Source organism: Periplaneta americana, chromosome 9 (genome assembly GCF_040183065.1).
Source record: "Periplaneta americana isolate PAMFEO1 chromosome 9, P.americana_PAMFEO1_priV1, whole genome shotgun sequence".
NCBI classification, from domain to species: Eukaryota; Metazoa; Arthropoda; class Insecta; order Blattodea; family Blattidae; genus Periplaneta; species Periplaneta americana.
In genome coordinates, this window is record NC_091125.1 from 83887107 (window position 1) to 84166620 (window position 279514).

Sequence of the window (279514 nt, forward strand, 5' to 3'; positions counted from 1 at the left end):
TCAGCAGTCTTTTTCCATTCCTCAAGATCTTATATCAATCCATTGATAAGAGAACTCTTTTCTAATACTTAATTTTTTTTATTTTATTTATTTTGTGTAATGCTCATTTTATTTTGTTCAAGTTTCTAATCTCTGTCTCTGATGGAGTTCTTGTCTTAATTTCTCTCTTTGTTACATATTTGTACCATTTGTTTTGTTCTTGTTATTCTCATTGTAAAAAGGCAAGGGTCCTTGTGACCTGGTACTTAAAATAAATGTTGTGCTGAAAAAAAAAATAGCTCAGCAAGAAACGATTACCGAAAAGCAATGATGGCGTTGCTGTCTGTTTTGACCAACGAGTTAGATGGTTTTTTACCAGGGGCGGCTTTAGAGGTAGTGCCATCGTGCCATGGCACTATCAGAACACAAGAGAAAGAAGAATAATTCACATTTTCCTCGCAAAACCGGAGAGAAACAAGTTGCGCTTGTACTTGCAAACTCTACCGCCAATATTATCGTTGCCGCCAACCACGTTGTAACCAGTATTTGCAGCATGGATCTGAGCCAGGCACTACATCCCAAAAGAAATATAATAGGGATGCGCGCGCAATTTTCATCTTCTCCCGTCCATTTCAGCTTCTAAAACGTGCCAGGCACAGTTTACCGCTTTCGTTTTTAAATGTTTGGGTAGCTGTATACAACCCCATTCACTATCTCACTCCCTTATCTCGCTGTTTTCCCGCTTTGTCGGAATAATTTTCTTAGAGGAAAGGATGCAAAAACAAGATAGGTAATAAAATCCTTGCAGGTTTCTTAAAATACTTTAAGAATGCTTTTATTTCAGTATATTTCTAACTGTAGTGCGAAACTGTAAAACTGTGAAGTGTTATGTAAGCTGTGAAGAAATAGATTCAGTTATCACTTTATTAAAATCTCCGCTTTCTGTATTAACAGATTAACGAAAACTAAATTCCTGTTAAATAATTGACTTGGCGTTTAAAATTAAATATTCACCGAAAACAGCAAAGTGCTAAAGTTCACAGATCTGGCAAATTCAACTTGGATGTTTATTATTAAAAAAATAACTGGTTGTGTGGATGAGATATGCAGAAGCGTTCTTCTGTTTCCAGTGTTTTCTGTCACGAGATGAACGTAATAGTCAAAAGGTGTGTGCTAAGCGCTAAGGGATAAACTAAAACACAAAAAATCAAAGGTTCGTATGAATAACGCCTTCAATTTGTCTGTGCTGGTTAAAGAGAATATTGAAATTCAGTTAAACTTATATTACAGACCCGCGATTGCAAAACACGAGCAAGTTGAAGAAAACAGATGTCCTAAATTTAATAATGTGGCGCCATGTTGGAAGACTGGTCGCGTCGGGGAAGTTGCGCACGCATCTAGTGTGAGGGAAGGTGAGGCGTGACGCGAAGCAGGGGGGAACATCTGGAAGTTTCGCAAAGCCACGCGAACCGAAGATTCAAGAACGTGTGATTTAATAAATAAAGCGCGAGCACAGCCTTCAAGTGTGTCAGTTTAGTTTAGTCAGTCAGCTACGAGAGAGCTAGTTAGCGGAGACGTATCCAGTGGATCTGAGTTCGAGGTGCAGTGAACTTGAGTAACTGTGGCAGCGTCCAGGCGAAGGCAACGCGTCCGGAAGTCTTGGGTTTGAAGTGCAGTGGAATGTCTCTGGAAGTCTTGGGTTCGAAGTGCAGTGGACTGTCTGGAAGTCTGGGGTTCGATGTATCATGAACTTGAGTGAGTGAGCTAGAAGAACTAGCCAAGGCGAACGAACTGTGAACTGAGAGTTTTGTTTTGTAAATAGGCTTTGTGAACATTAGTTGAAATTAGGAATACATTGTTGTTCTCAATAATACACGTGAATTGTCATTGTCGTTCTGTGGAGTGCAATAACGACTGCTGTGTTGAGTGGAATACCCATTGTTGACGGGTGTGTGATATTATTGTTGAATTAATAGTTACAATAAATTGTATAAAATTCTAAGCAGCAGTAGAGCTAGTATTAACAAGATACGATAAATCAGACGACTTAGAATACAGGGGCGTGTTTCGTGAATTAGTTCACTTCAGTTCTGAGTTAAAGACTTAAAAGTTAAAAGAGCACTTAACCAAGTCAACAGCATTTAAGGGTACTTTTAAAATCATTCAAAATGAGTTGCTTGACTGAATGTTGAAAGTATACCATGTAGAAATAAAAATAAACTAATGATTATAGACTATGTTTCTATCATTGTTTACCATACAACTGAGGTTTCCTCCTACTATTATGTTACGAGCCAACGGCGTAGCTTTATCGGCTAAGCCGTTTGCCTGCCGATCCGGAGTTGCTCTCAAGCGCAGGTTCAATTTTCGCTTAGCTGATTGTTTTTTTCCGAGGTTTTTCCCAATCGTAAGGCAAATGTCAGGTAATCTATGGCGAATCATCGGCCTCATCTCGCCAAATATATCATTATCACCAATTCCATCGACGTTAAAAAACCTCGTAGTTGATAGAGCGTCGTTAAAATAACCAAGTAAATAAATTACATTACAGTAATGATGGAATGCCTGTCTATTAATAGACAAATTTGCATTTTTCTTCTTTTGTCTGGACTTTGTGTACAGTTGATACATTTTGGTGAGTATAATAATAATAATAATACTGTAATTATTGTTAGTTTATTATCCTTTTCTCTGGCACTAGGCATTAAATGTGTATGAGCTGCCAGTGTGCTCTATAAAATATGTTTGCAGAAAACCGCATTGTTTTGTTAATAAAGGCCACTGTTTCCACATATTATATAAAGATCAGGATACATCATGCAGTGAGTTCTTCCAATGTTATACTTCATAAGGAAATGTTAACATAACTCCTTAGTAAGTCAGTGATATTCCTTAATAATTATGTTTCTCTCTTCTACGGAGGAGGAACCCAAAGGCTTGCACTGCAGCCTGAGGTATATTCTGCTCACCACTCCTATTATCTGCCTAATTGGGTAGCTGAACGGTCTCACTCTTGTACAAGTACAGCACATCGCACAGTGGTCTAGAATGCAAATTTAGCAAGACAAACTAATAACTTTTCAGCTACCTAACAGATTTTTATGAAATTTTACTAGTTACAAGTAGCATGTATGTTTTGTATACAAGCTCTGATTACATTGGTATAAGGGGAACTACCCCTTATAGGGGGCGCAATTAGACAAAATTAGTAACTTTTCTCTTATTTAACAGATTTTTATGAAATTTTACACAGTAGTTACAGGTAGCAGATATGTATTGTATACAAGCTCTCATTACGTTGGCATAAGGAAAACTACCCCTTATATGGGGATGCAATTAGACAAAATTAGTGCATTTTCTATCTAACCGTCTTTCATGAAATTTTACACAGTAGTTACAGGTAGCATATATGTTTTGTATACAAGCTATGATTACGTTGGTATAAGGGAAACTACCCCTTATAGGGGTGCAATTAGACAGAATTAGTAACTTTTCTCCTATCTAACAAATTTTTATGAACTTTTACACAGTAGTTACAGGTAGCATATATGTTTTGTATACAAGCTCTGATTACGTCAGTATAAGAGAAACTACCCCTTATAGGGGGCGCAATTAGACAAAATTAGTAACTTTTCTTCTACCTAATATATATTTATGAAATTTTACACAGTAGTTACAGGTACCATATATATTTTGTATACAAGCTCTCATTATGTTGGTCTAAGTGTAACTATCCCTTATAAGGGAGCGCAATTAGACAAAATTAGTAACTTATGTCCTATCTAGCAGATTTTTATGAAATTTTATACAGTAGTTACACTTAGTACATTTGTTTTGTGTACAAACTCTGTTTACATTGGTATAAGTGCCCCTTACAGAGGGATGCATTTAGACAAAATTTGTAACTTTTCTTTTGTCTTAACAGATTTTTATAAAACTTTATACAGTAGTTACAGGTAGTAAACTTGTTTTGTATACAAGATCTAATGCTCTGGATTGTCTTTGTTTCCACCTCATACTTGCTGTAATAGAAAAGCTTTCTTGGGCAGCCACGCCTTTTTCCAGGGGTAAGTTTTCTATAAATTTTCATTACTATCACGATGAGAACCTAATTAATAAGTAGCTCACTAAGCCAATGTTCATTTCGTTAAAAAAACGCATATTATTTATCCTCTTGCTCTCCAACGATAAATTATCTTATGGGGGGAAAAATGTAACATTTTAGGTACTATTGAACCTTTTGGGCACTCGGGAAGCTTATTTGATACATAATTAACAAGCTGTCATCTTGAATTCCCTGAATTGTACTTCGGAAGCAGATTCGGTTCACAGATATTTAAATAACTGCAACCGAGAAAAATTGCACTACAGCACCTCCAAAGAATAGTGCTCATAATTTTGCAGTTGTTTTCATCATCATTATCACGATTTTCGCAAAAATACTTATGGAATGTTACACGAAAATACGCATGGGTTCGAATCTAGATAAAGAAGTTGGTAGATCTGTGAGGTAGACCTCATTTTAAATTGTTTAAATATGAATAAAATATGACATTTTATAAATTAAACATTTCACGATAATATGAAAATCAAAAAGTGCCCTGCCGCAGTCCAGTCTTAAAAAATAGTAGCTTGGCACTGCCAGGCCTGCAATACACTGCTGCTTTTGAGCCGTTCTGGAAGTTTCGGCAGCGAGAAAATCTGTCATCAACCAGGATTGAACCCCAGACCTATCCATAGTCAGTTGCTCTTCCAACTGAGCTACTCGGCCACTATAATACATTAATAATAATAATAATAATAATAATTTTCAGTCATTGCAGAAAATGCTGGGATAGGACTTAATGTAAAGCCCAGTTCCCACAGTGCTTGTTTTCTTGCTAGTTACTTTGCTGGCCAGCAAGCTTGGTGTTCTGGCTCCATGTTAGTTATTATGTTGGATACTGTTCATATGCAGCTGGCTCTTTTCACAGTTCAAATTTGAAAATCATCTGCTAATTTATCTGTAGCCAACACTCATGATGAAAAAGAAACTAAACCGTGAGTGGTAAACAACTAAAGTTCTACATTAACAATAGTAAATGTTATAATAAAATAATTAAACTAGAAGTGTAAAACAGCTGAAGTCCAAAATTTAATTGCTGTTTCTTAGAAATTAAGGAATACAGAGAAAAAAAAACAGATTTAATTGGAAAACAACGAACATGCCAACATGGTTTCAGCAATGATACTATATAATCATCTTTGGTTCCAGCCTGCAAGCCAACACGAAAAATTGCAAACAACATAATCTCGAATTCCAGCATAATAGCTAACAAAGCAGTCACCAGGGTGCAGGATTTCCAGCAAGCAAGCACGCAGAGCAGCCATCAGAGTTTCCAACACGCAATCCATCACAGAAACAAGCACCATGGAAACTGGGCTTAAGCCACAACCCTTCCTTCCCAATCCCTTCCAACAAAGTCTGAGAATTAGATGGACGTAAAACCCAATATTTTCACAGAACCAGGCAAATAATAATCTGGTAAGAACAGGTCCTGGCCTGTATTCAAGGTGAAAATGTTTCAATACTGCACTGGTTGATTTTTAAAAAATGCCATCAGAGGTAGGTAAAAGGAAATTCGTGAATCCCTATCTTGAATGGCATCAATCTTTCATAATGTTTGTGACTTGCCTGTGCTTTACAGATGACTTTTGGAAAGTGTTGTGTTAATCAGTTTTTTTATCCATCTCTGAATTGCGTATTAAAGTAAGATGTTATGCCCATGATCAGACTCAATGTCAGATGCGTTGTAATTGAAGACTTACAAATAACTATCAATACATTTAAAGTTCGTGCGCGCATTTTACAGTTACCTTCTGCTTTGAGGCCTGTCATCTTAATCATGCAGAAATTCCCAAACTGCTTTTAATCCTGGGGAGAAACATTTTATACTTTTCGCTTGATACAATTGTTTTCAACAGCACCGTGACATCCCTTACTTAGCCATGTTTTCACATATTTCTCTTGTTTGAATTTGTGTACTGGGGTCTCTACAAACTTCAGGAAGACTGAGTAGCTGGCAGCTTTCACCTGGAGCTGATTCCTTTCGGTGAATATATTATGTTCATGGCACTAAATGATCACTTACATTTTGCTGTGAATATAACCAAATTCCACTTGCTGGCTTGAAGAAGTGTTTAACAAAGTTGAAACAGAGCTTCCGCGCTAAGATGCCGTGGTCTACTGGTGCTGACGTTACCAGACGTTTCGTCTACTTCTATGGCAGACATCTTCAGTGGTTAGGTATCCTCGGTCGAAGTCTTCTGCTCGGGATACCTGTAGCAACTGATGACCTGACTGGTTGCTTGTCAACTAGACACCGGCCGTGAAAGCCTGCATGCTAATGTTTAACAAAGCCCACGTAGTCAAACTATTTTCTTGCAGGCTATATTCACTGGGCCTAGTCCAATCATCACTAACACAATCACGGTTATCCTCTTTTATGTCACTGAAGTTTCTCTTTACTCCTCTTATGACAAATTTATCCATTATTATATTACAAACACTACTACACCAGTAATAATGTAATAACAAAGAATGAGAATTACTAGATTTAAACAAATATGTTAACTGTTACTTAATCACGTCGTGTACTGAAGGAGCTCAAAATTCAAACCTGAACCAAACATTTCCAGTACTGCTTTACAGAAAATAGCTAAACAGTAAAATTAATCTACTTCCTATATTGTTCAGGATTAAAACTTTATTTCTGTCGCCAACAAGTATTTAAAATAGTATGTAACCCTATTTAAATAGGTAAGGACGACAATGCGTCTGTACACGTCACGCAAATCAAGACTGCTCTCAAGGAATGTGGTTTCACAGAGCTTAACCCCCCAAAGCCCAGATCTCGCTCCCAGTGACTATATTCTGTTCTGAAACCTGAAGAAATTTCTATATGAGCAACAATTTCCCGATGATGATGCAGTTAAGGATGCTGTCGCAGGGTTTCTGCACAGACAAGAGGTTTCCTTCTATTCCGAAGGTATTCGATCACTGCAGACAAAGTGGGCCAAGTGTGTTGAACTCAACAGGGACTACAATGAAAAGTAATAAGGTGAGTTTCATCATCAATTTCATTTCCACATTCAAGTAGATAACTTATTGAACACCCCTCGTAACTGATATACATGGTGGCTCAAAAGTCACTTTTCCCCAATATTCGTTCTTAGGTTTCATACTGTACACATATACAGATGTCATAACTTGAATAAACTAATAGGTGGTGTAATAAGTGGTGAGTTGACAACCATGTTCGTGCATCAACTGTTTTTCCGATGTCATGTCTTGAAAACAGCCCTCGTTTTGCCAATATGCAGTTGATATTACAACAGGATGGAGCACAACCTCATTTTGATGTAGAAGTGAAGGACTTCTTGAACCAGCAAATCCATGAATGGTTTGGCCGTCATAGCACAACAAAATGGCCACCCATATCATGAATCTGACACCATGTGATTTTTTGCTGCGGGGTATCCTGAAAAATTATGTTTTTGCTCAGAAACAGCAGGATCTGCATCAGTTGCGACAGATGATCAAACAGTCATTCGTGTAAATCGATAAAAATCGTGAATTATGTTCTGCAATTTGTAAATCAGTATCTAAACGTTATGAATTGTTTATCGAGAAACAGGGCCTCTATTTTCAACAAAATCTGTAAAGGAATATGTAGCCAAATGTAAATTGAATGTAATTAAATGTAAGGAAGTGTTTGGGAAAAGTGACTTTTAACCCACCCTGTACAGTAACAGTTATTCTTATAAACGTATTTATTCAATGATAATCTGCTATATCATAAAATTAATATTTAGATAGGTGATTTACAGTCACACACTTTTCTGAACGTGCATTACATAATGTCAAACTTTTGGTGCATGATCTGTAACATAAGTATAATGTTTAGGTCTAAATACATCAGTGCTGCCAGATATCAGTTCTAAACAATTAAATGTGCACAAAAAAAGTGCAAATGATGCTGCAGGAACCAAGTTTTATGTAAAATTCAGATCCATTACTGAATAGAAGACAACTCAGTCAAAGAAATCTCGAAGGCACTTAGTAACAGACCACAATATGATTGGCTTGGATAATTTCGAATGTTGCAAGATGAGATCGAACATGACCCCCTACGTCTGGTTAAACGAAAAAATGAAACTCCCTGCATCATAACCACAGTTAATTCCCGATTTACCACGAAAATCGTCTGTAGCTGCATTTAGATTGGAAACAGGCCATCACTGTTTCGCCAAACACCTGCACAGAATTGGAATATATCAGTCCCCTAACTGCCCATTGTGCAACTCAAACTAAGAAATGGATTCGGAACACCTCAAAATCTGTGCTTCAGTGGCTGACCATGATAATATCTTTGAAAAATATTGGAGTGCAAGAGGTCAAATGACTTTATTGTCAAACGCCTGGCATTAGAAAACAACAATGACACTTCTGGTTAAACTGTCACTATCAAGATTTCCATTTCTGTGGTGCTATGGAGGACAATTTATTAACCTTAATTAAGATGGTGAGAAAGATAACTTGAAAATAGAGAACATGAGAATTATTATTAATGACCAACTCAGATTTTGTCACACACACAAAAATACTTAAAAAAAAAATCAGTTGGAATGGAATGGAGGTCGTTGTTGAAGCCCAAATCAGATACAGACAAGTAAATTAAAATTATTTTTGGCTTTTCAAATTTCTATTGTCATTTAACACAGTACAAATTAAACACAGAGAAGTAAATAAGAATTTGTACACAATATCAATAATGATTTTTTTAACCAGATTGCTTAAATGTTAAATAAAAAATACAAAAGAACATTAGAAGATAAAACTGTAAACTTTTATCATTACAGTACAGTAAACCTTTCATTTAATGCAAAACGCTTTTGATTAAATATTTTTCACAAGCTGGAGTTTAACCTAAAGAATAAAATATTTATTTACTCGCCAAATATTTTAGTGATATACAAACTTTTCTACCAATCACAAGTGAAGTCAATAAGGACTCATATTGCAAATATAGTATGTATACACATAGTGCTCATATTAATTTTGTCATTGTATGCTGCAGTATTAAAATTAATGGAATCACTGTTCTTCAAACTATAATACACATTACCACCTCTGGCACCTGGCTGTTGTAAAAATCTTAATTATTTGTATGCGAAACTTTATATATTTTAATTTCACTCTCAAGCTGTTCAACAAACAAATCTGTTTTCCCCTCCTATAGATAAGTTTTCAATTACCAACAGAAATTAAACAGAAGTTCTATTTAAATCAATTATGATTTATTATTATTATTATTATTATTATTATTATTATTATTATTATTACTATTTTGGAAAAGCGACTTGGTAATAAATCAGCCGAGAATATTGACGGTAACAGAAATGAAATTTTTTAGATGAGCTACTGTTCACAAGAAATGAATATAAACTTAACGAATTCAGTATCAAAGATATCAATTAAATCATCTAAACATACAAAAATAACTGTAAAGATTAATGCATTTTTTCTATATAAAAAAAGGTGTTACTACTCATTAAAATTTAGAGATTATACAAATTTATAATAGCACCTGAGTTAGAGATGTATTGTTACAAGCAACTTCTTCTTACACACCTTTCTTGTTACTTACTGCTGTACTGTAAAATTTTTAAGATGCATCTGGTAATTCACCAGTGAAGATATTTAGGAAGTATTTGTATTGCATTTAATCAAATCATAGTTCCAAGTTAAATATTTTACTGCAATGATATGCACACCACACGAATGAAAAATAAAATAACCTTTACAAGTTTTTGTCTCATTAAAAGAATGGTTCACTGGATATTAAATTGTAACTGTGAATTACTTTAATCACCAATACACTTCCCATTAGCAACCTCAATTTATCAATATTACATATATGGAAGAGCAGCTTCTAAATGCACGTAGTTAAAAGGGAAAATGAAGACTGAAAGCTCTATCATTTGTAACTTCTTATGTATCAACATTTTTAAGTTAACTATTATAAGATAACAGGAATAACTCATACAGTTGATTTTGACTACATGTTCATATATAACCTAGCTATTGAGTAAGCAATTTGTTTTTAACCATTCTGGACTTACGAGAAATAAACATAAAAAATGGACAACACAATCATCACTTAAAAAGTCAATTAGTTGCCTTATCATTTTCAATCAGGTAATACATACATCACAGCTCAATGTATTAAGCTACCAGTTAACTGTTAGAGTAACAGAGCAATAAAATGAACTCACATAGATATATGAAAAATAAAACTGAATTTAATAAAATATGCATGTACAGTTCTCTTATCAATGTTCTTATTCACACGAAATATGCATTTGCCAGGATGTAAACCAAGGTACAACACTAAGCCTCAAATTACTACAAACCTCTGTATCAAGTTGGAAGAAATCTATCACCAATTCAAGCAAACACCATCATAAAGATCCAGTATTAAAAATTCTACCCAATTAGGTGACATTGCATCCTGCCAGAGTAAACTTTATTCCATAATTCTGTACCAAAATAATATTTTTTATTTTCAAAAGTAATTATAGTTAGTATATTACGTGTATTTTATTATTGAAAATTCAAATTGTTCCGTGGCTGGATAATAATGGCCGATTTACACAAGCTAATGGTAACATACAAGATTTCACTTCTGTATTTGTATAAGTTAACTTGAAATATAGGAGCAATGGTATAATAATAGTTAGGGTATTTTGCAAATGCATCAGGCTAATATTTAATCCATTTGTTTTCTGACATTCCAATACAAATATTCAAATCATTCCCATCTCTAGTTACACTTTATATGTTAGTTTTCGTACAAAGGGTGCACGTAACTGAATCCAAAATTTATTTTGTAAAAATTTCTATGAGACAGTTGTGTATTTTTATAATTTGAATGTTGCTACAGATCTTTTTTTTCTATTCCATACTTCTACTATGGACCTTCTTTCACTCCTTGAGATCTGTTTAATGGTTGTTACTTCACAATAATCCGAATTTTTCAAATAACCGCAGATACATTATTTTTAGTTCTGAGTTTCTAAATGCACCTATGTAACTTAGTCCATAATGGAATATTGAATACCACTCAATATCTACACCAAATCACATCATGGTGTCTGATAACACTCCAGATACGGTTCTTGGATTCACTAGTCTGACAGTGTAAAGAATTCGATGTAAGGTGAGGGCACCTGTAAGGCAGAATTCATTACCCCCAATAACAAAATGGGAAGTGAAAATGATGAATTTTGAAATGTGTGAAGAATGGGCAATAAATTTTGCCTGAAGCCCTTTCAGTCGAAGTTTGTTTACCATAAATATGTATCATGAACCTCTCAGATTCACTTTCCTTGCAAAGAAAGCCAGCTGAAGAATTTAGAATTTTTATTACCTTTAAAAATACATCACCCTCATTAAGTTTGAACCTGAGAACCTCACACTTAATGGCATTACTTCATCACCAGGATGACAACTACGACCATGTTACAATGAGGAAACAATGTACATGTAAATGCATGGAATCCTATATTACTGAATTTACTGTTAGTTTGTGTAAATGCAACCTGAGACCTTGTCAAAATTTATTTTACATACACATTCATTAATTCTTTATCACAAGTCAGAAAATAGTGCAGTTTCGCATTTCTATTACCTCTCTGCATTATATCACATATCATGCATGATCTACAATTCACGGTGGGAATTGGTAGATCAAGAACCAATGAGCCAGTTTACTATTTCAGATAAACATGGCACTGTGATGTTGGTACTCTACTAATTAACAAGACCAGCTTACAATCAAGTCTCCCATCTCTCTAGTCTGGCACTGGAATAATAACAATCTCTGTCTAGTATCAACTGCATTAACACCCACTGTCGTTCACAAAAACAGTGAAAACAAACTCTGGAAAACTTCAAAAGGTGCAGTTTATTACCTGAGCTAAATTTAAAAGATTGTAATGTGTCTTAAGGAAAAAGATACATTTTGTAATGCAATCAATCACTCACTGCGGAGGTTTAAACTTGCGAATTCCTCACCAATTACACATGGTGAGTCTGAAGCATATAAACTCAGGTACCGTACTATATTTAATACTTATAACGAAAGTCCATCTTTAACAAATATTGGATGCTCACCTGTGCAATATCGTATACAATATATCTGAGGAAATGGTTAAGGAAAAAATTGAATGAAGTTATAGTTTTACCACAATTAAAGAAAAAAAAAAAGTAAATGAATAAACTGCCGAAATAAATACCACTAAAACTGGATACGTATTACAAAAACGAATTACATACATTAACTCTACAAATGTTGGGTTACCAGTCATCAGGAAAAAAAGAATATCTTTGAAATCTGTAACAGACATTTGTTTGCCACAATGGATCACACGGCCCAATATTCACGATGATATACTCGTACTAATTAATATATGTAAACAATTAAATCAAATACATAAACACACATATTTCTATCATCTTTCCTTCTTGGTAGGGTATCTGGATATTATTGCCAATTACACAGTTCTATTGTTTTTCCTTCTTGGTATGTGTATCTGACTATTATTGCTAATTACACACACACACAGTTCTATCATTTTTCCTTCTTGGTAGGGTATCTGGATATTATTGCCAATTACACAGTTCTATTGTTTTTCCTTCTTGGTATGTGTATCTGACTATTATTGCTAATTACACACGCAGTATCTGACTATTATTGCTAATTACACACACAGTTCTATCATCTTTCCTTCTTGGTAGAGTATCTGGATATTATTGCCAATTACACAGTTCTATTGTTTTTCCTTCTTGGTATGTGTATCTATTATTGCTAATTACACACACAGTATCTATTATTGCTAATTACACACACATTTCTATCATCTCTCCTTCTTGGTAGGGTATCTGGATATTATTGCCAATTACACAGTTCTATTGTTTTTCCTTCTTGGTATGTGTATCTGACTATTATTGCTAATTACACACGCAGTATCTGACTATTATTGCTAATTACACACACAGTTCTATCATCTTTCCTTCTTGGTAGAGTATCTGGATATTATTGCCAATTACACAGTTCTATTGTTTCTCCTTCTTGGTATGTGTATCTGGCTATTATTGCTAATTACACACGCAGTATCTGACTATTATTGCTAATTACACACACATTTCTATCATCTTTCCTTCTTGGTAGAGTATCTGGATATTATTGCCAATTACACAGTTATATTGTTTTTCCTTTTTGTTATGTATATCTGGCTGTTATTGCTGATTACACATACAGTTCTATCATCTTTCCTTCTTGATAGGTGTATTGGCTATTATTGCTAATTGATTATACACGATCCAGAGACATACAGAAGGCAGTAATTTTAGTCATAGTATCCGACACCCAAGATAAAGAAACGTGCACATCATTTCTACTTCTAGATAAAAGACAGCAGCATCAGTAGACAGGTACCTATGAACTATGGTAGGGTGCGACCTATCTAAACCTTTACGAGTTCTCTTTGGGAGTTTGTATAAATTTAAAATTTAATATTATGATCTCTCAGGTTCTGGGAGAATTTATATTGGTATTCCTGGCACAAAGTCATCCATTGCTGGTATTAATATTGGCTATTATTACAGAATGTATGTAGTGATTAATTAGTTCGTCATATCAAATATGCAGTACTCACTTGTCTGAAAATGTACTGGATAACAAATTCCTTGATTAAAACACAACGGGCATTTCAAACAGAATTTGGTGTGAGCAATGTTCCAAACAAGCCAACAATTCTGTCGACAGTGAGAAAGCTGGAGACAAATGACTCACAAGAGTTGAAAACTTAGACCTGCAATACCTCAAGCTTGTGTAGACCACATTCGAGAAAGTTTACTGAACTCTCAAAGTTGTTGCACTGATTAAGCCATGACACAGCCACTCATATGGCACATGTCAGAGACCAGCAAAGAAATCGCGTTTGTGAGCATATACAGTGCATGTAGTGCAGGAATTTACTTTCCAAAACATTGGATATGACAAGCCCTATATAAATGTAAACAAGAACACAAACACATATATTAATAAGCAAAGTAAAAGGATACTCATTATAGAGTAGTGACACATCTGTACGTCCCACATCTTTTCCTTTTCCCAGCGGCACCTCGACACCATCTTTTCTTATAAAACTCTGTTTTGGATCTGGTTCTGTTCTGCCCAGACCCTTAGTACTGTGCTTGTCTTTCGGAAGTTTTTGAATGTAGTCAGCTCTATTACGCTCGTACCTGTGAAACAAAACATACAAAATACAATACTACTCCCATCTTACAACACTACTTCATTACTAATAAATGGAAAAATTATGTATAAAATCAATGAAAATGTGGCAAAATGGGAAGAGCCAGGATTCACCAAGAATAGACACAACATGAAATGGTAATCATTATTCCTTTTCAAATACAGAGACTACTAAAAACAATGGCATGACAGAGCAAGAGCAATGGTGGAGTCACAAAATTTGACACTATGGTTAGGACGTCACAAATATCTTGCAGTTTGTCTAATGAACATGAAAATATTAAATTTTCTTCACAGTTTCAAGTTGCTTTCTTACAGACGGTGCACTTAGCTGAAATCATAATTCCCATATGAATAAAAATGGACAACGCAATTAGTTGTATATTGTTTCTAATTGAATGTTTTTACTGTGTTTCTTTTCTATAGTGTATGATATCCTCTTTTCGTGGTTCGTCTAAGAGTTATTACTCTTTGTAAATTATGTCCTTGTAAGATGTTTGGTAAATGTTAATGGTAATTATTTTTCCAATAAATAAAAATTACTTTTTCGACTGCATTCAAGTAATTAGTCATATGCACAACATTTTTATATAGAGAGATAATAAAAAACTAGTCATCACTAATCATGCCTTAAATCATGCTACCTTTCTTAGACTCTTAAGCACTAATCAGTGGCAGACGCATGAAAGCAGATTATCTTTCTCTGTGTGCACATTTACAGATCTCGTATATAAACTTAATATACGAAAATAAGTTACAATACCTTATAAGACAAATCTGATGCACATCCTAAACTATTAACAGACAACAGAATTTTGTATTCTTTACAGATTTTTTTTTTTTTAATTTAATTTACAAATAACACTACAAATTCAGAAGTTGGTAGAGTACTTACATATTTCCTAAGGCCACTTCACACAACAGCATCAAGCCTGTTGGGTTCTGCGAAGATGTGAAACAATAATTGGCAGATTTTGACACCATGTCTGCAAAGTATATGCCTTTACCAAACATATATCCAGTAACTGGTGCTTCTGGTGGCGCAATTCGCAAACCCTGAAGGAAATACATTCAGAACTTGAAATTTTCGTGAACATAATACACACTAAATTATTTTACCACTTTGAAATTAAGAATGTTACTGAGCAAGTAACTTCTATATGCATATATAAAAGCTCAGCTCAATTCACACTTTACTTCAGAGAGACGGAAGACAACATTTCCAAGTCAAATTTCTATATGGTAATAAGATTATTAAATTACTAATAAATTTTATCAATTTTTTTTGGAGGAAAAAAACACATGTGAATATCCCTAAAAGAAAAAAAAATAAATGGAATGATTACCCACATACTATCAATTGTCCTTGAGTCCACCTGGGCATACAGAATCAGCCACTTTTTCATTACTGTGAAGAATCATGTATGAGTGTTGTGTCATTAACACTCATTTTATCTGTTAAACTATATGCTTTATTTCCTACAGAGAGATAAGCGATCAAATACACGTGTATTCTGACAATGAAGTCAGAATTACCAACCACTGAATTATAAAAATTAAAATAATGTCCAAATTTCGTAAATCTGACACAATTAAAGAAATGCTTAATATAAGCAAAACCAGTACATGTGTAAATTTGAATGTTACAACTACAAACATAAGTAATTTTAAGAAGCCACACAGAAGTTTAAAAAAACAAAATTGTATTCTAGTATAGAGTCCTAGTAATCTTTGTGATTCTACAAACATCCATGTCCAGTCCACCTTTAATTATTATTATTAAACGACATAGTCATGTTTTATATCAAAGCATCCTGATTTTAAGGTAACTGATAATATAGCCTATATGAAAAGCTGTCAATCAAAAATGTTGCACAAGAATATGGAATTTTAATAGCACTGAGAGACCATATATTTTCAAAAGAAGAACATGCAAAGTCGACCACATTTACTTCTGGAACATGAACGATGATTTTCATTTTCTAAATTTGATCCAGAAGTTCTAGCAAGTCAGTATTTAGACAGGAGTAGGAGAAATGGTAAATGTTTTATAAAACTTCCATAGAGAAGATTAGGAAGATGTGTTCATGTGCTGTACCAAAGAAAATGAGAAGTTATGATTAGAGATCGGAATTATATCCACTATTAAGTAGTACTGCTAGCTTGTATATAAATTCAACAAGCCCCCAGAGAATATGACAAACTATATTTGGATAGGTATGGTATACATTACAGTTAAGAAAGCATGGTTTACAACATCACTAACTTTAAATCTTCTAGGGCCGTATTCATAGACATTCTTGGCGCGGGCTTTCGGTGGATGATCAGCGAACTAGCGTTTTTCGTATTCATAAACCAGTGTTAGCGATATGATATGATATGAATCCTGTTTAGCACGCTCGTAGTCCGAGCTAGGGAAATGTCTATGAATAGCACCCCTAGTGTTTATCTTATAATACCTAAAGGAGACGAGTAGTCACTTCTTCAACTGCACGCCAAGCATATTACACATGCAAGTTGCCATTACAGCAGTTATCAAGAGATGCCACACTTAAGTTAATTTTGTGTTCTTTAAAAGCTTCTGTGATTGGACATAATATGCACTGCTTCCTACACCACAACTAAGTATTCAGAACAGAAATATTTGATATCAGTTCATATGGGGACCTGGTTAAATACACCAACTAGCAATACTATTTTATAGTGCATAAAATTCAGACCCTTAAGTTATAAGAAAAATAAATAGAGGCTGGAAGAGACTGCATGGCGTAAGGTAAAAGGAACGTCTGAGACTTTAATTTTGTGTCATTTGTCCATAGCATCTTGCAATAGTTCACTCATGAAATTAATTCACTTAAATAGTTTTCAGGTATCTATAACAAAATTATGTACACATATAAAACCCCAAAATTCTAGTGTTTATTCAAACAGAAACTCAACCACTAAGCCAGCATAGAAATAGTACTTGTAGTAGCTGTTAATATTTTAAATATTTTCTATTGTCCATGAATCTATACTTACCTGAGAGAGAATACCTGCAAAATTAGTAAGTCGAGAGCCATGCCATAGAAGCTTGCGGTTGTGCAACTTCTTGAAAGGTTTATATCTTTTATCTTCTCCAGAACGTTTAACTTTGAATACCTGAAACAGAAAAGTAGAGAATATGAAAGCATCAAGAAACCGAACCATCTGTGGGCAATTGACATTTAGTCGAACTCCTCTTTTACATTTTTCTCAAGGGACATTAAAAATAGTACTAATTGAAGGAAAGTGTAAATTATGAGAACTGATTTACACATACCAAGAACATGTTCAATAAATAAAATGGTTTGTAATCAGTTATTATAATGTTTATAACACAAAACTATATTAAATATTAAAATTATTAAATATTCAATTTAAAAAAGGTAAAATTATCATACACATGATTTTAATCACTTCAAAATCTCAAAATATAAAGCCTACATACACATTTCAAAACGAAACACATTAGTTCCTTTACAAAATAAGTCTTATTTTTTTACTGTTTACATCTCTTAATTCTCAAGTTCTCTATTTGCTTCTCTAGTTATTTTATAAAAAATTGATTGATCTCTTTCTGTAGCAGAAAGATACCTTCTCATAGTCTCTAATGCTACAATTACATCTGCTCTTGTGTGAACAACAATGTCATAACCATCAATACCGTCACCATCATCATCACCAACACTAGTACCAGCACTGTTATCCTCAAAATGGATGTCGAGAATGTCTTCCATAGTTTACTCCTCACCACCTTCATGAGGAAAACACGTGGTCACAATGTTTTATACTTGAATATGCATAAATTGACTATATTTATAGCAAAATTTACATTGGCAGTCGCAATTTTATGTTCAATTATTTGCATGAATGCAATCTTTTTTTCTCAACTTGGCAAAAACAACATAAATTACACAACTCTGAAGCCACGACAGCAAGAATACAAGGCAAAAAAAATTATAATTTACAGTAATAGGAAAATTTAAATGTTGTAAATGACTGGAAAACGTTAATTATGGTAATATAAAAGTGGGGTTCAACTGTATACAAGCAAAGAAAATCAAAATGTACACATGACAATCTAGGAGGCATATTTCTTAAATAAGTACCAATATTTAAAAAAAAATAACATATCTAATTTGACGTGGTTTTTTTTTTTTTTTTTTTTTTTTTTTTTTTTTTTTTAAACTGAATTCAATTTAAATAATTAGTTATTTAGATTGGGAAATTTTGAAATGAAAGCCTTGTATATGTTAAAACAGAAAGGGGAGCAGTGGGCATTCTTGTTGGACACCAGAAGAAACCATCTTCCAGGCTGACAATTTATCTGCAATTTTAATTGAGATTGAAGTATCTTCATATATATTATAAATATTCTGAACACTCTGTTGTGGGATGCAATCATCTACTAATATATTCAATAAGATGTTACGATTTACATGATCAAAAACTTTTTTGAAGTCCAAAAATGCAATGTGTTTCTATATTGAATTCTCAATTTTTCTCACTCAAAAGTTTCATTGTGAAGTAGCCATCTCAGCATGATTTATCTTTCCTAAATCCGTTTTGTTCTTTGCCCAAAATGTTCTCATAATATTGAATTAATTAATTTTTTTATTAAATTAGCAAATATTTTATAACCAGTATTTAATGAATTAATACCCGTATAATTTTCACAATCCTTTCTATTCCCTCTCATTTGGTTTTAAACATTTAAACTGTGTTTTCTGCTATTCTTCAGCAATTTGGTTTTTGAAAAACTATGAATTATGGCTATTTTTTTAAAGAAACGAAAAAAAGGCATCATAATGGGCTTTTACTATTTAATATTGCAGAAGCCTTCCAGAACATTTACAGCTATGTGATTTATTTTCTTCATTAAAAAATCAGAAACCACTGCAATCTTATAAACCTAAAGAAACAACTTCTCACGAGAAGCAGGAAAACAGGTAGGAAATGAATATCAGTAATTTGCTTCAAGCCTGATATCTTTAGAGACATGACTCCCTTTTATGTTGTAAACCTATGAGACATAATGCCTTCTTTCTTTATTTAATTCAAAGGAAACCAAGCACCGGGAAAAATGGATGAAATGGACGGAGAGAGGCGAACCCGACGCTTAGCAGCAGAAGGGACTGAAGAAGAAGAAGGAAACCAAGCAAAGGATTCTTTCAACCTTAAAATTCATCATTCTCAGACAGATTTCAACCTGCAAAACTCAGCCCCAATAGCAAGCACAGCAACTACGAGACAACAAATAAAATAAGCATGCTCTCACCCTCGCACACATTCAAACCCTCAGTCTCTCTCTTCCACTTACTCTCACACTCGAAAATTTTATTGGATACACTGCCAAAGATAATGGAAAACTAAGATAGCAGTCACCAGCTCTGTAATGAAAATGGAAAAATAGATAATGAAAGAAAGATGAGATGAGATATCATGACACACAAAATTCAACAAGGTAGTAGGAATAGTGACACAAATGCATTGAGTCAGTATATAAATATGACCACATACCTCCATAATTTCCAACTCATAACCACTGTGGGTTTGTGCATGAGTATTCTTCACATACTTCGAAAGCAACTCAAATTCTTCTGAACTCTTATCCAGAACTTCGATATGAGTGTTGAGTTTGGCGTAGTGGACATCAAGAGGATGTTTTTCATCATCACCCACAGATGTTGTTTTAAGCATGTTGTATGCAATCTCTATTTCCATTAAACTGTCCAACATATCTATTTTTTGCTGAAAGATAACATGGAAAAATCTTTAGAACTTAGCAGTAGTAGAAGTAGTGGTAGTGGTCATAGCAGCAGCAGTAGTAATGTCAATAAGATTTTTTAATAGAAGAAATTATGTTAATAAATGTAAGTGGAAAAATTCATTATCAGTCTATTCTCAATCTTGAAGTATTTATTTAAAAAACAAATTTATAAAACATAAAGTTTAATAACTGTGGAATTTTGTATTGACTATTTTCAAAATATACGAACCTTTATCATATCTTCTGTATTTAGTATAGGAGGATTATCTATACCAAAATCATGTGGGATGAGTGTATAGAATCGGTTAGATGCATCAAGAAAGCGACTTTCAGAACCACCATTCTTAATCATCTCTTGCAAATCAGTTAAGATACTGTACGCCTGCTGAATCTGTTTCTTGCTTAGCTTTCCTAGAGGCATCTTCTGTAAGTCCAGCTGCAAGGGAAATGAAACGAATCATTGATTTTAAAGAACACCTTCCAACTTAGTTCAAACTTGGGACTAATCTACACACAACTTACGGCAATCTGAGTTGAAAGTGAAATATCATATATATATATATATATATATATATATATATATATAGACACACACACACACACATCATTTACAAGAAAGTTGTTATTATTGCGTGGTGTACCTTGACATACATACTGTCAACATACAACATAGAGAATCTTTAGTTTTATATATATATATATATATATAAAGAAAAAAAAAGTGCAGAAATTGGATAAATGACATGAATCAAATATACTGTACATTCAACTGACGATAAGTAGATTAATATAAAGACAAATGAAATGCGCATTTAGAGAAGTGGAAAAAAGATGACTGAAAGGAAAAAAAACTTGTGACACGAGGATAGGCTATATGCCTATGCTGACTCAAAGGGTATCCTCCCATCTAAACATAGAACAACCTTAAATGTAGTTCTGTTTATAAGTATGAATAAGGGTATAATTATTTGACTTATTTGAACTGTTGTATCAGTGAAGAGAGGTGAGTCAGTGAAGTTATGGTTTTACAGTGCAGTGAATAATTCCGATCACTGATAATTTATAGCGTCAATGAAATGTGTTCTATAGTGTCAGTGAAATGCGTCATACTGCCACTACAGTGAGTGAGATGAGAGTAAAGTGAAAGACTATTGAAACTTATGTAGGGCCTATACATATGCAGGTTGTATTGTAAAATTAGGTATTTTATGTTTTATTATTAATTGTAATTACTGTGTTAAATTGTATTGTGTATTCTTATTGTATTGTGTATATAATTGTATTATGTATTGTATAATTGTATTGTGTATTGCAATTTTATTGTGTATTGTTTATATTGTGTATACCACTGCTACCAGGTGCTTGCCCACTTGCAGTGTAAATAAATACATACATCTCCAAACCAAATGAAAGAAGCCTACAAGTTTATACTGACGCATTTGTTTTTGTAAGCTATGTTGAATTCATCTGTTCAATATGTTATAGCCAGTTAGATTTTATATCAGTTATTTTATCCTTTAAATCATATATATTTAGACAAATTAGGGTATCGTATGGTTAGCACAGGATTTCGCTATCTATTGTAGCTCCCCATGTGCATCACAATACTGGGTGGGCACTAGTCCCATACACTGGCCGAAATTTCACGAGACATTTCTGGATTTTTGAAGACAAAATGTATAAATTGGTAACAGTTAACTCTATTCCACGAAAATACCGCGTTCTGAAGGCTTTGGACTCTTAAAACAAGCTCCTTTTTTATCTTGCAATTTTCGAAGTACAGTGATCCCCCCATATCTGCAAGGGATACATTCCCAAACCTACTGCAAATAGCAAATCCCATAAATTGTCTTTTTTCGTTAACATACATCTGCCTATCCGATCAGTAAATGAGTAAAGGAAAGGCTAAAACCGTAAGAAAGAGAGAAATTTGATCATGAACAGATCACTGAAAAGGGGAATAAAGAAACTCATTAAGAAGAAAGAATTCAGTATGATAATTACAAGCTGATTACAACACATCCAACTAACTTCTTAACTGTCCTTGTAATGTTTTCTCTGGGTACCTGCTGAAATTCCAGATAAGAGAGGCGAAATTCATTCACACAGCGACCCACATCGTAATGATATTCTCCCTTGACTATCCTTCCAGATCGAAAATAAGCTTCAATCATGAAAATCTGGTGCTCGGTGGTGATTTCCATCTCGATGGCAATGAACAAAGTGACTGGGGATATTGGTTGTGTTAGTTCTTGAACTATACCCACTTGGTAGCAAAGTACTCTCGAAGATGTTGGAGTGCAAGAGGTCAAATGACTTTATTGTCAAATGCCTGGCATTAGAAAACAACAACTCTCGAAGATGTTTGTTCTCTCCCCCACACCGCCACCCCTTCAAGGCAAGGCTCACTAACTAGCAATGACGTCATTCATTCAAAATGAATGGCAGGAAAGGCCGAAAATATTTGATCACATGGTATATGAGGCCTGTAAGCATTCATTTTTATAAAGTACTAAAAAAATCGATGATCTAGTTAAAATCAGGTTATGTAATTAATTTCCAATGACTCAAAATGGTATTAGTACTAACCTCGAATTCCAACATAACTTTCTTCATGAGGTTCACATCAAATAACATCTTCACTAATTCCTGGACAGGTTCTGCAAGGCTACATTTAACTTCGGAATTGACAGTTTCTGGAGTAATATCTTCTTCCTAATAAATAAATTAAGTGAATGAGAGTGATTTTTGAAAAACTATATCATGTGTGAAGGACTGTGAACAGAATCTGAATAAGTGATAAAAATGAAAACTGCAAATTTTATTACGACTAATTCTTTCCATTAACCTACTTTCAAAGTCGAGCAAAATGTTGAAAACATGTAAGATAAACAGTTTGATTTTGAAAATAGTTTTCATGCAATAAAATACTACTGTTTATTATCTCTAACAATTTGAATCTGTAAATTTTACGATTTTATAAACCATATTTTCTAGCTTTCCCACGTAGAAACCCAAAAAATAAGATATCTTACAAAACATAATCTCAACAATGCAGTTTGCAGTGACATAAAAGTCGATAATTTTGTGACTATTCCTTTAAATATGACATATGTCCAGAAAGTGAAGATATAACAGCCCACAATACTTGTACTGAAAATGTTTTACTGATACATATCCCTACTTTTCCACATAGTCACTGCCACTATTCAACACTGGAAATCAGCTTCTGTATCACATGACAACCTTGGACTTTTTTTTATTTTAGGTTATTTTACGACGCTTTATCAACATCTTAGGTTATTTAGCATCTGAATGAGATAAAGGTGATGTCGGCGAAATGAGTCTGGGGTCCAGCACCGAAAGTTACCCAGCATTTGCTCATATTGGGTTGAGGGAAAACCCCGAAAAAAACCTCGAGATAACTTGCCCCGACTGGGAATCGAACCCGGGGCACCTGGTTTCACGGCCAGACGCGCAAACCGTTACTTCACAGGTGTGGACCAACCCTTGGAACTATGTCATATCTTTTCTTTTGCACCATCATCGTCACACTTTTTGCCTGCTAGACGTTTCTTTAGGTGAAAAAACAAGTGAAAATCGCTGTATGCAAATTCTGGACTATGCATTGGATGATCCAGAACCTCCCATCTAAACTTTTCAGCCAGTAGTGAGACAAGCTGTGTCCAGTCGTTCATTATTGTGGAGAAGACAGATACCACATGTCAACATTCACCTCATATTGTAATCATCTCAAGGTCTCAACAGCGTGCCTCTGCATTAATTCCCATGATGCATGAAGTTCACTAGAGAATGCTTCTTCTGCTCCTTAAGATATCAGACGTGAACGTTTGTATCGAAATTAACGTTTTAAATTGTTTTGTTGTGAGCGGAATACATATGGTACCATTGCAATGACTGCTATTTCGATTCAGAAGTGTTATGAAAAACTCAGATTCCATCACCAGTTACAATGGCGTCCAGATATGCATACCCTTTCTCTGAGTAGTAGGCAAGAAACTTGAGTATAGAACTCATCCAATGTTTCTTGTGCTCAATCATAACATTTTGTGTACCCAGTACATGCACAACATTCTGTAGCTTGAAGTTCCTGTCACAATTTCATGAATCGTTGTCTTCGATATCTCCTAAACCATTTCATACAATGCTCATCATGCATAGATCTGGGAGAATTCGTGCTTTGATTTTGTCCACAAAGTCAACATAAATCATAGATGGCCTACAGTTCTTTTGTTGGTCGTAAAGATCACCTTCCAAAATTTGACAGCACCACTTCGTCACATTCTGACAATTCAAACAGCAGTAACTGTCTCTGAAATTCTGCTGGACACTCAGATTTTGAACACAGAAAATGTATCACAATAAAACTCGCATGTGGAGGTATGCTGGATTAGCACTACCATTGTAAACAAGAATCACTCACACCACCAGGTTTTGAGCAACTCAGCTTATACTGGCAAGCACATGTCAAATGGTCAAGTTTAAAGTCAGTGTAGCCACCATCAGCATAAAGCATTTCCCTCTCAGCCTAGATGTGATATATCTTTAATTTTTGAACATGCCTCGTAAATTTCAAATAAAAAAATTAAATTATCACACTCTCATACAAACACAAACATCTTGTTCATCCATCCATCCATCCATTAATCCATCCATCCTTTCATTGGCTTTATACAGCAAATCGCTGTCTTCAATCTCCATCTTTGCCGGTCAGCTGCATCATCAAGGCTGAGATCTCTGCTGTTCATTGTTTCTGCCATGACTGCATCCCAGGATTCCCTGGTCCTTCCTCTATTCATTCGTCCCTCTGGTTTCCATTTATAAATTTTCTTTAGCCATCTGTGCTCACCATACACAGTAGGTGTCCTAACCATTTCAACTCTCTTCTTTCAATCCTGTATCTTTCAAAATATAATCCTCCATAATTAACTTCTTCTACTTTCCTCATTCCTGATTCTTTCCATCCTTGACAATTCAGCACTGCACCTCAAATAATCCTTCTCAAGTGCTAGAAGTTCCCTTTTCTCATTGTTTTTTAATGTTCTGATCTCACATCCGTAACACACTACTGAATCCACTACAGATTTTTGTTTTGTAATTTGTTTTGTGGTACATAGTCTTATCTCAACATAAACTATTCAAGGCTCTTATAATCCATGCCCTGATATATCTTTTCTGAGACCTCTTTCATATAATATACAATACCATTCCTGTTAATTAAACAACCTAGGTACGGTATTTGAAATGCTCTACTGGTTTTAATTAAAAATTTGGGCATATTTCTGTATCATTAAAAGACTAGGAACATAGTAAAATTTAAGTTAAGCACAATTTACTCCAGGTTTTTTAAGAATGATTTAAAAAAGCCACTTGTATAAATTGTACCTGTCCATAATCCAAATCAATGGGATAAAAACGACCAGGTACTTTCTGGAAATTTTTTCTATTTGACCACATATTTCCAGTTTTTTCTTCATATAAGCTTTCAAATGCCATCTTGGCAGCTTGCAAAGTATCCATGTTTTCTACTTTATTTCCTCCAATTGTTGTTCCTATACGACCCCAGGACCGAAATAGCCAATACCTGTAACACAGACATACAGTAGTGTATAAACTTCTCTTTCTTAGTGCACTAATCTCTACATGCTTGAAAGCTTCTGTTGCAACCACGAAAGTGAGTTACCAGATATTAGGGAAGAAGATTTACTGCTTTGGTTATAATATTTGTTTGGGCATTTTTACCATATCTGACAGTAGTAACAGTGGAAAACATAACAAGGTTGTCAAACTAGTTACACGATTAACAACATACTACACTGAGCTTAAGATACTGTTCATGAAATACGAAAGCAATTAATGCAATATTTTATAATACTTGAGAAAGAATATGATACACATTGCATAATAAATATAATATTTCTAGCTTGTGATGAAAGAACCTGAGTTGTTAATTTTTCTAGGAATAGTATCTTTTGTAGCAAAATTCTAGTGAACTGTTGTCCAAAAACTTGCTGTCATACTCTGAGTTGCAGCTTGTGGTGAGCAAGATTAGGTTAACCCTGAAGTTAATAATACAATACTAATTTACATATGTTAGAGCTCTTTTCATACAAGAACAATGTAAGAACTTGTCACTGATCGAATACAAAAAAGGTACAGCAAAAGCCTGAGTGAAACATGCAATTGTTAAAACAGACTTCTTCTGACTTTTCAGTATCATTAATTTAGTGAAGTGCTCTTTAGAACTAAACAGAAGCCCAGATCACATATAGATTGCTCATTCCTATTTAAAATCGGTTGCACTTTGAAGAGAACAACCGCCAGAATCACCACCTGTCCGCCATAAACCAACACAAGATGGCAGTACAGTCGCTAATGTAATTCAAATGGGAGTTATGACATGACTCCTTACGTAACAACTAGATGGCAGCATAGTAAACCTGACAAAAGTTGTTACCGTCAAAGCCTATAACATAGAGCAATCTGGGTATATATGATCTAGGACAGAAGTATCAAACCCCACAATTAAAACTATTACAAGTTGATTCTAAAAAAAAATATAGAGTAATTTTAAAAGTAGGATTGCACAAAAATTTATGTTTCATAAAAGCTTTGTACATATCAGGATATCATTACTCCATATTTGAAACTTGCAAGTAATGTTTTCGTTGTTCTGCTCCACAGAAATACCGTATTTTCTCAAATACTCCACGCACTTTTTTTTCCGAAATATACAAGTAAAAAATTTGGGTGCGAGATTTATTTGAAATGAAGTGAGGCAACACTGCCCAATTTTCCTTCTGCAAAATTCCTAAGGTGGTAGCACATGCCATTATCTTCCTGCGCAAGTATTTAAATTCTTAACATTTTTAATAGTAGTTTTTGGATTAGCAATACATGTGTCAGAATGAAGTTCAAGTGTGATAAGTGTATAGTTTGTATGTCATATATTTTCAATAGTTCTGTGATGCATGAACACACATGTCGCTCCATCTTGTTGAAAAGAGCTTCAAAAAGTGTAACATCTTCAATCAGCTGGACGGAACAGAGGACGTTTATGTATAGAGAAGTGAGTGAAGACAATTGCCCTGGCGATGATGATGATGATGATTTTGACGAACAATGCAAAATGAAGAAGTTAATAGTAATGGCAGGTATTTATCATAACAAATCACCTAGTATCATAGAAAATAAAGCCAGTTAATTTACTGAATGTGTTATTAATATTGCAGAATAAAAAAAAAAGAAAAAAGAAAGAAACAACACCCGGTCAAAGTAACAACATCAGCACCCAGTGTCTAAGTGGAGAACTTTAGAACTACGTGATGTGTAGATTCTCCAGAGTTCTCCACTTATCCGCTAGGTTAGACAGATGAGAAGACACGATGGAAGCCAGAAACTTGTTAAAAAAAATTGAGAAAAATATTCTGCACCTGGATGTAAGTGGTGCATGTGTAGACTATATGCAGTGATGTATACGGACCTTGTTAAAATAGTGTTGAATGTATTGCAAAATAGTAGATACTAATACAATAATTTCAATTATCAAAATTATCTACCTAGTTTTTGTAGTCTTTTTCAATGCACTGTACACTAAATACTCAGTGAATACAACATGGATTACATACAATTTCAATATCTAACCTTTCGTTTTTTCTGTTACCTTTTGGTTGTATTTTAGTAAGTTGTAGTACAAGGTAATGTAAAATAGCGTCTTATCTTGTTGTTGACTCCAATATAAATTTTCAGTGGAAGATGGGGGAAATAAACATTTTAATTTAAATTTCATGATTTCAGAAAGCGGGAATTTTTATGCACGTAATTATTCATCCATGACCATACTTTACAACTACTTTCACTGGTAATTTGTAATGTACAACACCATACTTTCGTGGAGTAGGCCCCATATGTAAGCCATCGACTATTTTACCTACCTATGTACTATAACACAGAACAACATTTAATTTATAACTGTTAAAAATATAGTGTCTAACCTGTTACCCCCATCACTTTCCAGTAACTGCAATTTGTAGTAAGAGTTCTTGCCCCCTTGGATATCAGTCACACCTAGCACTGCATTGTATATGTCATCATTTCTTTTGTACACATGAGCAACATCATCCAACTTAGAATCAGGGTCGACAGCAGCTCCTCCTTTAACCTTCAACTTCACCTTTGAAGGCATACTCTTAGTGAACATGCCTGGAAGGGAAGTATTTCTATTATGATTCATTGCAATCTCAGAAATCAATCAATAATTAAATTAAACCTTTCAATTCACATAAAAGGAATAAATTTAAAGATTTTATAAACAATTACACTAAAAAAACACGCATGCATGCACACATGAGGTACTTCCAGGAAGTAATGCAACATTTTTTTAATTAACAATTAATTTCATTACTTACTTACTTATGGCTTTTAAGGAACCTGCAAGTTCATTGCCGCCCTCACATAAGCCCGTCATCAGTTCCTATCGTATGCAAGATTAATCCAGTCTCTATCTTCATAGCCCACCTCCCTCAAATCCATTTTAATATTATCCTCCCATCTATGTCTCGGTCTCCCCAAAGGTCTCTTTCCCTCTGGCCTCCCAATTAACACTCTATATGCATTTCTGGATTCGCCCATACGTGCTGCATGCCTTGCCCATCTCAAATATCTGCATTTAATGTTCCTAATTGTTAGGTGAAGAATATCCATACAATGCATGCAGGTCTCAGTTGTGTAACTCTCTCTATTCTCCTGTAATTTCATCCCTCTTAGCCCCAAATATTTTCCTAAAAACCTTATTCTCAAACATCCTTAATCTCTGTTCCTCTCAAAGTGAGAGTCCAAGTTTCATAACCATACGGAACAATCGTTAATATAACTGTTTTATAAATTCTAACTTTCAGATTTTTTGACAGCAGATTAGATGACAGAAGCTTCTCAACCGAATAATAACAGGCATTTCCCATATTTATTCTGCGTTTAATTTCCTTCCAAGTGTCATTTATATTTGTTACTGTTGCTCCAAGATATTTGAATTTTTCCATCTCCTCAAAGGATAAATTTCCAATTTTTATATTTCCATTTCGTACTATATTCTGGTCACGAGATATAAGCTTTGTCTTTTCGGAATTTACTTCCAAACCTATCCCTTTACTTGCTTCAAGTAAAATTTCTGTGTTTCCCCTAATCATTTGTGGATTTTCTCCTAACATATTCACGTCATCCACATAGACAAGAAGCTGATGTAACCCGTTCAATTCCAAACCTGTTATCCTGAACTTTCCTAATGACATATTCTAGAGCAAAGTTAAAAAGTAAAGGTGATAGTGCATCTCCTTGCTTTAGCCCACAATGAATTGGAAAAGCATTCAACAGAAATTGGCTTATACAGACTCTACTGTAAATTTCACTGAGACACATTTTAATCAAACTAGTTTCTTTGGTATATCAACTTCTATAAGAATATTATATAAAACTCCCCTCTTAATAGAAATTTATGAACAACTGATGTACTCTACCCTGTACTACCATTTTTCTCCAATATCTGTCGAATACAAAAAATCTGATCAATAGTCGATCTATTATGCCTAAAACCACAATGATGATCCCCAATAATTTCATCTACATACGGAGTTAATCTTGTCAAAAAAATATTGAACAAAATTTTATGACTCCAACGAAAGCGATATTCCTCGAAAGTTACTACAATTAGTCTTGTCCCCCTTCTTAGGTACAATTATGGACTCTTTTAATTAATTCCATTATGTATAGAAATATATCACAACATTGCATGCATGACTACCTTATCATAATTCTGAACATGGCTTTCTTCCATATCTTTGAACCTATATGAACAAGACATGACAGCCTATATTTAATTTGTACTTAATCAATAAAAGAAATGCTTCCCTCTTCTGAACTTTTACAATAAACTGTCTAGCTTTTATTAATCAGTTAATCTTTTAGTACTTTGATTTTTATTGCATCTGTAAATTTATTATTAATTGTAATTATAATTGTAATTGTATTCTTAATATTGTAGTTGTAATCCCCTGGTAGAGGGGAAGAGAAGGCCTGATGGCATTATCTCTACCAGGTTAAATAAATAAATAAATAAAAAATATATATATTCCTTGGTGGTATCACTCTGTAGGTTTCTACTGCAACCCTCTCTTCAGTTGCTCTTGTGGCCTCATGGTTACCATACTCGCCAGTGGATTTAAGGCTTAGCTTTTTTCAGGAGAGAAGTAAAGCAGTCTCGTCTCATAGACTTACAGCGTGTAAAAGAATGTTGTCCCTAATCGAGGGCTTCAGGCAAAATACGTCGGCCATTTCTCACCAATGTTGAATTCCAATGCTGAATAACCTCTGTAGTTGAAACAGTCATTAAATAAAATAATCATTTTTCACTGTGATGTTGCGTACACAATTTCTTTCTACAAACTGAATCTTTCAAGGGACTGAAAAATTGAGGTAAAAAGAATCCTGATCCAGACTGCAAGATGTCTGAAGTCTGATTAATGTAATATGTACAGTATGTAGTCAGCGATGTATGCAATGGAGGGGGAAAGGAACTGGCCATCCTACCCCATTATCTCCTGGCCTAGTTACCTCATGAGTAATGTCTTGTTGGTGTCACTTGTGGGGTCCAGACCTGTCTTCATACAGTTGAATAAACAATAAAAATTGTAAGATGAATGAGACAGTATAGTCCATTGCAACTTCGTGATAGTCTTTTGGGTATGCCGATTTGTGTCCAGGCCCGAAATGATAACCCCAATCTCATCACTTGTGACAATGGTAGCCAAATTGTTACTCTCTACCTCATAATGAGTATGTAATTCCGAGCAGTTTCTCCTCTCGTTGTGCTCTTCAGTTAGACCCTGAGAGGCAGTTAGGCACAATCTTTGAATGTTCCAAATTGTGAATAATTTTGTCAACACTTCCCTTAACAATACTGAGTAATGCTCCAAGTGCTCGTGCTTCTGTTAATGGGTGGTCAGAAGGGGGAGATCAGACAGACTGCCCTATCTTTATTCTGAGAATTCAACAGCTTCTTGTCTATGGCAGTGTCTTCACAGAAGTTTATTAAGCACCTAAGAATATTTGTAATTGATTTTCTGAGAAAAGAAACTCAATTACTGCTCTCCATTTGTATTACTTGTTATTCACAGTCTCAATTCTGAATGTTTACCATCTAATGGGGATGTGTGCAACTAGATAACAGCATAAATGCGAGATATTTAGATCATGCAGCATGCAAAATATCATTTTTATCCAACAAAATATGTTGCATTACTTTCAGAATGCCCCAAGTGGTGATGATTTATTATTATTACTATTATTACTATTCAGGAGAAAAGATCAACAGTGTGACAGATGAAGATATGAGTTGTCGTAAGAAAAAATATTACTATGAACATTATGTATAATTCTAACAATTTTGCAAAGAGGATTTAAATGCCTTATTATCTGCACACAAATAAATATCTAAAATATAACTAACACCATACATGACTACGTAAGATTTTGGTACCAAAACACATACTGAATGAATAAAAATGAAATATCTTTCAAAATGACGACATATGAACATAAATGAAGACTTTGAGAAGATGAAGCAACCAAGCTGTCCAGGAGATTTACAGTTGAAGACAAAGCGGGAAGAAAGCTTCATGTCACATGTCTGTGGTACTGAGATAATCTCTGATTTATATGAACATGAAGAGTTTATTCTTTTCCCTGTGGCGGCTAATTTTCAATGTGGCTTTTCATATGGCGCAGATCGTTTTTCCATTTCGTGATTTAAGCACATGATAGTGTTCATGCTAAGCCACCAGATTGCATCATCACTTCCCTTGGCACCAATAATGGACATGATGTTTTTTCCCTGCTTGGTTTTCAACTTTTATTTCAATGTTTACAATGTATGCTCCGTATCTGTCTGTAATTTAGATCTCAACCCATTACAGTCATCAGAAAGCATAATGATGTAGGGAGGATCGTGACAAATGACTTGATCTCTAACATCATTTGTGTATCCTCCTCCCACTAACTAATAACACTGCATGTGAAAGATTACATTATATATTCTCCAAATGTACTTTCTTAAACTTCTTAAAAATCATGCAACAGATTCCCAATGTATATTCTGTTAGTTTACCACCTCATGATCTACAGTAATTAACTATTAATTACAGAACTCTCCACCTCAAAATAGTTTTTTTTTGTTAATTATTTAACATTGTCTCCACTATTAAGTCATCTAGTATCAATGAAATTGACGATAGTGAGATGAGTAGGTTTTGCCATGAGATTATCTGAAATTCGCGTTTATGAGTATGTAAAACCTCGGAAAAAAACCAACTAGATAATCAGACCAAGAGAGATTCGAATTCACATCCGAGAGCAGTCTCAAGATTGGTAGGCAAATACACTACCACCTGAACCACATTTATGGCTCTCAGAATAGTACTGCTAAATGCTTAATAAATAACTAGTAACTAATCTAGTTAAAACCTCTTTTATAAACCACTAATACTGTATATCTAATATTTTTTTTCCATGTTTCTATTATATTCTAAATACTAGTTTTCATAAATAACTAAATATTGGAAGTAACCACGATATACAGAGAGAAATATTGGAAATCTGTGCAAAATTGAATACATATCTATTTGAACTGTTCAATTTATAAATGAAGTGAACTATTTTACTTTCTGGATTAAAAAAAAAAGGCTTGTTCTGGTTTATGCACACTACATGCTCTACTAATAAAAAGATGAAATTTAGCTACTAACTATTAAACTTATCTTTAACAATAAACGTAGTAAGTAGAAATTCATTTTTACACTTCAAAGAATATTAATAGTACTTACTTCCACTTTTAGACTTCTTGCTGCTATCAACTGTGTCCACAGGAATCCTTTTGCGAGGCTGAAAATATGGCAGAGATGTTAAAATAAGTTCATCTTTCAATAACAAACTTATTCCTAAAATTCTACATAGTCACAAACATACATATTACAAATATTCAGTTTAAAAAAATTACATTTAGCAGCAGAAAACGTTACAATAATTCTAATTATTTCTCCACCCATTTATTATAATATTCTGACTCATACTTACATCTGATCCCCAAGATGAAATGCTTTTCTTGGTAATTAACACTATAGCACCGCCATCTTTTGCCTCCTCTATGAAGTCCTCAGGTACAACTTGAATATCGAAAGTCTTAACTTCTTCCATTCTCTTGTTCATCTTCTCTACTTCATCTGAAATCAATACAAACATCATGCAGATTTTGGAGAAAAAAAAAAGCAGAATATTTTAACGTGAACAAATAGAACTTATTTTACTATTGTAACAGAGTAATGCAAAAACCTTATTATACTTATTATATTCAATGCAGACCAATGATTAGATCCGCAAGACGAATGTTAACAAGGTGGAGGAGAGCTATTTCTAATACACATAAATCTTGAAGAAGGATGGACATACAGTAAGCCATAATGCTATTAATGAAATTTAATGTGGATGTGATGTGGGGTCAGCACATAACTGGACTTATGTACAATTAACATATCAAAAATGTTCTAACACTATAAAAAGTAAACTTGTGGCAATGAAGTTGTCTTCTACCACTCTTACTATTGTATTTCCAAAAAGGGATTTTTGGTTAAATATGACGTGTATATAGTGAGGTGGTTCTCAGATTACTGAAATCATATACAGGAGATGAATGTGGACTATTCTTAGTACTCATTTGACTTGGATTCAATGACAAGTAGGTACGACTCACACTTTATTTATGTTGGTGAGTGCAGATGGTGTAACCACAAATCTAAAATCATAGTGTATGCATTAAAATGGTTACAAATCACCAACAAAGTATATCTTAATATAATGCATTATCTTAAAGTTAATGTAAATATAATTATACTATTTAAATTACAATTTTGTTCTATTTAAATACATAAATTCAGTTAACAGCACATCAGCTATGATTACAGTTGAGATTCAAAATTGAATTAATTATTATACAAATCTGGTTTTCAAGTATAGCTCCCTGTGAAGAAGACTTGAATAATTTCAAGGGAAAAATTGTTCTGGGCCTATAGGTGAATTAATTATTCAACATAGCCTTAATCAGTGGGGGAGGGAGGGGGGAACATGCTCGCGCACATGCATGCAAACATAAAAAAAAAAGTACCAGCCTAGTTGAGGCGATGGAAAATGCAGACTGCAAATGGTGTAATGACATAACAGGTATATCTGAAGTCTGAGTGTCTCAGTAAACTGAATAACTGCGTATGAATTTGATTGGAGTATAATAACATAAAAAAATTAGAGGTTCTTATGAACTACAAAGTCAAATTTCACATAAAATTCTCGAACACAATATTTTTTACCCAATACATATGTACAGTTGACTATACTGTAGTGATGAAATGCTATAAATGTATTTTACCTGGATTTGAAATAACTGCTGCAATATTTCCATGGATTTTCGTAACAACTTTTCCTCCTAGTTTCTGTATTTCTTTTTTTATTTCATCCTTTGGTTTTGTAGTTTTCCCCACAATTACGAACTCCATATTTTTCAAAGGTGGTGCAGCCCTTTCCACCTTAGGCCTACAATTTGAAAGCAAATATTCTCATAACACCAAAGCATTTCCAATTCAAGAAGAACTGCAACTCCTGTCCATTTTGCTCAATTACGTTTGATATCATGAAAATTATACTAGTGTGCAAAACTTTCAGTGCAATGTAAGAACCCCTCAAACATCTCTATGTTTACTCACTTCGATTTTTCTGGGTCATCTTTTGTAGTTGATGTCGACACTGAAGGTGCATGTACCTGAACAACTCTCTTTCTAGATACATATTTGTAAGCTTTCCTGCAACATAAACTTCACAATTTAATACATGTAGTTAATAATAATAATGATTTATTTAACCTGGCAGAATATTCTGAATACCTCGAGTTGTGAATGTTGAGTGTAGGGGAGGAAATGAATCTCTGTATTAAAAGCATTTTATGTGAGAAGAACTAGACACAACATCACACATACTGTTCTTGTATTATATCATGAATGATATGTTTTGGGCCAGAACTTGGTTCAACATAGAAATTTCTATGAATTATTATGTTTTAAGGCAATGCTCAATAATTCAGTGATTTTTATGTTTCCATCTGAACTCAAGTATCATGCTCAAAAAATGTAAGCCGGATGGGGGAAGGGGACAGTTCTGTTATACTAAGAATGTATCATACAAAATAATCTTGTAACAGCCTACTAATTAATGAACCTCAAAATGGCCTTTTATAACTTTCATCTACAAATGCCTCTCTCAACTTACAACAAATAGTGCCACCTAATACCTAAAAGTAGAATATTATGAGAAATTCCATTATGAGTGATCATCCTTGCATATTGCCCTATCATCAGAATTAATTAATTTCATCTTACAGGGAACTCCACCTCGGAACAGAATTTAATACACTAGCTGAATGTCAGAAAGTCTTTGCTAACCATATTTAAAGGTAATGGAAAACCAAAAATGTCTACAATGACTTCTGCACACCTACTCCATAATGATATTAATCTAAAAATAAATTAAGAAATTAGGGTCTCTCTCCATTGTTTAAAATGGGACGCAGTGCAGTCTATTGACTTTTTTGCTTGCCCTCGTATTTTATACACAGAAAAATCTCTGCAGCCCCACAGATGTTGGTTTGCCGAGATAGGACTGTTTTGTGTGGCATAAATTTGTGATAAAAAACAAGTGTTTCAATATTATAAAGAGATTCAAGTTCAGAACTTCCTATGGCATCAGCCATATTTAAACCCTACAACTTCATTCAGATTTCATGATTAGCAAAGGTAATCACTTCACCACGACTGAGGACACAATGCTACTTACAAGTTATCTTGTTCTGCGAGCTCAGGAGGCACTTTGAAAGGCTTTCTTTTGGGCTCTAATGTTTTGTTCTGACACTTTGTCCACTCAGTGAGGTCTCCCAAACATTGATAGCCTACTCCTGAACGGAACACAAGCTGTCCACCATTACATTCCTCACAGCGTTCAAGAGCACCAAATGTCATGATATCTGAGAGTCGATCCAGCATCTAGAGAAAATAATATGCACAATAAGAAACAGAGCATCATACTGAACACAACTTGCAATTGTAACCAAACAGACCTGTTCTATGCCAGATGGAACATCTTGATCATTGAATTCCAGAAGGTACTGCAAGTCTTTCTTTTTGAGATCTTTCTTCAGCTGGTCTCGGTACTTAAACATCAATTTATTCTGCTGTTTTATTTCAGCTTCTTCTTTACTTGTCTTCACTTTCTTTGATGGACTCGGCCCATCAGTTTTATCAGCTGGAGTCTCCTTCCTTAAACATTATAAAGAAATTAAATTAAGCTAACTACATATAGGCCCTACATACTTCATTTAAGAGAGAATCTGAAATCCCACACTTTCTCTTTGAGCAACATCTGATGATCAAAAAACGTTCTCACACTTCATATTCAATATTAATTTTTCATATAAATTAATTTTTCCTCCTATTCATTAAATTGCATGTGTTGAATCACATGTGAACATAACTCTAACAGGGAACAAGTGGAAGTAACTGTTACACATTCTTCATTGTACAATTTAAGAGGTAATTTTTGTATACTCTGTGCCTAAAACCGAGGAGTGATGGTCCCTTAGGTTTGACTCACTCTGTACACACAATAGATTTTATTTATTTATTTTATTGGGTTATTTTACGACGCTGTATCAACAACTAGGTTATTTAGCGTCTGAATGAAATGAAGGTGATAATGCCGGTGAGATGAGTCTGGAGTCCAGCACCGAAAGTTACCCAGCATTTGCTCATATTGGGTTGAAGGAAAACCCCGGAAAAAACCTCAACCAGGTAACTTGCCCTGACTGGGATTCGAACCCAGGCCACCTGGTTTCGCGGCCAGACACGCTGACCATTACTCCACAGGTGTGGACCACACAATAGACGAATTTTCTAATAATATGGATATTTCAAGGAAAGCTTTCTCATACTTATATATAACACTATTTCAGAAGAATACCACTATGAATCTCTGTCAAATATTAATTTGAAAATTAAGAACTTCTCCATATTCTTTTGACCAAGACATTTCAGACAAACGTACCTTACAGCTTTAGGAAGCTTTTCTTTCACCATTTGTTGGTCTTCTTTTTTCAAAGTCTTAAATCCAGGAAGGCAGTCCCCAGACTCCCAAAACTCAAGTTCATCACGCAGCTTGGCAAAGCAGTCTACATGATGCCATCGCTCCTGACCACCATACATTTTTGCACCTTCACTCTCGAAGTCCTTCTTGGATATGCGTACTTCATCCTAAGCATGAAAGTACCTCAAAATGTATACAAAATTAACTGAACAATTATGTATAATCTTTTAATAATTTAGAGTTACGTACAGAATAAGATGTACAAGCTTCTATTCTCCTAGCTTAAAATTTTAACACTGGATATTTTTCCATCTCCTGAAATAATCTGAAGTTAATGAACACATCATTTGAACTCATTTTTACTATTAAAAAAACAGATCATATGACAATGTCAAACGAAGTTCTACACAATTGATTGCTTGAAATAATTTCATGAAAAGTGTAGCATATATGCGACAGTTCCACATTACTAAATCACAGTTGTGAATAAGCAGTTTGATCATGGAATCAGTTGCATTGGTATGAAAGCTGCCTGAGTGAGAAGACATTATATTATATAAATGGAAAGGATAACAAAGAACTTTTCGTAATAAAAAATACGAATTGCAAAAACTAGGTATATCTGCAATTTAAAAGTAAGTGGCAGCATCTCTTAACATGAAATCAAAATTTGGTGTATAATCGAGGTATGTAAAATAGTCAAGTCATTGTTTCACAAGGAGGCAGTGTATTGGGGAAGATGGATTAATTATACAGGGTGGAAGTGAAATAGCCTTGCAGATTTCCAGAGTGAATAGCTCATGTTATACGTATCAAAAAAACTGTAATATCAAATAGGTGGAAAGTTCATAGTTTTTTTCAGAAATTTTCTTCCCCCCAAATGTTTAACAATCTCTCATTGAGTAACTACTGCGAGCAGAATCGTGATTTTTTTTCATATTGATAGGAAATCTAATAATAATTTATCCCTCTGGCCGTATTTCAATAGCGTGAACGGTTTTCGTGTAAATTTAATTTTAATTGAAATATGAAATATGAAATGCGCACAAACTGTGCAGGAGTGTGTTAGTGGATTCCACTTTAGTTCTTGCTGTATTCGATTATTGGTTTGTCAAGCTTTTTGCACTGGGTGATGTGGTATCGATCGCAGGTTAGGTCGCACAGTTCACATATACACTCTGGATTTGGGTCGTGGTAAATGTTTGATTTGCAGAGCTTGTGGTGGTAGCCATGTACTGCCATGGAAGTGACAAAGTGGCGAAGTTCTTGATCCGTGTCCGTCCATGATCGGTTTACTATTGCTTCCGTTGAGTAGAACTCCAGCCATATCTCATTTCGTTTCTCTTCCCTTTCTTCCAATAATTTTTCCCAACAGTTTGTGGCAGGCAGGGAGAACTCTAGACGCAGGTCTTCTATCAGAAATGTCTCTTTTGCGAGCTCGTAGACTAGTCTGGAGCGTGTGTATTTAGACACACCCAGTGCGGCTTTCAGGAATCGTGCTTTCACTGCTTCTAAGGTACGAAGGTCGGTCTTATTCAGTTTTTCCCATATTATCTCGATCCCATAGGTGAGGATGGGGACTATTTTCGTTCTGAAGAGTGCCATAGCTGAACTTAGGGAGAGTCTACTCAGTGATCTGATATCGTATATAGCCTTTGTAGCTGCTGCCGCTCTGGATTTGACGTGGATTCTGAAAGACGTCATTGTTGTCTGTAGGGTCATGACGAGGTATTTGAATGAATTTGTCATGTGTATTTGGTTCGTTCTTCAGCAGTATTCTGTCATTAGTTGATATTCGTCCACCTTTTCGGAAAGTCATCTGCACGGTTTTCTCTAGGTTGATCTGTAGTTCGTTTTCCTCAGCCCATTTCTCCAGTGCCTTAGTTGCTTTTTGCAGCTCGTTTGCGTCATGTGATCCAATGACCATGTCGTCGGCATAGATGTATATTTTCACTTCCTCCGCTTCCTGTCGTATTCTGCTGACTGAATCATATGTGGCAATGTTGAACAACAGGGGACTGAGTGGATCTCCCTGCAACACTCCGTTGGTCTGGGTAATTTCTTCTGATATGCTGATGTTGTCAGAGACTCGGACCGTGTTATTCCTTAGTATATTCTGAATCAGTGTTATTAGTTCTTTATTCTCTCCTGTCATTGCCTCAAGTTTTGATGAGATGACGTTCCTATTGAGTGTGTCAAAGGCTTTGGTATAGTCAATAAAGACCGTGTGGAATTTGCCACGGGGAAATCTTAGAGCATCTTCTATGTCTCCGATCAGGTTTCGAACTGCTTGTAGTGTGTTTCGTCCTGCTCTGAAACCGAATTGTTCGTCAGGAATTTTGTGGTCTGTTTCTCTTGTGAGACGTTTTGTTATTAGTTTGGTCAGGATTTTGAAAATGTTGTTTTCCAAGGCTATTCCTCTGTATTGGTTCGGGTCGCCTGGATCGCCTTTTCCTTTGTGTAGCACCTTCAAGGTCGACGATCTCCATCCAGTTGGTATGTTGCTCATTCTTAGGCAGAGGTTTAAAAGCTCTGTGATGGCTTGGAGAAGTAGATTGGCTGAAGTTTTGATGTTCTCGTTGAAGATCCCGTCCGGGCCGGCCGCCTTGTTGTTCTTTAGGTTCCTTATGGTGTCCTGTACTTCGTCTGTTGTAAAAGGGTGTGTGTTAGTATGGTCTCTGTCTATAGTCTTCGTTGTGTATGCAGCTGCATTCTTCCCTTGATTAAGTATGTTAGCGAAGTGCTCCTCCCAGGTGGTCATGTCTATTTGTCCTATGGTTTGAGATTTCCTGGGCTTCAAAGCCACGTGGGGGTCTCTCTTGGCTTCCTCCACCATCCTAACTGCTTCGGATTCGATGAAGTCCTTCCGTTTCTGTTTCAGTAGGGTTTTGTATTTTCTTCTGGATTCGCAGTAGGTTCTTAGATCCACTTGGTTATCAGTGGTTTTTGCGATGCGCAACTTCTCTAATACTTTTCTCCTCTCATGGTAGCATTCACCGTCGAACCACTTTTGGGCTCTTCTTTTTGACCTGGGCACGGTGGCATCTTTGATGAGCTCTTCTAGGGTTATTGCGGCAGCGTCTAGGTTGTGTTCTCTTATCAGTTTGTTAATTTCGTCGAGTTTATCCGTGTTTCTATTAATCGCGTTCTCGTCTAGTTTCCTTGAAGAGGGTGTCTCCGGAATGGAATGGTTTGTGGGCTTTGTCTGACCGTGAATAGAGAAGCTTGCTATTACTGGGCAGTGCTTTTTTAGCGGTGTTCCTGCTGTGTTGTAATACACCCTGTGTTCTGTAAGGTTGAGTTCAGGGCCTTTGTAGAAGATGAGGTCTATGGTACTGCTGCCATTGTGCGCGAAGTATGTTTTGTTGTCTCTTTTGTTGAGGAGCTTGAATCCTTCCTCTTTCATCAGATTTAGTAATTCATCGGCGAGGTCTATCCTGCAGTTCATGTCTCCTGCGACTATTATGTTGCGACCTGGGTTCGCTTGAGCCAATGCCGTCATGATTGTCGATATGATGTCTTCTATTGGAGTTCAGGGTTCGAAATAGTGACCAATCAGGGTTAGGTTTTCAGAATTGATTACTATCGTGTCCTCGTCTTGGTATGTGTTTAGCATTTTCCCGATTGACAGTTTGTAGTAACAGGAGATTCCCCGTATAGGTCTTCCTCTCGGTCCTTGTGTTGCGTTGACGTGCGTTGCGTAGAATCCAGGGATGTCTATGTTGTCAGTCATGAAAGTCTCGGTTAGAATAAGTACGTCTCGTTTTGCTAGAAGCTCGTTTGGGGCTAGCTCTAGAATGCTCTTCAGCCCTTCTACGTTCCATAGGAGGAAGTTAATCTTCGAGTCTTGCGCCGGTTCTTTGGGGGTGAAAGAATCGGTATCGTCTAACTATAACTCCCTCTGGCCAACACTCTGGGGCGTCGATTTTTGATAAGTCGTTGAGGGGTATGCCTACCTTGTAGGCTTTAAGTGTTCCTTTTGTTTGTAGCTCCTCGCATTCCACTATGTTCGTTATATTCAGCTTGGTCAGGTGTCTCTTGATTTTCTCTTGTGTTGTAGTCTGGTGTAGTCTTCCGATATATAGCCACGCTCTACGAGTCCCGCCTTGTAGTTCGTTTTCGGTTTTCTCCGCTCTTTTTTCGGTGTTGCTCTGTTTTGTGCCTACGATAGTTGGGGTCTTTATTTTTTAACTGTTTACTCCGTTTCTTTTCACCGCCTCTGTGTATGTATTACATATGTTTACGGTGTGTTGATCTGTCGTATCTGTGGAGTTTTCGGTACTTGTATCGTTGTTTGACATGGGTAGTATTTCGTTTTGGGGCATTGGAGTTTCCTCATTTCTTGTGGTTGTGATCTCCTGGTTCTGCTTGGTGTTGTGATATGTTGCTGATGGCTCCGATGTTGAAGCTGGCTCTTTTTGGTCCTCTCGGTTAGGCTCCATTTGGGAGATGCCCGTCGAACTTTCTCTTCCTATTCTGGGATCCGTCTTTCTTATTTCTTCGGCCACCGTCATTTTTATAATTTCCTTTAGGTTTCCCTCCCTGCCTCGTATTGTGCTCTCTGTTACATGATTTAGAGCCTCTTTAACTCCTTCTGATACAGTCTCTTTTATTTCTCCCCTGAGATTTTCAAATTGGATCGTAAGTGTCTTTACGGATCTTACGAGTTCTTCTAGTACCCCTTTCTCATTGCGACATAGTTCGCAGATTCACATAAGACACGTTGAAGGTTTTTCTATAGCTTTCATGTCGCCTTGTGTCATTCCAGTGCATTTAGCGTGGAACCAGCCGTTGCAGCCGCCTTCACATCCAAATACGTTCTCATTTTCTAGTGTTTCTTTGCATTTGTACTTCCTGTCTTCGTCTAGTTGTTTTTTTCTACCAGTGTGGGCGCCACTAGCGTCAGTAGGTCCAGGCATGATTGATCTTTTGTGTTCTTTGTACTGTCGAATCGTGGAGTCGATTTGTCTTCTAAGGCTATTGTCTTTGGAAAACTGAGCACTGTTACCAACATAACGTTTGTCTCGATATGATCTTTGGGATGCACTCGAAAGATGGCGCTGGCTAGGTGCGCATGTGACTGTGCAGTTACTGAATGTTTTACCTATGTTCTGGGTAGCATTACTTGTAGATAACACTTTTGCAATCGCTAATCACCACTCGCTACCTCTTGCACACGTTTCCATACACTTTGAAATAACACATCTTGAGCAAAATACGATTCCGGGCACTACACATTTGCTACGCGCTCACATATCGATATCGATTTTAATTTAATTTAATTTAATTTTAATAACCCCTCAATTCAAGCCATTGCACGAAACAAGTGGCAACGTCTCACAGAATGCAGCTTATGTTCAAAGACTCACTGTGTTCGTTGACCTCTTACATCTGTATCATGAGTAGAGTGTATTAGCGACAATATTGCCAGACTGCTCAAACTTCAAACTTAATTTTTTAATTAACCATGCATTTAATCACAAACCGTAATGTACGTTTTTTATTCATTTACATGTACACTACCATCCCTTTCAAGTTGCAAAGTTATTTCACTTCCACCTTGTATATTGACTCATTTCTCCATTGACTGACAGAAGAAAATACTGTGGCTGTTTCATACAGGACAGGCAATCATGAACTGAACAGGATTGGTAAAATATTTAGGGACCATGTGATTAGTTGATAGTTGTAGCCGAAGCATTCTCAGATTTAAATCCTAGTAATTTATATTTATGGTACACAATTAATAATAGGATAACATCACATACTGAATGAAGTAAAATAAAAGGTAATACTCCTGTCGAAATTTCCAACATTACACAACATGAACTTTGCTTTGCTCAAAATGTTATCACAAGATATAAAGCATACATCAGTAAAGGAATGGCTATTTTGAGATTTTACTTCAAGTTAAGGTACATTGAGAGAACTGATCAGCAATGAAGCACACTTTTATAGTCTATAATACAAAGAATCAGTACAGATATAATTGATCTAGATTCATTTTCTGGGCTGAGAGGGCGTGGTCTATTGGTTGGTTTTATACCAGACGTTTCGTCTGCAACTGCGGCAGACATCTTCAGTGGAGTGGTATCCGAGGTCGCAACACTCTTCTCGGCATACCTGAGTTGCCTCAGGTACGCCGAGAAGAGTGTTCCACTGAAGATGTCTGCCGCAGTTGCAGACGAAACGTCTGGTATAAAACCAACCAATAGACCACGGCCTCTCAGTCCGGAAAATGAATCTAGATCTATAGACTCCGGCCGTGAAAGCCTACACTACAGATATAATTATTATGGAAGTCTTCTATTAAAAATTCCTCACTTTTCAGAGGTCTGATAATAACGAAATAATCACAACTGAAGTAGTAAACTACGCACTGTGAATTATATAACAATAGAACTGTATTCTTTGCCTAAAATAATATAGTGAATACAAGACATCTAGAATCACATCTAAGGTTCATTTCATTTATGTACAAAATTAGAGGATACCATTCATTTGTCTCACCTTCATGATCTTCTCTTCACAACCTTTACAAGTGGACCTGTTTGATTTCGCATATTCAACAGTGTAGTCCTTCAATGCTGGATTTGCTGAAGGTGCAGCACGTTTCTTCCCTTTACCTTTCCCTCCATCAACCTCGTCACCACCTGCACCAGCAGCATCTGAAGAGTAAATAGTGTGTGTGTACAAATAACATTTAAATTGTAGCGCAATGCTATCAATATGTGATATGGAATGCTGACAAAAATAATGTACAAGTATATTACATTGTTATTTTCTTGGTTTACATAACATACATGCAATTTGTCAATTTTTGCACAGATGATTTTTACTCTTCAAACATTTGGCTTTCAGTTGCATACATGTATCAGTCACTGACTGATGTTAATAGCTTGATTTTTATATTACTGTCGCTGTTCGAAATTGACCACTGTGTCAACTTGACTGGGCTACTTGCATATTTATGATTCATCACAAATTTTATATAATAAAGTAATATATCATCCAAAGGGCAACAGGTTACACCTCCCATCCTTCCAAACAATTGACTTAGTAGCAGTAGGAATGTCAGTCCTATGTATTTGCCACTTTCACATCAGGAAAAACTCTCTGGTACTGTACTAATTTCTGTTAGAGACAGAGTCGACACCAGGATCATAGCGCAGTCATAAGGATAGATCATTTTTATTAGAAAAATCGATGAATCCATCAGGAATAGAATCTGCAATCTTTCACTCTGTAGCGTAGCTCCTTGAACAATATTCTGTCACATGTACTAATCATTCTTTCTTACATTAAAAAATTTAATCATGTAACAATCAACATTTATTCATCAATGAAATGATTTTCCTAGGGATGGAGCATTTGAATCGTCGAATCCTACAAATCTTGAAAAATGTACGAGATTTGAAAACTCGAATTTTCGTGCTTCTTTCGATATTCGAATCTTCTGGATCCTAACCTAAAAAACTGTTAAAATTTTGAAAAGGTTAGTTTAAACCCCACTGACGTCCAATAGACGCGTTCATTTAAAAAAAAAAAAAAAAAAGGGGCGAATGTTGCGGTTTCGGTGGTACCGAATCACTTCTTTTTATCACATTATGTTAAGAAAATGGAAATGAACCTCAAGACTAAAGAGTTTTAATTACATACTTCATTTTCACTATATTTCATTTGTATTTCTTATTAAATATAGGTATATTTTTTTTAAAACTGTAGTCTTAAATTTGTTTTTTATTAAACACATATTTAAAATTTTACTTCAATTAAAAACATTTTTACTTTAAATATAAGTTTTTCCTCCTTTTCTTCTTATTCTTATTCTCATATGAAGTATTCGAGAACCTTTCAGGATTTACCCCACCACTAATTTTACCAAATGATTTGCAGTTTTTAAATTGAGATATTAACGCAATTTTCATTCTCTGTAGGCCTAAGTTTGCATGTGATATAATTACCTAATTTCATTTTATCATTTACATTAAATATTTCAAATTCTTATAATAAAGTTCCAATGAGAGAATTTGTCTCTCTTAGCTTCGACTAGCTACAATATCACCTGACTGCAACCATGCTGCCAGATCATTAAGTAGTTGTGATCTCTATTGTTTATACCTTTTCTGATCATAAGCAAGAAAGCACAAATCATAAGACACCGATCTAAACTCTAGGCTTTAAGCCAAGCAAACCTCACCTAACATAACCTAACAGAATCTAAATTCTTACTAGGGTAAGGCATGTTAATTAACCCAGATTTTGCCGCAATCCTTTTAAAAGGACAGAGGAGATTTGTGTGTACTTATTTGATTTTTTGGAAATTCATTTTCAAAATTGGCATTACGAAATATTACTGTTGAAGAAAAAAAAAATGTTAATAATATTATATGCCTAGGCCCTATATTAATCGCTGACTTTCTCTGGTTGGCTTATAATGTTATATGCTAGGCTATCTGCTGGTATTTCAAACAGCGAGAAACTTTCTTTTCTAATGGCATAGGTTATTGAATTGATATTTTTATATCGTCTCATTCGATCTCTAGCTTCCCAATAGTGATCACTTTCACAGATGGACTTCAAGGATGAACATTGTCTTCTCTGTCAATACCGCGAGAAACTTTGAATTTAGTATTTACTGCTTATAGGAGGACAGCCCAGTCCGTCAAAATGTATCATAATTAAAGTTATGAACTGTTGAAGACCAGATCTAGCATTCTAAACAAGTCATTGTTGTTTGACTGTAATATGTTAACTGAAGGTTTCATATATTTCATAAATATTTTAGGATGAGTGACATGGAAAGTAAAATGTAAGTTCAAACTATGCTACTGAAACAAAATTTAGCTGCAACAGTTGAAATTAAATATACTGTCTACATTCCGTATAGAGAAAATGGTCAACATTTATAATATAGTTCTTGAGTAAATTCATAACACATTTCTGTAACCTTTATGAAGGACAGTGGCAAAGTATGGTAGGAGTAACAGTGCTTCTTTTTACAGATACTGCAAAAACCATTAATTTTATACAACTGTTAGCATATAAGATACGTTGTGATACTGTGATACCGGAAAATATAAATATAACTGTCTTCTCTCCAGATAATGCCAATGGCATCAGTAAAGAAGAATCTTGCCCAAAAATAAAAAAATCTGGATCTTGGAGCAAGTGTTGTGTTACATTGCGGATATACTGCAATCAAAATATAAACCTCACTTATCATGACACATCTACATTGACTTTTTTCTTACTTCTTGCATCTACATGAGGCAATGACATCAGAAAATTGCAAGGGGACAAACTGTAAGAGAAAATATGGTAGGAAAAAATTGCAGTCTAATTCGTTCAAATGAAGGATGACTACAAGTGCTCAGAAGGTGGGAAAATAGTTGTTTCCAAATGGAATGATACAAATATTATTAAAATTCCATGCAATGATAATGTAATCAAAAATACTTGTCATTTTCGCCGTAGAATCTATGGGCCCATGGTGTTCCAAGGCGAAGTTGTTAACTTCTGATATCGGCAAGTATTTATCAGCTCTTAACGGTGACTCTCACTCTACGGCTTTCCTCTGCCAAAGAATTAGTATTGCCATTCAATGAGGGAACGCTATAAGTGTTATGGGGACTTTTCCAGAATCTAAATCGTTGGAAGAAATATTTTATTTCATGTAGAGCTGTAGACAGTTTTTCGCATCCTTTAGTTTTGTTGCTAATTTCTAGTTCGTCCCTTACTCAATTGTTTAATTTAATTTCAAAATTGAATTAAAGTTTATTTTGTATAAGACAGTTTAATATGTTTTTTTTTAGATAATATTGTTCTAAATTAAAACATTAAGTGAAATTATTAAGTAGGATAAAATCATTCTGTGAATTATTACTGTTACAATATTTTGTTAGTGGTATTTACATTACCTCTAATTTGTCATGAGAATATCCATTTGATCATAATAGTCTTAGCTGTAGTATAATTATGTTCGTGTATCTATGTTCTCTTATTGTTATGTATAAATAAACTTTAATCAATTATTGTTCACATCACACATGAAATGGTTCTCCCAAAAAGAAACGATTATAAATGTACACAGCCGAACATAATAAAGAAATATGATCAAAATATGGAACTCATGAAAATATTAGTTTGCATAGAGTATGCCCATGTCTGTACCCGGTAAAAATTGATATTTTCCACTCATCAGTCACTATGTTGACATAGCTAAGTAACGTGTCTGGCAATTACATTGATATAACGGAGGCTCATCTGTCTTTTAGGACAGATGCTGTTGGGATTTAGGAAATATTCAAGAAAGAGGGGTCCAAGCAGATCAGCATCAAATCTTCACGAATTTCAAGATTTGATGGAGCCCCTGCGGTGGCTGAACGGACAGAACTTCAGTCTGTCATGTAGGTGGTCCGGATTCTAGTTCCGTTTAGGCTAGTATTTTTTTCATTGAACTCATGGTGATATTTGTAGCGGACAAGGTCGCAATTGGGGGTTTTTTGGAGGTTCTCGCATTTCCCAGATCTAATAATTATGCCATTAACATTTCTCCATTTCATCATCATTCCATAGCATTACCCGGCTGGTGACGTATGGGGGGCGCTGGCATAGGGACAAGTGGGACTGCCTTCTCGAAACCTGGGTATGCAACAAACATTACTGTAGACAGCCGGTGTGAGTTTGGGAATGTGTCTAGCTTGAGGGTGAGCTCAATAGATCTAATAAAGTTGCATTCCTGGGTCACAGTGCCCCTTTCCTTAAAATTCAATTCATGACTTTATGAAACTGACCATCTTGTTTTATATCAGGACAAACAAACGCTATTTTTTTCAGTGTCACAAGAAGTGCAAATTCATATGTAGGCCCAAGAAATGCTGTGTTTCACACCATCCGAAAGATTGTTTCGTAATTTATCACACACACAGCATGAATTGTACTTTTCATTATCAACAATGGACTATTTCATGTAATATTTTGGTTCTTTACATTTAATATGTAATTTCAACTGATATAGCAGCTTAAATTACCACTGTCCTTTTAAAAGGACACCTGTTTTCAAAGAATGTATTGTAGATAACATATTTTTTTTATAAAATGAACTACTTATTTATGATATGACATTTTATATCATTTTTTCCAATTTTATGATAGGCTAATTTTTAGAAAAAAATAGTTTTGGTAATATCTGGGTTAAATAACCCTTGTTTTTAGTATTAAGTTTTTTAAGATCTAGGTACTCATATATGTCTTAAAAATATCTTCAGATATGTTTAAAAAATCACACATGTTGAGTTATTTATTGCTCCCAATTTAATACATATGCCGCAAAATTCCGCATTTACAGTTCCAAAATTACACTCCAGTACAGAAAAATCATATTTTCTTCTGATTGTGATAGCGAGATGGTATTTGGCCGAGGATTCGCTATAGATTACCTGGCATTCACGTTACAGTTGGGAAAAACCTCGGAAAAAACCCAACCAGGTAATCAGGCCAAGCAGGGATCGAACCTGCGCCCAACCGCAACTTCAGACTGGCAGCCAAGCATCTTAATCAAATGAGCCATGCCAGTGGCTTCCCCAATGAATTAATGAAATGCTTGAGTGAAGACAAGAAGCAAACTCTATCATTATGAAACGAAATATGAGAAAGGCGAATGGCCTGAAGATTGCACGGAGACAGTGTTGCTGCCAATACCAAATAGAAATATCAAGAAATGTAATGAGTTCAGGACTATCAGACTGATATCGGACTTAGCGAAGACTGTCCTATGAATACTTAATCAACGTTTGTATTTTAAGATGGAAGGAGAGTTGGAATAAGAGCAATATGGTTTCAGGAAGGAAAAGATACAAGAGACGCAATTGGACTCCTACGAACAACCGGCAAAAGATATCTAGAGAAAAATAAAGAAGTGTATGCTAACTTATATCTGTGGACATGGAAAAGGCTTTTAACAAAGTGGATTGGAAGAAACTTATGGGATTTTGAAGAAAATAGGTGTGAATTGGAAAGAGAGGAGGCTTTTGAGTAACCCTTATATGAAACAAGTGAAAGTCAGGATAGACAAAGAAATGTCAGAGGGAAATGAGCTAGGGAGAGGAATACGAAAAGGATGCTCTTTATCACCTAAACTATTCAACATATACTTGGGGGGGATTTAGTCAAGAATGTATTCAGAACATGGAAGAAGTGATAGTAGGAGGAAGAAGAATAAAGTGCACAAGATTTACTGATGATATGGCATTGTTAGTACAAGAGGAGATGAAACTAAGGGATATGCTACTTGATTAAATGACAGCTGTGAGCAGTTGTTTGTTGTTTAATCAACTGTCCAAAGACAGCTGTGAACCTCATAAGTGACACCAATAAGACATCACTCATACGGCAACTAAGTCACGAGATAATGGAGTAAGACGACTAGTTCCTTTCCTTCTCCAATGCATACATTGCTGACTAGCTACATATTATACTAATCAGACTTCAGATGCAAACAATGTGAAGACCATGGTTATCGGAAGAAAAATAAAGAAGGTGAACTTTCGAATTCCAAAAGAGTCAGTAGAACAAGTGGACAGCTTCAAATACTTGGAGTGTAGTATAAATAGTAACTTGAACTGCTGCCAAGAAGTCAAAAGGAGGATAGCAATGGGAACAGGGAGCTTTTAATAGAATAAGGAGCATTTTCTGTGGGTCTTTGGATAAAGAACTAAGGAAGAGACTAGTGAAATGCCTTGTGTGGAGTGTGGCCTTGTATGGGGCAGAAACATAGATATTATGACGAAGAAAAACTATTAGAATCATTTGAAATATGGGTATGGACAAGAACGGAGTGGGTGAAATGGACAGACAGAATAAGAAACGAAGCTGTACTAGAAAAAGTGGATAAAGGAAGAATAATACTGAAACTGATCAGGAAGAGAAAAAAAGAATTGGCTAGGTCACTGCCTAAGAAGAAAATGTGTACTGAAGGACACATTGGAAGGAATGGGACAGAAGAAGATATCAGATGAGAAGACAATATTAAGATACAGTACATGGATCATATGTGGAGACTAAAACATTAAAGTACAATACATGGATAATGCAGATAGTTAATTGTGAATGCTCATATTTAAATACGTATAGTTTGACAATATTTCCGTTCTCGTTCTCGTGGTCGTGGTCGCTTCCATTCCCAGTTTATTGTGAACCAGCCTTAAGAGAAAGACAGAAAATAGGAAAAATGGGAGAAAGTTGGCTCTGCAGTGAAAGATCTGCCCTTGGGCAGAACATTATGTATGTATGAATGAATGAACAACAACCTAGAACACTTTTAGAAGATAAACCAGGGCTGCTTGAGATAAAAGTATGAATATTTACATTCTGGTTACAATAGGATCTTAGTATGCAGATACGAGAAGCACAATTCACATATAACATTTTCTGAAGCAAATTTTCTGATAAAATATAACTTATTTTCAGTTTATCAGAGAATAAAAATACTTTACAGACAGACAGTTCACGTTCAATATAATAACTTGCTACAATTTTCATTTACTAACAGATCAGTTTCATTTGTTTTCAGAACAGTTTCAGTAGCTATTGTTTTAGAAAGCACTTTATTCTATAAATCTCAATTAGAAAAGATATTACAATATCTATTTTAATATTACAGAATACATTTTTAGAATAGTATTCTTGTATATAAGATTTAAAGCAACAAGCTACACAAAGACGGTGTCAGAATGTTACATACTTAGTTTAGCCTTTATCTTCTCTTGATCATCCCATCTTAAAGACTCAAAATGAGCGATGTCACCCACACTTTTGGGTCGCTGACGGCCAAAGAAGCACATAAAGTGATACCAATGAGGAGTTTTACCATCAAACATGGGCGACTGTAAAAGAATTATAAATAAGTACGCATTATAACCAAAAAAAAAAAAATTATCACATATCCAAAAGCAGCACAAAACATATTCTGAAGGAACATAAAACACAAAATCTGTTATCAATACACGCAAAATTATGTAGAAAATACATAAAGCTATTTGCAAATACTGCATTCACTTCCGAGATATTGTCAAAATATGTCAGAGGCACTAGTTTCTAGAAATCTTCACACCACTATTATCTTCTCGAAGTCAGACACGCAATCATTCAAAAGTCGCATGGCTCTTCAATATTATTGAACATGCAAGTACATCTTACTTTATTTTGCTGTCACAAAATAAACATTTTATTTTAACACGGGCTGGAGTTGTGGCTTGTGAGATAATTTTTGTGGCTATCATTACAAGTATCCTTCAGCTAGGTAGAAGAATAATGAATGTATCAAGGACCGATATTTTACTGCAGTATTAATGAAAGACAATGTCAACATCCAATACTGATCAAATTTTTCTCCAAGTTGAAAAAATGCACTTACATCCAGGACCTGACAAAAACTTTTCTTCGAATTGAAAAACTGCACCTTCATCCAGGACCTGACAAAAATTGTCAATTACATATAGGAATTTTTAATGGACAATACATCACTATGCCCAAAGATTAGTATTGCATAATTAGAGCCCACATATCCATGCAAATGCATGTTCCTATATATAAGCTTGTTACACTTCTCAAACTTGGCAAATATTCGTTTTATGACTTATTGAGTCCAAATAACCCTTACTTTAACCATGCATGTTTGCATGTTTTGGCTTTCTTTCTTGGTAGTAAATTCATGCATAGTGCATATTTTGAAGATTTTAGATTTAATAGCATATATTCAGACTTTTATATAGCATATTAGCATCGGCTTAGAGTACCAAGAGCACAGCCTGCCTCAACATTTCGAAGGTGACAACTGTTGATATAACTGATCTTAAAAGCAGTTTTAATCAGGATGTTTTTAATAAATCTTGTAATTATAATTCCAACATGCGTTTGCCAGTTGTAATGAATTTGTCATTTCTTATATTTATTTTTATAAACATCCAGTCAATTAAATGTAAACTTGACGAGCTGACTTTATTTTTGTATTATGTGTCAATGAACATTGGTTAAATAATAATGAGATAGATTTATATGTTCCAGATGGTTATCAATTTGCTAGTAGTTTCTTTAAGTCTAACTTTACCTGTGGAAACGCAGCTATATTCATTAAGAATAATAAACTTACATTTAATTTAACTGATACGTCAATTTTGTATTGAGAAAATCTTTGAGGCTTCTGCTATTATTATTTTTTAAATATAATTGTGGTAACTGTATATCGAACACCAGATTCTGATATATCTTTATATACTCAAAATATGGAAGGATCACTTTTCTTTTAAGGTTTAAGCACTATGATATATTTATATTTGGTGATCTTAATCTTAAGCCTAAAGATATTGATGGTTACACATTTGGTTTTTGTAACATGCTTAGATCTTACAACTTTTATTACCGGTATATTAATGCTAAACCTACGAGACTTACTAGATGTCTTGATAATATTATTACTAATATCCATAGGAGTAATATACAACATGAGGTTATACAACCGCTTTTATCTGATCATTTAGGACTGTTAATGAAATTACCAATTAGTGTGACTAAAACTGGACAACCAGATATTGAAACAAAGTATTACTGTACAGAAAATTAATTAATGAATCAATGAACAGTTTAAGAATTGTCTTAGCCTTGATAATATTATTACTAATATCCATAGGAGTAATATACAACATGAGGTTATACAACCACTTTTATCTGATCATTTAGGACTGTTAATGGATTTACCAATTAGTGTGACTAAAACTGGACAACCAGATACTGAAACAAAGTGTTACTGTACAGAAAATTAATTAATGAATCAATGAACAATTTAAGAATTGTCTTAGCTGGTATTGATTGGAACTTGTTATTATTTGGACAAACTACTGTTGAGATTGCTTCTAAGATATGTTTGGATACTATACTTGAGGTGTTTAATGAGTGTTGTCCTATTGTAACTAAAGTTGTGACATGCAATTCCAATAGAAAGCCTAATTTAGCAGAGTGGTATACTCCTTGGTTAAGAAAACTAAGGTCACTTTAATGGTTTTTTATACTAGGGCAAAGTTGAATGAAACATTCAGGAATTGTTATAAGCAATTTTTATATAAATAAGTTAAAGAATTGTTTGCTCTCAATGTAAATATAATTTTAGATCATCAACATCTTTCTCAGTGGAAAACTGTCAGTCACATTGACGTACTAGATATTGTTAACAGTTTGAGAAATTCTAAGTCTGAAGATTTTTATGATCTATCAAATTGTATCCTTAAGGAAATTACTGATATAATAGTTCCTTTTATATATTTATAATAGGATGTTGCACGAGAGTATTTTCCCCGATTGTCTTAAGATTTCGGTTGTAATACCTGTATTTAAAAAGGGTGATACAATACAGCCTGATAACTACAGGCCTATCTCACTTATTCCTATTATATCTAAAATTATCGAAAAATTAATCTTTCAACAACTTAATTTCCATTTTGAAAATAATTTATTTTCTAATTCTCAACATGACTTTAGAGAAAGTTTATCAACTGTTAAAGCTGTTTAAAATATTGTTTCTTTCATACTTAATGATTTTGAAAAAATAAAAAGTACTGCTGCTTCTCTTGTCTTATCTAAAGCATTTGACACTATCTCTCATGACATTCTTGTTGAGAAATTAAAATATTATGGAATAAGTGATACTGCACTTTAAATTATTAAATCTTATCTTTTTAATATGCTTCAATGTGTTAAAGTTAACAATAAAATTTCTAATCTGCTTAATGTATCTAATGGTGTCCCTCAAGATCAAAATTTGGTCCAATCTTTTTTATTGTTTATATAAATGATTTTCCAAATTACATGCAGGAGAATAGTGTTTTGTAAGCAGATGACAATAATTATTTTTTAACTACAAGTAAATCTATGAATACTCCTGAAAAATTGAAAAATTTAATGAAGAAGTAGTAGTAGTAAGTAAATGTGCAAGTTGGTTTGATTCTAATAGATTAACTATAAATGAAAATAAGACAGAAGAAATAATATTTAATCTATGTAATATTAATATTAAAAGGGTAAAATTATTAGGTATATATTATTTAGGTAGTAAATTGAATTGAGACATTCATACTAATAAGGTGATTATTAAGTTATCAAGAATGTTGTATCTTTTATGTACACAAACCAATTTAGAACTGCATGCATATTTTGAGTTTTATCATTCACAGTTAACATATGGGATTCTCCTATGGGGCAATTCAAATGGGGCAAAACAGGTTTTCTTATGGCAGAAAAAGGCTGTAAAATGTATAACGGGAATTAAGCAAACAGACTCCTGTAGGAGGTATTTTCAAGAGTTGAAAATAATGAGACTGTACCTTGTCTTTACATTTTTTTACAGTTTGCTGTTTGTTAGAGAGAAAATTATAATACAGTCAATTTGAGAGGTAATGTACATAAGTATAACACTAAAGAAGGGAATCATATTGACTATGAATACACTAGATTAGCAAAAGATCAAAATTGTTATAGGGCTGTTGGAATTAAGTTTTTTAATTTGCTTTCCCCGAGTGCAGCATCCTGTAGTATTAATAAATTTAAGACAATATTGAAAAACTGGCTTATGACCAAAGCATTTTATAATATTAATGAGATTGAAATGGCTGGTAAATTAGATCTTATATTTTAATTATGAAGTTTTTAGTTTGACTAAGCCTATTACAATATTTTGTTTATTGGTGCTCTCTCTCTTAAATCTCATTCGTTACAAGCTGGAGAAAGAAAGAAAGGCAGAAGCAGCAGGCTTGCAAACTGCAATTTAGTATACTTTTGTGTCAAAAATTGTGAAGTGCTGCTACAGCTATTGTTAGAACTGTAAGAAGAGATCTTGTGTCAAAATGGATTAAGGAAAAGGAATTTCTTAAGATGAATGGTGATGTAGTTTATTTTGACTGTTGTAATGAAGATGTAAGTACTTAAGTATTTTGGGGCGCACGATAGCATCGCAGCTAAGGCTTAACGCTGCAAATTTGGAAGGTCACGGGTTCGATTCCTGATGGTGTCATGGTCATGCAGAAATGCAAAAGATTTGCAATTCGACTTCACTTTGTCCCAAATTTCTTCGCGTAAGTATGTATACCTGGTAAGGTTTATCTTGTCTCAGTAGCAATAAAACCAAATCCATTCAAATGAGGGTGGAGATTATAGGAGGATTGTAAATTTTCAGGATTCCTTTCAAAATCTTTTTATTGTACGAGTTACCGGAACTCAGTTTCTTGAAAGACAAGCTCAGTGATGGAACTATACAGTACGAAGAGAGATAGTTTGTTACTTTATTTTGCGCTACAGAATGTATCAACTAGTCCCTTCCGCCACTGGCATCGGTTCACTCCCTCCATCGCAATAACAACACGAGGTAAGACATATCTCCTTTCTCTCTCTTTTCACAGTGAGACAAGATTCATCACACAGACTTTACCTGTCATTTCTTGTGATGAAGAAAGATCATTTTCTGTGTTCAAGAACGTGCTTCAAACAAACACATAAGCTTAAGTGAAGAAAATTTTGAGAAACTAGTTACAGTATGTTGTTTCAAGAAAAAATAAAAATGTAATATCATGTAACACTCAATTTTGATGATGTATATTTTTACTGTTTTTTCACTTCCTTGTGCATGTTTTGTCATATGAATTGCATCACTGCATGCATGTTTAAAGATTTGATTGTGCATGGAAATCCAGGCTCTGCTCATACCAGGCCTAAAGAACGCCAAGGATCAATTAAGAGTTTTTTCCTGCCTTACAAAGGGATTACTTCAAACTGTAAAACAAACTAAATGCTACACAATAAACAATTCCCATGAAAGCTAATGACAATCACTGACAGATTTAATAAATGGGTCATCTGAAAGTAAGGGCAGATTTAAGCACCTTCAATCTATACTAATAATAAATCTGTAACCGAAATTTTTCTGGTAATTTTCGCTTTTCCAAAGATAATTGGTGTTTACATGTATAATTAATCATCCTGAAACCGAAAATCGCTTTTTTGAAATTTTTGTTTGTATGTCTGTCTGTCTGGATGTTTGTTACCTTTTCATGCGATAATGGCTGAACCGATTTATATGAAAATTGGTATATAAATTAAGTTCATTGTAACTTAAGATTGTAGGCTATATATTTAAAATACTTTATTTAAAAGGGGGGTTATAAGGAGTCTTGAATTAAATAAATCGAAATATTTCCCTTATTATTGATTTTCATGAAAAATGTTACATAACAAAAGTTTCTTTAAAAATGATTTCAGATAAGTTTTATTATATTCAAAATTTTGATAGGACTGATATTTAATGAGATAAATGAGTTTTAAAATAATAATGCATTTATTATTGCCACTTAACGGGCTGTAATGAAATAAAAACAAATGACTTCGTCCATAAGGGGCCTTGGACGACGACAACAACAAATGGAAGCTATTAACATACAGAGAATGTTTCTGTGTTTGTATGAAGTAATCTCGGAAACTAATTAATCGATTTGTATAATTATTATTTCATCATTGGAAAGTGTAGTTTCTCTAGATGGACATAATGCTATAATGTTATTACAGTAACTTCTGAGTGAATCAAGGACAGGTAAGATTAAAATAGATTCTTATGCATAGAAAACTTGATAGGCTAGTCTGTATATTCGTTTCCTGTATTTCTTAAAATAATGTTTATATACTATATTCATTTACATCCCAGAGAATTAACGAAGAATGCGAGAGTATTGATTTAGTATGCAGTAACAGTACGTTAGCTTAGCATTCCATTATTTTATAATCCAAATTTTAACTATGCTGAATTGAATTGTGTTAAAACAGATAAAATGAATAAACTATTCAATAAATGCAATGCAAAAAATTGGGTAATGAGCCAAGCAGATTATGTTGCACTGTTGTAAAAATTGTTCCTCCTGAGATTCAAGAGCCCCCACAACAAATTAAAAACTCACTTATCGGAGTACATCCGTTATCAACACACTTTTCAAATAATATCTAATTATACTAATAAAAAATCTGTAACCGGAATTTTTCTGGTAATTTTCGCTTTTCCAAAAATAATTGGTGTTAACATGTATAAATTATTCATCCTGAGACCGAAAATAGCTTTTTTGAAATTTTTGTTTGTATGTATGTCTGCCTGTCTGGATATTTGTTACCTTTTCACGCGATAATGGCAGGACGGATTTCGATGAAAATTGGAATATAAATTAACTTCGGTGTAACTTAGATTTTACGCTATATGGTATTCAAAATATTTTATTTAAAAGGGGGGTTATAAGGAGGCCTGAATTAAATAAATCGAAATATCTCACATATTATTGATTTCTGTGAAAAATGTTACATAACAAAAGTTTTTTAAAAATGATTTTCGATAAGTTTTATTCTATGCAAAATTTTGATAGGGGTGATATTTAAGGATATACAAGACTTTTAATATAACAATATAATACTTTTTCATGGCCGCCTCAGATTACAGCATCGTTGTTCCTTGCAATAACTCCTATGTGCAAAATATAAAATTTTTCAGTAGGAAGAAAAAAAACACATTTATTCATTCTATGGCAGTGGTACATAGGAGATCGTGAATTCTTATATTTTCGAAAGAAAGAAATATAATCATGTATAGGAGATTTTATTATTTGCTGTATCACTATTTAAGTTATTTAATAGAGCAAAAATCTGAAAATCGATAAATGTATCACATAGGAGTTATTGCAGGAACGACGACGATGGCTATAATGGAATTAAAACGAATAACTCCGTCTATTTAAGGCAGCCTTGATGTATATGAATATTAATTTACAGAGAATGTTTGTGTGTTTGTATGAAATAATCTCAGACGCTAATTGATTTGGATAATTCCTTCACTATTTGAAATTTGTGGTTTCTGAAGATGGATGTAATGCTACATATGAGGGCTGAAGTGAGATTTAAATAGATCTTTATGCACAGAAAACTTGATATTGTCGAAATATTGTATAATTTGATTATTGGAACTTTATTTGGTCCACATAAAATAATCTAATTTTATACACATACCGGTAAGTTTCTTTTTGTTCACAGAACATAATAGTTAAGAGTTTTATCATAAAGATGAGTATTTTTTACTGGTCCAAAAATACAGCCCATAATAAATGAGCATTTTACCATAGAGCTCACTGGAGCAGAGTTATTTTAAAAGGTGTCATGAAATGGCGTTCCTGCGCTCATAATTTACCCATATTTGTTTCCGTGTTTCTTAAAATAATATTTATGTAGGGAACCTCATTTTTTTATTTGCATAAACAATGATATACAACCGAGCGAGTTGGCTTAGACAGTAGCATTTGAAACACGCATTCGGGAGGTCCTGGATTCAAACCCCATGGCCAAGCAATCTGACTGTGGTTTTTCATGATTTCCCTTAGTCATTAAGGTAAATGCAGGATTGGAAAGATACATGCCATGATTCATCACTGCCTCAATTACCAATACCAAAAACATTAATCAAAGTCTATAATCAGTTACATGAATACAAGCCATCTACAACACACAATAGAAACAGGAACTCAACAAGAGTAAAAATGGCCTACTGATATACCCATACATTCTAAACACGTGACATGACCACAGATGTTAAGGCGTGAATAAAATAAACTTTAAAAAAATGCACAGAAAAGTTAACATAAAAATTATCTTCGTACTGGTACACAATCGACTCTATTAATTTGGAGTGATTTATTAAAGGATGCATTCAAGACTAATTTAGAAAAATCTTAAAACGAATTATCCTTGCACCAAAAACGAATGTTCTCTGAACCAAATGATCATATTTTAATTATTTGCATATAATAACAATTAAGAAACATGTTAAAGGAATTATCATTGCACCAAATGAGTGGTCTCTGGACAAAAATGATCGCATTTTAATTATTCAAATACAATTTAAATTAAGTAATATATTAAATGATTTATCCTTCTATCAAACCCGAATGTTTCCTGGACCAATGTCCTATTTTAATTAAGTAATTACTTCATATTTATTTCTAACAAGTGCAGCAGAGCACACAGGTACGGCTGGTTTAAGAAATAAAAGTATCATTTTTTTTTTCAAACAAATCATACATATCAGTTCCTCATATACTTCCATTTACTATTACACATACGGACATGATCAAAATTGCCTATTTAAAATGGAAACAAAATTTCTGACTTTGCTTTGAAACATAAAGGTGACGCAGAACTCAAGTCACCTCTCCATGATTACTAGATTTTGTTACAATCTTCAATTAAGTACTCCAGTGTGTGTGTTTTTTTATCATTATTAACTGCATGCAGAGAGGGAGAGAGAGGGGGGAGAGGGAAAGGGAGAGAGGGAAAGGGAGAGGGAGAGAGGGGGGTAGATGGAGAGGGATAAAGAGGGGGAGAGAGGGAAAGAGGGGAAAAGAAAGGGAGAGGGGGGATGAGATGGGGAGAGGGGAGATGAGAGGATATTGGGAGGGGGAGAGAGTGGAGAGAGAGGGGGATATGGCAGAGGGGAGAGAGAGGGAGAGAGAAGGGAGATGAGAGGGGGAGAGAGAGGAAGGGAGAGAGAGAGAGTGTGTGTGTGTCTCAATTATTGGTTTTACATATCTATTAGAGTTAGTGAAGATTGTTGCATGGTAGTAGAAGGAAGGAGACAGGCAAAATTAAAATTCTTACCAGATCCAGCCCTGGCGAATAGACATATTTCAATGAAAGGCAGGAAGTAAGTCGTATAGCCTACTTAGGAACGAAAAGAAAGATTACTTGAAGGAAAAACTGAATGAGGTAAAAACAAACAGTAGGAATAAAAACATTAGAGATTTATATAAGGATGAGAATAGTGACTTGCTTACAGACTCTCATTCCATCCTGAACAAATGTAGGAACTATTTTGGGCAACTACTAAATTAAGAAGATTAACTCCATATGTAGATGAAATTATTGGGAATCATTAATGTGGTATTAGGCTTAACAGATTGACTATTCATCAAATATTTTGTATTCAACAGATATTGGAGAAAAAATGGGAGAATAAATGCACAGTAAGTTACATCAGTTATTCATAGATTTCAAAAAGGCATATGACTCGGTTAAGAGAGAAGTTTTATATAATATTGTCATTGAATTTGGTATTCCAAGAAACTAGTTCGATTAATTAAAACATGTCTCGGTGAAACATACACCAGAGTCCGTATAGGCCAGTTTCTGTCTGATGCTTTTCCAATTCACTGCGGGTTAAAGCAAGGAGATGCCTATCACCTTTATTTTTTTATTTGCTCTAGAATATGGCATTAGGAAAGTCCAGGATAAGAGGGAGAATTTGGAATTGAATGAGTTACATCAGCTGCTTGTTTAGGCAGATGACGTGAATATGTTATGAGAAAATTCACAAACTATTAGGGAAAACACGGAACTTTTACTTGAAGCAAGTAAAGAGATAGGTTTGGAAGTAAAACCTGAAAAGACAAAGTATATGAATATATCTAGTGACCAGAATATAGTACGAAATGGAAATTTATCCTTTGAAGAGGTGGAAAAATTCAAATATCTCGAAGCAACAGTAACAAATAAAAATTACCAACATGAGCTAATATAAATTTACAAGACAGAGCATCACCTATTATAGAACAATTAATTTATTTCCATGATCATGCCCTAATAATAATAATAATAATAATAATAATAATAATAATAATAATAATACCGGTAATTATTATTATTATTATTATTATTATTATTATTATTATTATTATTATTATTATTATCATAATTTTAATAACAAATTCCAATAAAAGAATTAAATATTAAACAAATAAAAAATTAAACAAAATAAAATTTTAACAAACTTAAAATTATAGTCATTATAAAACCAACCCTAATCAAAAATAATAAAAATTAACTTGGGAGGAAATTAAATGCAGAATAAATATGGGAAATGCCTGTTATTATTCGGTTGAGAAGCTTTTGTCATAAAAAAAGTCTGGAAGTTAGAATTTATAAAACAGTTAGGCCTATATTAATTACCAGTTGTTCTGTATGGTTGTGAAACTTGGACTCTCACAGGGGCAATGGGTGTTTGAGAATAAGGTGCTTAGGAAAATATTTGGGGCTAAGAGGGATGATGTTACAGGAGAATGGAGAAAGTTACACAATGAGAACTGCACGCATTGTATTCTTCACCTGACATTATTAGGAACATTAAATCCATATGTTTGAGATGAACAGGGCATGTAGCACGAAGAGGCGAATCCAGAAATGCATATACTGTTAGTTGGGAGGCCAGAAGGAAAAAGACCTTTGGGGAAGCCAAGAAGTAGATGGAAGGATAATATTAAAATCATAGGCGCCAACTACAGATATGCTCGGTCGCTCAAGCAAACCCCAAAATTTGAGTGGGTATGCACAGCATACCTCATTGAAAATTGTAGTATTATGTTTTTCTTTATGTTACTATTCTGTAAAAAAATATATATATATAAACGTTTTCATCGTACCCAACCAGCACTATAAAGGTTTGCTTCTTTACCGTAATTAAAATCGACTCACTCATCGCATTGATGGGCGGCTGGCTTTTGTAATACACCGCTGTAAAAAGGTTATCTTAAAACAAACAGCTAATTGAATTTGTTGGAATTAAAATCCACGTTGACATATAAGTGAAGTGACCGTTTTCTAAATAGTCCAAATATTAAGGGAATCCCGCTTGTTAAGTCAATGTAAATTGAAGGCGGTAACCTTTAATTATTGTATTAAATAACTAGAAATGAAGCCGGTTGGGTATGATACGATGAAAACGTTTATACTACGAATTTAATTAGTGGTTTCTTTTAGGATAACCTTTTGACACAACCACATATGTTACCAGTGAGCCGACATACCTGCTGCGAAGAGTGCCCCATCCCTCCTAGCTAAAATATTCAGTAAATGGACAGTACTTATAACAACTTGGCGAAGTTCTTTGTGCTTTAATTGGCAGCTCTGCAACAATCACGAAACGCAACAACCAGCGAGAGATTTTTTTCTTGTGAAATCATGTTGGATATAGTGTAACTTATACTGAATTTGAATTTCCAGACTTCAACAATTGAACGAAGTAGTCAGAACTCAGAATGTGTAGACCACTAGACATTAGTTTGTGTTCTGTTTGACCTGTGTCACTTATGCTTGAAATTATATTACGTCTTCATGTCTTGCATGTAAAAATCGTTAAAATGGTTAAGTATATAGTGAAATACAAAAGGACTTCGAGTGATAATCGTGATGGTGATGGTGATATCGAATCGATAGCGTGTAGCAGTAAAAGTGATCCATCTTCGGCAGCTTGTGACAATGAAATCCCTGTTACTATTTCTGGTAATTTCACGAAAAATGATACCGGTACTGAAAGTGGCAGCCGCAGGGGCAGGACTTTTCTAAAACATTGGGTAAAAACATGTTACGTAGATTCAGTATGACGAAAAAGATGACAGAGTTTATTGTTTTTTTGTGTAGGTCTATGTGTGAAAACAAGAGATTGCCTCCAAAAACTGGTAGTGCGAACAAGGATTCCTATAACGCATTCGTTAAATACGGCTTTAAGAACTGTTCCGTTGCTCTAAAACGATTCAAATCTCATGAAAAAAGTAATTTGCATATGTGTTCAGTTAGTACAAATAATTCTATGAAAAAAGGAGTAAATATTCTGTCATCAATTAGTCATTCTAAAGCAAAAGAAATGCAGGCCGCTACTGTTTGTTTAAGGAAAATTTTTACTTCAATATTGTTCTTGGTTTGCCAAGGATTGGCCTTACGTGGTCATGTTGATGAGTCTTCTAATTTTGTCAATCTTCTGAAATTACGTTCTGAGGATGTACCCGAACTGAAACTATGGCTTAATCAGACTACTTAGGGCCTACAGGTGGATGTCTCATGACATAATTAATGAAATTATAACATTGATAGGCATGTCTCTTCACAGAATTTTGATTCAACAAATAAAAGAATATGATTTATATGCATTAATGTTGGACGAGACATCCGATGTATCAATTAGAGAGATGTCTGTTTGTTTTCATACTGTTGACCAAAATTTTGCTGTTCATGAGTTGTTTTGTGGTTTTTATGAGCTCCCATTAACTGATTCAGATACTTAGTTTAAATCTGTGAAGGATATAAGTATTATTAAGATATTCTATTTCTGTGAACAATTGTCGTGGGCAATGCTATGACGGCGCAAAAAACGTTAGCAGTTGTCTGCAAAGATTACAGTCACGGATAAAAGAAATTGAACCCAGGACTATTTACATTCACTGCTTGGCTCATTCCCTAAATTTAGTTGTTCAAGACATTTAATAACATTCCAGTATTAAGAGATATTCTGTCAATTCTCAAAGATTTGATTTCATTTATTCGAGGCTAGGAAAATTCGGAAATCTTAAACAATTGCTTTCAGATTCTCATGACATTGAAGCAGGTCAAGGTTTAAGATCGTTCTGTCCAACGAGATGGTGCATGCGTGTTGTGTCTCTGTTGTGCATAGATAATAATTATGAAGTTCTTTTGCAATTTCTTAATGATACACAAGATGAAAGAAATGATGCTGGTGCAAAAGCTAAAGGATTTCTAAAAGTCTGCAAAAATTTGAAACTCTGTTTCATATCAAGATGCTAATTTTTTTTTTTTTTTTTTTTTTTTTTTTTTTTTTTTTAACCTGGTAGAGATAAGGCCGTCAGGCCTTCTCTGCCCCTCTACCAGGGGATTACAACTATAACATGAACAATAAGATTACAATTAATATTAAATTTACAATTACAATTACAATAAAAATTAAAGTACGACAAGAATACCTGATTAATGAAAGCTAGACATTTTATCATAGAAGTTAAGAACAAAGAATATTTTTGTATTTACTAAATTACAAATTAAACCTACAATAACAAAATTCTATAGTGATGAAATTACCGGATATTGAGATATTTTGTGGTAGATTAAAAGAACTATTTACAAGAAACCATGTCTGAACGAGTCTCAATTACTGACCAAGTGCCTAGTAAGTTTGCGTTTGAATTGAATTTTATTTCGACAGTCCCTGATGCTAGCAGGTAACGAATTCCAGAGTCTTGGCAGGGCTATTGTGAAAGAGGATGAGTATGAGGAGGTGCGATGGGATGGTATTGTTAGTATTGTTTCATGGCGAGAGCGTGTGTTCAAATTGTGGTGGGAAGAAAGGTAAGTGAAGCGAGACGACAGGTACGAAGGAATAGAAGAGTTCAAGATTTCGAAGAGAAAGAGAAGTGAATGTAAATTTCTTTTCTTATCTAGTTTAAGCCAACCTATTGCTTCCAGGGATGGGGTAATATGATCATATTTACGAACATTGCTTACAAAACGTACACACAAATTATGAGCACGTTGAAGTTTCATTTTGTTGTCGCTGGAAAGGTCAGTCAGTAAAATGTCAGCATAGTCAAAATGGGGAAATATAAGGGTCTGCACAAGGGACTTTTTTAAGCAAGAGGGAAGATGAACATTTATCCTTTTTAGCACATGAATAATAGAATATACTTTTCTGCAGGTTTCTGTGATTTGCATGTCCCAGTTGAGATTATTATCCATGTGAATGCCAAGATTTTTTACCGAAGAACTGAAAGGGATATGCACTGTACTTACTTTAACGGGGGAAATGTCGAGGTGCTTTACAGCGTCGGTTTGCCGTTTGTGTCCTAATATGATTGCTTGTGTCTTTCCAGGATTGATATTAAGATGGAATTTCTTTGTCCATGTCACAATCGAGTCAATGTCTTTGTTCAATTTATCTATAGCGTCATTTATTCGATCTAAGCGGGAAGAGATGTAGCATTGAAGGTCGTCAGCATACAAGTGATAGTTACAATGCCTTACATGAGATGTAATATCACTGACATATATCGTGAACAACAATGGTCCGAGTACCGAACCCTGTGGTATACCTGATGTTATGTTAAACCAGGAAGAGCTTCGATTCCCGGATACAACACATTGTTGTCTTTCCCGTAAGTAGGATTCGAACCAACTCACAGCAGTCTTTGACAAATGCAGATTTCTCAATTTATGGGTGAGCAGGTCGAAATTTACAGAGTTGAAAGCTTTGCTAAGGTCAAGAAGTGTTAGTATTGTTACTTTATTAGAGTCGATTGCTTCACGAATGTCTTCTGTCACTTTAAGTAGAGCAGTGCTTGTGTTGTGTCCAGCTCTGAAACCTGACTGATACTTGTCGAATAGTTTGTGTTCGTTCATGTAGTTAGTAATTTGTCTGTGTACGATTCTTTCCAGTGCTTTTGATATGGCTGGCAGGATACTGATTGGTCTATAGTCATTCGGGTCGGTGGGAACTTTGACTTTTGGAAGAGGAAGAACGAAAGCTTGCTTCCATATTTTAGGGAAAGTTGAAGTGATTAAGGAACTATTGAATATGTGTGCAATTGTAGGTATTACTATGTCTTGTATTTTCTGTATGAGTAATATGCTAATGTTGTCTGGCCCTTGAGCTTTCGTCTTGATGCGTCGGATGGCTTTCATTACGTCAATAGGAGTGACGTCAGTAAAATAGAATTTGTCTCGAGTTGGGGGAGCTGAGTCAGGCAAAACTGTGTCTTGTTTCGTTGTGTTGTTTAAGGTCGGGTCCTTTACAAAGTGTTCGTTCAATCGGTCAAGTGGGATGGGTATGTCTGCTTGTTCACTAGCCCTTCCAAGTCCAATGACCTTCAGAATTTTCCATAACTCGGAAGGGGTTGTGTTGGGCTCTATAAGTTTGTAGGAGTATTTGAGTTTAGCGTTTCTTATTAGTTGAGTCGTTCTGTTTCTTAGGTGTTTATATAAGTTAAAATATTCGTCGTTTTTATTGCGGGTGTATTTCCTATAGGCTAAGTCGCGTTCGGACATCAGGCTACGTATTTCAGTCGTCATCCAAGGGGCTGGGGTCTTTCTGGTACGTTTGGTCTTTAATGGTGCGTGTTTGTCATAAAGTTGAAGTATTAACGTAATGAATAAGTCTACTTTCTCGTCTACAGTTCGTAATGTCCAGATCATGTGCCATGGAAGTTGCGCAGCGTCTTCTTTCAGTGCAATATCATCTATTCTTTTGATATCCCTGTAAGTAATTACTCTAGGAGTCGATTTAGGACACTGCAGATTAAACGATAGATAAATGATATCATGCCCTGATAGTCCTGGTGCAGGCAACTGTCCATGCGTCAGTATTTTGTCGGCATTGTTAGTAATTATCAAGTCCAGTAATGTGTCTGTACCTTCCGTATGATTGTCTGTACCTTCCAAAGAATAGAAAAACGTAATGCAGTAGCCTACTTCAAAAAGTTTCATTGAATTTCCGCCTTGCTCGTAATTCTGTAGATGCTGTTTTGTCTCTAGTAGGAGCCAGAAATACAGATACATTTTTTATCACTTTGGGAACATGCTAAAGAAAAGTGTGATGCATTGCAATTCAGTCTCCCCACTGTTTCACGCCCTAGAAAATTACCATTAAAATTAGGAGGTGGTGACAAGCATAATTCATCAGATATTCAAGAAAAGTAAGCAGCTTTAAAAGCAGACTTCCGCCCGAAACAATGTCACACCTTGTCAAAATAGAACAATTTTTATTAGGCAAAGAAGATAGTAGTTATGTTACTTCTTTTTACGGTGATGATTTCGACTGTGTAAGACTGACTCTTCATAGAGATATTTTGTTGTATGTGGTAAAACAACATAATGTTACACTAGATAGCTTTGAAAGTGTAGTGCAATACTTGAGTAGAACAGAGGATGACAAGTTTGTAGCTCTAAAGAACATGATACAAGAATATGTAAAATTACTGCGACTTCTTTTAACGATACCTGTATCCACGTGTACTGCACTTCGAAGACTGAAAACTTACACCAGAGCCACCATGAACCAAGACCGGTTAAATTATGTAGAATTATTGAACATCCATTCCGATCTCGCAAGGAAACTGAACTGGAACCTCTAATGAACGAATTCATCAGCAAAACAACTGTCATGAGGAGCACGTTCCAGACTCTCCCTATCTAGGTGAGTGATCAAGTATTTTAAGTTAATTTTGTAGCATTTACATTTGCTATAATTATATTGGGGGTAATTATGAGTTTTAAAGTGTAACATGATGAGCATACCCCAAGATTTTCAAAAGTCAGCGCCTATGATTAAAATGTATTTAAGGGAGGTGGGATATGATGGTAGGGACTGGATTAATCTTGCTCAGGACAGGAACCGATGGCAGGCTTATGTGAGGGCGGCAATGAACCTTCAGGTTCTCTAAAAGCCATTTGTAAGTAACAGAATTAATGAAATACAAAGTGTTTAAGCCCTATCCTGATTCTGATGGAGACAGTGAATGTGAAAATGACACTTACACAAAACTGCAAAAACATATTACAAGAACAACAACATTAGCAACTCATGAAATTAACCCAGGATCATTTGTGCTAATGCAATTGATTAGTGACACTAGAAAACTCTATATATCAAAGCATAAGTAAGTCATGCAGCCATCTGCCAAAGCAATGTAGATAAGGATGGTATTGTGAAAATAATGTGTATGCGAACTGTTGGTGAATCATAGAAAGTTTTCAGAACTGATGAATCTGGTGTGTCATATGTAGATATGAATAAATTGTATGTGTCCTTCCCCAACCAGTAATGAAATAGCTATGTAAGAAATTGCATTTTCTATGAATTCAATGAACCTAGGGACATATATGAGAGAGAATAAACTGAATAATTCACTCTATGTCCCACCTGTGACATTTGACTGTCCTCCATGTGCCAACAATTAATAATTTATATTTTGCATACAAATGTAATTATTCTTATTTTATCCAGATCATGATGAAGTATCAGTCTGAAAATGTTTTGAATTTCTTTTACCAAGCACTTCACAGAACTTTCATAAAACTCCATACAGTATCACGCTTGATGTCCATTTTTGGTACCACCCATGACAAGATTTCAAACCTGAATAGTATTAAAAGTGAGGCAAAGACCTCTTTAAAATTTACAAATGATGGAAGATTTTAATGTCAAAAGTGCATATCAAATAGTAGTTTTTCATTTTTGTTCCTATTGAATTAAATAAGTAATTGTCATACGAGCAGAAAAAAATTCAATGCAAATATCCCAGCTGTAACAATGGAATGACCCTACTGCTCTTTCAGTCTTTGCATCATCCGATCGACTCTACAGACTTTGTGTAATTTAAAGAAGTTGGATAATTAAAAACATACTAACATAATAAATTGGAGCAACCTATGTAACAAGACAGTGAGTGCCTTATTGTTTGTTCGACTGGCTGAACACGTCCAGAAATTTGGAAGCAGAGAAAATAGTCCCACGTGAAAAAGAAGATCCATAATTTTTGCCACCGAACAATTCGAAAACAGGTTGGACAAGAATTCAAGCTTCTATTTCTTTTATGTTCATATATTTGATGTAATTAATGACGTCAAGAGGACCGATTTGTCGTCCAGCAGCATGTGAAATTTTGGAAATCCGAAATTTATTTTCTCGATTGATTAGAGGCTTATCTTGAAATAGGCCTACTAAAAAGAACAGATTTGTCTGCGTTTGTCGAATGAGCATCATCATGCTTACGAAAAGGCACTTCTCAGCGCCAATAATTTATTTTGTGCGCACGAGGTTGGAATTTTGAAGTAAGAGAGAAAGGAAGGAATCCGAGTTCTGAAATTTATCCTCGGGTAATCATCACGTTATAGCCCTATTATTAAATACACACAATTACAATCCGAACCATTGCGATTCCAGGCCGACCCAGTCACATGCATTAAATGGACATCGAACATGCAAACTGCCAAAACAATTTTTAATAATAAAAAAGCACACCTGGAAATACGAACGAACGTTACCTTTTCGATCACTAAATTAAAAAGTTTCATTTACAGCAACAATTAACCTTGTAACGAAATGCAATTCTATATTAAGCCTACAAACATTTTCATTTCTATGCTTAGTTTATGGCGGGAATCTAGAGATTAGGACCTACCTGAACCATCACAGCTAAACGCAATGTTTCCTTCGCTATTGCATTTTTACAACCTTTACATGATGCTCGTCCACTTTTGGCATATTCTGCCTTGTATGGTAAATCGTCAGACATTTTTTACTTATCTTTCAAGCGGTAATCATAAAACACAACACAATTATATCAACCGGTATCAAGACACGATTGCCCAACACGTACCAACACTTCAATTCAATATCCTAAATAATATGCGCAGTGTTGTCAAATTACAAGTACAAAATTCTCTACGAAGTTCTGTACCAATTTCCCTATATATATACAAAACGTCTTCGATGCTCCTCGTCTTGTCATAACCTGTGATAGCAAGTCCCAACACGACGCGACGTACAGTTCAAGTCAAGAGTATCTATTGGTAGAAGTCACAGAAAGCTATAATCACATCACTCGACAGTAAATTAAGTTAATTAACAAAAATGTATCTTTCACACTACTCTGTGTACAGCAGACAACGTAATAATAATAATAATAATAATAATAATAATAATAATAATAATAATAATAATAATAACACGGCTGTGACCGTATCATTGATTACAGAGTAAGATACTGATGAATTCCCATTATGATTTATTTTTAGTATAACAGCACAATCACAGTGTCTTCTGATATTGTCTTGTATAATCTGATAGATCTGGTACAAAATTTCCTCTTGCAAAATACAATTTAATTCCAATTGCATTAGGCCTATAACTTCATAAATAGGTTTGCATAGATCATCTTGTAAATCATTATAATTATGAACACAGAAAACATCAATAACGCCTTTGTGAAATAATACGCCAACTGAGGACTGGACATCGTTTTTATTTCCCTATCCCTCGTCAATAAATATTTCTATACACATTACAGCATAATGATCAGATGTCGAACATAAGCTGCATCTACACGGTTAAATTTTCCGTGCACGTATGCATGCAATCTGGAAAGAATATTGAAAGAATAGAAGTTTAAAACGTACGTTCAATTAAGATGCATGAAGATTTTGTGTCTACTTTCTACATGGTGAGCCGTTTCGAACGTCATCTTTTACACATTATATACTGTGTATATATAATACGGTACCTATTAAATATCAATCTTGCATGGATTGCTTGAATGCTTAAAATTGAAAGAAAAATTTAATTTTACATAGGTAGTCGATAGTCCGAATGATAAGAATTGTCTCCCTTCTCTGACGAAGTATTTTGTTGGTTGCGTTTAGGCGTTAAGTGAATATTTTACTAGTCACATAGTTGACGTTGCTTGTTGTGTTCCGGAATTTGGGTTGGTTGGCTATGCACGTGACCATAAAAAATATCTGTAATAGGAGACATGAAAGAATCATGACGGCATCCTGCTTAATGATTAACGAATTGTCTGCAATCAACAGCCGGAACGATCACACAGAAGCATGAATTTCTATTTTTAAAAACTCGTACCGGTAATTAAAAATATCCTCTGTTCCATTGAAAATATTTCTTAAATTTATACACAGTAAATAGAATCGTCGTATCGTTATTCTTGGAAATAAGTAATTATCTACTAATAAACTAGGGTCGCCAGGTTTTCAGAATGCAAATGAGGGACAGTTGCAACATTTTACTGGAGGAAAATACAAGGAACTTCTGAAATTCCACCTACAGGGTTCAATTTTGCATGCGCGTACGCATGCAATCTGGGGAGAATACAGTTTTGCATGTATAGATTATGAAGATAAAGTATGAGATTAAACCACAAGTATTGCTTTTTACGGAGGAGGGACCCGAATGCTTACATTGCAGCCTGAGGCTTATTGTGCTTATCACTCCTATTCTTACTAATGCAGAACGGCCGCGCTCTTGTACAGTTGTCAAAAGAAAAAATGGCAGCTCTTTAGATACTATGTTCCCTTCGGGTATCTCCACCACAATTCGGAGACAGGTGATGCTACATGTTGTTGGACCACGATGCCTGCTATATATACGGTACAGTTGTAATTATATGAAGTATTCTACGTGTTACACTGTTAGCGTAATGGTAGCGTTCCAAGCTGGTATTCGTGTGGTCGTGCGTTCGAACACCACCGCGTGCTTTTTTTTAAGATCGAGGGAGAATATAATTGCTACTGTCTCTTTTATGACTGCTTTAATAGGCCTAATTAACAACAGGTTCATGAATGCATTATGCCATGACTTTATCATTATTTATTATGACATCATGGCTACAAATGGAAGGAAAGAAAGAATAAAAAAATATATACTCAACAAAAATATCTTTCGTGGCATAACAAAACAAGCATATTGGCATCTGCCTTAGAAAATGTAAACAATTAGTAAACCAAATGAAAAGCCACGATGCAATATTTAGTCCATCTTCCTCCGCTCCCGATCACATTTTGCAGTCGAGTGGACATGTCCTGGACGAGCTTCCACAAACCATCAGAACGTCGGTCTTGGAGGTGGATTGGGCCATTTTTTCCGCATATTATTATGCTTCTTTACTTGTGCCCCTGTGGCTCAGTTGGAGTAACGTCTGAATTCAGATGTCAACGTCTCAGGCTCAAATCCTCGTCGTTCTTTTTCATTTTATTGTGTTGTAGGATAGTATAATGTAATAATAAAAATAATAATAAATCCGTGGCGCTACAGCCTATGAAGGGCCAAGACCGACCAGCCGGCTGCTGGCATCACGTCCACATGCCGAAGCAGAGGTGGGCGATCATCCAACCAGAATGGAGGTATCGTGTGGTTAGCACGATGATCCCCCCAGCCGTTTTAGCTTGTTTGCGAAACCAGATTTTCGCTACCTATCGTAGCTCGCCAAGTGCATCACGATGCTGGGTGGGCACCGGTCCCATACACTGGCCGAAATTTCAGGAGAAAATTTCTTCCCCCATGAGGACCCGAACCAGCGCGCATTCCGTAACGCGAATCCTAGGCAGGATAACTTTAGACCACGACGCCAAGGCGCGGGACATAATGTAATAATATAAGAAGAAAAAACTAACACTAGTATCACAGTCTAATACATACAGTCGCGCAACTCCGACACTTTTAAGCCATATCTTTTTCTTTTTCTTTTTTTTTGCCAACACTCGACAGCTGATGCGACAGTGGCGCTCCAGGAGCAGGCAAGTTAAATGTATGTAGAGTACATAATGATAACACAGCAGAGAAATGATACTGTGTAGTTTATTTGATATTTTTATGCCATACAGTAACTGTATATGGTTCTAATTAATTTAATTTTAGAAACCTACAAGACTTTTACACCCAGTTAATCTGAAAAAGTTATAAATTCTAGAAATTGAGAATAAACTTAAATTCTTCTGCTTCTTACTCACAAATTATACCTATAATTTTTCGAACCTGGATGGCAAATTCAGTTTATTTCTAAATAAATATTTATGCATCATTCGAATTCTGTACGTATTTCCTATGAGAAAAATCAATATTAGTAGCCTAAAAAACAAGGACGTCATTTCAGTCTTAGCCAGGGGCGAGATAATATTTTTTAATGTAGATCTTATCGATGGTGTATTCCACACTATTTCCTCAGAAATTAACTATTTTCCATACCATAAATTGGGATAAACTCGGCAGCTGATGTAAACTTGATAATAAAAAAGGAGATTTAACCCATACGAGATGCACTGAATATATTGTAAACTTTTATTACTAACAACAATGTAATTTTATTATCCCAACAATAGGATTTGCTCTCCACACAGTAACACAGTATTCGTTATTGCACTCCACAGACGACAATGACAATTTACTTGGAATATTGAGAACAACAATGAACTGAATTTTAACTAATGTTCACAAAGCACTATTTACAAATCAGAACTGTCAGTTCTCAGTTCTTCTAGCTCAGTCACTCGAGTTCACAGTATCTCGAACCACAGACCTTCAGAGACAGTCCACTGTACTCGAACTCAGGTCCCTCCAACTGCGGTCCACTGCACTCGAACTCAGGCCTTCTAATGCTCACACAGTTGCGGACACACACTCAAGTCGAACTCCGGTACACAAGACTGGCTGGCTTGCTCTGTTCACTCTCTTACTGACTGAACTAATCATGAATGAATCTGTCGTTCCTTCGCGTCCGTAATTTATAACCACAGCGACGTAACCGAGAAAGTTCGAATTCGCGATTTTTCCACTTCGACGGACTTCTCGGCCTCTCTAGGCAAGCAGAAGATGCGCGCGCAACCTCCCTCGCCACGTCGCCCTTTCCCCTCTCTTCTCTCCGCCGCGCGCCGTCCCTGAGTGCTCCGTGGAGCCCGTGTCGACCCACGCGCGATTTGCTCTCTTGCGGGACGCTGGTCGTGAGTTCGAATCTCACGTCGCTGTCACAATATTGTGACTTTTACTTCAAAACAATAATGTTACTTTTTATTGTCAACAATAATGGTTTTATATTTTTGAATTTAAACACTCCCGTCAACAATGGGTATTTCATTCCACACAGCAACATAGTATTCGTTATTGCACTCCACAGACGACAATGACAATTCACTTGGATTATTGAGAACAACAATATACTGCTAATCTCAACTAATGTTCACAAAGCACTATTTACAAAACAAAACTGTCAGTTCTCAGTTCACAGCTCGTTGTCTTGGCTAGTTCTTCTAGCTCATTCACTGAAGTTCACAGTATATCGAACCCAAGACTTCCAGAAACAGTCCACTGCACTCGAACTCAAGACTTCTGGATACGCCGCACTCGCCTGGTCGCTGTCACAGTTGCTGTCCTCAAGTTGAACTCAGGTCTCGAAGGCTGGCTTCCTGCTGCTTCACAAGACTGATTGACTAAACTGAACAGGCTCTCTTCGAAGGCTGCTCGCTTTTATTAGTTAAACCACACTTCGCGAACCTTCGACCCTGGAAATTTCTACAGATGCCGAGAGGATGGCGCTTCTCGAGACTTCTCCGGATTTCTCCGCTCAGTCGCAGTTGCTTTTCTTCCCCCTCTCTGCCGCGGACCAGCATGTCGTCATCTACCCTCTCCTTTCTACGCCACGCTCCGCGGAGCTCGCCTCGTCTCTCGCGCCTTCCCTTCTGCCGGACGCGTGCTCGAATCCCAAGGCAACGAGAATTTTCTAGCAGGGTTGCCACAATATTTTGAAGTTCACTTTTTCATTTCCGTAAGTACCGGCATTTTTTTTATTATTTTAAGCCACAATAGGGGTTATATGTTTTTTTTTATAAATTTACTGCAATTTGCAGTACATGTCCAATTTTCACACGTAGACCTACTTTTAACTTATCCTACTTATACGATACTGTGACAGTCGGGAGTCGATCGCGTCCCACAGAGGTCGGGGGCGCACGAGAGAACGCGGTGAAGAAGGTTGCGGCCTCTCGGGTCTGGAGGGGACAGACGTAAGAGGGGGCGCGAGGTGGAGGCGCGGAAGTGACGAAGGGTGAGGGGGAAGTAAGCAGCTGGTGACTGAGGGGAGAAATCCAGAGAAGTCTGGATAGGCGTCATCCTCTCGGTATCTGAAGATAGTTCGCGAAATCGTAGTCTCTCGAAGCTATGGTTTGGTTATAAAAGAGGAGACGCAAGTTAGTGAGTTGTTGTTGTAATCGTTGGACAGCAAGCCAGCCAGTCTTGTGTAGCAGTGAAGCCAGCTTCGAGACCGGAGTTCGACTTGAGTGTGTCCGCAGCTGTGTGAGCGTCCGAAGTCCTGAGTTCGAGTGCAGTGGACCGCAGTTGGGGGACCTGAGTTCGAAGTTCAGTGTACTGTCTCTGAAGGTCTGGGGTTCGAGATACTGTGAGCTAGAAGAGCTAGCCAAGGCAAACGAACTGTGAACTGAGAACTGACAGTTCTGTTTTGTAAATAGTGCTTTGTGAACATTAGTTAACAGTTCATTGTTGTTCTCAATAATTCAAGTAAATTGTCATTGTCGTCTGTGGAGTGCAACGAATACTGTGTTACTGTGTGGAGTGGAAATCCCATTGTTGAAGGGAGTAGAATTAAATTGTAGAAAGTGATTATTATTGGTGTGAGAATAAAATTACATTATTGTTTTGTAATAAAAGTTACAGTACATTTACATGCACTTACTGCTAATATGACGTACGTGCGAACAAATGAATACACAGGTTTGATGAAGAAATTTTAATTTCAATAAACAAATAAATTATAGCAATAGATCATAGGATTGCTACCACAGATCAATATTGCTAATGCCAGCACGTTCTTATGAACAGGGCGTGGGTTGTTAGGCTATAATGCCTATATTAACATTTAGTACCGGTAGTATTTAAAACAAAAATAAAGGAATTAAAGGTTAATTTCTTTAATTGATCCCATTTTTCTGTTTTCTCTGTCAGAAAGACCTGATGTTGTGTATGATCTGGATTCAATACTAGCCACGAATTAATAGTCGAACACAAAAATGACACTGACAGAATCATCATTATCTATTAGTATGGTCACGGTCGACTCTAGTATGGCGTGATTTGAAAACCTGTCATTTTGTCGCCGTGATAGGCTACGTTTCCTGCTGGTTCCCCTTTCATAGCTACACAGCTCTGAGAAATGGCCGTTACCGCTCTATATGTGACTCATAGCGATGAAGACCATGAGAATGTGTGTGAATCAGCCTACTCAGACACATCGCAGTGTCTCGCGAGCTTATCACCTACCCTAATTGTTTGTATTGCGCGTTCTTATCTCATCTAATTGCAATGCAATTTGGAGAATGATATTTAAGATTCCTACAACAGACCCGGTTCACACGAGCGGAATGTCTGTGGAACGGCAGCCGTGCGGCGGCCACACTATTTTCTATGGTACACTAATTTAAATGTAGCAGTTCACACAGAATGGAGAGTTTAACTTTTAGCGGCTTCCTCCTCATCCAAAAACACTGAATTCATCCGCAGAGCTTTATTTTGCGTACTTAATACATAAAGAGCTATTTTTCCACTCCCACTGCCGTCAGTATGCTGTTATTAATAAAATTTGTTTTTAGGGAAGTAAATGGATTTTAACATGATATTATTGTTGGTTGCTATTGACGACGGAATGTAAGACACAGTATTTCCCTAGGGAAGTAAAATGAAAATATGTTTCGTCTAACAGTCGCATAGCAACAAACAAAAGAATACTCAAAACTCGATGACTCTCTCAACAGTTCTGAACTGATGTCAAATCATGTAAAATGAAGAAATATATTTTTATTAAGTAAAATGTGGGAGTGGAAAAAACATTACCATATATATAAATTCGTGAGTTAAGTAGAATTTTCTAGTCTCAGACTACTTAATTGCCGTCCTCACTCACATTCAGGAGTAAACTCATCTTCGACTAGTAAAAACTACTTATGTCCCTAATATATATAAACCAGTAACTATTTAGGATGCTCAGTCTCAAACTAAGGGGAGAAATTGACAAACAATAAAATACCTATTCGTTTGCATGGAATGATAAACCATATCTTACATCATAAAATAAAACAAAAATAGAAATAAAATAAAAAATTTATAAAACAATAGCTGTTCCAAGTGTACCGGTTCTATTTGCTTTTGCTTCATCGGGAGTGCCAACCAAAAGTGTACCATTATTATCGTTGAAATAAAAAAAAATATTATTATTATTATTAAAAAAAATATGGCAGCGAAATATGGGTTATAAAAACTAAAGATAATAGCAGGTTTCAAGCAGCAGAAATGAGATTTCTTAGATCAACAATAGCAACAATCTGGAGAGAAAGAGTAAGAAATTAAGATATTAGAAACAGCTCCTTGTAGAAAATATAAATTGTTAAACCATATACAGAGAATCCACAAGAAGAGAGTTCATAAAAGTATATAAATCCTCTGACAAACAGAACATAGGCTGATGCAAGACATGAAAGAACCAGGTATGCAGGAAGTGCAACAGGTTGAAAAGCATCCTGCTTGTTGTAGAAGAAAAAGAAGAATTTAACTTATCTTTGTATTACAGTAAAATCCCTCGTAACCGGCGCCCAAATAATCGACAATACCAAAACAACGACACTTTTGGGTGGGCCAAAAGAAAAAATGTTTAAATCTGCCACATTGTCAGTCTGGGCCATCAGTTTTGTCACAGCACGAACTTTCGTTTTCAGTGAATATTCGAACCTACTCGTAAAATTAGTACATTATTTGTATTGTGTGATGTGTTTTAATAAAAAAATCCACACAGTTTTTATGTTTACCGGTATTTAGTTATGTTCGGGCCGTCAGTATTGCCATATTAGGAAGTTCGCACGAACTTTCGTTCTCAGTTAATATTCGAACCTAAAATTAATGTATTTTTTGTGTTGTGTGATGTATTTTAAAGCAAATCCAAGCAGTTTTTATGTTTATTCAGTTATGAGCAAGTGATAGAGAAATAAGCTTCACATGGCTGCAGTTTAAACATTTGGCACCATGAAATACGATTTTTTTATATAGGTAATTTATTCAATTATCCGGTAAAATCTCGTATCCGTAAATAGTCTGGTCCCTTTGGTGCCGGTTAAGAGGGATTCTACTGTATTTGCTCATTTAGGGCAGAGTTTTCATATATAGATGTACCGGTGCATCAAGCTTCATAGTAGGTACTCAATGACATCTCCAGATTTGAAGTGAATTGTTGCATCCTTTCTTGTGACATCTGTGATGCCACAGCACAGATAATTAGAACTCTTGCTGTAAATTTCTTTGGAATGCCTAAATATTATATCTCGTTAACTCGGAGCACGGACATTGTCAGACATCTTGTATTTCTTCTTCTATATCCTCTAGCAATTCTAGAATGTGTATTATAGTGTATGAATGTATGTGCGCTGTCTTTGGTATAAATGTGTCAGTGGAGAGCAGTAAGAATCCTTCACAGGGCTAACGGCTTCGAAGCTGGGTACCTGGTTCTAATGAAGTGCACTGGTAGCAATCTAAACATGGGGGCATGAGATAGTTACTCTGCCTGCCATTAAAAATTCACTTCACTAAATCCCCATTAGTAAGAATCCTTGTCCTCGCAAAAAAAAAAAACTAATGCTGTGTAAATAAAACATAGAAACAGTAAATGTTTTGATACATTTTATTATACTTGATAACAAGGCATATAATATGCAAGCCATTCAATGGCTATATGAAAATCAGCCAACAAACCCCTCACTATGAGAGCAGTACATGGTACAATACACTTCACATCATACATAATTTTGCTGTGAATGTAACTTATATATGGTCACAGTAAATCAATTCCTGTAATGCATTATATTCTGCCGTGTAGGTGGATTTGTAAGAATATCAAGTTGAGCAGAAAGACAAATAGGTATCCTGTTGAGCGAGGGTGATCTGAAATGCTTCTCATCATTCTTGATTTAGAATATTCCAAGCAACAGGAAGGAAGTAAATAGTATTTTTAACAAGGTTCTTGGTATCCTAGATTCGTTTATGTTCATTCTAATGGGTGAATACAATATGATGGTACAAACTCTGCACACTTCATAATCCTGAAGTGGATAAATACAGTACTGGTACAATGGAAATGAACGTTACCTTTACAGATATTTAAAGTGTTAAACTTTTGTACCTTAGAATTTGATTCCTCGCCCATAAGACCAAAACAAGAATTTCATTAACATTACCGTTACGGTAAAATTAATATGCAATGCGAGGCGTTACACATAAATAAATTTAAAAAAGTGATTATTATATTATACAAAGTGGTTTATTATATTATGCAAACATAATTTCAAAACAAAATTAATATCGAGGTTTTGAGACTTTCCCCATTAATAGAGCCTGGATATGTATGCGAAATAAATATCGAAATATGTACAAGAAAAAGTACTAACATAATATGTATTCAACATAAACAAGTACAATTAATTATAATAGGATAGACAGCATGGCAATGAAATTATCTTATTTTCTGCTGTTGCAGTATGTAATGAAAGTTATTCTGAGGTTTTCCTCAATGAAATTTTTACGTACGTTGCTGAAAAATGTTTTATATAGTACCAAAAAATATTCTTTCTGCGTCTTAACATTTCGCCTCAAGCACCTCAAGTCACATGTCATAGAACTAACAGAACTAAAAAATAGTAGTAGGATTGCAAAATTATTTACAGAAGTAGGAAGTATTGAAATGGTCAAGATTTTGAACTAGCCATTACCATAAAACAAAAGTAACTCTCTTAATTAATCTGAGTTTTAAATTGAGCAAATACCAATGAAATAGAAATAGGAAAATATCCATGCAAACTTATTATTATTACTTTTTTTTTTCCATCGAAATGTACATTTACGAATATGAGCACAATTGAATACACGCAAAATCGTCAACAAAGGCGTAATTGACAAATAATATCACTTTTACATATTTTCCACAATGAATATGCATTTTACATACAAACCCAGGTTCTTCCTATCAGAGACACGAGATGAAAGTGGAAGTAATGAATTGGTTTTCGCACTTCCATTCAAAGATGATTCATATGGGTGTGAAACATAAGACAACTTTTCTGTAATTCCTGTCGATTTTAATGTAATAGTCGAGACAATAACAATAATTACAATAAAAGCATAGAAAACAATTAATGAATACTTTAACGAATTACATATTTGATGACTAAACAATTTTAAATAACAAGTGCAACTTAACATAAACTTTATTAAGCAACCTTGGCAAGTAAATATACTATTGATACGGTTTTTAAAGAACAATCCATAGTTCTAGGACAAATACGGGCATTTTTTGTTTCTGGTCTTTGCATACAGTACTTATAATCTCAATTTTCAAATCATTTAACAAAATCTTTGTTCCCATTTATCCCAAGAATTTAATAGAACATGGAATGAACCTTTACATATGAATTAGATACTGGTAATTAAATTTTTTATTCATTACCGGTACTATCTTTTGTATTGACTCAAATTAATGTTAGGTGAATATATGGAACACAAAATGCAAATTAATGTAATGTTGGACAAATTTTCTATGATAAAATAATAGTAATTTTTGGTTTGTAGACTCATTCCTTTAAAGCCATAACGAAAATTTCAAGATACAATTCTTTGCTACAATTCAATATTATTTTCTAGTGCTACAGTTAGCTAGTATGGATAGACAATGATGTACCGTACCAAAAATATAGGCCTAAAAGTTTTGATTTTCAAATTATTTTAAATCACGTAAATAATTAGGAATACGTAACTTTCGCATTTTCCACTCCAAATAATTCGACCCAAGAATTTCCTGTAACACTGAATTGTTCTGTGTATATGCATAAACATAAATTAATAAAATATGAAGAGAAAACTGTCTTACAACCACCTTACATGTAAGCTTAAAAAATGCGATGAAGATAGCATTAACATACTCTTTACTTAAATGTTCACTTCATATATGTGTTTACAGATAAATTATTATTTTCCCTCTCCTGTAAATCTGAGTGGTTCGTATGTAGATTGTGAATCTGTTGGCATATATTTTTTTGTAAATCTTATTTATTTAATCCATTTCTGCTCAGTTTTACAAAGTTTCGCATTTGGTAGACTTATATGTACACTGGATTTTTATTAAAGTTGTTTTGTTTACAGAGAACACAATTTCGATTTGAAAATTAATGATGCTCAGTGAAAATTACCATCACAAATAAGCCTTTCACTTTTATGTTTTATGAGACTAATTGGAACATGAGGTTGTGTTAAAACGAAATTTAATTATGATTTGTAAGTTAAGAATAACCTCCAATTGAGGTTCTGACTGATATGTACATCTATTATCAGGCAGCACATTTCACTTGATGATATGTGTCAGAGGAAGAAAAACTGTTTGTGTACATCTGAAGTCTGATTAGAGTTACATGTTGCTAGTCAGTGATGTATGCACTGGAGGGGAAAAGGAACTGGCTCCCCTACCCCATTATTTCCTGACTTAGTTGCCTCACAAATGGTGTCACTTATGAGGTTCAAAGCTGTTTTCGAACAGTTGATTAAATGGCAAACTTACTAGTGTTAATTATATAAGCACGTGTGGCTTACAGCTGTTTCGGTGTATACTGTACACCATCATCAGAGCCTACTAGATCTAATAATTAATACTACCGGTACTATTAATACTAATAATTAACACTAGTAAGTTTGCCATTTAATCAATCATTTATATTTAAGTGTTAAAAGTAGTGTGTGGAAGATTCAAGATGGAGTTGATTAAACATCAAGTTAAGAATTTAAATCAAGTTTATGAGGCAGGATATTTTAATATTATCCTCCAGTAGCATCCTACTTACAATCTGGAGTGTAAGCAATTTTTAGCACAATATATTCGACTTACTGGTACATCAGTTAATTAGTGAAGTTAGATTGTAACCATTTTTAATTTATATCATACAAAAATGGGAAGGAATGAAGTGATGGGAATAAATCTTGAAAAGGAAAGCTTTATGATACAGCATAAAAATTTAATCAAATTATGTACGATACAATTTACATTAAATTTTAAGTGACTGAAATAGTCATAACCTCATTTTAGTGGTGCTTATAAAATAAGTTACTATTTTTTTTAACATCATTTATTTAACAAAGCAGAGCAACAAATGTAGGAGGTATTTATTTCTTTTATATCTACGCTGAAATATTAATGATAAATGGTTAAAATGCTGCTTCTTTTGGTGACCAGATTTCTAATGACATGTTTTTTAGAAACAATGTACCTTCATCTAATCTAGTTTTTGATATATGAAATCCACTCTCGTAATCATAATCATCATTCATTCATTCATTCATCATGTATAATGTAATTAGGCCATAAATTACCCATTCTGCGGCCTCAAAATACATTTAGTAAGAATTCGTTTTAGTTGATCCCCTGACTTAAGTTCACATTTTAACACAAGTTGGATAATTTGTTCGTTTTTTCCATTTTTCTCAATATTTGTATAGGCCTATACCTGTAGTGGGTTTCAAGATTATTCATTTGCTGTGTTTCTTCCTATGAAAAATCAGCAGCCCTTCTATTTGACTCTCTTAACTCAGGTGTCCTCAACCTGGTGCTCTTTTATGACCTTTGGTGCTCTCATCATGCGAGTAAAAAATACTCCTGAAGTCCTTTCTTTTCATTTCAAACTTTGTTGTACAGCCGGAGCAAATAATGTTCCTATCCATCCATATAATATTTTAGAGACCTAATAGGCCTTTCAGTATTTAATGGTGTATAACTCCTTTCAATTCAGCATGGACTTAATCAGAAAAATCAAGGTTATTAAAGGAAATACTATGACTACTTGTGAGGAACTCCAGTCCTCCTTAGCGCTGAAATATTTGTTTTAAAAGGAAAAATTCATAGCTTTGGGGGGAGGGGGCAGAGGATACAAAAAGACAATTAAGTGATTCCCATCTGCAGAAGTGTTTCTCCTTGGACATCACTAAAATACTAAGAGAAATTAATATTCAAGCATATCATTACTATGGAGAGTATTTAACTTATTTGTTTAGTTACCGTATTTATTTTATTTTTGTATTCATATAGTCCTATTCAACCTATTCTATTTCATGGTGCTTGCTCACTTAGTATCACTTGTGGGCAGAGTTCACAATCTTCAAAAGGTTGAGAGTCTTACTCTTAAGTTGTACTATTTCATCCCTGACAACGATAACAAACTTATTATGAATTTGTTCTTAGCCTAGAGTTGGAGTTTTGTATTGATGTCTTTAACTTCCTTTTCTTTTCTTTATATTCGATTGTAATCCAGACTAATTTAATACATTTTCTTTCGAAAAATTACCCACCTACAATCTTTCAATTAGTTCGGAATATGTATTATATGACTTTCTTGTGTTAAATTCTATCGTACCTGGTTTACATATTTCGACCTATTGTGGGTCATCCTCAGAACTGGTCGTTGTTGGTCCTGGCACCTCTTGTTTTGTTTCCTGTGAGGGTGTGTTCGTGTGGTGTAATGTGAAATCAAAGAGTGTGTGTGTTCTGAAATTGAGTTGTGTGTTGAGAATTTCATTGGGGTGTGTTTTTGTGTGTCTGTATATTTCATATTGTTCTAGTGTGTTTAGTTTCTGGCTTTTTTGGTTGGGTGTGTAGTATGTATGTATGTATGTATGTATGTATGTATGTATGTATGTATGTATGTATGTATGTATGTATGTATGTATGTATGTATGTATGTATGTATGTATGTATGTATATATATATATATATATATATATATATATATATTTGAATTAGTCTTTCACTTCAAATAACTAATGTCGAATAAAAGAGCAAGTTGCGTACCGGTATTGTTAACTTTATTATTATTTTTTTTATTATATCTATATACCAGTACTCAATTCTATTCCAGATTAATTTGATACACTTATTGGTTACTGTCGATGGAAGAGTTCAATTAACTAATACTTTGATTGGTGTTTACTTGTATTAACATTATTACATCGCTTTCGTAAATTTATCTTTGCTTTGTAAGTGTAAATTATATTCCGAACATATTATTTAGTTTTATTTTAAATAAACATGACTTATATTCAGAGATGAGGTACATACACACTTACATAAATAAACTGTTATGAAGGTAACACATTTCTTCACTAGGTAGTCACTTATGTATAATTATTCGTGTATCGTAGCAATTTCTTTATCACGTTACAGATTATATTCTTGTCTAGGTTATTTTCTTATGATATTATTCAAAAGACATACCAGTACATAAATGCAATTGCTACTGTGTATACAACAAAAGAATAAAGTTCCACATCCACACATAATGAATATTTTTTATAAGCCATAGAACTAAGACATTTGACTGCATTATAAACTATATCATTTATGCAGATTTAACTAATCTTGCACATATTCATATCAATTATACATCTGTTTGCACCATTAGCTGAATAGCTAGTGTGTCAGAATTTTCCATGCTGGTAACCTAGCTTCGAATCCTGGCAGGTACAACTGGAATTCGTGATGGACAAAGACGGTGCTTGATAGGTTTTCGTAGAATACTCCCATCTCTCCTACCAGCATTTCACCACTACTTACTTAATCATCACAATGCAGTAGTAAGTTCTTTGGCTTGGTTTTTTGAAGGCTAAACAAGAGGCGAATCCTTGCACTTAGGCTTATATTCGCCCATTGTGCACTCTATATATGCAATGATTGTCCAAGTCCGACAGGTAGCCTGGGTGTCATTCGTGAATTCAATGCTGACAGCTTGGCCATCCTACCTCAGCCCTGACAGAGCTAGGTCCCATCTCAGAGCCCAGAGACCCCAAGAATTTTCTACATCAACATCGGAAAACCACACTACCCCCCAAGACTTCACTTCAATCAATGTTTACCTATTGCAAATAACAGATGAAATGTGGGGAAGATAGGGAGTATTGGTGGAATGGTAGAGAAACGGGAGTACCCCGAGAAAAACTTGAAACGTCTGCTTTGTCCACCACAAATTGCATTACGACTTGGCTGGGATCGAACCTGGGCTGCCTGGATGGAAGACCAGCATGCTAGTGTTTGAGCTATTGACACGGTTGCAGTGTTATATACTTTGCCTTCCATGGAGCACTAAAGCAGCATTGCAAACAAAAATAACTACAAATTCGACATGTCACTCATAGATGGGGATGCTTGGGTGAATGACGTGAAGTACCCGCCATAAAAAAGTCTATTCGTATATTGCAACCACTACAAATATTATTTTGCTGTGTATTATGAGTAATGTATGCTGGCTCAGTCAAAGAGGTCGGCTCGCATCCATCAACGCCATCTTTTTCAACGGGCATTCCATTCATATTCATTACATCATAGCTGCACAGGTACATAGGTTAGCAAGGAAAAGGGGAAATTGAGTCTTCTTGGATAGCTACATTCTAAGCTAAAGTCGCTCGGAAATTCGAGAGCAAGGGGATACTACTTGGAACGGTGACAGTAATCTGAAGGGAACTGGTTCAATTCGAATGTTATGGATTAGGAACATAGGTATGGGGTATCATAGCTTGAGATTCGTCTAATGGTAATGTATAGACATTTCTACTATAATTTGATAGGTACACTCCTCCTCTCGTTTACCTATTCAATATCTAAAGTATTGTAATACTGTACAAGGTTATATATCTTTTCTTGATCAGAAGCCGATAGCAGATTGTATGTCGCTCAGTTGGATATAACTTCAGGAAAGTTTTGTGCACATCGGCCGTTATTACATTCTTGTCATTTATATTCATTTTCCTTAATATTGTTTACTGAATTATTATTGTTACATTATTATATATTATATTTATACTTGTTTTTATTTTCTATTTAATAATATTTTATTATGTACTAATTAATATCCAGTCTCGGTTTATTTCTGCTCACTTCCACTGCGCAATGTTGGTCAAATCCCTATTCACCCTCAGCATCTGACTCGGTAGACATACCCAATATGTTGTGTGTGAAAACATGTCAATAAAATCAGCATTTAAAACTAAGAGGAATATGAAAAGCTTAATATTAACTGTGAGGTTCTTATATTATACACGCAGAAAGTAATCAACAGTAGGCCCACTGTGGAAGCAAATGATTATTTCTCTACATTTACCCAATTCCAACGTATGAGGAGAAGCTGTTGTTGCAGTACCATACATTATTATATTAGGAACATTTCTTCAGCCTGCTTGCTTACCCAAAAGAGGTAGATTCACTACAGCTATTAACATAAATACTATAGCCTGAACTTATACTTTGCCAGTGTTTGCACTATTTCCTAAGTAGGTAGTACATACAGTGTCAGAAACAATAATTTCTGATTCCATACAGAGTTTACCGTTTCATTCGTCACTTCAGCAGATCTAAAAAAAATACTTTTCAACCAGCCATTGTTCTTTATTATTCATTTTGAAATACAAACTCATCAACCTTCTAGTAAAAATTATATTTAATTTGTATTATTCCCGGATGAATTGAATTAGAGATGCTGAACACGAACAAAACCTGCCCCCATAGTTTAAGAGAAAACACTCTATTCTACAGAAACAAATAGCATGCCAGTAATAAGATCTTAGGTCCTGAAAACTAGTATTTCCAAAAATCGATTTTTTCATCATCACAATATTTTCTCCTTATAATTCATACAATGAGAAAATAAGAACAAAGGTGAACAGTCACCCAACCAGTATAGGGGTAATGTGTAGTTAGCATGAATAAGTTACTAATACGTTGAAATACGACTACTAGAGTTTCTGTTGCTATAGTTATAATGTCACATGGTAAATAATTGTGCTGTAAATATTGTGAAACTGAGATATTATAACAGGCTACTGCTATCACTGTAACTACATACAGTATACGCAAGTAAAATAAAAAAAATATTGAAATGTGTATGTAAATATGAACAAAACATTTGCTAAATATGTTACTATAAATCAGTGGCAGCTTGCCTCCCTGAAATTTTGAAGAAAAACTTCCATGTAGATTGATGTATTCATCTACAACTATCGAGCTGTATACAATTCGGCTACAATTTCACCTGGGCAGCAAGCTGATAGAAAAGAGAAGGGGAGAATGCTTGTAAATACGGCAAGCCAAGGTCTACATTTAGTGCAGTGTGGATAAAGTCACACCCAACTTACGATGGAACAACAGATGTACTGAATGGAGAGAAGGAAGGTGTGCAGTCAGTTATTGAACAATCATACAAATATGCCAGTTTCGTGCATTGCTATGCACATAAGCTGAATCTAATTATATTATAGAAAAAGGAAGCATCACAGAATTCAAGCTCGTATTTTTTTCAGCAATCTTGCCAATATATCTGCATTGTTTTCTAAATCGTCTTCATGACTAGCTGTGCTGGATAGTGTTAGTGTAAGATCAAGCGCAAGATGCAATTTTAATAGCTGATAGTTAACACAGTTCTTCTTAAATAAAGAGACTCTAATAGGATGCTTCGAAAAACTTCAAATTGACAGAAATCATTCCACTGTGCAAGCAACTACAGGGATTCTCATATGTTGAATTATGAGGACTTCAACTTTTGGGCAGAATTTTTTCACAAGATTGTGCCTCATGTGGATATTTTATCTAACTAGCTGCAGCATCTAATGCCAGACAAACATGAAACTTATGTTACTCATCAACAAGGAGAAACTCCTGCCATGAAGAAAAAGGAAAGGAACTCGCAATATCTTGTCTCTGCAAAAGAGGTACTTATGTGATACCATTTCTTAACAGATAAAAGAGAGATTTGTTTCAATAAGCATTTATCAGCAGCAAAATTATTAAATTTTTCTCTTTTCAAAGGAAATATAAATTACGATTTCCTTCATTCGAATTTGATAAACTATCGAAGCTTACAGTATCTTGTGTAAAGAACGTCTGAAAACTGGACTATCTGTTTTGTACGAGAGGCAAGAATCCCGCAATATCTCAGGACTTACTAAATCATGTTGGTACAGAAGTGTTCACTCTCCTCAAAATTGTTACTACTCTCATGACTAGTGCGTAGCCTGAGAGATGCTTCTCTATATTGAAAAGAATAAAGTACAATGACACAAGACTGCTTTGGCAATGTTAAGCATAGAACAATTAATTAATTTCAGTGATAGAATGTTAAAAAAAATTTTCGTCGCAAAGAAAGGAGACTGGACTTTGTGTTCAAATAAAATATAAAAGAAGCAGTGATTATCTCTGGAATTATTAAGAACATAACGCACTACTGCATATTTTCATTAATATTTTCCTTATTTTCTATTTAAATGTTAATGTGTGTAGTGTCTTGCAACTTTATAATTATAATAAATATCATCAAGAGCAGCAGTACCAAAAGGAATGGACCAATGATTAGTTACGACTTCAGGTAAAAAAATGTATCGAAGACATACTGTAATATGATTTTAAAATCTATTAATACTGGTATAAAATCTATTAATACTATTGTAAAGTTCCTGTGATATATGATAATGTTACATGCAGAAAATTCTAGTGCAACCCCACCAATCTAAAATCTTACGAGCTGCCACTGCTATGAGTCCGATCCACACAATTACATTACGACAGACATCACATCAGAGGTGAGCCTGCCTGGAGAGAAAAAAATAGGTTGCAGCAGCCAAATTACTCTTCAAGGAACGACCACTCATATAAATTGAGGGAAAGGAGACAGAGGATGGACACTGGAAAGTTTTCTTTTCTCAATCATACTATGAGGGACTGGAATGCAGACTTGCAGACTTACTAAAGGCTTTACCAATAACCAAAAATGTATTTAAAAATAGGCTTAAGGACTTTACTAATAGACGGTAGTATATTATACACACTATTTAAAGGGTGTAAATGATGTTTTGTTATTTAAAGCGTTGTATCAATGAAGAAGTGTGTTATGTCAGTGAAGTGTGTTTCTGTCAGTGAAGTTTATAGTGGCAGTGCAAAGTATTTGATCAGTCAAATGTTTTTGAAGTGTTAGTGAAATCAGGACAGTATCAGTGAAATGTGTCGTAGTTCCAGTGCAGTGAGTGAGTGTAGTGCTGAAAGGTACTTGTGCATGTATGAACATATCATACTCGTGGCTTTTAGTTCGTACTTAGAGTTAAGATACAAATTAGATTTACTTTAAATGTTATTTTAAGTGATCGTGCTTCATTTAATTTAGAATGCTCCCTGTTATTATTATTATTATTATTATTATTATTATTATTAATTGTGTTTATTATTAATTGCCATTATTGAGCATAATTAGTTATCACTGCCACCGGGTATATACCCATTTGCAGTGTAATAAATACATACAATACCTCATTTTCTACTCTAGCAGTATGTAATGTAATGACTTAATGAGAGTTCATTCTGAAATTTTTCTGGGCAAAATTTCAATATCTGTTGCCAATGAATGTATTTATACAGCGAAAATTTTCTGCATCACAAGACACTACCACTATCCACAATGACAGATGCTTGTATGAATATGTTTGCCAATTTTAGATGCATATTAAGTTATAAAAAAAATGATCACAATTTTTCTTTCAGTACCCATGACAGTAAAATAAAATTCCTCTTTTTCAATACATGTGAGCTCTAAAGCAGACATGTATAGATTTTTTTATTCAAACAGAAGGATATACAGCCAACTCTGGATATACCAGTAGTGATAATGAACCTAAATCGTTGGTCCTAACTCTGCAGTCATTAAAATACATTAATATTTCCGTTTACAGTGAACCCTAGCTTCAGTTATAGTGAACCTTAAGAAATGAAGTTACAATAGTTGTATCCTGACAAATTCTTATTAAAGTCTGACCTTCTTGTATAAAATTGAAAGAATGTGTTGAGAACAACATTCTAAGTTTCTTACTCTTTTAGTCAAAGGACAAAGGTAGGATTAGTGATTCCTAGACAATGAGCTGCACTATAAATTCAGGCAATGTGTGACGACTTTACCTCACTCCATCGTCGAAAGGTTCCATTCTTAGGTACACTACTCTACTGTTATTTCTAATCCTCCACTGTCAAAGGGTTGCCTTTTGTTCTCAGAAACATTTCCATTATGATGGATAGCATCGAAAAAACGGAAAATGAAATTGCCTTCTTTCATTAAAAGGGGACGGACATTATGTCCAGAGCATATATATATATATATATATATATATATATATATATATATATATATATATATATGAGAATTGAAGTAAATTTGAAATGCAGCATGGGTGTCTTATTTATAGATCGAATTTATTTTATGTATGATCATACTATTTTGTTTTTTATACAAACCAAAGCTAAATGCATCTTTAGTATCACTGTAAATTTTGAAATATCAAATGAAGACATTAAATATCATTGTGACTTATGAACTACTAAGTAAATGCACTTCATCGAGATATTTTTTAAAGAATCTCACATTGGACATTTATTGTGGTGAGTTTAAAATTATTATTGCTTAAATATAGCCGCATAAAAGCTAACATTTTAATATAGTTGAATTCACACAGTAACTTGTCAGCACTCCAACTTTAATAGTCTATTTCAATTTTGTTTAATCTAGAGATGATGAGAATCAATCAATCAATCAATCAATCTTCTTAACGTATCCAGCTGTTTGCTGACAAAATAAAGTCCACTATAGACCACTGTAGTCTATTCAGTTGTTTTTCACGAGAAATGAAGGGTATTTTGATTGGTGTTCATTATAGATGCCTGTTGCTAGTAGCCAGAGTTGTGGTGTAGTCAATATATACTGCAGGGCTGTGTCTTCTGCAACTGGTACTGATGATTTTAATTTACTTAGAGATGATGAGAAAAAAGAATAAAAGAGATGATGAGAACATTTCAAAAATCCAATATACGCTCCTGGTTCAACTGAGTGCAGAGCTTCAATAGTAGCAAGCAAACTGCATGGGAACTGGATAAGCAGCATTTGTCCCACAATTTCGTATATGATGAAATCTTAAAATAATCACAATTCCTGTGTTGCCTCGTTTTCCTATTCAAATAACCAGGATTCTCAGATTATGCCCTGTTTGAAAGACATTCTGTAGGTTAAGTGGCTAGTAATTCTCATCTAAAGAAGCATCAGAAGAAGTTGTCTATGAAAGGTATCGCAACAGACCTATTGAATGGTTTCTTGAGACCACCAAGAGGTTGCCCAGAGAGTGGAAACGATATACAGATCTGGGCAGGAAAAGAATTATGATCAATCAGTTAAGGAATAAGTGTCAGCCTAGATATATAGGACTCGGTACTCATATTTCTGAATATGAATTCTGTCCAAATCGTTCCTGATCCACCCTCGTATAATTTCTTCATTCATTCTTCTTCCTCTCGTGAATATGAAGCAATGACATAAAGGCTTTATGGATTGTGTAAATTGTCACTAATTCTCCTAAATACGTATCTTAAAGGTTTAAAAGCACCAAGGAATAACTTAATCTCGAAAGTAGCAGAGAGAAAATCAATCTGATTAAAATTTATATTAGAATTATAATGCTGGAAACTTATTACGTATAAATATTGTAGGCTGTATTTATTTTAAATGCATAGAAAAAAACATGCAATATTATAACAAATACAAATATCTTTAAATTAATCTTACAACCCAACGTCCAATAGCGACCCTTAAATGAATGTATGTAGTTATTTAACAGCTTTGGTGCGGAATTAAATCAATATTGCTGATGTATTTTTAAATGCATGAAATATTTTTCAGCAAAATGCCAAAACATAGGTAGACATAGTTGCTGTTACTATTAAATCTTGTATAGGTTATAAAACAGTTTCTCTGTCACCTAAAAATAATATACTGATTGCATTGTAAAGAAAATTAAAAGGAAAATTTTCATCATCTAGCAATTTATTACTTGAGAGTCAGAATAGAATGTATGTTCCAATCTAATTATCGCACTATTACACTAATGTAATGACTAATGTTTTCTTCATTCTTAGTGCCCGAACTCCATTAAAAAAATTACACTGAGCAAAATTCTCGACGATTTATTATTATTAATCACGAAAAATACAAACGTAACTGAATAATATAAACAATTGTATTTCCTTTGTGTAAAGAAAATAAATGTTAAAAGTTCAGTTTATATATCTATATTTTAATTTTATAAACAGTAGTGTTACAAATTAAAATGTTAACTTATTTTGTAACCTACAACTTTATTAAACATTTAATATTGATACTCAATGAATAGTTAAATATTACCAAGTCTGAAAAGAGCACACATTTGATTTCATCTTTCTGGTTATCAATACTCGATCAATGTTGTATTACATAAAGATTGCTCTTTGCGACAATTAACCCAATTCTATTCTGACTTTCAAGTATCAAATACGCTTTCACATGACTGACTGTACTTAGGGCTGTTTCACAATTTCTATTTAAATGACCACAGTGAAATCTTCAATAATAAATCTGCAAGGTAGTTTTTATGTTTTATATTAAACGTTTCTTTCCTTGGAACCTCATTATTATGTATTATTACCAGTACCTCAATTAGTACAGTAGAGTCCCAATTATCTGGACTATATGGGCAGAGGACAATCCAGATAATATGGAGGGTGAGTGTGCTATGTGGTTTTGAGTCTGTAATCTTGAAAGAACCAAGGTCAGACCCAGTAATGTAGAAAGATGTTACTCACATGTGCATAATAAACGAGTTTTTATTCATACAGTATAGGACTTCATAAAACTTTGTTATTGTTCAGTACTGTATACACAATTATGTTCCTATTTTTATTTCAATGCTGTTCTGTCAGTAATGATATAACATCAATAATTTTACTGTTATATTATGCTCTGTTCCATGCCATTACATAATGTTTGTCTGTTGTAGATCTAACCACGAATTAAGTAAAAATGACGCATAAACTAAATATCTCTGATCATGCTCAGATTGCAGCTAGAATGGAAGTGTGGCAATTGCCTGTAATGGTGCAGAGATGATGGAGACGGGAGAAAGGGAAACACGCGACTCTGGATGTAAAAACAATAAAGACTGCATGTGAAATTGATGCGTATGGGTTCGGTTACTCAACAGAAGGTGCTGGGCCCCTAAAAAGAGTTGTCACTGAAGAGGCTAAAGCTAATGCTGCTGCGACATTTGGGCTAAGTCCCTAGAAGTCTCTGAGAAAATATCAGAGGGAATCTGGTTTGCCATATGGTTTGATCCAACAGATAATGAAGGCGATCGACTGGCAATCTTGGAAACCACACTTTGTCCAAGCATCATCACTGGAGGACTGTAACATTAGGATGGAGTTTGCTGAATTCACGGTAGCATGAATGAAGGAGGAACCAGATATCTTGAGTAACATTCTGTGATCAGATGAAGCTGTGTTCCGTGTGGGTGGGTTCGTAAACTGCCATAACTGCTATTATTGGGCCCCTAGAACAGAGAATCCTGATGCTACAATTGAAAAATTGCAGTTTCGTCCTTCAGTGACTGTGTGGTGTGGTATTCGAGATGATACTCTTCTTGGTTCGTACATTCTTCGTGAAACAATGAATTCGGTGAGGTACATGCACATGCTAGAGAATTTTGTTCATTCCATTGACACAACCTGGGATGATGTGAAAATATGCATTTTATGCAAGATGGCATGCCTCCCCATTTTGCATTGATTTCACGAGAATGGCTTGGCAATGCTTTTCGAGGCCGCATCATTGGATGTCGTGGAAATGTTGAGTGTGCACCAAGAAGCCCAGACTTGACCCCCTTGGATTTTCTCTGGGGGTACTTGAAAGAGAAAGTGTATGCCAGAAAACAAGAATGATTTGGACTCTTTGGAAACAGTGATTAGGGAAGAGAGTGCGTGCGTGCCAAGAGATATGTTGCAATGCAGACTGATGGGGACATTGGACCCCGGCTGCAAAGGTGTTACTAATGCTAGTGCCCACTTTGAAATATAAAATGGCAAGGTCAACAGTACATTATACAAATGAAAACAACCGTGTAACTTTATTAATGATAGATCTATAGTGTAAAGAAAATAGGGACATAATTGTGGATCACCCTGTATGTATATTAATGTAATTTAAAAATAGTGATACAGATAACACGGAAGGCTGGATAATTATCAAAGTCCGGATAATAGGGACCCTACTATATTAGTATTTTACTTAACAACACTTTCAATTGCAGAGATTATTTAATGTCAAACTTCAAAGTGGGTGCAAAATGGACGACGAATTTTGTCTTGAGCCCTCTTATCAGGAACAGGGTTCTTTTAAGATATGTAAGGCTTTCACCTTGAGGAAGCCATGCTAAGGATTTCATCATCCTTTAAAATCCATCATCCGCAGCAGGGTTTGAGAGTATCAACCTCAGATCTAACAGCTAGCAAAGTAACCATATGACCACCAAGGACGACATTAGAATCTGGAAGTGTTATAAAATTCATCAATCATTTATTTTTAGTTGTATTGGTTTCACAATCAGCTCAAAAGTTTCAAACTGAAACTAAAATGCCTTGTTGGAAAAAAACAAAAAACTCAAATAAGGTACTGGTAGTTATTTTATCTTAAAAATATTAGCATGAAGATAGTACTAAGACCAGCATTAATGACATAATGGTGATAGTAACAGCTGTAAATTATAAAAGTACCAGTAATGGTTTGCAGGCCTTTTGTCCACTACCTTCTGTCCACAATTTGTTTCGTCCATTACCTTTTGTCCACGTTCTCTTGTCCACAACCGATTGGTCCGTACAATTTACGTCTATTCATACACTTTTGTCTACACCTTTTATGTCCATAACCTTTCGGCCATATTAGAACGCATCTGCAGGCAGTGATTGTCGCGGAGATGCCGCAGTGTTGTTTGGACTACCATATACCGGTATACGCTTTACAAGATGTTTCCGAAATATTTGATTTTGTGGCAGAAAGAGCAACAGAAGAGATTGACGATATTACAGAATTCGTGGAAAGAGTTTATGTGAGAGGGATTCGTCGAAGAGGAAGGAGAAGGAGACGCAATGCAAGATTTTCACCGGAAACATGAAATGTGTACAAAGCAGTCTTGAGTGGGGAACAGAGGACTAACAATGCCGTTCGAAGGTTGGCACAGTAAATTAAAAAAAACTCATGGTTCTTCATCATCCCAGCATTTGGAAGTTTTGTTGGATGAACAGGAATCAAATGAGCAGGTAATTACTCAATTGTTAGGAGGACACACGCGAGTCCGTGCACCATTAAGTCAAACATATTATGCCAATAATCATGAATGCATCAGGGAAATGTTTTTTTAGTAGGTTATTTTAAGACACTTTATCAACATCTTAGGTTATTTAGCGTCTGAATGAGATGAAGGTGATAATGCCGGTGAAATGAGTCTGGAGTCCAGCACCGAAAGTTACCCAGCATTTGCTCATGTTGGGTTGAGGGAAAACCCCGGAAAAAACCTCAATGAGGTAACTTGCCCCGACCGGGAATCGAACCCGGACCACTTGGTTTTGTGGCCAGACGCTCTAATCATTACTCCACAGGTGTGGACGGGAAATGCTTACATGGTATGAAGGCTACAAGAACGACGGCCAGCTGGAAACATATCTGAGAGAAATTTCATATAGATTAAAAATTAACCTTGCTGAAGTTCAGGAAGAAGAAAATGATGACTAATCATGTTTATAATACAAACAGTATGTACATTCAACAACACATCTAAATTTAAATAAATTACATTTTCACCAAATGAAATATGTTTTAGGTTATCTATATTTTTTTGCCATAGTGGATGAAATAGTCAGTGGACGAAAACATAATGGACGAAGCATGAAAATGGACCAAATGGTCAGTGGACAAAACTTAATGGACGAATCATGAAATAAACAAATGTGACAGTGGACAAAATGGAGTGGACCAAAGGCCCTATAACGCCAGTGACATGAATTATTAAGGGCAATATTATATTTTTTACTAAGTTTTGTATAAATTCTCAAGAAAACTGCATGATTTACGTCTTTCTCAATGTAGGAACAAAACATAGTGTAACTGTCCTGTTCGGTCTAGAGACTTTTGATTTCATTTAGACAGAAACTTGATAATAAGTACTTGACAAACATTGCAAACTTCTTGACACTGCATAAAACACAGTTGCTGGAGTTCAGTAAGCAGCCCAATGTAGAGCATAATGTTGAATTGTTTGTTTCGTGGTGAGCTATGAAAGAAGTCAACAGTATCTGTACTAATCCATTATAAATCTAGATTTCTGTTTTAATCTCTTCGAAAAATATTCTATGTAGTATTAATTTGATTTTTTTATGATTATTGGAGCTGTTTTTCTTTGTTGCTTGTAAATTCTAGTTCCCCTTTCTGCTACTGTGTATGAGTCCATTACGTATGAAACATAATATATATGAAATGGAATCCAATATATGGAAATGTTACTCTGAAGTTTTCACAAAATTTTGACTTCGCATTAACTGATGAGCTCCTTGAAAAGTCGCTATAGGTTACTGCTCCTCCTGCTGCTTTGTGATCAATAAGTGTATAACTATTCTGGTGAAAATAGATTTCTTTCAAGGCTTGTTTTACTCCTGTCAATTGGCACTTACGGAGTGAACAAAGTCTTTAGAGTAAATGCCTACATCTATTGTTCCCTGATGTTTGGTCAATGTTGACTTTCCACCATTCTGATTCTGAGTATCATCAATATCACCAATATTCGTATCAATTTTGTCTATAGTTTAAATTCATCGCATAAATGCAGTAGCAATAACTTGTATTGTGTATATGGACATCTTGTTGCCTTCTACACGTTTACATACGAGTACTGTGGCTAATTCACTACTTAACCAACCTGTGTTATTGCTGCGGAGATATCGACAAATTCCAATGACAGTTTAAAACAGACCACCTTTCACTAGAGCACTCATTGTGATTAGAATTGTGTTCGTGTTATAAACTGTGCAGATAACAGTGTTCTGTTTTCCTGTTTCTCGTCCCTCGTTATTATGCACCTACTTAAGGAAAGCTGAAGAGTATACATTTATTTATTCAACATGAAACAACGAAAAGAGATATTAAAGAAACTGATATTAAATAATACGCTAATATGAACTACTTTCAAAATCAAATTGTTCGTTTCTGGGGGGCGGGGGGGGGGAAATCGTACTAAAGTATGGCATATTTCGTTATTGACTTTTGGCCACTCAGCTGAAACACAGCATGGCTCCAGAAAATCCTAGAAATACAGCAACCCTATTGTAATTTTACTACCGGTACCCAAAATTTCAGTTTCCTTTCTGTCACAGTTACGAATAAATGAGAATTTTGTGAAAAAAGAACTGCAACATAGCTTCCTCAAAGATTCCACTGTGATCATTACTGTCACATAATTGAACATCTTTTGAAGTATTATATATCTTAACAAAAGCATTAACTTTCTTATGTATACCATGGTATATTTTTTACACATCTGAATGACACTACATTATTACAAACGTTATAGTAAGATGGATATAAAATTAAAAGAAACGATTTATATATCTTAAACAATGGCAGATAGTCTGTCTTGTATGATGACAAGAGTAAATTAAAAATAATGTGCATATAATATATTTTATTAAAATACAAGCAGAGCTGTTCACATGCTTTCACAGAGTTATCTACTCTTATCATAATAAAAGACACACTAACATAAACAATCCTCTTAGAAAATTGTATCGATATCAGAATTGTCAATTTGAGCATACAAATGGTGTACAAATCTGATATTTCATATTACTCTGATGCACACTTAACAGGTAGAATGTATACAGTATACATAATTTACATAAATGCACAAATGGTGGACAAGATGATTCACTTCTTCATTACCACCATTAAGGGGTCTTCAAACAAATCATCATTATCCTCTGTAACAGCATGACTAGAACTGGAGCCTGTTGGTTTGCTTGTTTTAGGCTGGGGTTTCTTCGTGGCCGAGTCAGACGTAAATAGTGAATCTAGAAACAAATGACAGTGCAGATAACTAAGCCAAAAAATTCCGTACTTAACTCTCATAGACTGATTTCCGAACTCTCGACATAAAATTTAAATTGAGGTGTTCTCTGGAATAACAACTTAACACACATTATGTATTTTTTTCCGTTTCCAACACATATTGACGATATGTGTCAGAGGAAGAACAATTGTTTGTATGTGTCTGAAGTCTGACTAGTATAGGCCTAATATTATCTGTGCATTTCGAACTGGCGGCTAAAGGTAAAGCAATGGACTGTATTTGCCACGTGTTCTCATCCCAATCTTGGACCATTCTCCTCAACTAAAGTCAGCTGGGACAGCTGGAATTACAAATGCTTCAGTTCACAGTTTTCAGTTCAGTGACTCATGTATGGCTTGTACTTTTGTACGTGACCTTGAGCCGCCAGTTAGAAATACACAGATAATAGTTGGCAATGTATGCAATAGAGAAGGAAAGAAACTGGCACCCTACCCCATTATCTCGTCTAGTTGCCTCGTAAGTCGTGCCTTCTTGATATCACTTGTGAAGTTCAGATCTGTGTTTAGACAGTTGACTAAACAGCACACAATTGTCTATTACTTAAATAATTTTCGAACCAGTTTACATAGCTTACAGAAAGGTCAATATTTTCTAACTTATGAAGTAGGATATATAATAATAATAATAATAATAATAATAATAATAATAATACTTACTAGTATTGTCAAAAGCAGAACTGGCCGGCTTAGAAGATATAGCTTTACTAGATGGTTTGATTGCACCAAATATATCATCACTTTCATCCTCTTCAAACAGAGAGCCTTTTGTTGTGATGCTACTTGATTTTCCCTTAGGTAATGCAGTAGGCAGTTTCTTCTTGGAAGAGGCACTAAAGAAGAGGTCATCGGATTCTGGACTGTCTCCCCCAAAGAGATCAAAATTTGAGCTCTTTTCTACTGTTGCAAACTTTTGTGTATTTCCATCTTTGACAGTATTTGAGAACAAATTTTCTTCTGGTTGTTTCTGCTTGTTACCAGATATAAACAAAGCATTATCGTCTATGTCTTTTGGTTCGAATATGTCCGACTTATCTGCAGAAGTCCTACGGTAATTTTGTTTGCTCACAAAAGTCTTAGTACCTGAAGAAAATAGATCATCACCATCATCACTGTGAATAACAACACTATCTACTTTTGCCGATAAAAACAAACTATGATCTTTTGTACTGGTAGTCTTCCCTGAAACAAACAAATCATCACAGTCTTTTGCTACACCGGAATTAAACAAATCTTCGTGAGAAGATGATTCTGGAATATTCTGAGGCACAGGTTGTCTGTCATTATCCAGAAACAGAGGATTGCTTTCTGAGGAGAAAGAATCTTTCACTATAGGATGTTCATTTCTAATAGGACTGGACAAAGTCTCTTTCTTTTCTAAAAGATAGCTGCTGATATCCAATTTTGGAGCTAGTTTTACTGTTTTAAATAAGCTATCAGGATCAGTTTTGGAATCAAAAAGGTCTTCTTTTTCTCTGCTTGATGATGAAAAACTTTTCTTGGATTCTGAAAAAAGGTCACTAGAATCATCGTCTTGGGAATGGAATGCACCAATCTTGTCTGGTTTACTACTTTCACTGGAGAAAATGTGTGTTGTGGGCAAAGGAGTTACTTTAATTAGGGAACCTTCAAACATATTGTTGGTATTATGCATATCGTTTCCATTTATGTTCTCTACTTCTTCATTCTGGGGTTCTTCAGCTGCTGAATTAGTCTCTTCAGAAAGTTTGGGTAGAGACTCTGAATTAAATTCCAATGGGGAAAGGACAGGTGCAGAACTGAAGAGACTCTGGCCATCATCTTTGTTGTTTCCATACTCTGATGGTAAATCTTGTGGAACTCCAAATAGATCTTCCTCGTCTGTTGAAGGAGAAAGAAGATTATTGGTGTTATCTAGAAAGCTTGAATGAGGTTTTGATGGAGAATCTGGAGGAAGTTGTGACCCAAGAAAACCAACTTCAGGTGCTACTGATGTCTGTGTACCGGGCTTTTTCAAGTTATCAGCCTCTTCTCGCACAGGCTCTGCAACTTTCTGTGCAGAAGTTACAGGAGCTGTATTAAAATCTTCAAAACCGATGCCAGATGTCCTGACTGCTTCCTGTCTGGCTTTCCTGCTAGGAGGTCGGCGTTTAGCTTGAATTCTCGCTCTTTCCTACAAACAAAAAAGTTCGGCAATGCAAATGTTGTAAGATTTTAAATGTAAATTCTAATTAGAACATTCATAAAGCTTAAGATATTTTGTAAATGAGGATTAAAATTTAACTTGGTCTATCGCAATCTAGAATGCCTTAAAATATATTTAATCTCAAACTGATCATCCCTTGTGGTCGAATGTTTATCTTATCCCATTAGACCATAAGTTCGCGAGTTAAATCTGACTGAGGCAAATTAGTTTTTACAGGCGATGTAATACTGTAGAATGGCTTTCTTCAGAAAAGAGTAAAGCTGAGGATCCTGTGCCGTGAATTTACAGCATAAAAAAATTGATGGCATGCACCACGCACGCACGCACACACACACACACACACACACACAAAAAAGAGTGTAAAAAATGCATAAGATTACTGGTAAAGTGGTTAAGTCCGTAAGTTCTGATTTAAAAAAAAAATACCGTAGAATGTTATACAGTATACTGAAGTAGTAGTAGTGGTGGTAGTCGTAATGATAGTTATAGTGGTGGTAGTACTAGTATGGTACCGGTATTGGTGGTGGTGGTGGTCATAGTAGTAATAATTATAATAATAATAATAATAATAGCAACAACAATATAAATGAATATATTCTATTCCCAGCACAAACAAAATATTATTACAGATGTATTATCATCAGTATGATATCATGAATGGATTTATATAACATTTTAAGCTTCCCTGATGATTGTATTTAGAAGCAGACCTTTAGGTATTCCATCGTGTGTTGGAACTTAACATCTTAAGGTTTCAGATCTGCATACAGGTACTATTATAATAATACCTGAATTATCAGCATAGCTCAGGTGACAGGCGCATTTGCCTGCTAATCCAGAGATGTATTCAAATATGGGTTCGATTGCCACTTTATCTGATTACCTGGGTCTTTTCCAAAGATTTTCCCAACTGTAAGATAAATCCTTGGCAAAATACCAACTCACCATCACTAGTTCCATGGATGTTCAATAATCTAGTAGTTGATACAGCATTATTAAATTTAATCAACTTAAAAAGTAAAAACCTGAATGGTCACCTATCTGTGAGGCCCATAATATATATTCTAAAACTTAATCTTTCTTCATGAAGATACTAATAAAAATTGTACATTTTTAACCAAAATTTAACGTGATTTGCAAAACGTTGTTTCATTGGTGTGATGTTACAACATATATTACAACAGCGCTGCCACAGTAGTCTAATAGCTTAATAGCTAGAGCTCTGAACTTACAATACTAAGGACCCGGGTTTGATCCCCAGTGTACCCCCGATTTATAACTTGTGTTGGGCAAGCCATGGTCCAGGTAACACATGAGTTTCTCTGGGAGCTCTGGTTTCCCTGTGGCATCCCAACAAATTTCCATCATCTCATCTCATTCTTGGTGTAGCATAGACCAGCTCCTCCTATGACACACTCTGGGCAACGACTGTCAGTAAATTGGTCTACACAACTGGCTTCATATGAGTGAACGATGAAAAGTCAAGTTAAAAAACACAGCTGTATTCTACTTAGATGCAGTGAATCTTTCCCACACTTCATTCTTTTATTCCTGCTACTTGTTTCTTCTGTCATCCATTGTAGAAGTGTATTACGGCATCTATCCTTGCTGAAAAGTTTCTTACAAGATATCTTGAATGTGATATATTGTACCAATGTGCAAAAACGCATTGTTTTCATAACCCATTCCTAGAACACATACTGCACTTCACAATGCACTTGCCATCTTTGCACTTGGACGTACACAACAGTATTATCCCCACATTTTTCTTCGCCAATGCTTTACTATTAGAGGAAAACAAATATTTAAATCTCATATTATATCAACAGCCATAATCATAGTTGAAGAAGAGTCCATACCAGTACCTGTATTTATCTCATGGCTATGACATTACAAATTTCAGTGGACATGAGGCATTTATGAAAGTAGTGTTACTGGTACCATAAATAAATAAATACAGCCAGCTCTGCATATAGTGAACTTGGTTGTAGTGAACATTCGGCTACAGTGAACCTAAATCGTTCGTTGCGACCTCCATAGGTACATTAAAAGTGCATTAATATTTCCGTTTATAGTGAATCCTCACTTGGGTTATAGTGAACCTAAAAACTAGAACTTTCAAGAAAATTTGTAATTTTAAAATGACCAAAATGGTAATTTAGGAAAACCTTTTCTCGTACAAACTTCGAAGAATATGTTTAGAACAACATTAAACCTGCTACACTTTCAGTGCATTGAAAAACAAAGAAAGGATTTGTTCAGCTTCCTAAACAGCTTGAAACATGTTAAAGAGAATAGTGTACGCAGTGAAGGATAAAGGAAGGATTAGTTCTGACTCCTTTAAAATAGATTATTAAAAGAATAGAAAGATAAAGTGTTTTCTTTTGTAAAAGGGAGAAGAGTGATGAGGATGACCAAAGGGTAAGTACAAGGAGGGTTACAGTATAATTGTTCTGAACCCTCTCTCCCTCATCTTTGTAAAGTGAACCCACAGAAATTCCAAGGCCGAGTACAGAGTAAGCATATCTCCATAATTATTGGGAGGGAGTACGATGTCCTTAGTGCCTACTGGTTACATGGTCAGATTAGATTCAAGTTTTGAACTGTGAACATCAGAACGTCGAAGCGTAAAGTGTTTACATTGACAGATAAAGCGAATATTATTACTGACAGAACATGGTCTGTCCTAAGCAGGCATTAATGCTGTATGTATAGCAACGTCAGTAGTATAAAAACAGACACTTTGGTTTTAATGAAACTCGGATATAGTGAATAAAATATGCTGGTCCTCAGAGGTTGACTATAACCAGAGTTTACTGTCTACACATAACACATTGCAATTATGAGATTGCCTCTTCCTGAATCCTTCACCAATAGTTATGTCAAATTGAGAGATAAAGAAATGGACAATTGTCTCACAATCAACAATGTAATCAGACAGCAAGCTTACCCTGAACCATAAACAAGATAGCTATGCATTAAGGTTGCCAACTCTCCCTATTTGCCCCTAAATTTTAACAGTATCCCAAGTTCCTGTATTTTTCTTCTCTTCCAGCATTTTTCTCCCTTATTTTTGCAATGTAAAAATCATTATTCTAAACATTTGATTTTGCCGTGAATGATGAATATTTATAGGCTGAATTTTGTTGTTCAAAATGTGCAGTTTTTTCAGAAGGTAATGCTTGCCAGAAATGGGTTTTAGTGGTCACCTGTTTAAAATCAAGCAGTACTCATATTATAATTTTGGAAAAAACTGGGTAGTTTTGTTCTATGCATACCAAGTAGTAATGCTCATACAAAGAGGATGTTTTAGCTCATGAACAATAATTGAACATATCTTCGACACAGGAGTACAGCACATCAAATTCAATCAGAACTGCAAACTGCAATTGATTTCAACTATTACGCGAGACAAGATCTACCTCAAAACACTCTTAATTTAAGCCTATCTGTCGAAGTGTAGAATAAAGTTACTTTTTAGTAACTGAATTGAACAATTTGCCCATTTTCTATGTGAAATTTTGTCGATTTCTTAATCTCGCATATTTTCTTCAAAAAAAAAAAAAAAAAAAAAAAGTTGGCAATCCTACTATGCATGCACACAATGTAGACTTCTATGTGCTATAATGTTTCATCCATTTTCAGATGCTTTGCAGAACAATAATTAAAATCCATTATTTTCTGCAATAAAGACATTTTAATTACACTATGTATTTTTCATCCTTAAGGATCACAAAAATTATTGAAATAATAACATTTACTTACTTACAAATGGCTTTAAGGAACCCGCAGGTTCATTGTCACCCTCACATAAGCCTGCCATCAGTCCCTATCCTGTGCAAGATTAATCCATTCTTTATCATCATATCCCACTGCCCTCAAATCCATTTTAATACTATCCTCCCATCTACGTCTTGGCCTCCCCAAAGGTCTTTTTCCCTCCGGCCTCCCAACTAACACTCTATATGCATTTCTGGATTTGCCCATATGTGCTACATGCCCTGCCCATCTCAAACGTCTGGATTTAATGTTCCTAATTATGTCAGGTGAAGAATACAATGCGTGCAGTTCTGCGTTTTGTAACATTCTCCATTCTCCTGTAACTTCATCCCTTTTAGCCTCAAATATTTTCCTAAGAACCTTATTCTCAAACACCCTTAATCTCTGTTCCTCTTTCAAAGTGAGAGCCCAAGTTTCACAACCACAGAGAAATTGAAATACCGGTAATAATAATAATAATAATAATAATAATAATAATAATAATAATAATAATAATAATCACATCATCATCCTAACACTTTTCATGGATTTGGACTAAATGGTTGATCTGTTCTGGTCTCAATAGTCCAGTAGTCGTTTCAATGGTGATCCCTAATGTCTTGTTCCCCAAGGTTGGTTATTTTTCATTATTCTTGGGAGACGATCTTGTGGCATCCATTGAATGTGTTTGTATTTTATCCAGCACTGATGTAACTTTTAGTTCATTTAAAATTCCTTCATTTGTCTTGTGATCTAACAAAATATATTGCGCAGTTTTTCTCATGAACTTCACTTCAGCCGCTCTAATTCTTGATTTATCAGATGTTTTTAGAGTCCATATCTCACTGCCATACATTAACATTGGAAGTGCCAAAGTATTATACATTTTTAGTCTAGTATGCCTTGCAAATTTTGTAGTTTTAACAATATTATTTATGAATCCCATTATTTTTAGGAACTCTGAGACTTTATTTTGAATATCTCTTTCATTCTCATAAGATAGTAAACATCCTAAATAGTTAAATGAGTTGGTTTATTCAATGATTGTATTATTGATAACTATTTTATTTCTTACTGGATCTTGGCCTATAAATGCCATCATTTTTGTTTTTATGGTTGAAACTGTCATCCTATAATCTTGTATGACTTTATTCAGTTTATATGCTGTTATTTTTAATTTGTAATCATTATCCGATATTATCATTTGGTCATCTGCAAAAGGAATGTTTTGAATTCTTGTTTTTGGCTTTTCAGCTTATTTTAATACCTTGGATTTCTTGTTCCCATTTTTGTATTATTTCATTTAATTATATATTGAAAAGTGTTGGTAAAAGGCTGGATCCTTCATGTACGTACTCCATTATTGATTTTTCCAGCTTGAAACATTTTTTAGTTAAATTTTATTTTAATTTGTTTATTTATAATGGCATTAATCGGTTTATTTGTTATATTTCTCTGTTTCAGGATATCAAATAGTTTATGGCGTTGAACACAATCAAATGCTTTTTCATAATCTAAAAACAGTATGTGTGTTTCCAAATTAAACTCCCATCTTTTTTCTATTAATAATTTAAGACAAAATGTTGCATATACGCAAGAATGGCCCTTTCTAAAACCATTTTGTGTAATAATAATAATAATAATAATAATAATAATAATAATAATAATAATAATAATAATAATAATAATAATAATATAATAAAAACAAAATTATACTATGCATGTTATCCATTATATAAACCTACCTAACAATTATTATTATTATTATTATTATTATTATTATTATTATTATTATTATTATTATGTAATACCATAGTTTCTCGAATATCTCGCGCATTTTTCCCCCCGAAATATAGAAGTAAAAATTACTTGTGCGCAGTTTATTCGAAATGAAGTTGGCAACATTGTCCGATTTTCTTCCTGTATAATTCCTACGATGGCAGCTCATGCCATTATCTTCCTGCATGGGTATTTCAGTTGTTAACATTGTTAAATGGCGTATGGATTTGCAGTACATGTGTCAGAATCAAGTTCAAATGTGATAAGTAAATAGTTTGTGTGTATAGTGCATCTTACATTTTCAATTCTGAAAAAAAGTCCTGCTTAAGGTATGAGGTTGCGATCCTCAACTTGCAGTGAAAAACTTGACATTATCAAAGCTATGGAGAATATGGAAATTATGATGCATGCTATTAATGTGACAGAATATCATGTAAACGGACGATTAAGCAAGACAAGTGACATATGTGCAGTGTGTGCACATAGGATGGGTTTGAAATGTGTCCTATTCCAGGATAAAATTTATTTATTTATTGTTAACTGAACTGTATTTGTGTTTAATTGTTTTTAATTTGTCATGAATATATTTGTTGAAAGTTATATTTTTGTAATTTGTAATGTTTTTATTTTTATTCATTTTTTAGGCCTTTCAAAAGTGGGGTGCACGGCTTATTCAAGGGCACAGGGTATTCAAGAAAATACAGTAATATGGTTGGTTGATGCTCACTGTTTCCAGATGAAGTCAACCAAGACCTTTCTGGATTTCGCTAGCCTGGTAGTGTTACCAGTGATGGTTAGCAGAATTGGATTTTGACATGAGCAAGAAAAAGGCAGCTAATTTTCCCCAAAGCTCCCTTGTTCAGGACACAGTTATTTTACTGCCACAAATCAACAAAACAGAATCTCAAACTTTATTTCTCTCCTAAGGAAAGCCATGATAAGACTTTTAATCACTTTAAAAATCCAATACTATTGGTTGGAAATAAATTTGCAAACCTTGCGATCATTTAGGGCGATAAAATACTTAATAAGGGAGATGGAATAAGATCTATATTTAGTCATTTAACCACTAGGTACCAGAAAACAAGCACTGACAAAAATCTACAATACAAAAATCACTCAAGACACTCACCTTGCCTGCACTGTGCAGTGTTGCACTGAACTGGGCTGGGTGATCGAAGCTGACAGCCACTTCAGTATTGTAGTTAGTTTTAGGTAGAGGTCTGGCTCCTGGAAGAAGAGCTGTGGGGTCGATATTCAATTGTCTGGGACTTGCACCCACAGATCGAGCTTTCACAATACTGTTACTGCCACTCTCTGCACAGATCAAATTCACACAGCTCAAAATAATACACTTCGATTTATGTTAAAAGAAAGTGCTAGGGTTTGTTCAATAGCATGCCAATAACTACTTTTTATTAGCAACACTGCTGAAATGTGCATTTCTAGAAAAACAAACACGCACGCACACAGATATATATATATATATTCTGTATATTTCACATAAGCTTAATGAGGAAGTAAATATATTTTCACATAAATTAAAATATATTGTTGGCTTACTTCTAAAACCCCGTTAAGTCCAATTTTTACAGGATGTCGAAATTTGCATATATTTTCAAAATGCATCTGCTGATAAAACCTCGTAAAACTGCAAATGTTTCTATTTTTATAAATAAATGCATAACAGTTGTTAGGTAGGGTATAAAGGAATACGAAGTTATTTTGTTCTCTTGTGAAATTTCCTGAAATGCAGTTACGAGGTTTTAAAAGCAAGCCAACAATATAATCTAATATTTGAAGTATTTCAATAATACTTGTGATTTAGTATTCCGGAGTTTGCTTCGTAAAAACTCTTTAAGTACTTAAATATGTTGTGTTTATTTTAAATGAAAATTTACTTCCGGAAATTTTAAACATGATCCATTTTCATATGCAAATATAATTTCTTTCATATTCATTTCATACGAATTTCCTAATACACTTTTAATAACAAAATTGATATACTATATCTTAAACATTAGCAATGAAAGTAAATGGTACAGCTTTCACACAGTGTCTTTGAATCTACATGCTACCAGAACAGTGGCTTCTTTGCTGTAGAACTGCAGCATGTTTTTTTTTTACTACTAGTAAATTTTGTCAGATACATTTTATTTTACAGTATCATTCCCAAATGAGGTTCAGAAATGTTCCCAATAACACTGTACCTTTCATTTCTTTATTATAAATTGAACCAGAAGCATAAAATACTTTCATCAAATTACTAAGTCACAGACTTGAGTATCCTTTTTTTTTTACAAAACGTTTTGCGCAGTGAAGAGATCACAAAAGTATTGCTCGTACATACCCTTTGTTCGATAATACTTATATATATACTATTACTTGATAATGACTAACAACAATTACACCTTGTTATACTGCTCATATAGAAAATTTTGTTCACAGCATCGAGTACATATCAACATGTGGTGACTAATGTCATCTTTATAAAGGTCGTCACAGTCATACAAGTTACCTTCAGATTCTAATTGAAACATCTTCTGTAGAATGTTAACATCAGGAACACAGATGTGATAAAATTAAAATAAGCCATTTCTTACCTTGACTAGATTCCACTTTGCTAGATATTTCCTTCTCGCTTTTTGATCGTTTTTCAGTGCTAAATGGCTGAGGCTTTCCAACATCAGGTGAAGAACTTTGTAGTACAGCAGCAAAATTACTGGTTGGTTTCTCTTCAACAGGTTCTGACGAACTGATATTTGAGGATACTTTCCCAAGAAAAGATATTCCAAACAAGTCTTCGTCCTCATTAGACGAACTATTGAACTGCAAACCTGTTGTCTTACGAATATTTAAAGTCTTTGGAGGTTCCAGTTTTGATGGTTGAGTTATATTTTCTTTGGTAATAGAGTTTTCTTTGCTAGAAGTTATTACATCAGCTTGTGGAGATTGCAATACCTCTATCTTATCCAATTTTTCTGTCACTTTTTTACTAACAGACGATGCTATATCAACTGATGTTTTATTGTTGCTTTCTTTGGTAATGTTTGGAATTAAATTCTCAGAAATATCTTTACTTGAGTTCAATGATGAAGAGAGACGAGATTCAATTGGTGACTCTTGAGACAAAGATGGTTTCGGAGCAGGAGAAATTTTTGGTTTAGGGCTTATAATAGGTTTACTTGGAATAACAGGTTTCTTGGTTATAGATTGGCTAGAAAAATTTTCACTAAATAAACTTCCACTTTCTTCTTGAATATCACTGAAAAGATCTATTGCACCAGTGTTATCACTTGAAATATTAGTGAATATACTATCTTTAACACTATCAGATTTATTTATAGACTCAGAATTAGAATATTTCGATTCACTTCTTGTTTCATGGCTATCCTGAATAGTACTAGCTGTGTTATGAGCAGAAAATATATCGTCTGTTTGATCATCAAACTCATTTTTGGATTGTGAATCATTTTGTTTCTTCTGCTTTACATCACTTGCAAACAGATCGTCTATCTTATCCTCAAGAACAGAACCCCCAGAGAACAAGCTATCGACCAGGGTGCTCTTAGAAGGTGTGTGCTCAGTTTTATGTTTATTAACAGGCTCAGCAAATATATCGTCTATTAATCCTTCAGTATTGTCTGAAAATAGACTCCAAGAAGCTTTTGCTGATTCACTGTCCTTAACAGAACTCTGAGAATTACTAATGACTGATGAATTTGTTACAGATTTTGTATTTTTGGCACTCTTACTACCTCCAAAGATGTCGAAGTTATCGCCATAATCATCCCCATCACCAAATAGAGAGTCTTTACCACTAATTTTCGATTTATCTTTAACAGTTCCTGATATATCTGCAGATGGACTAAACAAATTAAATCCTGGATTCTTCAGTTTCTTTTCGAACAAATCATCTCCTCCCCCATTCCCTTGTGGTAATGAAGTGGATTTTATACTATCTGATCCTGTGTTAAATATATCGAATTTTGGTTCGTCTTTGGTTCCACTAAATAGTTCATCTTCATTCTCGAAAAGTCCCTTCTTCTGAATAGTTGTGGGCCGTATTTTGTCTCCAGATGCTGCCAGAAGGTCCCCACTCCCTTGTGATCGACGGGAACTGGATGAACTTGCATGTGAGAACAGTTGTTCATCTTCTCCAGAATCTGAGTCGCTGAACAGAGAGACTGGTTTCCTGGAGGGAGCACTGGGCTTCAGTGAAGTGGATTTCGCTGCACTGAAACATAAGACCAAATTTCTCCTTCGAGTTTCTTAGATTTATTTAATGAGATATTATTTTAAAACTTTATTACTACCAAAACTATTCAGAATCAGTAAAGTAATCTATACTAATAATAAATCTGTAGCCAAAATTTTTCTGGTAATTTTCGATTTTCCAAAAATAATTGGTGTAAACATGTATAATTAACCATCCTGAAACCGAAAATAGCTTTTTTGAAATTTTTTGTTTGTTTGTATGTCTGTCTGTCTGGATGTTTGTTACCTTTTCACCCAATAATGGCTGAACGGATTTCGATGAAAATTGGAATATAAATTAAGCTCGTTGTAACTTAGATTTTAGGCTATATGACATTCAAAATACGTAATTTAAAAAGGGGATTATAAGGGGGCCTGAATTAAATAAATCGAAATATCTCGCTTATTATTGATTTTTGTGAAATATGTTACATAACAAAAGTTTCTTTAAAAATGATTTCCGATAAGTTTTATTCTTTGCAAAATTTTGATAGGACTGATATTTAATGAGATAAACGACTTTTAAAATTAAAATACGCCATCTAAGGCGGTGTAATGAAATGAAAATAAATGACTTCGTCTGTAAGAGGCCTTGGACAACAACAATCGAAAGCTATGAAACATAGCCTACAGAGAATGTTTTCTGTGTTTGTATGAAGTAAAATCGGAATCTAAATTAACCGATTTGTATAATTAATTATTATTTCACCATTGGAAAGTGTAGTTTCTCTAGATGAACATAATGCTATAATGTTATTAAAGTAACTTCTCAGTGAATCGAGGACAGGTAAGATTGAAATAGCTTCTTATGCACAGAAAACTTGATAGGCTATTCTGTACATAACAAAAGTTTCTTTAAAAATTATTTCCGATAAGTTTTATTCTATGCAAAATTTTGATAGGACTGATATTTAAGGATATACAAGACTTTTGAAATAACAATATAATACATTTTCACCGCCGCCTCAGATTATAGCGTTGTTGTTCCTGCAGTAACTCCTATGTGGAAAATATAAAATTTTTAGTAGGAAGAAAAAACACATTTATTCATTCCATTGCAATGGTACATAAGAGATCGTGAATTCTTATATTTTCGAAAGAAAGATATATAATTAATTATCACTGAATATATGCTGTATCACTATTTAAGTTATTTGAAGGGTTCAGAACCACAGTGGGCCAAGCGCCATTTACTGAAGATGTAGAAAACAAGGGTTAAAATTAAGTTATTACCATAATTCAATGGAAACATACAGCAAGGAATATAAAGTTTACACATTAAAACTAAATAATGTCAATCTTCATTAAACTATGGTTGCATGTAATAACAAATAAGAAACATGTTAAAGGAATTGTCATTGCACCAAATGAGTGGTCTCTGGACCAAAATGATCGCATTTTAATTATTTAAATACAATTTAAATCAAGTAACATATTAAACGATTTATCCTTCTATCAAACACGAATGATCCCTGGATCAAACGTCCTATTTTGATTATGTAATTACTTTATATTTATTTCTAACAGGTGCAGCGGAGCGCACGGGTACGGCTAGTATTACATAAGATGAGACACATTTTACTTTGGAGCAAGCAGAAGACTAAATAAGCTGTTGTTATAACTTATTAAAAGACATCATCACAGCATATAAAGAAAATAACATAAAACCTCGATCATAACAGTCAGAATGCTACTGTAGAGCTAGTATGACCAGTGTTTCAGCTCTACTCCAGAAATCATCTTAAGGTACGGTCACATGTTGATACTTTTGCAGTGCTGCAGTACAAAAAAACTGGGCAACTCTCGTACTGTGACGTGTGAACAATGGTGCAACTCGAAAAGTAGCGGCTGCTGAACCTGCTGCCAGCTACTTTTTCATGCTGCATGCAGCTTAAAAGTAGCGACGTGTGAACAGGGTTCTCAGGGTTGCAGCCGCAGCATTTTTGATATCGGTTTTGTTGAAACTTTTGCTGCGGTTGCAACCAGTGTTGCCACCCAAATGTGCCAATGATACTTTTATTGTTTGGATATATTTTAATGTTGGATGTGATGAAAATAAATTATTTGCAACAGTTATTAAATACACAACACAGTCTGAGCATAATTGCTGACGATATAATTAATTTTTTTTAATTTTCCATAGCGTAGTTTCAAACAGGAGGGTTGCCAACATTGATTACGTGAATATGCTGTTGGTTATCATTTAAGTATATAGGCGATTTTAAAAGTTTTATGGTAAAAATAATGCCAATTTCTGGATACTAGTTAGGACAGAAAAGCAAATAGTAGATAAGGAAGCTTTCGCATGAGTTTCTTAATAATGCGAACATAACCACAAAATGTATATTGAGAAGTCAACACAGATATGGAAACCTGCAGGATGACTGCGGCTGCGAAAGTAGCGCCTTGTGTGTGAACAGACTCGCAACCTCCAGTAGCAACTTTTGCAGCACTCGGGTTGTGCAGCACGAAAAGTAGCGTGCAGAGTGCTACTTTTGGCTTATGTGTGAACACGACACGCAACTTTTGCAGCTGCAGTACAAAAGTTGCGCAGCAAAAGTAGCGACGTGTGACCGTACCTTTAGTTATTACGCTAACTACAGCCATTGCTTCAAATCAATACCAACCATGAAAATAAATACACTGAGTGAAGACAAAGAGATTGAGAGAAGAGGAGGAGGAGGAGGAGGAGGAGGAGGAGGAGGAGGAGAAGGAGAAGGAGAAGAAGAAGAAGAAGAAGAAGAAGAAGAAGAAGAAGAAGAAGAAGAGAGAAATAATTAAAAAATGAAAAAAAAATGGGATGACAAGATGGAGGAAAATTAATGGCTAAAAAATTAGAGACAGAGTGAGAGAGGGAGGGAAAGGGGGAAGAGAGAGGGGGAGAGGGGAGGGAGGGAGGGAGAGAGAGAGAGAGAAGAGAGGATAAAGGATAGAAATGTTGAAGCAAATTATATTATATTAATAATCTTTCCCTAGATAGAAGTTTCCTATACTTACTTATTTACTGGCTTTTAAGGAACCCGGAGGTTCACTGCAGCCCTCACATAAGCCTGCCATTGGTCCCTATCCTGAGCAAGATTAATCCAGTCTCTATCATCACATACCACCTCCCTCAAATCCATTTTAATATTATCTTCCCATCTACGTCTCGGCCTCCCCAAAGGTCTTTTCCCCTCTGGCCTCCCAACTAACAATCTATATGCACTTCTGGATTCACCCATACGTGCTACATGCCCTGCCCATCTCAAACGTCTGGATTTAATGTTCCTAATTATGTCAGGTGAAGGATACAATGCGTGCAGCTCTGCATTGTGTAACTTTCTCCATTCTCCTGTAACTTCATCCCTTTTAGCCCCAAATATTTTCCTAAGAACCTTATTCTCAAAAACCCTCAATCTCTGTTCCTCTCTCAAAGTGAGAGTCCAAGTTTCACAGCCATACAGAACAACTGGTAATATAACTGTTTTATAAATTCTAATTTTCAGATTTTTTGACAGCAGACTAGATGACAAAAGCGTCTCAACCGAATAATAACAGGCATTTACCATGTTTATTCTGCGTTTAATTTCGTCCCGAGTGTCATTTATATTTGTTACTATTGCTCCAAGACATTTTAATTTTTCCACCTCTTCGAAGTATAAATCTCCAACTTTTACAGTTCCATTTCGTACAATATTCTGATCACAAGACATAATCATATACTTAGTCTTTTCGGGATTTACTTCCAAACCTATTTCTTTACTTGCTTCAAGTAGAATTTCCGCATTTTCCCTAATCGTTTGTGATTTGTCTCCTAACATATTCACTTCATCCGCATGGACAAGAAACTGATGTAACCCGTTCATTTCCAAACCCTCTGTGTTATCCTGAACTTTCCTAATGGCATATTCTAGAGCGAAGTTAAAAAGTAAAGGTGATAGTGCATCTCCCTGCTTTAGCCCGAAGTGAATTGGAAAAGCATCAGATAGAAACTGGCGTATACAGACTCTGCTGTAAGTTTCACTAAGACTCATTTGAATTAATCGAATTAGTTTCTTGAGAATACCAAATTCAATAAGAATATTATATAAAACTTCTCTCTTAACCAAGTCATACGCCTTTTTGAAATCTATGAATAACTGATGTACTGTACCCTTATACTCCCATTTTTTCTCCAATATCTGTCGAATACAAAAAATCTGATCAATAGTCGATCTATTACGCCTGAAACCACACTGATGATCCCCAATAATTTCATCTACATATGGAGTTAATCTTCTCAAAAGGATATTCGACAAAATTTTGTATAATGTCAACAAAAGTAATATTCCTCGAAAGTTACTAAAGTTAGTCTTGTCCCTCTTCTTAAAAATAGGTACATTTCCTATAGGATAAAGAATACTAGACATATCAGTACATAGTTACAATATTTGGGATTTGAGTGACAATACAAAAAATATTTGTGGAAAAGAGGCAGAAAAAATCAATTTTCAAATAATAACATTATTGACACAAAGACTGAATATTTGAAAAATATGTTTTACTAAAGAGTAGGGAGGGAAAAAAAAGAATCGGAAGTTCATTGTTAAATTTAACTGTTATACAAGTAGTTCTTAAGGATGGAAATGGAACCATTTATTGCCTTAATGCCAATTCTTGAACGATTATGCAGTAAACTTGGGTATAGTGCCCCAAGCACCAACCACGAGCCCTATAACCTCGATGTCATCAACTTCATAACTGCGTTTCTAGAAACCCATAGTGGGGCTGTAAATTCTTCTCTTTTTCATGTACTTCTTGTGGCTGGTTAGAATATGTTTCAAACCGGACTGTGGAACCCAAGATATAACCTTTCTTCTCAGATGTAAGACATATGGCAGGGTTTCAATTTCTTTACATCTTCTGCATTGGTGGTTGTCCTGGCCACACACAGGGGCCACATTTGCAGTCATTTTCAGTGTGTCTCTCCATTCAGCATTTCAGCACATGATAAACCATGATGCCTCCTCATCCAGACATTGGCTTGTGTAAATTCACTATATAAACAGACATCTTTTCCCTTTTCTTTGAGACTGCACCAGTTTTGCCACTCCTTATGCCTTAATGATTTCCGAATTTTTCTAGTGTTAAAATAATCTTGTCTGTTCTGAATTTGGGCGATATCTTCAGAACGAGTGATGACACTGAGTTTTCTGACATCTATTGATCTCATTATTAAGGTTCCTTGTATTGGATATTTCAGTAAAATATTAACTCCATTTATTTGGAAAGGAAAGAAAAAAATAAAAACAAGATAAAGAAAGGAAAACAAAGGAAAGAGAGATTTCAACAATCAAAGTAAGAATCTTATAGCATGACCCTTGTCCATCTTTCTCTTCACAGCAGCTTTCAATCAGTTTATAAGCAGTTGAATTATTATACTGTAATAGCAGATTACACTGGACAGAAGAAAATTTGAGACAGAGGATCTGCACTATTTACTTACCTGGCTAAGCTTTTTTGAGGTTTACTGAACAGGCTGTCGTCTGTTCCATCATCTTGAAATAAGTCGGATGTGACTGTATGATTGCTTGTACCTATTTTTTCACTTTTCTGCTGAGTCTTCAAAGTGGGCACAGGATCAAACAAACCGTCACCATCACCATCACCATCACCGAACAGTGACACTTTTCCAATGACTGGAGCAGCAACTGACCCATGACTGTATAAAATACAAAAGCGAGTAATTAACAATTTAAATACGGAGATGAACGTTCAATTGTAATACATTTAATGTCAGCACAATATTATATTGAAGTTTTAAGAAATGTGGACTGACGATTTCTCGTCAAAATAAGAGACAGCCCAATAAATTCTGTAACAAACAAGGTGAACAAAGTAGTTACAGTTCAACTAAAGTGATATTAACAGCACCTTGTCCTACAAAGAGCAGTCAATTCATTGGAAATTACTGTTAAGAATTACAATTACAAAAAAATAAATAAACCAGAAAACTAAAGTGGAAATAATCCATCAGAATTGAAATAGTAGTTGAGAATAAAGGTATACCATACAGTTATTGGCCATTTAAGGAATTTTTTTTCTTTGAACACGAATAAAGTGCAGAAGTAAAATAAAAAATTTTATTTTATTTATTGTATTTATTTAATTGAAGTATGCTCTTTCAAGTACCATACCATTTGATTAACACAAACTTACATTTGTTTATATTTTCTAAGATTTAAGAATACATGCTGAATGACATAGTTATTGACCAGTACTAGGGACAGTCACTGGCTATGCAAGAAAATAACCAGAAATCACAAGTAAACCAACAAGTTACAATTTAATTACACTTTAAATGTAAAATCGGCATGCTTGGAACCCTTTAACCAATGTCTTTGTCTTAATGTCAGTATCTAATACTTCTTTCCCAACTATACTGACAAATTCTTCATAAGCACTCTTTCTCTCAATTTTTGTTTCTGTTGGTTTTTCTTGTTTAACTTTTGATGAGTCCAAGCATTTTCTGTAATTAATCGCATTTAGATCTGCATACATGGAACCCAATTATCAATGTGTTCATCTTAATGCCAGTATCTAATACATCTTTAAAAACTGGTGCAAAATTCACTTTATTCATTGATTCCCCAATGTATTTTGCTTGCCACTGCCTGACAGCTTTCTTCCAGTGAATTTTAAGAAGGTGGAAGACAGCCACATCAGCTGGCTGTAAAATACGTGTTTCGTTCGGTTAGAGGCAGATTAGATCAATTTTCAATTCGGTACATAGTTGATATAATCGAAAGGTTAGGTAAGTTTTGTGGTTATCAACAAGTAAGTCCTGGAAACTTGAGGCCATGTTCCAAAAGAAGTGGATGGAAAACATTTGAAATAGGGTTATATGAAAAACTCCGGTAACAACAACTCATTATTGCTTCTTCCAATAGCCCATCCATCCCGAAACTGATAATGTAACTTTCTCAGAGATTCTCTGGTACTGGTATGGTTACATGTAAGACCACTTTCAGAAAATGTGAATATTACTGTTAAATTATCCTTTGAAGCACTTCGTTCTACAGCAAACAATTTTGTTGTCTTGATTTGCAAGAGCTTTTCTTGTGGTAGAACATAATTGAATATTGTGTCATCATGGTTAAAAACTGTTTGGATCAGATAAGACTTCCTAAACTCGTTATCCTGCAATATTTCATTAACCATCCCTTTATGTCCTTCTCACTGACAGAAGAGCTGGCTGATATAACTGAATCACTTTTTCTTTTAACAGTATGGGATGACAAGTCAAAAAAGTCTGATAATAAAAGCCAATAAATTGTCATTTTAATTAGGGAACAATATTTCTGTCTCAATTATATGCAATGTAAAAGAGGCCTACTTACTTTTACCCAACCATCTGGTCTTCAAATCTCCTTTCTTCCTTGGGAAAACTTTCAAACATAATTCTAATATACAACTGAAATTATACCAAGGACTTTTTAAAACTGAAACTTAAGAGCAGTTCGAGGAATGCCATACAACTTTGCAGCAGTATGCACAGCAAGGCCGTTAAAATGCAATTCTTTAATGGCTTTCTCCATTGTCTATCATTTGGTTTCTTGGCTTGCTTAGGCATCTTGAGCAATATTTTCTGCATTAAATTCATACAATAATTGGTCAGTGCATATTACAATGAGAGGCCATGCGGCCAATCACTTAAAGTATCCAAATTTTATAATACAGTGACTGGCCACACCATTTTCATGCACAATGCCATTTTGATTTAGGGGAATAATAAGTAAAATAACATTTACTATCATTGATGAACATGTTTCTATATAATACAAGTGCTTATAACATGATAACATGTTTTAATAACGAAAAAATTGTTTGAAGGAAAGTTTGTTGCTTAACAAAAATCTTAAGACATGCCTCGAAATTCAAGAAAATCTGCACACCAACTTAAACAATTCATAATTGTTACTAGTGCTGATATCTTGCGGAAGAAAAACTAAATGTAACCACAAACAAGGATAACAAGTGCTGCTAAACAGCATAAAAATCAAGAAATGCGTTTACAAATAAGCAGGAAAACGGAAAATTAATTTCAGTTGGCCAATCACAGTATGGTTTACCCTGAGTAAATAAATTCTTTCACTTACCTAGGCTGCGATCTCTCTTACATAATCTCCACAGATATTAAAAATAAGTTGAATAAATTTGTAATGTTTATAGGCACAATCAAATGTACACTAATAAGGAAAAATCAATAGACTCACTAAACATACATTTTACACAACACTGGCAGTTTCTACATTGTTGTATGGTTCTGAGACATGGACTCTTATTAAAACCCAACAAAGAAAAATTAAGGCTGCTGAGATGCGAGTTCTGAGGAGCTGACAGGCAAGGCAAAAGGCAAAAGGCAAGACAAGACAAGAGAAAGAAAGAAAGAAAGAAAGAAAGAAAGAAAGAAAGTCATGAATTAAATATTGAGTGCATCACTATCATTATCGAAAAATTGGTATGACCACAGAATAAGATTGCCCAACAGTAGGAGAACTTGCAGCATTATGGCTTATGAATCTACAGGAAGCTGAGTTAGAAGACCGAAGAAATGTTCGAAAGATCAGTTAAGACTTCAAATTTTCTAAAAGCAGAATAGGCCACTGGCTTAATCATTGTTGATACTTACGATGAATATCAACTCTATACAATTTTTAATAATCTACCGGTATGTAATTAAAACAATTTCTTACTAAGTAGATAGAATTTCATCCCCATGAGGATTTCATATGAATGAGCCCCCAAAGTGGCCCCCATACACATAGGTCACAAAGCAGATCCACATTTAAGTAATTTATTTTTATCAAATTAACTACATTACTACATTTCAGTAGCCACACCCTTACTTATCAGATAAAGGTGGTATGGCTCATTACAATTTATCTTGAACTTCAAAATCTGTACAAATATTCTTGACAAAATTACTATAGGTATCCTACAAGGAAAACTCAGCTCAGACTCCTCGCTGTGCGCATGCTATAGCCCTCTTACCCCCCCCCCCCCGCAGTAGGCATGAGAGCATGCTGGGAATGGGAGCATATGTCATCTGCATGAGACAATCACACCTGCTAGTTTCTATGCACTGAGTTTACCTTGACCGATGCCTATAGAATAAAAATCACATGAATTGAATGAACAGTAAAATTCTAAATACGTTCCAGATGTCATATTATATAAATAACGGAGATATGGATGACCAGAATCAATATGACTTAATGATGTTCAGTTCGATATACAGGAAACTGGAACATGGACATAATGGATTAAATCTAAATACAAAAGTAATTGAAAGACTGCCAGAAGGTATGCAAAGGCTAAAGTGAAATGATAATGGAGACATAGATACTGTCTACATACATATTTTTAAAGTTAATGCATGTAAGGTGCTAGAAAAATAGTCTGACAATTTCTCAACAAAAAACAGTAGAGTTCTCAGAAAATTATATAAGGAATTTGGTGGAAAAAAAGGTTATAGGATATATTTTCTCCAAATACTCTAGTTTTCTCTACTGTAATTGATCTCGTATGAAAAATGGGACAACAGCTTACAGGTCTCATAACTCCATGAGAGAAAACATCCAACTGCATCTCTCATATTAAGAGAAAATAACATACAACTGCTAACATGGCCCTGCAGACTGAGTTACATGGAGAGTTCGTCTAATGACAAATGAAAAAACACAAAATGACAGGAACATGTAAACCCTAGAAACAGTGATAAAAGCATCTCTAGATCTAACAACAATAATAATCATTTAGGGACAAAATTTGTAACTGGTGCCAAACTACTTTTCAAAAACCAACAAAAATACTCTATCATAGGACATAGAAATCAATGTAACCTTTTAAATGGTTCCTGCTGGTCAATACTGGCTGTCTTCCCAATGCCACTACTAGTGTCTTCGGTGCTAAATATTCGTCCTTGTTCGTTTGCTGGCACTGAACCTTCACTACTGCAAGACGAGCTCGAAGGAGGCCTGCGAATGCCTGCCTTGAACATGTCTACACTGCCAAATATTGAAACACCACCAGTTGGCTTCTGAAATACATGAAATAAAAGTATATTTAAGATTTCCGTAACATGATTGCAAGAACTGAAAATTTCACAACTTAAATGTGAGGACATACTCATTACATTTTGTGTACTCAAAATTGTGATGTGCAGGGTCCAAATTCTGATTACCTAAAATTTGACAAAAAAAAGTTACCTATAAAATAACCTTAAAACAATTAAACATTAACCATAATTAAAAGACCAGAAGAAAGTACAGAGTAATAAAGTTATTTTCAAATAAATTGACTTCATTTTTTGTGTCACTAATGGCATTTCATAAAATGAACAGAAATGATCTGCAGACTTAAAAAGCAAATAGAGACAGAGTGCATTTGCATTACCCACTGTTAGCATGTCAAATAAAACTTTTGACTCTGCAAATCAAACAAATTATATGAAGAAAAATAAAAATTGCCACTGGAACCTTCGTTCTGAAGAGTTCGACATAATAAGTTTTCTATTAAAATTACTTTTCAGGCATAGTGACTCTTCGACATAAAATTACTGAAGTAAAAACATTCCAAAATATTGCTTCTGATGTTTAACTATCAAATTTTGAAACATAATATTCTCAATACAGGGTGTCCCATTTATCTTGTGCACCTATTATAACTTTTTTGTTTGGATGGGTAATGGAATTTTTGTTTTTGAGCGTTATGTTAGAATGATGGGCTAACATGAGTGTAGTGAAATATGTTACTAGTCAGCGATATCTGCAATGGAGGGGGAAAGGAACTGGCAAACCTATCATATTATCTCCTGGCTTAGTTGCCTCATTGGTGTCACTTATGAGGTTCCAACCTGTCTTCAGACAATTAATTAAATAACAACAACTAGCAAATATAACAATTACAGTGCACCTAGCTTGAATTTTAAAGACGACTTACTCTTTTTCTGTTGATGTAGTCATCACATGTGCACGTGTTCTTTATTTTATTAGCACATGCATGAAGTTTACTGCCCCAATTGCATCAGGAAATGTGTAGCATTCTTGTCATTTGCTTTTACCCGCATGAATTGCAGCAGTAGTCTTAGAAAATTGGATTCAATCAGATGAATTTTCTTTAACTGCAGTAGAACTTCCCAAAATTCTTTGACATTGTACTCGAAAATGTACCTACCGAATATCATTTGCAATACAAATTTTTGTCACAAAAATTTTTCATTCTTTCATCCCTACTGAGGGTTCCACCTCGGTTTCTGTTTCAGTGAGAAAGTGCCGATTAAGCCACTCTACATGTTGTTTTCTAAATACATACAATCCCTTATGGTTTCATAAGTCAAAGTTCCTATGTCTTTTACAAATCTATCATCTTTCTTGAGAAAACAAACCCCATTATCATACGACTCTCTTGTGTTGAGCCACCTACTTAGGTGGCTTAAGAAACCATAAGCCCTGCCTCGTAAATGGGAGCTGTTCCTGTTTTATTAGTCCCAACACAGAAGCCGTGCCTCAGCATGGGAACGGCTGAGATGCTGATAAACTTCAAGGTCGCATCAAACTGGAGACGAACGACTTTATCAATAGGGAAGGCAAACACGGCTCACTTTTATTAATACCACCCATCAACTCTCTTTCTGTCCAATATTTCTCACGCTCAAATGTCAGAAGGTTTGAGGCTGACTAACGAATGCATTGTCTATAGAATATCAAATGAAGAGAACAGGAAAAGAACGTGCAAACTTTTCAGGAGAGCAATTTATAGATTGACTTTATTATGTTCTTTTATTCTATGCCATAATTAAATTCTGTCATAGCACTTGGACTGTTCACATTATCACACTGTTTGATTCATAGCATTACTCATGGAATCTTACTCCACACAACACGCATGACTCATTTTTTTTTTTAAGTGGATAAAGCATGTTCTTTTCCTGTGTTCTTCAAATAGAAGGTAATGCACTAAGAAAATTTGGACTATGATAATAGTAATGTAAAATATAACCATTGTACCTAATATAATCACATCAGAAATTTAAATAGCACAAGATTCAACAGATAATGTTTGGTTGGTTTTAATGCCTCCACAAATGGTTAGCGTGTAAAATTTTCCTACACTTCTAGTGCAATAATGAAATTCCTAACTTGAGAGAGAATGTAAGAAAGAATTCATTACCCCAATGAAAGGATGAGAGGTGAGAATAATGATTAGCAAAGTTTAATTTTGGGATGAACAAAATATTATCAGTAAATTTTTCATGTAGCCTTCTCGCTTAGGAATACTGTTTCTTTTGTGCATTGAAAGTAATGATATGAGATAGGAGCCGTGATACGAATTTTTATTGAGCTTTTAAATCAATCCCCCTTAGCTGAGTTTCAACTCATGAACCTAGAATCTAATGGCAAACATGATAAACACTCGAGCAGGGGACTACTGTAGTGAATATTCTGCAGTAAAATATTGATATTTCTGGCAACATGACGTATTTCATATTATCGAAGGTAATTAAGTTGCCAGAATGGATATCCATAACAGAATTTCTTTCAACAAATAAAATTGGTACACTAACTATGTATCCAACTTAGCATTCGTTATAACAGTTGTAAAACATTTTAAAGTAAATTCTTACAAAAATAAAGTATCCAACCTTTTTTTTGGGAGCTTCTGGTTGATCAGCAATAACTTGCACAGAATTTCTAGGTGCTGGCTTCGGGGCAGCAAATAAGCCACTATCATCTTCCATATCTGCGCCATCAAATATTGGAGATTTTTTAATGTTGGAAACTCCAGCTACAAAAGTAAATGAAAAATGAAAGGTACTAAACACACCACAATGAATTCTCCTAACCACGAAAATCTTCAGAAAAACATGAATGAATACTTAGTATTAATATAAAAAATATAAAACAAACTATAACAGTAATGAAACAATGTCTCATATTCTCATAAAAAAAACCACGCACGTACACAACCCCCCCTCCCCCACTTACAAGTGTCTACTGGCTACTTTCCACTGACTGCCTGCCATGAATTAAGGCAGCTTTCTCCCTCTCCCTCCAGCACAGTGGTGCATGCTTCGATATATTGCATAACCAATACTCATTGCAGCGAGTGCTGACGATTGCTGGTCTAAACCCTTCTACGTTTCTTTATCCATGATGTTTATGGTCTGATGATACTTTGAGATTTCTACTTGAGGAAAACGGTATAACAATGAGTTATATATAGGAATATCTTCTTCACCAATATTTATGCACATAACAAACAATATTAATTTCTTAATCCCACAGGAAGAGAGTGTTAGAACCTGGTCAGTTAGTTCGTATCTTACCTGTTAATTTCTTTTTCTATTTGCTTTGAACATTTTTTCACAAACTTCCATTTCTCAAGTTTCTATTAAATTTTATTTTTCTTAGCATCCAACTTTATGAACAACATATTAATATCAACAAAGCTATCACCTTCTAAGATTTAAATTCCTGTTTGTTTTTCCTTTCAAGTTCTAATATAGTATTGCACATTCTTTTGATGGTAGTGGCAATAACGGTTTCGGTTCTTGTGTTGTTACTTATATGTAGGTGTAATTAACATTTAATTTCACTTCGTAGTGAAAAATATCAAATTTAGAGTTTTAATATTGGGCTTAGCTCTGAGGCTCATTTCTCATTCAGTCGCAAACTCTCTATTTGTAAATATAATTTCATTATTTTCTTAAAATATCTTCTTTTGTTATTTTTTTAAATTATATCGATTAATTTGGCTAGAATTTATATATTATAAATAATTTATAATAATATACAGGGAAAGGAAATGCCCACCCTACCCAATTACCTCACGGCTTAATTGCCTCGTGAGTGATGTCTTGCTGTACTGCTTTATGAGTTACAACCAGTAACAAAGGAATAATAATAATAATATATAACGTATACATATATTAAATGTGCAATTTTGAAATGTATAAAATACGGTTTTCATTATAACATTGAACGTAAATAGAAGTAGGTAGCATGTGACTCTCTAGCAAATATAATAAAATATGTGCAATTTTGAAATGTATAAATACGGTTTTCATTATAACATTTAACTTAAACAGAAATAGGTACCATGTGATTTTGTCTACAAAATATAATAAATGTGTAATTTTGAAATGTATACATACTGTTTTTACAATAGTATTGAACTTAAAATATGAACCTCTTGTGAAATCACTTGTCCCATTATTATTTAAATTTTGACCAACAAAACGTTGAAGATATACACACTACCTGGCAGACCACAGTTTAGAAATCACAGTCTATAGTATCACGTCTTCAAAGGGAGAAAAGAAAATAATTACCTGCACCCTCAGACAAGACTGATAGATAGTCTACAGTTTCTGGAGTGCTGGTAGCTACACCTGAGGTGGCAACACTTTGTACACGCTTGTTTTTTTCAGTCTTTTTCTCTGTAACAACACCTTCAGAAAATATGTCGTCTTCACTCACAGCATCAGGTCCAAATAGTGATGCTTCATTAGAAATTTTCTTCTTATCTGTAACAAAAACAAATATATGTACTTCTTTTCTGCAACAACAGTATTCCACAGCATAGCTGTCACAAATTTCTTAACATTGAAACTATTGTGTGCTTCTATTGAGATTTCTATAAGCTTCTGTTATAGAACACTTTTCTAATTTTGGATTACTTAGTATTACTTCACCTTGAATTAGTGCTTTCCCTTTAAACTAGCAAGATTTTTGTTTTCATTCGTACTTTGATTTTTAAAATATTGTACTGCTTAAATGTTTTTTTTTTTTTTAATTTGTATGTAGTTTTCTGTAAATTATTGTTTCTACTGCAAATAGACAAGACAAACAGTAATCAAAATTTCTAACATCCTTTAATCAAAGTACAATAAATTCCTCATGAGAAGGAAAGACATGTTATAGTGGTACGGTACTGTACTATTAGCAGTAGTAAAAGTAATAGCAGTAGAAATAGTAGCAATAGCATTACTAAAGGCATCCAACAAACAAAACTCAGTACGCAGAAACCAGGGGGCGTGACTGTCTAGCGCAGATGACGCATGCTCTCTTTCCCAGCATGCTCCCCATCTCCAATCACACTACCGACACTATGCGCATGCGCACGTATTATCTTCTTGTGCAGAACTGAACACGTGTTATTGCTACAGAGTCAGGGAGTCGCATAGCGTTTTATATTAAATATTAATTTACTTTAATTTAAAAATTTAAAATTTAAATATGAGGACAGTTCCAGTGAAGATAGATACCGATTGTGACTTAGAAAGAGACGATGTAACATCTTGTAATGTTATATTCACTTAATTGGGTATTGTTACAGCTGCTCTTTGAGTGCACATAACCGCAACTGTAGCCGTTATAGCTATATCAGTAGCCGCTTATTAAAGAACCCGCCTACTGTAGGGGGGTAAGAGGGGTATAACATGCGCGGCGCAAGGAGTCTGAGCTGAGTTTTGTTTGTAGGATACTTATAGCAATAGAAGTGCATTAGCAGTAGTGATGCAGGGAAAAAACGTATGTAAACTTCTTTAAATCTTCTTCCAAATATGTTGTTGTTTTCTAATGCCAGGCGTTTGACAATAAAGTCATTTGACCTCTTGCACTCCAATATTTTTCAAAGATATTATCATGACCAGCCAATGAAGCACAGATTTTGAGGTGTTCCGAATCCATTTCTTGGTTTGAGTTGCACAATGGGCAGTTAGGGGACTGATATATTCCAATTCTATGCAGGGGTTTAGCCAAACAATTATGGCCTGTTGCCAATCTAAATGCAGCTATGGACGATTTTCGTGGTAAATCTGGAATTAACTGTGGATTTTGATGCAGAGAGTTCCTTTTTTCCCTTGGGATAGTGTTATCAAATTTTGTTTGTTGAAGTCTAAGTATGTAGATTTAATAAATCTCTTCACAGAGTAATACGTAGATTTAGTAACAGGTCTGTAAGTAGCAGTGCTGCCCTTCTTTGCTAAAGCATCCGCATTCTCGTTTCCCAGGATTCCACAATGGGATGGTATCCATTGGAATACAATTCTTTTATTGAGTGGTATTAATTGAGAGAGCATTTTAGTTATTTCTGCTGTTTGAGATGAAGGTGTGTGTTTAGAGACGATTGATAGAATAGCTGCTTTGGAGTCTGACAATATAACTGGATTTTTAAATTTATTGATGTGGCATAAAAGATTCCTGAGACATTCACTTACTGCAATGATTTCACCATCAAAACTTGTTGTTCCATATCCAAGTGATCTATAAAGTGAGAAGAGACAGCACGTAACACCTGCACCGGCACCTTGTTCTCTGGAGATCAAGGATCCGTCGGTGTATAAATGAAGCCAGTTTTGTGGAGGGTACCTAATATTAATTGTCTCTAAAGACAATTATTTCAGTATTTCAGTGTTTACTTCTGATTTCAGTATTACTTCTGTTAAATTTAGATTATATTCTACATTTAATAGAGTTAAAGGGTTTGATTTAATTTGTAAGTTTTCTTTTAAATTCGGGATATTGATTTTCTGTTTTAATTCTTGAACAATGGATATGAAACTTTTTTGAGTTTTCAATCTACAGAGAGGACTGTATGAATGCCAATTGTTTCCTGGTAATCTGATAAGTTTCCAAATATGTATAACATACAATAAAGGATTAATACTATGCACACTACTGAATATGTATACCTTTACCAGCTTTAGTGTCCCACAATGACCCAGGAGAATTTTCGAGATCATCGAACAGTCCTTGTCCTCCGGAAAACTTCCCAACATGCCCCCCAAACAAGCCATTTCCATCTTCGTCCTCCCCCCAATCCAAAGTTGGCTTATTACCTGTAAAAACAGTAATGTTATCAGTCTATGTTTAAGCAAATACAATTTAGTAATATTATCAAATTATGTTAGGTCTTTAGTAACACTAAAGATTACAATGAAATCTAGGTTTCCCATAGTTATGAAAGTTCATAAACAAACCTTCAATTCTTCCTGATCACTTAACTGCAAAAAATTAAACAAATTCTTCTCTCTAAATAGCCTAATGCACTCCATTAGCTATCTTAACAATTTTAAACAGAGGAAACAATTATGACTACCATAGGCAGTGGTGATGCTAAGGTGTAAATATTGGGTAGGCTGAAACAATCTCCTTACCTTATATATTTTTATACAGCAGATATTTCTCGGCTTTTCTATCAAATTTTTTGTGACACAGACCTCACAAGAAGATGATGACTCATTTTCACCCCGGAAGAGAATACAGGTATATCAATATAACTTAGTTGTTTCAGAGAACACTGTTAGCCAATGATATTTCTTAAACCATGAAAATTGAAATTTTCTATTTTGTTTTCCTCCATCTGCTATATGAATATGTAAATGTAATGTCGATCTCCTTTGTAAGCTCATTTTGTTTCATACATCCAACTTGAAAATTGTTTCTCTTTTAATTCTACAAATAATGCCCTCAATAATTTCAAGGGAAAAATTGTTCCGGGGCCGGGTATCGATCCTGGGACCTCTGGTTGAACATACCAGCGCTCTGCCAACTGAGCTACCCGGGAACACTACCCGACAACGTCTCAATCTTTCCCTTTATATCCACACAACTCGCGTGGGCTGACGAAACGCCAGAGACCCACACTGAGTGCACACAAACTCTATGTGACTTGAAATTGTGGTTTTCTGTTAACGTACAGTGATGTATATATTATGCAAATCTAATCTTTCAGGTAAAGCTTCCTGTAAAGCAGATTTGAATAATTTCAAGGGAAAAATTGTTCCGGGGCCGGGTATCGATCCCGGGACCTCTGGTTGTGTCGGGTAGTGGGTCTCTGGCATTTCGTCAGCCCACACGAGTTGTGTGGATATAAAGGGAAAGGTTGAGACGGTGTCGGGTAGTGTTCCCGGGTAGCTCAGTTGGCAGAGCGCTGGTATGTTCAACCAGAGGTCCCGGGATCGATACCCGGCCCCGGAACAATTTTTCCTTTGAAATTATTCAAATCTGCTTTACAGGAAGCTTTACCTGAAAGATTAGATCTGCATAATATATACGTCACTGTACATTAACAGAAAACCACAATTTCAAGTCACACAGAGTTTGTGTGCACTCGATGTGGGTCTCTGGCGTTTCGTCAGCCCACGCGAGTTGTGTGGATATAAAGGGAAAGGTTGAGATGGTGTTGGGTAGTGTTCCCGGGTAGCTCAGTTGGCAGAGAGCTGGTACGTTCAACCAGAGGTCCCGGGATCGATACCCGGCCCCGGAACAATTTTTCCCTTGAAATTATTCAAATCTGCTTTACAGGAAGCTTTACCTGAAAGATTAGATTTGCAATGCCCTCAATGTTCTCTCAATATGAGCCATTATAAACAAAATTAGTATGTAAAAAAAAACCACACACACACAAGCGTGCGCACATGCACCTTTGATTAAACTAACACTCAACAATGTAACACATTCACAGAACACCAACTTAGTGCGGTGTATTATATCGCGGTTGAGGCTAGCCCCACTTTCTACTACTGAGTCATAGTGATTTGATACCCCCTCCTCCCTGGCCTTCCCTCTAGCGTGCGAGTGCCACTGCCTGTGAGCGAGGCTGTTGTGCATTGCTACAAGACTTCTGCCACAAGCCTTTCACACTGAACTGTGCATCCTGGAATGAGTGCCAACATTGAATTTAATATTATATGGAAGGATCACAGTGAAACAAATTTTTTTGGGTAAACTAAGCCTCAAAAGCCTTTCAAGAGCTTCACCACTGACCAAAGGATGAATGATATTATATAGCAGAACTGGATTTTTATGTGGACGAGGAAGATCGGTAAATTTTGCCTGCAGCCCTCTTTTTCAGAGATAAAGTGGTGAGCATTCTTTTGGTGACAATCATGAGCATCACGACCAGAGGGGACAAGGGGACAAGGGGACTTGAGCGAAATTAATTTACACAATAAAAAATGTGAAAACACGTTCTGAATTGGATGCACAGTAATTTGAAGAGGATAGTTTTCTGGGATTTTACTTGCTTGTGGTGCTGCCATTAGAACTAAAACTGTCATTGGCAAATTTTGGAGGACAGGTTTATGATGGGGCTGGAAACATGATTGGAGTCAATGTGTTCAGACTGTCATAATTATTGACAAACAACCTTTGACTAGTTACTAGCATTGTGGTGCTAATTTGCTACAACTTGGTCATGAGTTGTAATTCATCTAGATCTAGAGCATTAAAAATGCTATGGTATGGGCCAATCAGTTGGAAATTCTTTTTTCCAACACAAAAGTTAAATTTATATTCACCTACATCCATGAGGAAGCAATCCAGGAATCGACTGAAAATACTGCCAGAATCAAACCACTCCGTCATGAGATGGATGTACCGAATATCACATAGAGAGAACATTCTGAAAAAGTATAATTTGATCTTTGAAACATTGAATAAACTGTCAGAAGAAGGTACTAATGAGCCAGTGGTCTGCTCAAAGTGTTTGAAAATGGAGCGATGTATCTTGGTTTGTTGATGGAGAAAAGGTTTGATGTTCTTGAACTGTTGAACAAGTCTTTTCAGAAGAAAAATACTATACCATTGTTAATGATTTAAACAGACTTAGGTGTAACACAAAGTTGTAATATGTTTTAAAAGATAGTAATAAGAACATTAAGCAGCTTGGTTTGGAACCGTTAACACTTTCGAGACATAAGAAGCCACCAAAAATAAATATCTGATGGAAGAGCTGAGTCGTATGCATATATCTATCATATGAAGAATACTATCAACAAGGATACTTTGAAATGATAGCCACAGCTGTGATGGGACTTCAAAATCGATCTCTAAATCAGCACGGTGTAAAGAAACATGTTCTTCCAGAAAATGCCCCGTTAAAAAAAGGGGAAAATTTTGAAGTGTTAGCACCTTATCCTGAAATAGACACATCATCATTAAAAGTGGAAATACAGATGTTCTAACAAAAGAAGAGTTTTTGCTTAAATTATGCTAGAGAAGCTTTATCGTCAGTGATGAATAAGATGTCTATTCAGAAATGTGGAAAATCTTGTCTGGCTTTTACTGATATGCCCAGATGTCTATTCAGAAATGTGGAAAATCTTGTCTGGCTTTTACTGATATGCCCATAGTCTCTCTCTCTCTCTCTCTCCCCTTCTCTCTGTCTGTCTGCGTGACTATATATAAAACAGTATACACGTCTCTAATGTTGTGATTGCAGACAATTGCAATGAATACCTGACGGTCTCTGCTTCTCAGTTGTGTGGCTATCTGTTCCTGCTGCAGCTGCTACTCCTCCTAACTTAGCAGCTAGCTCAGCAGCAAAGGTATCTCTTGGGCCAATTCCATCTATAATACCACATTCGTCTGTTGGTGAATCCCCACCGAACATGTTATCTACAACAAAGTTTGTTAAACACATTATGCTGATACACCCCATTACGAAGTTGAGATATTCTCGACGATTATTTATCAAATTCTCAAAATTATTTGAAATCTATAGTGTAAATCAAAAAGAACGAAACAACTTAACATATTAATTATAAAGTATTTATGATAAAACGTATAATTCACCTGTAACTACAAAACTCTCAAAGTTTCATTCACTATTTGTGCACACATGCTGCGTGCTTGCTGCTCTGCTAGGGCACAAGTGTGGCAAAATGACTATTGACGAGATAAGCGTATTGTGCATTGGACTTAGCAAAGACAAATTCCATTATAATGGTACGATGGCATTTCTTCACACATTTTTGTAATGAGCCACCACCTTGGAAGAACATCTACTGTTGACACCATTACTATGAAGAGACTAAATGTTTGCGTAAAAGGAATAGCACAGAATGGTCACATGTATCAGATGCAGATGTCGACAGAATGGGAGAAGCTTTTATAGGAAAATTGCAAAATTCTATGTACTGTACCTAACGAACCAGTCAACAATTGCATCTGCCTCAAAAAAACTTCTGTTTTGCAGTTGATAAAGCCTTGGCACTAAACAACAAGATCGTATGACACCAGTTCTATGTGGAGGATTAAGACTTTGCAGGCCATGCAGTTTCCAGTGACAAAGCAATATTTCATGTAAATTTCTAACATTTTTTAGTATAGAACACAGAGCACCCTCATGCCACCAATGAGCATGTCCGAGATTCACCCAAGACCGAGATTTTTGCGTCATATCACAAAGTAAAATCAATGACCCATTTTTCTACATGAAAGGCAACGTAACTGAGGTGACCTATCTTGATATGCTGCAGTAATGACTAATCCTGCAGCTAGATGAGGATTGCAACGAATATCTATTCCAACAAGCAGTGGCATCCTCATTATTACAGTGCAATTACCTAACAGAGCATCTGCTTCACAGCTGGATTCCATGTTATTGCCAATAACCGTAAAATTCGCAATTAGTCACCCAAGTTACTTGACCTTACTATCTGTATTTTTTTTTTAGATATGTAAAGGATGCCACCCACGCCAAAATTAAGACAGTATATTGCTACTGCCATCGAAACCATACATATGGGCATGCTGTCCTATGTATGGTAATGACTCTACTGTCACCTGGACACATACGGTACTGCGTGACATGCTGTTCCCACATTGAATCTTTGTGATCTAAGTAAATCTCTGACAGTTTTACCGTCCATTAATGCCTTCCAAGTTCTTCTATCATAATTAGTTACCGGTACTTTATATTAAATATGTCAAGTTGTTTCATTCTTTCGATTTACCCTACATTACAAATACACTTGTAAAAAATCAGAAAATCTGTATTCTGTTCTATAATAAAATACAAATGAAAAGAATGAAACAACTTCAGATATATTGAAGATTATTGTTACTACTGTGATGACTTAGCAGAAAAGTATGAAAGGAAGGTCAGCACCATCCCAATAAGGACCTCTACAGGATACAGATTAAGGTAGGGTTCCCAGAAAAAAAAAATACGGGACACTTATCAGTTACCACTGAGTAAGTTTAATATGCGCACCCATCAAATATGACAATCTTTCAACGTGTGTGGGTAGTAAAGTTTACTACACAAACACTTTATTAAGAGTAAATAAACAAATAGTAAACAAAATTGTTAGGGTGCATATGTGCAATAAGTTTAAGCTTGATTTTGTAAGTTGCCTTCAAATTGTTTTTACTAAGTTATTCCAGAAATAGCTACAAAATACTTTACTCACATGACAATATTCTTATAAATCAATCCGCCTTGGCCTTGCAATATTTCTCTGAAGAATGAATTTCATTTAACAATTGTCTACTTTGAAGAATCATGTCATGAAAAGCAACACAATCCTCACTGAAGAATGATTTTACAACAAGCATTGATTTTATTGTTTTCACAGACAATTTATTTTTCTCATCAGTCCATAGAGTGTTCATGCGAGAAAATAATCTTTCGACACACATATCTGTTCCAGGGATACACATAAGGAACTCCACTACCTTCTTTAAATTTGAGAGTTCTCCTTCAGTACTTTTAAAAAGATCCACCCAGATTTCATCTAAATGTTTGGATTTTAACATGTCCTTCGCTTCAGTGTCTTCTAGAGCTGTTTTCACTATCATTACCTAATCAAACAAATCAGATTCAACAATGTTTGATATGTCAGCAGTCTCATTCATAGTTTGGAATGATGTTGCTCCATTTGTCAATTTCACCTGAGACATACTGTTTGATTTCAGCATAAATAAGTGACCATTATTTTATACAGGACACAAAGGTGCTGTAAAAATCAACTTTATGGCTCTGAAATGCTCCAATCAGTGACTGTATAATTGATAGAGCTTCAACGAAAGCTATATTTTCGACTTCTAAATTCATGATAGTAGTATGGAACATGCACTGCAACTCCAGGAAAGTAAAAAACAGCTTCGACACTGGGTTTTGGAAAAAATCTTTCAGCATTGTCGGACATTTATCTATTGAAAGAAAATAGGCTTTGAGTCCATCAAACATTTCATTCAATCTCTTGATTGCTGGATATAACAACCACGTCTTCGAGTGTCCCAGAATTGTTTTATATTCGTTGCCCACAAATTCACAAAATTCTTTCAAGGACTGGACTCGTACAATGTATATATAAAAATGCAGATTTATGACTTTTCGTAGCAATGTGCTGGGTAACGTCAGACTTTCCGCCATGCTCGACACTAAACAATCCACCATACACTCCACTTTGTTGGTCTCGCACAAATTAGTTGATTTTCTCAAAAATGGAAATTCAGTTTTTAAAGTATCTATAAAAATACACTTACTCAACAAACCCACAGGAAAACTAAAAAGCATAAACAGCACTCATACACAAACAGACCGCTCCTGAAGCAACATGCTGTTTCTCTTGGAGCAAGGTAACTTGAAATGGTGATTAGCGACAATGTGACATGGTCACATGAATGGCCAAAGCCAATCGGGCATCACTATTGCCGTTGCGGTGTTGTCATCACTCGCCTTGAGAAATTAATAACTCACAATAATTGTTTCATAATAGCCCATCTACAGTTACCTGCAATGATGAAGGTGATGTTTATAATAAATTCGTAATATAGAATAGACATTGTAACTTTTCCATTTTTTCTCAGTTCAGAACTCTAAAATATGGGACAGAAAGCTGTCCCGAAGATTTTCCTCGGGACAACGGGATGCATTAGCAAAAAATGGGATGATCCCATATTTTTATGGGACGTCTGGGAATGGTAGATTAAGAAAACTTTACTGAAATGATAAGCCAGTAGCCTGTAGTGCATCAAAACCGAGAGGAGAGGGAAAGGCTGAAACGAGGCAGGAAGAGAAGCTGTCGAACTTTAATTTCTCTACAACCATAATGTTGTTGCTACACATTTGTGAACAAATGGAACTTCGACAGTGAGCTTTGGCTGCTGGCTGTGCCAGAAGAAAAAAAAAAACCAGAACATAGCTCTCTTTACTAGAAACCAGGGCTTATTTCTGACATACCTATGTGGAATTTTTTTATGGACAAAAGATGTTTTCTCTAGATATTCTAGTTTCATGTGCTGCTGCCAGTGTCTCACCACTATCACGATCATAATCGTCTCAACATCGTCATTGTCACTGATCATCTTACTGTCAGAGCTCCACAAGAAATACTCGATGTGCAAGTCAGCAAAACATATTACAATAGAGAACTATATCACCTGTATCTGCTGGTGGAACATTGCCAAATAATCCAGAACTCTCCACCTTCTTCTGCTTTCCTGGTGCTGGACCACCTCCACTGCTACTATCACTTGCTTCAAAATCTGAGTTCACACTGGCACTAGATGATGACAACTGCAACAAATATCACAGTCATAAACTACTATTTACCATATGTATTGTCATACCTTCTTCCGTATTAATGTTATCAACAGTAATCTCACTGGAGGTTTTGATTTATCTAGAGAAAATCAAAGGGGACAAGACTAACCGTAGTAACTTTCGAGGAATATCACTTTTGTTGACGTCGTACAAAATTTTGTCCAATATTCTTTTGAGAAGATTAACTCCATATGTAGATGAAATTATTGGGGATCATCAGTGTGGTTTTAGGCGTAATAGATCAACTATTGACCAGATATTTTGTATTAGACAGATATTGGAGAAAAAATGGTAGTATAAGGATACAGTGCATCAGTTATTCATAGATTTCAAAAAGGCATATGACTCGGTTAAGAGAGAAGTTTTATATGATATTCTTATTGAATTTGGTATTCCCAAGAAACTAGTTAGATTAATTAAAATGTGTCTCAGTGAAACGTACAGCAGAGTTCGTATAGGTCAGTTTCTGTCAGATGCGTTTCCAATTCACTGTGGGCTAAAGCAAGGAGATGCACTATCACCTTTACTATTTAACTTTGCTCTAGAGTATGCCATTAGGAAAGTCCAGGATAACAGAGAGGGTCGGGAATTGAACGGGTTACATCAGCTGCTTGTCTATGCGGATGACGTGAATATGTTAGGAGAAAATCCACAAACGATTAGGGAAAACACGGAAATTTTATTGGAAGTAAGTAAAGAGATAGGTTTGGAAGTAAATCCCGAAAAGACAAAGTATATGATTATGTCTCGTGACGAGAATATTGTACGAAATGGAAATATAAAAATTGAACTTTTATCTTTGGAAGAGGTGGAGAAGTTCAAATATCTTGGAGCAACAGTAACAAATATAAATGATACTCGGGAGGAAATTAAACACAGAATAAATATGGGAAATGTCTGTTATTATTCTGTTGAAAAGTTTTTATCAATCAGTCTGCTGTAAAAAACTCTGAAAGTTAGAATTTATAAAACAGTTATATTACCGGTTGTTCTTTATGGTTGTGAAACTTGAACTCTCACTTTGAGAGAGGAACATAGGTTAAGGGTGTTTGAGAATAAGGTGCTTAGGAAAATATTTGGGGCTAAAAGAGATGAAGTTACAGGAGAATGGAGAAAGTTACACAATACAGAACTGCACACATTGTATTCTTCACCTAACATAATTAGGAACATTAAATCCAGACGTATGAGATGGGCAGGGCATGTAGCACGTATGGGCGAATCCAGAAATGCATATAGAGTGTTAGTTGGGAGGCCGGAGGGAAAAAGACCTTTAGGGAGACTGAGACGTAAATGGGAAGGTAATATTAAAATGAATTTGAGGGAGGTGGGATATGATGATAGAGAATGGATTAATCTTGCTCAGGATAGGGACCAATGGCAGGCTTATGTGAGGGCGGCAATGAACCTCCGGGTTCCTTAAAAGCCAGTAAGTAAGTAAGAGAAAATCAAAACTCGAGTGGGATATAATTGACTATTACACGATTAGAAGAAAGTATATAAAGATTAGAAGTAATAAAGTACTCCAATACAATAAAATATTGACTTACGAAAATACAACTGTCTTCAAATGTATTGTTGTACCATCTCAACATTATAAATATTACGCTAGATGGCAGTAGTGTGTTAGGATTAGCCGTTTTCTTGTTATCAGTTGTGCCAACTATGGAATCTTCATTGAACTCTGTGGACGGTTACTAGTTAAGAAGGCTTGTTTGTTTCAGCTTCATTTTTTATTAAAACAATTGCATTCCACTTCAATTATCCAGATCCCAGTAATCAACGTCACTTGACAGATGATTTTCAATAAATCTTAGTATTAAACAATCTCTGATACGTAACTATCCATAATATCATATAGCAGAAGCTATAACATAACCTAAATAATATAAACAAGTGTTAGAAAAGTTTTAATTGGGGATGATGAAATAAACAAGAAAAGCTTTAATTAATGATGATGAAATAAAAAATAAACATGAATAATTTTAAAAGGAACAATTATGTTGTTGTTTTATAATGCCAGGCGTTTGACAATAAAGTCATTTGACCTCTTGCACTCCAATGTTTTTCAAAGATATTATGACCAGCCACAAAGGAACAATTATTGAAAGTACGATTTTCAAATTTGAATGTTTTAGTGGTTGTTCGTTCAGTTGATATTATTTTGGACATGTGCGTAAAAGTGGAACTCTTTGATGTACATGGTGTATTCCTCTACTTATTCAGGATTTCCGAATGGTGCTCTTCATTTATTTGTAAATAGGATTTCAGGGAAGATGCATAGCTATGACCAGTGATCTTTAATTGGTCAAAAGTAGTATGACGTAGTAAAAGTGTAACAGTCACAACAAATCTTACTGCTATGAACTAAGTTTCACTCCACATATTGGATATTACTTCTAACTTCTACTTACTCTGGTTCTCTTCTTGGGAACGTTCTTCTCTTCAACCTCCATCTCACTTTCACTCTCACTGGATTGGATTAAATTCAGGTCTGCACCATTTTCTTCAGAATCACTGGGTGAACCAAGTCCCACGTGGTCATCCTCCATGAATTGTCGAGAACCAATCAGATAAGGTAATGGTCTATTCAGATAGGGATTATGCGGTTCCAGAACTACTCTTCCTGCACTGCTGCAAGAAATGGCAAATTTCTGTATTTACTTGTTATCACTGAAAAATGTCAATTTTTTTTAATTTTTTTTATTGGTTATTTAACGATACTGTATCAACTACTGAGTTATTTAGCATCGATGGGATTGGTGATAGCAAGATGAGGCCGAGGATTTGCCATAGATTACCCGACTTTCACCTTATGGTTGGGAAACCCGGAAAAAATCCAACTAGGTAATCAGTCTAAGTGGAAATCGAATCCATGCCCGAGCGAACTCCAGAACAACAGGCAAGTGCCTCAGCCGACTGAATTATGCTGTTGACCTTAATGTATTAGATGAAGAGTTAATGTAATTCTCAATGGTCTAATGGTTATTATTCTAGCCAACGCATACGAAGTTTGTAGGTTCAATAATTATGGGTTTTTAAACGTGATAAAATCCTCAGAAGTCGAGTAAAAAGTCATGAAACTCCATGTTATAGATTTACAGTATGTTAAAGAACTTTGTGGTTAAGAATGTACCAAGGAAAAATTTATCTACCATTATTACTCGTGAAAATTTAACTCTAGGAATCCCCAGTAAGTACATTATTTTGTACCATAAAACTACTGCATTCCATTTATTTGTAATTTGGTCACACAATATTTGAGTACATTTAACTAATGAATGCTGCTACTCCTTGCAGTGGCTGCATGGTTTAGACTCTAGACCATCAACCCGTCATGCAGGAGGTCAGGGTTCCGAGTCCCAGTCAGCTTAGGATTTTTACTTGAAAAATCCATAGTGACATATGTGGAGCACAAAATCGCAGTTGGGGATTTTCTCGGGGTTCTCCAATTTTTTCATGTTAGGCATTAACATCATTCTGGCTGATGTCCATTTCAATGTCATATTCACTGATTAGTGGTTGGCAATGTGCAGAGGGAACCAGTCTAGGATATGTGGAATTGTTTGCAAGAAATCTTGAGCCACAAGGAACCTTAGCACAGTTAACTGGTGAGGGTGAAAATGTACTAGCCGGGAGTTAATGTAATAGTTCAGTATGCTCGTATAGCACTAGAAGTTCACTCTCCCTTTCAGAATGATAATGCTGATTTTTTTAAAATGGATATGCTTTTGTTCAATTCTTTATTATCTGATTGAAATGGCTTGGTACCTAATTTTGAAATTACGTCGGGTCTGGCCTATATATGTCTTTGTGCAATTTTTACATTTTAGTTGGTATATACCACTGTTTAGGAGGGGTTCGTTACTATTGATTTTGTTGGGAATTATGTTATTTAGTTTATTATTGGTGCTCGAAGCTATGTTAATATTTTCTTTTTTGAAGAAGTTACAAAGTTTATTTGAAATCTTACCGTAATAAGTCAACCTGTGCCAATGTTTATTGTTTTTTGTTTTTTCGGGTTGGAGTGTGGTAAAGTCATTTTTATTTAATTTTGTTTTCCTTTTTTGAATTAATCTATTAATTAGTTGTTTTTCGTATCCGTTCTCGATGGCTAGTTTTTTTATGTAATTAATTTCTTTGTTGTAATTATCTTTGTTTAGTGGGGTTGTGAGTAACCTATCGATGAGAAAACGGAATTTACTAATTTTGTGCGTAGTGGGGTGTATGGAGTGTTTCTTTATGGAATGTGTGTAGTTGCTGTTTGCTTCCTATATATATCAAATATTATTGTAGGGGGTTCTATTGTTATGTTTAAGTCTAGGAAGTTGAGACTGTTTTTATTACTTTGTTCTAATGTAAATTTTATGTTTTGATGCCATTTATTGAAATCATCCTGTATTTGTGTATTCAAGTTTTGAGTGTTTTCGTATACTATTAATGTATCGTCGACATATCTTGCATAAATGCTAAAGTTAAATTTCTTGCTTAAGTTGTTTATATGTTTGTTTTCTAGGTCCTGTAAGAATATGTTTGCTAAGTATCTGGAAAGGGGGTCGCCCATAGCTAAACCTGGAGATTGGGTGTATATTTTATTATCAAATTTGAAATAGTTTTGTTTTAATGACATTTTTAGTAAGTGAGTGACCTGTTGGATAAGGTTATTCTCAAGTAGGGCTTCATTGAGTTTTTTAGTTATTATGTTAATGGTTTCATCTATTGGTATATTTGTGTATAAGTTTGTTACATCCAGTGATAATATTTTGGTGTTGTTTGTAGTTTTCAATTTTTGAAGTTTTTCTATAATTTGTTTTGTGTTAATGATGTTGTATTGAGTATCTTGTATTATATTATTGTTCAAAAACTTATATAAATGTTTATTGAGCTTGTAATTTGGTGCTTCCCTGCAATTGTCTATTGGTCTCATTGTCATATCTGTTTTATGTGTTTTGGGAAGTTTTTAAGTTTGGTGCTTTAGGATTCTTCATAATAATGCTGTGGGCTTTACTTTTTGGTATGAAATCTGGTGCGTTTTTTATGGCGGTTTTGATTTGTTTTTGGTATGTGTCTGTGGGGTCTGCTGTCATTTCGGTGATCTGGTTGTTGTTAAAAAATGCTTTAGTTTTGTCTATATATATTCTGTTTTGTTCATTAGTACTAAGCTTACTGCATCATTTTTATCAGCTTTTATATGTATGATGTTGTTATCATCTAGTTTTTGTTTTAATAACTTTAACTCTTTAACTACATACGTAACTACATACGTCTAAGCACCGATACTTGCATATCAGTAGACATCAATGAATTCTGAATAGTTAAGTTAGAGTGAAACTGGTTACAAATGAAAAGCCCATTAAGGTCTTAATAACAACATACAGTATAGACAGAAATTCAGTGATCTCAATAAGTGCTTCGTTTTCCAGACAATGAATTTGAATTAGGACCAGAAAAACTGCCCTATTTAACGGCGTAAACAATTGACCAACACAGCCATTCCAACAAGTGTACACAGTTTTTACATGTTATATTTTATATAGTGTTTTTAAATTGTTTAAAACTGTATCTTATTGTATTTTATATTGCATTTTAATTGTATTTCATTGTGTATTAGAGACACTGACCTAGGCTAAGAAATCATAACGGACTGTAGACATTATGATAAGTAATATGCAACCAAATAGTAAATTCATAAAATACCATGAGGCAAGGTTTTCATTACATATAGTCAACACAATGCTCTAACATCTGATGATGATACATAAGTAGTATCGAAAACGTTAATGTTATAAAAAAAGCTATAAAAATTATTTAAGAAGATAAGCACAGGTGGCCCAACAAAACTGTTTGATTCACTTCTACATAAGGCTATGCTAAGAATTTTTATCACTCTTGAAATCCATCATCGTTGGCCAGGTACGAAACTTGAGAATTTTTAATAGTAAGAATAGAAACCATTCAAGCACCTTTCTTCATCCTCACTGTCACTTGCTGGAACATCGACAGTGTCGAACATGGTGTCTAACACTGACATGCCAAGGGCGAGGGCTTCACGGACACGAGCAACTACTTCTGCTTCTTGTTCTTCTTTAGTCTTGGGCTGGGGGAAGTAATATCACGAAACAACATTAAAAATATCAAGAAAACAACTCTGGAATACACTGGAGGCCTTCATGTACTAGCTACTTGAAAGCCAGACAGACAGACAGCTAGCCAGAGTTCACCTCTGATGTTTGCTAAGTATATGAACGCGAAACATGGAAGGTCATAAACAGCAAAACTCTATTCAAAACTCTAACCTCACATTAACCAAACCAGTAGCGTGAACTGAAGAAAACTTTTTAAAATGAAGAATGGAAGGGAAGAACAGTTTTTAATGGCGGAAGATGATATTAAAAATATTATGGTAAAAATACTTCACGCCCTTTAGTAAAGTTATTAATATTGATTTATGTTCACCAAAACCAAACACAAAGTTGAACACACCTCAGACATAGCATTGAAAAATTATCTGTATGCTACTATATACAAAGACATTAAAACTAAACCATCATCTGAAATGCTAAAAGAAGGGTATTTTATGGCACTTGTTCTCGTGTGCCACATGTGCGCCAGTTGAAAATTGTTGTGCGATTTTTGGAATCCCACAATAGATATTACTCCACTACACCACACTGCTAGAAAGGAAACATAATAAATCTTCCAGAACCTGTTGAACGTTACAAGAAGAAGATCAAAAAGGAAGAGTGGCGTGGAGGAGATCAAACAAGACAAAAGAGGAGAACAAAGCAGAAGAGGAGAGGAGAGGAGAGGAGAGAGATCAGTAGAGAAGAGAGGAGTGGAGAAAAAGATAGGTTAGGAAAGAAGAATAAATATTGAGCTATGAAATAGAAAAGCGAATACAAAATAAAGTAGAGATGACAATAATCAGAAGAGAAATGGAAGAGAGAAGATACAAGAGTAGTGAGAGAGAGAGAGAAATAGAGAAATGAAGAAAGGAGAGGACTGACAGCGGAGAAAGAAGAAAAAAAAAAAGAGATAAAAGAAAAATATAAGAAAGAGGAAAGGAAAGAAAGCACACTCACATGCACACAATGAACTAATGGTATAGAAGAAAGAGTTCAGAGATCCTCAAAATTTGATGAAATCTAGAATATGATTCCTTTCATTAATATCATTGTCACATGAAACCAATAAAAATTAACCCATAGCAATCAATGGGCGTTATACAAAAAAATTTTAAAATATAATATAAAGTCTATAGTTTTTCATATGTTATTGTTCTAACCTTGGATTCTTCCTTCTTTTCTTCTGGAGTTTCCTTGTCATCATCGTCATACACTCTGTTTTCAAGGAACTGGGTATTGGCTAAGCATAGGAACTGATTGGTAACATTGCTCACATCTGTCGAAGTGGCCTTCAACTGTTCTATTAGAGAATCGAGAGCCACTTCTGTTGCATGTGTCTGTGCAAGCAGATTCTGAAACAAAAAACACAGGAGAAATTTATTTAATAATGCCTCATCTCCACTGACCAGAGTGAGCTTTTGCTGCTATTTTAGTGGACACAATAAGAAAAATGAAACTAGAAAAATCAATTACCAGTACGAAGACTGTAAACAAATACAGATGTTTCTTTAAAATCAGAAAATAAGAAATCTGGTATAGGATATAATATCCAGCAAATTCAATATGAATCTTTGACACCAATCTTTTGTAGCAATGAACACAGTTCATGTCTTCAACGATATACTGTATCAACAAATAAAAAGATGTAGGCCTACCATCTCAAATATTCAAAATCGGATCTGCAGACTTAACTAGGTCTACATTACAAACGCATTGAAAATGTAATATAAGGGAGAAGAAACTTCTTCACATACTGATATAAAAAGTCTTGACGTCAGGATACACTGAATATCAATACATAAAAATTTTAGACAATCCCACAATTAACAAGATAAATATATACTGTGCTGAAAATATGAATATGGACAACGCAAAAATCAACTTCATAGACAACACAAAATTCAGCTTCTAGAAGAATGTTACATAGTGTATATATAATATATATATATATAATCCACAGTTAATTTCCGATTTACCACGAAAATCGTTTGTAGCTGCATTTAGATTGGCAACAGCCATGATTGTTTGGCCAAACACCTGCATAGAATTGGAATATATCAGTCCCCTAACTGTCCATTGTGCAACTCAAACCGAGAAATGGATTCGGAACACCTCAAAATCTGTGCTTCAGTGGCTGGCCATGATAATATCTTTGAAAAATATTGGAGTGCAAGAGGTCAAATGACTTTATTGTCAAACGCCTGGCATTAGAAAACAACAACAACATATATATATATATATATATATATATATATATATATATGAGACATTTCCAACAATTAACAACGCAAATAAAAAATACACTTGAAACAAGAGCAAGAATGAGATATTCGTACGAAGCAACATAGCACCAGCTTTACAGAAGTCATGTAAGTAACAGACAGACCACTTTATACCGTTCGTCAAACTCAAACTGAAGCTCTCACACACGTTATTAGAATGTGTAAAATACATATATGATTAGAAAGAAACCAAAGTGGATTAACTCCACTGAATGTTAACTTCAATGAAATTTTAATTAATCCAAGGCTTAGAGAATAGCAACATAAATATAGAGGCACAGTATGGAAACATTTTCATGTGTGTACTAGAAATAAGTTATGTAGATATAATATTCATTCTTGAAACACATCACTAATAATAATACTTAAAACTAGTTAAATTAACAATTTTTATATTTCACTGTGTTAACATATGAAACTTAATATTCAGATTAATATTTAGAATGTGTTGTGCATGTGTTTTTGTGTGTCTATATATTTTGTATAATTCTAGTATGTTTAGTTTTTGGCTATTGGGATCAATGTGTAAAATTTTCATGTCTGTTTCTATATTGCTGTAGTCGTGGTTGGAGTTGGGGAAGTGTTCTGAGTAGGCTAGATAGAGATATGGTGTGATATGGTTATGGCTGTGATGTGTTCGTTGTAATGTTTGAAAAGATATCCCAATTTATCCATTACAACTATTTAAACAAGTTAATTTGTAAACATTTATTCTCTTCTTCGTCTGAATTAAGGGTATAAAACTATAGCACTTAGGCACAAAAGGCCATTGTGCACCCCATAATCTGGAAATCAATCCAGAAGACAGCAATGCAACACAAGCCTTGCGATCCTACTAGATGTAATTGTAAACACCTGTATTTGTAGGTCTGTCTTTTTTGTATCTTATATGTTCTATAGGAGAAAGGAGATGTATTTTGTACGTATTTTTATTTTCGTATGTTAGTGTGATGTACTTGTTGATATCTTGGGCTTGTTTTGTGCTTCTTTGTTTCTTGTGATTACATTTTGTCTTTTTTATGATGCTGTCGATTATGTTGACACAACACAGAACTGCACACATTGTATTCTTCACCTGACATAATTAGGAACATTAAATCCAGACGTTTGAGATGGGCAGGGCATGTGCACGTATGGGCAAATCCAGAAATGCATATAGAGTGTTAGTTGGGAGGCTGGAGGGAAAAAACCTTTAGGGAGACCAAGACGTAGATGGGAAGATAATATTAAAATGGATTTGAGGGAGGTAGGATATGAGAGAGAATGGATTAATCTTGCTCAGGATAGGGACCAATGGTGGGCTTATATGAGGGCGGCAATGAACCTCCGGGTTCCTTAAAAGCCAGTAAGTAAGTAAGTCGATTATGTTGGGTTATATCCATTTTCTTGTGCTATGGAACTGGACAAGTTTATGGATTAGAGACACGTTTGTCAGCATGGTTAGTTCTGGGAGAAATTGCCAAAGAAAAGAAAACACAAAAAAAAAAAACACACACACACAAGCACGCAACCCCCCCCTCTCACACACACACAAAAAATAAATGGAATATAAAACACAGTATGGTTTAACAGACTCACTGTTGAACAGAATTATCTTACCTGGGAAAATTGCTGGAGATGTCGCAGTAGGCCTGCATCCCCAGCCAAGTTCCAGTTGGCACTCTGCTGTCTCATCTCCTCTGTTGTCCACGGTTTCTCCCATGGTTTTACAGATTCCTTTGATTCCTCCTGAAATTTTGTTTTGTGTTTTTATCACAGGCTCAGAATAAAAATGAAAACATTAGGATAAGAGTAATGATGAAGAATATATTTGTGCTATTCTTCAAGAAACAACAATTTTACGATGTTTCATCATAAGATTGCTATTTCTTTTTTTTTTTTTTTTTTTTTTTTTAAGTTCTTGAGAGTAGGTTTTCATCAGTCATTTTGTGCAACACTGGCCAAAGGGCATTATTTTTCTTTAGGCCTCCAGGTCTAATTTAGGCATTTTGTAATTTTTATTTTATCAAATAATATTTCTTTGCTACTTTGGTAGAGATTTTGAAATGGAATTACTGCTATTTTTGTTTAAGTCTTCTAATCAGATAATTACCTAATATAATTAAGAACATTAAATCTAGATTCTTAAGATGGCCAGGGTATGTAGCGCATATGGGTGAATCCAGAAATGCGTATAGAGTATTAGTTGGGAGACCTGAGGGAAAAAGACCTTTGAGGAGGACGAGACATAGACGGGAAGATAATATTATAATGGATTTAAGAGAGGTGGGATATGATACTAGAGACAGGATTATTCTTGCTCGGGATAAGGAATAATGGCAGGCTTATGTGAGGGTGGCAATGAACTGCCAGGTTCTTTAAAAGCCATTTGTAAGTAAGTAATCAAATAATTTCTCTGCATTATTTATTTTTATCAATAATAATTTAATGTTACTTTCGCCAGAGAATTTAAAATGACGTATGCAGGCCTACTTAATGTTACTTTTATAGAAGTCTTTTGATTCAATAGCCATTTTTTTCTACTTACTTTATCGAACATTTTTTGCTACTCTCGCTAAAATGTTTGAAACTATATTTTGTGAAAATCTTTTCGGGTAGATTTTGACCAAATAGTCATTATGTGCTTTTTTCATTGAACAGTAATTTTCTATTTCCAGCAAAGGGTTTTAAAGGACAATATATTGTTACTTTTATTAATTTTTTAAGACGTATAATTTTTTTACATAATTTTGATTAAATAAGTATTTTTGTTGTAGACTATTTTGCATAACGTATTATTATTAATATTATTATTATTATTATTATTATTATTAATAGTCTAACATTTGTCAATTTAATGTATGTTTCTTAGCTCTATCAATTTATATAATCCATCAAGATGTTTAAAAAGGAAAGACTAGTTAAAAATAGACGGATAGATACATATGATATATCAAAAGCATTCTTTTCGGTATAATGGCTGCAGAAAAGAGATCATTATCGTTGTCACCATCATCCTACAAGGTTCGTGCTTTGTCCGATTTTGTTCCCACTAGTGTGAAAATAATGAATCACGTTAGGCACACATTAGTACCAGGCCTCACTGTTCAAAATTAACTTACTGCGAAAATAGAAGTTAAATTACTTGACAATGGTATAATTAGCAGATAAAAGTGCTTTGCAGGTCACTTTAATGAAATAATAGTTTATTTGAAAACAACAGACATTTTACTGAAAGCATAAAACTGCATTAGAATATGTATATGGAACAAATAAAAGTCCTAATGATCAAATACAAATACATTGCAAATTATAGCTGCACCACAGAAGTTCACATTACAACAATGGATTTATCTTGTTATTTGAATTGTGGAACGGTGCGACAACGTTTAGCAACGCAATTTCCTGGTGTTCCCATTCCACATAGGATGACTATATTAAACCTCGTAAAAGTTTAAAGAACCGAGTCAGCTCTGAATAAACGTGGAAAGAGAAACTCAAGTGAACTTACTGAGGAAAAGCTCGATGAGATAGGAGAAAGGTTAGAACATTCTTCTCGAAAATCTCTCTGCCATCTCTCACAAGAAACAAGTGTTTCGAAACCTCTGCATTTAGAGTCACTAAAATTCTTAAATTTAATCCCTACGGAGTGACAATAGTGCATGAATTACAACCTAGAGATAATGTGAGTCATGTGAATTTTTGTAACTGGCTTTTACAAAGTGTTGCCGATAGCATTGTGGAGCCTACAGTAATTATTTTTACAGATGAAGCATGGTTTCACTTACGTGGCAAATACGCAAAACAATAGATACTGGAGTACAGAAAATCCTTATCTCATTCATGAAACTCCTTTACATTATGAGAAGGTTGGTGTATGATGCGCTACAATTGCACATAGGATTATAGGCCCTATATTTTTTGATGATACAATCAATGGTGACAGATACAGAACACAAACACTCAACCCATTTTTTGAACAGTTAACCGATATTGAGTGTCAGAATGCTTATTTCCAGCAGGAGTCATCAACTGCCTATACAGCAGCCGAAACATTGAATTTGATTAGCGAAATATTCGAGGACAGGGTTATTAGTAGAGGATTATGGCCCTCTAGGTCCCCCGATTTGTCACCCTGCAATTTTTATTTATGGGGAAATCTAAAAAATAAAGTAGGCCTATACAAAGACAATCTGCACACAATCCGTGAGTTAAAAGACAGTATTGTACGAGAAATCAGAATTACAGAAGATGAACTTGCACATGTAAATGTCAATTTCCTTTGGAGATGTCAGGAACGTGTTGCAGCAGAGGAAGATCATTTTCAACACTTTCTGTAGTCAAGGTTAGTAAACAATATGAATACTGTAATTTTAATAGCCGACTCTAGTGACTGTAGCAGATCCTGTTCACCAGGAATGACAAGCACTGATGCTGGCCTGAGTGTCGTAGAGAATGTTACACTGTTCTGTATACGATAGTTTACGCTTGTGTTTTAATTGAGATTTATTTCTTATTTATATGAGGCTGTAAGTACCAAACTGTCTATATTCAATTTTTTTAGGAAACAGTTTCTGTTTTGATTGCCTTGTATAACTTACCTGATTATTTATTTATTTTAATTTCCATTATATTTTTTATACAATTAGAATTAAGAGAGAGAGACTGATGTTTTTTCGAAATATAACATCCCTAGGTCTAATAGTTTTCGTGCAAAAATTCGCCAAATTTACCATATATGAAGAAAATTACGTTCTTTATGCAGCTGTAACTGCCGAACTCTTTAAAATTGAAATTCCAACAATATCTCATTTTAAAGCTCTTAAGCTCTTATCTTCCCAACAATATAGATTTGTTAAACATATTCATTGTTGTATAAGATTAGGACATAGCCCATTTAATTAGTATTTGAATTACTTCCCCACAAAAAAAAAAAATAACAATGCAAACTTTTGACTTCTATTAGTTATTTGTAACTTTACTGAAGTATATGTGCTTTTCAATTTACACAAATTTGTGTTTTATTCTAAACTATACGCATTTGGTTGAGTCCTGACTACTGACTGTTACCTCACTATAACTCGGTAATGAGTAAAGATTTTGAGCAGCGATAACTTTTAAAAGTCATTCTCATTATTTCTCAACATTTCTCTCACTCCCATCTAACATGAAAAACAAAAAGTGTGCTGCTTACCAACGTTTGAAGGTGTAAATGTCTATTTTGAACAGATCACTTCGAAGTTAGTATTTCTGTCTCGCCTTTAAAAAAAAATTTGATTTCTAATTATTTTCTGTTTTACTTAGACATTGACCTACCAATAAAAAAAATTACAGCACAATTCATTGACTACCACAGGAGCTACGACAGGTTCGTACCATCTAGACATACTAATCTGTTGTTCTACTAGCAGTGCAGAAAAATTCTTGCTTATGTCACATGTACAGAAACGAAGTGTGCGCATTACATCACCTGACTTGGGACTTGGGTGTAGCTAATATAATTTAACGGATTTTTTTTTTTTTACAGGAGCACTTTTTATGGAAAGCCCAAATTGAAATTGATATAATTTCTTCAGAGAAAGAGAGGAATCAGTTGATACTTATATTTGTATTTTTATTCTTCATGGGAAAGTCAATCAAGTATCGATATTATGTACTTATACTCCTGTTAAAAATTAATATAAAATATGATGAATGCATATTTATGAAAATCGTACTCTCAGCTATAATATGAACTTTTGTTGCAATGTCTATCATAAGTTGTTTTGTTTCAAGTTTATACTGTTTGAAACTGGCGATTTTTACGGATATACGATAAATTTAACGCATTAAAACATGAAAACTAAAGAACTTAAACGAGAACAGACTTCACAGAGTAAAGTATCTCCTATCCCTCTATACATATAATTTTCTCGAGGAATAACACATTTGTAAGGTTTTTTTGATGTCCAATTTCACATGGAATGTCCCATATACCAGTACATAAATAGTATAGAATATGAAGTTAGTTTAGGATGGTTAAGACGAAAGCTGAAACATTAAAATAGCCTACCATATTATCTCCCACACTCCGAAATTAAAGGAAAGTATTCCTAAAAATTCTGATATAGGGCCACCATTCTTAAACTATGTACCAGTACCGTACATTAGAAACGACAAGCATTAGTTACCCGGCCAACAAATGGCTTTGCTTTTACCACACACAGATCTCTCTAACAATATAGCTATAGCAGGGGGGAGAGCTGGTGGAACAGCTGTTTTAACTTTACCACGTCATGCCAGTCTATAGTCAATGAGAAAATATATTTTTATAGCAATTAAAACATCTATAAAAATTTAACACTTAAAATAAAACAAGTTTACTACTGTTATATCCTTTGTGGTTCTAAATCAGCAATTCAGGCACTAAAACGAAAGAATGCAAGATCTAGGCTTCAAAACTATGGTGAAGAAATTGTACTGCAATGAATCTAATTTACGACTTTTATGGAAAGAAAACTGCAGAGGTGGGGGGGGGGAGGGAGAGAGAGAGAGAGAGAGAGAGAGAGAGAGAGAAAACGAGAAAGACATTTATAATCTGTGAACACCAAAAAAAAAAAAAACCCAACAACATAAAAGCCATGGGAACAAGTAGCTAGGTATTGGAAGTTGCTCCACAAAAATAAAAACTGGTTAAAGTTTTCAATGCACTCAAAAAAATCAGTGGTTGCTCTATTTATACTTGCTACTAAATTCTATTGTCTTGACTAATAACACTAGAAACAGAGCATTTTTAGAAAACTAAAGTGGTTAATCTAAACCTAGCCCTATATCACGTCATTTTAAAGCTAGGTCTATAGCTAAACAATGAGTCTCGGAACCTTAAATGTAAGATACATATTGGAAATACAAAAAAAAAGAAGAAAAAAGAACAGATTAATCTTCATCCGGCATTTTCCATGTGTATGAGATGAAAATATATAAATAATGATTTCTTAATCACATGATGTTCAACCGAATAACAAACCCCCGAGGTGATTTTAAAGATACGATGGAAAGGTATGTCATATCACTTAAATATTCCCCTCAATTAATCCACTAACCTTGTCTCATATACTTATCTTGGCTTAGTGTCACTTAGCTATCCCCTCATTTAACCCATCTAACGCATAAGAACGTATGTACTTAACAAGATTAGTGGGTTAGTTGATGGGATTATTTAAGTGATATGACACCATACCTTTCTATCATATCTTTAAAATTACCCTATGGACCTTATATTTATATGACTCAAGATTTATTAAATACAGTTCTTAACAAAATATGAGTAAAACATAAAAATATTATGAAAACTGACATTAACTAACATTCCAATTTTTTATAAATGCTTTATGTTTATACAGAAATCTTGAAGAATAATTAACAAAACTCTGTATGCAAAAATCCTTTCTAGTCTCTACATCACTTATATTAAAAATTAAAAAGCTTACAATGATAACTAACCAAATGTCATTGTTCAGCTAATATATAGCAGGCAAAGTGAAGTGTTATAACAGAAGTCCACGTACATCAAAATATTTGAAACTCGAAAGTGTAAATATTGATGCTAGGCTATACACTTCAATAAAGGACTCTGTTACTGGTACACGAAACTAAATTTTCTGTATAATATGCTTACCTTTCACATACAGGCTACTATTGAAAACAAATCTACAGTAATTGCGGTACCGGTAACTTAAAACTGTCAGCACAGTGGAAAATGCATGTAGTAAGTGCAGGTCTGAAGTCTTGATTCATTTGTTAGTTACTCTGTATGAACGATTAAATATGCTGTATATTTTAAGTAAAATAAAATGATACATAGCCTAGTCATTTATACGTGTCACTTAAAACACTTTCAGTGATAGCTCACACTGCAGCTTGTCAGGATGAATTGCACAGATATGCTTATAATTACGTTCTAATTATAAAGAAACGCTGCACTGTTTGAATAATTTCACTCAGAATTGTTGTCAAAATTGCAAAGTAGCTCTTCTAATGACTTTCACAATAATTAGATATTAACAGAGGTTATGTAAAAACCATCCCATCACCAATATGAAACATCATCTTACCATTGCTGAGAGAAAAAGAATGACAGGAATCGTTACGGACAGTTATTATGCATTTCAACTGTCTTGCTCTAATAACGACTGTGACCTACGAAATGACAACCCGGAAACTTCTAATACTACAGAAACAAGAAACAGTGCTTCGAACAACAAAACTACTCGTCAGACACACTTTGCGCACATGAAGAAAGTTACAATAACCTGTATATAGTAATATATTCACAATAACACCTTTCCCCGAGAGACATTTCACAGTTACGCCTCCAACACGAAACTGTCATCAGTCAACAAACGTAGATACATCAAACACCATCAGCCGACTTGCAATCGCGAAACAGCGAACTCCGTTCAAGGTCATTTAGGAAATAAGTCATCGTAAAGTGTAGCATTACTGTTATTGGTGGATTATGAATTACGTCATAGTTGCAACATGACAATACAATTTAAAGTAAAAAATATGAAGACGTGTCGATTACTAAAGTAATAGATTATTAAATATCAAGAGGAGATTGTTCTATTGTTAATTAGTACACTTCTATTGTAGTTTCAAGAATAATCGTAGACATGTCAAGGCTCTGACATGTCTCATATTATGGGAATTATAAACATATTATAGGAATTATAAACATATTATGGTTGAGATAGTCCATCGTTTTCGTTCTCATCGTAGACAATTTGCGGTCACTTATCACGTCTATTTCTTTGTAATACTTGATAATGTGCATATATGTAATTTTATTTTGCTATTAACCCAGATAAGACTGACGTCCTATATATAGGACACCGGACGTTTTATTTTTTTAACATTGTTGTGTAAGATTTTCATAGTCGGCAATCATGATACCATAATCCTTATGTGTTATAAATTGCCTCCAATTTTTTGTTATTGTGTTCAGTCTTTCATAGTTATTGTTATTAAGTTAACACAGTGGCGTATACTGGTTAAAGGGTTTGGGCTACCACTGACCCTATTATTACACAAAATATATTTTAAAATCCCTATAATAAAATTCCTTACATATGTATGTGAATTCCAGACGTCTTGATTGGGACGAAAATACGTTGATGCCTTCGTCCTTGAAATTACAGTTGGGCCACTTGCAAAGTTTCTGTAGAAATGACTTTTCAATGGATAATAGTGCCAAGCCAGATAAACGTTCTTGTGTATGAGTTGATCTACAGTAGGATTTTATTCTCTTCAACGCAGAAAATGTTCTTTCTACCGATGCTGACGTAGCTGGTATTGTCACAATTAATGTTGCCAATTTAAGGACTTCAGGAATAACTTGGTTCAGCTGATTTTCATATATGACAGATATTTCATGGATAGGTTTGTTCGAAAAATCAAAGACTTCTGCTGAATATATTACACTTAATTCATTTTTCAAACGTACTTGATCAAAGTGACTGTTATAGGACTGAAATAATTTGTTTAGTGCCTCATTCGGGAAGTTTTCTCTATAAGCAGAACATTTTTGAGAATCTAGAAGATGTGTGAACTGAAGCTTTTCATAATCAGAAAATCTGTCAGTAATTTCCATGTGCATACGATCTAGTATGCTGTAGTACAGCTGCCTGTATTTCAATTCATCATCTCCTTTTCTTCGCTTTAATGGTGGTTCCATTGTATTGGCTGAAGAATTTTCATTTTCCATATTACTCCATATGGACGGAAACCCACTACGTCTGAACTCGGATATAGTACTTTTTTTTTTTAACTTTGATACCTCTTGCAAGTAGTATGCTATTTCATTCATTCATTCATTTATTTTATTCCATAGATCTTACATGAGCAATGAAGCTTTAAGATGTGGAACATGTCAACATTTTACAATATTACAATTACAATTTTTACAAATTTTTATAGTTTTACAATTTAGTAATTTTCTACAATTTTTACAATTTTGTACAATTTTTTTTACATTTTTTTACATTTTGGCGAGATGTAGTGAGATGAGATGAGGTCCGAGGATTCGCCAAAATATTACCCGGCATTTGCCTTTTCGGTGGGGGAAACCTCGGAAAAACCCAACCAGGTAATTAAATCAAAGGGGGTAATCAAATCAAAGGGGTTGATGCCAAGGATTCGCCATAGACCATCCGGCTTCAGTCCCACGGCTGGGGAAAACCTCCGAAGAAACCAAAGTCCAAAGGGGGATCCAACCCAAGCCCGAACGCAGCTCCGGATCAGCAGCCCAGCGAGTCTGTCGACTGACCAACATCGATGGCTCTACTAAAAGTATACAATACATAGCCAATCAGATTATTAAATTTACAAACGCAAACGATCATTCATAGGTTGAGCTATATTATAATACAAAACAATTTAATTAAATTTAAGGCATAAACAATTCAACCAGTTGTGATATACAGAAATTGATAATACATATCATGCAAACTACTTCAAATTACAAACACAAACAATTTATCAGTAGAGCTATATAGATTACTATTCAATTTAAGGCATATACAATTCATCGGCCAAATCTATACAAATATATACAATACAAAGTAGCATACTTTCATTAAGCTATACAAATTTGTGCAATTAATATCAAGTAGATTAATTCAATTTATAATCATAAACAATTCATCAGTTGAGCTATACATATTACCATTCAATTTACAGTAGGCCTATATACAATTCATCAGTAGAGCTACACTGACTAGTAATCATTTTAAGAACATATACAATTCATCAGCCAAACTATACAAACATATACAATCAAATTAGTTCAATTTACAAACTTATTTTCGTTAAGCTATACAATTCATATGAAGTAGATTCAATTTATAAGCTTAAACAATTCATCAGTTGACCTATACAGTATACTATTCAATTTACAGTACATACAATTCATCAGTTATGCTAAACAAAAAATACAATACATAGTAAACAGATTAAGTCAATATAAAAACATATTTTAGTTGAGCTATATAAAATTGTACATGTCATTTAAGTAGAATAATTCAATTCACAAGCATAAACAATTCATCAATTGTGTAGAAAGTATGAGTATGTAGAAATTTGGTTAATTCTTTTCTGAACCTTTTCTCGTTGTTCTTCAAATCTTTAAGATAATTAGGCAGTGCATTGAAGACTGTTATACATGAATAGCGAACTCCTTTTTTAAAACAGCTTAGACTAACAGAGGGTAGATGAAGATCTGATTTATGTCTTGTATTAAAATGATGAATGTCTTGATTAGTACTGAATTTATCTTGGTTCTTAATATACAGCATCATTAGGGAAAGAATGAATTCACAAGGTAAAGTCAAGATTTCTAAGTTTCGGAAAATATTTTTACATGAGGTCCTTTTATGCACACCGGCCATTATTCTTATAGCTTTCTTTTGTAAAACAAAAACGTGTTTAGCTTCAGACGAGTTACCCCAGAGTATTAATCCATATTTCATTACAGAGTGAAAATATGCAAAGTATGACATTTTAAGTAAGTTTATATCACCAATAGTAGATAAGGATCTTAATGCATAACAGGCAGAGCTCAATTTACGAGTAATACATTCTATATGCGTTTTCCAGTTCAAGTGATTATCTAATTCTAAACCAAGAAACTTTGTGCTTATAGATTCTTTGAGATGAGTTCCATTTAATCGAATACTGTAGGAAACCTGAGCACTATTGTGTGTACTAAATTTGACTACACTGGTTTTATCAACATTAAGTGCTAGTTTATTTGCATGGAACCATTCATTCATTAGATTCAGCACTGTATTAGAAGTGTTTATAAAATGATCGTATTGTTTGCTTGAAATAATTACACTTGTATCATCTGCAAATAAAATTACATGGGATGAATTGTTTATGGTCAAGGCTAAATCATTAATATAAACTAGAAACAACAATGGACCTAAAATTGACCCCTGCGGAACACCATGTTTAATATTTCTAAATTCTGAATAAGTAACTTTATGACTATTTGGTACATTTATTTCTACTTTTTGTTTTCTATTTGATAAGTACGATGTAAACCAACCCAACATCTCATCTTTAATGCCATAAAACTTCAATTTTTTTACTAATATACTATGGTCTACACAATCAAATGCCTTAGCCAAGTCACAAAAAATCCCACCTACATGTAGTTTCGAATTTAATGAATTTAGTATTTCATCCACCAAACTAAAAGCAGCATTCTCTGTCGATTTTTGTTTTCTAAATCCAAACTGTTCTAAAACTAATATATTGTTGGACTCCAGGTAATGATATAATCTATTATACATAACTTTCTCAAACACTTTTGAAAATGTTGTTAATAATGATATGGGTCTGTAATTAACAATAGTACATTTATCTCCCTTTTTGTATATTGGTTTTACTATTGAATATTTGAGTCTTTCTGGAAAAATACCACATTGCATTGACAAATTGCATAGATAGCTTAACGGAGGGGATAATATTTCAGAACAAGCTTTCAGAACTTTACTTGGAATTTCATCATATCCAGAGGAATATTTTGTTTTTAGTTGTTTTATCACATGCATGATTTCTGCTGCGGTAGTGGGAATAAATTTGAGACCTAAAAACTCAGTGTTAAATGCATCAGTTAGGTAACCAAGTGCAGCATCTTCTGCACAATCTTGAATGTTTAAGTTCTGAATAATATTTATATAGAAGTCGTTAAAATGATTTGCAATTGATTTTGGGTTATCTATTTTACTATCATTGATTTTAATGCAAGTAATATTTTCACTCTTTGAATATCGATTAGTTTCATTTTTAATAATATCCCAAATAGTTTTAATCTTATTATCTGAATTTTGTCTAGACTTTTTGTCTGAAGAATATTGTAGAGCACATCTGTATGTGCGAATACTCTAGCATAGACTTCAAGAAGAAATATATTCTGAAACTGTGTGAAAAAATTCAAATATCCTTGAGCCTGCACATTTACAGCATCATCCCAGTTTTCTTCAGAGTCATTACAAATGATATTTTTAAAGAAAGCAGTCCGTTTTTCTCTGAATTCCTTTACTGTATTTACAAGCCGAGATGTAAAATTCCATCTAGTTGGTGCTACTTTTGGGAGTTTCTTGTTCATAAATTCCTTGAGTTTTCTGATCTTTTAGGAGATGATGAGAAAAATGCAGCTAAACCCGACAGTGTTTTGAAAAAAATGCGGCATTCTGGAATGGATGAAGTAGTTTGTTGCAAAACTAAATAGAGAACATGGCTGTGACAATGGACAAATAGTGCTTGAGGATACTTTCCTTGAACTTTTGTTTTTAAGCCATTAATATTTCCCGCCATAACTGAAGCACCATCGTATGTCTGTGCAATTAACTTATTGCCGACATTGTATTCTGCTATAACACCTTCCACATGCTGAAACAAAGCAGCAGCAGCAGTTTTGTCCGAACTGACATTTGTGAATCCTATAAACCGTTCTTGAACATTGGCAATACTGTCGACGTATCTTAAATCAGTGGACAATTGACTCTGATTAGAGCAGTAACTTGTTTCATCAACAACAATGGCCACAAAAGGTTTTATGTTCTTTATCATAACCCCACTTATAGCAAATATTAAGTCATTCTGAATTGCGAGAGAAGTATCACGAAATACTGTTGAACTCTCAAAATGATTGGCCAGTAAATGGTCAAATTCACTTAAGGAACTTAAATATTCAATATAATTTCCTATATTGTCTGATTCCACACTCTCGTTATGACCTCGAAAAGCCAATTCTTGTTTTCCTAGAAAGCAGACTGCGTTAATAAGATGCAGTAAAATCTCCCGATTTTTTTTTCACAAGAGCATTGTGTTGGTTGATGTGTAGAGCTTTTTGCTTATTTAGCTGTAAATCAATTCTTGTCTTCCCAAAGTTTGCAAAGTTCATGCTACTACAAATATGAGCTTTTGATTTGTCGTATTTTAGGACTGCCGTTCGAAGGGAGTTCACATTAGAAAACCCCTCTTTTGACCACACATTAGTTTCATGGCTAAATAACAAACATGGCCAGCAAAATAGTTTAGACAGTTTAGAAGTACCACACAACCAATTCCAGTTACCATATGATGTTGAAGTGAAATGGCGTGTGTACTCTCGCTGTTTTTCTTTTACGTCCATGGACAAATTTAACTCAGGAGTTGGTCTTTCCATTTTCACAATTTCAACTTTCTCGTTGTTATGTACGACGGTTAAAAGGCACTTTTAATAAACCTTCTTTTACACAGTCATTTTCAACACAAACCTCTCCAGAAACTTGTTCTGCCATATTTTTCACAATATCACTTAATTGGGAAATTAAAAACTTAATAATTCACAATTAATATAACTCTTAGACACTCGAACAAATCACAGATTTAAAATAATGCACTGCAAGAACACAATCACATTCAATTGCTAGCGTACTAAGCGTATTGCTGCTTCGCGCCTGCGAAGAAACCGATCACGAGAGCGTAACTTGCCCGGCCTACAGTGCACGATGGAAACAGAAAGGAGAGGGGGGGACGGGCAGCTGTGCGACAGGACAGCGTGCGCGGTACGGTCACAGGCTACCTCACGTAGCAAGCGGTTTCTCCACCGATGCCGCCTTGACAACTTGTTTCTTTTCGAGAGTAGAGAGTGCATATAAATCTAACAATTACTTTAATTTTAATTACTATGGTAAAACTAATAATACAAAATTATTACATTATGTTATATTATAAACTTTTTCTTTTGTAATTTCCTTGGGCTACTGCCAGTAGCCCCGGTAGTCCGCAAAATACGCCCCTGTATTAACATATTTGTGTGAGTCATGGCTGTGGAGTAGAACATGTTGTTCTCGAAGTCGGTATATATCACGTGCTATAGGTATTATGCTTTTGATATTGATAGGACATACTCGTATGATGTACTTCATATATAATAATTCATAATTAGACTCAATTTTTTATTTAGTGTTAAGCCATATCATGGTAAAGTTAGGCATACTACATGTAGTACGTCAGTCATAAAAGAGGACATTTCGTGAGACTGATAGTACTCATGTTATTATAGGGGGTTTTCGCTAAATGAAGCCTTACAAATGATTCAGGACGACCAAGTTGCTATACCTAAGTGCAATAACATTTCCATCACCATTTTATCACTAAAAATGCGTGTGGTAATGTAACTGATGAGGATTCTGGTGATGAAAATAACCCTACAATTGACAGTATGCCTGGTAGTCAGTTGCGAGCTGAGACGGAAGTAACCCTCAACACACAAGGAGAGGGAATGGATGATTATGATGACGAGTCATAATGGTGATGATGAACACAGTAAAGGCGATGGTGAGAATGGCAGTAGAAATACTAATGATTCAGCAACCGATATACAGATGAAGAGAAAGAATAATACATTTCAATTGGGAGGAAGTTGACATACAGCAGGGAAATACTAGCCTCTATTTTTCAATTTCCGTGCACACAGTTTCAAGATACTCTAGAAATTTCAAGAAGAAAATATCAGTGAAATAGCCCAATATTATATATTAGTACAACAAAAATATGGGTGGACCAAAACATCAAAATGTACAAAACATCTATTAGAAGCAAGAAATGGTACTTTAGTCTGCATTGACGTGGCAAAACAAATTGCATGGCAGCTATACAAGATAAACTCCAACGAAAAACTCGATCATCTTGCATTTCGCAAACGTCTTGTCTTATCTGTTCTCGAATCCACTGCTCGACATGTACAGTCAAGCGGTAGACCAGCGGTCGTCAACTCACTGCACTCTCGGGCTAACGTCTCTTACCCGCAGGTGCATTTGTGGCTGCTGGCGGGTATGCTCTCTACCTAATCCTGCTGCACTTACCCTTTACCCATTTCAGCGAATGCTGACGAAAACTGCGGTAGACCATCTCATCTAAGACTGAGCAAAAAGATTCAAGGCTTGCTGGAAGTAATCATTTTGTGGTATCTCAAGGAAATCAAACTCGATGCAGACAGTGTCACACAAAGACAACAATAATATGTATGAAGTATGATGTTGGTGCACATGTAAAATGTTTGATCACGTATCACACACCATAAACATTCTCGAAAAATACAATAATCTTATTGTGTGTGAGTGATATCATAACTTTGTGTTAATTTGATGTATTGTTAAGCTAAACAATTTATATATATTTGTGCTAAAACGACTTATGTCATATAATGTTTTTGCATGGGGATATGACTGACGTCCTATATGTAGGACACTGAAAATCTCGGATACTATCAACATAAAAAATTTAAAAACAGCTTTGTTATGTTATATCAATTACAGTTAAATAATTCATACAAAAAAATATTATTTTTTTTAACAAAAAATAATTCAGTCTTATCTGGGTTAACAGTACTGTCGATTGCGTGATTTAAGACTTTTACGGCGTTCAATAACGTGCCAGAATTTTGGATTTTCGCATCATATCGCATGTAGAAACATCCAAAGTTTTGGACCTATGTATCGGCTCCATTATTAGGGAATGCAAGGATAAGGGAAAAATCTATCATTTGAATACCCATTATTTGCATTCCTTGATGATAGAACCCGATATGTAGCTTCAAAACATTAGGTGTTTCTGCATCTATGACACGGTGCAAAAACTAACACTAAAACATGTGTCGCACAGTGGAGTATTTGGCCGATAGGCAGCCAAAATTATTTGTGTACTTTATTTGGGTCTAAACGTGTTGTCTTACTAATTTATTGTATTTTAAGTGATATGAAATATTTCTTATGAAGAAAAATATTATTTCTATCATTTCAAGGCACTTAATTATTCGTTACAATCAAAACATAAGTTTAACCTAAATATTCATGCTTATTATTACTTAAAATCTGACTCACAATGATCAGCATGATAATGATAATGATGACGAGAACCATGGTTCATCAGAAAATTTCATTTATGTCAGTAGATTCTTTTACTATTCTATTTCTATTAGCGCGACAATAACATGCCGAAGAAAGAGAAGGGTACTACCAGACCAAGTTTTTATTTTGCTACAAATTAGATGAAGTGGTATAAAAGAACTCTGAGAAATATTTGTATCGGGATCATATAATTCTTTTTATTGGTTCCTATTATTTCATATTGTATTCTTGAAAAACCAGCTTCAACAAATATGCCAAGTTCCTAATTTCACTTGGGTAGCATATTTAAGTCAATACTTCCGTATCTGTACTTCTAGGTAAACCTTCTTTCTTCTTTTGCTTCTCTCACTCAACTCCTGAAATTTCTTCATTAGCCGTCCCGGTCGATTCATTACTTTAGGAACCGCGAATATTTCTTTGAGTCAATCACTGTTTTTCTTAATGAAAGTATTCTATTTTTGTGTGCTGTGATCCAGCTTCATTTCAATTCAGACTTAAAAGGTGAACATTTACGCTTTATTTCTTTTACGAGGGAGGGTCGGAAAGTACAGCACAATAATTAAAAAAAAAGTTTAATAGATAAACAAAAATAAAAAATACGGTACACTTTTCTACATAGGCGCCAAGTTTCTCAACACATTTCTCCCATCATGGTACCAGTTTCAGTATACCCTGTTCATAGAAGTCCATTCAGTTGGAGTATAACCATCTGCAGACAGTTGATTGCACTTCTGCATTGGTCGCAAAGGGATGGCCGGCCAGGATTTTCTTCATGGGACCAAACAGATGAAAGTCCGACGGTGCAAGGTCTGGATTGTACGGTGGATGATGGAGCACCTCCCAACAAAATGTGCTGATTTTCTCATGAACAGAAGCTGCAACATGGGGATGAGTATTGTCATGAAGAAGGGTGACATCATCAGCATTAATGTTACAACGTTTGTCACGAAGGACACGACGCAACTTTACCAATGTTTGAATGTAGGCTGCAGCATTCACAATGGTTCCGTGCTCAGCAACGTCCACCAACAAAACACCATGCATATCCCAGAACACTGTCACAAGCACTTTCTTAGCAGATTGCATCACTTTAAATTTTTTCTTTACTGGGGAAGAAGCATGTTTCCACTCCATAGAGGCCTGCATTGTTTCGGGCGTGTAGTGGTAGCCCAGGACTCATCACCAGTGACAATTACTTTCAGAAAGTAATGTGGTAGCCCAGGACTCATCACCAGTGACAATTACTTTCAGAAAGTAATGTCCTTCTGCAGCATAACACCTTAAATGGTCCAAGCATGTCTCTTCATTCGCTGGCCCTTGTGGGTGTCTGTCAGTTCTTAGGCACCCAGTGGGCACTAACTTGATGAAATTTCAATCTGTCATGCACGATATCGTACACCGCACCATATGAAATGTTCAGCTGTAGAGATAAGGTTCGCAGTTGGATCCACTGGTCTTTCAAAATTGCCGCCTCAATGCCTGTGACATTCTGCTGGGTTGCAATTGTTACCGGCTGCTTGGAATGTGGTGAATCACAAAGTTCTCATGGCCATCTGCGAAGAATGCGTACCACCTGGAGATGTTGCTACGATCCATACAGTCTTCCCCATACATGCCACGCATGTCTCTGTGAATTTTACTAGGGTTATGTCCTTTAACCCACAAAAATCGCACAACATTTAGCTGCTCTTCATAAGTTGACGACAGTAACATGCACGCCATCTTTGTTGCATAGTACACGCTTCTCTCGCTAGAGCTCACATGCAAAACAAATTGTGTCTGTAGTCAAAACTTCAAACTATATCTCGGTGAAATGTCAACATCCCAGCTGCAATACCAACGCAGAAAAAAATTATTGTGTGTTACTTTCTGATCCATCCTCGTATTTGTTCATCTCAGTAATTTTCATAGGCTAGTAGGAAATTTTTTACAAATTCTCTAATTTTTCGCTAATATTTGGTAAACTTTGCTGCTGCATCATATTACACAACCTCCTTCGAGTCATTGTATTGAAGTCTGGTTGCCCTAAAAATTCGAATAATATGAAATAGAAATAAACATAGGGTCGAAAATTCTACATTTCTACTAATAGGTTTAGTTTACTTTTCATTAATACCCTGCTTCTTACCTTCAAATCTGAATTTTCATTTTTACATAATATTTTTTTCCTCCCACTTTCATATTTTGGCATGTGGAGGCCTAAAGGTTATTTCTTGCAAAATTTAAATTTTCAAAACTTGAAAACTGATTTTAGCTTCTCCTCCGTTTTTTCTTCAACATGTATATATATTTACAAAGAAATTTATAAATTACTATTTCAACATCCTAAAAGAAAGAGTTTTATAAAATTTGTGCACTTATTACAGAAAAAAACGAAATTTTGGTGATGTGCATAATTATGCACACAGGGTCGGAAAGGATTAATGAACCTATATCTTGGAAAACTGCGCAATACCGCGGCTGATTTTTATGAAATTGTGAAGCAGAAGCCTTGACCTTTCTATTACAGTAAAAAACAGTACCCGAAAATAAACTAATATACTCGAGATTGCTAAAATTAGCCTATGAAAACAATGAAAAAAAAACATTTTTTTTCAGAGCGCTTTGTCTTCATCAAAATAGTTACAATATCGATGAAAATATTTGAAATCTATTCACATTTGCCGGCTTCATCAGAATCAGTAACTATTCACTTCAAACCATACACCAAATAAATAATATTACCGGTAATTGTAGAATGTAAGCATACACAGACAATGCCGCGAAAAAGATATGTCCACTAAAAGAATGATGAAGTTTCGACTGTCATACAGCCTAAAGGTTTGCGCGAAGTGGTGGAAGTAGGGTAGTTTATTGTTCCCTGACTATTCAGCTTTGCCATGTGGTATCTTTTTCCTACCTAGAATGAGTTTTAGAAAATCGACTTTTGGCTGCCTAAATCGGCCAAATACCCCACTGTGCGTCATTACTATTCAAGACATTGTTTACAGTGCTATTCATTGCAAAGATTTCTGAGGATAATTTTCTAATCCATATCCTGCTTTGTCAAGTTTTGCCTCTCTTAAAACAAGATTGGGTCTATGTCTTGTATTATTATTATTTTTTTTTTGTCTATAAGAATATCATGTGTTCACAATTTAGACATTAACTTAAAAATTGTTTGTGATGATGGAATATGTATAGCAGAATAATTACGACGAAATTTCCTGTTGATCTTTTCACATAATTGTCGTAAATGAATATTCTTTGTTTCAAATTAACTTATATCAGATTGCCACTATCTTAGACAATGAACCACACATAGAGCAATAAACATGTCAAACTACCACCACACTCAGCAACTTAACTGTATACAAACCTGGTCATCAGCTGACATAACTCACGGCAGTAGACCTTGACTATGCTGAGGACCTAGTTCGACCAGATTTGGCTGTTTCTAATCAACCTAACTGGCAGACACATGATAGTAGCAACAGAAGTAGTAGTAGTATAATACTAGGAGTACTAGGAACAAGAGGAAGAGCAGCAGGATATATTATGAGAATAATGTAATACTGAACAGCAGAACTGACAAAAAGCAATGTTGACAAAAGCTGTTTATAAATAATATTGATATGAAACTAAAATTATTTTTAATACAAACATTTCCATAGAGTTTATTCAGTATCAAAATTCAAAATGGGCGAGATAAGGTAGACACTTTTGCCTGGAGCCCTCTGTTAGGGCTAGGTTTCGTCTATGAGCTGCAAATCTGAGACATGGAACTCACAGCTTTACTTTGCTCCTGAGGATCACTCTTTAACATTATTGCCTTTAGCCAAGTTTGAATTTCTGAACTTACAAATATCAGATCCAACTTGCTTAGGATCAACAAGACCACCGAAAGCGACTGTCAGACAGAATTTATTTGCAGACCAAAACAGAACACATCAAAATTCGTGAAGAGGTGTAAGATTGATGATTAATTTCAAAAGTTGGTGAGGCTATTTATTGGTGAATAGACCTACACTTGCTAATTAAATAGGCTAAGTTATCATGAAATAACTATTATTTATATGGAATTCAGTATTTGATTTTGGTTCAACATATACAGTAGTATTCCTTTTATTAAAAAATGTACCGTTGATTGGTTGATATCTAATGTTGAACAGTTGATGCCATTCACTCTTCTGCACTGCAATATTTAGTAAGAAAACTGGAAAATTGAGTAAAAATTATCTTCATCCGTAACTTATTAAGATTACAGAAAAGACACGTAGGAGATTCTGATTCTATTTACTAATTCTGTGTAAATGTTTGAGGGAATCATGATCAGTAAATACGAGTAATCTGAATGTTGCCACTGCAAATTTTCATGCAAGTTTAATTAGTAAATTAGATTTACAGCATAATATCTACCATTTCCTTAAGCAGCATTGTAATTTTTTTTGTTAAATTGTTGTATTCTGATCTTATTATTCTTTTAATAGAGTGGTAAGACACAGATATAGCCTACTGTATAGATGAATAGAATAATTTTGCTACTTTTGTTCAAGAAATCAGCTGCCCACTTCACAAATGTGCAGGAATCCTCTGACGTACCAATTGTTTATTTAATTTGTCTTAAAATTTTATGACACTCTAGAATACTGAGGTTTTTTTCTGATATAGCAGATGCTATATCAAGCTGCTTTTGAATCTGACAGTACCACAGCCTACTTCAATTTATCAGTTTGATACAGTAGATTAAGCTTGAAAGGATAGCTAAAAATTTCGCCATCAAAATTAGTGTTGCTGGAATCCAATTCTCTCTAAATGAAAAGAAAAGAAGAAAAATGGAAACATGTTCCACCAGCAGCACCATTACTTTCATGATTTGATAATTACTCACTGACAGGATAATTTAAATAAACCGTACCTAAAATTAATAATATTGTGAAGACGATTTTGGATTCTTTTCAAATTTGTGTTGATATTTTAATTTCTCTAACATTCTGGAACTGAATGTACCGTACATTAATTCTGAAAAACAGTTAAGTTTTCAACACTGATTGGGAACTCGATATCTTCATGACAAATTGTTTCTCTATTTTAATATTATACCAGCCACAATTATCTTGTCTCACACCTCAATAGAATTGAAACTCATATTTATATCTACAGACTGTACTACTATTTGCAACTAAAATGTGACAATTGCCACCAACCATCTACATAATTAAGTGCTAAAGAGTACTAATGATCCGGCAACCTTCACTAACTATTCTGGTTCAAATACCAATAGTAACTTCAGACATATTACAAATTGTTCAAAGTACTAGAGGACTTAGGATCTGGACATCAAATATGCATTGCCACTCTACATCTACAAAACAATAGTAAGAAGTCAATATGTAAGCAAATTAAACAGAAATTTAAGAAAGCAAATTGGAAAGAATATACTAATGATTTAGAACAGCGTTTCTCAAACTATGGGTTGCAGAACGACCCATCAGGTCTGCAAAATATTTTAAGAGACATTTTTTAAAAGTTTCATTATCAACATTCAATTAACTTCTCAGCTTGCAGTGAACATGGGACTGAAAATAAAACTAATACAGCACACCTGCAACAATGGGAGGTATGAATGCATTTGCTCTTTTTAATTTAATTGAGATCGGTAACAATGTCCATGATTGCCAAAGCCTTGAGGAAGAAAGGTCTCACTGTAAACGAAGAAGTCCATGGCATCTCTCAGGAGGGATCCTGTCGGTGAATTGACATGCTTGCCATTCCACCAGGCTCTACATCCACCTACATCATCGACCCAACAGTCAGGAGGCACAGGAACAACAGCCCGCTGAAGTCCACGCAGAAAAATGCAGAATTTATGAGCCCACAATTCCATTCTATTTGGAGAAATATCACCTCACCTCCAATGAAGTAGTTGGGCTAATAGTCGGCGCTAGGGGCACAATACCTTGCCTCTTTGACAGTGTCTGCAAGAAGTTCCAGCTGAACGACTTCATTCGTGATTTTTCCCTTACTGCTATCAGAGGATCACTTGCCATTTTAAAATACCACCTGTACTTTGTTTCCTAAAAAGGGAGAACTTTTGTTTGAACGTCTAATCTGTTTATCATGTTTAGCCTGTTATATGTATGCTTCCTGTACTTAATTTCCATTTTTTGTTCGTTCCCCCACATTTCTCTTTTGTGGTCTGTTTTTGTTTTCATTCTGTGTGTTATGCTTTGTCCAATGAGGCAGTCCCATTATTGGGAAAGCTGAAAGAGTGTCTTTCTTATTATTGTATTATGTAATTCTAATTGACAAAAGTCAACAATGAGCTAAATCTAATAATGAGGAATAAAACATTACTGCTAATAAAATTAAAATTTTCCTCAGTAGTCTCCTGTTGTGTCTTTCTTCTTGTGCTTGTGATTTTATATAAAATTAATTAGTTTTACAACAAAATAAAACAGCTATGATGGCTGACAGCAGCAGCCTTTGAAGCTACTGCAAAGATGACACGTGGTAATAGGGTCATATGTTCTGCCATCAATCAGATTTGTGAATAACTGTGATTGTTGCCAGGACAAATATGAAAATAATTTCTTCCAGCCAGTTTCTTTTGTTTCTGTGCGTCAATAATAATAATTTTGCTATTATTCACACTCAGACTTCAGTCTGCCTTTGTTCAAGAAGCTTAAATCGGGAACATTAAAAAGAAAAGTACACTCGAGTGAAACTAACAATCCCAGGAATGATAGTGAATGAAGTGTCCCTCTTCAAACTCTGACATAAGTGCGACTAGTTCAGCGTTTGACGTGAAAAGAAAGAAGCAATATCAGTGCAAATATGACACGAACTATTTGGGGTAGAGATTTACATGGTGTGGTGATAAAGATGAACCCAAACCACAGTGTGTATTATGTTACTAAGTTCTTTCAAATGCTTCCATGAGACGAAATAAATTACGAAAGCACTTAAGAAGCAAAATATTCAGATATTAAGAGTAAAAGTGAAAAATATTTTCCTCGTGCATTAAACAGGAGAAATCTGTCGTATCTAAAATAGGGTCACTGAATTCAAAGGCTTTGGATAATCATATTTGGCTAGTTTGCATATTGCTAAAGCTGGAAAGCCCTATTCTATAGGTGGGGAACTGATCCTTCCTGTGGTTAAGGATATTGTTAAAGTTATGTTCGGTGAAAAAGAAGCAAAGCAGTTAGATTTAATTCCCATGTCTAACAATACAGTGCATCACCATATCAATGAATTGGCTAGTGACATAGAAAATCAATTGATCATGAGAATAAAAGACAGTAGCTTTTTGCATTACAAAAATTACACGATGAATGAACAGACATAGTTAATTCATCTCATTTGTTTCATTAGGTATCAATATCAGGGTACTGTCAATGAAGATTTTCGTTTTTATGAAAACTTATCTATGCATTCAATAGCAAAATGTATTTTCGAAGTTCTTGATTCATATGTGATTAAGCACAGCATTGAGTGGAAAAAATCTGTTGGACTATCTTCCGATGAGTGTCGAGCGATGTGTGGACAAAACGTGGTGTTTTTGCATGTGTTCATAAAGTGGTACTAGATGTGATTTGGGTATACTGCTTTATTCACAGGGAAGGATTGGCTAATAAGACCATGCCAAGTGATATGAAAATAGTTTTCGATAATGGATTTAAAGTGATAAACTTCATAAAAGTTCGGACTCTGAATGTGAAACTTTTTTCTATGCCTTGCGACGAAATTTGTAGTGAACATAAGCACCTCTTGCTTCACACATTAGTGTGCTGGCTTTCAAGGGGTAAAGTCCTTGTAAGACTTTTCGAGCTTAGACAAGAAGTTCTACTATTTTTTAATGTTTGTAAGAATGAGTATGTGGCTTTATTTATAGATAACAATTGGCTTATGTGCCAGACATATTTTTCAAACTAAATGAACTCAACTTGTCCCTTCAAGGCCCAACCATCACTGTATTCAAAGCTTGTAATAAAGTCAAGTAATTTCAGAAAAAGATCAATCTGTGGTGAGAGGACGTCAAAAGTAATAATTTTTCTGCCTTTCCAACCTTAGATTATTTTCTAAGTGAGAATGATTTTTCTTTACCTTCTGATTTTTGTGATTCTGTAGTATCCCATCTGTCTGCTCTCAATAATGAGATTGAAAGTTATTTTCCAGAAAATTACAGTAAATTTAATTGGGTTGAGACCCATTCCTATATTTCGAAAGTTCAAACTTGTCAGTGAAACTAAGAGAACAGTAGAACAGTTATGTGATATTAGCTGTGATTCTGACATTAAAACTAAATTTTTACACTTAGATATAACAACTTTTTGGATATCATTAAGGCGTGAATATCCTGAGCTTTTGAATGAGGCATTAAAGTTGCTCATGCCGTTCGCAACATATCTTTGTGAAAAGCAAGTACAGAAATAGACTTGATACACACTCTGATTTACCACTCACATTAACTGCACTTAACCTAACATACACCAGCTTATGCAGATATGGCAGACCCATCCATCACATTAGTTTTGTATTTTAAAAAATTTCAACATGTGCTCAATTAGAGTAACAGTATTCTTTTATTAACATAAAATCATACAGATTTATTTTTTCATCAGTGATTAGGGTGTACTAATGGAAGTCACATACAGAATATCATATAAAGGTCTACCACAAGGCGCAGTACTCAATACAACATTGTTCAATATCTATATTAAAGACTTTTTAAATTTATTGAGTTCAAGTTCTAGAAAAAGCTAACATGAAAATGGCTTTATTTGCTGATGACTTAGTCATGTGGACTTCCAGACTTCAAAAACAAACCAAAGAATCAGTGAACACTATTGTACAGTTGGTGTAAAGCAAACTTAATAATGGTTATCAGTTTACTGTCAAACAAATGAACCCCTAGCCTATATACTTATATTTACATGCCGATTTTTATGTAAAATTGTATATCTCTAATGTAATTTTCATATGTTTGAAATAAAAGTAAAATTGACTTAGTTTGGGGAACCTCTATACACAAATTGCAAGCCTTTCTCTTGCAGGTATCGGCTTCCTATAGTTCGTCCTAAATTTATATATTCGGTTCCAGGAAAAGTTTCGAAGCATTCCAAAGACATTGGGGGGGGGGGGGGGGGGGACACCTATCTTAAGATGACTTCAATTCCCAGCACAGTCTATGATATTCACCATGTTGATCTCGTGGTTTCATTTCCTTTTTCTAAAGTTTCTCATTAGAGAGAACAGTGCAAGCACTTCCTTTTCGTCAGAAGACGAATTCATTTTCAATAGATACGGGGGGGGGGGGGGGGGAACCCCGAGCATATTGCACTAAAAGTTATGTATTCATATTGAAGTTTCGTGCTGCCTGCCTGCACTAGTGTACTGCTATATGTGTGTGTGTGTGAGATGTCTCCTAATCGCAGGTCACTGCGGCTTCTGGCAATGTCTTGCCCGCTGCGGTGGCCTGCATTCTGTGTGGCAAAGTCTTAAGACTACCCAATAACAACTGGGTCATTAAAATTTATTTGGGTTCCTGGCCGCTTGAGAATTAGTGTCAATGTTGTCAGTTGCCAATACTCTAAGAAGAGAACTCTGCTGATTATGTGGGTCAGACATACCTATCTCTCTACAAGTTGTGGTTTCAGACAGGAAACTAATTAATGGCCCATTTTAGGCACCACGGAGGTTCTTTGTCCTGCAACCAATAGTAAGGCTTCAGACATGTGCAGTCTTCTTGTATGGATTGAAGATTAATCCGTTGCAAATCGTGTTTAATACATTGTAAGTCCAACTTTCCCTAATACTTGCAAGAGAATAATTTCTAGTTTATTCTATTGTAATATAATGAAAAAGATTTAAATCAGCTTTTGGAACTAATAAAGTTTTCAAGATAAATGTAATAATTCCTACTAGTCATACTCTGTTTCTAGATTCCACATTGTACTTCTTTGTTTATTTTATCTAACCTTGTGCAGTCTGTAACAAGCACACAAATCTTTATTTCAGCTAATTTATTTTATTTCTTTATCTGTTGATGCTTCAAGTTTATTCATAATAGCTATACCGGTACTTGTTTTGTTTAATGACACTGAAGAATTAACATCAACCCAGAAACAAATAGGCTACTGTATAGTGCAGTCACTGAAATGAAGATGTAACAAGACAAATAGGATAGCTATAGGTCATTGATAAAATATTTCAAGAAAAATTATTTTATTATACAAATGTATGAAACATATTTCACCTTAAAATAATCTGAATATGTAGCAGAACAAATATTTATAAAAACAATTATGAGGAACTCTTGAGTGTTGTCCTCAAACCTACATAAGTGAATGGAGATCATGGTGTAAGCCGATTTTTCATTTGTAGGCATTGTACAATCAGATGTTCTTCACTGTCTATCTATACAACTTGCCTAGGTTATAAAGAAACATCTAAGTAAAATAAATCATTAAACATGCACCCATGCTTATATACAAAGACTAATGAAACTACAATGACAATAGTAAATATTACATAGTTCATATGTAAAGTGAACCAAATACTGGGTGTTCAGTTCAAAATGTGTCATGGCTCGCTGTATGCCGTCATGTGGCTAGCCGATGAGCCTAGAAAATTCAATCTTCCTGCACTTCCGCAGAGGCGTATTATATATATGCCAGAGAAGTGCCTAGCAAGTACGGCGTTCATTCTGAAGAGTGCTTACCGATACGTATGGTAACGCCGGTAGTGGCAGGAATGTGAACTGTTTGGAACGTGTACCGATACTGAGGTGAGTTTTTTTCTTACTGTCGGGATATGGGGAGAGGTTTAAGACGATTACTTACGTATTTGTTGACATTAACTTCGACGGTCAACATGGACACGGAGCATTTGATTTGTACTGTGGAATGTTACCGTATGCAATCGATAACAAATACCCTGCGACGACTTGCCTGCGCAAAACACAGCTCAAAAGAGGTTATGGTAGCACATAGACCGTACAGACCGCCATCTGTTGCTACGACGTTCAAGTTATACCGTACACGTTCTCAAGTTCAGATTGAACGCCTTGATTAATAGGCAACTTCTCTGACATAAAAGCTGAAACTCGCTTCAAATCGCTGACTCACAACAGTGACGTCATGACACACTTTGAAATGAACACCCAGTAGTGTCACATGTTGGAAATGCCTCGAAATGTACTCATCATTGTACACACACTGCTTTCAATATGCAGAAATATTGTGTAATCTGACTTCTGTCTTAAAAAAAGATCAAGTTCTGTAAGCCCTATTTAACAATAATAGTACAGAAGACATTATAAAACTGTAATCTTATATACATTGGTAACATCAAAATTGGCAGTGTTGACTTGTAACATGCCAGGTAATTCACAGAGTTATACCAGTTCATTATTGAGGTTATTTTGAGGAAGGAGGGAAATTGTAGGAACTTGAGTCCTATTCTCATTAATTAGAGTATTATAACAATTTAACTGGTACATGCTTACAATACAAAACATTAGAACTTTTATTAAAATTTCACAAGATTTTTGTGTTTCATTCTCGAATGAGGATTACTGTATTTACTCATGTACTGGTAATAGACCATCACATAAAGTATGCACTCCAATTTTTTGGCAGTAATATATAGGGTGGAGGAAAATCCCTGCATAATGTATGCTACCTTTGGTAATATACAATCGCAATGTTGGAAGCACTTCCCACGTTTAGAATATTTATTATGTGCTACATTTTTTTATTCATTTCATATGTTACATGCCTTAATTTATATTATTACTGCTCATAAGTGTTCAATATATCGATGTTCTCGAAGTCATACAACCAATCATTTTCAATATATCACTCAAATGTCCGATGTTGAAACCAAATGTGATATCATGTGGGATGTCAGGGTAGTTATGATATTTTCCCCAAAATTTTTTTCCTCGCATACAATACACATGCACACTGGATTTTTAATCCAAAAATTACGGAAAAAAGTGCACCTATTATGCAAGTAAATATGGTAGATACGAAATAATCTCGTAAATATTCGGAATTGGACCCATGCTCATGTGAACTTTCGTTGTTTCCTAGCTACAAATATTGCTTCACAAATGGCACTGAATAGAAAAAAGTGCACCTATTATGCAAGTAAATATATGGTAGATAAGAAATAATCTCCTAAATATTCGGAATTGGACCCATGCTCATGTTAACTTTAGTTGTTTCTTAGCTACAAATATCACTTCACAAATGACACTGAATAGAAAAACACGAAAAATAGTATGATTAAGAGGCCAAAAGAAGGAAGTAGAGAATGTCTCATTTTCTTAACTACACTCATTTAAATTACTACAGAAATTTTAGACAATAGAAACTAATTCAGTTTCAATGCATTTCTAGTCATATAAACATTCAAATAATGAAACAGTGGACAAAATAATCAATGTCATGGTGCAATTACCAACACAGTTATCTTAAGAACTGCAGTTAATCTTTACCACTTCAGACATCTTTGATTTTCAAAATTATCTTATCACTTTTATTTTCAATAGGTTTCTTTGAAAAAACTATCCTAAGTCCCTTTGATAAATTTCAGTCTAACCAAAAAAATCTCCAAAACTGTTCAGGTGTGTAACCTATAAATAATACAATAATAGTGAATTTTTACATGGCAGACTTTAACATGATACATGACAGTTTTTTTATGTTATGTTCTACAGTACACTTAAATTTTTAATTCCTAACTAAATGCACTTTGATACAGAATGTACAGATACAGAATTAAAATTTTGAGCGAGTCTTGATGGAAGTCCACCTGTATGTAGGCAACAATTTCGCAAGACTGTCCACAAGTAATATATATACAGGAGCTCTTGTTTACTGCACATGCAGTGTTTTTTAAACGAAACATAAAATAAGGAAGCTCGAAATTTTATTTCCGTATCTGTGCAACAGTACCTCGTACCCTAAAAAAACAGGTATTTCAGTACACAAATACTTTACACAAAGTCCCTCCAAGCCATTAACAATGACCCTGATTTGCCAGATTTTAAATGTACGACATTTCATAAATTATGGTTGGACATTGGTTTTTCTTTTGTAAAAAGGAAGTGTAAATATAATTACCGACAGGGATGATATTGTTTCATGAAGACGAGATTGAAGGCAATAAGGAAATAGAGGATAAAAAAATCGTAAAATATACTACCTCGACGAAACCTGGGTAAATGAGGGCCACACCACTGCCAGTATGGAGGGATACACACATCAAGTTAAGGAAACAAACATTTCTTCATGGTCTGTCGACTGGTCTTAAAAATCCAACTGGTAAGAGAAAGCGTTTAATTATTCTGCATATGAGCAGTAATACAAAGTTTGTGTATGGGGGCCTTCTAATGTCTGAATCTAAGATCGTTGACTACCACAAAAACATAAACGGAGATGTATTCAAACAGTGGTTTTTAGTTATTTTGCCTAAGCTGGAGCTGGGTAGTATAATGTTATGGATAATGTGCTGTATCATAGTGTACGATTCTCCAGCCGACCAAACTCCTCATGGTGTAAAAAGGAGATCATTAACTGGCTCACATAAAAAAACCGTGGAATTTGACACAAGTGATGTGAAAGTTGAGCTCTCGAAAATAGCTCAAAATCTCGCAGACCAAACTGCAAACAAATACGTCATAGATTATCTCGCAAGTAAATCAGGACTGTGTGTGTGTTAAGACTTCCTCCTTATCATAGCTAAATTCCATTGAGTTGGCGTGGAGTCATGTGAAGTGTTATGTGACCCAACATGTTGTTTTCTCATGCCAGGCGTTTGACATTAAAGTCATTTGACCTTTTGCACTTAATATTATGTGGCCCAACATAACACACGTTCAAATTACGTGAGATGTGGGAGCTTGTCCACACTGCCTTACAAGAGGTCATGGCTGAGGTGTGGCAACATATCAGACATGTGATTTCTGAAGATGAGGGAGAAAGAAAGGTGGACCATGTAGTGGACAGTTTAATTATTAACATAGGAAACGACTCTCCTTCCAGTGCTTCTGATAGTGATTTTGATTTGGGAGTAAGTAAGCCTTCTTCGTGAAAGTAGCAGCAACTAGAACATCGGTAAATTTTGCACTTAGTACAATTTGTGACAAGCTTTCATTATGTATTTATATTAGTAGAAGAATTAAACAACAGGCAATGATGTATGGTTGCAGGAGCGCGTGAGGCAAAGATATTGTTATAGGAATGAAACATTTCTTGTTATGGTATTAAATATCAAATTAAATTTCTTATAATTTAATGTACTGTATTATTTTTCAAATGGAAGCAGAATTCATAAAGTCCAATACAAAGTAATAATTAGATTGGCGTTGTGACCGACTGTACCGCAAATACTACCACTGCAGCAACAGACTACCACAGAAAGATACTTACTAGCTTTGTTCACGTTGCTTTTTTGTTATAATGGATGGAGAGTAGAACAGTGTTTCTCAACCTTTCTTGTTCTATAGGATGAGGGCCTGGTTCCAACAATACATTTCCAATTTTTTTTTTTAAGTTCCTATGTTTAACAAGTACCAATAATTAAGTATGGCGTACATAATCTTAAGACTTAAAGAGTACCAGTGGTTGAAACTTGGGAAATAACTTTCTTTCTATTTTAAGTGCATCTCTTTTATACATGAAGAATTCAATGGGTTTGTTAATTAAATCGGAATATTTTGTATGGAGATTTCGAAAAAGTCGCGATGGCTTCTTTTCCCAGAAAAGTAACACATTTATTGATACTTTAGAGGTCGCGGCAATTGATCAGTGTCAGGGCATTGTATGAAACCATATTTTAAGTAGTTGTCCATGTACTTACAAATGAACGCAGACATATTCTCCTGTGTGCTGATAGTTTTTCTCTCATTTTGCTTATCCTGTGGACTTGGGGTGAATGCATCACTAGTTGTTGGGCCACAAACATCTTCAGTACGAAATTTCTTAATACCAAAATTAAGCGAAGTCCCTTGCCTTTTATTCACATTAATATTTAAATCTGGTTGCCTATTACTTTACGACTGCAATGCGAATTTGCAAAGAGACAGTATTCACTATGACTGTTCAGTATCGAGAACCGAATACAGACTGCCTCAATCTTCAATTTAAGTGAACAAATTTTGTTTATAATTCTCAGCTAATTGGTCACTGACATCTGCAACACAGATGTAATTTCGTTCAGTTTGGAAAACAGAGAATTCGTCATCGCCATTGTTGTAATCAGTTTGCAGGCAATTTTTATGACCGGTCATAAACAGTGGTATTCCCTTATCCGGATGTTGAAAGATTCGTAAGTCTGAAAAAATCCTGATCATGCAAAAATAAATGGCTTTGTCACTAACTTTGTCACACAGATGTTATTTAGTTAGATTTTAAATTTTAGAATTTAGAAATTATCTGAATCTGTGCTTTTTGACACAATCACTAAAATTATTCTCCTAAGAATAGACATACTTCTACTATAAAATATTTATTCGTGAAAAGTGTGAAGAGTAATAAGACAAATTCCAGGAGAATATCTGGCAGGCTGGTATAATTGATGCCAGGACCCGGTACCGGGCCATGGTCCGGCGGTTGAGAAACACTGATCTAGAAGACTTAAGAAATTGACTAGCAAATTATGGAGTCATTACAGAATTCCAAAGTGAATTCAGACATGAAAGGAACTAGCGATAATATTTTCTGAATACAAAAAGGGGCTGCATGCACTGGTGCTTTATTACTTTAGAGAAAGCATTCAACTCAATTAATAGAGAGAAGGTTTGGTTAAAATTGGAAAGGGTAGGACTAAACACAAAATTTATAGATAACCTGAAATTAATATATTATAAAACCATAAATTTCAAAATTCAATTAATAACTGACAATTTGTCCAGGCAGATTATGGCCGGCAACATATTCATCCAATGCAGTAAGCTGCATCCTCATGACTAGAGGGCGAATTTTGGCATATTTGCACGTTTTATTCCTTGAAGGTTAAAGATATGCATGTATGAGAGGAATGTGTTTAATGCTATGGGGAATCAATGTGGGAAGTTTTATAGTGCATATAAATGCATATTCAGGGGGTTAGTGCATATTTCTAAAATATTTGCATGTGGATGCATATATTACACTTTTTACCCGAAGATCGTTACTAATGAATGATTTCTCAAACCTACATTTAAATATTAACTGTTTATTGTTTGAAACCCTCTACTCTAACACAACGACAATCATTCGTGTTCGTTGAAATTTTAAAATTGTTCCATAACTGTGGGAATAACATTTAATAAAACTGAAAACAAAAGTTTAAGTTTCAAGACAATTCAATATTTTTATACCCAAACGGCATTTCTTTGTGTATGAAACAGTGCTGTAGTGACAATACCCCGTGTGGGTCAGGTAGCAGCAGTTATAAATATTTACAAGTCTGTAAGCAAAGCTGATGCTGCAAGGGAAAGCACCAAGAACGTGCTTCCAACAATGGACAGTTTATTGGTGGTCAAAACTTGCCTTTTACTTAAATGTTTCTTTCTCTATAGTTTAAATCCTTGCCAGTTTCTTGATCATTGTCATTTTGTAAGTGTGAGTGAACAGACATAATGCTGAGGGAAAAAATGAGCAAAACATATTTGCTTAAACAGTAGACTGAGGGGAATCCTACATTATCAATGGATGGGAAAATTGTTCTCTGCCAAGTCTGTGACAAAAATGTGAGTTAATTTTATTATAAATCTTTATTATAAGTATTATAAATATCAATATAACTCTGCAGTAAATATTTTTGTTATATTATTTACAGTAAGTTTAATTTTTTTTTTCCAGAAAATTTGGAGAAATATTTAGTTGTATTCTAACAAAAACAACTGATCAAATGATCATGAAGTGATTGGTGAATGATATTTAATATAATAAATATAATGATTAATGACATGTCTAATGAGAATTATGTAAGTAGACCTACTTATAATTTAATTACCAAATTAATTCGGTGAAAGAATAATATCATTCCTTTATCATCATTAGTTTATTACAATTATTACTTTAATAAATATATGAGAAAATTGTGAATTTCATTGAAGATAAACACTTTTTTGGTGCCTATTTCTCAATTTTTAGAGCATATTTCCAACATTTTCACTGCATAAATGCATGCATATATTGACTAGTTTTAGTGCATATAAATCTGCCCTCTACTCACGACAATGTGTGTAATCAGTCACATCAAACTATCTGAGACATGCAATATACTGACAGCCTAAGTAGGAGAGGGGGTTAAGGTAAGGATGTAATCTGAGTAATTTTTAAAATATTTATATCAATGATATTATTTAGTAATATTAACAGAGATAATCACTGCTCATTCATATTAAATGTAGCAATTCCGGGATTACTTTTCGCAGAAATCTATGGACGATATTACAAAGTTTTGTAAGAAATGAGATTTAAAAATAAGTGTGAAGAAAATGAAAATACCGTACAATACAAATAATAAAAGAAAAGTGGTTTTTAAATAATGTTCAAATAGACTGTGTAAAATTTTTTAGATATTCAAGTGTTATGTTACGTGGTAAGGAGAATGGAAAGACCAAAATAAGAATGATTTAAATAAAGGTAATGTCACACTCCCTACAATTGGTAAATGTTTAAATAAATGGGCAAATATTGCTAGTAAAATACTGAATGATATTTAGAAGCTTTAATTGAATCGAAGATACTTTATAAGATAGAAATATGGGGTAATGAATTATCTTGATTATATAGTGATACAGTCAAATTTTATAAAAAATATTTAAGAGTGTCTTGAAATTCCTCAAATGTAGTGGCTAGTCATGAAATGGATATGGACAGTAGTGTAGACACTATTTTAGTAAGAAAATTTAAACATTTGACATACATTAGAGAGAAAAGAGTCATTTGAGATGCATTACAGAAAAAAGAAACAATATTGAGAAAAGAAGAAAAAAAAATGTTAATACTTTTGCACTCTATGGAAATGAAATTGGTTAAAAGAATTAGAACATAATGTTAACTGATTAGGTGTAAATTAGGTATGGCAAAAAATTGAGAAAACAAATATTATAACCTTAGTAGCCTATACAAAATCGTATAGGCTACTAGACAAGTACTTTACAATGATTTAATGAAGCTAAAACATTAATTATGGGCAAATGAAATATTCATGGGGATAAGAATATGCCAGGGAAGAATGGATGGGTTCAGCATAGTGGCTACACGAAACTTAACAGAAAGATATTTGTACCTTTTGCAGCCAGAGAAAAGACGTGTTATAAATAAAATATTAGATATCTCCTTGTCGTGTTAATGACTAGATAGAGTGATGAAATATGTTTTAGATTTAATTGGGGTCTACTAGTATTAAGAGTATGAAGCACAGGTAATTGTGAAATGAACTGTACCCGAAAAACAGGGATGTAACAACTGCCATTAACTCTATGTCTGATGATAAATATTATATTATCATAATTATATACACAACTAAAACCCAGTTCCCACGGTGCTTGTTTCTGTGATGGATTCCAAGCTGGGAATACTGACAGCTACCCTGTGTACTTGCTTGCTGGATTTCGAGATTAGGTTGCTTGCTATTTTTCGTGTTGGCTTGCAGGCTAGAACCAAAGATGATATAGTATCGCCAAGTTCGTTGTTTTCCTACTAAAGGTCTCTCCCCCCCCCCCCCATATTCCTTAATTTCTAAGAAACAGCAATTAAATATCGGAGTTTAGCCGTTTTACACTTCTGGTTTAATTATCTTATTACGACATTTACTATTGTTCGTGTAGGACTTTAGTTGTTTTCCACTTACTGTTTAGTTTTTTTTATCATGAGTGTTGGCAACAGATGAAACAGCAGACTATTTTCCAATTTGAACTATGAAAAGAGCCAGCCGCGTATGAACAGTAACCAGCATCATAGCAAACACGGGAGCCATTGGCGTACCCATCAGAGAACCAAGCTTGCTGGCCAGGAAACAAGCAGCGTGGGAACTGGGCTTAAGAATGTGGCTGTCAAAACTAATGTATGGACACACTGAACTTGGATAACTGCAGCTAATTGTTGGGCAAGTCAGTGAACAAAGGTTAACAGTGTTTCATTACATGTGTGCAGTATGACGGCTATTAATGAATCCTATAACTCAAGTTTTCACAAAATACTATCATAACACTTGTGTTACATCTGGCAACAAAGCGACCTGCCAGGCTGTGTGAGCGTAGTTCTGTAAAACATATTCTTTAAACAGATATAGAGTTACTTATCTAATACTTCCAAGGAAGAGAAAGTACAAAACAACTATATTTGAATTTTCGACTGCCATGTATCTTTATTTGGATAAACATTCTTAAATATTATTCTTCAGTTCAGTCCTTTATAATATGAGATAAAAGGAATGTGCGCTACTTCAATATTACAGCCACTTACATCTAACTACAGTTAAGATCTATGTTACACACACGAATATAAAAATATCCATAAAACAACTCTGAAAAATTTATTTGTACAACACTATTAACTTATTTCAAAATATATTAAGAGCATTTCTATCAAGTTCAGACATTTTAACATTAATTTTGACCTCAAAATCGATTTCTCTCGTAATGATGTTGACTTGATAGACAGGAGTAAAATAAAGTCAACATATAAAATACTACATTTTATTGCATAATATATTTTGAAACAGTATACCTCCAAAATCGTGGTAAATACACGTTACATTTAAATTTTAAAGACAACTGTTCATTATTTCCAACTCTTCATATCAGGTAGTATTACAATCTACCTTGGATGCTGAGACGAGCAGATTGACGGGTAACTCTACGAGGTTCTAAAATAAAGAATAAACAGTATAATTAAAATTACATAAATTCTCACTATTATTACATACTAATTAACCACTATTTTGCAAACACTTATGTAAAATAGTGGTATTTCCACTCAGATGGTAAGAACTGCTCCACAATTCTCTTATCTACAAACTTGCTGATACAGCAATATAGTGTGTTAAAAAAACTTCATCTATTAAGTACCAACAGCTCAGTGCTACATGTAAATGGGGTGCCAACTATAACAACAACAACAACAACAACAACAACAACAACAACAACAATAATAATAATAATAATAATAATAATAATAATAATAATAAGTGTAGTTTGAGATTCATATATATATATATATATATATATATATATATATATATATATATATATATATGTCGTTTCGTGACCAGAACATAGTGCCAAATGGAAACATAAAAATTTCAAATTTACCCTTTGAAGAGGTGGAAAAAATGAAATACCTTAGGAGCAACAGCAATAAAATATAAACGAGACTCTAGAGGAAATTAAAAGCAGAATAAATATGGGAAATGCCTGTTATTATTCGGCTGAGAAGCTTTTGTTGTCTAGTATGCTCTCAGAAAAGCTAGAAGTTAGAATTTATAAAACAATTATATTACCGATTATTCTGTATGGTTGTGAAACTTGGACTCTCAATCAGAAAGGAACAGAATTTAAGGGTGTTCGAGAATAAGATGCTTAGAAAAATATTTGGGGCTAAGAGGGATGAAGTTACAGGAGAATGGACAAAGTTAAATACAGAACTGCACGCATTGTATTATTCACCTAACATAATTCGAAACATTAAATCCAGATGTCTGAGATGGGTGGGGCACGTAGCACATATGGGTGAATCCAAAAATGCATATAGAGTATCAGTTGGTAGACCTGAGGTAAAAAGATTTTTGGACGCAGGCCAAGACGCAGATGGGAGGATATTAAAACTGATTTGAGGGAGATGGGATGTAATGCTAGGGATTGGATTAATCTTGCTCAGGATAGGACAGATGGTGGGCTTATGTGACGGCAGCAATGAACCTCTGGATTCCTTAAAAGCCATTTGTAAATAAGTATATACATAACCCATATACCCAATATTTCCATGACTATTGTTTCGAAAGCAAGAGGCATTAAATAGAGACAACATGGAAAACCACTTACACTTCTGTTCCTATTGTGCCATGAATAACACCAACATATTAGAAGAAATGACGCAGTCATGCATTGCTACGAGGCTTCTGCGACAAGCTCTTTCAGTTGAGTGACTGCCAACAGTGAATTTAATATATGGAAGAATCGAAGTGAAACCAATTGTTACGATATATCGTTATTACGAACTTATACTGTTACTAGATATAACAAATACAATTTTTTGGGTAGGCTAAGCATCAAAAGTCTTTTGAGAGCTTTGCCACTGCTAGATAACAATGTAAAATCTGATAATGATTACAACATATTATGACCTCAATGCAATTCAAAAGTATTACTTAAGAAAACAAAAGAAATTTAGTTGTTTTATGAAACACTTTTAAGGAAGAACATACAATGAAACCTACCACTTTCAAATTTAATTTAATTGTTTATTGTTAGTAAACTAACATGTATAAAATAAAATATAATACTTATATATTTATAAATCCATCTAATAATAAGTTAACAAGGACATTTAACAGGTGGCCAATTTACCTTGCACAGGAGAATCCCAGCAGATCAAATCTCCCGAGGGCAGCTGTTTAGTAGGACTTTCAATTTCCGTTTTTCCCAAGAGGCTCATTCTCGAACTCTCTCTTCTAGAAGATCCTACAAAGATCCAAGACAAAATATCAAGATTTCATAGACTTCAGTCTTGTCCAGGTTATGATTAAAGTGATCAGAAAGAACCTTCACGAAGTTTAAAGAAACAAATATCAAGAGTCCTTCAATAACTGTCTATTTTAATAGACAGTTATTGAAGGACTCTTGATATTTGTTTCTTTAAATTTGTTAACTTGTCGGACCAACATGCCTTTCAAATTTTCAAACTTCACAAAGTTGTCAATGCAATGAAACCTCCTTATCGTGACAGGAAAAAAAAAAAGTATATTATTTTCAACTGTGACATACAACATTAATTCAGCTCTACGACAGTAAGATGTGTAACACAGAAGAAAAAGAATATAATTTTATCAGTAGTTGCCTTGCTTACCAGTTCTTTTTGACAGAGAAGGGGCCCAAAGGCTTAACTTCAGTCTCAGGCGTACTATGCTTACTACTCCTGTTCTGTGAATATCTGTCACTAAATGGCCGCACTCTTGTACGAATACAGCACATTGCACAGCAACCTTAACCTGGGCTATGGTAATGATAATGACATGTGAAGAAATGATAGCGAAATGAATCTGAGGTCCAATGCTGAAAGTTACCCAGTAATTCTCCTTCAATTGGTTGAGGGAAAACTTCGGGAAAAATCCCAATCAACAGGATTTGAACCTGGCCTGCTCGTTTCACAGTCAGACATGCTAACCATTACTTCACAGTGGTGGGCTTGCTTACCATTAGACTAGAGGCCATGGGTCCAATATTAATGAAGATAATTAATACCTGTCATAAAAATTGTTAGAATGAATTTTAATGACACACAGGATTCCATGTCTTAGATTTATGGTATGTAAGTTCTGTTCCTGATGAGAGACTCCAGATAAAATAAACTGGCTACCTCAAGCCTACGTCAAAATTAATTTCTGCTATCCATCTTATCATAGGAAGTAATGATTTCTATAATATAGCTAAACCCAACTCATAAATAAAATTCTTCACACTTCCAGACTATCAGGATGGAGACTGATCCTGAACTAACCATTTTTAAAATGTCAAACCTTCAAAGAGTTTTCATTGCAAGAGGGATGCACTAAGAGTTAACATTATACAGGTTACAGGTATCTCTAGAAATGCTTGGGAAGTCTCTGTGGTCTCATAAAACATGTCTCCAAAGCAGAAAACTGGTCATGTGAAAAATAGTTGGCTGGTATAGTTTATCCCTCGCCCTCTCATTTAAAGACATAGTTTATTTTTATTTACTGGAACTCCTACTTCACTTTTGATGTGTAATGTCTATATTCGACCTGCACTAATAGAAAAAATTAAAGATTTCTTTTCTTTTTTCTTTGAAATGGAAATTTGACTTCAAATGTCATGGAAATGTTTACGTCATATTCGACAAACACAACTGTGAAGTCCATTCCTATACACAAGAGAGTCAATATCCAATTATACATATGACAAAAATTAATGACACTATGATTTGTGAACTTACTCCTCCCTGCAGGAACAAAAGGTGTCATTGGATGTACTAGTTTCACTACGTCTTCACTTGTACCTGTAACAGAAAAACAGTCCTAAGTTAATCTTCTGTCAGATATGCCAATTTTTGGAGAGAGTAAATATTCTCCAGTGGGCTCCATAACCATTAAAACTCTAAATATTGATTGCATATAGGTTCTATGCAAGTTTCATTGCTATTTCCTGGTCATTTATGGTCAAGATCCATGGTCGGTCAGTCGCTATCGCTCTCACCGGTCTCTTCATAACAGCCTTTAAAGTATCTCAGGCATGAAAGTTTGCAAATTCTTATCTTGTACGAAGCAAGTCAAATCTAAGTTATCAATATTCTTACAGAGCCATGAGATTGCTTTTGAGAGTAGTGCATTGGGCTTTCCTTGTTAGTTGTTTGCACTAAGCTGGCGACACAATTCTTCTGGCACTTTACATTGTCAATCTCTGTTAGTGAGTTGTCTGCACTGTAGTGAGAAAGATGCATTTTCATGCATAGTTGAATACACTTACTACAACGCATTTTCTTCACTGAAATGTCGAATGAATTGTGTTTATGCTCCACATAATGATGCTGAAATTTGCATAAACACAACTCATACAACTTCTTCAGCAGACATGTTTCAAACAAGGAAAATGTGTTCATGTACTGAGTGCCTACACAGCTTGGAATAATTCAATGAAGATAAGGCAGGCTTGCTGCATAAATGATGAAGAATCTTGTAGCAAGGCCACCTGCAATATTGCTGGACTAGATTACCGCAAAGCATCGTGTTACTGTGGGACTTCCTACACCTTCTCCCACATCCAATTGAAAATGGGCATAACACACTGGTTCATCTACATTGAAATATTGCACACTGTATAACTAGGATGGAAAATACGCCTTCTCAATACAGTTTAAAAAGCTCACTAACAGAAACTAATAATGTAAAGGGCCCGCAGAATTGTATTGCTGGCTTAGTGCAAAGAATTAACAAAGAAAACCCATGGACTGTGTCCTGTGGAAATCTTAGAGGAAACTAACCAGAAAAACCCAATGTGCTGCCAGTCAAAAAGCAACCTTGTCAGTAACTTAGGTTTGAACTTGCTCTATACAGATGAATTCAACTTGGGATGTTCTGTAATTTTCATTTTTAGTTTAAGAATAACTGTGTTTTGCCTAAAAAATGAATGAAAAATAATAATTCTTTCAGAATATGTGAATAAAATGTGAAGACTTCAAGGAATTTCACATTCATTCAGGTCTCTGCACATCTTATATCATAATCAGGAATGAAGTATAGTATAGTATACTGTACCCTCAGGACTCAGGAGGATATTTACTAATTGCCCATATACTAACATTCTTATGTGGCTGGGTAGTTCAGGTTGTAGAACTGGTTATGGACTGGAAAGTCCTGGATTCAATCCTAGAATTTTTATCGTTGCTGTACAGCTCTGTGGTCCATTCAGTCTTCTGTCAAATTCAATACCAGGTCTCTCCCATAGTAGATGGTCAGAGCAGTGCCAACCACACATCCCTCATGCACCTTTACCTTTATCAATATTCTTATATCTATGAAATTTCATTTTCGTTTAGCAAGCCCTGAAAACATATTTTACTATATGTACACAAAGGTAAAGAAATCACCTTTAGACACCATGAAGATACATGGGGGTATAGACATAGAGCTCCATGTTTTCATGACCTTGGCACTAGAATGAGGTGGTGTGGTCGGCACCATGCTCCAACAGCCTTTACCCTCAGAAAAGAACAGGTACTACTCAGGTAGATGAGTAGATCCTGGGACTCTTCCTAAGTTTTTGCATTTGGCAATGAGAAAAATTCTGCCAGTACCCTAGATTGAAACCAGAACCTTCCAATCTGCAGTCAGTTGCTCTACCAAATGAGACATCTGGCCACCTACTATACATACATCATGAGAGAACAAGACCGTTTACCAGAATCCACAAGTATTGCTATAACACAGTGGTTCCCAAACGTTTTTGATCGCAGATCTGTATCAACTCGAAAAAAGACTTACAGATCCTCAAATTAAATTAAATTAATTTAATTGCTAGTTTAATATAGATATAAATTTAATATGCCTCCATATTTTTATTTTGTACATATTTAATATCGACAATATGTCTATAACTACATTAACTACCACGCATAGCAGTAAGTTCATAAACATGCAGTAGTATTTATAAACTGTATTTTTTTTTAGTAATTACATGCATAATTATAAAAAATATCTTGAAACTGCTAATGTGAATAATGGTGTTGTTTCCGATATGACGCCTGTAGCATTTTCATTATCGATTTTCGCACTTTTCACCAACATATTCTGACACTGTTTTAACCCTTCAAGTTTACGTTGGAAAAAAATTTATGTTCTTGTTCTTACATTCGGGGTGGTTTGTTTCCAAATGTCTACATAGTTTTATGGACAATAAAGAGGTGTTTCTTAACACTTGTTACATAGCACACAAAGGGCATCAGGAGCAATTTTATTGCTTGTGTATGTAAATCCAAGTGCCAAATATGATTCATCATATTTTCGTTTTTTGATTGATTCGCCCATTTTTAAATTAGCAGCACTGGGGTGTGATACATGATAAGGTGATCGACTGGTTTATGAATTTGTAGAACTGTTATTTTTATCGTCTCTTATTAGCCACCAATCCATTGAGATGACACTGTATAATATGAAAATTAAAATTATTCATAATATATGTTCGGAATCAAAGACACGTGGGTATTAACACGACACCTCACATAAGCCCGCTCATACTGAATGAATAAAAAATGACTTCACAATAAAAGTACCAGAAGCAGAACGCGTGCACAACAATAGACGAAATTAGTTTCTTTTTAAAAATATGCGTCAAAATTTATTGCTGACTATATGAAGTTGGTATGAGTTGGGTCCAACTCATACATATAAACACACCAAAGCTCACGAATAGAAGTGAGACAACAATATATTTACAGTCTACCCACAACGTCCAAGTTTGTGTTTATCTGCCTTCCTGCACCAATTATGTGCTTTACAGGTGACTGAAAAACAAGGCATCAGGATAGCCACCAACATTTTTAACAATTTTAGCTTTGTTTTATAATTTATTTTTAAACTACGTCAAGCCCAATTCCACAATCATAAGCTGTGCTCTCTTGTTATCTTGAAATATTAGTAGCAGATGAGTATGTGTTGCTACAAGATTGAGTTCAGAAGTAACGGTACACTTTTCTCCTGCTTATTTATGTAAGTACCATCTACAGTGAAACCTCTCATTTACGGACATCGAAGGGACATAACAATCTGTCCGCATCTGAGAGGTGTCCTTTATTGGAAGAGAGGCTCCCCAATATCACAGTAAATTTGTAATATGCATTTTGTATCCCTTCACGCTTTAAATGAAATGTATTACTGTAGTTTAATTCTAAATATAGTATACTACAGAAAAAATTCTTTGCAACTTTGAACTGCAGTAGATAAGATCGAAAAAGGAAAATACAGTACTGTGCCATGCAATTTTATTCTAGGTTTACAGTTAAGCAGTACTATTATTTACAATTTTCAATTTAACCTTTACGTTCAGGTGCCATGTCTCGAAACAGAACAACTGATTGAAGTAAAGAGAATAATTCTACTAACTCTATCATGCGTTGAATACAATTTCACGATCGCGAAAACGTTGGACCCATCAGACAGGTTAAATTTTATGATTTTGTTTATCCACCCACTTCCAGCTAACAAGGGGTAGCCGGCTGGGCTAGTGGTAGCCTACAAGACCCTTATTGTCTTTTTCGTGTTAAGAAATTTCTGTAGAGTTCTCAAAATTAATTTTCCATTTTTGTAACACATTAGGTCTTGAAATCCAAGTTCTGTCCGCAGTCAGGAGGTAAAGCAAGCTTTAGGGCTGTGAAACAACTGTCCGTGTCCATGTCTGAGTGTGTCCGTAAACGAGAGTTAAATTTATCATTATTTCTATATTATTTCAGTTGGGACATAAAAATCTGTCCATATCTTGGGGGTGTCTGTAAGGAGAGGTTTTACTGTATTTACAGCTTTCCCTTGAAATATTCCATGCACATGTGATAATCAATCAATCAATCAATCAATCAATCAATGGACATTATGGAGCATGCCAATTTCATAAAACACTTCCATTCTGCTCTGTCTTTTGCCAGTTCCTCCCAATTCAAAATGCCAAATGCAGACTGATTTTTATTCATTAAGAGAGTCTATGTCACTTCTCTTTATTACATTGCAAATTAGACAGATAAATGTTCCGAACCATACTCTTGTGATATTTTGCAATCTATAAGATTAACAAATAGAATAATTATTTTCAACTTTTAACTTTTTAAAGTACTGAATCTATCAGCAGCAAGACCTTTTAACATTAAAAGCATTTCTTACCTTCAAAGGTAACTTTCCTTGTTATGCGTCTCGAAGACCTCCTATTGTTTCTTCTTGGATTATTTTGTAGAGATTCTTCATTTTCTTTCGTATCAGTTTTGGAATGTTCAGTATCCACATGAAGGCCTTAAAATTTGAAGAAAGAAAAATTGTTGAACACAATTTGCAATGCTTTGTTACAAGAGACGAAGTTTAGAAAATCAAAAGATTGTAAACCTTATTAATTTAACATTACCACAATTTTGTAAATATAAGTTCAAAATATTTCATTATACAAAGTGACATAAAACAACATAAAAAAATTAATCATAAAGGGGACATACTTTCTCGTTAAAAGTTTCATATGCTCACAACAATTTATTCCTTTATCATATTAGTAACGAAAATCTTGTCTATAGTTTATTTTCTTGACCTATCATTTACAATCAATCAATCTTCTTAATGTATCCAGCTGTTTGCTTACAACACAAAGCCCACTCTAGTCTATTCAGTTTTTGTTTTTCATGAGAAATGAAAGGTATTTTGAAAAAGTCGCATACTATGAATCAAAATAAGAACTTTCAATTTCTGCACAAAAAGCATTTTCTTTGATAATAAAAATAAGATGTCTTGACTTCAATTATAAATTTGACAGTTTCAGTAGACATATGTAACTGACTTTTCATAAATCCCATGATATAACTCTTTATACATGGTTATTAGTAATATTACTAACCATATTGCCTCGACTATGAATACACCTATAAGACTATAAAAGGAAGCTGTTAAAAAGGAAATACACTACAACACAAATTTAAGAATATTTACATATTACAATAATTCAGTTGAACAATTTGCATTAAATCATTATTTATTATGTATTGTTCAAGTATGATATTGCAATGCTGTCTACACAACAATACTTGTATACTATTTTCCATCTCTTCTTTTAAATATTATTACAAGAAAGAGAGCAGTAAGTCATATTAGAGATCAGTCAGTCAGTCAGTATACAGAAAGACAGTCAATAAAGTTCCAAAGAGTTAAAAAAACAGTGCTCAAAGAAATTGTTGTACATTATTTTACTGCAAACTTATGAATAAATATGCAAATTTATTTATTTATTTATGAATTAGAAAAAATATTGCATACCAACATTTATTTGTAAGTTTGCAATAAACTCAAATGCAACAATTTTTTTTGAGAGAGTATATATACGAATTGCCTGGTTTGAAAACCACGTAAGTCCATAAAAACGCAAAAGCAGTTTTATGCGGCAGCATGTTCTTTTTGGTGATGCACATCGTCATGAGGATGGAAACGAAAATAGTCCATCTCTAACCCATGTTTATAAGCATTGACAATGTGGTCTCAGGAATGAAAAGCGTGGTTGTCTTGGACTTGCTGGATTTTCAAACTTGGTTTTTAATCAGGACTTAATTGCTATTTCCTGTCATCTTGGACTAAGTTTATTTCATCTGTAACAAAACACTGCAGGACAATACTTTTAAGCGATTTATGTGACTTGTAATTTAAATTTCTTCACCAGAATCATCATGTGTTTGCTCTACTGTTGTATCTCCGGCATGAGGTGAAATTGGAAGACTTTCATAACAGTGGTGTAGTTCATGTGAAATGACATTTTTCTAGCATACCTGATGGTCATCGTTTTCTTAAATGTGATTGGAAGTTGCTTGTTGTGTAGTTATGGTATTGTCTGTGGGTCACAGGCAACTGACTGCTTCAATTAATAGTTTTCAATTTTTCACTTCCCAAGCACAAGAGTAATGATCAGCAACCAATGAAGTCTGCATTTGTTAATGACTAGTATTGCTATTACATCACATAATGTAAGATTCATATCACTAACATACTTCTGACTGTGAAACAAGTGGACTTGGGTTCAAATTCTGGTTGGAACAAGTTACCTAGTTGAAGTTTTACCAGAGTTTTCCTTCAACCCGTTAAGAGCAAATGCTGAGTAACTTTCAGCGCTGGAACCTGGACTCATTTCACTGACATTATCATCTTAATTTCATTCAGATGTTAGATAACCATCACAGTCAAGTGTCATAAAATAAACCAATTAAAAAATAAATATTTCTCCCTGCTACTTCCTACCATGTTCAACTGAGTAACAAACAACAGTGGATTTTTTTTAATAAATTTAGTTTAAAAGACCATAATGAATCTATAAGCCTACTAATTAAATAATCTACGAAGTAAATAATTAAAAAAAATTGTCATCTAGTTATAGTACAGGATTTAGAATGACATCACAGAGTCCAGAATCTATCTTGTACAGTGATAAAGTGCTAACCTTGAATACTGCTGTCACTGTGTGCTACATCCAGGTGCTCAACATCAGCTGCAGGTTTAAGAATACTCTTCCTTGGAGTTTTGTTCAGACGTAATGGAGTCCTACAGACATTTGCAGCAGGGTCAGATTCTGAGAGCTGAAAATACATTAAGGACATTGTCAATAAGAAAACTTTGACTTAACTTCTAGATGTGATTATTCAATAATGAAAGGGAACAGCACCATCTTTAAATATGCAAGAACACATACGAGTTGTTTAGAAACCATAGCGCTGTTTTTAATATCTCGAGAACCATTCATCAGGCTTTAATGCAAAGGTACTCACTAAAAATTAAATGTGAGCCAAAAGTGAGAAATAGTAATTTGCCGATGGCCACAATGCATTTTACAATACTGAAGCTTAAAAAAATGCGCGAATTTTTAATTATTACATTATTTGCCTTATTATTATTATTATTTCAGCATAAAGTACATGTTACTGGTATGGTATTTTGAAGTTGAAGGGTGAACTCTGCTACTCTTCTCTAATCATATCAATAGGAGCAGATTATTTTTTTTGTTTTATCTCACTTGTAATCTGTTTTGTTCTGGAAATTTATAAAATGAAGTGTCACATACAGCTAGAAGGCACTCCTTAATGTCCGCATCTGTAAATGGCTTAATTTCTGCTACATGGTACAATACTTTTATTGTCAATTCGTTCTTATATACTGTAGGGTGGAATACATTACTTTCTGTTCAGATATTACGGACATTTTCAGTTTTTCTAGCCTTGATTTAGAATGTTTTAGATACTTGTCATCAAAATTTGAATGAACGCTTTTGTAGTGTCTACCAAGGTAAAAACATTTATAATCCATTATTATATCAAGACATAATAAGCACGAGACATGAAAATTTCTTTTTAGAGAAAACAAATACGTGTAGTTGAACACTTTCGGAATATAAAGTAAGTGACATAGTGTTAAAAGTTGTGTAATCAAGATGTATAAAGTTTATATTGCTTTCACGTGTTAAATACTAGGTTACAGTACCCTGTTGACTAGTTTCAGACTGTGGACTACCCTCAGAACTGGGTGGTCTTCGCGCCTTTTTTTTTTTTTAATTTATTTAACACCATGTCCCATTACATTTGTTGTAATATTACATGCTTGAATTTTTCTTAAAAACAATATTATTTAGAATGGATACAATGTGTTATATTATACAATTTTTAAACATGAAGGTACATAAGTGCATTAATTATACTAAACATTATTCCTTATGAATTATTAAAATTTATACTTTCATCAAAACAATATTACTTAAGATTAATTCAGGTGTTACATAATCAAATTTGTAAAACACGAAAACACACAAGTGCTTTAATTATATGTCTAAAACATTATTCCTTATGGATTATCAAAAATTATCCTTTCATCAAAACAATATTACTTAAGATTAATACAATATGTTACACAATCAAATTTTTGAACATGAAGACAAGTAAGTGCATTAATTATACTACGTCTAAAACATTGTTCCTTTTGGATTATCAAAATTTATCCTTTCATCAAAACAATATTACTTAAGATTAATACAATATATTACACAACCAAAATTTTAAACACGAAGACACGCAAAATCATTGTTAAGAACATAAAAAGTTATTAACAAAAATAAAAACTCTCTCAAGTTATAATGATTGTAGTTTCATGATCTGTTGCTTCTGACGATACCTAACTGCAATACCTGAATAAATGAATGAATGGAGAGAGAGAGAGAGAAATATCAATTGAAAGGTGCACGATAATCGCATCCTTGCAACGAATCCTGGAACTCCTGGATGGCTCAATGTCTCTGTCTTTCATGATCCAGAGCCATTCACCCGAGAAAGACTTGGACATTCGTTAAACCGAACACTGGATCACTCCGTAAGAAGGAAGAGCTTTGCATACTGTCTATAGCGCCAGGCGTTCTGTAGCAATATATTTCTATTTTTCGTAACCAGTTGTATACGACTAACTTGAATGTTACTCAGAATTTTAGTGATGTCCAAGAAGTCGCTTGTAGCTACACATAAATAGCCCTGCAGATGTGAATTAGTTAATCATGATCGTGATTAAAGTATTTCATAAGCTAGAAAGTGTTCCCCCCCCATAGGTAGGCTATCCCAAACATAGCCAGACATTTAAAAGAAATATTCCACAGTATTTGGAGTGTGTTTGTATCATCTGTTCCGCATAGGCTATGTATTTTTCCTTTTTAAACAAATATTTCAGCATTAAGGAGGACTGGATATCAATTGAATTTTCACACGAGCAACCATATTATTCTCTTGAATATTCTTGATTTTTATGATTAAGTCCATATTGAATTGAAAAGGGATTATGCACCATGTGATAATAGCTGGATAGGAATGCTATTTGTTCTGCCTTGTACAACAAAGTTTGAATTGAAAAATGGGTCCCAGGAGTGTTCATGCTCGCTAGTACTTTTTTACTCACATGATGAGAGCACCAAATGTCATTAAAAGAGTACCATGGTGCTCACGAGCAACAGATTGAGAAAGCCTGACTTAAAGGATCACAATTTCTCTACACTTCATATAATAAGAAAGTGAAAGGTTACAAATCACAAACCAGTTTATTCAAATAATACTGTACCTGTGTGGTAGAAGATGAAGGGGTGTTACATATCTTTGACATCTGTGTCACTTTCATGATTATGGGACTGACTTCACGACTAAGTCCACGACTATGTCGTTTATGTTCTCCCAATAATGTGTGCTGCAGCAGTGACATACGGGATCGACTTGAAGATAACGGAGTAGCTCTTAAATTGCTAAACTCTGAAATAAAAATAAGGAAAAATAATTTTCAGTGCTATTATCTATGATTGTTAGAAGTGCACAAATTGCGACAATAAAATGGTTACAATTAAGTGCAGTGTAAACTGCACACTCTCTACCAATTGTCTTACATTTAATAACTGTACAATTTTACATTAGTGTTTATATACATAAAGTAATATGCAAGATCTTATTCTGTACTAAACATCACTATTTTATACTGAAGTGGAAAGAGGGACAAGGATGCATTAGAGATTCGAGTAAATCATCATTTTTCGTAATTAAAATGTAGTTATATTGTGATAAATTGATAACCATATCACACTGCAATCCCAGTAGTGATGCGACAACATATTATGGATGTCATACGACACACGACATACATCTTGTGTTACCGTCGATTGACTTTGTAAAAACAATAGTGCCATGACTTATACCCCAACCCTCGTAATTTAAAGAACTAAAATGCTCTTTATATTTACATACTAGAAATATGTTCATTCTAATAAGCTATCGTACTACTTAAATTACTGTTATCTTCTGAAAGAGTGGATTTTTTTAAGCAGCTCTTCTCTTAATTCCAAATTTGCATCAATAGCTCACAGATTGTGCGGTAAATTTAGATAGCATGATTCGAACAGTTCCTAAACTCATTCTGTATTTTTTGGTTGTCCACATTATGTTCGGTGAAAAAAAATCTCCACTGAAGCATTGTTTCCAGGAAGAACAGAGGTAGTTCAATAAACTTCTGGAGTTGTGCACAGGGAAGCATGTTCTGGGAGGGGGGGGGGGGATTGAAAAGTATCACTCAATTGTGAGCAAAGAGTAGCATTATCTTCTTTCCACTTTGCTATTTTTTTGAAGTTACATGTTTCTTCAAGCAAAAAATTCAACAAACGAAATGAAGGGTGCAGGTAAAGAACAAGCTTTGTCCACTTTTTTCCAAAAATGAGTTATGCATGTTGTGTGGTATAGGATTCTACGTACTTTAATCCAACGAATGAAAAACTTTGATAATGTGAACAGTCTAAATGTTATGACAATTTTAGATTGGGCATACAAGGAAAGAATATGCTAAAGATAGACTTTAAACTGCTCTCCTGAACAATTTGCTAAAGTGGACAACCTCGTTCTTTTCCTGTACTTACTCACAAATGGCTTTCAAGGAACCCGAAGTTTCATTGCCGCCCTCACATAAGCTCGCCATCGGTCCCTATCCTGTGCAAGATATCATCATATCCCACCTCCCTCAAATCCATTTTAATATTATCCCCCCATCTATGTCTCGGCCTCCCCAAAGGTCGTTCTTTCCCTGTATCCTTCAAATTACCTTCATCCACATTAAAAATTGAAGAAAAATAATAAGGAACTCTCTCTCCAAATTTGTCTCTTTCTGGAGGACATCTCAGCAATATACATTGCATAGATATTGTATCGTGTGTATAAATAAACTAGACACTGAGATATTCAACAGCATTTTTATAAAAATTGCATGAGACACTGAGAATTATGTCGCAGAATATGAACCACTTCTAATATGGCAAAAGTTGCTTAATTAATGATGGAATAAATTTCTCTTCTTTTCTGGAGTTCAATTTTTCTACCAGCCTCGATAAGAATGTGGAAGACTCGATTGCAGTTACGTCCTCACTTCAGTTTGTATTTTGTCATCTTAAAAAGTTGCAATTGTAAAATACATCCATAGCAACATAAAAAGATCACTGATCATATTACTAATAACACTGAAACCTGGGTATCTATAGGGAGAAATTATTACATCTGGGCACGAATTTTGTCTGGAGATAAAAAGAAAAATAGACGAACTGTACCTGGAAAATGGGGATGTCTAGTAACCTTACTTTATTGTACCAATATGCTCAGATCAAGTGCAATAATTGTTAATTCTTATTTCTCAGGTGGTGATACTGCAGAGCAATACAGAAACAGGAAAGGATATTTTTCTTTTAATGTGCAGGTAGTATCAGATGCAAAATTAAAACTCAGAAACGTGGTGGCAAGATGACCAGGATCAGCTCATGATGCCACCACATTTAATCTGAGGGCACAGTTTGAATCAGGAACATATGCTGATTCTTTGTTACTGGGTGATTCAGGATATGGTATTAAACCATATTTAATGACACCTCTTTTGGCACCAAGAACTCCTGCAGAAGTTCTCTACAATGAATCCCATATACAGACAAGGAATGTAGTGGAAAGATTTTCCTGTTTTGTCATTAGGAATAAGAGTGAAATTGAGAACGGCTCAAATAATTATTGTTGCTAGTGCAGTTTTACATAACATTGCTAGAGAAATGAATGATCCTGAACCAGACCTCATTGATGTCATTCAAGCAGATGTGGAAAATGAACAGGGAAATGATATAAACAGAGCAGGAGATATTGTAAGACAAATGTTAATACAGGATTACTTTGCAAATTTATTATAACTGCAGAAGGTTTCATTCACAGAATATAGGACACAATGAGTAAAATATCAGTGTCATGTTATATGAATGTATTATAGACCTAACTTACTTTGAAATTATGTCATTATTACCATGTAGCTTCCAAGGAGTTGGGTCACAGATTGGCCCGTTCCGGTCTCATATTAGAAGTTGAGTAGTCTTCGGTGGTCTTCCAGGGTTTCCTATACCCGCCGGGGTGTAATTTTTTAGTAATGTAGAATACCCATTGTGGGGCATCCTATTGACATGTTGTATTCACATTGACATATAATTTAAAATCTGTTGAAAGGCTCATGTCATTCTCAATTCTTTCAAAATTTCTATATTTCTTTGTAATCATTCCATTTATAACTACTGTTCTTCTTAAATATTTAATTTCCACCGTAGTTATTCTTGATTTATTTTCCACCTTGATTGTCCAGGTTTCACACACGTGAAGTTAGAAAAATGAATACATTACACAATTTTATCTGTTTTTTTTTTTTCTTCTTTTGTTAGAGTTTTTCATTTAAACACATTGTTAATGGTATTTTAGTTAAAGTCTGTTTTGATTCAAACACATTGTTAATGACACCAGCAACCTTCATGAAATTGTTTAATTTATGATTAATATCAAATTCAGTTTCATATGAAACAATATTACAGATATTATATTTTATCTCTACCTGTCAGTGGCCATTAAATTTCAAGTGGCTCATCTTACAATGTGGGCTTCAGCATATTGAAAAGCATTACAACTTGTCACTGTCTTCTCACCGCAAATGTGATGCACAGAGGCAGCAATATAATACAAGATCTATACCAAAATATAAAGTGATTTACTTGTTCGATAATTTAATTTATAACAATTTTTCTTCGTATCAGTGCTGATCTTTAAATAGCCTACCATTGACATTGTATTCTGTATTTTGTTAAATTGTGTTGTATTTTTTTTTTTTTTTATAAATGTATGTTACTTCTTGAATGGGTTATTACAATCTGATCATATGCAGATAGTGAAGTTGTGAGTTATTTGCTTGAAATTGAAATTATATTTTCCTTTTGCCATTTTGCAATATCGTTAAAATATACATTGAATAATGCTGATGATAATGAGCATCCTTGGCATACTCCTTTATTTACAGTGATTTTGTCAGAAAATGTTGAGCTGTAATTTATACATATTTGGTTATGTGTGTATACATAATATATATGCCTATAGTAAAAACTGAAGTTGTTTCTTTTCGATTTCATAATATTAAATAAAAATTTTCTGTTAAATACATCTTGTTTATTAATTTAGAATAGAAAGTATTTTTTTGTTGTGAAACCATCTATCCTACCACATTCAGATGAAAATATTAAGAATAATTGCTGAAATGAGTACAATATGCAATTGTATAGCCTACTTACCTGGTACTTCTGAGTAGAAATCTCCTGTCTTTGCGAGAAGATTTAAAGAGAACGAGGTACAGCAAACAGACCTACAGGAATTTATTTTCAGAAAGGAAAACTAAAACAATTCACTTAGATTACTTTCACAATTAAAAATAATTAGGCCTACACTAAAGAATAATGCATGGATAATACCCAGCACATTTTTTCATGTCACTCCCACAACTGTCCTGCTACATCCAAAATGTCCTTGTGTTTTTCTGTTGTTCATAATAATGTATAGTACTTCATCCAACTTCTTTTTTGTTAACAATAACTTTTTATTGAAATATTGAATAATTATACAAGTAATAGTGCAGTAAATACACGTAATACAGATTGAAATATTAAAGAAATACAAGTAATAGTGAATTAATAATAAAAACTAAAAAAACCAATATGCAAAAAAATTAAATACAGAGCATTCATATGCAGACGAGTTCCACTCCACTCTCTAGCAAAATCTGTTGGCTGGCAGACAGGTCCATTCACATTGAAAGGTTTTAATGTAAACATCTACCACAGAAACATGGGACTTTTTAACGACATTCATAATTATAAAAGTAAAATTATAAAATTTACCAAAATCAACAAGCTAAAAAAATTGCTTAGTAAGGTGAAAATTTGCAGTATCATAACATATAAGAATCTGCAAAATAAGCATTAAGCTAAAAAAAATTGCTTCTGGTATATGCGGAAGGCCTGTGTATGTTATCAAGGAGACTAGCACTCTGGTAGAAACATTTGAAGAGTTTGAAGGTGCAGCAAAGGAAATTGGTCTACAGATAAACGAACAGAAACAAAACATATTATGTGTAATTTCAAAGAGAGGAATATAGCTACTACCCAGTTCAAAATAAGAGAATACATTTTTGAACAAACTGAGAGTTTTAAATGCCTAGATTCACAAATAACAGATAATACTACTAATACCAGTAACAATAATAATAGTAATAATAATACAAAATGTTAACATGTAACATGAAATTACTAGAAGAATGCAGTATAATGGTAGATTCATGTATAATTCATATTTTAAACCAGTCTTGATGCACACAGCGGAAACTTTGACTACGAAAAAAATGATCAGAGCAGAATTCAGGCAACAGAGATGAAATTTCTTAGAAGTACAGTACAGAAAATACGAATAGATAAGAGTTAAAAGTGAAGATACAAGAAATATTTTGGCAAATGCAAAATTGCAGGATAGATTGAAGGAAAACAATTACATGATTTGGACATGTTATGAGGACTAGTGAACATATTACCAAAGAAGGCACTGAAATTTGAAGTAAAAGGGGAAAAAACCTATTGGAAGACCTAGAACAAGATGGGAAGATCAAATTAAGAGGGACATTGAAAAAAGAGGAAAACTGTCCATCACTAGTAGTGTAAGAAAAGAGCTGAGGGGAATGTCACAGATCGAGAATGCTGTCTCATACTCGACTCCACAACCAGGGGCACAAGTCTAGATGAAGAATAATACAAAATTATATATACAATACAAGCAAGATTATTGGCAGGAAATAAATGCTATTACGCACTACACAGTATAAAAAAAATAAGAACATACCATTTCAAGAAATGTAAAACTAAATATATTGGTAAGATATATTGTGACTTATGGCAGTGAAACTTGGGTAATGACAAAAGGTAAAGAGTTACAAATTGATCTCTGGGAGTGAAAAATATTAAGAATATTTGGACCTACAAATAATAGAGTAATATGAAGAATATAAACAAATAAAGAAGTATCCATTATGATCTTCATAAGCAAACCAATCTGGTCACTATTATAAACATCTAACTACTGATATGGCTGGGTCATGTCTAGAGAATGCCGGTATATAGATATGCAAGAGTACAGAAAAAGTCATTTGAAGGAAAGTCAGGAGGAAGAAGTGGAGGAAGACAATGTGCAAGATGGATGGATGGATGGGGTTGAATGTCAGTTGAGAAAGCTCAGAATTAAACAATGACGAATACAACTGCAAGATGAGTTTCAAATGATTTATGTACGAAGGCTAAGGTTCTACAAGAACAGTAGCGCCATGGAGTAAGTAAAAATATTGCTTAACAAGGAGAAACATTTTCAGGAAAATGTATAATTATATCAGCACAATTACAAAGCTTAGCAAAACCAACAGGATGAAAAAATGCTTAATAAGAAGAAAAATTTTCAGGACAATTTATAATTACACTTGCAAAATAATTAACATTTTAGCAAAAAGAAAGGGAAAAAAGCTTATAGAATACCAAAATAGGGGGGAAATTGTCCGGAACTTGTATAATTTTATCAGTACAATTAATATTGTTTAGGTGAGGGGTTTGGACTTTTTCCACTGCTGGTTGTCACAATCAAAAAATTAAGACAACGTTTCGAAGGGTGGTTCTCCCTTTGTCTTCAGGTGGAAGGAAGGAGAGAAAGGAAAAAACCTACTGTTGGGATCGTTACTTACAGCTATTCTGTATGACTGATCAATTGATTCCTGGCTTCGGTGGAGATTCTAATCAAGAAAAACCTGAAGTCATTAGCAGTATGTTGGCACTAAACCAAACGGAATAAAAAAGATAGGCGTGAATTTTTTAGCCACATGATAGGGTAAAGTATATAGTGATGGGCACTTTAAGCACATTGCAACACATATTTGGTTGGGAACATCTAATTTACAGAGGTAGATTTCTCATTTTTTTCCAATAAAGAACTGAATATATTTGTGACCCTTTTACACAAGAAAGAACTTACAATAATGTGTCTGATTATTTTGAAATTACTTCAATATTGAAATAGGAGAAAAACATAGTGATGGGCACTCAAGCTTCTGACTCGGGCACTTAAGTATACAGTGATGGGCACTTTAATATTTGATACAAAAGTGAGACATTTACCTTCAAATTAAAACTAATTTATTTGTTTTCAACTTCTAAGATGCCCTTGCCTCTATTAATTATGAGTCTAAATGTTTTTCTTTCTTACATCAATCTATTAGGCTTAATCACTTTCACTGTCGCCTAATTCTCTCACACATTTGTTGCAAAAGTATACATTCTCATCTTCTGAATCATTATCACTGAATTCGTTTTGAAAACACTTCTTGTGAAATACTTTAAGACATTTTTTGCAGGAAATACCAAGACACTTATTATTTAAACACCCGCCGCACTTGTAACAGAGTCCTGATGAAAGCAGCTTATTCGGCTCTTCTGAAGTGTCCTTTCTCTTGTCTAATATGTTTGTACCAATATCGGGACTAGTAGCTGCTTGAACATTTTGGTCATATGAAAGGCTCACATTTATTAAACTACTGTCTTTTGGATTCTCGTGAGAGCTCAACGTTGACAGTTCGGTAACTTTTCTTCCATGTTTTACGAGTTTTGTTGATTCAACACTTCTTTTTCGCTTAGCTATTTTCCCTCCATTATTCATCTCCCTTTTCCTTTTTCTCTCTTCCTTTTTCCTTTCTTCTTCTGCTTTCTTTTCTTCTTTATTCCTAAAAAGAGCTCTCCATTTCTTCGATGTTAAAACGTATGGCATTCTTTCAGTTTTACGAATGTTTTCTCTTTTTGGAGTTTCAGGCCATATCAAGCAATCCTCCAATGTACGGACTTCTGATCGTCTCAATGTTTTCGTTTCTTCATTGCTGAGATTTTATTCTGGTGTCTTCAGTAGATTATCTTTTTGAATACCCATATTAGCACCCACTTCTTCTGTCTCCAAATGTTCGTTAATTGCTATTTCTACTTCATCCACTTGACTTTGACTGCTTAACTGTCTTTCAATTATTTCTTCGTTATCTTCTGGCTGATCTCTTTCTTTATCTGTCACTACTTTCATGCTATCAACCGTTATTTCTTCTGGTTCTACAGGTGTCCCCTTTCTTTCAAAATATTTTTCTTTCTTTTTAGCAGATACTTCGTACAGTCTAAAAAGAACACAGAACTCTTCACTGTTTTCTTCCTCCTCGTCACCTGAAAGAACAGACTTGGGACCAAATGTAGATTTATCCTGCCCCTTAATGTACCGTTGGAGTGTTGATCTTAGTACACCAAACTTCTTAGCAGATGTTTTAATTCTCTCACCATCTCGAACTGCTGGAACTGCTGACGTCAACTGATCTTTAGTGTACTTAATTTTTCCAAAATTAGGCATTCTGAGATTGAAAGAAAAATAGGCATAAAATAGAGTTTGACTAAAGCTGTAGATCTACAGGTCGGACTTTTATTACCATATACATATATGGAAATCATTAAATTTATGATATTGCATTTTTAAAGTTTACTGCAACAGGAACAAGTTGGAGGAAATATTTTTTAATTTAAATCTATCGTTTGACGATGTCAGTATTTCTGAACTCAATAACATAAAATAAAAGTTCTCTATATGTTGATTATTTGTTGTCATAGAATGATTGCTGTACTATGCTTTGGTGGAGAACAAGATAATGTCTCTGAAGCATTGTTATGATATTACATTTTCTTCCCATGTGACATGTCCTGGCTAAGCAAACTATAATTAGAACGACTTCTTAGAAGTTATACCACGCAATTTATGAGTGTTTTGTTTTGTCGTGAACCCTTGGCCTGCAGCGAATGTTTCACTTCGATAACACTGTGAACTTAATCATTCCATGCCTGGTAACCATAAGCAACTCGGAAGTTGAAACAAGTCTCCTTAGTAAACATATCGCTACGTAATGCAGTCGGTATGAAGCTTAGTCAACGTAGGAATTTTCAACTACTGAGATCGAAAATAGAGAAAATAAATGTGATTTAAATTAAGATAATAGCTATATTTAAATTTTTTGTGTATAGTTACGTGAAACGAAATTGATTAGATCAGCACAATCTACTGTGTATTTAGCCTATGCATTGTATTCCAAAAGTGGAATGAAATGATATGAAGAAAGAGCATATTTATAAGAATGTGCGCTTCTATTGAAACACAATGCATATGACATTAATGCGTTAATTTTTACCATTGGATATTTAAATTTTTAGCTTCTCAAAGCGGTTCGTCCTGACTACGGAAATTACTCCAGAATCTTCCGACATAAAAGGATTCTAAACATGAAGTAGTCTATGTCTGTGAGTTTTATGTCATTGCTCTAGTAATGGGCACTTAGAAATATTTAGTGATGGGCACTGTGCCCATTACTGTTTAGAATAGTTCTAAAACATCCGTTTTATAATATTATATTCGTAGTACCAAGATCTACAAATATGCATGATGAACAACTTAAATTATGTAAAATTACAAAAAACAGTGATGGGCATACTGTGACCATCACTGTGTATCAATTGATTTTAGTATATAGTGATGGGCATGGGCCATTAAACCACTACAAGTATAATTTTTGTCGTTATAATCACTCCTTTACTGAGATACACTGAACGGAGCTAATAATCGAGCTTCGAATACAGCACAAGTAACAACAGAACCTCCAAACACTATTTATGACAACAATGAACCTTAACGAATTATTAATTTTAAGCGACAATAATCATGGGTATGCACATGACCACAATCAATTCGAAAATGAAGCTTCCCACATCCTCTCAGGACACAGGTCGTGCGCTAGAATGGTTGCTAACAGTACTGCCAATCATATAGAACAAAAAATAACTACATACTAACCCGCAAATCCTTATTATTACAATAAATAATTCACTGTGCCCATCACTGTAGGGGTGCCCATCATAGGCGCCAGTACCCTACATGTACCAATACTGTCTGCAAATGCTGCTTTAGTTTCCTCAGGACGGGTGCTCCAGACTACAGCAATGTAAGATGGCAAACATGACAACCTGGAACCAGTCCGCATAGGAATGCTCTCTACATAAAACACAGATCAATATTAAATACAGAATACATTACTAACCAAGGCAAAGATTAAATTTTACTTCAATTTTTTTTTTTTTTTTTTTTCAAAAACAAAATCTCTAGCCTCAATTTTTCCTGTGCCATTTCGAATTCACTTTTCATGTATTCCATTTTTCTTTTATGTTCTTTCCTGAGAGCTATGCCCTGTTTCACATCTTCTTTCTGTAGCTCTATCAATTCCAATTGTGTGTCCGATAGCTTGCTGTATTTTATTCTGCAATCTGTTGTCAAATCACTCTTCTTTCTTTTTGCAATTCTGCTTCCAGAAGCTCTTTCTACAGACACAGAAAACAAACTAATTTCAGTGAAGGTGCAACACATTACTATGATAATGAATGAGATCAGCTGTGACCTTCATTTCGTTGTCCATCATATCTTCAAACACTGACCCTTTCCCTGTTAAGCTCCACAAGGTCTTAGGCATAGTTGTCAGTCACATATTTGGTATCTTTACAGAAAAGCTACACCAAAGAAGATACAATTTCCTTTTACTTCGCTGCCTCCAGTGAGATGTATACAGTGATGAACACGTGTTTTAATTTTCAGCCACAAAAATTTTCAACATAAAAATAGTTTGATACTCACCTGTTTATTGTTGTTGTTGTTTTCTAATGCCAGGCGTTTGACCTCTTGCACTCCAATATTTTTCAAAGATATTATCATGGCCAGCCACTGAAGCACAGATTTTGAGGTGTTCTGAATCCATTTCTTGGTTTGAGTTGCACAATGGGCAGTTAGGGGACTGATATATTCCAATTCTATGCAGGTGTTTGGCCAAACAATCATGGTCTGTTGCCAATCTAAATGCAGCTACAGACGATTTTCGTGGTAAATCGGGAATTAACTGTGGATTTTGATGCAGAGAGTTCCATTTTTTCCCTTGAGATTGTGTTATCAAATTTTGTTTGTTTGTTTGATTCCTCTAATAGGGAGGGTAAGTCATTTATATAAATACCTGTATATTGTATGTGCGGTTGTATCAACCGTCCCCCACCCCTTGTTACTTACCAACATAAAATGCGACAGGTCCAGGACAAATTACTAGAAAAATATTGCGTCCTTGATCTCTGGAGTGTTATATTTGTAACAGTGGAGGGAGGGGACTATTACAACAGTGCATTAGAATATAAAGGTATAAGGTAAGTATCAAACTATTTTTATGTTGAAGTATTTATGGCTGCAAACTAAAAATCACATGAATATAAATTTATCACTACAGGCCAATACAGACGCCAATAAAACAAAGAAAATTGTGCCTTCTTTGGTGTGACTTTTGTGGAGAATTACCTCATATTTATAAATTAATAAATAATTATTTAACATTCACAATGCCTAGTAAAATAAAAATAAGACTTACCTTGAGTAACAGTGTCTCCCGCCTCAGCAAATTATACTTCTTCTATTTCAATTCTAAGGAGTAAAGGTGCTGAAATAGGCTTCCTCAACGCAGCTGGGTTCCAGCTCTCCCATTTCTGTTGTTGAGATGATCCAGCTACACCAATTACATCACTGTCGTATATAGGTTCCAAACCTGTGCCATTGTCTCCCATCATATTTTTAATGATATGGTCTACTGGTGTAATTTGCACAGTAGTTACTTTTCTTCAGCAAATTTCTTCTTGCTGCATTTCTTTACATTCTCGTATTTCATCCTGAGATTTTTTGCGTATCTCAGGATGCCGCCACTACACGAATTAAAATCATTGCTCAGTTTCTCCCACGCTTCCGTCTTAGTTTTCCATGTAGTTGAATCTGTTTTCTTACATTCTATTATCCCACTATATTTATTAACTAAGTTGACTAACAATTCTACCTCTCTGTTGGAAAAATTCGCACTTCGCTCTGTGCATTCTCCACGTGGATCGGCCATATTCACACTGTAATGTAAACAAACTGCAGTGATAGTCTTTTCTATATATTTCCAGTGATACCAACAGTATTCAACTACTGTAAACTGCTGCGATCTTCTTTTTTTCTATACTACCAGTGATACCAACTGTATTCAACTACCGTTCAACTCAACCGAGAGTCTGTAAGACGGCGCTTTCAGTTAAACTCTTGGTTAGGTTTAACTTACGTTTAATTCAATCTTTAGATAAAACCGGGTATTAAGCTGATCCAAACTATACTATAAGTTTGTAACATTTTCGAAATTATGTACAGTGTTTAAATACATTCGAATTAAAATATGAGTATCACTTGCCAACATTCTCAGGAGTCCTCACTGTAAATATGCCAACATTCTTTTCCACGGAATCATTCATTTGCAAAATATCCGCTTGCTGCTTTTTCTTTCTTGCAGCTGGAATAGAATACAAACCTAATGTATAATATTAACACATACATTACAACAGAGACTTTATATAGAAATCAAGCAATGTGAGGAGAAAAGCTTCTGAAATTAGCCTTTAATACCTTGGTGAAATTTCAAGGAATCAGCAGAAAAGGAGATGAAATTAAAAAGACTACAACACTGGTAAACCTGAAGGAAAAAGCAAGAAATCCAGTAGAGCCTGATTGCAAACTCATTGCACCAACATGCGCGAGCTTCTTTCTGATGCTTCGGAGTGGGGGGGGGGGGGGGGTTCTTTGAGTGTGGGCGACTGCTTACTCATAGAGCGTACTGTTCAAACACTCCCTATCAAGACTCTTGGGTGAGTCCATGTAAGTGGATGCCAATTCGTCTTTCACGCAGGTGCCACGAGTTTGCAATTGGGATCTACCCAAAGGAGGGGGCAGGGATATTTCGTAATGATGAAGGAACAGAAAGAAATATCTACCTCAGCCATGGTGTGAAATAGCATTTTGATACTATGGAGGCTGAACAAGCCTAACAGAGTCCTATCACCACCATTATTTACATAAATTATTTCTTCTTGTATAACAAAGGACAGCCAAAAAAAAAATTGAATAACATCTGTTTAATCGACTTGTCACTTGTGATCAATATGTAATCAAACATAAATGTAAAAAGCACGTCCATGTGCACAATTTTTAAAAAGTAAATATAAAAGAAAAATAGAGTCAAGAATCAGTCACCAAAATTTTTAGCAAAGGTCTGCTCTGGTATCCCTCATCCTAGCAGCAGCCTTTATCCACTCTACTCAGAGTATTCAGATCCTGCTTTGCAGGACAAAAATCAGCACTGAATTTTACTTTCAGAATTTGTATGTTATGTTGCTGTATGAACTCATAATAGTGAATAATGCATTTCTGTGCGGATGAATGACTAAATTACATTATTGAACAAGATTCTGTGTAACTCATATGCTGAAACAAAATCTGTAGAAGGTGAAAAGAATTTTCCAAAAAGTAATTGGGTACTCTTATAGAAAAACTGGTTCTATATTGAACAAAAAAAGCAAACAGAAAAAGATGCGTGCTTCATCAAGGAAATATACTTGAGACAGGTGCTAAATTTTAGTCTTGCACAATCCTCGGGGAGGGGAAAATGATACATACCAAGAATATCCATGTCTGAACAGATTACATTTCGGAATATATATCTATACCAAAATTAAGTTTCTACAAAATAAAGACAAAAATATTTGCTTTACAATGAACACCTTCTCATTGTGATTGGAAGGAAATTAAAATGTGAACTATTTGGAAAAGAAAGGAACCACAATTCAACAAAGATTTCATTTTGAGATTTCGTGTTGAGCAAAATAATTATTAATAAAGGAGAATTATAAACAGACAACATTAAATAATAACGGTTCAAAAGACTAGACTTCAATATGCGTGGTCTTAGATTAAAAGTTAATATTAAATAACAGTAAAAAATGAACCTAGTAAAAAAATCTTGGTGTAATATTTTAAATAATAAAAACTTGATTCCTAATTCTCCAGATAAACAGCAGTCGCTATCATCAGACTACTTTCACAGCACATCTCTTCAGAATTGAGAATTATACATCACCAAAATGCATTCTCTGCAGATAAGAAGATTCAACTACGAACTTGCATCACAGACTGAACTGCAAAGCTATCAACATTTCATATAAGTGTTAATGACATCACTTTTACTGGCATATTAAAAAACAAATGAAAAGAAAAATCCAATGTTCTGAGCACTTTATTAAATAAGACTTTCTTTTACAGAGCCCAGATTAAGAAACACTAGTGTATGTTTCAGTATGATGGCTTCTAGATAAGACAAGGCAAGAGGATGAACAATGGAAGGGGGGGGGGGAACAGCAAAAAGTAAATAAATAAATACTTACATGCATAAATAAATAAATGAAAAATAAACGTTATTAAAACGAATATGACATGTTTTCAATATGGAAATACTGCTTACCTGCTATCATTTCTCGTAGTGATGATTTTACTTGTGTTTTCATTGGCTTTCTAATGACTAAACCAGTATTCTGTTTATGTTTGGGAACAATATCTTGTTCTGTCCAGTTGTTTTCTTTCAGCTTCTTCAACTTATTGAAACGTATATCTATGTTTTCAACCTGTTGCAACCAATAATTAAGTAATTAACATTAATGACAAGGGGGGGGGAGAGAGAGACACACACTCTCTCTCTCTCTCTCTCTCTCTCTCATGTATTTTCCCTACATATTTTGTGTTAATAATTTCCATTTTAACATATGCACAATTCCACTGTTGAAATACACCACAGAGTTCTTTCAGGTGGCAATTGCTTCTTGCTTAACTGAAGGAAATCAAGAGAAAACAGCAAAACAAAGTTAACATTAGAGAAGGAAGAAAAAGGGAAGAGAAAGGAAAAGGACAGAAGGGAAAAGGAATAGAACTGAAGAGGAATGATGAGTAGAAACCTGGACAGTCATTTCACAGAAACTTACATTACATTCAGACACATTTATGAACTATTAAATATACTAAAACAAAAATAAAGTTTTCTTTTTTTTTTTTGCTTATTTATTGTATTTATGAACATTCTTCATGGCAGTAACCAGTATTGATGAAGAAGTTATTGTAACTCATCTTACATTTTGTGTAATTAATATGATCATGTTGTAACGTGAGTTACAACAACCATTTCATAAATAAATCACAAATAATTAATTACTGGTTAATACTATGAAGAAAGTTTCTTAAAAAAACCTTTTTTGTTTTAGTATATCATCTAACAATAAGTTTATAAATGTGTCTGAATGTAAAGTGAGTTGCTGTAGAAGGCCCTGAAGAGAGAAAACGAAAGAGGAGAGAAAAAAGTGAAAGAAAAGGAAGAGAGGAAGTAAGAAAGGAAAGAAAGATAAAACTAAAGCTATTACCTGAATATATGTCATGTCCCAATAACCATCTAGATCTGAGCATGTAACAGGTGGATCCTCTGTCTCGTGTTCAAAACTCTTCTCACATCGCTCGATCAATCCACGGAACTGAGAAAATTTCTTTGACATAAGCAGTCGAGCTTGCCCGACTGCTGCATCAATCAACCCAATTACATCATGGGAAAGCTCTGGAGTTGAAGTTTTAATGTGAAGCCAATCTTGACACAATGTCTCCAGTCTTTCAATTTCACTATTCAAAACTGACCTGAAAAATTACAATATATTTCCAAAATATCACTTCAAGGCATGGCACATACTTCTCAGTTCATTATTTTGTATCAATATTGTTTAATAGAATTTATGAAAAGCTCGTGACAAATTTTCAAAGGGGGTGTAAAGTATTGGTATGAGAGTTAAGTATTTTATATAAATTATGTCTCTTCTGACTGTACAAAATATAGTCATCATGAATCTGCAACGAGACAATATTATTTAGAAATATATTTTACACATTGGCAGCCAAAATGAGAATATTCCATCCCATGGGAATTTCTTGAAGCAATTTCAAGTGGGAAGAATGAGCTTTATTTGAAAAAAAATCATCATGTTATTATGTGTCTGACTAAACTGAATAACAAATAAAATGGATAAAAGCCAAAGACATGGGATATATTTTTAAATGCTAATATTAATGGACTTATGCTGGGTTGCAAGAAAATAGACCTATAAATGTATTCTCCATTAGTTAGTGGATTGTCAGGTTACAGAAGAGACATTTAACGGACCACTAGTTATTGGATCATTAACCAAGCATTTTGAATTTCACAAGTGATGCAATAGGACGTGAATAAATAAAAAGTTAACATCGGCTGCTAGACTGACGTGAGGCATTGCTTTTAGTGTTGTCAAAATTCTCAATAAATAATAGACTAATACAGACCCAAAAGAAATTAGAATAGAACTTCTAGTGGAAAAAATAAATATGTCTATTTGTTACTAGAAATAGCATACTGCATTGATTTTATAGAAAATAAGAAGACAGACTACAGAGCACATAACCTCATTGTCAGATGAACTAGAATCTGTAATAAAGAAATAAATAATAACTTTGCTATTCAATGAATGAATGAATACATAAATAAATAAGTAATCAAATTATCATATGTCAACGGCTAAGAAGAGATACCTTGTACCTACAAAAACGATTTAGTTGAACTACATTATTATTGTGTTCACAAAATTTTTTCTCGAGTAAAAGATCCTACAAAGAAAAAACATATATAAAGTTTGTGTAGGCCTATTTTGAGAAAATAATTCCTAAAACAACATTTTTCTTAATTTATCTGCAAATTTACAGACACAAGGTATCACTTCTTAGCCATTGACATGCAATATAATTTAAATATCGTGTATATCGTATATAGGCCTATTATATAAAATATCGCATGCCTGAATCTCATACAGGTAACTTTACGATGAATCCAGATATATGTAAACTATTCATCAATAAACAAAATGTACATAAGATTCCTCTAACAGAGAATAAATATTATTATAGGAGGGAACTCAGATCTCTAAGTTAGTGGATCCTTTAACAAACTGATAACATTATTGCAATGGTCTTTTGAACTTATTGGTCTGTTAGTGGCAAACAAAGGAATAAATGTGTTCTTGCAACCCACCATCAGACTCATAACTTAAGCTTTTCATGTGATAATTCAAGGAGTAACTTAAATGGCCAATAATGGATAGCAATATGTTAAAAGTACTTTTTTTTTTTTTTTATTTCTAATGTAGTTTAGAACTACACCAAAGTCCATTCTCTTAAAACATACAATACATACTAGGAGGTCCAATAAGTAATGCAAATAATTTTTTTCATTCGAAGTTTGTTTTATTACAAATCCAAATATACAATATTATTCACCAATTAATTGGTTACAAATACCTATTTTTTCATGTAGTCTTGATTCAAATCTATGGCCCTGTCCCACCTAGATGTTAAAGCTTGTATGCCATCTCAGTACCATTCAGTTGGTCTTCCTCTCAGCCACATCCTGACATCTATGACCTGCTCATCATCGTCATATCACTTCCCACAGATCGCATCCTTCAGGAGACCACACAAATGGTGCGAGATCCGGACTGTAGGGCGAATGAGGGAGGATAGTCCAGCCAAATTGTCTCTTCAACTTCTTCAGAGTCTTGATGTAAACTTCTGAGTTTGTTTCACGAGCTGGCAATATGTTAATCAGAATCACACATTCAGAATCCCAGAAGATTGTGGGCATAACCTTGCCTGTGGAGAGTCTGATTCGAACATTTTCTTCTTAGGGAAATTTCTATGATGCCACTCTATGGATTGTCTTTTGGTCTCAGGCTCAAAATGGTGAATTCATGTATCCCCTGTGACAATGAATAAGAAATCACCATCAACCTCGTGATGTCCTAGGAATTCTGCAGAAATGGTCCTTCTTTGTTCCTTATTGTCGTCAGTTAGGCACTTAGGGACCCACTTGGCACAAACTTTTGAATAGCCTAATAGCCACAGAGATGCCGATTTGAACACCAAATTGTTTGGCTGTCACTCGCCTGTTGTCCCAAATAAGTCTATCAGTGCATTCAACTGTCTCCATGTTACAGCAACATGTGGTCATCCCAAGCGTGAAAGATCTGACAGTCTCTCCTTATCTCATTCTGTCACTGACACTCTGCTAATTCAACAACTGACAGCACTCCTAACCACTGTTTGATCTCCATAGACATGTTGTAAGCATCTATGAATGTTTGCAATAGTTTTCTGCTCCGCAAAGAGAAATTCAATCTCACAGCTCTCTGCTTTGTACATGTTTCACGTGCAGTCACCATTTTAAAACTAAACTTTATCATAGCCAACTAATGGAAAACGGCAATACTATATGACGAAATACAGGAAGCTTTAAGGATGATGTGTATAAAATTTCGTTATTATCCAATTAAAGCCAGCTGAGAAAAAAAATTATGTGCATTACTTATTTAATCGCCTACATAGAATGTGTAAACACATGAAGATCTAGAATAAAAACAGTAAGTAATGAGTAACATAAAAAAAATGAGTAAATAGAAAGTACAGTAAAATTTTATATGAAGTTGTACTTGATTTTGCAATAACTGTCTTAGTTCAAAACTCATTTCTTAGCTGACTGCTCTCTCCTTCACATTTTTCAGGTTTATTTTCAGTTGCCCATTTATATTTTAATTCGTTTTGAATTTCTTTTAATGGAAACTTATGAAACCAGAAGAAAATGATGATGGTCGAGAGCATTTCAAAGCAAGTGGATCAAACCAAAGTTTCTCAGTGTAACAGGCAAACCAGTTTGATTGGCAATGAATCTGTTTATGATAAAATGAAAAAAGAATACACAATAATATAAAAAGAAACTATGACTGATTGAAGAAACTGTGTGGACAGCAAGTAACAATTTCAAAGCAAAATGTGGAGAGTGAAATAACAATTGAAGTTCGTTACGTTGTAACTTGGGGGAGAAGGCGAAACTTGAAAATCAAAGCTATTTATAAGAGTGAGTCAGAGCAGAAATAGTAACATTCTCAAAGACTTTTTTGAGAAACGAGTGTAACAGGTGTTGCAGTGAATAGAGTTCAAGAGATAATCCATAAAACAGTCAAATCTCTCTCTAGCAATATTTAGGGGAACAAAGAAAATATTGTTATAAATAGATGTACTGTTCTATTCACCTAACTTGGTGTGTATATTATGGTACGTGTTAAAATTATCAGTGAAAACCTCTTAATATGCTGCCCATTGTACTGTCCTACATTTTTTGAAAGAAATTGTTTATGTCAGTTTGTTTCAGAGCTCTCTTCACGGAAATTGACACACATAAAGACCTTATTAAATACAAAGATGCTAAATACTGTACTCTTCTGGAACATCACTAACACTAGAGAGGAACTGTTGAAGTGATTCACACGCTGTTACTGCCTCTCCAGAGCCAGGAGAAGAAAAAATCAATCTATCTTCTTAATGTATCCAGCTGTTTGCTGACAACATAAAGTCCACTATAGTCTATTCAGTTGTTGTTTTTCACGAGAAATGAGGGGTATTTTGATCGGTGTTCATTACAGATGCCTGTTGCTAGTAGCCAGAGTTGAGGTGTAGTCAATATATATACTGCAGGGCTGTGTCTTCTGCAACGGTACTGATGATTTTAATTTACTTCTTTTGTGGTTTATGGATGGACAGTATAGAAGAATGTGTTTCAGATCTTCATCATGATTATTACACCATAGACAAGTAGGATTATCAGAAATGTGAAATCAGTAAAGAAAGAATGTCTAAAGTAAATGTGCAGTGATCAGTTAAACTGAAATTCTCCAAGTAAGATCACATACCTTACTGCATCACTTAGTGACAAACACTTCATTTTACCAGGCTTTATCACAGTATAGAGAAAAGATACTACACTGGAGACCATTAAAGTGTATCGTTCAAAAGAGGATATCATTATATCGGGAGAATTTTTACATTAAGGAATACATTTTATGAGGGGAACTATATTTTTAATCACAATAGAGGGATTTATCATTATAACGATAATTGTTATACAGAGATTTGACTGTGCTGAGATAACATTTTAAGAGCATTGTTCTAAGTTTGAACACATCAGATAATTGAGAATATAGCCATTATGAATGCTGCACAGATAGCTATTTTCATCAGTTACTGCAAAGATTTCAATATTAAAGGAAATGACATTCTATCCAATGGGAATACTAAAAAGGACAGTGACACTGTAAATGCTTCTGTTCCAATATTACAATATTTGAACTTAAACATAAACAATATCTGGAGTGTATATCAATTGTACACTTAGCGGCAAAAAGAATGGGCCGGCCGACAATTTCTAAGTTCCAGAGACATACATTGTGCATGCTCGTCTCGTCAACACCATAGTTCACTAGGTAACACATAATTAAACCATTTAAATTTTCTGTATTTTGTTTAAGAGGCTAAAATATGTAATAAAATCGAATGGCGGGTTGATTCTAGATATATCAGGGCCCTTGAAGAGTGAAATAATAATAAAATTGATAAATACAAAATCGACCTGAGCGAATATGAACAGGAAAACCATGTATTATGCCGAACTGATATAAACAGTTGCAGTAGCGTAAGTTGTTACAGCATTGGTATATTGAACACGTTAGTACTAGTAGCTCAAGGTTCGAATCTCCCCCAATCTTCTTCTTCTTCTTTTTTTTTTTATTACAAATCTGCCATCATATGTGTCTTGCAAAGCTATAATTATGTGGTGATATATCTTAGAATATGCCCAAACTCGAATAATAAACCTCCCTCTCTCTTTCAAGCAATACTGCTTTCTGTTAATATAACTTTCTGTCTCGTCATTACGCTTGAAGATGGCACAGAAACAATAACTCACTGCCCTGGTTCCGACAGGACTTCGATTGGAGAAATGTCATTTTCTCAGACGAGGTAATTGTCTCCAATAGCAATGATAGTACTGCCCTAGTTTATTGTATGAATGACCACCGATACGCTTCGTGTGAGGGTCGCGTGTTGGGGGTGGATGCCATACGATGGGGCAGGACTTCTGGAACACATCCACGGTCTGTTTACAGCAGAAGTCTACGAACACATTTTGGCAAATGTAATGATCCCTTCCGCCCGAAAACGATATCCAGAAGGAACACTTTTCTTCCAGCAGGATAACCATCCGATACACACCGCCAACCGGATTCAAAGATGGTTTACGAGGAGGCGTGATGTCGACCCAGTCGACTGGCCTCCAAATTCACCAGATATGAATCTGTTTCAAAATTTATGTGCTGCAGTCAAAAGGATCCTACGCTCTAACTGGGCAGAACAACCACCCGTTCGGACACCTGAGGAATTGTGGGACAGAGTTTTAGATGCAAGGGAGAAGATGGCCAAGAATTTAGACCTGTTTCATAATCTTGTGGACTCCATGCCGCGCATAATGAGGGCAGATGTTGACGCAGGTGGTTTGTGGACGAGATGCTAGTCCCCACCACAGCCTTGTTTTGTTAATATATTAACAAATTGTTTGTTTTTGTTAATTTAATTATTTATTTGTGTTTGATATGCGTCCGTTTTTTTAGGATGTGAAACAAGTATTTTTGTTTATACAGGCCAGGTCTCACTGTTAATAGCCCACAATGGGCAATAATATTTTTACAAGGCAGGCATAATGAAGTTTGTTAACAAATGCCATTTCACATTTAAACTAATAAATTAAGTAAAAGTTAAAATAAAAAAAAAATAATAATTTTACCGTACCAGGAGGTGAACTCACAACCTCTGGCACGGATGTCAGACTTCTTACCACTGGGCAACACACTGCTCGTAAGGTTTATTACATTATAGACTGATAACTTTCAATGAAGAGACACCACAGCAATGCCTTGCACTGGGTTACGTTTACACGAGTGAACTGCGCGACAGAACTTAGCATTTCTATCGACCAAGAGTCGGCCCATTCTTTTTGCCGCTAAGTGTACACTGACAAAATAAGACGAAAAGAGCACTACGCCTTTAGTTCGGAAATAAGCTGTTAAATTTGTTAAAACATTTCATGAATGAAATTTTCGTAATAAACATTTCATACATGAAATTTTTATTACATCAGTATCTTACCTACCAGAATAACTTGTGTGCATGAAGTGAAAGCAATTAAAAAATGGTCTATTAAATCACACCAAATGCTTTTAATCTCCATCAATTCCAGGTCACAGAATAAGTAATACAATGAATGTAAACTTTGCTATAACCTGTGTACCAATTTTTACTGTGTGTGACCTATGTCCACCATATTGAAACCGTGTAAACATCTGTCATACCTAGCTTTGAGTGAACGCTTGTTAAATTTAACTGTGTAAATATTTATAATTATGCACGTTTGTAATGAGTGTTAGTAAGGAAAAAGGCAGTCAATGATGCTTAGCACTTATGAAGAATTAATTCATAATCAAACTAATTTGTATAAATCTACATAATTCCAATTAGCCTTAGGCCAAATTATAAAATGATAAGTTTGTGTAAATCCAACATTTTTTTCAGTGCTATGAAATGGACTGTATACTCCGAAAAAGGACTTGTTAGGAAAGAATGTCACATACTTAAATAAAAACTGCACAATATGTAGTGTGCACTTCGAACATGGTGATGTTTTAAAATTTTCTAAGAAACCTGATGCTGTTCCGATATTATTCAGCATACCACATGAAAAAAAAAAAAACACCTGAAGAGAGGAACAGTGAAACATGTTAATTGGCCAAGAAGGCTAAAATTGATGTACAGGTAAATATTGTTATTTATTATTATGTACACTTATCTTTAGACTACGCTATAGACCTGGGCAGTTGGGTCTAATTAAAAACCATTTGTGTCAATATAATCTAAATGCAGTTAATTTGATAGGTAGGCATATTTTAATTATGTAGAAAGACATCTGATATAACGCAGATAGTAGAACTACATGTCTTTAAACAATTTTAGGTTGAAGATATGACTGGAAATACAATTGCACCGAATCTGAATTTCTGCAAAGTGTTTCCAAACAACTTTTTATGTTGCAAATGAAGTTGATATCAGATCACTGTCCCAGAAAAGAAAAATTGATTGTCAGTGTGCAATCTGACGTAGAATGACTCAAATATGACAATTGTTCCATAATATGTATACTAAAAAATGTAAATTAATGATTTTATAGGTACATTTCAATCACTAGGGAAATATCTAAGATGGATGGATGTGTCAGAATCAGTACAACAAACATTGCACAATTACTTAATGAGGCATAATTTTAAAGCCACAATTATGATTTCATGCAACGTCAATTACCTGAAATAAACTATTCCACGCTGCTGTGCTTTCTCTTTTTCAACAGAGTGCCTATTAACTGGATATGCAGGTGCTGCTTTGGGAGTACTGTCAGACTCACTATTTTTTGGTGAACCACCTGCAAACACAATCATATATTGGCCAGTAAAATAATGTTATCAAATTTAAACAACCATACTTCAATACAACAATTTTCTAGGGACTATAAAAATCGTATCATTATATGAGGGTTACTGTTGTATTGAGGCTTATGAAATTATGCTTTCATTTATGTTTCAAAAGAGAATACAATAAACGTATAAAACACCATTACATACTATGAAATATTTACTCATTTGATTATCCTATATGATGTACAAATTCATTTAAAACTCAGGCATGTTTTAAGAAAAAGATCAGTACTTGTACTCTGTCTTTTGGTTTTAAGGTTTAAACAACAAATGTGTATCTTATTTCTTAGTGCATAGTCAGATGGTCCGGTGGTATTCTAGAGACATTAAATCTCTTTAAGGTAGCAATGTCAAGGTTCTCTGCTGCCACAGTTTTTAAACACTTATGTTTTAGGATTAATTTTATCACTTTGACATTAACCTCTATTTCCTTGCATTTCTTTATGAATGTTGTAAATGTTGACTGCACAAACCCATACCTCTTAGCCACTTCAATCCCCTATCTGAATCATTACATGCAGCTAATTTGGTCTCCGAATTAAAGTGTTTTCGTGACAGAACCTACACCTAATATCACTAACAACTGAAGTAATACACAAATGTGAAAGGCACCAAGCAGTCAGAAAGACAGTGAAAGGACCCATAAAGGCAAATGTTGTTAAGAGTCATGTGCCCGTGAATCAGGTATAACACACTCCTTGTACAGAATACCAAGATCGCTCAACAAAAATATGAAAGAAAGAACACGAAATAACATGATCTCATTCATAAATTGTAATCATTCCTAATATTTCTCTACTTACGAAAATCGGCATTTGTATGTGATAAGGATGTTAAAATGTATTTGTGATTTATAACCACAAAACAAGTACAATTCCTTCCCATATACTTGATTTTGTAACTTCTTGTGCAGGATTGATTTTCTGCAGAAGCAAAGGAATTTACAACAAGAGCAACAAACAATCCCCTAACTGAATGAAAAAAATACTGAATTCACAACTAAAGATCATTCTGTATATAACAACTTCTCTTAGTAAAAGTTTCCTGTTAATTTTAACTTCATTGTCTCATTTCTCACTTTATTCTACGTAATATAAAGGAATCACAAAAAAATACTCAACTTAGGTTTCTTGCAGTGAATATCATTGTGTTTTGATTTCAAATAAAGATATTGTGAATTTTATTGGTTACAACAATGTAATTTATTCGTCACAACAAAAATTCCTTTCTACAATTCACCTTAAACGCTCTCGTCAACAATTGGGTCTTCACTCACACAGTATTCGTTATAGCACTCCACCGACGTCAATGACAATTTACTTGGACTAGTACGAACAACAATTAACTGTTAATCTTAACTAATATTTACAAAGCACTATTTACAAATCAGAACTACCAGTTCTCAGTTCACAGTTCTTCTATCTCAGTCACTCGAGTTCACGGTATCTCGAACCACAGACCTTCAGAGACAGTTCACTGTACTCGAACTCGGGTCCCTCCAACTGCGGTCCACTGCACTCGAACTCAGGCCTTCGGATGCTGACGCAGATGCGGACGCACACTCGAGTCGAACTCCGGCTGGCTTGCTTGCTCTGGCTCTCTCACTGACTGAATAACTGAAAACTCAGAAACTGAAACTGCTGTCGTTCCTTCGCGACCGTAATTTATAACTACAGCGACGTAGCCTGGAAAGTTCGACCCGTCTCTAGAGATGGCGTTCCAGAGAAATCCAGGGCCCTCTCCTCTCTACCAGCACCAGATGCGCGCGCAAACTCGTCGCGTGACGTAATACACCCTCTCTCCCTTCTCTCCACCGCGCGACGTCACTCAATGTTCCGTGGAGCCTGCGCGATCTGCTTTCTTGCGGGACGCTGGTCGTGAGTTCGATTCTCACGTCGCTGTCACATTGCCCCCTCCTTAGGGCTGCTCGTCCCGGGCAGTCCCTTGGTAGACGGCTAATCGGTCCAGATGCACCACCATCATCTTCCCTCGAGGTTGTCGCTGGATCCGGTACACCACGTCGTTGATCCGAGTCACCACGCGGTATGGTCCATCCCAGGCACGCTGCAGCTTTGGTGATTTCCCTTTGGTCCTGGTAGGTCGATACAGCCACACCAGGTCGCCCTCCTGGAATCCTGCAGAGTTGGCCAATCTGTCGTAGCGCACCTTCATCCTGTCGCTGGCCATTTTGAGGTGCTCTCTGGCCAGTTGGTGAACTCCATTCAACTTCTCGGTGAGTTCTGCCACATAGTCAGTTGCTGGCTGGTCGGCGCTGGGTGGCGTGCCAAACAGCAGATCACAGGGCAGGCGCAGCTCTCTCCCGAAGACCATGTTTGCCGGTGTCATCCCTGTGGTATCGTGGACCGAAGCTCTGTAGGCCAAGAGGAACAGTGGGACTCTGGCATCCCAGTCTCGTTGATGGTTGGACACCACCTTCCGCAGATGCTCTTCCAAGGTTTTGATGTAGCGTTCCACCATACCATCGGACTGTGGATGGAGGGGAGTGGTCCTGGTTTTATGCACCCCCAGACGCTCGAACAATTCTCCCATCAGGTTGGATTCGAAGTTGCGCCCCTGATCGCTATGCAATTCCCGGGGCACCCCGAATCGGCAGATGAAGTTGTCAAGCAGCGCGTCGGCCACCGTCGAAGCCTCTTGGTTGGGAATCGCGTACACCTCTGGCCATTTTGTGAAGTAATCCATGGCGACTAGCAGGTAGCGGTTCCCGCGATCCGTGACCGGGAACGGTCCAGCAACGTCGATGGCGATCCTCTCAAAAGGAGTTCCCACGTTGTACTGCTGCATGGCTCCCCTGCTGCGGGTCCTTGGTCCGCGACTGGCTGCACAGGTGTCGCATCTTCGGCACCATTGTTCCGTGTCGGTTCTCTGATGCAACCAATAGAACCTCTGCCTTAACTTGTCCAGCGTCCTGTTGGCTCCCAGGTGGCCTCCAGTCACTCCAGCATGAGTCTCCTCCAGCACTTCCTTCACCTTGCTCCTGGGCAGGACAAGTTGTTCTATGCGGGTCCTTCCATCGGCCGACTCCCAAATCCTCTTCAGGATACCGTCCTTGACAGTGAAGGATTCCCACTGGGCCCAGTAGCTCTTGTAAGTGGTGCTACGGTTGGCGATATCGGCCCATACTGGTCTCTGGCCGGACTCCACATCACGTAGTAGCTGTCCAATGTTTGGGTCCTCCAGCTGCTCCCTCCTTATGGCGGCGTTATCCCATCCTGGGCTCGGCTGGGCGGCAATTGCTCGGATTGCGTGGGCGCCATCCCGCTCTTCAACTTTCAGGCAGTGTTTGCAGCCATCCGGGCACGGACGTCGTGATAGGGCATCAGCGTTGGAATGTTTCTTCCCTTGTCGGTGTTCAGAGGTGAAGTTGTACTCCTGCAGACGTTGAACCCAACGGGCGGTCTGCCCCTCCAGATTCTTGAAGCCCAATAGCCAGGTGAGTGCAGAATGGTCTGTCCTCAGATGAAACTCCTGGCCATACAAATATTTGTGGAAATGCTTCAGGGCTTCCACAATGGCAAGAAGTTCTCTACGGGTCACGCAGTAGTTTCTCTCAGCCTTGGACAATGTTCGGCTGAAGTAGGCAATCACCCTCTCTTGCCCGTCCTGTTCCTGAGAGAGTACTCCGCCGATGCCTACGTTGCTAGCGTCCGTGTCGAGCGTGAACTTCCTTCCAGGGATGGGATATCCCAGTACAGGAGCAGTGCAGAGCGCCTCTTTCAGCGACTGGAAGGATGACTCCGCCTCGTCTGTCCACTGGAATTGTCGTTTCTCCTCGGTCAGCTGGGTTAGAGGCTTAGCGATGTTGGCGTACCCAGCTACGAACCTTCTGTAATAAGTGCAGAGGCCGAGAAAGCGGCGCAGCTCCTGCTTGTCCCTCGGTCTCGGCCATCCTCTGACGGCTTGTAGCTTCTCCGGGTCCGTGGCCACTCCGTTGGTCCCTACTACGTGTCCCAAGTAGTTGACCTTCTTCTGGAATAGATGACATTTCTTCGGGTTCAACTTCAGTCTGGCTTGTCGCAGTCTCTCGAACACTTTCCTCAGGTTCAGCAGCTGTTCGCCGAAAGTCTTGCCCACCACGATGACGTCATCAAGGTACAGCAAACAGGTGTCGTATGTCAGGCCTCTCATTACGGACTCCATTAGTCTCTGGAATGTAGCCGGGGCGTTGCAGAGGCCGAACGGCATAACGGTGAACTGCCATAGTCCCTGGCCTGTAGAGAATGCCGTTTTCTCCTTGTCCTCAGGATGTAGCGCCACCTGCCAGTATCCTGACTTGAGATCCAACGTCGAGAACCACTCTGCTCCGGCCAGGGTGTCCAAGGTGTCGTCAATTCGTGGAAGCGGAAAGCAGTCCTTCCTGGTGACGTCATTCAGTCTTCTATAGTCCACGCAGAAACGCAGGTCCCCATTCTTCTTCTTCACCAGCACCACAGGTGATGACCAAGGGCTGTCGGATTCCTCGATGACCCCTCTTGCTTTCATGCCCTCCAGTTGGCTGTCAATCTCCCTCTGTTTAGCTAGAGGGACGCGTCGAGGAGGTTGTCTGATTGGGCGAGCATTTCCGGTGTCGATGCGGTGCTGGACTTTCTCCGTTCTCCCGTAGTCATTTTCAGACAGACTGAACACGTCCTGAAACTCTGTCAGTAGATCGTGGACTTGTCTTCTTTCTCTTTTGCTTAAATTCGCCGGCAATTCTCGAGCCAGCTCTTTCAGTGATGGGTCTAAATCTGGACGTGGTCGGTGACACTCCTCGTTTTCTGCCAGCGACGTCACAGACACCACCGGCTCGACGTTACCTAGTACAGTTCCACTAGGCACCTCCTTGTCCCGATTGGTGACATTCAGGACCCTCACCGGTACCACCTTCTGATTCGGGAGTAGGGATCTGGCCACATAAACCCCATCTATCGGAGTTGTTTGCGAATCGAGGAGCAGGTTTCTCTTAGGTTGTCCGTCCAGTCTTGCCGTCACCACCATCTCGCAGCCTGCTGGGATTGTCACTTGATTCTCCAAGGTGAGTCTGCTGGCCATGGGTTGGTCTTCGACGTCCCTCAGGAACACTTCATCCTGACCAAAACGGAGGATACGGCGCCGGACGTCCACCGTTGCATCGAAGATCCGCATGGCGTCGAGTCCCAGGATGACGTCTTCAGTGATGTTGGCGACGAACACCCACATCTCCAGTCTCCTCTTTCCCAAGGTCAAGTCCAGGAAAACCTCTCTTTGGATGGGCAGGTTCTCGCCTGAGGCAGTACGTAGCTCATACCGGCGCAGCGGCGTCCTCCCAGGTAGTCCACGCACGACTTCCGGTCTGGCGATAGTGAGCGACGCCCCGGTGTCTACCAGTACTCTGCATGGGCGGCCTCTTATCCATCCGTCAGCAATCAGCCCATCGTCGCATCTTCTGTTAACCGTCTTCAAGATCAGCCGAGGGGATGGTGATGACGGCGCCGACGTGCCCCTCATCGCATCGGCCCCTTTTAGTTTTCCTGTTTGTGACCAGATCGGTCACAATCCCTCCTCAGGTGTCCAGGCTCGCCGCAGGACCAGCAGGTGGGCACTCCTCGTCTTCGTCGCTCGGGTGATTTCGGTTGACGTTCCTCGACGTCGGCCGCCGCGACGCTCCTAATCCGGTGCGATGCCGAGACGTTCGCCGTCAACTTGGCTGCCTCCATCCTGAGCGCCGCCGCCAGAGCTGCATTGATGGTGCGATGCTCTGCCAAGAGTAGCTGTTGCTTTATTTCCGGGTCTCGAACTCCGCTGCCGAAGGTGTAGGCCGCCTCTCCAGCGATGAAATCATTAGGTAGGCCCCTGAGGGCCTTATGGGCCAGTTGTTCCACCGCCATCGCGAATTCTTGTAGGGACTCGCCTGACTGTTGGACCCTCGTTTTTAGTTGGGTCCTAAATGCTGCAGCAAGTTGATGGTCACCATAACGTCCCTCCAGGGCCGCCATTATCTCAGCGGCTGTCCCATCTTCCGGAACGCTGTGAAGAATCTCCGACGCCTGTCCCTGAAGCGCGGCCAGCAGCTGAGTGGTTTTCTCTGCTGGCGTCCACCCATTGTGCTCTGCGATGGCCTCGAACTGGCGACGGAATATCGCCCAAGACGTCGTACCGTCGAATTTTGGCGTCTTGACGTTGTAATGTCTGGCTGAAGGCGATGGTTCCCCAGGGCCACTATATGAGGTCCTCCATTCTGTCGCCGATCTTTCCACGGCCCGTTGAACTTCCTCGGCAATTATCTGTTTCTGTTCTTTAGCCTGGCGATCCACCAACGCGAGAATGTGCTTGTTTTCTTCAGCATGTCGGTCCATCAACGTGAGTATGTGCTTGTTTTCTTCAGCATGTCGGTCCATCACCTCACTCGTCTGCTCTTGACGACGCTCGAGATCGCGGATTTTTCCGTCGAAATGGTCTACATCCTGTCTCAACTCGGCTACTGTCTCGTTTATAGTTGTAAAATTCTGGTTTAATTTATCCAGATCGGCCTTAAGTTCGTCTTTCACAATGGCGACAATTCCATCTACGTGGGCCGAAACACTTTCGATTTGTGAAGTGACGTCATCTTTCACTCCGCTTATGTCGCCTTTCACTCCGCTTATGTCACTTTTCATCTCTGTTTTCACTTCGCTTATGTCGCCTTTCACATCACTTATTTCGTTCTTAACCTCACTGATGTGCTTGTTCATGTTATCTTTTACTTCACTAATGTGCATGTTCATTTCTGCTTTCATTTCTGCGATGGCTTGCAGGATCTGCTGTAGGTTCTCCATTGTCGATAATGTCCCGATTCTGACACCAGTGTGAATTTTATTGGTTACAACAATGTAATTTATTCGTCACAACAAAAATTCCTTTCTACAATTCACCTTAAACGCTCTCGTCAACAATTGGGTCTTCACTCACACAGTATTCGTTATAGCACTCCACCGACGTCAATGACAATTTACTTGGACTAGTACGAACAACAATTAACTGTTAATCTTAACTAATATTTACAAAGCACTATTTACAAATCAGAACTACCAGTTCTCAGTTCACAGTTCTTCTATCTCAGTCACTCGAGTTCACGGTATCTCGAACCACAGACCTTCAGAGACAGTTCACTGTACTCGAACTCGGGTCCCTCCAACTGCGGTCCACTGCACTCGAACTCAGGTCCCTCCAACTGCGGTCCACTGCACTCGAACTCAGGCCTTCGGATGCTGACGCAGATGCGGACGCACACTCGAGTCGAACTCCGGCTGGCTTGCTTGCTCTGGCTCTCTCACTGACTGAATAACTGAAAACTCAGAAACTGAAACTGCTGTCGTTCCTTCGCGACCGTAATTTATAACTACAGCGACGTAGCCTGGAAAGTTCGACCCGTCTCTAGAGATGGCGTTCCAGAGAAATCCAGGGCCCTCTCCTCTCTACCAGCACCAGATGCGCGCGCAAACTCGTCGCGTGACGTAATACACCCTCTCTCCCTTCTCTCCACCGCGCGACGTCACTCAATGTTCCGTGGAGCCTGCGCGATCTGCTTTCTTGCGGGACGCTGGTCGTGAGTTCGATTCTCACGTCGCTGTCACAATATTAATCTTGCTTTTTCAGGTGTGACCCAGTTACATTGTATTTATACAATTTGTAATATGCAGGCTATTTGACTATGAGATTGGTAATCAATTTCGAATTTTGAACAATATTCATATACGAGTATTACAATAGTAACGTAAAATCTTTATTGTATGTAATTTTTACTTGTAATAAAATCTTGTAAATCTTGTCTTGTAAAAGCAAGATAATAAATAAAAATAAAATCTTTTACTACAAATTACCATATTTTACTCGAATACCCTGCACGCACCCTAGCTTTTGTGAGATAAAAAAATCAAACATATCAATGGTAACATTCATAGTATGAACAATAAAATTATTTTCCATGTCTATTCCATTTGCAGTTTCAGAGACAGAATGGTACATTAGATGTGCAGTAGTATATAAAAAAAAAGAAAACAGAGGGTCCATTTGAATAAGCCACGCATCCCACTTCTTGATAAGATTGGGGGGGGGGGGCGTTTTGCGAGGTATTAAGAGTAAATACAGTACATCTCATGTGTATCATTCATTCCCAGCTAAGTTGATTTGTATATAGTCAAAATGAAGGAAATCAAATCATTAGTTTATACACAAAGATAAATTTAAAACCAGTTTCCAGTAACAAGTATGTTGAAAACTTTTATCTCTATAAAAATCTCTAAATAGATTTGTTGCAGCATCACACTACTCTCTTTATACTTTCTCATAAAGGACAAAAGCATTTTCGTTATAGAAAAGGGTACTTACAACGTGACCTTCTGCTCTGGCTTCCTCGTTCCTGGGTTATAAAAGGACTGTAATGGATTGGCAATATAACTTCCTCTTCAGGAGTTTTAGGACACTCTAGTCTAGTATTTTCCTCAGAATTTGGAATGACCATGCTTATTTCACTGCCTTGTTTTGAATCAGGATCTTCTCTTGTTTCCATGCACACATTTCCAAGCTCTTCTCCAACTTCCTCTTCTTGCAATGTTTCTATTGAAAGAAAGATAAGAACTCTGAGCTATACTTAAATACAGGAACAAAATTCTACATATTGTTTCTACATATAAGATGACAGAAATTCTCGCAACTATGTACTTATATAAAAAACTTAGAGTACATCACTTGATACTTTTTACAATGTCTATCAGTGATACAAAAATAAAACAGAATTAAAAAAAGGCGAGTAAGATTAGGTGAGTAAGATTAAAATCAATCATAAAATTAACGAATTAAACTATCAGAAACTCAGCCTGAAGTAGCAGCAATTAATTTCAAGGTTATTTTATTAGACAGAATGGACTTAACCTTAATTTTTTATGATGATCAAGTGATAATTGAGTAAGACAGAAACCAATAAGTTGTTACATAAATTAAATTATATTACAAGTAAATGACTTGCATATCTGCACAGAAAACCCGAAGTAAGGCCAATAATTAAGTGATCAAACTTATAGCTTTAAATACCATGGATATACAGAATTTACATAATTTAAAGAATTAAGAAAAAATTCGGTCAAGTTTTTCCTATTGAATATTACACTAAAAAAAAAAAAAAAATCTGTAAGTGGTGACTTGGTTCCAATTAAATGCAAAGGAATTGAATCTACGGAACTGAAATTCTCTAGAAGTGTGTATTATGTATTGCTGAATAGAAAACGAATATGCATAAATTGGACACTTCTACCTCTGTGGTTGTCACGGACTAATGAAGACTGGGAAAAATCAAATAGAATGAGGAACATGCAAAATGGGGGTGTCCCAGCAAAAAAGGAAAAGGAGTTTGCCTATATAAAGAATATTCTCCCTTCAATAGATGGATAGTGAAACATTCCAGCTTACCTTTTACAGAATGGGAAGAAGCTTTGAAAATGTCTCCCCACACAGCTGTAAGAGCTATTTTAGGAAGGGGGTCAGGATGGTAACTGCTGAAGATGGTGCAATGAGACAAACTTTCCCCACATCTTTGACTCCTATCCATATCGCGATTAATTGAAAAATACTAGACCCATACAAGATCTGTCATTCCTAATATCCTAAAAAAGAATGTTTCATTCTTCAAGGAGGATCATGGACTGGCTATCAACAGAAGCTGCCCGGCAGCACTAAAGGCTTATATGACTTGTGACTGACAGAATTCTCATGCTCCAGTATAACTTGATTTCAGTGTTGCCAGTCGGAAAATCCTGATGTTACAAAGGTAGATGAACCTTTGTATAAGAAACATAGAGCATAGGAAACAGAATTAGTACTGGGAATATATACGGATAGGACCCCATTTACAAGATGCTTTTGAAATAATTTAGTACAGTATCTCCAGAAAACATCCTGCATTTTGCTGAATCTGAAATCTTCCAAATTTTTTTTCACCCCTTGACTAGTGAAATAGTCTCTCATTGTTTAGTTTATTCCCCAGAATGCTGGATTACCACTAATTTTACTTATTTGATTTCCACACATATGGCTGTCACATTACTTCCTTTACATGTACATTGATCGATATTACCATCAATTTCACTTTCATTATCGCAATTAGTTGTAACAGAAGTCGTATCACACAACATTGAAGATGTACTCATATTGATATATCAAAGAACATCTCATTTCATTTTTAGCAACTTGAAAAAAAATTATATATTTTACATCATATTAAGCATATTTAACCCCATTTAATAATCATCAATAACTTAAAACTGTTGTATCACAGCAGCCCTTCCTTAAGCATATCGTAACTTGTATACTAGTTAATTTGAACTGCCAAGATTATATTACTATTTATAATACAAATTTGTCACAACAATGCAATGAAACTGTATAAGTGTAGGGAACTGTTAATAGTTCAGAAAATTAATCAACAATAGATTGGGTTTGAAATTTACTGGAGGAATAAGATATCTACAATGAAAGAAGAAAAATATTGAACATAAATTCGTAAACTTAAAAGTTGAATTTCTAACAAAACAGACCCTTTAAATTTCAAGTATTTAATCAATAATTTGATAAAGTTGGCATATAGTTATTTTACTTTGAAAGAACATGAGCTGTCATGTAACAATTAAGCGACGTGCTGGAGAAGAGGGTGGGGATTAATATTGCATTATTAACTTGGCTCTAGAATATGCCATTAGGAAAGTTCAGGATAACAGACAGGATTTGGAATTGAACGGGTTACATCAGCTTCTTGTCTATGCGGATGATGTGAATATGTTAGCAGAAAATCCACAAACGATTAGGGAAAACACGGAAATTTTACTTGAAGCAAGTAAAGTGATAGGTTTGGAAGTAAATCCCGAAAAGACAAAGTATATGATTATGTCTCGTGACCAGAATATTGTACGAAATGGAATTCTAAAAATTGTAGATTTATCCTTCGAAGAGGTGGAAACATTCAAATATCTTGGAGCAACAGTAACAAATATAAATGACACTCGGGAGGAAATTAAATGCAGAATAAATATGGGAAATGTGTGTTATTCGGTTGAGAAGCTTTTGTCATCCAGTTTACTGTAAAAAAAATCTGAAAGTTAGAATTTATAAAACAGTTATATTACCGGTTGTTCTGTATGGTTGTGAAACTTGGACTCTTACTTTGAGAGATGGTGTTTGAGAATAAGGTTCTTAGGAAAATGTTTGGGGCTAAGAGGGATGAAGTTACAGGAGAATGGAGAGTTACACAACACAGAACTTCACGCAGTGTATTCTTCACCTAACATAATTAGGAACATTAAATCCAGACATTTGAGATGGGCAGGGCATGTAGCATGTATGGGCAAATCCAGAAATGCATATAGAGTGTTAGTTGGGAGGCCGGAGGGAAAAAGATCTTTAGGGAGGCCGAGATGTAGATGGGAGGATAATATTAAAATGAATTTGACGGAGATGGGATATGATGATCGAGAGTGGATTAATCTTGCACAGGATAGAAACCAATGGCAGGTTTATGTGAGGGCGGCAATGAACCTTCGGGTTCCTTAAAAGCCATTTGTAAGTAAGTAAGAAAGAAAAATATTATTCCAACAATAATTATTGAAAGAATACTGTAAATAGTATATGTTGAAATACATGAATGAAAACACCTTGACTGACAGAAATGTAGGATATTGAGGAAAATTTATTGAACTTGAATACAATTGTGAAGGATGTAGGAGCAACAGAATTAACATTGAACAAAGAGTGTGGTGAGAGTGAGGGAGAAGATGAAAAAGATACCGGTAATATGGCTTTTCAAAATTCGATAAAATACTATAAATCAGGTTACCATACAATGGAGAAACTGTTGAAATATGCTATTAATTACAGTGATGCTGAAGCTCTTCAATTAATATAATAGTTGCAGGCTTCTTTTGAGCAGAAAGTATATAATTAGAGCAAAGTGTATTCGACAAATCAGCCCGACAGAACAGACTTTTTTTAAGGGAAGTTCATCATAAAATACTGTGTACTGTACATTATCCTTAAGTTGAATACTGTGAACTACATTGTGTACTGTGCAGTATAAAACTGCATGGTATTTTCCTCTCTTTTGGTTCTATCTAGTTCTACGTTGCAAAGCATTTACTTATTTGAAATAAAACAAATTCCATTTAAAGAGTGAGGATACATACATGCAATTATGCATGTTATAAAGTTACAGTCAGATTGTAGATACAATCTTCCTCCAATAAAGGACACATTCCTCCAAAGTCCGTAAATGAGAGATGTTATTGTAATAATTAAAGTGCATTTATTATAAAATATACGACTGTTTGTATATAAAAAGAGAGCAAAAACTTGTTCCAGCATTAATCAACTTGTACTAAAAAGCACATTAAAAATTTAATTTTATGATATACATTTCAAGTGAACTTTACAGGAGGAGGAAGGTTTATCAATCAGCTGCAAAACTTTTCACCTGGATTACAATGGAATTCATTGTCTACCATAAAGCAGTTGCTTTTTGACTTCACATTCATGAAAGAGTCTTCAATACATCAGGTACTGGTATTCTTTAAAAAATATAAAAAACTCGCACATGCACCTCTTCTCCTAACTCTTATCTTGTGTATCACATATAGGCCAAAACACGCAAGGACATATTTCGTGGGTACTCGTGCAAAGGGGGTTAAGTCAAATCGTAAGGTATGTAAACTTCTCTCCTTTGGTACTGAACAAAACCCCTTTGTCACAAAATACGAAGCAGTGTAACTGCATCATGGATGGAAGCATGATTTAACCCCTTTAACACAAGACAGAAGTAATCATGGAGGGTTCAAATCTTTACTTATCTCGCTTTAGCCAATTCATACTTAACCCCCTTTACACGAGCACCCGTGATTTATCATCATTTATCAAGGCTAGATCCGATGTGATTCTTATAAACATGTATCTTTTGCAGGAAGCAATTTTTTTTTACCAATAAATAATAGAACAGGAAATTAAACTATGTAATATATATAAAAATACAAGGTCTGGCAAAAACAATTAACGATTTAAAGTTGGCAGCATTTTCTTGTATACATCAATATTACATAGAAAAATACATTAAAATTGAAGAAAATATACTACAGTGTATTAAAAGTGCTCACACAACTGTAGTATATTTCCGTCAATTTTAATGTATTTCATTGATTTTATGAACACTAACAAAAATTTGATCAAAAACGTGTATTTTATCATTAGTATTATATAGCACAACAATATTCGAATAATTAGTACCATTTAGTAATGATGGGTTTCTGTAGCAAAATAACTTTTTAAGACCAATGAATGCTACACAAACATCTTTTTAGGCATCACTTAGCAAGTTGATCTGCTTATTTTTGCCTTCAGTTATTCCACAGTGAGCTGGAATCCATTGTAGAACTATTTTCTTATTAAGATTAAGGAGCTGTATAATCATGTAGCTACATAGGTACGCTTTGGATGTTCGAGGTGAATCATTACTGACCATTGCCTGGATAGTAGCTTTGGAATCAGTAAATATTAAGCTCTGGAAAATGGTCTGGCCCTCAAAAAGTCAAGTCAATATCTATCACCCTTTAAATGGTTTAAGTAGTTTTTCCACACTCCTTGTTTGCAGTTCAAAGATAGAAATGTAGAATCCTTTCTGTAAATTTTGTATTTAAAAAGTAAAAACACTACACAGAGTAGGTACTACAGGTTTCTTCATTTTGCTACAACCTCTCATAGTAGCCTATCATAAGGATTTTAGAGTAACATCAAACATCACACGTTCAGTGGTGTTAAAAGTAGTTATTTATCTCTGAAGCAATCAATGTAATGAACTCATGAGACAGTAATCTCGCATTTTCGACCCATGACTTCGTATATTAATATTTCTATTTTGATCCCATTAATCACCTCACAAGTTGTTTAAAACTTTTTCTACACCCTAGCCCTAGGCTACATAATCTTTAAGGCACAGTATTATATATACAGTTAATCTGAAGATTGAGTTAAAGCAAAGTTAAACCTAACCGAGAGTTTACCTCAACGCATCATATTACAGAGTCTTGGTTAAGTTAAACTGTAATGCAATACAATTGGTATTACTGCTAGGAAAGAAAAGAAGATAGCTGCTGTTTTATTATGTTATTGTTGTTAAAATGGCTGATGCTCGTGAACAATCTTCATTAAGAAATATCTTTGTTCTAAATAACAGAGAAAATATCATAAAAAATCTGTACAGAACCAATACCGCACACTTCAGTATGCTTGTCAGACTTCACCTCAAATAGCTCCTTAATACTGGCTACCAAAGTTATACTCCCAAACACATTGCAACCAGATTAAAACATGCATGATCATCCATGAATGAACTCCATACACAATCAGCTGACTAATGAAGTGTGCATATTCTATAAGTTGTGTAGAATGTTTATGAAACAGAAGTCTGTCAAATAATAAGACTATTTTTATGAGTTTAGTAATGTTACGTAATATTATTACTGTATTTATAAAACAGACCCCAATATTTCATGGTAAATCTTACCAGGAAACTGTATGCCACACACAGTAGAATGTGCAAAAGACTTACAATAGATTTATGGACACATCTGAAATCTTCCATCATTACCAGAGGAAAAATAGCGAACTGCAACTATATAATAACCGATGCAGAGGTTCAACAGAATATTTTCAAAAAAGGGAAATCTTTGCATTTTCAAGTAATATTTAAATTCAAACTCTAAAACACATATTTTTGCACTTTTCATTTTTTTGTTCCACGTAATCAAGTTTCAAGTTTTTGAAACAAGGTTAGGGACTGTAAAGCCTAATTCTGAAGATTAGGGCTGTCTACTTCGAAAGCCTGAATCTGTTTTAAAACTTATTTTAATTTATATTTCAAAGTGGTGTACTCTATTTTGAAAAGTTCTTCCCCGCCGTAGTTGTTCAGTAATATTGATTACTTCCTCATCGTCATTCATAAGTTCTCAAAAAAACATCTGTCATGTTCATGTGTATAAGCGGAAGCTGCCATTTTGCACTGTTGAGCCTTCAACTGCAGTTTAAACAGCAGAACACAGCCAATCAAGTTAAACTCAAGGTAACTCAAGATTAGCTGGTAGTTAAGGTTTATAATACGAAGCAGAATGAAAAGATTGAGTTTAAACGGAATGTAAAGTTTAAATGGCATTTATAATACGGCCCTGAGTGTATTTAACACGATCAGTACAAAATTCCACGAATTTCATTTTATTAAATCCGAAGCTGAAATGAGTCATTCTGAAGTTCTGGGTGGCTTTTCAATTACAACATTTTGTGTTGTACATGTGAAGGCTGTAGTAGACCTCTATTATTTAAAAAAATCATATTTTTAACTCTACCACAAACCAAGGGTTGAGGAGAAATTATTTCAAATATGAATAAATTATGTAACTATAATTACATAACATTAGTAATAATAAATATTCCTGTTCCATATGGATTAAAGGAAATTCACATTTTTGCAAATGTGAAGAAGTTTCTGGAATAAATTTTAATTTTTTGTTGTAAATTTATTTGCTTTTGGCCCAGGATAAAATGGAGAAGACAAAATTACATAATCTGAGGAGTAAAAATGAACAAAGAATTCGAAGAATCTTCAAATTCAAGCCCTTAACCTAATACAACTCCATGGATTTATTGCATAATTCTCAGATTTATATACCATAACCATGTATTAAAAAAAAAAAAAAAGCTATTTACCTAATTTAGATGCATTCTTCTTTACAGGTGTTGATTGTCCTTTCTTCTCCTTTTTAGAAGAATGAGATGATTCAGGCTATTGGAGAGAAAGAAACACACTGCAATGAATCACAGTTGGTGAGGAAAGAAAGGAAAAAAAATAAAATAAAATAAAATAATAATAATAATAATAATTCTGGATTACCTAATATGGCACATTTAATACACTACTTACTTAGCAGTAAAGGAAAAAAAGGACACACAAGAATTTAAAATATTATGCTCCTAAAATTAATCGTAAATATACAATTACTGTTGAAAACAGTAATTACAATTAAATAACAACATCCTTTTTACTTATTTACGAACTGTCTCCCATTGATGGTAGCTCTTACAGACTCAGTATAACCGCAAAAAATATATACACATATGTAAACATAGATAATGAAATTTAAAAAGAAAAGGGAAAAAAAAAAAAAAAAAAAAAAAAAAAAGGCAATGTTAGTAACAATTCATATTATTACTTCATTATAGACATTTTATATCCCTTAATGAAGGTAAATAGTCCATATAATGTACGTACTTCTAAAATACACATATATTCTATTGTCATTATAAATATAAGTACAAATAACACAACTAAATAGGGTAGTTCACCCTATTATCAGCCAACTCCCAGTAGTCAGCCATCTTGGCATAATTATGAAAATAATAAGTACATCAAAGAATATGTACATATTCTGTTGGCTCACCAGTACTCTGCCATTCTTTGTCCTGCCCTCGAACCTCTAGTAACCTCTGATGTGAGAAATATAAAGCAATAGTTAGCCCCTAAACATGTTGTGGAGAGCACCATGTTGTTGTTGTGTGATATTCTTGTGCGTTGAACGTGCAGTGTCATTTTTACAAGGTCAGTATTTCGTTATTATAAGTCATAGCCACTTAAAACAGTGATTGAATGACTTAAAATATTCTAGAATAGTTAAATGAGCACTGAATTTGTGTTTTAAAAGTTTTAAGTATTTCAATGGAGCTGACTATAGGAGACTTCAGTAAGATTGAGAAGCCAGTAGTCAGCCTAGGCGACTGACTACTGGAACTATGGCACACACTGAGTTTAAAGACCATTTTCTGTCATCTGCAAGCTTAAAGCCTGGCCTTTAATGTCAGACCATGATATTTTGGTTTAAATAAATAAAACCCAGTAGTCAGCCTAGTAAGACACATAGGCTGACTATTGGTATCTTGATTAACCTATAGTCAGCCACCATCTCAAATATTAAAATCTAAATAAAATAATGTAATAATAATAGTGTACAACTCATGAGAAGTTACCTACAACTTGCTTCCTAAATATACATTTTACAGATAGGCCTATAAATAAAAATGTTTTTGACTAAAAAGTTGAAACGACCGATTCACCAATATGAAGAGAGGACGTTAGTGGAAGCTTTGCTTGAGATTCGGCAATATAATTTGAACAATGGAAAGGGACATTGCAAGAGGGACAAATTTTGAAGAACATCTGTTCTGGCCAGGTCCCTATCAAATACAAAAAAGAAACAGTATGTTAAAGAGAAAGTTCCAAGTACTATTTCATCAGCAGCATAGCGTGAGTTCTTCCATAAAAAGAACTTTACCAAAATCGAGGAAACAAAATTAAAACAACAGAGAAAAGAGGAGAGGGAGAATCGAAAATCTCTTATGAAAAATAGCAAAGACAAAGAAAGGAAATCTACATTCATCTCAGATGCAAATGCTGATCCAGATGGTGAATCTCAGGAAGAGGACAATTATTTAAGACAACTGTGTACTGCTTGTAATAATGAACTTATTAGTGACGTTGAAGATGAAGATTTGAAAAATATTGGGTGTGATAATTGTTCAAACTGGTTTCATTTCAAATGTGCTGAGTTTAATGCATTGCCATATGATATTGCAGAGAGTAAAGAATTTTGACTGGCAACTGGGCCTAACACACAGCATTGTGAAGGAAATAGCCATTAGTGCCCTCAAAGGATCAGTTCAGATATTGAGAAATCATTTGTATGGGAGTGATAATGGAAATTTCAAGTTATCTTAACCGATGGCTGTTCATTGGTTTAGATATCAATGCCAATAAATCCGTACTATTATTTTTCTCGCGATATATGGCATTCCAATCATTCTAACCTATCTGATGATTTCCCCCCCCCCCCTTAACTGTAAATGAGCACAAACGCTACTTAGGTGTAAATTTTTCTGACATTTTGTATATTCAATTCCCTAAGCGTTTCAAATGTATATCATTTTACCTTTTATGTGTGTTTCCAAATTATATGTAATACGCTTTGTCAAATCTGGCAACCTTTTCTTAAGGGAAGTTAAATTTATATTATATTTTGTTCATTTTTTTTTTTTTGTAAAAGGAATATTGTTTCAATAGTGTCTACCTCAGAAATGCCTTCTGTCATTTCTTCTATTTTTTTTGTAATACTGTATAATGAAAGTACATATATAATGTTTATTTTATCATATTCTAACAGTGAAATTGAATTTAACCTAAATTTGGTTTAGAGGCTGAGTACTGGTTTGAAACTGGTTGGACACTGGATTTATGTGGCCGAATATTGGAGAATTTGTTACTACTAGGAAAATGTATTATTTTTAGTCCAAAAAGTGTAGTTATAATGTTATGTTATGTGAAATTTCAAAACTATACTATTTGTTTGTAATGGTGATTAATAAAGGAAATAATGTTAAATAATTTTCTTATCAGAAACTACTCTAGTGTATTACAGTACTGTTAACAGGCTGACTAATGGTGCAGTCACCCTACTTGTTTTAAATACATTTTATAACTCAAGAACCTGACAAAATTAATCAATAGTCTACATTTTCTCATGAAAGAGGAAAATAAAAAAAGCACGTGAGAACATAGAAAAGTCAACCTGCCCTGGTTTGTGGACACACTTGTGGGAAAAGTATCATTCACTCCCTTCTCAGAAAATTTGAATTGTATACGTACTGTGGAAAAAAAGCAATTTAATATTGCTGTCATAAATCCCTTTACCATTAATTAACATTTTTACCAAAACATTCTTTTCACCATAGTCTGAGATCATTTTTAACAAAAACAGTCATAAATTTCTGTTTTCACTTTTTATGGGCTTAAAAATTCTGTCAATATTGAGGTGCTTGCTGCATTAAAAAGGCTATAATTATCTTGTGTATTTTTGCCCATTTACCTCCTTTCTTGACTGCTGCCCATTGAGCCTGCTTGTGAGATGAAACTAATTCCAATGAATGATCTCAACCTCACATACAATTTAACAACATTTTAATCAACAAGTGAAAACTTTTCTTCCAAAATTGCCAATAGTATTTTAACTACTTTCGATTTTCCGTAGCTCATTTCCATGAATTGTCCAAAAATTAACTAAAAGCGATACTGTTTTCAACCAGCTCTCATTTGGTTCAAATAATCCACCATACAAGAGCATCAAAGTCCAATTTATTTTACATTACAAATTTGGATAAGCTTTCTTGTGACACCTAATTTGCTATCATATTTCTCACACTTATATAAAATAAATAAGAATCTTCTAAGCTATGTAACAAAAAACCTCTACTTCGATACTTCAAACGACTTCATGATTCAAAGAATCTTAACAAAACTAAATCCTTTCCCCCAACATCCCATATGGTCCCCTGTCCACTTGCCATAATAGGTTTGTTCATACAGCAGTTTTGAACAGTTTGCAACTATCATTAGCATGCGTACTTGGAATTTACTAGCAGAAAAGTAGAAAACTGCTGCACAAACAAACCTATTAGCTAGAGGACATCTCTAAAATTATGGAACCCCAGTGATAACCGAGCATCCAGCTGCTCTAAGAAGTATGTTGTGTATAAATAATAATCAATCAAATCCATACCATTTGAGTACAATGAAAACGAGGCTACTGTAAAAAACTGATGTGAATTTTACTCATGAGAATCACTTAAATATCATACATTCCTTTTATATGCTACCAATTTGGTTTGGCATAGTACCTAGCTTCATCCAACATAGACAAAGCTCTATTTTTGAGATGTTTTATCTCGATATATTCATATTTGAACAAGTTTTCTTCTTATAGTGTGCATCGTAAGCAATGATGACAAAACTCCAGGTAGTAACTTTGGCGAAACAATTTATTCTTTCATTCCGAACATTTTCTCCCCAGATCTTAAGGTCTATTTACATATATAGGTTAGAGGCAATTATCATTGTTACATGAATTCAATCTTATAGGCAACCACTATGAAATTAATCCAGAAAACATAAAAAAAACATGTACTGTGAGGTACAATAAAACCTATAAAATACATATCTCGTGCTTTCACAACGAATACAACAGTTATGCTGTAGCCTCTGTAATTTACTTCGATATCCTCTTGCAGTAACATCCATGCATATGCAATATATTATGTATACCAAATAAACTTGTAATATTATTATGCACAAAATTTAGTTTCTCATCCATGTAAAACTTACTTGTTCTGTAACTATACTCGCAAAGCGGGTCTGGGATCTAGTAACTCTTCTGGAAGAAACATCAGCCTTTATAAATGTGGTTTTCAAGTATTCTTGTTCAGCCTTCACTGTTTTTTCTGGTTTTGTTCTATGTCCCACAGTTTTGTTTGCCACTATTTCATTCCTGAAATAATTCAAATAAAGTTCATGCACATATATCCTCTGTTCCACACCACAACAAATATAAAAAAAATGCGCCATTGTTCTTATTTATGAGTATTTCATTAAAGGAGCTGGCAACTTAAAATGAACATATATGTTACATTAAATTATACACCTTGGTGAGAGTACTGAAGCTGTCAAAATCCGAGCTTCCTACAACATCTAGTTCTCAGGACAAGTTCACCTTAGCAGCAAAAGATGGAAATAGTGATATCACGCTCACCTTGTGTGCAAGTACCTAATATTGTTTTCAATCATGTTGAAAAGATGGTGTGTGTTAAGTTACAGTAAAAACTCCACCAGCAATAAGAATCTATCCTTCCATAAATATCCTAATAGAGAGAAATCTCTAGTTCGATTCAAACAGTGGGGAAAGAAAATTAACTGTGTATAATTTGTTCCACGATTATTGACTTCAATCTTCGATTCTAACAGACAAATACAGTGCATCTGGGCCATCCATCCACGATGATTGACTGGCTGCGTGCTCGGTGGGAGGCCGCACTTCTGCTGCTAAGACAACATGTATGCTGGACCAGCTAGTCAAGGCCTTATTCATATCAACAATACATTTATAAATAAATCAGTTTATCTGTAACTTCGCCTCTGGCAGTATTTGTTTAGCTGAGATGAACAGCGGATCCTTTCGTCATGGTAAACAGATATTCATTAAGGGAATGTAATTATTAGAGCCCGAATGTTTAGGCATTTATTTTGGTTAAAATAGGCAGGCATATAGGCACTAAAAATAGGCATTTATTATTCATGGAAACAGACAAAAAATAAACAAATACTTAATAAACTATCCCATACGATACTCACTTTCCTTGGTTACATGTCACAACAAGATGCTTTTTTTTAAGTTGTCAACTGTCATAGTGAACCGCCTGTCAGAGAGAACGTTTTTCATGGTGGAAAAGGATCTTTCTACTTCTACTGAAGTGATTGGAGCAAACTTAAACAACTTATTTCAGAAGGACTGTCTCTACTTTCTTTCAGAGATCGGAAAAAACCGACTATGTATTGTCTCAAAAAGAGGGGTCTAAGAAGGGATTAGACTTCAAAGTACACGTGACTTGTGCGTGCAAGCGACAACAGTAAAGGAATCTGGAGACTTGCTTTTAATACTTCCCTCATCTTCTTTCTTTCGCTGGTAAACTCCGAAGTGGCCTGAGCACTGAGGGTTATACTGTTCAAACATCACTGTTAAGTGATGGAATCGGTAGGGGAGAAAAGTTTACGACTTCTTGGAAATATATGTATTGCTGGAGAATAAGATTCTCAGCAAATATTTGTGTGAGGTGAATATATATTTTTAATTTGTACAACTGTTCTTTTTCGTTTTTTGATATCAGGAGATCGGGCTGTCCAAGCTATTAGTCCTCCTTGTCCAATCCACCATAGGGGAAATAACTGGTTAATAACTCGTTGAGTCAATTGTATAGACTAATTTACCAACAGAGTCATTGCCCAGAGTGCGCCATAGGAGACTGGTCTACACTATACCTGCGATGAGATGAGATGGAGGTTTGTTAGGATGCCACAGTGGAACCAGAGCTCCCAGAAAAAACCTGTTATCTGGACCACAAGCTTACACAACACACGTCATAAATCTGGGGTACATCTGAGATCTAACCCAGGTTACAGAAAAAGTCTAGCTATCTAGCTACTGGACCAGTAGCAGCTTGGGCAGTTGTATCAGCCATGAAAATACCATCCTTTACATTCTCAAAACTTGTTTTAAGTTTCTTCAGTTCACCATATAAAATCCCAAACAGTCTGGCACTAAGTGTGTTAAAAAGCTAAATATAAATGATGATGTTTTCTAATGCCAGGCATTTGACAAAGTCATTTGACCTCTTGCACTCCAATATTTTTCAAAGATATAAACGTAAAGTTGCGTTACATTCTTAAAAATGGAAAAAAAATTGTATTTAAAAAAATTATAAAAATCGAGTTTTTCTTTAAATTAGTCTCATTTGCGTACAAAGTGCTAAATTCGTGTTATCACTCATGCAAATTTTGCACGTCCCTAGTGATAGGTCACATTGCACAAGTCAGTTCTGGATCAGTCAGTCTGCTTTATATCAGGTCTAGGATTATGCATTCAAGTGCAAGCGAAGGTGATAATGAGTGGTATGGCTTTTTTTCAAAAGAAAATAGCTAAATAAAAGCCAGAGGATTCACAATGTAGAATCAAAGCGTGTAAGAAAATAAAACGAATCCAGGCTATTACTCTCGTCATGTATCTCCTTCCATAGTAGATTATGGGCAAGAAGTATTTAATTTATCATTAAAACACAATATACATACCTTGATTCACGTGCAGTGCTCACAAACTGTTTTAATTCAGGGCCCTGAAACACAGAAGACAACAACTGTGAAAACTACTAATTTCCTTTCTAAAATTATGAACAGTATTTAAGACATGCAACAGAAATAGTTTACAGCCTTATATTGTGCCAGCTATTATTACTGGAAGGATAGGAGGGTATTCCACTATCTTTTTATCATATTGTCTTCATTAGCTCAAAGTCAAATCAACCCATTATCCAAATTTGTTTACTTCCTATACAGCTTGGAACAATGAGTCACATTTAGATATTAGTTAAACAACGTTATTTATAGACTCAATGATGGTGACAGTGAAATGGTATTTGACAATATAGAATTCGCCATGAAATTACATGACATTCACTTTATAACTAGGGAAAACCTCGGAAAAATCCAGTCAGGTAGTCAGCACAAACAGTATTCGAAGTCACACCCTATCATAGCCTTCAATTACCTACCAACTGAGCTATGCTGATAGACATTATGCTATTCAAGGACATATAATATAATCACTTCTTAAGTGACATTTTTTAGTGTGTTGATAAAATTATATACGAAAAGCTTCATAATTTAAGCCAGTGTGGTCCAACTCTTTTTTTCAGTCACAGGCTAGAATTTTTTCATAGAGAGCAAACGTTATACTTTAAAACTTTAGGTGATCATTGCTACTGCTACTACTAAGATGAAGTTGTGAAGCTTGGCATACTTGTCAAGTGTTACAAATTTCCGAAATTGTTCAAATTTCAAGTCAGTTTTTGAAGAAAGGTAAGAAGTCACTTTGAAACTCACACAGTTCCATCTGAAATTCACGATCTTTAACTTTAATCTCGGCTGTCAAAGGAACGACAAAAAGCTGGAATATGGTCTTGAAATTGAAGGGGCGAGAATGAAAATAGTCCGAAGCCACAATTATTTTTTTTTTTTTTGCGAATTCCCCTCACACACACACACACACACACACACACATATGAGGAAGCTACCAGTAAAATATAAAAATTACTCAACACATGACTTAAGTATACACCAAAGAAATTATAATACCACACTTAATAGCACTGGACTCTAAACTTTCAATACGCTTTACTGTAAAATTTTGCCTGTGTGGCTTAGGACTATATCATTCTCACCCCTTCAATTCTCAAAGTCGGAAAATCGTCTTTCAAATAGGAATATCTTATGCGAACTTTATCATTAGATGGCAGGACCGTTCCATGCAGCATAACATACTAAGCGTAGGGCTATATTATGTCATATACTACAGTTGATTATGTTCTCTCCCTTGTTGGTTTTCTGTGCGTGTCAAAGTCATATTTATAATTATTTTGTAGAATCTACTATAATGTAATGTAATTCAATATTTTCTTATCTCATAATTTAATTTAAAATAAATAATAGCATAAACGTCTATAATACTGAGTGATTCTTCTTAAGAGATGAATGAGGAAACTTGCAGTATGCAGAATATAGATACAAGTAAACTGAAGGTTCATGAACGGTAACTTTGAGAACGAGGTGCACAGAAAAAAAAAAAACTTTGTCAAATGTGAATATTGCCTCTTTAATCATTCGTACTATACGAGAGAGAGAGAGAGAAACAGGGTATGCAACCACCAATAGTGTTTTTTTTAGGGGAGGGATATTGGGCTTGAGTTCCTCATATTTCTCTAGCTGCAGAAAGCTCAAATGCAATTTCTAATAGGATGAAATAATATGATCGCAGTAGTCTCACATTATTCGTGCATTTTGTAGGTTAAGGACATGCAGTTTTGAATATGTATGATGATTTTGAAAATTTTAAGTTGAAGCATGGTTTTCTAATTTGATATGGTATAGACTATATTATGTATAGGCAAATATATATAATTTTTTTCACTATGGATAGTCCTGGACAATCAACAACCCAAACTGAGAGCTTACTGTAGACCTAATATCATCCTATTGTAAAATGCAGGGATAAACTCCAGAAACTCCTACAAGTATTGAATAAACTAACATAGCTTGTTGTCGAGATTACATATATGCTTTTGTTACAATTTTTCTTTGCCCTCTCCCAAAATGAAATTAAACAGCAATTCCTTATTTGATGCAGTTCTTTGTGTTTACTTTTGAAGTACAATTTAATTAGTTACATTTTTTAAGGTTGGAAGCATATATTCAGATGGCAATAGAGGTGCATTACCCAATATCGGAGAAACCACAAGAATCCAAGTCATTTCCTAATAATGGTGAATGTTTCAAAGGTCTCTCTGCTTAATTTCAGCCACTTGTGACACTATTTAATTTTAGCCACTTATGTTTCACATATAAACCCCTATGGACGATGTGTTTAGGAAGTGTCAAATCGATTGGGTTTTAATTAAAAATTTAAAACTCATTATGCAATGAAGGAGGAAAGGAACTGGCCACCCTACCCATCATCTCGTGGCCTAGTTGCCTCACAGGTGGTGTCTTCTTGGTATCACTTGTGAGGTTCAGACCTGTCTTCGGACAGTTGACTAAACAACAAGATGCAGGCTTGAAATTACTTTAAAAACGATTTGTGTTATATATAAAAGGTGGTGTTCGGATGATTGATGTATCTGCTTTGAATAAGAATACACGAAGAACAAGCAATATCTTAGCAAAGTGACTTTGAGCGACAACAGCATTGATGCAGCAGCATATGAACGTGTAGTGGAAGCAGATGAGATAGCTGCAAGCATCTTTCGGAAACTGATTAAAGGTACTGTAAAAAGCTTTTCCTCACTTTTACATAGAGGAACAACATTTTCATGAGCTGATTTTAACAATTTTCTTGAAGAACACCATGTTTTTAAGAGTTGGCAGTTGTACTGTCCATTCTAAACCCCCTATATGAAACAGGCAAAACATCAAAATGGAAAGAATCATTCAAAGATCCAAAACTAATTCCTGATCTACCTCGAAAATCTGCCGTGGCCATGTTTAGATTGATTACTGGTCATGATTGCCTCAGTAAACACCTCCATCATATTGGAGTACTGAATTCACCTAAATGCTTACTGTGCACCAGAGAAGAGGACATGGAGATGGAGCACCTGGCTAATTGTGAAACTCTTAGGACATTTGTGGATCTTCCATCAAAATATTGGGAAGCAAAAGGATGATGATTTCATTGTTAAATCCAGAGCATTAGACGCACGCACGCACGCACGCACACACACACACACACACACACACACACACAGAGGAACACAACAAAAAATTTGGCATCTCGAGTATTTAATACTCTACATAAATTCTTAATGTTTACATACTGGAAAACATATGCACAAGCAAAGCACATCCCTCAAAGTACACGTGCACTATCTGTTGGTACTAGTTCAGGATATCCCTATTCTTCCCTTAGTTGAATATCATACTGTGTGAAATTGACAATACAATTCATATTTTATTTCACTGCATCATTTGAAGAATTTTAGATCTGATTTTTTAAGATCTTAAAAAATTGCAAAAAATCCTTCTTTCTTCTTAACTTCTACAATAAACTGTCTAGCCTTTATTAATCAGTTAATCTTTTAGTACTTTGATTTTTATTGTATTTGTAAATGTAATATTAATTGTAACTGTATTCTTAATACTGTAGTTGTAATCCCCTGGTAGAGGGGAAGAGAAGACCTGATGGCCGTATCTCTGCCAGGTTAAATAAATATATAAGATACTACTATACTAGAATGAGTTGCCACTAGGAAAAAATCAGTCTGTAAAAAGATATCAGCACAACAGTGCAGAAATTACAGTTGTCAATACCTGAAGCCTAATAAAAATATTAAGCTTTATCAATGAAAGTATACCTTAAATTTGAAATGCAATGGAGCAAATGATACTTCCGAACTATCTCCTGTGGGTTTCTTCATATTAACATCAATCTTTTGATGAGCAGTATTAGTTTTTTGAAGACGACTTGTGTTCACATTTGATATATCTGAAAGATATGGTGACCCAACTTTGTGACGTACAACCCCAGTTTTGAAAACTGGCTTCAACATTTTCTTCTTCAGTAACTTCTCTTGAAGCTTCTCCTCTTTCCATTTCTGAAGTTTGAGCTTTCGAAGGTCAGCAGTTGTTTCTGAAAGAAGAAGAGAGAAAAATGTAAAACACAATCATCAATACGAAAGCTGGCCTTCTATGCCCAAGGTTGCGGGTTCGATTCCAGGCCAGGTCGATGGCATTTAAGTGTGCTTAAATGCGACAGGCTCATGTCAGTAGATTTACTGGCATGTAAAAGAACTCCTGCGGGACAAAATTTCGGCACATCCGGCAACGCTGATATAACCTCTGTAGTTGCGAGCGTCGTTAAATAAAAAATATTCAATACGAATGGCTCAGAGGTCACAAAGTCTTGAAGCAAGAAATGAAATTCATAGATCCCAATGATTGATATCCATTTTTATAGACATCACATATTCATTATATGAGGTCTCGCCACCCTCGAATTTTTCTCGGATTAATGGTGATAAAATCACATTTTCTATTCAATTGCAACTGTTAAGAGTTCAATATATGTAGATGGATATAGAGAAAGCTATTATACTTAATTTTAACTTCAAACTTTCTCAATTAATAAAGTGCATTCCTTCAGACACTTTGCTCTTAAGGATGAGGAAAGTTTGATGCCCAAAATTTTATCATCTGAAGTAAATTACATTACAAAACAACAGGAATCCAAAACTATGAATACGAGATAGGCTATTTAAATAGAATAAATTAGGAATACAATAATGAAAAAAGAACAGGCAACTTCTATCTTCAAAGTGGAACCAGTCAAAAGTTATTTCTGATGTTTTCTACAGAACACGTGTTTCTACCACTCATGGTTTGGAATGATACTTATGTCGGTTTTTTAAATATCTTCAGTGCATTTTAATAGACCAACTGTGTGATTTGTGTCCATACACTTTATATTCATCTTCTAGCACCTTCTGCACAGTGCATAAAGTCAAGGCTACCTGAAGAAAGAATCTAGTTTGTGAGAAGAAAATTTTGCCAGAACCTAAGTCATCTTCTGAAATCATTTTTGCAGTATTCTTACGAATATCTTTAGATTCATATTACTCAAAATCTTAAATTCGGATACCATGAACATTGTTGCATTTCTCCCAAAGTGATATTAGTTTCGCTGTACTTATCTCGTGAATAATGCTCTGTGGTACTTAGAGAATGTTTACTGATAGAGTCAGTTGCACTGTTGCATTAGTAAACTCTTTAGCAGTGTTCACAGGTATTTTCTTCTGTAGTTCTGCTCTTAATACTGCCCTCTTTACTTCATCACCAACACCATCATGTTGGCCATTCCAATGCGAGATGCAAAAATAGCTTCTGTCCGCTGTGCAACCATACTTGATTCATGAAGGGCAAATCCCCCAAAATGAATTTGCTCTTGAACTGACTTGCAACTCCATCTGTGAAATAATGTAGGTCTATGTGGTAAGTTGAAATGTAGTGTATCTCTAAAAAAAATTCCTTAACAGAGCTTCATTAAACACGAACTGCTTTTTTACTGTGGTGCATGGAATCTAATTTGACACAATACAATACCTAGTTCAAATGGTTTTAATTATTGTCACTGTCTCTGTAATATACAACACACGTAAACAATATAAACAATGTCACCGTAGAAGAATGCCACTGAGCTGCATGATTTCTGACAGATGGCAGATACCATAATTTTCTGCAAAATCCTGTGAAATGGCGATTTCATTTGGGATTTGCTAGTAGATCTAGATTCTTTAATTTTCTTTTTCTATCTCCCCTTTTTCTGGTTTTCTTCAATGGCGGGGAAGGATCTTAATGAAAGGGAAGGCTGAAGATAAAGAAGGGAAAGCAAGAGCCAGGGCAACTTCCACCAGTGGATTGAAGAATTAAAATAATGTGCATCAAGAATCAGAAGACAAAGAGCATTGAGTACATTGGTCCACTTATGTTTGAATTGCTAAACAGATATTGCAATTATTTTAGACAAAAGTTAAATTTTAAATTTTGGTACCATACATGAATTTGGAAAAATTTCAGTATACGGATTCCTCGCTGACAATTATATCTTAATACACTAAAAAGAGCAGATTTGCCTGCGTTTGTCAAATGCGCATGATGCTTACGAAAAGGCACTTTTCAGTGCCAATAATTTATTTTTGTGTGCACAAGGTTGGAATTTTGAAGTAAGAGGGAAAGGAAGGAATCTTTGTTATGAAAGTTATCCGGAAATCCTTTCAGTAGGATGACAATCATGGATTTAAAACGTCGTCCTATATTTTAATGAAATTAGTGTCCAGTATAGGGATAAACATTGAATACTGTAAATGAATTAACTTAAGTTGTAATCAATAAATAGACTACTATACCTAGGCCTAGTCTGAAAACAATCCTACAATGGGGAAACTTAAAAAAATTCAATCAGGTAATCAGCCTAAGCAGGAATTGACCCCAGGCCAGAGCGCAACACAAACAACAACGCGATACTCTCTTAGTTACGCCGGAGGTACCACGCTTTTAATAGTTCACTCAGTTAAGAGGCATTGAGTAAAATAAAATTGACAACACAATAAAACGTAATATAATTACTTACTCTCAACTGCAACATCGCCAAACTCATTCAGATTTCGTTGTTTACTGAATTCGTCACGTCTTGAATTTCGACGATCCTTAATCTTCTCTTGCGCTCTTTTGTATCTCCCTACGTCAGTATCACCTCCAATCAAATTCTTCTTGTATTTGTCACGAAAACGTGAAGTACTTTTCGACATAATTAAAACTGCGGAATTAATTACGTTATATTTCCTACTATAATGCCAAATAAAATCTTTTCAGCGCTTATACAACGTATCACAACACGCCAACTTTCAAACTGAACCCGTTAATACAAGGTCCGCTTATTGTACAAAGTTCAAACTTGACATCTTCTCACCTATTGGTCAATTTAGTTATAAACTCGCTCCAATCATATCTTCAATGAAGGTAGCATCAAATTGGCCGTGCTTGAATGTTTCTTCTTCAATCTCTGCGATAAACAAAGGGAAAATGTCCTACACTCTTTGGAGAGTACAATAGGAAACACCAAATTTATGGATACTATACCCACAGTCTATTATATACAGTCACGAAGCTTGATTTTTGAGGATGCTAGAAACAATAGACTGTGACGGTACTATTTTGCATTGCCTGTAATGAGGCGATATTAGCGATTCTAGTGGTGAGCAACTACCTAATGTTTGCATATTTATTACGTATTGAACTTCGCGACTGTATATACCAAAGACGTTATATAGTATACGTATATACTAGACTGTGCTATACCAACGAGCACAGAATACATTCTGTGCTAGTTGGTGCTATACCGTAGGCAACGACTATACTCATTGTCGAAGAGCATCAGATAGAAGTGAATTTGAACAAATTGAACCTATTTATGTCAACGTTTAGCAAAAGCGAGAAATTTTAAATATCACATGAACAACATTATCTTACGTTTTCGAGGGATATTTGGAGTCCCGAACACATTCTTACGGGACAGGGAGACAGATTTTTAAAAAAATCGGGACAATCCGGGAGCCCTACAATATCACAACTGAAAACAATAAACAACTAAAGCGCTGCCACTAAACATCTTGCACGCGCGTCCATAAGCATTGCCATTACGGAAAATTGACTAAATATTATGACAATTTAAGTTCTTTCTCTTATTATCATATATTCTAAAGTCCGATGTAATCTACGATATTCACGAAGTGTCAGAATAATTAACCCTAGAGTAGATGTGTGGAATCACTTGTCATTCAGTGAATTTTAGTCTATTGTTACATGGTTCCATTTTGGTGTAACGCATTTGCCATTCTTATTAGCTGCTTATTAGATGCGATAAGTGGTATCAGCACAGTCTAGTACTTACATTCATAAAGCTTGAGGTGATTTTTTGCATTTCTCGCGATACAATGCTCCAAGTGGTTAGCAGCTGAGAGTAGGCCTATTAAGAACAATTAGCTAGATTAGACTACATTAGATCTCTATTAGCCTTTAGAATTACAAGAATTCATGCCAACGTCAGTAAACAAGAAAAATGACATAACATACAATACAATACAAATAAGCTTAACAAATTAATACTAAATGACATGCTAGAAAAAAACATTCTTAAATATATAGGCTAAGCTCGATCAGTCTCCACTGTTCCATTCTGTCTCTTCTCTGTTTAATTTTCCCTGTCTTGTCTTCAACTCTGGGTTATCTGGAACATAAAATCAAGGGCAGTATCAAGGAGAGAACGTTAACTACTAAAATGTTAAATTTAGATATTAATTTGTGCAAAATGACATGTCGCGACGCTGTTATTTCCGGCGTGACTCCGCCTCTTTGCTTACGTCTTAGGAAGTGAAGGCTCTATAAAGTCTAGGTAGGTAGTATCGTTCGCCATTTTTGTTCTTTCGTTCCCGAGCTACCATACGAGGAATCTATTTGCCACACCGTTAAACATTATCATGACGTAGCTCCTATGATAATAAATCAAACGCACTGTAATTCAGCAAATACGAGGCGCATCCAGAAAGTAAGTTTCCCTATTTAAAAAAAAAAAAAGAACACACTTTCAGGAAAACATTTATTGGCAACAGGTACAGCAATGTTTCAGTTATTTTTCAACATAGCCACCATCAGAATTGAAACACTTGTCGTATCGTGGGATCAACTTTTGTATCCTTCTGTCGTAGAACTCTGCCGCCTGTGAATGGAACCAGCGTGTGACAGACGTCTTCAGCTCTTCGTCGTTGCCAAAACGCTCACCGGAGGACAGGAATTTCTTGAGGTGCAAGAAAACGTGAAAATCGCTGGGAGCAAGATCACAACTGTGGGGTGGATGATCAAACAACTCCCAGTCAAATTCCGTCAAAACAGCTGCTGTGCGCCGAGCTGTATGTGGACGAGCATTGTCATGGAGGAGCACAACACCTGCAGTAAGCATTCCACGCCTCTTGTTTTGAATGGCACGTCGCAATTTTCGCAGTGTTTCTCAGTAACGGTCAGCGTTCACTTTTTCACTTCTTGGAAGGAAGTCAATGGGCAGAATGTCCTTCCTGTCCCAGAACACCGTGCACATTACTTTCCGTATCGACAGCGTCTGTTTGAATTTCGTCCTGACCGGAGATCCACTATGCCGCCAATGCATTGACTGCTGCTTGGTTTCCGGGGTGAAGTGCGAAATCCAAGTCTCAACGCCCGTGACGATCCTGTCGAGGAACTCGTCGCCGTAATCGTGATACCATTGCAGAAATGTCAGTTCTGCTCCTAAACGTTGCATTTTGTGTTCGGGTGTCAGGTTTTTCGGCACCCACCTGGCACACACTTTTTTGAACAGCAGGTGCTTAGTGACAATCTCATGCAACAAGGATCGCGATATCTGCGGAAAATGGCTGCTCAGCTCCTTAATCGTGAAGCGACGTTTCTCCATGATGCACTGCCGCACCAGCTCAACACGATCATCATTGATGAGGGACGGTCGCCCACTGCGCTCTTCATCATGGACACTTTGACGACCTTCGGAAAACTGCCTACACCAGCGATGCACCATCTGCTTACTCATGATGTTTGGCCCATTGACCTGACAGTGCTACCGATGAATTTCAATTGGCGCAATGCTATGTGCATTGAAGAACTTTATCATCGACCGAACCTCGCAGGCGGCGGAAGAAGGAATAAGAGATTCCATTTCGGACCACTGCTGCCACGCTACTGGCACCAGGCGGGACCTGTCCGGATGGCATATGATTGATACGTCATAGATCTGTTACGCATGTGCAATTGACACGGCTAATTACGTTTACTTTCAAGGGGAAAAAATCGGGAAACTTACTTTCTGGATGCGCCTCGTAATTGAGCGACAAATAACGTCTACGTGTGCTTTCTGCGAACGCCAACGAAAGAGCCAAAATGGCGGGCGATTATATTAAGTATTTATCGAGCCTTAAGAAATGAATAACGTCTTCATAAGCGAATCAGAAGACGCATACGTTTAAATGTAGCCGACCTGCAACGCGATTGGCTGCCGGAAATTAGAGCGACGGGACTTATAATAAAATGTTCTTTACTTCTTTTTTAAATTTGATTATGTTAAGTTCTTTGATTTTTTTTTTTGTGGAAGTTTATTATATAAATTGCTGCCTCTATGTGATATGCTGTTAAGACTTCAAATGTATGTTTTGGGATGTTCTGGTGTTGTACCCATGATAGATTGAGCGACTGTGATGGCGGGAAAACATATATAATGGTTTACATGCAAAATTCGCAGCCACTGTAAGTCAGCGATTTTTATATACGCTACGCGTACAAATTAAACCTCGTCTTATTATTGGGTTATTTTACGACGCTGTATCAACATCTAGGTTATTTAGCGTCTGAATGAAATGAAGGTGATAATGCCGGTGAAATGAGTCCGGGGTCCAGCACCGAAAGTTACCCAGCATTTGCTCGTATTGGGTTGAGGGAAAACCCCGGAAAAAACCTCAACCAGCTAACTTGTCCCGACCGGGATTCGAACCCGGGCCACCTGGTTTCGCGGCCAGACGCGCTGACCGTTACTCCACAGATGTGGACAAACCTCGTCTTAACTCAGTCTGCTACCAATTTTATGAAACAAGTCATCCATAATCTTGCTGGATTTTCGAGTTTTTCTCTAAATCATCAAAGTTGAAATGTTTATTTGAATCAATAATGAAGATTCTGAATGGGATCATGAAATTGTCGTTTGTGCACGAGGATTGTTAAGTTTACTGAAGGACTTTGATTTTATTTTCTGCTATAAGCTGGACCACTTAGAAAATGCAATTATGGAGGAAACCTAAATCATTTCCTTCTCCCACTCTCGCAGCGTGTTCCCCTCTGTGCATTGAATGAGAGTAAATGCACACAAATGTGCATAAGGTGAGTTAATTAGTCTGAGCAAAACTTATTAAGCGATGAACGTCTTTCAGCGCACTTTTCGACGTGGCATCGTTCACATGGGTTTTTGCACAATTCACACACACATTCTTGGTTCGGCTGCATACCTTGTGATGAAAACCATGGATTGCGTATCGTGCCTCATCTCGTAGTTGGCTCGTGTCCACTCTCTCGTACACATGGCCTCTGTTGTGTAGAATTCGCTGCGGATGTCTTTCGTCTTCTCCTGTAGTCCTTGGAGCATAGTCTCATATGTGCTGGTGCTCGGTAGTAGTAGCTGTCGTCTAATGTCTTCGATGAAGAAGGTCTCTCTCATTAGGGCATACGTCATTTTCGATGGTGCCGTTTTTCCAACTCCTAGCACATACATAATTTCCTCCATTTTTCGGGGGAATATTCATTCATGAGTTTATGACCAAACAATATTTCTCACGTAACATGCCAATACTCTGGTTATAACTTAAACACACAGCACTATTACTAGTATTCATTTGTTTATTTTATACTACACTTCACTTCACATTGGCGCAACTGTACTCCTTACGAACTCAGTGTTCGCCATGAACAAGAACTGTGGGAGGGGAGATTGGCGCATGCGCATTACAACTGCATTTACAAAGTGGTATCCTTACTCTGATATTTTGTTTCAAAAACGAACAGAACATATATAAACATTATCCTGTACAGGGTGATTCAGCACCTAAGCAACAAACTCTGGGGATTGATAGATCTCGTAATGATGATCATTTTTCGTAAAACAACCCATGTTCTCCAAAGCCTCGTTTAGGAGCTAAGCGACATCAAAACAAAGACAGGTTTTAGTGGCATTAACAATTATGAAATGAATTATTTTTCAAGTATGTTTGCTGACAAGTTACAGGTGTTCAAAGTGTCTACTCTGAACCTGATTAAATTCATTACAAGTCGTAGCAGTGGTTGTCGGCCTGTGTCAAATTTGATCAAAAGCATCTAATACTCTCTGGTGTCAATTCGAGTGGTGTATTACTTCACATGTCCCAAAAGAAAAAAATATATTAAGGGCGTGAAGTCGGGTGATCATGGTGGCCACGCAACAGGTCCGGCTCTCCCTATCCATTGCGTCACGTAGATGTTGTTCAGATGTGCTAGTACAACCAGGCTGAAGTGTGTTCAGGCTGTTCATAGGAATCTGCCAGCAATTGTAGTCACTTTGATTTGCATTGCAAGAGACGAAAAACTCATATAATCATCTGAAGTGCAGGGACTGTTAAACTGCATTCTTGACCAGGAATTCATTATGATTGTATGCATTTTTTTCCATTTGCTCACGCTGTTGAGAAAATGTTTCTGACTATCTCCAAAGTAAAGAATGCGATATAGTATTGCAAAGACTTGCACTTTTGTTCAGAGCCTATCAGAACTTCAATCTAAGTCTGAAAAGTTCAATAAAATCTGAAATGATTCACAGTCTATCGCCATGAAAATTGGACTGCAGAGTCATGAAGCGTCTCCACAGAAAAAGTACAGACTTCCGTAACATCTAGTTGAATATGTGATCACTGTACAGCAGATATGTCTAGAGAGGATAATAACCTTCATTCAACTCAAGAATATTATGAAAGTGTACTTCCAATTACTGGTTTTATGAAGACAGAGTTAAAGTGCCGATTTACATGTAGGTGGTGTAAGCTCACGAAATCCAAAATCAACTATCTTTCTTGACATCAACATTCTAAGACTCTTTGCCAAATACTACAACTGTAATGTCGGAAGTGTGCAGGCTGAAGCAGCTTTTCTCAAGAAAACCATTCCAAGACAGGAAGAGGACAAGAAATATGAAGTTGAAGTTCTAACATTGGCATTGATGTTAGATAACTGTATGATCGTATTCAAGGAACTATGCAAGCTTGTTGTCATCATTTTCACGATTGCCGTGTTGAGCTGTAGGTATGAGATAACATTCTCCTGCATGTGACTTGAATAAAAAATTGCCTTGTCGCCCTTAACTAAAATTTGAAAATAAAGCAATTTAGAGCTATCTGTTATCTTCAGGCAGTACATCTCACCTGACAATTTGTGTCAGAGGAAGAACAATAATTGTTTGTATGCATCTGAAGTCTGATTAGTATAACATGTAGCTAATTGGCGATGTATGCAATGTAGGGTGAAAGGAACTGGCCACCCATTATCTCCTGGCCTAGTTGTCTCATAAGTGGTGCCTTGTTGGTATCACTTGTGAGGTTCAGACCTGTGTTCGGACAGTTGACTAAACAACAACTCCCCCTGAAAAAGTGTTTTATTCCCAAATTTGGGAGAGCTATATATTAAGCCATATCATTCTAAGAAAATTGTTTTAGTAAAACTATTTCATCATATCGATACAGTAACATAGCATTACATAAAAAGTTTCTACATTTTCAGGAGGCCAGGAAGATGATTGTCACCTTTGCAACAACAATTAAATTTCTAAGAAATAATTCTGAATCATTCTGGACTGAAACAACAACAAAATGTAAAGATAAGTATGTTAATTCTTCGAAATTATCTCGTCGAAGAAAAATTCATAAGAAATACAATGACTCCCAGAATTCATCTATAGATATATTTACTGAAGTGTGTGATGAATATAGGAGAATTTAGTATGAAACGATGAATTTATCCCTCAGCTTCTTGAAATCACGCTTCAACACTCCATCTTCCATGTTTATAAATCATATTGAACAACTTCTTCATGATGATAACAAACATTCTGAATACGTTTTATTTTTCTATGAATCAGATACAATTCTGCCTTGTAGCAGGTTTAATGAAATTAACCCAAAGTACTGAATTTGCAAATATTAGTTTCTTGGATGAAATAGTGGCATACTTTAAAAAAGAAAAGCATCTGCTTAACCTTTTTCCAGAACTAGAGAAATTTATATGAACAGTGCTGATGAATCCAGTAACAACCTATACCTTCGCGCGATCGTTTTCTTCTCTGTGGAAGCTGAAAACTTATCTACAGTCTGTAACGAGGCAGGATCATTTAAATGCCATTGTTCTTCTCAACTGCCATAAAGATAAGTCAATGAAATTTGACCTTGATGCCATATGTAATAATCAGACACCGGATTTTCAGTCCCTATATTGAACTCTAGGTGTATGTCAGTTGCAGGGAGATTGCTATGCTCCCTCTGTATGCCAAGGGACGTGACATCTTGTCACTGTATTGGGACCGAAAATCCGTTATCTGGTGATGATTTTATTTGCAGAAACGAACTGAGAGGGAGCGCATTTGCTGGCAAAATTTAAGATAAGCTTCTTCAAATTCATCTATTTTTTTTATTAGTTCTCATTACTAACTAACCTATAGGTATATATTCTTGCCCCCCAATAATATTTCCAAGTCGGCACCCCTGTCCACAAGTATATACACAGAATGAATAAGCTGATTTATAATGCGGAGTTTCTGTAGACAAAACTATTTTATAATGCGATTCTCAGATCCAAATTTCCTTTTCTTTTACTGTGGAACAGGAAATGTATATGGCGGTATTATTTACTATAAACAATTAAACTTAAAAATGAGCTACAACAGAATGCAGTAGGTCATTTATACATTGCATCAAACTAGTAAATTTATTATAATTAGCGATATTGTTTACCTTCACAAATATTAGAAACAGTATAACCACCACGTCTCTCTTTATGGAAATATAATCTATAAACTATATATACCGTAATTAAAGGAGAGGGTCATTCCATGTGAATTCAATACCGGTTTTTTTTTTTTTAATGTCACCCACCATCACAGATTGTCTTGCAACTTACCAGAATTACTTATTTGTATGTGGTATGACTCCGTTGAAAATGTTACTTTAATATATAGGCTACAATAGTTTTTGAGATATGGGCTCCTCAACTTGTTGATCGATGCAGCTTTTTCATTAATGCTCTTGATTTATCCATTTACAAAGTCTATCATACTTCTTTCAACCACAGAAAGTTGGAAATGATTTTTTGCATAGTGGCGGTTTATATATTGCTTGATATAATAAACATAGTCAGAGCTCTGGGACTATTTTTCTTGGTCTTTAAACAGAGCTCAAACACTAAGAAAAGTAAATTTTTACTATTTATGAAAAATAAACAATTTGGATGTTGCCCCATCAAAGATGTATCTCAATCTTTGAAATACATTACACAACAGTCTTAGTTACCAACATAATGTAGTTTATCTGCCCCCGTGAGAATGTTTGCTTGTCAGCGGTCATGTAACATTGAACGCATAGTACTTGGTGGTAGTTGTTAAGAGACTTGTGTCAGAATCCCAATGTAACGTAACTCGTTCACTACGGTACTGAAGAAGAATAAAACTAACTTGTATGACAGTGAGAACTGCTTGAGACTGGCTATGATTATCAGCTGTGTTTTATTACGGAAATTTAAAATCTGTAACTGAAATTTCTACTGCAATCTACTGTTTTTTTCACATCTGAATTTCCTGCTTTTATAACTGGTAGGACTGGTAATAGTGACACGGTTTTCCCTCCCACTCATTTAGAATGACCCTAACCCTGTTCTGCAGTTATCTGTCTCTGATTTATATAATTATATAAATCACAAAACTTCCAAATACACGAATTTAACAACAAATGAGTTTTCAGGTGCCTGCGATTTTCACTGCACATATGTGGAAAGAATATTTGCAGAGGTTTATTGCCGAAATGTACGGTGCCATACCAATAGCTCATTGGTAAAATGCTTTTGTATCTACGGAACACAAACTACTTTGTTCTGTAAAACAAATGTTACCATATTTGGACCCTGCTTATTGCTTGATTGTGTAAAAGAATATCTGAATTGTGCCATTTAGTAACTAAACACGAACACATAGAAGCATATATAGGCACCGAATGGAAATATTGAGGAAAAAGGCAGGACTCTGCACAGAAGTCCGAGAAAATTTTAATTGCTGTTTCTACATTTTTTATAGAAAATTACATTGTCTGATTTTTCATGTAATCTATGGAAATTGCTTAAACCAAGATGGTTGAAACCTACGATCCTTACGCACTACCTTACGCTTTCACTATTTTGCTCGCTCTTTGTTGATACTTGCAGCGATGATGAACATGAACTATTAGTATCACTGCCATTACTACAGCCTAATTTATAACTAATTATACAAGTGTTAAGAGTTTATCCAATTTATCAGTCTGTTCCCATTCACTGCAGTTTTATTTTGGATAGTTTTCTATATTAAGAAGGCAGGATAATTATTCATTATCAATAATTATATTGCAATCACTGATCACTTGACATGCACACACCCACGATGACAATCATCTCAAAAAGACCACTGAATGTGATAATAGTTACTTTCAAATTTTGTAACAAATTTAATTGTCTATGGCAAAATGTTGAACATTAATAATAATAATAATTTGTTAACTGATATTAGGCAAAAATAAAGCCTAATATACAAGCATCCTACAAAGACCTTTCCAGTTTCGAACACATGTAATTTACTTTCTATGAATCTGAGGTGCATGAAAATAGCACCAATGGAAAGAGAAACTCAAAAAGTTTAGTGTGGCTCTCCCTCATAATAGCGCTTATGAACAAATTCGTTCATTGTTGAGGCGAAATTGCTGCTATAGAGGACAGAAAAGCTTGATTTTCATGTGAACCAGTCAATTATTAATGTGCAACGGTATTACCGAACAAAGTTTGGTGCAGATCCACCCAGTGGGCTTACAATCCGTAAATGGTACACTGATATTAAGGTAAGATTCTTCACAAGCAGTTGCGATTTCATTCATACCGACTACAATTACTGCAAGCCCTAAAACCAGAGGACAAAGTGCTACAAAGAAATTTCTGCATAAGTATGCAGACTTTAATTGAAAATGAATTTATTTGTTCCGTAGTGTTTTCTGACGAAGCCACTTTTCATCTTTCTGGTAAGGTGAACAGACATAACCTCAGAATGTGAGGTTCGGAAAATCCGCGTACCTACGTGGAACTTGACTATAGGCTTGATGTGTGCTGTGTTACCAAGGGGAGACACATTGAACATCTTTAAGGTGAAGAACTAACTTTCTGAGTTCCTCTTTCCATTGGTACTATTTTCATGCACCTCAGATATCACAGAACGTAAATTACATGTGTTTGAAACTAGAAAGGTGTTTTGTAGGATCCCTGTACTGTTAACAGAACTGTTCATTCCGTATTATTATTTCTGCTTGGTAATATTTACGAATGTATGACCATTACTGTACGATTATAATACAGTAATTTATAGATTTGAACTCAACTGAAAAAATGTGGGTAATAGGCAAAGAAGTGGAGCCATTGTTTGATCATGTGTGGGTATTCACAAATCTCAAATGTAGAAGGAAAGAAAGAGAGAGGGCATTGTGAGTTGCGCCACTAACATGTTCACTGTGGCAGCTGATCCTCTCTATGGATTTGAAATAATCATTTTTAATTTATGTTCTAGTTCATCTTTAAAAAAGTTCATAATTTTTTTAATGAGAAATTTCCATTCGAATCATTTGGAGGGGCGAGTGGGGTGGCGCTCCTGGCTGTATAAGTTGAGGGGACAGAATTTGCTTTCCTCCCTCACCCCATCCCTCAAAGTCGGCACATATAATAGCATTCATTGTTTGGTCACTCCATGCATATTTGTGAAATGTCTGAACTCAGGATTATTTTAAAGGCTCTCTATAATACAGTCAAAGTCATGGAAGGATACTGCTGAAGTTGTTGACTCCATGCTAAACACTAACTCTGCTTGAATTACATTCTGTCACCATTTTATGAACTGATACCGGTAGTGAATTTTATGGAACAGAGTGCACTGCAGACTCGACAAGATCATGACCTTCCCATCTGACTTGGTCATTAATGAGCTCCTTGGGTAATAGGCATAGACTAATAAAAATAATGGAGAATCATTGCTATGATCTCGCCCTCTTTTTCGTAATGAGAGTTTGTGTATATTGTTATGTAAATACCGTAATTAAAACACTTTCATACGTCAATATACTTACACTGTTGTCATGTTGTAGACTAGTAGCAGTAAAAGAATTCTATCTCTGCTTTATGGATAGGTGTGTCTGTAAACCTGTGTTTTGATTGAGACGATTGTGAATGCAAATTTAATGGACATAAAATGTATCAAATTTAATGTTTAAGAAAAGTTAACATTATTTTATTTAATGTAGAATTGAGTGAACGAACTATTCGTACTTATTAGAAGATGTGCAATCTGTGAACCTGCTAATTATAGTTATGAACATCAAATCCATGAATTAGGCCAATTGAACTGTCTTGTTTCGAAAACAAACTGCCCATTTTAACTAAACTTGGGCTTCCATATGAACTTGGGCTTCCATATGTCTTTATCATTTGAGTTTAAATGTGGCTACGTCTTTGAAATGTTGATTTTCATTCTTTCCACACATTTATAAAATTTGTTTTTATATCGCTTAATAAATACAGAATGTATTATTTTGGTGGCACATTTAATTATTTTTTGTTTTTATATCTACTTTTATCTTTACCCATCTTTAATCTTAATCCCATGAGTTAGAAGCCAAGCTCTCCAGATCTAATTATAAGAACTGGAATCACAATGACAATGCAAATCTCTATATTATCAAAAGAGTTAGTAATTATATGTCCTTAAAATATTTTTGCTTGCTTCCTGAATATTTCAATATGATATGGAGTGTGGATAGAAGGTAAGGATTACTAATAAGGAAAGCCTCCAATTTGTATTCATAGGGCAACTCTGTGCGATTTGGTGTTCGAATTATGTACATACGGATTTTCTCTGTTATTAATCGATTAATATGTTTGTATGTTGTAATGTTTGTCTTTCTACAGAACCAGATAAACACTATGTTTCAAAAGTATTTACATAAGACTATCTTAATATTAGGCAATATATTTTGTGAATTTTATTTTACCCATCAACAAATATGATACAAGAATTCTGCATCTTACCATCTTGGTGAGATCATTTTTGTTTGGAAATTCTAGTACAAAAATTGCACTATATTGTTTTACAGCCTGTTTATTATATATTACATTAATAACAAAACAGTTTTGGTACCTTGGTTGGTTTATTTTATATTCAAAGTGTGAATTGTTTTAATTTTTTTCATTTTTTATTTTAATATTGATAATGTCTTATACTGGACAAATCTACATCTTGTCTAAATGTATAAATATGAACAGTGCCACGCAATATCGTCGACACGTTGCTAGATACTAGTGACTAGAAAGGCAGCAAGCTCTATGTAATTACAGTTCCTTTTTTTTTTTAGTTTATTTTAGGAGCTTGAAATAATAATTACAGTGGACTGATATATATTTTTTCAAACAGGCATTGTTTTCTTGTTTATTGATCCAGCTCTGCAGTGAAAATTATTTTATAGCCTTTGTTCAACTTGAGCGAATCTCTCAAACAACCTTATAGCACGGCTATCATAAGTATCAGTACAATATATTGAATCTTTTCTACATTGCAATGTATTAGACATGAAAGTATGTAGTTTCATAGACAACTTTTTGCCACTTGTTTAATATCTTTCATTGCCAGGAGCAATGACCTACGTTTTGGTGGACAGTTTTTCCCAATCATTCCATCCAAATTCTATTTATTTCATTCCATAAATTCCCATCATTCAATAATGTAATTTTTTGTGTTGTGCGTTTCTCTAAACAACATGAACACGTGTTAATATTTTTATATCATTATGGCTGGAATGAAAAACTCTCATGGCAGTGGAATATTATTATAAACACTTCCAAAACAAATATAGACATACTGGAATTGCCAAAGAAAAAAATCAATGTTTTAGAGGGCATTCACTAGAAATACCAAAGCATATATTGAGATATTGAAAGACCCTGAACAACCACCACATATTTATGTTCCTTATGTTGAAGAGCTCTCAAAATTCTTGGTTACCCTCAAAAGGATAGCAGAACATCCCAAGATGCTTGTAGCTCAGGTTCTTAGAAATGAACTTAGAGAAATTATAGTTACCATTGGTTAGAGAAATTCCTTCTGGAGATGAAGCTGTTCTTCCAAATATGCAAAACATGAAGAAGACAGTGGGTTGTGGGTACATATAAGAGATATAAGAAGAAATTCATGAACAATAAGACTGAGGAGCTTCTTGAGTTATCAGACAAATATAAAAGATGCTGGCAGGATAATTATTACATGATTCCAATGAAAGCGAGGATAATCTTATGGAAGAATCATTATGTTTAGAACACGAGACAATGTAAGAAGATTGGTAAGGAGAGCATCTGATATGCCAAAGTCTCATTTAATTATAGTCCTCAATTTTTTTTTTTTCAGCTTTTTGCCATTCTTGTTTCCACCACTCAATACAAGAATCACGGAAAAGAACTGATGCTCAGATGCTTACTCTTTCTCTTGTGTATGATCTCCTACAGTTAAAAGAGAAAGCTGCTTTGCAAATGTATTCAATGTGGTACTTCAAGCTGCCAGAATATTTCACTATGTAATAATCCAACCACTAAGAATAATGTCAGATTATGAGATTTCCGTAACATATGCTGCTTAAAATGTCATTAGTAACAGTGTGCGAGTTGGCTTGTTCCATCTTAAACAATCTGTGTACAGAAGAATTCACAGCAAAAAGCTACAACAAAACAAGTTTACAATAATTCTGAAGATCGTATCACTAAGCAAGCACTTGCTTCTGTGCCGACAAAAAACTTTGGAAGGCACTAGTTCCACTGGTTGAATACTCAATGAATGTATGTTCGAGGCACCCAGGCTCGAGGATGAAGATGGTATCAACCTCTCCAGTTCCCTACAGAATTATGGAACTACTATGATTCAGTTCTTCAGGATCTATCCAGAAGAAATGAAGTACCCGTAGCAGAAGAGTGACACAATAGGTTCCAGGTTGTTGTTGGGTATCATAACGTGAGTGTCTATAAATTTCTTATAGAAATATAAAAATACTAAGTTGATACAGAAACAATGATAAATCAACTTCATCTTGGACAGAAAGTAAGAACATTTCGATTTAATGGACAAAACATCCTCGAACAACATCTACGAATTTTTTTTTAACAAGACCAAAAGTACAGAAGTAATAATAATTCTATTAATTATTTGTGTACAGTTAGCTATAATTTGTAAACCGTAATTTATTGGGAGCTATGATAAAATAAATCTTTGGGAAAGTTTATGATTGGGAATTCGGTAATTAGGATGCCAAAGTTGTTGGGAAAATGGGGAGTGAAACTAATAATCATTCGGAAAAATGAATTGGGAAAATTGTCCCCCAATCATGACCTACATCACAATCAGGTGTAGACTTCAGTAACACCAAACAATGCCAGATTTCATAAAACGTGTGTGCTATGCGACTCCAGCAGTAACTTTTTCATGTTTAAAGGTGCAACTATTTCTGAACAGTCAAATAAAATATCATAAGAAAACAAGGGATCAACAAGAAGGGTAGTATGTACACAAATATTTTTTACACTAATTATGATTTCATATAAATTTATTGCCACGTCATTACTATTTGACAAACCACAACTACTTCAATGTGGTTTTGATCAGAAGTGAATCAAATTAGTCCAAAACTATCATTTCAAGCCCCTATTAAAATGGAGTTATTAATATGTGTATATACTTTTTCAAAATTTGACAAATGGGAACAGATCATAGGTAAAGAAATGGAGAGACATTTAAAATTGTGCAGTTGTAGTTCTATTTGTAAAGAATGCTGTTAGGGAAACAATTGTAAAAGAGAAGAGAGAGAGATAAGAAAATATGAAAAAGAAAGAAAATATATGTATCTTATCTGGAAAGAACTAGAAAGCAGGAAAGAAACTCATGAAGAATGGCAGAGCATATTGGAACAGAAAGGGGAAAATAGTAATTTTATTCTAATTTATTTAAGTAACATTTCATCAGCTTTCAATTAATGTTTGAGTGTTATGAGAAAATGGATAAACGTTAAAAGAATAATAATAATGATGTTCTAGAAACTGACCTCGAAAGGTAGAATTAGAACAAACAAATAATAATATGAATTGAAGAACAACAATCTGAAGAAAAATTAAATTACAAGAGTATTATTTGTATTTAAAAATAATATAATAATGTTTAAAAAAACAATAACAATATGGTTGTTATTGGGTGCAAAATAGCAAATAGAGGAGTTTCAGATGATTGAACAATCAACCAGTTGTATGAATAGCCAGAAGTCATACAATTATTCTCTCCACATGGTACAGAATTTTATAATAGAATTTTTAAGGATGCAAATGAAATCAGTGATATGGTAATGAAATTCAAGATGCGTGCAATGGATCAAATCAAATAGTGTCTTTAGCATTACTGAAAACATGACTGGCAAAGTGCTCTTATTGCAGTGACTTTCAGCTGCTTACAGTACAACAACATGTAAACGAAAATCTAATGTTGATCTTTAATGCCTATTGGCGCAGTGCTAATCATTGTGTAAAGTGTAATGAAAATGTTGTTGTTGTTGTTGTTTTCTAATGCCAGACATGTGTAAAATATAATAATATCATTGAATTAATATTTAATTAAAAGAAGCTACATTATTTATATTCAAAATGCCAGAAGAAATTTAATGTAGAACTTTTAATTTCCAATTGAGTTATCCAGTACTAGTATAATATTTTTCTAACCTCTATTTACAATTTAACAAATATTGTGAATCTTAGAATACAAATTTCTCATTAGTTTATCATGCCATTTTTGTCAGTTTCTTATTACGATGATCACAGAAGGAAATGAATGATCATAGAAGGAAATGAATGATCACAGAAGGAAATGGATGATTGCAGAAGAAAATGCTACTCAAATTTCCAAAATACAAAGGACTTTGTTCTAATGTTAACTTTGCTTTGGGAATGAGAATATCACATATTTCCACCAAGAAACAATTTTATGTAATGTGGAGGTATACCAAACATCGCATATTCATTTGCATGCAACAACATGGTGACAATTAAGAATGAAGGAAAGCTATACAGAAATATCCTGTAGAAACAATAGTATTTGTAGTGTGGATGTCACAATAGCATAATGTTTTGTTAGTATAAATAATAAATAATAACTTCACATGCTGTAAGATTCTGTTCATTGTTTGACGACTCAGTCTGCACCTGTCCCAATATAAAATAGTACAATAAAGTAATATTCCCTTAATATCAATGCAAGTATTATAGATGTAAAACCTTATAGTGATATAACATAATAAATATATTGTAATACAATATAATAAAAACTTCAAAATGCAAAAATAAGTATGAGCATTAATAATGAATGCTGGTTTTTTCTTTTTTCTTTTGATTTGTTTAAAATCCAATTCCATTTAATAGATGATCTTGTACAGTCAAGATCTATAATTTGGTACTAATGCACTGAACCAGTTTATCATCATACAGTTAAGGAACGGCACCATTTTTATCCCAGCACACACAAATGAACACGTCCAATAAACTTACTGCTTGGACTGATAGCTATCTATGTGAACATTGTCTGCCCATGTTGAGAGTATGTTTCACAACTTATATCTCAAGTTACGTTTCACGCCAAGTACAAAAACAATCTGTATTACAAGAATATAACATTTTACTTAATATTGCACTACTGCCTCCTAATTTATTAATTTGGAAAGTGTTGACAAGGAGAGAAAGAACTCTTATTCCTATTTTTTTCTTTTTAAATTGTGTACTGAGAGTATTTCTTTCTTCGACGCTGCTGCAAATTAGAGGCATGTAGAGCAATGCAAATGGTAATTGTAATAACAAGTATTATTTAATATAGGAACAAAAATAAACTGAAATAAGAAAATCAACTCTTAGGTTCAATTGTAATTAATAATACACATAAAATTAATAGTAACATATAAGCAACTTATAACTTTAACACTAAATCTTTACATGTGCACATTATGTTAATAATATCCATAGATTTGAACTTCATGCGCAAATTAAGTGTTTGAATTAATCATAAATAACGGCACCAGGCATAACAATTACTCTCCAGGATGTTATGAAAAAATGAACCTTACAGGATTACTGTAATAACATACCCTTAACCCATTGCATTCCTATGTCAATCTCCAATTTTTATATTTATATTATTCCAGCAGATCTGAAATAAGATTCAATGACATATCCTTCTAAAGATTCATAATTTATGGCCACTTCTCTCTTTTGAAATTCTTTAAATTATTAGTTTAGATGTTTTCTTTAATAAATTAACATTAAAAAATATATAGCCAATTACTATTGCTGTTATAAGCTCATTTATCATTGAAAAACACATGCATATGGTTGACATCAAAACATCATTGACATTTTGATGGAGGTGATATTCTTTATTATAAAAATGAATTTTCCTGTGCCTTAATTGCTTTTTTTTTTATAAGTTACTATTGTTCTTATATATTCCAGATGGTCAAATTTGTTAACTGTAATCAGGATTAATAAAATTATATTGATTGTTGTTATAAATACAATGTATTTGTGAAAATTTCTTATTTTGGAGAAGTAGGATCTATAGAATTAAAAGAAAACGTACTGTGTTGTAAATTGTTGCCAAATGATGCCAGAAAACTGAAGTAAGAATGCTAACCATTCATGTCCTTTCATTCTTTAACCAGAGCAGACTTCAACAAATTAAATCCAGCAGTCTGATGCCAGTGAGGGAAAGAGATATTAATCTCATATAATGATGATGATTATGATGATAAGTACCTTCTACGTGGAGGAAGAGAAAGGGTTACAAAGGGTTAAAAGCACTGTATCTCAATATAATTTAATCACCAATTAGAAATCACATTATGCGTATATGTGCCTGGTGTATTTTATTTTTTAAGAAAAGGACATTTCCAGATTTGTTTTATGTTTCTTAATGTAATTTTTCAAACACTTCTCTTGCAGTACAAGATAGATGTTTTAGTCGTAAGTAGTAAATAGTATACACATTATCGTTTTCTCTCTTCGTGAATTCTTTGAACTGACGACAGGGTTACAAATTATTAAATATATCTTAGTCCATTTGTGTAATTATTTTAATGACTGAAAAAGTGCAAATACTTCGGATTTTTAATACCTTTGCCAAATAGGCCAAAAAATGCGATTATTTTAGATGAACAAAAAACCACCAGAGTAGTCAGATTAAGCAAAGCAATTATGGTATTCTATTTCTAAAAATATTTCTACACCACCCTATTCTAAAATAAGAAATTCAGTTAAAAACTTCAACTTACAATCTTATTTCTGAATGATAATAGAGAACAAACCAACAATTGAACCTTATATTATGAACATGTTAAATGTAATAGCAAATTTGTTTAAACTGAGCAGTCGTCCAATATCATAGTCTGAGCACAAGAAGTCTAATCCAGACTTCATTTATCTAGTACAATCAGATTTACACTTGTTCCAAGACAACATAATGGCGAAAGAGTTACAGATTATTCACATGATCATCATGGGCAAGCTCAAGTTTTCACACACAGTCCAGCATCAGATTATGAATTCAGTATGAGATCTGAAATTGTAATAAAGAAAACGTAAAACTGTAATAAAAATTATCAACATCTTTACACAGCTCAAGCATATTACAATTCTGTCTAAATGGCGGCATTGCAGTTATTTGTGATGGGCATTCACCCTCAGATCATTCTTCAGTATTGCATAAGCAATGTTGATGCTTCAATTAAAATTCTACAGTTTTGGAATGTTGTGAGAAACTTACAATATGCTATTGATTTTTAAAGCAATCAACAAAATTGTTCAATCACTTTTTTAAATATAGTACATACTATCTTTTTTTCAAAAGATTAAAAATGTTGAAAATAATTTTCAAAAATTGCAATTCAAAATTCACACACTCACATACATACTGCATCATACACTGATCACAAGAATGATATCTTTGGTTTGTAGCTAAAAATATGCTGTGAAAAATATGTATACTTAAAGCTAATTACTTAAAATTATTAATAATATGTTTCAATAATGTTCTGTGGAGGGGGAATGTGACTAAGTAGAACTCATCCCAGTCTTTTGCAGCATCTTTCATAATCCACAACATCCATAGGTTCAGTCAGGTCCAGAATTACTCTCCAAGACGTCCTTCAGTCAGGAAGGTATAAATTAAGTTAGCATCTCAGAAATTTCTGTGATTATAATAAATAAACATGTTTGTAAAAAATATCAGTCTGTATTATTACATGACAAACTATTAATGCTAGTGATGTTTACAGAATTGTATTCTGTTTGAAATAAAATCCCTGGTGAAATTTTAGAATAACCGAAGAATAAACCTTCTTGTAAAAGGAAAATTAATTAATGCTATGAGATGAATTTCATAAGCAAAAATTCTCTGAGACTTTGTACTCATTTTTCTTGGATTTTGAACACAATAATGTATTTTAAAATTTATATTATTATAACAACAAAAGCACTTGGTATTACGAAATTGTATTTCAAAAGATTGCTTTTCAGTTTAAGGCAGTTAATTTTTGTAAGTCTATATTCAGCATGAGCATTTGCTCAAATGTAAAAATTAAGGATATTTTATCAGTACTGATTGTTAACAAAACATGAGTCTTGTAACGTGGTTATAGAGCTGTTGATGACAAATACAGAGAAGAATAATTTGTGAAATGATAGCAGAGGAAATTGAAGTACTACCAGAAAATCTCTTCAAATTCGTTTCTGTCCATTAAAAATTCCAATTTTGACTCCCCGAGATCTGAATCTAAGTTTCGAACATGCAAAACTAATTAGCCTGTAATGGAATTTATTTTTCCAAAATTGTATTGAAGACGACACATTTCCGTATTAATTTTCTGAAATGTGCTCATACTATTAATTACAGTAAAACCCTGTTAATGCGCTCATCAAGGGACTGTGACCTTCAAACGTAATAAGTGGGACAGCACTAAAAGACGAGAAATATTTGATGAAATGGGGGAAACAATTTAGACACCACTTCATAGAAAACATATTTTATTGTGCATTAGTTACAGTGTAAAATGCAAATAAGAGCTTATTTCATATGAAATATTGTTGTTTGCTGTAAGTTTGTATTATTATTATGAATGATAACATTTTCTATGTGGTTCAAGGAACTATTGTGTACCTCTTTTAAATGTGACAACATTTTGAGTTCGTGTTCACATTCAGCTTATGCTATTGTTTGTTTTTTTTTTAAAGAATTTTAAACAGGGTGTAAATAGCCATAGTAACTGGAGAGCCTTTTTAAACCCTATTGACTAACTAACTTCAAGGAACTATAGATAACTTCACTTAATACAGTACCAGTAACGACACTAACGTATTTTCGAAGCATATTTACTGCTCCATGGGCTTCGTTTAGTGTGCAGATTCAATTTTTCATTACTGCCTTCTTCTTGGGCAGTACTGGCAGTATGATCTGCAGTCATGTCGTCAACACCGCGGATTTCTAAGGTCACTAGACCATTGTCAACTGACACAAAATCCTCCATGTTAACTTCCCCAAATTCTCCTATACAGAAGCCCAATCCTCGTTATAATCCATTATGAAAGGGGTATTCATTTCACAAGTTGTTATGCCATTTTACACTGCAAACTTAATGCACACACCACATTATTTAAAGGTTGACAACATTTTACATAAAATGAGAGGAATATATCGACAGGAAGATTTTTCAGTGTTCAAATCCTTTCATACAAAGGAAAGTAGTGGTAAGTGCATTTTCTGACAGTGCCCACGAGAGGGTTTTTTCAGGTAGAGGATGAAATTTCTTTCCTGCATTCGTGGCACAATGACCCTCAGTACAGTCATAGCAACATATTTTTTTCATCGTGCTATTAAAACATTACAAGTTTAGCAATTTATACGGAATTTTTTACTCATTTCCCATCAGAAAAAAAAAGCACTACAAGTGGGATTTGGAAGCTTTATAAGAGGGTAAAATTATGCATGATTATATATGAAATGTACAGGGACTATATAAAAAGAGCATAATGAACGGTATAATATTTTAAGCGAGAGTGTATTAATAAGGTTGTACTGTAATGCCTTTCTTCTTTCCAGTGCTTCCAGATGTGGTCAGACATTTATCTCTTTGGACTTCTGCTAGTTTGACAGAATTGAATTTCATTTCTGTGGTGAGGATGCAAGGCGAACTATTATGTGGACAACACAAAGGCCGTTTTTAGAATATGCTTTTGATATTACAGTAATTGGTAGAATTATGTACGTTTATTCTGCATGCCATAAAATTTGTGTGATATAGGACCTGCAGCTTCACATTCTCTATTGCCTTCAACCAGGTTTGGAACCACGAGATACGTGGTCAACTGACGAATATTTACATTATAAAATATAAAACATGAAGTTTTTCTTTATTTAAGAATATTTATTATAAACTGAGAATATTGTCATTTGTTCTCTAGTTTTCTTAAATATCACAGAGTTGGCGAAAGGAACAAAGTATAGCATACCCAAGTTTAACAAAGAAATTATAACTCAAGTTTATTAATAAAATCAACTAAACACGTTCTTAAATAAGTTTTATTTTTTTATTCCTAGTCATTATTCGTATGATACTATATTCCATATGTAAAAGTTGTGTTTCTTCAGTCACATACAACAATTTGTTACAAAATCCTGCATATCTATCTGTCTCTACTCTCAGACTTGAAACATCGAAACTTTTATACAACATTCACACAACCCATACTTTAAAAGACAATATTGAAGTCTTTTATACACCATACATAAGTGACGGCGTTCTTGTAAGTGATGTACTCGTACATCTCTCTTTACCTTTCAGTACAATGAGCTGGTTAGTTTTCATAAAAGACAACAACCATTTCATAACGAGAACAATACCAACACCTGTCACAACAATGCAGTTGTCCTACATTTTTGTCAGCAATAACTAGTAGCCAAAGATTCTCTGTAAACATGATATATGCATGTGAACTACCCAAAGCTGTACCAACTGTCTGGACCAGTAAATATGGTCTATGGATGTTGAGGAATACAAAATGAAAGAATTGCCAATTCCTAGCAAGCATGGGAGTGCTGCTAGAACCTAAGCGAAGTACAGATATAAAAAATATTACATAAGAAGTTACTCTAATCTTGTAACAAACTGAACATTTAAAATAACAACAAAACACTCTCAAGACTAGATGTTAGGCTTAAAACATGTTTATTTGAAACAGCTGTTTATATTATAATATGCTGTTTCCCATCACTTATCATCATAATAATAAATAACAAACTATTGACAATTTTCTACCATTATTAACAGTGTAAAAAAGAGTGGGTGTAGGGTTCAAAGAGGTAACACAACTTCTTTAATAGTTATATATAATACAGTATATTATATAATTCTCAGCATAGAAGTTATGAACAGTTATACTTTAATAACATTCGTGTACGACTTCACATAGACTGCAAAACTTGTAATATTCGTATTCTCGCTCGTTATTTATGAACGTTTCAGCTTTTCTATGTTTTCTCACAATATTGGAACATATTTTTGAAACTGCCATTTAGATTATAATTAAATCAAAATAAAATGGCTGAAGAAAGCATTAATTTCGAAAATGTAGGTCTTCAAAGTATCAACCCTCTAGATCTAATTTTTTAATACAATTTCTCTTGTTATCATGAAGGGAATTAGCCTCGAAATATGTGCTGCAGTTCTTACGTGTCCAGATTAATGAGCCTGGTTTAAAGGGATAAGAGCATAGCATAGTTTGAAATTATAGTGCCCATATATACCGGATTCAAAGTGCTCTCTGATGGGATGATCAGATAATAACTGGAGGACAAGACCAATATATTAATTTCAATATAAACATACAGAGAGAGCAGTTATGGTGCTTTGATTTTTTCTGTGTGAGTCCAGTCAGATTTTATGTGTAGTAATTTTTTACCAGTTTTCATTTTTCCTTCCTCACACTCTACATGGTACCTATAAATTTGTCAAGTACGTAATTTATAAAATATGTACTGTACCAAGCTTCTAGGTAAAGTCAGGACTTTCAATGGACTATTTTGCTACTGCTGCTGACTATGATGACGGTGCATTAACATTTAATCAAAAGAAGAGATAGAAAGCCAATAAAATCCAGAAAAATTCCTTTCAAACTTCCTTATTATAACAATAATTTTGAAAATATATTATTATCACAGCTAATAAGGAAAAGGTGGATCCAACATTCTCTCAGATATTTAAGTAAACCAGCTATTTCATCTATGAAATTATTTTTAAATGATTTTTTCATATTATGATATAGCATTCAAGAAGAATGACAAAAAGAAGAGCCTATTGTGTTATGACGCAAATGTGTGATGCCAGTTATATTTTCCTTTAACAAGACTCACCAAAACTCAGTGTGTGAACCTAGTTTCAATGTGAACCTAATATTAAATTAAAATGGTGCGATGAAATTTCTTTAAGCCATAAAACAATGTATGTGAATGGAATGAATATAAAACAGAGTGGTCATATTTATTTATGAGTAAGTAAATAAATGAATGGACAAATAAATGAATAGATAAGTAAGTAAATAAATAAATAAAATGGAGAACAAAAGAGGTTGTTTTCAAAGCATGCAAAATGACAAATATCCCTAGACAAGCACTACGTTACCTACCATTTAAAAAGGCAAAAGAGATAGTAGAGAAAAAATGGAGAGGTCGAAAGAAAAAATAGAACAGGGCATATTATCATTAAACTTTTAATATAAAATGCAGAGAAAAGAGAGTTTTTAAATGAGAAATATTATGTTCACGCTTTGATTAAGAATCCATTACATCTTCTCTTCTGAAATTTTCATTGACGTACCATAATGATACCTATGAAATTATACAAATTACAGGTAATGGTACATATTCTGGAATAACTGTGATTGCTAGAATATCAGGTCAATGATCATTTCCGAAATAAAGTTCTATTTGTAACATTTGTTCTTCTTTGTGTGTCCTAACTTTTCACCATCTGCTGCATTTATTTATGCGATATATTGGACCAAAAACATTGCTCGTAATGTAAGATCGAAATTCATACTTACAATTTTCCTTGATATACAAACTCATCTACTGTTTGTCTATTCAAGAATTGTCTTTTACTGTAATCTCTTTTTATGTGTGTAATGGCTCGTCAACATTTCTGCATCTTCATTCAAATTTTCAACTGTCACGAAGAGAGAGAGAGAGACTATAATTCTATTACAGGCCTATATAGTAGGAAGCTATAATGACTAGTCTAACTGTGGCAATCCCATTAATTGCCTTATTCTGTAGGAAACCAGGAATATCTTCAGGGGATATATTTAATATTAAAAGTTCTCACAGCATCTAATAGGGCAGATTAAATTTGATGATCAAAGTAAGAAATAGGACTACTGACTTTGAAATAATAATAATAATAATAATAATAATAATAATAATAATAATAATAATAATAATAATAAATTGAATCTGAAATTCTAGAGGTATTTCAAATAAAGAAACAGAGCTAAATTCTACAAAACTGTAGGAGTCCCCATATTACTATACCTCTGAATGCTTGGTTCTATGAAAAATTAAACAATAGCCAAGAGGTTTTTGAGAAACACACATGTTAAATGAAAAGAGAAGTAGTGAAGATAAAACTAACAATCCCAACTGTAGCACTGTTGTCTGAGTCATGTCTGGACTCACGTTATAAAATGAGTGCTGGTTCGATTCCTCATGGGGAAGAAATTTTCTCATTAAATTTCGGCCAGTATACGGGACCTGTGCTCAACCAGCATCATGATTAAATTGGGAAGCTATGGTAGATATAGAAATCCGGTTCAGTGAACCAGGTATAACAGGCAAGATATTATTATTATTATTATTATTATTATTATTATTATTATTATTATTATTATTAGACAAAATAACAGAGTACAGAAAAAAGATTGAAAGAATATGCTGAGAGAACGCCTGATAGCTGTATTACAAAATTAATAATCAATTTTAAAAGGAGAAATATTTATAGATAAAGGGAATTTTATTTTGAACAATTTTAACTGTCAAACATTCATCAGATTAAAACAGATCTAAAATGTCTAATTCTTGATGGCGAAGTAGTAGTGGTAGTGGCAGTGGTAGTGGTAGTGGTAGTGGTAGTGGTAGTAGTAGTAGTAGTTCGAGCAAGTTTCTTGAAGAAATACAATAAAGACAATTTTATTAAAGTAGTATGTATATGTGCAAAGTATGAATGATGACATTCATTGGCGTATGATAAAACAATTGCCCGCCCTCTTCCTTCAGACATCTTTTGTGACCTCCTGACCCATTAAAAAATAAAAACATCCCAGTCAGATCTTCGTTATATTATGCAGACTAATATCAATTATTGATTACAAGAAAGAGAGAGATATTAAAAAGATACGTAACTGAATTAAATTCAGAAATGTCAAGCTTTTCCTACTTTCTGGAAACTATTGGAATAACATGGTTATTTGCTAAACTAGAATGCAATTAGATTACACTGAACGATAAGCAGAGCATGACTGTGAACAACTTGGATTAAAGGAATATAAAAAGTGACTTCCTAAAGTAATTCAACTACAGGATATTTTAATGATAACAAACAGTGCCTGGAAAACAGAGATCATTCAAGAACACTTTGACTGAGAGGAAAATAATATTGTAAAATTATGTGATAGCCTACTTAACAGGTATCCTGAAGTATAACTAATAACAGTATTGTAGTTGTAAGAATTTAGACTGAAATTTTGGTATTTTGAAAATAGCCCTGATTGTATCATAACAATATAAAGAAATTCGTTTCTGAGATGACAAAGACATTCATTATTCCCGATGAAGAAATAAATCAACATTTATTATCTCCCATGATAGCACGATACACAAGATTGGTGACTCAGTGAAATTTTGCCTTAATCTCTCTCATTCAGGGACGATCTTTTTACATGTCTAGATTAATGACAAAGACCTCTCAGATTTACTTGCCTACCGAAAAAGAGAAACCAGGTTTATGATATTTACTGTGCTTCAAAATTCATTGACCTTGACAGGTTTGAAGCCACAAATCTTAGATCTAAGGGCAAGCATGGTAACCACTCCACTAGTGATGACGATCTGATCGCATATTACAAAGTTCTTTTATAGAGTAGGCATAGCAGTAACATAAAACCTCCTGCTTTCTTTCTTTTCAGGAAAAGCCGTTCTTTAGATTTATTTTTGGTATGATATACCCAAAATCCTCAGCGAGGTTAGAATATGTATTGCCAAGACACGAATGGTCACAAAGAACAATTACATACCTGGAACAGAACAGTTTTATATCCGAGATTGTTTCATTCATATAGTTGTTTAATTCAATTTAACAAACAATTTAAATTTACAAAGATCATTGCTCTTCTGCTTAAATAGCAAAACATGAAAAAGGAGTTCTATTGTTTGATAACAGATTCAGTTATTGAATACTGGTTTCAGTGAATTCAAAATAATGTTCTTGGTCAACATGGTCTGTACATATACTCTATGCAAATTACAAATATACTCCAAAAACTTGTAATTTTACAGCGAAATATGTTTGAATGCCCATATATCTGTACCGTATGAGTGGGTGTCCATTTTTGCAATTATCTGATTCTTATACATTTGAGCTTTAAATTTAGTACTTTATCAGATCTCAAATTGCCTTAGTCTAGTTCCCAGTCCTTCTCGAGAAACCAAATTCTACACAGACGAATTTCCATTGTATGATTGGAGAATGAAGGCAGAACTGGACTCTAGCTCTAATTATCTCTCCTCTTAATTGTGGTATCGTATAATGAGTAGTGATTTCAGTCCTCAAAGAGAAAGAAATTCTCCAATCAAATTTGTCTATTGTAGCCCACCTAGCATCATGATGCATTTGGGGAGCTATGATAGGTAGCAAATTCCGGTTACGTGCTAACCACATGATACCTCAGCTCTAGTTGGATTATCGTTCACCTCTGCAGAAGCATGTGAACATTGGACCAGTAGCTGGCTAGTTGGTTCTTGCTCTTAATGATCTGTTATGCCGCAGATTTATTCTATTTTTTATTATTTTAGAGTGTTAGTGTTTATGTATTGTGATGTATGTCCCAGATCTTATTTCTATCTACTCTGTTGAATGATTTTTCTTAATCTGTGTTAAATTCACGCCTTTTCTCAATTATCAACTTTATTGTGAAGATTTCATATTAACAAAATCTTCCTCTTCTAAAGCCACATTTTTCTTCTGATAGTTTTACTTCTCCTATTGTGGATAATCTTCTATCACATTTGCACCATTCTCCTTTTTTTTATACATGAATACTATTAATGCTGTAAAAGTTTGGGAATTATATTAAGTAATTGAATTATCGGTATATAAATCATTATGACGGATCTATTATTGAGAAGTTAGTCCATTACAATAATTGTAATGCTGTTTTCCCCTCAGAAGCTTGATTTAATATCTTGATATTTTCACTACATATCGTGTATGTTACATGTCTTTTCTGGTGTGTGTCTAGTACATTTGCATGCTATGATTTTCACACTGATTTATACCATATGTGTAGGACATCAATAATATCCTACTGACATACATCATTAACTATTTCCTACAAATATGTAAAAAATACTAACAAGTGCAAACGTTTTCACTGAATTGTGTAAGTGAAATTTAACAACATAAGCGTGCTTTTTATACTAGTTTCACATTTTTAGATTTACATTACATTTGGGATGAGAAGCAAGTCTCTATCTACATTAGCCTTTTGGCTTTTTATACACTCCTGAAAAACCAAACGTAACACAATTTCCTATCCTCGGTAAAGCTAGTAATATTCAGAACCTTAGCAATAATACTAGAATCTAATATACATTATCCTGATTCGAACATCAGAGAGACTACTGTAATGTCACAGACCTGCGGTATCTGTCCACGTGAATTGGGTAATTTTGGCCAGAAATGGCCACTGACAGTTCTTTCAGAAGCTCTCTTATTCAAGGATAAATATTTATTTCACGTGTTGTAAATCAACGCATTTATAGGCTACCTACTCAGTTTTCTCGCTCTTCCAAAGACCAAGTTTAAGTTTTTCTCATTCTTAAAAAATTCATTGTTGCCATTATAGTTTAAACCTGCAAATCTCGGATACAACGGCAAAAATGGTAACAACAACCAGACTACAATATATAACAAGATTCACAAGATGGCTATGTATGTTTCAGTTCCAATTTTATGTTGGCACACCACTATTTCTTTCAGAAGAATCATATTTATTTCTTATGAGATCAATCATATTCTCATTGTGACGTGCTTGAAGGCTCAGGCATTAACACTAGCTAGAGATTCCAATGGATTTTGTCTCTTCGAAAGATAGTGTGGTAAGTTATCCCCATTGCTTCTCAATGAGAAGGGTAATTGTGAATTACGGAGAATTGGTGGGTAATATCAGTGAAGACGGAAGTATCCCAAAAAGATCTCACCCAAAACTCCTTTCCCCCCACCACAAATCCCACTTGGACTCGCCAGGATTTTGACTTGGACCTGAATGAAGAAAGCATAGATACAGCTCGTTTAATCATATCAATTTAAGTAAGTTAAATAAGATATTATTGATTAGACATAAGAATTACAATGAATTCATGGTGTCGTTCACAAACCAATCTGAGAATGCAGACTTTCTTAGAGTGTAGTGACTACAGTATATTGAAAGTTAGAAGTGCGTATCATTTCTGCACTTTTTCTTATGCTATTTATGACATGTCATATCTTAAGATGTAAGAGGAAGCTGCGAAATTTTGCTAAAGTTAAGTTAATAAGTTTGCTTAAGTTAATTTAACATTCTTAATGTCATAGCAAGAGCCCAAAATGTATGCAAAAGAACACTGAAATATGCATGTAAACGTACATAAAAGTTTACTAAAAATATACATTATGAACACGTAATGACAATATAATTATAGTAGGGTAGGCATCATGCCAATGAAATTACTTCATTATCTGCTATTGCAGTATGTAATGGAAGTCATTCTGAGACTTTCCTCAGTAAACATTCTAAATCTGTTGCTGAAAATTGTTTTCTAGAGTGAAAATCATCTTTCTATTCCGTAAGTTGTCACTGCTACCCAAACATTACAAAAAGGGAATTGAGTAATCTTGTCAACTGGACATAGGCATTAAAAACTATAATGATTATGTTTCTTCTAGACATAATAGCAATTATTGTAAAGCAAAATGCCACCTTCGTATAATAAATTTGAGCTTTAAAAATGCAAATCTTTATAAAAGTACACATATTCTTTTAAAAATATGAAAATCTACACGAAAAACATTTTTTCGTCAAAATATGCATTATCAGATACATGTAACTTCGTCGGCTAAGGAATAATTTTCAATGAATATCTCTTCTGCAGATGTTGTTATAGAATATTATATGCAGCATGCATTTTGCAAATAAATCCGGACTCTAGTCATTACAGTCCAATAATCTCTGTTCACAATTCGCTGAGTTATACACATCAACAAAAGTACGTACGTAACAAGATTTTGGAAGAACACTGCAAACTTGCGCTGGGTTTGAAAGCCAGTCTTTTTATTTTTCTAGAAAGGTGCTACTGTGTAGCTATTGTACTCTTTCTAGAAATATCCACCACTATTACATGTTATTACTTCAATATAACTGTTCATACCAGCTGAGATATTTTCCCTAATTATAAAGAACTCTACACATGAGGACTTGTAATGTAAGTTGGGATTACCATCTGCGCCTACTGCAAGCAACAATTATTACACTCACTCTGAAAAATGAACACAGTTGAGTTTTGAGACTTTTACTTTTTCAAGCCGTTGCAAAGAGACTGAGTATTCCTTTCAAATATCTTATGACAGCTACTTTATCAGCAATAATTTAATAATGGTCTGTTTTCCAAAACAGAGGAACATTATTTTTAAATAATGGTGTCAAGGCAGACAAGTAAACTGGATGTGAACTGTTTTTTAAATCTTTTTAAGTTTAAATAGGATAAAGAAAATCTTTTTCAGGATTACAGAGTAAAATTCAATTAACTTGACTTATCAACTTGCCTCTATTAATGCCAAAGCTATATGTCTACAAAATTAATACAATTAAACATAACCAACTGAAATTAAATTGTAATGCATGAAAAAAAAAAAAAAAACTATGTAGGTAAAGATACATGCTTGAAATGAAGATGTCGGAAATGGGCTTCAAATAAATTGAAGGAATGAAAAATTGTAGAATATTGTACGATTTGAAAAGAACATTTGCTGAGAATGGAAAATTGCAGATTATAAAAAACTGACTTACGTAATAATAATACAACCTAGAGGGTAAATGGGATGCTGGCAGACCAGGAAATATGGAAAGGCTTGTGAACCTAGAATAGGCAAAATGCATTACAGAGAAGTATATAGGAATAAGATGAAGAAGATACATTGTTTTCGTAGTTAATTGGAAAAAATATCTGCTAGTTTACAAGGCAGATACTTACTGATAACAGGATCACACGAACTGATTTTCTTAAGCTAAGACTGCAACGAGTTGAATTCTTATATGTTTTTATTATTTTCATAATGCTTGTTGAATTGTAAATTAAAGGAAATACTAGCTTATGAGCCATTCCAGTTGTCACGGATGGTACATTTTTACTATTTGAATTAATTTAGAAGATCAGTATCATTATACAGAAAAAAAGTTGTTAAATAAAATGTATTATTATTATTATTGCAGAAAATAAAGAAAAGGTTCTGTCACAGATGTTACAAGATTTGTGAACTCACTTCACACCTTATTAACAAAAAGTGTAAAATTCAGATCTGCCTCAAGCAAAAAGAGATTCATTCTCATAGTGTCCATGTGAAAGCTATGCAAATCACATAGCATCCAATTAATTCACAAAAACATAATTCATAAAATATTTTATAGCTGTTTCTTCCATGTCACGGATGTTACACACATTTCGCCATGGATGTTTAAGATGAGTTAATATCCTTCATTTTTTCAGTTTCAAAACAACTGTGACATTTCTGAGTCAAAATATTCACTTGAACTGTAAGATTAAAATTGTTATTTGGGTTAATAACTACTGAAAATAAATGTCAGAAAGAGTATAGTACAGAGCAAAATCTTCCTTGATCCTGGAGCTCTGGAATTAACAGTGCAGACTTTCAAAATATTTCTTCAACAATACCTCCTTGAAAAACATCATTAACAGCTGATCTCTCTATGAGTAAGTACTGAAAACTTTAGACAAACAAAACAATACCTATTACCTATCCAAGACCACTTAGATTCAATGTCCATTTACTTGTAAAATATTTTCCTTTTGAAAATAAAACATTAGAATACTTAAATTTAGAACCTTATCCATATCTTACACTAGTAATAAACAAATATTTCTGAAAAAGACTTTTTCATTGGAATTCCCAGTTTGCCCGGAATGGCTGTTATGCTATGAAGTACAGTAAAGAGAGGATCAGGTTCTCCGCTATTAGTTGAGAGTTTTAGAGCCACATATAGTCGCTAATAATCTGAAATGTATCTTCTTTTCTCTTAATGCAAGTGCAATAAATATGATAGCCTGTCCTGAAATAGTGTAATACATTACAAATAATGCATCAGGTACAAATATCTTCGAAATTCACATTATTGTGGAGCATAATGAGCAAAATAAACAGGCCTAATTGTTTATAAGACCATGTTAGGTTGACCTCAATAAGAAGAATAAAAATAATAACAATGTCAACTGCAGTAGTTTTATACTATTGATGATAATGGCGATGAAGTGGAAAAGAATAATTGGGAAATTGATCAGCTCTTATCCACAAGCAGTGGCGCACCTCGGGGGGGGGGGGGGGCGAGGATAAGGGGTCTCAAGTTCCCAACATAAAGAAAAGGAAAGGAAGAAAGAAATAAGAAAGCTTTTTAATGCCTTAACGTGTCTATATCTATTATTGTGAAAAATCTATTTTTTATGTGAATGGACATTTTATAACTTTTTTTCTTTTAGAAAAAACTCAAATTTTCGATAATGTTCGAAGTTCTGTAACTTTTATTCGGAGCGTATCTGGCAGCTCCAACCATTCCAACTAGTCAACCACATCTTAGTGACACAATCTGTACTTCTCAAATCATCTGTGCTTCACTTAAGGATGCTATGCTATAGGCCTACAGCTTTAATGTTTCTTTATGATTATAAATCGCCCCCCCCCCCCCAAATCATATTTCTCGGTGCACCACTGTCCACATGTCAGCTGATAGGAGGGGATCCATGCATTCGATAGTGACAGTGTTCATTTGGCTGTGATTGAGTGGAGTGCAGGTCAGTTGTCAGTTGTTCTGTCAGTTGTTGTGAGGCAATGTATGAAGATATTCATTAAGGAAACACATATACATGTATACATTATACAAGAAACAGGAAATCGTATGATATAACAAGGCGAAAATTCAGATGTAAATATCCTGAAAGGCCATTATCCTCTAGATCAGTGGTCGTCAGCACTTGCTGAAATAGGTAGAGTGCATGGAGGATAAGGAACTCTGCTCTGTTGTGCACAAGAGATAGAGAGACAGCACATCGGCCAGCAGCCACGAATGCACACTAGGGCAGTGTTTTGTCCACAGGTAAGAGACGCTAACCTGAGAGTGCAGAGTTCTGATGACCGCTGCTCTAGATGTACAATATTAAGGTTATCTGACAGACTCAGTGAAACAGATTCTTTAAATTACAGAAAAAGAAGACAAAAGTGCGGTGTTCTTATGGAGGAAAAATCCATTAAATTGGATGGCTTTGTAGCATAGACCTCACAAATTCTTAGATATTTAGCACGGAATTTTTAAAGTATTTGCAGGAGTGGCAACAAAATTACTGAAACTAAAACCATATAGAATTCCAGTATTTCATGAATTACAGCCCCAATATTACAATCATAGGCTCAACTTTTATAATTATTGGGTGTTGGAAAAATAAATAGAGTAGGAAGGAACTAGCTACCCTACCCCATTATCTCCTGGCCTAGTTGCTTCATAAATGGTGCCTTCTTGGTATCACTTGTGAGGTTCAGACCTGTTTTCGGACAGTTGATTAAACATACAACTCCAATTATCCGGACTAATTGGGGATCAGGCCGATCCAGATTTATAGAAATCCAGATAATCGGATAGAGCTCAAGAATAATTAAGAAAAAGTGATGTCTGACAAAGTAAAAATCCAATTTTTATTGATAAAGTCTAACTAAGCAAACATACTACTACTACTACTACTACTACTACTACTACTACCACTACCACTACCACTACCACTACTACTACTACTACTACTACTACTACTACTACTACTACGATGATGACATCACAGCCCAAAGTCGAGCCTCAGCCTCCTCAATTTTCTTCCTCCAACTGCCCCTGTCGTGCTAATCTTCTCCAGGCAGTTGTTTCGAGATAGTTCTGAGAATAAATCGTTACCACACCTATTCATCTATTTTTGAGTCTTCCAATTGGTCTTTTACCATGTATTTTCCCTTCTAAGATTTTCTTTGGTATTCTGTTCCCTTCCATCCGATAGATATATCCAGCCCATTCAAGCCTCCTTAATTTGATGAAAGTGACAATATCGAAACTTCTATATAATTTATATAGCTCGTTATTATAACGTATTCTCCGTTGCATATTTTCTTTACTGGTCCAAAAATTCTTCTGAATGTTTTGCGTTCAAATATACCTAGTTTAGCTTCTGTCTTCTTAGATAATATCCAAGTTTCGCGTACATAACAGAGAATACTTCTAATAATTGTTTTGTATATTTTACGTTTTGTTTCCTTGTCCACACAGATTTCAATATTCTGCTTAATGCAAAATAGGTCTAAGCAAACATAGGTATGTATGTATGTATTGTACTGTACTATTAAAATGTGGCGGTAGTGAGGGCGAAAAGTATGAATGGGAGGAGGGGTTGGAGTCATGTCCTTTAGCTGGCGATCATGTTAACACTGCCTTCAAAGCAGTGGCTAAAAATACCCAATGTGAAGGTCGGTGACCCATACTCTTGTCGTTCTTCTCACGATTTATTGTACAGTATTAATTTTGTATTTTCCCCCAAATCAATCTGGATTGGGGATCCGGATGATTAGGATCCAGATAATTGGAATTCTACTGTAATGACGAAATTGATCCTAAGTAAATTTTCTTTCCTGATGAGGCATGGTTTCATCTGCATGGCCACGCAGCATCATAGAATAACACATATTGGTCATCAAAGAAACCAGGTACTGTACATGAGGCTCCACTGTACGAAGTAAAAATAGGGATGTGGTGTGACTTCAGTGGCTATAAAATTATTGAATCATCAGTC

General features: G+C 34.8%; 3 protein-coding genes and 1 non-coding gene across 7 annotated transcripts; all 4 read right to left on the minus strand.

Annotated features, from left to right (window-relative positions):
- Positions 1-11995: 11995 nt before the first annotated feature.
- On the minus strand, positions 11996-69741 carry Parp1 (Poly-(ADP-ribose) polymerase). The gene is made up of 19 exons (XM_069835137.1): positions 69456-69741; positions 51122-51263; positions 43888-44045; positions 37339-37544; positions 36356-36554; positions 36076-36281; positions 34953-35048; positions 34619-34782; positions 33277-33422; positions 33027-33084; positions 28149-28356; positions 25540-25738; positions 22723-22848; positions 20363-20569; positions 19884-20114; positions 17364-17483; positions 15238-15398; positions 14150-14329; positions 11996-12221 (listed from the first exon to the last, which is right to left on the minus strand). Exons 1-19 carry the CDS (start codon positions 69567-69569, stop codon positions 12149-12151), a joined length of 2994 nt encoding a protein of 997 aa, XP_069691238.1. The 5' UTR covers positions 69570-69741; the 3' UTR covers positions 11996-12148.
- LOC138706847 (small Cajal body-specific RNA 8) lies at positions 32072-32199 on the minus strand. Its single transcript, XR_011334094.1, has one exon. It is a non-coding gene; the product is annotated as a small Cajal body-specific RNA 8 (non-coding RNA).
- A 13958-nt stretch (positions 69742-83699) lies between the features above and the next one.
- FAM21 (Family with sequence similarity 21) lies at positions 83700-151083 on the minus strand. 4 transcript variants are annotated; one of them, XM_069835141.1, is made up of 16 exons: positions 150737-151083; positions 144264-144392; positions 141543-141734; positions 140221-140354; positions 136672-136888; positions 134095-134230; positions 130162-130320; positions 126618-126758; positions 124248-124442; positions 122559-122701; positions 119758-119954; positions 115359-115574; positions 108241-109874; positions 106770-106954; positions 98575-100066; positions 83700-97859 (listed from the first exon to the last, which is right to left on the minus strand). In XM_069835141.1, exons 1-16 carry the CDS (start codon positions 150737-150739, stop codon positions 97717-97719), a joined length of 5316 nt encoding a protein of 1771 aa, XP_069691242.1. In that variant the 5' UTR covers positions 150740-151083; the 3' UTR covers positions 83700-97716. The 4 variants fall into 4 exon arrangements, with proteins under 4 accessions (XP_069691242.1, XP_069691240.1, XP_069691241.1 ...); XM_069835139.1 differs by having other exon boundaries at positions 126612-126758; positions 150737-151075; XM_069835140.1 differs by having other exon boundaries at positions 136672-136891; positions 150737-151075.
- A 20020-nt stretch (positions 151084-171103) lies between these two features.
- Positions 171104-245050, minus strand: LOC138706153 (disks large-associated protein 5-like). Its single transcript, XM_069835142.1, has 16 exons — positions 244736-245050; positions 241965-242239; positions 238132-238175; positions 235618-235780; positions 231120-231195; positions 223719-223946; positions 215203-215320; positions 207318-207582; positions 206372-206531; positions 204272-204370; positions 192122-192306; positions 189477-189612; positions 187178-187303; positions 182749-182811; positions 181143-181256; positions 171104-179443 (listed from the first exon to the last, which is right to left on the minus strand). The coding sequence occupies exons 1-16, from the start codon at positions 244911-244913 to the stop codon at positions 179388-179390; spliced, it is 2286 nt and encodes a 761-aa protein (XP_069691243.1). The 5' UTR covers positions 244914-245050; the 3' UTR covers positions 171104-179387.
- Positions 245051-279514: the final 34464 nt, after the last annotated feature.

Bases quoted from the DNA above. Each gene is read 5' to 3' on its own strand.
- Parp1 (XM_069835137.1), bottom strand. From the start codon at position 69,569: ATGTCTGACGATTTACCATACAAGGCAGAATATGCCAAAAGTGGACGA. The intron at 20,570-22,722 runs GTTAGTACTAAT...TTTCCCTTGCAG, and splicing joins AAGTTATGTTGGAATTCGAG to CTGGACTTACAGAAGATGCC. The intron at 20,115-20,362 runs GTTCGTATATTT...GTTATCTTTCAG, and splicing joins ATACAGAAGATATGATAAAG to CAAAAAATAGATATGTTGGA.
- FAM21 (XM_069835138.1), bottom strand. The intron at 134,231-136,671 runs GTAAGTAGAAGT...TATTTGTTGCAG, and splicing joins TTCCCAAGAAGAGAACCAGA to TTGTCATCATCTAGTGCCAG. The intron at 100,067-106,769 runs GTGAGTGTCTTG...TTTTGTTTGTAG, and splicing joins CACTGCACAGTGCAGGCAAG to GAAAGAGCGAGAATTCAAGC.
- LOC138706153 (XM_069835142.1), bottom strand. From the start codon at position 244,913: ATGTCGAAAAGTACTTCACGTTTTCGTGACAAATACAAGAAGAATTTG. The intron at 238,176-241,964 runs GTATACTTTCAT...TCTGTGTTTCAG, and splicing joins CATTGCATTTCAAATTTAAG to GGCCCTGAATTAAAACAGTT. The intron at 204,371-206,371 runs GTAAGCAGTATT...ATTCTATTCCAG, and splicing joins ACTACGAGAAATGATAGCAG to CTGCAAGAAAGAAAAAGCAG.